We start from the raw sequence: 272,460 nt of genomic DNA on the forward strand, positions 1-272,460 counted from the left end.
AGACACAGGGAGGACATTTTAGTTATGCTGTAATAATTAGGGCTGCCGGAGTCTAAAACTCTCTGTAAAACTGTTTTACTTAACTAGCATTGTACATTATTAACTACATTCTCTGTTGTTTTACGCCAAAGGCATTCTGATGGAAACCTGTTTACCCGCCGAGGTTAAGGATTGAAGTCGAGACTGCCGTGACAACGATGCTGCTCCTGCCGGATGTGACGTGTCTGGAGTAATTGCACTAAGAATGACAAGAACTCACTACGGACTTTATTGAAGACTAGACCGAATAACAACTCTATTATTATTATTTATTTATTTATTTATTGCCAGTTATAACTTTTAGTTCATTTAATTCTGTGTTTGTATGACTTGTGTAAATCCTACTTATTTAATGTATCCTCCAGGCCACCCAAGAAGGATGGGCCCTGCTGAGTCTGGTTTCTCTCAAGGTTTCTTCCTGTAATTTTCAGGGAGTTTTTCCTTGCCACAGTCGCCCTCGGCTTGCTCATCAGGGGTTTTTGTATCTGTTGGTCCTGGATTTTGTAAAGTTGCTTTGAGACAATGTCTGTTGTAAAAAGCGCTATATAAATAAAGTTGACTTGACTCGATATGCAAACTCCACACAGAAAGGACCCAGACCGCTTCACTTTGGAATCAAATCAAAATCATATCTTGTGGAAAAATAAGGTCAGATGATCAAAGAAGACAAAGATAACAGTTGACTGGATTAAAGAATTTATTAGCATGATCGTGGGTTCTTACTGCAGTATATTAGCAGAAGAACAACGAACAGAACTGTGGGCCTTCCTTTATACTTCTCTAGTCACATACACAGTTTCAGCGCTTCCTCTAAAGATTGGGTGTGAGTCTTTCTGTGGTAACTGTTGTTCCTTATCTCGCTTACAACATCTTGTAACGTCTTAACGACAGACATGTTGCTTATTACTGTACTTTCCACTCCAGCGGTGCTTGCTCAGGTAACAATCTGATTTGAGGATTTAATGCACAAGCAGCATAATACTAATATTTAGATTATACTAAGCATATCTAACCTTTCCACTACATATACATACCACAACGTTTTTCACACAGACACAAAATGCTAAGCGCATTTAGAACTGTGTGTGGTCAGACCAGGGTTTAAAACTGAGTTGTTTATTAGATCGCCCCATTTCCAGCTGTACTGCGGTTAAAACAGTTCATGTCAGTCTGCATTAATGCCAGCTTCCCGACCCCGCCTTTAATCCGAACGACCCGCTTTCTGATTATCGACCCGTCGCCTCTGTCAAACACAATGACATGCAATTTTAAATTCCAATTGAATCAGTGATCCATCAAGGGCGTTGGGATACTGAAAAACAATCAAGCGGCTGGAGAGGGGGAAAAAAAGGTTTTCCTGTGGGAGGCATCGCAGTGTGAGGTAGAAGGGTGGCCACGCAGGACAAATGTAATTTTGTCCTATTAGGATCAATAAATAGCCAGGGCACCTTCAAAAATAAATACAGGATTAACTGAAGCTATGCAGTAATAAATCCCCTGTGCTGTTAAACAAATTCTAGACCCGGTCTGGGAGCAGATTAAAGCAAGAGCCTGCAGCCATTGGCAATTAATTACAGCATTGATTCTATTAAATTGAGGGTAGTACTACTTACCAGTGGGTCAAAGCATTGGGCAGGATCCAGCTGGTCAGGCGCACTGTGCGCTAGCCTTATTGGCTAAACACTGTACAACCCAGAAGGCTTGTTTCTCCTTCAGACTTTCATTTATAACCTGAAAAAGTTTATTCCAAACTATAGTTTAGTCTTTTCTGGAATCTTTTCACCTGCTCCACTTACCATATAGAAGCACTTTGTAGTTCTACAATTACTGACTGTAGTCCATCTGTTTCTCTACATTCTTTGTTAGCCCCTTTACCCTGTTCTTCGATGGTCAGGACTCTCCCAGGACCACCACAGAGCAGGTATTATTTGGGTGGTGGACCATTCTCAGCACTGCAGTGACAATGACATGGTGGTGGTGTGTTAGTGTGTGTTGTGCTGGTATGAGTGGATCAGACACAGCAATGCTGCTGGAGTTTTTAAACACCTCACTGTCACTGCTGGACTGAGAATAGTCCACCAACCAAATATATCCAGCCAACGGTGCCCTGTGGGCAGCGTCCTGTGACCACTGATGAAGGTCTAGAAGATGACCTACTCAAACAGCAGCAATGAGATGAGTGATCGTCTCTGATTTTACATCTACAAGGTGGACCAACTAGGTAAGAGTGTCTAATAGAGTGGACAGTGAGTGGACACGGTATTTAAAAACTCAAGCAGCACTGCTGTATCTTATCCACTCATACCAGCACAACACACACTAACCCACCACCACCATGTCAGTGTCACTGCAGTGCTAAGAATGATCCGCCACCTAAATAATACCTGCTCTGTGGTGGTCCTGTGGGGGTCCTGACCATTGAAGAACAGGGTGAAAGGGGGCTAACAAAGTATGTAGAGAAACAGATGGACTACAGTCAGTAATTGTAGAACTACAAAATGCTCCTATATGGTAGGTGGAGCTGATAAAATGGACAGTGAGTGTAGAAACAAGGAGGTGGTTTTAATGTTATGGCTGATCAGTGTTTAAATATATATATATACTGTATATACAGTGTATCACAAAAGTGAGTACACCCCTCACATTTCTGCAAATATTTTATTATATCTTTTCATGGGACAACACTATAGAAATAAAACTTGGATATAACTTAGAGTAGTCAGTGTACAACTTGTATAGCAGTGTAGATTTACTGTCTTCTGAAAATAACTCAACACACAGCCATTAATGTATAAATAGCTGCAACATAAGTGAGTACACCCCACAGTGAACATGTCCAAATTGTGCCCAAAGTGTCAATATTTTGTGTGACCACCATTATTATCCAGCACTGCCTTAACCCTCCTGGGCATGGAATTCACCAGAGCTGCACAGGTTGCTACTGGAATCCTCTTCCACTCCTCCATGATGACATCACGGAGCTGGTGGATGTTAGACACCTTGAACTCCTCCACCTTCCACTTGAGGATGCGCCACAGGTGCTCAATTGGGTTTAGTCCATCACCTTTACCTTCAGCTTCCTCAGCAAGGCAGTTGTCATCTTGGAGGTTGTGTTTGGGGTCGTTATCCTGTTGGAAAACTTTTCGAAGGGAGGGGATCATGCTCTGTTTCAGAATGTCACAGTACATGTTGGAATTCATGTTTCCCTCAATGAACTGCAGCTCCCCAGTGCCAGCAACACTCATGCAGCCCAAGACCATGATGCTACCACCACCATGCTTGACTGTAGGCAAGATACAGTTGTCTTGGTACTTCTCACCAGGGCGCCGCCACACATGCTGGACACCATCTGAGCCAAACAAGTTTATCTTGGTCTCGTCAGACCACAGGGCATTCCAGTAATCCATGTTCTTGGACTGCTTGTCTTCAGCAAACTGTTTGCGGGCTTTCTTGTGCGTCAGCTTCCTTCTGGGATGACGACCATGCAGACCGAGTTGATGCAGTGTGCGGCGTATGGTCTGAGCACTGACAGGCTGACCTCCCACGTCTTCAACCTCTGCAGCAATGCTGGCAGCACTCATGTGTCTATTTTTTAAAGCCAACCTCTGGATATGACGCCGAACACGTGGACTCAACTTCTTTGGTCGACCCTGGCGAAGCCTGTTCCGAGTGGAACCTGTCCTGGAAAACCGCTGTATGACCTTGGCCACCATGCTGTAGCTCAGTTTCAGGGTGTTAGCAATCTTCTTATAGCCCAGGCCATCTTTGTGAAGAGCAACAATTCTATTTCTCACATCCTCAGAGAGTTCTTTGCCATGAAGTGCCATGTTGAATATCCAGTGGCCAGTATGAGAGAATTGTACCCAAAACACCAAATTTAACAGCCCTGCTCCCCATTTACACCTGGGACCTTGACACATGACACCAGGGAGGGACAACGACACATTTGGGCACAATTTGGACATGTTCACTGTGGGGTGTACTCACTTATGTTGCCAGCTATTTAGACATTAATGGCTGTGTGTTGAGTTATTTTCAGAAGACAGTAAATCTACACTGCTATACAAGCTGTACACTGACTACTCTAAGTTATATCCAAGTTTCATGTCTATAGTGTTGCCCATGAAAAGATATAATGAAATATTTGCAGAAATGTGAGGGGTGTACTCACTTTTGTGATACACTGTATATATAATGTTTATATAGTGCATCTAGTGTATATATAGTGCTAAAGAAAATAATCTTAAAAAGACCTTAACACCCTCTGGATATAGCCTCTGTCTTATTAATTTTAGTTATTGTTTAATACGCTAGTCAAGCAGCCTTAGGTGCTAGATCTGAGATCTCTAGCTCTCGATCTGGTCATGCCAGTACCAGTTGTAGCCTAGTGGTTAAGGTACTGAACGAGCAATCCAAAGGTCACTGGTTCAAGCCCCACTACTGCCAGGTTGCCACTTGAGCAGGGCCCTTAACCCTCAAATGCTTAGACAATATATTTTCACAGTACTGTAGGTCACTTTGGATAAAAGCATCTGCTAAAGGCTAAACTACATGTTGTAGTCTAATTGGTTCAAACCCCACCACTGAGATTGCCACTGTTGAGCCCTTAACCCTCAATTGCTCAGACTAAGAGTAGAGTACGTTTTTTTGGATAAAAGTGTCTGCTAAATGCTGAAGATGTCTAACAGGCACAATTTGCAGTGCCTGGCGGAGGCTGGTCGACTGGGCTTCCCTGCCGCTGTACAATTGTGACCTCCGCTGTCTGGTTAAGGCATCATACTGAAGGACAATTGGCTCGGAGCGTCATACATAGTACGGTAATCTGTGGGACTCCGCTACTGAGAGGGAAAATGACTGCAGTGACTGCAGCGTGTTGAGGGGGGTTTGTAATAGTCTCAGCTCCTAATAGTCAGACTGCTTGAGATGTTACAAGCAGCAGGAGAATTCCAGCAGGAGAACTAGCAATGATTAGAGTGGATGAGCTCTGCAGGACTTTTAGTTGTTGCATTTTTAAGTGTGTAAAAATTCAAAATGTGGTGCAAGCTGCGATCTGAGCACTGCAGCAAAGGGCACTGTATTGACAGTTTAAACACCTTTAGGGATGATTTACTGGCGAGTCCTACATCCAGTGCTAACAGGGTATGCAGTTGCTCAGGTGGCCCAGTGATCTATTACGCTAGCCCCCCACCGCACTGCTCAGATCTGGGTTTAAATCTCAGCAGGTGCTATTAGTCGGCAGGGCGTCTACACAGACACAGTTGGATATCGGGTGATGGCCAAAGCCCTGCGATATATTGGCACCCTGTGTTTTCCTCCCCTGCATGCAGTGTTTCCAGGGAAACAGGACCCAAGGCAACCCTGACCACAATAGTGGAGGGTAAAAAAAAAAAAAATTTTTTTAAAACACTCAAAAAAAAAACTAAAATAAAAAAAATACACTAAAAAAAAAAAAAATAAGATTAAAAATACATTAGACAGCAAAAGTCTGATTTTTTTAAAATATTTATTTGACATTTCAAACATAATTTAATCCTCTAGCTTGATTAAATGCCACAACCAACCAACCAACCAACCAACCAGCCAAACAGTAACTGAAATCTGGGTCACGATAAGAAACAAGGAATGACAATAAATTCATAACACAAACATCATACAGTCGAGCCTTTCTACAGCTTTTACAGTAACGTTTCACAGAACATGAATCTGATTTTATTCTGCCAGAACACCTGGGATGCCAGCGAAGGAACTTATTTCATTTCCTAACTGCATTAAGATACTAGACATTCTCATCAAGTTAAAATGATCTAGATATACAATCTTATCTAGATTCTTCATCTAATGTAATTGTAACAAGGTTCCAGTACTAAATAAATACAGTTCCTGTTATTTCTGTGTTCTAGATAATGAAATGTTATGTTGAAAATGCTCATGCAGGGTCACACCGGCTCAGATGTACCCAACCCGGCAGGAGTAGACGGTTAATAATACCACGTCTGATGGTTTGTGCGCTACAGCTGAGAACTGGCAGCACTGCCACACGAGTGTGTAATAAAAAGGCACAACAGCTAGTGTCCCCTAGTGTCAGACTAAACAACATGCACACCCTTCTATCTTCCTATCTGCTGTGTAATTAGAATACAGGATGGTAAAAATGTCCAGGTTAGGAATTCATTCATCACCTGTACAGAGGTGCTACTGATTTAACACAATAACAAGCAAGAGGAGGCCATGTACCTCAGGTTACTGCATTTCATTGTTAATATACATTTATTTGAATGTTTTTGTGATTATTTTGATAATTATTGCAGAAATGGGCAGTATGTTAAAAATATATATTGGTGTCCGAGTGGCGAATAAGAAGGGGTCGGTGGGACTGCGCACATGACGGAGGGAGCCCCCCTTGGACAAGACCTGAGTCTCTAGCAGCGGAAGACAAATTGACTACGCTACAACTGGGAGAAAAGGGGAGGAAAATGCATAAACCAACCGCCGCTACCACCAAGTGCCACCTAACCATTAAAGTGTCTGCTAAATGCCTTAAATTGAACTAAGCTGACCTACAAGTTACAAAAAAGGTAAAAAGATCAATAGTGTTGTGCTTTCGGATAACAGGGGCCCTGTGTACATGTGATCAATGCTGTCAGTCAAAACCACAGACATTTAGACTATAAATGACGCAGTAGAAATAGAAATCAGTATTGGATGGGGACGTTACTAGTTAACTGATACTACTGTATTTTATTCAGGCCAGAAACATTATGAGTTTGTCCTCTTATAAATCAGAAATCAAAAGCAGCGTCATTCTACAGGATGGCAGCTAGACACAGATCACACATGCGTAATCCGTTTCTTTCTGTCTAAACTGGATTACTTTTCGTACAGGTCGAGTGGGTAATGCTCCTTGTACTGTTGTACGTGCCTCCTCATGGTATCCCTCTGCTTGGCCAGGCCCGGTGTCATTTCGTCGTAGACGTCGGTGAACAGGAGCTCCGGGTTGGGTTTGAGGCGCCGCTCTGCTTTCTCGAAGGCTTCCATGATGAGCTTACGCGACTGCTTCCTCCACGCACGCTCCTCGTCCTCGCCCCACCAGCCCCGTGCGGTCATGTAGTGGCGGAGACGCGAGATGGGGTGGTCCTGCTTGTCCCAGTAGTTTACTTCATCCACTGAGCGGTACGCTGAACTGTCGTCACTGGTGCTGTGGTGGCCGATTCTACAGAAAATAGAGAAAGTTAGAAATGATGTGATGTGAAACGAATCCCTACACAGTTGTGCTACTTATCATGCCACTTTGTGTGTCATTTATGGGTAATTGTGTTTATTAATGAGTAGGGATGTCCCGATCCGATCTCAAAGATCGGAATCGGGGCCGATCAAGGCATTTTTTAACTGATCGGTATCGGCTTTACTAAGGCCGATCCTAAAGCCCAATCCTTTGTTTTACGTCAGCATGCCCGCTGTGTGGAAATACTTTAAATTGGAAAGTGAAACAAGTCCAACAGTGAAGTGTAATGTCTGTAATGCGAGCGTTTCACGAGGCGGTAGGAGCAGAGCTGCGTTCATTACTGTAGAATTTTACTGTTTATATGGTGTGTGAGTCGAGGATCACTCCGGTTTACAAAACAATAACTTTTAATCCGAGTATGAAAACTTCAGGACCATAACATACAGCTTTTACGAGTTTACGCGTTACAAGACTGAACGACATCTCAGTATCAAGCACTCTGATTGGCTTAGTTATGTAACCGAGCGTCGTAGTGATGCACTCACTTAATAAAGAAATAAATACACGGTATATTCACAAATTGTCAGGAGCGTTTAACACTTTATTAACTTCTACTGTTACGGTACCGAATAGGGGACAGCTAGAGTCATGGCGTTAGCCAAGCACGCTATTCCATGCACTATGGAAGCCCCAAAGGGTCAAAACACACTCACTTCGCGTAGAAACGTCCATCAAACCATTGTCACAATACAACCACAGAAAAGTTTGTTACAGTTACAACACGCATACAAGTACGGTGGCTCATAAGAAACAAACCAGATATCATTTAACCAAACGATCTACAATTACTACCAATTTGAAACGGCACCTAAAAAATAAACACTCAGCCGAATACAGCGAGTTTATTATTATATGATGAGAAGAGGAACCGGCTGTCCGCTAACACGGCAGAGATGCTGATTTTCCTCAAAAAGAACCTTCATTTTATTTTGAGTGTTCTAGTTTTACTACTACAATGCTGCACTAAGTTTGTTTACTTTTATTTTGTAAAAATAAAAGAACATTAAGCAATAGTTTGGATGCAGGCAATTTTTTTCCTACAGCACTGCAGAGCTATTCAGTTCTTAAACATATACATTGGATTAATATGAATAACTGTAATGTACTTGAAGTGTGCACTGTGTGAACAGTATTATCTAGTTCTTATCTAGACAATAACTAGAAAATACAAGTATCGGTCTGAGACTCGGTATCTGTGATATCAGCCGACCAATAGACATAATTTGGTGTTTCTTGGGAGAAGGGGGGTATTTGAATTTGCCTGGAGCCATGTGATAGATCTATCCAAAATATTCCTGCTCTGCATTCACTTTTCCTGGCGGAACCTGACCCACCAGGACCGAGACCTGATCTGACCAATGGGGGCGATGAAAATAGAAGGAAAATTTTTTTTTTTTTTACAGATGCAGATAAAGACCATTACTCAGTTTGACTATATTTACATTTTCGACATTAAGCAGACGTTTTTAGCAGACAGTATATTGTCTACGCAATTGAGGGTTAAGGACCCTGCTCAAGGGTCCAATAGTGGCAACCTGGCAGTGGCGGGGCTTGAATCTTTTGATTACTAGTCCAGTACCATAACCACAAGGCTAGAACTGCCCTAGGCTACAACTTACTAAAGCCCATTACTGAGTTTTTATTTGGTAAGCTTAAAAATGATAATAATAAATTGTAGAATGTATAGAATAGAATGTACTTTGAGAATATCCTAATTCTTATGAGTGCTCCTATAACACTAACTGGTATTTACTATAAGTAGCTGATAACACTAATATGAACATTGTTTTCACCAGCTATTATTATTATTATTGTTATTATTATTGTCCTTTTTAATTTATTGTTAAAATGAATGTAGTTGTTTTTAAATGTGGCACTGCTGTTCATTAAAAACCAACACAAATACTGTAATGCTGTGTGGTACAGCTGTTTGTCCACATCTGTCTGGACTGAAACACCTGATCAAAATCTGTTCAAAGACTGTGGGTCAGTCTCTAGAGGGCCTGTATGAGACAGCTTATCATAACAACACAGTGCGGATGGCTAAAAATATCATCTCTGATACTAATCATGTTTTAAACAGTCAGTGAATATGTTTACGTCTCACACACACACACACACACACACAGAGAGAGAGAGCACTATGAGCAGTGTTTCACCTGTACGTCATGGCCTCAATGAGGAAAGGTTGGTTTTCAGCAACTGCTCTTCTCCTCGCTTCCTTTGTAGCATTGTACACTGCAAACACATCGTTACCATCCACACGGATAGACAGCATGCCATAACCCGGGCCTCGAGCAGCTATAACACAAAATAAAATAAAAATGATGAATATACACTGGAAGAAAAGCCATGGCAGGTTTTATTAAACTATAATTGTTGTTATTTAAGAGGGAAAAATAACTTAACATTTATATCCACTTTGTGAAGAGGTAATTGCCCCCTGAATATTATAACTGGTTGCACCACCTAGTGGGGAGATTTATTACTGCTTCACATTTCATCCAGCAGGAGATGAAAGCTTTCAGTTGAGTTCTAGAGCTTTTTTTTATCTAATCAAGCCAGATTGTGTTCAATTAACTAAACCAGAAAAAATTAAAAATTAATAAAAAAAAAAAACCTTTGTGTTTGGTATATGTTTTGTTTACTTATTTAAAATCATTTGGTGTGACATGCATTCTTCTTCTTTTTTTTTATACAAAACTAACTATTGGATCTGAGTCATTTACATTTACGGCATTTAGCAGACGCTCTTATCCAGAGCGACTTACAGAAGTGCTTCCATGGTAGACATTACCTTACTCTAGTTTAAATAGACAACAGTACAAGAATACAAATATGCTGAAACCCCGTTAGAACCAAATGTGTTTTTTTTTTTTTTTTCAAGAACTGAATAAGAATAAGAGCATTAGTAAGTGAGTAAGTAGGTACATGTCAGCTTAAGTGCTTAGTAAAGAGGTGATGAATGCTTTTAATTAACTTTTTAGAAGACAGCGAGAGACTTAGATGTTCGTACAGACAGAGGAATTTCGTTCCACCATTTGGGTGCAAGTACAGAGAAGAGCCTTGATGCGTGTCTTCCTCGAGTCCTGGGTGGAGGATCAAGTCGAGCGAGACTAGTGGCTCTGAGGTTGCGTTGTACAGAGCGGGGTTTGATTAGATTTCGAAGGTAGCTTGGGGCTGGTCCATTTTTAGCTTTGTAGGCGAGCATCAGTGTTTTAAACTGAATGCGTGCAGCTACAGGAAGCCAGTGAAGAGAACGCAGCAGTGGGGTGATGTGGCAGTGTTTAGGTTGGTTAAAAACCAGATGGGCAGCTGCAAGGGTTTAAAAGTTGACATGGGAGCACCTGCCAGAAGGGAGCTGCAGTAGTCCAACCGTGAGATTACAAGTGACTGCACAAGAATCTGAGTGGCTTCCATGGAGAGAAAAAGAGGTTTGAACATCATACTGTATAATATGTTGAAATAAAGATTAATCTTACCAATTCCATCGCCTCTGTACTGCTCGTTGGTGGGGGTAGAGATGGCGTAACCATTATTGCGGCAGAAGAAAATAATTGGGCACTCCAGAGTGGCTGAGAAGTTGAAGCCTGCGTGTGCATCTCCTTCGCTGGCGGCTCCCTCGCCGAAGTAACAGACCACAGCTCGGTTGGAGTTCTCACGTTTTAAAGCGTACGCTGCTCCAGCCGCTGTAACAGGACACAGAGGTTTTATTTCATTATTGTTTCATTCTATTGTGAAGAGGTCTGTGTATGACCCACACCCCGGGTTACCTCTTAAGACTATCCTGTGTCTAGCACATTTAAAAGTGAGCAATGCATTACTAGAATGGGAAGCAGTTTAAGTACAATATATGATTGTAGATCAGTGCAGTTAAAACTAGAGATGGACCGATCGGGGTTTTTGGCACCGATTCCGATCTCCGATCTCCTTTCAGGGACATCGGCCGATAGCCGATTCCGATCGGGGGGGGGATTAGCAGTAAATAAACTTAAAAAGAGCCTCACAGTAAAGATAAACCGGAGCAGCGCGCGCGCGTGTGTGTTTGTGCCTTTAGAAGAGACGCAGTTACAGAGTTACAGAGACGCAGAGTTCACAGTATCGCTATAAGTGATTCATTGATTCATGAGTTGATTAGTTTTTATGTGAAGCGTAAGTTTCTCTTATCGGTTATCTCTCCGTGTTTACTGTTATTAATTAAATGTCGTGGTTTTAAATAAACACCAGCTACTACAGAACATTTTGTGTGACTCTCTTACATTAAAAAGCTTCATTAAAAGGCTTAATTAAACTGCTATTACCACAGATCTGTAATCGAGTCAGACTCGTTCCGTCTAAGGAGCTAAAAGTTCAGCAGATGATCCTGAACTAACGAATTTGGTAATGAATAAACTTTTGCCTCGGATTGGCTCTGTAACGTCTTCTGTTCTCATCTACGTACATCACAAGTAAGAACCGCTTACGATTTACCAAAGTGAACCAGGAGTTTATATAACGTGCTGATAGAATCGACTCAGATGTGACCGGGTTGAATTATCTTTTTAAAGTAAATATTACAATCAGCAAAATTACATCGTAAGAGCTTTCACGATGGTTTCTGTACGATTGTTGATGAATGGTGATGTGATGGTTGGTGCTTCGTAGCTCAAAGTCTGGATCAATCCACTGAGCTGTTAACTTAACGTGGTCTTTATATATCACACGATCGGATCGGCTACTTTTAGGAAATATCGCCGATAGCATATTTTGATTAAAAATCGGCCGATACCGATTCGTAGCCGATCGATCGTCCCATCTCTAGTTAAAACAGGTCGTAGCGTGGTGGTTAGGGTACTGGACTAGTAATCAGAAGGTCACTGGGTTAAATCCCACCACTGCCAGGTTGCTGATGTTGGGCCCCTGAGCAAGGCCCTTAAATGCCAAAAATGTAAATGTAGACAATGGTTCGAATGGTTTAGAGGTTTGGGAACCACCAAACGTCTACATGCTACAGATGTTATGTTACTTTAGCTAGTTAACTGAAGGATTAAAATGTTGCTCCATAATAATCATTGTAGTGTTTAGTAAAGGGGTGTAAATCCCTCACCTTGAGGAAGCTGTGTGGCAAGAGGTGATGAGATGGTCACAAAGTTAAGATCTTTGCAGCCGTAGTGTACCGGCATCTGCCTGCCCTTGCCAAGATCATCAGCATTGGCATAACACTGCGCCATAAACAGATCCAGAGGAAAACCGCGATACATCAGCACTCCTACAAGCATCCAGAAAAACACACCATAAACCAGTAAAAAATGTGAACTCCATTCACTGGAAAACGTCTCCACCAACAATCTACACTAATACGGCGATTCTCACCTGCTTCTCGGTACTGGCCAAACACCAGGTCGTTGGAGTCCAGAGCTGCAGCACTTCCAATGTGTGTGCCCTCCTCACCATAGTTGGTCATGTAGAATGAGATACGGCCCTTAAACAGAGACACAGATGTGAGTTAAATGCATCTCTAACAACAGCCATGCAAATCAAGGTATTCACGGCAACCCTTACCTGTCTCTGAGACTCGTACAGAATTCGATCCATTGCATTTAGTAAAGTCATCTTCTGATAGAAATTCAGCACCGTGTCTTTGGAGAGCTAAAAGAAAAGGGAAAGGAATAAACTCTTCAAAATAAAGCATGAAAACACAATTTTGAAAGCATTATATAATGCAGAGTGTACATGGGTGCAGACCAAAACAATCACACAGAGACTCATGAGAGGACTCATAAGAGAACAAAATAATGCATTAACTAATAATCCATCAAGAACACTATTCCTTAACATTGCACATATGTAAAGTATAATCACCCTTTACAGTACATAATAGCAACAAAAGATTGAGGAAATCTTTTAAAAAAAGAAATGTGTGTGTAGAAAAAGTTTGAGGAACACTACTGAATGCATGTGAGCTTTGATGACCAAGACAGCACTGCATTAAAAGAACAGCATGCAGACAGAAGCAATCTGTGGTTAATATTAGAGTTCCTACTGATCAATCAATCAGTTTAAACCTTAAATTTCCCATCCTTTACCACACCCACATGTTTCAAATATTTTACCTTATATTAAGGTTTTAAGACTTCCTTATTTGCCTAAAGACAACATACGTTTTGTGGATTTATACACCTAAAGGATCATTAACTGTGGTGCTGGGGTGGCACAGCAAACACAACTGGCTGTTTTTAAGGACAGAGCCCTGACCTCAGCCCACTGAACAGCTTTGGAATGAACTGGAACATCAACTGAGGCTTTCTTAACCAACATCAGTATTCAGCCATACAACAGCTATAGAAGAGGATGCTGGATGCTCATGTTCAGGCATCCAAATACTTTTGAGCAAATAGTGCATCTCTGATAATGAACAAAAAAAAACGTTGCATGATCGTAAGTGTGCACCCCTCACCTGCGGATCTTCAGAGGAGTTGATGATTTGACCTTGTCTGTCCATTACTCGATACACAGGGATTCCAGAGATCACATTGGGCTGGATGAACTCCAAGTGATCAATGAACTCTGCCGAGGCTCCGGGAAACTGGGGCTTCTCCAGGGACGAATCAAATGACTGCTGGCGTCGAGCTCCCTGCAATTGAGAAATATTTAAAAATTGCCACTCATCTCAGAGAACGGTAGGTTTCACATGGAAAATAAACACATTGCATTAGGGGTTATCCACCTAAGAAAGTAAAACCTGGGCATTTCGAAATTTAAGCTGCTATGCATGATTTGCTTTAAAAAAAAAATTTCAATGGACAGGTTTAATCTGCTTGTTTAACCTTCGAAGCAACACCTGTACACCTGCTCCTACATGTAATTATTTAATCAGCCAGTCAGGTAGCGGAAGTGCAATGCAGAAAACATACAGACACCGGTCAAGATCTGCAATTAAACTGACATCAAACATCAGAATAGAGAAAAACAGTGACCTTGGGGACTTTGTTGGTTTGCGTATTACAGAAGCTGATACTGATCTAGGATTTCAGTCTCTAGAGACTACAAAAAAAGTTGTGAAAAGCATTGAGCTCCAGTTCTGTGGATGGGCTCATAAGATAACCACAGTGAGCAAAATTTCAACACATCAAACCTTAATGTGGGTGTTTTTGGCCCAAACTGGCCCTCTTAATACCATTTGAAATACTGTTTAAATGCCACAGCCTATCTGAGAATCACTGCTGAGCATGTTCATTCCTTTATGTCACCATTTCCAATAAGTTAAACGTATTTCAATGGCCTTGTCAGTCAACAGATCTGAATCAAATTGCACACCTTTTGATATGTGGGAAAAAAGGAGATTAGCAGCCTAAATGTCACCTATTACATTATAAATAAGCAAAACAAAGAAGCTCGTGGGTCACTGTTTTTTTTCCCACACTTAAGTTACACTTTGTTCCATTTCATTAAATTGATCCCCCTTTTTATCAGATGTCTGGCACTGTTGGATTAAAACCTACAGCATGACAGCAGCTATGAGGCTCATCTAAATCCACCAACTGCATTCCTTCATTGCATGGTAATCTACTGTACAGTAGAATAAGGTACGCATTCAAATCCAGAACTAATCGTACCACACCCAATGTGGCACATGAGAACCCTTGGAAGAGACATTTGCCCGACTGTGATTGTTGTGGTGTTTAATTTTCTGTAACCCTGTTTTAATGTTCTCTTTGTTTTTCTGACACTGCTTTAATAAACTGATTCCAGTTTGGATTAATTATTATTTATTTTGGCTTGTATTGTCTCACCCCAGTAGGTGCAGCGGTAAAACACACAAGCCCACTACTACCTCAAATCCAGGGATTGAGACTCAGCAGTGTTATCAGCCAGTTGGGTGTCTACACAGACATGACTGACTATGTCTGAGAGTTAGGGGTGGGCAAACAGCCTAGCCATTGAGAAGTACATTTTGAGCATGCTCTACATGTCGATCCCAAGCCAGGATACAAGTGACGAGGGTTGCATCAGGGAGGGCATCCAGTATTAAAAAAAACAGATCACCTGTGGCAACCCCTAAATATGAGAGTGGTCACTAGAAAATAACAAACTGTCACACTTCAGTGATGATTATGGTTGACCCATCAATGGTCCATACAGCCCGCTTTTGTCAAGTCAAGTCAAGTCAACTTTATTTATACAGCACTTTTTACAGTAGACATTGTCTCAAAGCAACTTTACAGAATCCAGGACCAGCAGACCAAAACCCTGTTGAGCAAGCCGAGGGCGACTGTGGCAAGGGAAAACTTCCTTAAAATTACAGGAAGAGCCGCTCAGGTGGCGCAGCATTAAAAACACACGCTGCAACCAGAGCTGGGATCTCCATTACATCGTATCGAATCTCAGCTCTGCCTTGCCGGCTGAGGCTGAGCGGCCACATGAACGACGATTGGCCTGTTGTTCAGATGGGTGGGACTAAGCTGGATATGGGTCTCTCTCTGTCAGACTGGTGCAATTACGACCTCTGCTGGCTGATTAGAGGCGCCTACACAGAGATGAGGAAAGAGTGCTCGTAGGGTGTGTCTCTCCATACACAACGCTAGGTGGCACAACACTCATCAATGTGTGGGTGATAAGAAGCATACGGCTTGCTGCCCACTTGATGGAGGGGGCGTGGGGTAGCTCGATCTCCTCGGTCAGAGCAGGGATCGGCATAGGCGGAGAGGAAGCATGATGCAATTGGACGTGCTAAAGGGGGAGAAAATGCATTTAAAAAAAATTACAGGAAGAAACCTTGAGAGGAACCAGACTCAGCAGGGACACATCCTTCTTGGGTGGCCTGGAGAATAATTTGAATAAATAGGATTTACACAAATCATACAAACACAAAATGAAATTGAACTAAAAGTTATAACTAGCAAAAATAATTGGAATTCTTAATCAGTCCAGCTTTTGTATGTTTGGTCCCAGGTCAAGTGGGATACCCAAATTTAGCAAACCAAATTAAAGTACTTCGGTACAGTATGGGTCCAGTGGCAGTGGAAACAACCACTAGATGAGGGATCACAACGGATAACTGCTCAGTGTTAGGTGCAGACATGGAGGCCTAAACCTGAATCATCTCTTACCCTTGCACATCAGCACTCTTACAGCTCAACTTGACCTGCAACTGTGCCAATGTTTATTAAACAAAACACAGAGATCAGTCAAGGGTAAAATTACAACACAGAAACAGAGATTATATATACACACACCCCTGACTCTCACCAATCAGAGCACAGCAGAGCTGCAACAGGGGCTTAAAGGTTTAACCGCGCATGCGCAGTGCTTACCAACGAGCGTCAAAAGTGTAGACGTTAAAATTCAGTTTAAATGAAACCGGTTTAAATCGGTGACATTGCTGAGAACTTATAAGTAAAGTTTTCAGTCTAACTCGTGTGTTTTTATCAAGAAACGTCCAGAATTCATCAGTAAGCGCGGTTAAATCGCTGAAAAGCTAAAATATATGCAAAAATCCGTCACCCAAGCCCGTTTATTCGGAACTTTTCAGTTAAAGATGAAGCTAAAACTATTTCTGGTTAGCAGGTTAGCCTGTGAGCTACAGAGTCCTTGTACATGACAACACAGAGCAGAAGCATTGAGACACACGTTTTAAATGTTACATATGAATAATAAGAGCACTCACAGTAACAGTTAGGGTCCTGTGCTGCAGTAATCTGTGAGTTCTGACAGCAGTGTGCTGATTAAACACACTGAGTCCTGATGAAAACAGCTTCTTTATGTTTCTCACCGCCGCCATCTTTGCTCCCCTTTGCTCCGCTCGGCTCTTCTTCTCCTACTGATCCGAGTTCCAACCAAACCAACAGAAAACACACTGCGCCCTGTAGGGCAGCGACGCAACAAATCAAACAAATTTGCATGTATTTTGTTGTTCTTGATGCTTTTTATTCCTCAAACTGTTTGTTTCTATTTAACGTGAAGTAAACTTCCAAACAGTGAGTAAGTTTTCTGTTTTATTGTTTTTCCCATCACATGCGGTTCTTTTCTTTTTCTTTCAGTGAAATGTAATAAAACCTCCCTCTAGCCCCCGGTAGAAAACCAATAGGCTAGTGCATTAATACATGTAAAATAGTAATTCTGTTACATCATTTAAAACATTATTTATTATCATTATTAAGTACATAAAACCATTTTCTCATCTAAACATAAAATAATCATTTTTGAAATTTAACTGGTATCTCCAGAGAGCAGAGTCACTTTGTATATTCATATTCAACCATAATTTATTTTATTTATCTAAATACTGTTATCCATAGTGTAAATTGTACTGGTTATCATGTGAAAATATCCATATGTTTATGTAAATACTTTATCTTCTTCTTCTTTTTATTTTTTGGAGAGTATCAACCTAAATTTCGTTGTACACAAGTATAATGACAATAAAGGTTCTCCTTCTTCTTAAAAGATGAGGTAGCACAAAAAACCCCACAAAAAATCACCCCAAGGTAACGATTAAAGTATAAATCTATACATCTAATGTTTTTTTGTATTTATTGTTTATTTATGTGTTTTGTATTTATTAATTTTTTGATCATTTTTAAAAACTCAAGAAGCTAATTAAATTGTACTAAAAAGGGTAACATTGGTCTGCTTAAAAACTTATTTTTATGAATAAAAATGGCATATACAATAAAAAAAAAACAATAATAAATACAATATATTCCATTTGTCTATCGGAATAGTTTTTATAGTAATGTTTCTTTTTTTAACAACTTTATTGAATAACACATATATTATATAAGATTACATCAAATCACAGCCAAAATATAAAGTACACAATGAAAATTAGATAATACTTAACTAAAATGCTCGAGGTAATAAAATTAATAGAAATATAATATAACTAAAAATAAAAATAGCTTAGGCAGGGATTTAAGAATAATACAATTGAATAGTTTTATAAACATTTAGGGAGAGAGTTTTAAGCAGTGTTAAGCTACGTTTCGCCTTCACATTTTCATAGAGTTTTAATGTATTAATGTAAGATATAAATGACGCTTTCAACAAAGGACTTACTGGGTCGTCATCGGTGCGCGCCCGGATCTGTGAGGCAGATAGAGTGCGACAGAAACAGCAGCAGTGTGTTTGTGTGTTAGTACAGTGATAATGGAAGACAGTGAGTGTAAAACTGCAGTACTGCGAGATTTCTGTGCTGAACACACTTTATTATCCAAACCTGACGGTTCAGCTACATTCATACAAGGTATTTATTTTTTATACCAAAAAACAGTTTACAGTTAGGAGAGAAACAGTACAGTTCAGGTTAGCATTTCTGCTAGCATTAGCCTGGCAAGGTGCAGTGTGCAGTGTCTCTGCCTGCAGGAATCATTTCTTCTGTTTAACCAGTGTAACTTTTGTTTTGTTTCTTGAATGAAAAATTTAAAGAATAATCAGTAAGAAATGTTTTTACAGCCCGTTTTTTGAAGGTGTGTGTGTGTGTGTATGTGAGAGTGAGAGAGAGTGTGTTAGGGTGTGTGTGTGTGTGTTAGGGTGTGTGTGTGTGTGTGTTAGGGTGTGTGTGTTAGGGTGTGTGTGTGTGTGTGTGTGTGTGTGTGTGTGTGTGTGTGTGTGTGTGTGTTAGGGTGTGTGTGTGTGTGTTAGGGTGTGTGTGTGTGTGTGTGTGTGTGTTAGGGTGTGTGTGTGTGTGTGTTAGGGTGTGTGTGTGTTAGGGTGTGTGTGTTAGGGTGTGTGTGTATGTGAGAGAGAGAGATGGTGTGGGTGGGTGTGTGTGGGTGTGTGTGTGTGTGTGTGTATGTGAGAGTGAGAGAGAGTGTGTTAGGGTGTGTGTGTGTGTTAGGGTGTGTGTGTGTGTTAGGGTGTGTGTGTGTTAGGGTGTGTGTGTGTTAGGGTGTGTGTGTTAGGGTGTGTGTGTTAGGGTGTGTGTGTATGTGAGAGAGAGAGATGGTGTGTGTGTGGGTGTGTGTGTGTGTGTGTGTGTGTGTGTGTGTGTGTGTGTGTGTGTGTGTGTGTGTGTGTGGGTGTGTGTGTGTGTGTGTGTGAGAGAGAGAGGGTGAGGGTGTGTGTGTGGGTGTGTGTGGGTGTGTGTGTGAGAGAGAGAGGGTGAGGGTGTGTGTGTTAGGGTGTGTGTGTATGTGAGAGAGAGAGATGGTGTGTGTGTGTGTGGGTGTGTGTGTGTGTGTGTGTGTGTGTGTGTGGGTGTGTGTGTGTGGGTGTGTGTGTGTGTGTGTGTGAGAGAGAGAGGGTGAGGGTGTGTGTGTGGGTGTGTGTGGGTGTGTGTGTGTGTGTGTGTGTGTGAGAGAGAGAGGGTGAGGGTGTGTGTGTTAGGGGGTGTGTGTGTATGTGAGAGAGAGTGTGTGTGTGTGTTATATGTCTCTTAGTTTTTTTGTTTTTTTTTTACTTGCTTTTAACTCAGTCTTATCCTTTCTAGTACTTTACACGAGGCACCAGCAAGGTGGCAAATTCTGGTTCTTTACTCCTCAAACACAGCCAATTGTGTGTGTGGGGTGCTTTGACCAGGCCACTACCACCAAAGTCAAGCCTATGCAGTGATTGGTTTGCGTATTAGATGAAACTTTGCCTGTACAGCTTTGATTTTTAATTTTTGTATTGTTTTCTGTGTGTAAAATGGATGTACAGGAGACACCAATGTGTTAGCAGGAGTGTATGGACCAGCTGAGGTGAAAGTGAATAAGGAGATCTATGATCGAGCTACGTTGGAGGTCTTAATCCAGCCTAAAGTGGGCATGTCAAGTAGGTTTACATTCACATCTTATACCATACATGTCATTGTGGGCTTGTAGCAGTCTGAGAGCATGTTGTTCAAGGACGACTTGTGGTTCCATGAAGTTTACACTTGCAGACTGTAATACCAATTACCAAGTACTAACAGGAAGGTTTATGGCTGTGCAGCTTTTTTCTGTTTAAGTGTTTTTTCATTTTTCTTCTACAGGAAAGCACTTCTGTTGGACAGTTCTCTTTATTGAGTAACTTTATGAAATCAAACATTCCCAACCAATCACATGGGGTTTTATTTATGTCTAAACGAGGTTTAGAATACATTCAAACATTTTAATACAGTAGTTTTATTTTGCAGCATTTATATCAGTTTATGTTGTGAACAAGTCAAGAAGTAAAACAATGTTCAAATGTTTATTTTCCCTTGTTAACATTAACTGCTTAAATGTCAATAAAGCTGGTAAATGCACCTTTGGTTTTGCATTTATTTATATATTTAGTTTACCCAAAATTGTATTATTCCATTATTTATTATATTATTATTATTATTATTATAATTATTATTATGATTATTATTATCATCATCATTATTCATTCCCAGCATTTGGAAGTACTGTATGATTGTACTTTTTTATTTCTTTAACTTAGGTTATATCCTGCCAATCGCTCTTTCTGTGGGGACACAGTGGATTTACATGATCAACCAACCAACACTTCCAGTTCTTGTCAGCTATTTAGCATGGTGACTTCAGTACAAAAGATTGTAGACTAGACACGCCCTGGCTTAAAGATTTGACATTTAGCAATACTCTAACCTTTATTTTATTGTAGGTGTGGGCTTCACTACTATAAAAACATAGTTCTCACACCCAGCTGGTAGTAAGACGTTGTATACTGGGTTCTTCCTCTGAAACTGGTTAACTTAATAAAAGCAACTAAGGTCCACAGTGAATGTTTCTTTCATCTTCTCGCCTCAAGGTGGCAGTAAGATCAAGGCTGAATGTAGGGTTGGTACAGTATATGTAAGTTATGTTGTGTTGATCAGGTGTTCGAGAGCGGGAGAGGGAGCAGTGTGTACGGGAAACATGTGAAGCTGCTCTTCTGTCTACCCTCCATCCTCGTTCTTCCTTCACCCTCATCCTCCAGGTGGTCCACGATGATGGCTCAGTATCCTTCAAAATCAGAGTTTTATTGTGCTATTATGGTGCACACTTACTGCAGTTTAAGTCAGAAATGCATGTACCAAAGTTTCCATAGATACAAATGAAAGACATTGATGGGCAAATTCCTGATCATAACTCAGATTGACTGTAGGAACAGCGAAACAGTAATAAGTAAGCAACGATACTGAAAGCATGAGGGTTTGGGGGGGTAATGAAATTCATGTTCGGCATTTAGCAGATGCTTTTATCCACAGCAACTTACAGTTCAGTATACTGTCTAAGCAATTAAGGTTAAGGGCCTTGCTCAAGGGCCCAACAGTGACAACCTGGCAGTAGTGGTGCTTGAACCAGCAATCATTTACTAGTCCAGTACCTTAACCGCTAGGCTACAACTGGCCAGTATAGTCTTAATTAGAGTTTTATTAATTGGTTAATGAAGCGTATTTCAGTGCAGGAATAATGAAATTCTGATAAATGCTTCACAGTATTTATCATAGGTCATGGATTTATCAGACTGTGCACTTTCTGATGCATAGTGATTTGATTATTACGTTACACTGAATGACCTGAAGCAGTAAAATGACTGTGCGAAGTTTTCTTCATGCTAGATTGTGCATAAACATTTTCTAACAATAGAAAGACTGACAAAAAAATATAAGTTTCTCAGTGTTATTCACTAAAAACCTGGAATAAAATATTTGTCTGCAGTTTGTCTGCAGTGACAATGACATGGTGGTGGTGTGTTAGTGTGTGTTGTGCTGGTATGAGTGGATCAGACACAGCAGCGCTGATGGAGTTTTTAAATACCATGTCCACTCACTGTCCACTCTATTAGACACTCCTACCTAGTTGGTCCACCTTGTAGATGTAAAGTCAGAGACAATCGCTCATCTATTGCTGCTGTTTGAGTTGGTCATCTTCTAGACCTTCATCAGTGATCACAGGACGCTGCCCACGGGCCGCTGTTGGCTGGATATTTTTGGTTGGTGGACTATTCTCAGTCCAACAGTGACAGTGAGGTGTTTAAAAACTCCATCAGCGTTTCTGTGTCTGATCTACTCATACCAGCACAACACACACTAACACACCACCACCATGTCAGTGTCACTGCAGTGCTGAGAATGATCCACCACCTAAATAATACCTGCTCTGTGGAGTCCTGACCATTGAAGAACAGCATGAAAGGGGGCTAACAAAGCATGCAGAGATTGTCAGTAATTGTAGAACTACAAAGTGCTTCTATATGGTAAGTGGAGCTGATAAAATGGACAGTGAATGTAGAAACAAGGAGGTGGTTTTAATGTTATGGCTGATCATTCCATATTCTCCTCCTACTGGCTTTTACATGATTTGTGATTCAAACTGTCTGTCATTGTCATAGATTTTTTTCAACTTTTTTGGTTGTAATGGCAATGAATTGCCTGCCAGCAAGCATGTGTTTTTTATGCATATTTTTTTACCGCTTTATCCTAGTCAGGGTCACAGTGTGTCCAGTTTCCGTGGAATCCCTGGGCACAGTGCAGTAACACATCTGACAGGATGCCAATCCATTGCAGGGCTTTGGCCAACCCCTCTTTTTCAGATATAACCAATCTAGACCTGCCCGGTGGCCAAATCAATGCCCGGTGGCCAAGAGCACCGCTGGGAATTCAAACCCTGGATCCCAGCAGTAGTGCTGTAGAGTAATTTACCAGACTGAGTCACCTGAGAGCTCATAACTATTCTCATGGGTAAATTGTGCTCTTAAGAGGGTGATCGTGATTCAGCATGTTAAAGTAGTGACAGGACATAAATAAGTGTTGTTAAGACCTTACTAAAAATATACCTAAATATCTGTCAGTCCTTATCTGGTGCTCAGTTGTTGGCGTGCTGCCTTAATGCTGCATGCATGGCTCTGATGGATGCCGGGCTGCCAATGAACCGACTGTTCTGTGGCGTAACATGTGCTATTGATGCTGAGAACCGAATCATTACAGACCCCACAGCTCAGCAGGAAAAGGTACGGGCAGATTTTACATTTCACTCACATTAACACACACACAGAGCTTTGCTTTGTTTTTTTATATACAGTCGTAGAGGACCAGACGTGGTCTCTAATGAGATCTCTATTGAGATTAGCTTCTGAGGAAAGTCTGCAAATTTGACTCTGAAGAATACAATCTTTAATCAAAGAATGAATGGTTTGGAAATAGGCTTACTGTTTGACTTAGTTCTCTGTAATGTGTGTTAAATGCACATGTGCACTCTCTCCGTCTTTTGTTCACACTTCTATGGCAGGATCTGCCATTAATTTAGCATTGGTAGCATTCATTATTAATTTAATATTGATTATAGACACAGAATGCCCTGTTATTTACATACTCCCTGTACAGAGATTTTTTCTAATGCAGCAGTTTAACAGTTTATGATTTGCAAAGGATGATATTTATTTTCCATGGCATTTATTGTTCTGTTTACAATTGTCAACTGACTTGTCATCTGCATTAACTGTTGTGATTGCACATTGTTTACACAGCACACAGTACAAGTGACTTTCTTTCTGTGTCCCAAACCTTCTCCTGTTCACTTTGTAGTGTGTACTGCATACACTCACTCACTCATTTTCTTAACCGCTTATCCAATTAGGGTCGTGAGAAGGGCGCTGGAGCTTACCCCAGCTTTTCAATGGGCGCAAGGCACACAGTAACACCCTGGACAAGGCGCCAGTCCATCGCAGGGCAGACACACATACACACACACCCATTCACCTATAGGGAAATTCAGTGTCTCCAATTAACCTGACTGCTTGTTTTTGTACTGTGGGAGGAAACCGGAGCTCCCGGAGGAAACCCACGCAGACACGGGGAGAACATGCAAACTCTGCACAGAAAGGACTTGGACCGCCCCACCTGGGGATCGAACCCAGGACCTTCTTGCTGCTTCTTACAGTGCTACTCACCGAGCCACCGTGTACTGCATACACCACGATTTGTTTATTAATATATTTTCATTTTTTTTTTTTTAGGAAAGTCGAGCGCTGTTGACATTCGCAATCGACAGTAAAGATCACAACGTCATGATGTCATCAACCAAAGGGTCTTTCTCTGTCAAAGAGGTAACATTCAGTCTGGCTTTCATGTATTGCTTTTTATAATTTTTTTATTTATTTTGATATACAGTACAAGTAGAGTAAATGTTGAGTATCATACCTCAATACTTCAGCCAAGCATTGACATGAACAGTTTCTTTGTTTTCTGTACAGATGCAGCAATGCATAGCCGTCAGTCAAAAAGCTTCTGAGCAGATCTTCCAGTTTTACAGGGATTCAGTGAAGCGGAGATTCTCCAAAATATCCTGAAACGCTTTCACACAACATTCATTCTAGTTTTTATATTAAATGTACTTCTTTCAACTTCATGTGTCGGATTTTTATTTGCTTAGACAATTGAAGATTAAATGTAATGAGTGTTGGATGCAGTGGCAAAGGACACTGCAGGGCAGGTGGTTGGTGTGAGACAGGAGGCTGTTCAGGACAGGGCAGGATACACCGACCAGGCATAACATTATAACCACTGACAGGTGAAGTGAATAACACTGATTATCTCTTCATCACGGCACCTGTTAGTGGGTGGGATATATTAGGCAGCAAGTGAATATTTTATCCTCAAAGTTAATGTGTTAGAAGCAGGAAAAATGGACAAGCTTGAGGATTTGAGCGAGTTTGACAAGGACAAAATTGTGATGGCTAGACGACTGGGTCAGAGCATCTCCAAAACTGCAGCTCTTGTGGGGTGTTCCCCGTCTGCAGTGGTATCTATCAAAAGTGGTCCAAGGAAGGAACAGTGGTAAATAGGCGACAGGGTCATGGGCGGCCAAGGCTCATTGATCCAGTCAATCCAATCGAGCATCTGTGGGATGTGCTGGACAAACAAGTCAGATCCATGGAGGCCCCACCTCACAACTTACAGGAGTTAAAGGATCTGCTGCTAACATCTTGGTATTAGATACCACAGCACACCTTCAGGGGTCTAGTGGAGTCCATGCCTCGACGTGTCAGGGCTGTTTTGACAGCAAAAGGGGGACCAACACAATATTAGAAAGGCCTGGTTGGTGTAGAGACGAATTATCCGCTGTGGCGACCCCTAACAGCAACAGCTGGATGAAGAGTCTGTTGTGTGAACCTACCAGCAGTATGTATCCAATTCAGGTGAACATAAGTATAAAAGTTCCACTTTTTTTTTTTTTTTTATAATTTAGCGCGTCCAATTTCATCCCATCAATCATCCTCTCACTAATGCCGGTCCCTGCTCCTGGTCAGGGCTGACGAGGCCGTTCCACGCCTCCTCCGACACGTGCACAGCCAATCGACCGTCTTATTACCCACACTTGAGGAGTGCAGCTCGGCAGAGCACCGTGCACGGAGGATCACACACTCCACCGCACCCCCTCCCGTCTCCATGCAGGCGCCACAGACCAGCCAGCAGAGGGCGCAACCGCCCCGGTCCTGAGAGAGTATCCCGTCCGGTCTCAAATCGATTCTCAGGTGGAGCGGTTCGGGTCCTTTCTATGTGGACTGGAGCATGCATTTTCTCCCTGTGTCTGCGTGGGTTTCCTCTGGGAGCTCCAGTTTCCTCCCACAGTCCAAAGACATACAAGTGAGGTGAATTGGAGATACTAAATTGTCCATGACTGTGTTTGACATTAAAAAACTTGAACTGATGAACTACCGTTCTTGTCATGAATGTAACTACAGTGTGTAAAACACTACATTAAAATCCTAATAAATAATTATTAATCGCCTCACAGCAAGAAGGTCCTGGGTTTGATTCCCAGGTGGAGCGGTTTAGGTCCTTTCTGTGTGGAGTTTGCATGTTCTCCCCGTGTCTGCGTGGGTTTCCTCTGGGAGTTCCAGTTTCCTCCCACAGTCCAAAGACGTGCAAGTGAGGTGAACTGGAGATACAAAATTGTCCATGACTGTGTTTGACATTAAAAACATGAACTGATAAATCTTGTAACCAGTAACTACCGTTCCTGTCATGAATGTAACCAAAAAGTAAAAGATCTCCTTCAGACATCTGACCACCACACTGAGCTCTGAAAATGGACCATGAAGCACCGTGAGCTGTAAACGCTGTAGTCTTTTATGGTATTGTTCAGTTTACCACATTTGAGGCTGTTATCTCTGGTCTCCAGTGTGAAGACGCTCTGGTAGATTTGAATGTTTCATCGCCCCCCTGCTGAGATCTGTCCTACTTCCTCATCGCTTGGGGGAGAAACGGGTATCTGAATGTACCTGCCTGTGCAGGTTTGTTCCATCACAGCACCCTGGTGCCACTAAACAATCTGTCAACACCGAACATTGTGAGCTTTACGTCAGAGGGAGAAGTTCAGGAGCACACACGGTACAAAGTGACTTTCTGGCTGCATCCCAAATTAAATTGAAATGACGATTGCCAGCCAGGCCTTCTCATCTAACATCAGTGCCTGACCTTATAAATGTTCTTATGACTGAATGGGCATAAATCCTCACATACACACTCTGAAATCTTTCTAAAATGCCTTCCCAGAAGAGTTAAGGCTGTTCTTGCTGCAGGAGGGGACCGTATTTATGCCTATGGTTTTAAAATTGGAACAAGTAACACAATTTATGTCTGAGATGATCTTAAATTAGGAAGTCCTTTATATAACAATGTGTCATTCGTTTTCACTAAATACTTCATCCTGGTCAGGGTCTGATGGGTCAGGCACCACCTGGATACTCCAGGCAAAAGGTAACAACACCTTCTTGAAAAGGCATCATTTATCTAAGCTCTGGGTACTGTTTGCTTTTCCAAGTACAGAACACACAGAATGTGGACTGGCTACTCTAAATTACCATACTTTAGGGTGGGTGAGTGAGTGAATGGGTGGGTTGGTGTGTGATGCAATATAATAGATGGGGTGTATTCCTGCCCTGGTACCAGTGGTAGGTATTGTGTTCATTTTCTCATGGTCTATTGTGGTCTATTGTGTTCATTTTGTGTCTGTTTATGTTTATGCCATGGCACACCTCAGTTGCATTGTGGGTAATAGACACACACACCCATTCACCTACAGGGCACTTCAGTGTCTCCAGTTAACCTGACTGCATGTTTTTGGACTGTGGGAGAAAATCGGAGCACCCGGGGGAAACCCACGCAGACACGGGGAGAACATGCAAACTCTGCACAGAAAGGACCCGGAGCGCCCCACCTGGGCATCGAACCCTACATGTATACGTGGTCCATCTGCCCTAGAACAGCGGTCCCCAACCTTTTTTGCACCATGGACCAGATTCATATAAGATATAATTTCACGGACCGACGAGGGTGGGGGGGATTTAAAATAGAATAACTATAGGATGGAAAATCAGTGTGATCCTGAGCTTTTTTCGATGCAACAAGACACTGCTCCCACCTAGTGGTGATTGGGGACAAGAACACCTGTAGAGTATTGGAAATTTAATTGCTCTTGTAGTGATCTCTAATTATTTATTCTTTCTGTGTGGCCCAGCAATAAATGACCCACGGACCGATAGCGGTCTGTAACCTGGTGATTGGGGACCACTGCCCTAGAATATCCTTAAATAAATTAACAAATACATGGGCTAATTTTGCAAAAGAAAGCTCTGGATTGGCACGCTGTCCAGGGTGCTTCTGCCTTGTGCTTGGTGTTTCTCAATGTAACTGGATCTGCTGCAACCCTGACCAGAATAAAACACTTATTGAAAATAAAATGAAATGATAAACAATTGGACAGCAATGAAATAACTTCATTTTTTTACTTTATTAATCAGAGGCAAGCTTTAAACCCAGACCAAGATGAATCAATGAATGAAAATAAATTATTAAAGTAAATTATTAAAATGATGTACAGTAGACCCTTGAGTTACGAACGGTTTACCATACGAACATTTCGGGTTACGAACGATCTTTTTTAACTTAACGTACGAACAAATTTCGAAAGAGTTGACTCCGACCATCTCTCTCTCTCTCTCTCTCTATATATATATATATATATATATATACAGTGAGCGAACATTCGGACGGTGGACTGTGTTTTTTTCAGTGTTTTCTGTATATTTCGTAAAATTCTATATTAAAATGGCCAAAAAGAAGCTGCAGAGAAAGCATTGTGTTGTATAATTATTCCTGCCAGTAGGTGTCACTGTGTATCAGACAGAGGGGACAGTGAGTGAAGAAGGAAGTCAGCTGAGTAAAGTATTCTTTTTTCGTGCAATTGCACCTACAAAATACAACACTATTAAAATAAAGAAGGAAATAATAGAGAAATATGAGAGTTATTGTTGTTTCTGGTAGATAAATTTTATAAAAAATGAAGGAAATGTATTATGGTGTATTATTATTATTATTATTATGGACTGTACTGAAATGTGGTGTGTGTTTTTTATGTACAGTACTACTGTGTATTGTTGTTTATTATTGTTTATTACAGGAATGTCTATTCTATCATTTAAGATTTAAGGGAAAATATACTTGTATTAATAACAAAAAAAACATTTAAGACATTAGAGAGGTTAGGTAAGAGGGTGGTTTGGGAGGTCTGGCACGAATTAATTATATTTACATTATTTCTTATGGGAAAAATATGTTTAACTAACGAACATTTTGACTTAAGAACAGCCCTTCGGAACCAATTAAATTCGTAAGTCAAGGGTCTACTGTATTAGAATCATTATTCCGCAAAACTGTGTTTAATGCTCAAAGGCATCTTTTGGTGGATATATGCTTTTAATTACACTTGCCCTTAGTCTTTTATTATAAGTACAGTAAAGGGAAACATGTCTAGACATGTCTGTAGTAATCGATGTCTGCTATAGATACAGTGGATAAACATTAGGTTGACAAATTCTCGTTCAGTGATTGAGCTGGCGCATCGTAAATCCATGACATTTTAAAACAGTGCCAGTGTTATTAAGAAGAGGGTGGTACGGGACCTTCTGATGCATAATAAGTTCCAAAATATGTATCTGTACTTGTTGTCCTTGTGAAGTCTTTCAAACGAACCCTTAGGATGATGAAATGATTTGAGATTAATGACTGCTTTTACCCATGCAAGCTGTTTCTGCAGAGTGGCATTGTGCCACTGGTGCAATGTAGCAAAACCCCAGCGAAACCTAGAGTGCCAGTGTGTTTTCCTCAGCCGTGCCATATTTGTCCAGAGGTTCATTTCTTTTTGTCTCTTTATGGTCCAGATGCTTTAGATCTAGTAAGAGTAATGAAAAGATAAAGCATGGCTTATTTCAGATAAATACCAGCTGTTACATGGTACAGATGTGTGAGTGCATGGGCAGGACTAGTTTGTCATCAGGAGGAGTACAGGTCTTTAAAAGGGGAGAGCACTCAGCGTGCTTTACGGTGGTTTCCCAGACAGGTAGTTGATGAGAGCGGTGACGGCGCAGATGTAGGTGACGATGCCAAAGATGATGGAGATGATGGAGAGCCACAGAGTGTGTCGAGATGCCCTGTTCGCTGCCTGGAAGTCGCCCTGCGCCCATGCTTTGTTGGTCTGGTTAGGATAGCATGAAGGGGAACAGAAATTAGGAAGAAAACAAAAGACTGATTAGTACAAATATTAAAAAATTCGTCCCGTAGACAGTTTATTTTAAACCAAGCTTTATAGAGCTTGCTTCGTGCACAGGGGCACAGTCATGCTGGAACAAGAAAAGGCCTTGTGAAGTCTTTCAAACGAACCCTCAGGATGATGAAATAAACTGTTTCTGCAAAGCTGGAAGAATAAAATTTCCTTTATATAATTGATTCATTACACCTATGAGCAACTGTTGTGGCACAAACACATGAATTCAATAATTAGAAGGGATGTCCCAATACTTTTGTCCATAGTGTGTATCATTTACTCTCAAATTGCAAAAGACAAATATAATACATTTGTGCCATTCAGGAGCCACTTTTATCCAAAGAGACAAAAAAAATCAAGCAATTAAAGGGCCTTGGTCAAGGGCCAAACCGTGGCAACTTAGCAGCAGTAGGGCTTGAACTGGCAACCTTCCGATCACATTTACATTTTAGGCATTATGCAGACACTTTTTCCCAAAGCGACTTACAGTACTGTGACAGTACACAGATCAGCCACAACATTATGGCCTCCTTGTTTCTACACTCACTGTCCATTTTATCAGCTCCACTTACCATATAGAAGCACTTTGTAGTTCTACAATAACTGACTGTAGTCCATCTGTTTCTCTGCATGCTTTGTTAGCCCCCTTTTATGCTGTTCTTCAATGGTAAGGACTCTCCCAGGACCACCACAGAGCAGGTATTATTTTGGTGGTGGTGTGTTAGTGTGTGTTGTGATGATATGAGTGGATAAAACAGCAGTGCTGATGGAGTTTTTACCCACGTGTCTGATCCACTTACACCAGCACAGCACACACTAACACACCACCACCATGTCAGTGTCACTGCAGTGCTGAGAATGATCCACCACCTAAATAATACCTGCTCTGTTGTGGTCCTGATCATTGACGAACAGAGTGAAAGCAGGCTAAAAAGGTATGTAAAGAAATAGATGGACTACAGTCAGTAATTGTAGAACTACAAAGTGCTTCTATATGGTAAGTGGAGCTGATAAATTGGACAGTGAGTGTAGAAACAAGGAGGTGGTTTTAATGTTATGGCTGATCAGTGTATATACAGTCTGAGCAATTACGGGTTAAGGGCCTTGCTCAAAAGCCCAACAGCAGCAACCTGGCAGTGGTGGGGCTTGAACCAGCGACCTTCTGATTACTAGTCCAGTACCTTAATCACTAGGCTACAAATGACCCTGATCAGTAGTTTAGTACCTTAGTTTTCACTGCCACTATAAAACTGTCTGCATTACATCATAGCAAAAGCAAAAGCCCAAACCATTTCAACAATGTCCCTATATTAAAATGATTACATTAAATGCTTTTAACTCATGGCAACAGTTTGAGGAAGGTCCCTTCCTGTTTCAGCATGATTGTGTCCCTGTGCATGAAGCAAGGACAACAAAACATGGCTCAGCAAGTTTGGTGTGATGAAACTCCAGTGGCCTGCACAGCTCTCTGACCTCAATCCCATTAAACACTGTAAGTGTGAACTGAAACAATAATTGCAAGCCAGACCAACATCAAGTTCGTCTAACATCAGTGCTTAGTTTGATCTATTTTTTGAAAGCTTATCAAAAAATATACAACCCCAAATCGAAAAAAGTTGGGACAGTATGGAAAATGCAAATAAAATAAAAACACAGTGTTCCTTACATTTACTTTGACTTTTATTTGATTGCAGACAGTTTGAACCCAAGATATTTAATGTTTTTCGTTCCTGCATTTCAGGTCTGCAACACATTCCAAAAAAAGTTAGGACGGGGGCAATTTAGGGCTAGTAATGAGGTGAAAAAACTAAATAATGATGTGATTTCAAACATGTGATGTCAACAGGTGATTGTAATCATGGTTTGGTACAAAAGCAGCATCCAGGAAAGTCTGAGTCTTTGATGAGCAAAGATGATCAGAGGATCTCCAGTTTGTCAACAAATGTGTGAGAAAATGATTGAAATGTTTAAAAACAATGTACCTCAAAGAAAGATTGGAAGGGATTTGCATATTTCTCCCTCTACAGTGCATAATATCATTAAATGGTTCAAGGAATCAGGAGGAATTTCAGACTGGCCTGCCTGCAGTCCTGACCTGTCCCCAGTAGAGAATTTTGAAAGGAAAAATGTGACAACAACAACGCCGTACTGTTGCACATCTTAAGACGTGTTTGCAGGAAGAATGAGACAAAATTAAAGCTGAAACACTAAATCACTTGGTCTCCTCGGTGCCAAAACATCTTTTAAGTGTGGTGAAAAGGAATAGCAACATTACAAAGTGGTAAATGCTTTACTGTCCCAACTTTTTTTGGAATGTGTTGCAGGCCTGAAATGCAGGAATGGATGTTTATTAATAAATGAAATGAAGTTGAGCAGATAAAACATGAAATATCTCAGGTTCATCCTGTCTGCAATCAAATAAAAGTCAAAGTAAATGTAAGAAACTCTGTGTTTTTTTATTATTTGCTTTTTCCATGCCGTCCCAACTTTTTCTGATTTGGGGTTGTAAGTAAAATAGAAGTTACTAAAGACATGATAAAAGTCTTTAATCATCTTTTTAGAACCTGGGTGCTAGTACAGAAAGAGCCTTGATGCCTGTCTTCCTTGAGTTCTGATAGGTGGATCAAAACGAGCCATACTTGTGGTTCAAATGGTACAAAGTAGATAACAGTGTTCTCAAAAGAGTGGCTGTTGTTCTAGCTGTAAAGATCACGTAGAGGTCACTCTATTTTAATACCTTTTGTTTTTTAATTAGGATGTCCAACAAGCTCATAGTCAGGTGTCCAAATACTTTTGGCCATATACTGTATTGGGTACACTGTATTCAGGCACTGCAGCTCCCGTACATACTCATATATTAATCTTTTTCAGCATTACTGATGTCTTGAACTGAGAGAAGGAGGAAAAGTACAGGCGTATCGGTCGCACCGCATCATGATTTATGACTCTTGTTACATTTCCACCTTCCATTTTTTTATTTGACATTTCAGTCTCATTTCCCCTGTGTACCTTCTTGCATCCTCTTCATAGATCATAAAGGAACAGAAGTTCATCAGGAAAGACCGGCTACTGGAAAATCTTCGCTTAAATGTAATATATGCCAATCAAGAAGCCAATCAATAAACTGAGTTTATAGAACAGGGCAGTCGAGAGCCCCTTAGTTCCAGCTCGAGTCCCCTTGTTATCATGACAATCATGCATTATTCATAATGGTTCCCTGCTATATAAAAGTATATTAGAGTTATACAGTTACTGACTGAAGCTCAACGTCTGTTTAGAATGAACTCATCCATCACTGGAAAGGAACCCTCACAGGTCGTCCACTGATAACATATTATACAGTACACTGATCAGCCATAACATTAAAACCACCTCCTTGTTTCTACACTCACTGATCATTTTATCAGCTCCACTTACCATATAGAAGCTCTTTATAGTTCTACAATTACTGACTGTAGTCCATCTGTTTCTCTACATACTTTTTTAGCCTGCTTTCACCCTGTTCATCAATGGTCAGGACCCCCACAGGACCACCACAGAGCAGGTATTATTTAGGTGGTGGATCATTTTCAGCACTGCAGTGACACTGACATGGTGGTGGTGTGTTAGTGTGTGTTGTGCTGCTATGAGTGGATCAGACACAGCAGCGCTGATGGAGTTTTTAAATACTGTGTCCACTCACTGTCCACTCTATTAGACACTCCTACCTAGTTGGTCCACCTTGTAGATGTAAAGTCAGAGACGATCGCTCATCTATTGCTGCTGTTTGAGTTGGTCATCTTCTAGACCTTCATCAGTGGTCACAGGATGCTGCCCACGAGGCGCTGTTGGCTGAATATTTGTGGTTGGTGGACTATTCTCAGTCCAGCAGTGACAGTGAGGTGTTTAAAAACTCCATCAGCATTGCTGTGTCTTATCCACTCATACCAGCACAACACACACTAACACACCACCACCATGTCAGTGTCACTGCAGTGCTGAGAATGATCCACCACCCAAATAATATCTGCTCTGCGGTGGTCCTGTGGGGGTCCTGACCATTGAAGAACAGCATGAAAGGGGGGTAACAAAGCATGTAGAGAAACAGATGGACTACAGTCAGTAATTGTAGAACTACAAAGTGCTTCTATATGGTAAGTGGAGCTGATAAAATGGACAGTGAGTGTAGAAACAAGGAGGTGGTTTAATATTATGGCTTATCGGTGTATATATATTTTTGCAGTGGTCCAGATTCCCCAGAATCACTGGACGCAATGCAGTAACACACCCTGAACAGCTGGACAAGATGCCAATCCATCTGGCCAACAGCACCGCTGGGGATTTGAACCCTGGATTCCAGCGGTAGTGTGTTAGTGGGATTTTAGACACTTAATGAACTGTTTTTAAAAATTATCTTTACTTTGCCATGAGAATAATTTAGTATTAAAATTTTACATTATGTAAAATATTATAAATAAAAATTGTATATAAAAAAATAGATAATAAAATATGTTTGAGATTATAATATGTCCAATCCATTTTCAAGGTATTTTAGGGTTGAGGTCAGGTCCCCACAGATGGTGTCAAACTGCTGCCAGAATATTAAAAGTGGAGATAACTTTATAGCTATTATGAAATATGTACATGAGTTAAGGTCTATAACCAGTATGCAAAAGAGGTGTCTGCATACTTGTAGCCATATGCCAGAGCATTTTTAAAGAAGCTATATTTTGATCGACATGGCCGTATGATTCTGTATGGTCAAACAAACAGACAGATTTTCAGGATAACAATATAAAACCAAAAAATAATAGAATTAATAGAAAAACGAATCTTTTAATTCTTTCGTACTTTTTGAGACAGATAGAAGGCTGCGATGCCGAGGGGCCAGAAGCAGCAGAGCATGGAGAAGAAGGCCAGGCCAAGGTGATCCTGTGGGATCATTAGTGGGAAGTTGTTTTCGCTCTCCGTATCAGTGAAGTCGTCACTGGAGGAGTCCTGTCAGACACAAACAGGGAAGAAATCAATCAGTCTTGCTTGGATTGCTAGTCATTAGAATAGGGCGTAAATCATATGTGGAAAATTTAACAATGTCAACAACCATTTAATGAATCAGATCTAATTATAATTAATATAACATAAATTAATTAACCAGCCATAATCATTCATGCGTAATAGCTTTTTCCTTATCAGGGTTGCAGTGGTAGTGATATGCCCATATACCCTGGACAGGGCATCTCTAACTTGCACAATTACTTACTTACATTTTATAGCAGTCAAATCATTTCTGCATGCAGGCTGGATGTAAATGAAGTACCTAGTACAAACCCATATTATTAAGTAAAATATTAAGGTGTCCATAAATTTTTGGGGACTTGTCCTTCTCTGACCTCTGTGTTACAACAGTGGTGCTCATTTTAGTAATAGCTAACCAAAATACCTGTCTCTCCCACTGAATGTTAAACAACCCCAACACCCCTAACCATTAACTTGCCTCTGCTTGTAAATAATTCTCTTTGGTCCCAGCAACTAAGCTTAGTTGTAGGCTTACATTCTCACTAGGGCTGGCACCGATCTGATACTCGGTATCGGTATCAGTCCGATATTGGCCCAAATCACTGGATCGGATATCGGAAGGAAAAAAAACGTGTAATCCGATCCGATACCGTTGATTAATGTAAATAACACTTAATGTAAATAAGGACATTCAGAAATGAAAACACACTGATCTACTTAAACTTTTAGCATTTAAAAAACGTATCTACTACTGCCACATCTAAAAACGTGTCGTAAAAAGTGTCTACAATTGGAAGATGTGGATGTCAATCACACACGATGGACCAATTAGAATTGACGCAGAGTTGAGATTTTCCATTAAAGTTCTGTCACATTTTTAGATTATTTAAAACCAAAGCGCGCTTATTAAAAACCCTGCTGGATTTTTAAGAGGACATCTGTGGCTAAACAGTGTAGTTGTTTTAACGCTAATAGATTAAATTTTGTTAAGGATGTGAGAGATCTCCAAGTCAGGACAAGATAGATAAATTTGGTGTTTTTTTTATATTTAATTGTTTAATTTTTATTGTTTATAAATAATATTTTTTATTATTTATTTTATAATTTTTCCGCTGCCTTTTCAAGGTGTAGACTTGAGAGTTGACAGATCTGGAATTTTATATTGAAATTATAATTTATTTGTTAAATACAGATAAAGTTGCACTTTAAATTGTATTTAAAATGTTTGTATTGTGCTGTTAAACAAGCCAAAAATGCTGCTAAATGTTCTGTGTGTAAATGTTAAAATAAAAACAGCAGTTTTGTATAAGTGTGATGTTGTAGGTTCTGTATTTATTCCTTTAGAATATTTGTTTCAGAGTCTGAGCATTGTTATTTAGATAGCTAGTTTAACCATGGTGCATTGAGACATGTATTATTACTGCTTAGTTGTTTGAGAGGAAAAATGATGGTATTGGATTGGTATCGGTATCGACAAATACTCAATTTGCAGTATTGGTATCGGTATCGAACATAAAAAAGTGGTATCGAGTCAGCCCTAATTCTCACGTACACATGTTCTCTCCATATATATAAACTCCTTCCTTCCTGTAATGAACTGGAAGCTTACTCTGACTGTCTGTGTGTGATGAGTTTCTTCCCATGAGTTTTTCAGGGCTCTTTCTCTCAAACTCTTAGCAGCAAATGACACTGAAGTAGAGGATCTAAATTGCAAGATTTTTTTAAGATCTCCTGCTGTTCGAACACTACATGCACACTTCCTCATAGACAGTGACGGAATACAAGGATCAAACCCACTTCCCAAGTACCTGTGTTGCTGTGTGGCACCCACATCACTGTACCGCCCCCCAAAACCTAAGCATAATCTGATTAATCATGTGCATTAAAAAATCATTAACTTTATTCATGGATCTGGATTATTTTTGAATGTTTTAGTCCAAGCAGTAAATGAAGTGTATCCGATAGCTCTTAGCTAAAGTGACTGAATGAGGTTAGACTAAATCTGAAGTCATATTTCTGGCATTCCTTCAGGCTTATCATGACTTTAAAAAAATAAATAAAAAAAAACCCTACATTTACAATCTGTCTGATCTGCTCTGACCTTCATGTAATGCATGTCTCCAAAAATGCCTGATCTCCTTCAGATTTGCTTCATGCATGATTTATCTTGCGTAAATCTATTGTATTTTTCTGTCAGGAGCTATTCCATTACTACAAAAGCAACATTTGGAATTGAATCGAATTCGAGTGTAACAATAAAACATTTAAAAGAAGCTGAGATTGGATTCTATATGAAAAATTCAGACAGATCCAAATTTAGGGTGGCACGGTGGCTAAGTGGGTAGCACTGTCACCTCACAGCAAGAAGGTCCTGTGTTCGATCCCCATGTGGGGCGGTCCGGGTCCTTTCTGTGTGAACATGGTCTCCCTGTGTCTGTGTGGGTTTCATCCGGGAGCTCCGGTTTCCTCCCACAGTCCAAAACATGCAGTCAGGTTAACTGGAGAGACTGAATTGCCCTATAGGTGAATGGGTGTGTGTATGTGTGTGTATGTGTGTCTGCCCTGCAATGGACTGGTGCCCCGCCCAGGGTGTTACTGTGTGCCTTGTGCCCATTGAAAAGCTGGGATAGGCTCCAACACCCCCAGATTTATAGCAATTTAACTTAATACAACAACTTTATTTACACTGTATACACTATGTGGCCAAAAGTATTTAGACACCGCATGATGATCTTGTTTGACATCCCAATTAAAAATCAAAAGCTATTAAGATAGAGTGACCTCTATGTGATATTTTCTGCCTTAACAACAGCCACTTCTCTGTGAAGTATTCCTGTGGGAACTTGTGTCCATTCAATCATACGGGCATTTAAGTGACTGGGCACTAATTGTGGCTGGGCAAGTAAGTCTTAATGGATGTTCCAGTTCATTCCAAAGCTGTTCAGTGGGGTTGAGATCAGGGCTCCATGCAGACCACTGTAGTTTCTTTAAACTAAGCTTATTCTGAATTTACTCTGAAAGCATCCACATGTATCTGTGTTCAGCTGATTTTTCTCCTGTTTCACTTTTAAACTTGTGTTATAGCTTGAGGTTCTGAGAAATTGTAAGAGTCCGCTTTTCCGAGAGAAAATAAACAATGTACAAAATAAACAAGTAAACATTGTAAATTAATGTGTTAAAAGAATGACATAGAGACACTAAACCTGTCTTAATTATTACTGCTCATAAATTCTCTCCACTAATTAAGAAGCATAAGAAAACGAAAAGGAAGTAAAGGTAAAGTGCAGGTTTTATTGTATTTTTGATTGATTTTAAACTGTTTTTTAATTGTATTTCAGTGTTTTTTATATTATATTTGTGTTATTTTCAGTGTAGACGTGTCAAAAACCTTATTATTTTACATTTGCCTAAAATATATGTAGTTCCACGGGACCATGGAACGCATTAACAGGCTTCTCATCCATCCTTATGGGAAAAAATACCTTAAAACTCAACACCTTTTAAACTCAACGGCACTCCCAGAACCAACTGACGTTGAGTTTCAATCTACCACTGTATAACTGTAATTTTTTTTTTTTATGGTATTTGTAGGTCATTTTATTTATCCTTAACTTTAAATTATAGCGAGTTAAATTATGGTTTATGGTCAGTAAAGACTCTGCAATCAATCTGCCAATCAAGGGCAATCTAGTATCTGATTTGGGGCCCTGGCCTCAACGCGACAGGGCACCTTTGTCATGAATTGGAATGTGGATTGTGAGCCAGGCCTTTGGGTGCCTGACCTCACAAGTGCTTGTTTAACAGAATGGGAACAAATCTCAACAGACACACTCCAAAATTAGATTTTCAACAAGTTCATAGTGTCAGATGTCCATATACTTTTGGGCATATAGTGTACGGCAGTACTTTGGCACATCACAGTCAGAACTGCTTTGCCACTGACCTTAAAAAGATCTTTGGCATGTATAATCCACAGTGACGGCGAGAGCTGCATACACGGGTCAGCAAGGAGCAGAGTGATTCTGCTGACTGGTGATTGATTTGCATGGCAAGGCTGAATGTTCAGCAATGGCAAAAGCTGCTGGTGCCAAGCAAACCAGAGATCCTATATACTAAAGAATTGTATCTGTATGGTAGGTGTATATACCAAAAAACTTTATCTATATAGTAGGTGTAGCTTATAGAATAATCAACTTTACCTCAAAGTCTGGCAGAAGGTCGTCCTCATCCTCCATGCTGTAGGACACGGTGTGAACATCTCTGCTTACTGCCATCAGCTTCCTCTCCAGAGGAGACCCAGGTCCAATATCCATGAATGTTGTTTCCAGATACTCCTTGCTGTGAATGCCTAGTGACTCTCCAGGGCCCCAGATGGAAGCAGGAGGGGCGTAGAATGACTCCAGAGTGCTGGGTAACGAACATGGATCCAGCAGCTGCTGATGATGGACATCTGTAGATGCAGGATGTTTCCTCCACGCTGTACAGGGGGGTCTTTTTGACTCTTCATATCTGACGATGGTGGGATTGATAAGGCCGTTGCCTGTTGATTGTGTGGGACTGTCGGCCAAGAGTGGGTGTTCCAGTTCATCCAGACTATCCATTATGTTTTGGAAGACGTCGATGTTGAGTCAAGTCTTGATTTTATTCCAGAAAAACTAGTCCATCTTTAATCCAGTGTTTTTAGTTTTTGCGCTTGGTATTAAAGTGCGTACATGAGAAGGATTCATCAGCTTGCAAATTTTGTCGTCCACTTAATCTTTGTGGACCCTCACACATTTTATTTTCTATACATCAAAAGCTATTTGTTCCAGGCCATTATGGTTATACAGGGCCTGTGTGGCACAGCTCACATGATGGGATGATCTGTAGCTTATAAATATGCAAATATGCAAATTTGCCGACGTGCTCCACATTAAAAGCAAGCAGGAAATCAGTTTCAGTGATGGCGAGCTTTGATTAGCATTGCATTTCTGTCAGGAAAAAAAGAAAGAAGAACGTTTCAGTTGCAAACATGCTGTCAGTTCTGATTTCAAATCAAATTTTATTATAACAGACTTCTGTATTTGAAGAATAAGTCTTTGATTTAAATGCAAAACAGACAAATATAAAAAAAAACTGGATAGCCTGCTCCAAAAATGACTAATAAAGCTTACAGTGTTTGAGCTGAAGTTTTCACATTGTACAGACTGAAAGGATAACAAAGCAACCAAAATTCTGCCCACGCTAAAAATATTTCCTAGTTGTTCAGTGCAGAATATTTAACACAAGCACTAATTTACTAGGATCCCTGCTTTTAGATAGATAGATAGATAGATAGATAGATAGATAGATAGATAGATAGATAGATAGATAGATAGATAGATAGATAGATAGATAGATAGATAGATAGATAGATAGATAGATAGATAGATAGAGGGAAGTATTATATAACTAAGAAATTTATAAATGTAACTAAATTATGCTGACATGCCGTAATTAAAACAAGTGCTATTCCAATTTAGACATTTCTACACATAAACCCTTAGTAAATCAGAGCCTTAGACTTAAAATAGAATATTTAATGCACTTCTGGTGCCCACTCACTCAGTTTGGCGTTGGAGGAGATGAAGAGGTGATGAAGAAATCACATTGATTTATTTGTGAGTACACTAGCCAAGGCTGGGCTTGTCCTTTGGGGGATGAATCTTTAATGCTGTTCCGGCCAGATCTTCAGTCCAAACAGGCGAGGTGTTATCCAGAGAGTCTGATGTCCTCTTTCTGTCATTTCAGAGCACCGCACCAAGCTTTACCAACAAAAAGAGAAAAGGTCAGTGTTTATCTGATCCATTTTAACCAAGATATACTGATGTAAAAACTATATAAATAATCACATTTCACCCCTAGCTTTGCATAATGTTAGGATTCAGTGCTCTGAACAGTTGCTTGATATGGCAGGAATGTTTTGGAATAGCAGGACATTCGTGTAGATTTGGTCGCCCCAATGTTTAATTCATGACTTCGGCCTGGTCACTGTGGTCCAGTTACTACGGACAAATAATGGTCATTCTAAAACTATAGGAATTGTGTGACCAAAGGAATGTCGGGGCAACATTAGGGGGCCAAAATGCACAAGCTTTTGATTCAGCAATTACTGTACATCCAGGTTGAATTGTTATATAATGACAACAAAAACAAGAACAACAATTGTCATTATTATTGGTGCTCTAGTGGCACAGTGGTCTATTGTGCTAGTCTACCATCACTAAGATCCAGGTTTGACGGATGGATGGATGGATGGATGGATGGATGGATGGATGGATGGATGGATGGGTGGATGGGTGGGTGGGTGGGTGGGTAGGTAGGTAGGTAGGTAGGTAGATAGATAGATAGATAGATAGATAGATAGATAGATAGATAGATAGATAGATAGATAGATAGATAGATAGATAGATAGATAGATAGATAGATAGATAGAGAATGGACAGATGGATGGATAGAAGAACAAATGCTTGGATGGATGGATGGATTAATAATGGATGGATGGATGAATGAATGATGGATGGAATTGTATGAATTTGTACAGATCACCTATACTATTTCTGTGATAAATGCATGTACTTATGATGAAGCATTAGGTGGTGTGGTGCTCTCAAAACAGTCTGTTATATGGCTGTTTAATCTTGAACAGCTCTGGGTCAATGATGCCCGAGTTCCATGTCATCAATAGAAAGCTCTAAATTTTCAAGCTAGAGAAATGAAGCCAGAGGACACCATGAATCACAGGACATCTGCCCTCAAGTAATCATCTGTGCGGTCTGTTCCACGTACATGGATTGCTCTGAAGCCAGAGGACGATTGGAGGTTGACTTCTAAGGGCGGTGCTTTTTAAAAAGGTTTCCTACGGGCTAAAACATTTATTATTTTATCCTCAGTTCTTGCTCTTGGCTTGATTTCAAGTTCATGATGTGATATTCCATAGCAATCTTTGCATACCAATCTCTGAAGCTTCTCTCACAAGAAGAGCTGGAGAGCCGCCAAGCTAATATACTGGCACGGACTAAAAGAAACAGAGAATAACAAGAACACTTTAAAGTCGTGTCGTGTATCTCCAAGCGGTCTAGGTTTGACAAAAATACCACCTGTCTGGGGGTAAAAGGTAGGTTGTGTAATCAGGATTCGGTCCAAGTGTTCATGCTGAACATGTACTCATGAGAAGAAGAGGTCAGAGTGTCAAACCTGGATTTTAAAGGCATCTGTTTATTTTTTATACTTCTAACAGTCGAGGACCTTAAAGCATCTGATCAGTATGTTCCACTATGCTCTGCCCTGTCGCCCTTAAGATTGTGGTTTTTTTACTGGAGACATTTGTCATCAGAACAGGAGGGGTTTTTTTTGTATTTCAACTGTAGTGCAATTTATAACCGATGTCCTTATTTAGCAGTTCCGCACGCACACATCTGTGTGTAAATTAAACTTCACCAGCAGGAGAGCATTATGTAGATTAATGTTAATAAAGTTTTAAAAATGGCATCACTCATTAATGTTTAACTGCTTTATCCTGATCACGGTCATGGTGGGTTTAGTGCCATCTGGAAAAACTGTGCAATGCAGGAATACACTCTAAATGGGAAGGGGGGCAGTCTATTGCAGGACAATATACAGTCACACATTGAGTCACGCTCGTCTATTAGCTAAAGTGACCATTGTTCTATCTTACTGCTTCTGTGAGAAAACCAGTGTTAGCCAGAATAGCAGAATATGCCACAAACCCTTAAATACAGTGACGTTATCAACAATTATTACAGACAATGCGAACAGTTCAACTGGCAAAAGGGTACAAATGGTTTACGCCGATCAGCCATAACATTAAAACCACCTCCTTGTTTCTACACTTACTGTCTATTTTATCAGCTCCACTTACCATACAGAAGCACTTTGTAGTTCTACAATTACTGACTGTAGTACAAATGTTCTCTACATACCTTTTTAGCCTGCTTTTGTTCTTCAATGCTCAGGACCCCCACAGGACCAACACACAGCAGGTATTATTTAGGTGGTGGATCATTCTCAGCACTGCAGTGACACTGACATGGTGGTGGTGTGTTAGTGTGTGTTGTGCTGCTATGAGTGGATCAGACACAGCAGCGCTGCTGGACTTTTTAAATACCGTGTCCACTCACTATCCATTCTATTAGACACTCCTACCTAGTTGGTCCACCTTGTAGATGTAAAAGAGACGATCGCTCATCTATTGCTGCTGTTTGAGTTGATCATCTTCTAGACCTTCATCAGTGGTCACGGGGCACTGCCCACGGGGCGCTGTTGGCTGGAAATTTTTGGTTGGTGGACTATCCTCAGTCCAGCAGTGACAGTGAGGTGTTTAAAAACTCCAGCAGCGCTGCTGTGTCTGATCCACTCATACCAGCACAACACACACTAACACACCACCACCATGTCAGTGGCACTGCAGTGCTGAGAATGAACCACCACCCAAATAATACCTACTCTGTAGTGGTCCTGTGGTGGTCCTGACCATTAAAGAACAGGATGAAAGCAGGCTAAAAAAGTATGTAGAGAAATAGATGGACTACAGTCAGTAATTGTAGAACTACAAAGTGCTTCTATATGGTAAGTGAAGCTGATAAAATGGACAGTGAGTGTAGAAACAAGGAGGTGGTCATAATGTTATGTCTAATCGGTGTCAGTTAGAAAAACCATCTACTGATATTTTTTAGTTTAACACAGAGTTTTGAGTTTAAATACAGCTTATTTTCACCGAAGTATTTAGACTGAAAGTAAGCTCAACCAAACTATTAAAGGGTTAAACAGCAGGGACTTAAACTAACAGACTCTCAGCAGTGATGGTCCAGCACATTAGACTGCTGTACCACCACAATGTCTTTAATTTCATTTTTGAACATCTACACTGACTCCCTGTCTGTTATAGAATGCAATATAAAATACTTCTGCTGGTCTTTAAGTCCCTGCACCGCCTGGTCTCCCCTTATCTTTCCTGTCTCCTTCAAACATATTCACTACTTGCATTCTCCGATGCTCTGATACTTGATTGCTAGCTGTTCCTTCATCTAGCCTACGCACCTATGGCAATTCCTCTCCACATGCGTGCCTGTACATCTTTTTTTAAAAGACATGAACACATGAAGTAACAAGAAAAATTTGTGTAAATGTGTATTCTTTCATACTGCACTAAATATGTTGAAATAATTGTTGAATACATTTGGCATCCCAATTGTCTGGTACGTCAGCAGGTGTGTCAGTAGTGATCCAGAATGCTCTCGGGGGGTCTGAACTGTGCAGTTTGGTGGTGTCAGCATCTCAGCGAGGTGCGTCCTCTCTTCTTGTCAGCTCTCTCATCCTGAAGAACATCCGCAGTGACGTCTGTCTGTCATCTCTAACCTCGATTTCCCCCATCAGCACTCTGTCTGTCTACCTGTCTGACTTCATCAGATCAAACCTTTCTGCTGCTCTGCCCAATCATGCCCAATCATGGCTAGGTTTTGGGGACAGAAATGTCTGTATGTCTGAACGTATGAAGCAAGTGCAGGACGAGTATCATGATTACACCAAACTTAATTACTAGAGTCATGAAGTCAAGATTAAGTATACAGTCACACAGTCTCCATAGACAAACATTAGTAGTAGAATTGACAATATCAAAGAACTCAGTGGCTTTGAACTTGTAGCAACAACAGCACAGTCACAGCACAGTGGTACTAACACACCGATCAGGCATAACATTATGACCACCTTCCTAATATTGTGTTGGTCCCCCTTTTGCTGCCAAAACAGCCCTGCAACTGTGATGCACTGTGTATTCTGACACCTTTCTATCAAAACCAGCATTAATGTCTTCAGCAATTTGAGCTACAGCAGCTCGTCTGTTGGATTGGACCACACGGGCCAGCCTTCGCTCTCCACGTGCATCAATGAGCCTTGGCCACCCATGAACCTGTCGCCAGTTTACCACTGTTCCTTCCTTGGACCATTTTTGATAGATACTGACCACTGCAGACTGAAAACACCCGACAGGAGCTGCAGTTTTGGAGAAGCTCTGACCCAGTCGTCTGGCCATCGCAATTTGGCCCTCGCTCAAATCCTTACGCTTGATCACTTTTCCTGCTTTTAACACATCAACTTTGAGGATAAAATGTTCACATGCTGCCTAATATATCCCACCCACTAAAAGGTGCCATGATGAAGAGATAATCAGTGTTATTCACTTCACCATAATGTCATAATGTTATGCCTCATTAGAATATTTTTCCTTGACTGTTACACATACTGAACTCCAAACTCCTTCTAGAAGCATCATTATGAGTTTCATTAATCCGCTACTCAGAAACCTTGGATTATTATATCAAGTGTCAAGTGATGTAAAGCACACATGTGTTGGACTTTAAAGCAGCACAGACTCTATTTACTGGAATAAACAGGTTTTTCCATCAGGCAACCTAACAAAGAGTCTGAACGTACCAACGAAATCCCTGATTGTTCCAGTATTCTTGCTTTGTAGCTGCACCACTACCTGGTGTAACCAGCAGTTAACAACTGCACACATGTGAGCAGGGACAGGCACTAGTCTGAGACAAGCAGAAGCACTCTAGTGGGGAATTGGAAATGACTAAATTGGAAAAAAGGATTATAGAATAATTAAATAACTAGAGAATGTGGTTAAGAATGATATTGTGGCCGCTCAGGTGGCGCAGCGATAAAAACACATGCTGGAACCAGAGCTGGGATCTCGAATACATCATATCGAGTCTCAGTTTTGCCTGCCGTCTGGGCTGAGCAGCCACATAAACAACGATTGGCTTGTTCATCAGATGGGGGTGGGACAAAGCCGGATAGGGGCTCTCTCATAACTAATGCAATTACGACCTCTGCTGGCTGATTGATGGCGCCTGCACAGAGATGGGAAAAGAGTGCTCTCAGGGTGTGTCTCTCCGTACACAGTGCTGATCTGCACTGCACTCGTCAAAGTGTAGGTGATAAGATGCATACGGCATGCTGCCCACCTGTCAGAGGGGGCGTGGGTTAGCTTCGTTCTTCTCAATCAGAGCAGGGATCTGCATTGGTGGAGAGGAAGCATGGCGCAATCGGGCAATTGGACGGGCTAAAAGGGAGAAAAAGGGGAGAAAATGCATAAACAAAATATAAAAAAGTATAATATTGTGAAATTGTGCGAACATTTCTTTAAAACATTACAAATTTAAAAGCTCTAATTAAATATTTACATCCTACTTCTTGAAAAGCACTGGTCTCCCTCCTCCCAGTTTAAATGGTTAAGCACTGGCCCGTGATACAGATGTGTTTCAAAAGGCAGCCTTGTCATGAATTCTATTTTTGTGAAGCTCATGACCTACATATTTTATTGAGACTGGATTATCGAGGTGTTCTTTCGATTCCGTGGTTATTCTGGGCCTGTAATTTTGAGGTATTTATTAACTGTCCTGTAAATGCTGTAAATCCCTGACAGTAAGCTTACATTTGCCACTACTGTTCCTCTTTGCTGTTGTCATTTGTACATATTTGATATTTGCAGCCATGTCTTTCCCTTTAATATTAAATTTTCTTCAAATTTAAAGCAGTGAGAACTTACTGGTTTAGGTACTGGACTAGTAATGAAAGGTCACTGTTTCTAACCCCACATCTGACTTGTTCAAGGCCCTTATCCCTAAATTGCTTGGATTGTATTGTTCACTGTTCTAAGTCACTTTGGATAAAGTTGTCTGCTAATGCCAACTAAGTCTAAGCTACTGCATGCCAATGATTAATCTCTAATGATAAAACTCAAGTGTCTATAATTGTAACGATCAAGCTTTTGTATGCAGTGTTTCTATTATTTTGTCCATCTCCTATATCTTGCAGTACACCACTCCCTCACCCACTCTGCTGCAGAGATGCTTGTCCACGCATTTATCACTTCCAGACGTGACTATTGCAGTGCTGTTTTTCACAATCCCCTGGCTCAGAGTCCAAACAGGTTGCGATATGTCCAGAACTTTGCTGCTAGGCTTCTCACCCACACTAGACCATGTGAACACATCACTCCCACACTCAGCATCTACACTGGCTCCCTGTCTCTTATAGAATACAGTATAAAATACCTTTGCTGGTCTTTAAGTCCCTGCACCTCCTGACCCCCATCTATCTTTCCTGTCTTCTTCAAACATATTTACCTGCCTCCACTTTCCGAAGCTCTGATACTTATTTGCTAGCTGTTCTTTCCTCTAGGCTAAGCACCTATGGTGATCGAGCTTTAAGTGGCAGCCCCAAAACTGTGGAACACACTTCCTCTCCACATGCGTGTGTACTTCTTTTCCCTGCTTTAAAACATATCTTAAAACACATTGTCTGTTTTTTAATTTGTTATTTTCTATCTTTTAAATTATTATTATTTTATTATTATTATATTATCTATTGATATTTACTTGCTTAAAACATGTCTTAAAGTACATCTTTTAAGTATGCTTTTTAATTTTCTATTTTAAGTACTATTTCTTTTTATTATAGTATCTTTTGATATTTACTTGTTTTAAAACATATTTTAAAACACACCAGTTAAATCTGTTTTCCCATTTTAGGTACTTTTCTTTTTTTCTTTTTTTAATTCTTATTATTATTTGTATTCTTATTACATTATTTATTGATATTTACTAGTTTTAAAACATATCTTAAAACACATCCTTTAAGTCTGCTTTTTAATTTCCCATTTTATGTATTTTTTTATTAGTATTATTATTTTACTATTTATTATTACTATCATATTATCTGTTGATATTTAGTTTAAAACGTATCTTAAAACACATTCTTTATTTTTTTATTACTATATTATCTTTTGATATTTACTTTTTTTAAAAACATTTCTTAAAACATCTTTCAAGTATGCTTTTTAATTTTACATTTTTAGTACTTTTTTCTTTTTATTATTATTATATTATTTTTATTATTATTATTATTCTTATATCATTTATTGATACTTGCTTTTTTTATATATATTTTTCTTTATGCATTTTCTCCCCTTTTTCTTCCTTTAGCGCGTCCAATTGCATCATGCTTCCTCTCCACCAATGCCGATCCCTGCTCTGATTGAGGAGAACGAAGCTAACGCACGCCCCCTCCGACACGTGGGCAGCATGCCGTATGCATCTTATCACCTACACTTTGACGAGTGCAGTGCAGCTCAGCGTTGTGTACGGAAGGGACACACCATAAGAGCACTCTTTTCTCATCTCTGTGCAGGCGCCATAAATCAGCCAGTAGAGGTCATAACTGCACCAGTCATGAGAGAGTCCCCATCCGGCTTAGGCCCGCCCATATCTGAACAACAGGCCAATCGTTGTTCATGTGGCCGCTCACCCTTAGCCGGCAGGCAGAGCTGAGATTCAATATGATGTATTCGAGATCCCAGCTCTGGTTCCAGCGTGTGTTTTTACCGCTGCGCCACCTGAGCAGCCACTGATACTTGCTTTAAAACATTTTAAAACATATTTTAAGTCTGCTTTTTAATTTTCCATTAAAATTTTTTTTTTCTCTTTAAAATTATTATTATTATTCGTAGTAGTAGTATTATATTATCTATTGATATTTACTTGTTTTTACACTTGATGTACTGTATTTTAATCTGCTAAAATACATAGTCCTTGGGTACCTTGAACAGTGATTATAAATAAAATTATTTTTTTCTTATATTATAATTATTGTTTCCATTGACTTTTTTAATATCTTTTTTTAGTCTTAATGTACTACTGTTAAGTCTTATGAAAAGGATGAGCTCCGTTCTGTTTAAAAATGACTGATTACAAAATGATTTTACGTTTTTAATCAGATTTTCTTTCTGTAATTTAGTATTTTGTTGGCTGATCTTACATCATTCAGTCTGACTAATACACAATAACAAAGTAAAAAATAGAACGGAGCAATTACATTTTCACACCACTTTACATGCACACATGCACACAATAATAATCAGATCTGTTAGAATAGAGTATGCGTATCACAAACATTACACACACACACACACACACACACACACAAACACACACACACAAACACGTTCTCTCTCAGCTCTTCTCCAGAACAGAAGCACTCAGCTTTATTGCCCCCCGCCACCCCCACAGTCGTGCCTCTTCTCAGTAAAAGGCTGCTGTCAGCTGCATTACAGCAGTGCCTCTCTCTCACTGATTACTGCCCCCCCCATCCGAACCCATAAACCACCAGCTCAGAGGAGACAAGTCCACAAGGACACCACCACAAATCACCTCCAACACTTTAGTAACGTCTCTGCAGCTCTTTCTTTCTTCCTTCCTCTACCTCTTTCTCTCTAGCTCTCTCACTGTACCTATCTTTATACAGTATCTCTCCCCCTCCCTACCTCACTATTTATACCTCTGTCTCCCTACCTCTCTCGCTTTACCTATCTTTGTATCTCTCTTCCCAGTCCTTACCTCTCTATTTATACCTTTCCTTATGTCTATCTCTATACTTCTTTCTCTGTACCTGTCGTTCAGTCACTTTCTATCTCTCTATCTCTATAGCTCTCTTTCTACCGCTCTCTCTAAATCTCTCTCCGAGGCAGCATGCTGGGTTGGTGGGTAGCACTATCACCTCACAGCAAGAAGTTTCTTGGTTGAATTCCAGGTGAAACGACCCAGGTCCTGTGTGGAGTCGGTTTGAGTTTCCTCGGAGAGCTCTGGTCTTGTCCCATAAGTCAAAAGACATGTAAGTTAGGTGAGCTGGAGATACAAAATTGCCTGTGATGGTGTTACATTGAACTTGAACTGATGAATCACGTGACCAGTGTAAAACATCCTAATAACAAAATCTTAATGAATAAATCTACTACATTTCCCTGTCTCTCAGTTTAATTACATTTAGGGGTAGCTTTACTGGCATGACAAATATGGACGTTCAAATTGCCCAAGCGCACTGGGAGTTCATGATTGAGACAGTGTTATTATTTACAGTGGTGGTTCCAACCTAAAAAACACACTTAAAAAAGAAATAATAACAAAAAAAAATTCAGATTAAAATGAAAGGAGATTATTACACTGCATGTGGTGAATGCAAATCACTGAGCTCAACAACAGTCTGATCTCATTTCCTTCCACAGCACTACAACCATGGTAATGAAATACAGTAAAGGATGAATTTGTGTGTGTGTGTGTGTGTGTTTGTTTGTGTGTGTGTGCGCACGTCCCATGCTGTGCATTGCCGTGTTTTCGCATGCTGTCTTAGCAGGATGTTTAGCATAGGTGATAAACAATTAGCACCCACTGGTGTTCCACACTGACTGCAGTGCTAATCACGATTTACAAACCTCAGTTCCAGAAAAGTCAGGACAGTGTGTGAAACGCTAATGAAAACAGAAAGCACTCATATGTAGGATGTTTTTTTAAATATGTACTATATGGCCAAAAGCATATGAACATGAGGAAGGCCCTTTCCTGTTCCCACCAGAGAGTCATCCATAGACATGAGTTGATGAGTTTGGCTCTTATTCCTTATTGTAACCTTAATAAGCATCTTTGGGAATTGAAACATTATTTGTGAGCCTGGCCTTCTCCCTCAGAACTGCTCTTTTGACTAATGGGCGCAAATTCCCACAGATACACATCAAAAACTGAATTCTGAACCACGTTCATTGATGTCCTACAAGCTTATGGTCGGGTGTCTACATACTTTTGGCAATACATTCACTCACTCACTCTCTTAACTGCTTATCCAATCAGGGTCGGGTGGGGGTGGGGGGTTTCGGGGGGCATTGCTGCAGCCTATCCCAGCTTTTCAATGGGTGCAAGGCACACAGTAACCATCGCAGGGCAGACACACATACACACACACATACACACACCCATTCACCTGTAGCAATGAAACTCAGTGTCTCCAGTTAACTTGACTGCATGTTTTTAGACTGTGAGAGGAAACCGGAGCTCCTGGAGGAAACCCACGCAGAGACAGGGAGAACATGCAAACTCTATGGAATCCAGTTGTAGATTAAAGGTGCCAATTAATCCACTTTTAAAAGTGATCCAGTTGTTTCCTCATTTCTTTGTAATGTAAATTTTTTTATTGCACAACCATACAAATACCACACACACACACACAAATATTTGCTATAAATATAAATAAGCTTACTGTGTTAATGTGTTCTTGTTTCAAACTATTATTTTGGATGGATACCCCCTTTACCAGAAGAATAATGTACCCGAGCTGGCACTGAGTTATGCCAACAGCACATTTCTGCAAACCACTGTCTATCTCTGTCTCTGCAGAGATGCTTGTGGGCGGAAGGAATTCACCTAGTAACGACATGCACAAGCAGCTACTTGTTAACGCTGACTGTCCACGCTAAGTGGAACGTGAAGTGGGTGAAGTGGGTGCTTTTGTAAGAAAAGAGAAAAGTGGATTTGAGGGATGACTGATTACTCTGCTCATTTCCAAACACATACGCCATAGTGCAAAAATAAAAAAATAATAAATAAATAAATAAATCCCCCGTCTGAATCCGTTATTCCATTATAATGTCATTATACAGCTTCCGTTCTACTCATAATGTGATGCTGCTGAGCTCCAGGCATTAGCATGCTGGAATTAGCAGAGCGAGGCAGTTCGCCGCAGGGCAGAGGTGCCAAATCAGGTTCTGGTCCATTAATAACAAGTCGTACTGTATATACACACAAGATCTCAGAACTAATGCCAGCACACACACCAAGCTCTAATGAGCAATGCCTACTGCCAGAGAAAGAGAAAACATGTTGTGCTATATTGCAGTGTTAGTTAGTACATTAACACAGCCAGTACAATATACAGTGCAGTAAAAAAGTAAATGAACCCTCAGTGACAATGATTTTACATCATTAAACAAAACATTATATTACACAAAGAGGACGTGTTAGGGACGCCACACATCTTAGCATCCTTGTGGAAAAGCACTAACCCTTATAACAGTAACAATAACAGCAATGAAAAGCTTACTACATGTATTCATTTACTTATTCATTCACTGTCTGTTTTTTTACAGCCTGGTCAGATCCGCAGTGGGTCCGATTCAATGGAGGAAATACAGGAAACACCGGCGGGTTGGTAGTCCATCATCAGGCAGACACACATACACAAAGGAAAAAATCCAGAATTCCAAAGCATAGTTTAAATATTACAACTGGCACTAAAGTTCTATAGTCATTTATAAAGCTTTAGAACCCCACCGGACCACAACGAGAGCAAATCTCAATGACCCAATCTAATTTTTGATATGAAATCATTCAGCATGACAGAAACGCAAATACAGAGCCAATTAGAAGGGAACTAGAAAACATCAACTTACTTTACAAACATACTGTGCCAATAAACATACCTAGATATTCATATCTGTCAGGTTGCATACACTAATATACACTGATCAATCATAACATTAAAACCACCTCCTTGTTTCTACAATCACTGTCCATTTTATCAGCTCCACTTACCATATACAATATAGTTCAATATAGTACTCATTCTCAGCACTGCAGTGACACTAACATGATGGTGGTGTGTTAGTGTGTGTTGTGCTGGTATGAGTGGATCAGACACAGCAATGCTGCTGGAGTTTTTAAACACCTCACTGACCCTGCTGGACTGAGGATAATCCACCAATCAAAAATATATCCAGCCAACAGCGCCCCGTGGGCAGCATCCTGTGACCACTGATGAAGTTCTAGAAGATGACCAACTCAAACAGCAGCAATAGATGAGCGATCGTCTCTGACTTTACATCTACAAGGTCTTTACATCTACAACTAGGTAGGAGTGTCTAATAGAGTGGACAGTGAGTGGACACGGTATTTAAAGACTCCAGCAGCGCTGCTGTGTCTGATCCACTCATACCAGCACAACACACACTAACACATCATCACCACATCAGTGTCACTGCAGTGCTGAGAATCATCCACCACCTAAATAATACCTGCTGTGAGGTGGTCCTGTGTGGGTCCTGACCATTGAAGAACAGCATGAAAGGGGGCTAACAAAGCATGCAGAGAAACAGATGGACTACAGTCAGTAATTGTAGAACTACAAAGTGCTTCTATATGGTTTTAATGTTATGGCTGATCGATGTATACATTACATGGCCAAAGTATACAGACACTTCACTATCTATTGGATGTAAACAGTATTTGATTAACAGATTAACTGAAATCAAGCATGAAAACTGAGCAACAACAGCTAAGTCATCAAGTTACATAAGCTTAAATGTAGGGAATTTTTAAAGCAAGTGCTGCATGTACTCACTACTGAGTTTCAAACTCTAGAAGCAAATGATTGTACATCTAACCATCAGCTCACACAAGAGTGTCCGAGGCTACATAACGAAACAGTTAGCTGTGTGAATTTCTGCATTATGCCATTATTTTTAGAAATGTGTTGTGACTGATTTGTTTGTGTTCTTCCTATGCAGTATTTCCGTTGCATCCTTGCCAACAGCAGCCTCGCTACTGCAGAGCATCAATAACCCAGCCCTAATGTGTTTGTGTAATCACCAGCATCAGCCTGGTGTCCTCGTTACAGCAAACTCAAACTCTTCAAATAAGACAATCCAATTAACCAAAGTGAGTTTGTCACCGGTAGCAGAAAAAAAAAACCCCGATGCACCATGTGCTTGTATGCGAATAAGAACCTTGTACATCATCGGTCAGGAAGACAAATGGGGGGCAGGTTGACCTACATGAGCATTTTCTGCATGACTGATGATCTAAAATTGTGTTCAGTTCAGATACGAACAGATACGAAGGACAGGATTAATGAACTGTTGTTCCTCCTACTCTGGAAGGCTTTAAGTTGAAGATAACAATGGGAATGTTATCACTGTTTAATTAATTGTTTTCTTTAATCGTGTGGAAAAATGTCTACTTAGTGGTGCATGCTTAGTGGAAAAAAACTGGCTGTCATTGCATTGAAATTTTCGAGATTAATAGTCTGTCATACAGTAATTAGATCTGTGATTCTTTTGGACAATGGGTTTTAAGAAATTAAATAAAAAACTGTACACACACACACACATATATATATATATATATATATATATATATAACCTCCTTGTTTCTACACACATTGTCCATTTTATCAGCTCCACTTACCATATAGAAGCACTTTGTAGTTCTACAATTACTGACTGTAGTCCATCTGTTTCTCTACATACTTTTTTAGCCCTCTTTCATGCTGTTCTTCAATGGTCACGACTGCAGTGACACTAACATGGTGGTGGTGTGTTAGTGTGTGTTGTGCTGGTATGAGTGGATCAGACACATTACTGCTGATGGAGTTTTTAAACACCTCACTGTCACTGCTGGACTGAGAATAGTCCACCAACCAAAAATATCCTGCCAACAGAGCCTTGTAGGCAGCATCCGTGACCACTGATGAAGGTCTAGAAGATGACCAACTCAAACAGCAGCAATAGATGAGCGATCGTCTCTGACTTTACATCTACAAGGTGGACCAACTAGATAGGAGTGTCTAATAGAGTGGACAGTGAGTGGACACAGTATTTAAAAATCCACTCATACCAGCACAACACACACTAACACACCACCACCATGTCAGTGTCACTGCAGTGCTGAGAATGACCCACCACCTAAATAATACCTGCTCTGTGGTGGTCCTGTCCATTGAAGAACAGGGTGAAAGCAGGCTAAAAAAAGCATGCAGAGGAACAGATGGACTACATTCCGTAATTGTAGAACTACATAGTGCTACTATATGGTAAGTGGAGCTGATAAAAGGGACAGTGAGTGTAGAAACAAGGAGGTGGTTTTAATGTTCTGGCTGATCAGTGTGTATATATATATGCCATCTGAAGCGTAACATTCACAAGCAGTTTTGCATAACATTGACTGGTAAACAAAGGGGTGTGTTCATGTGGTGTTTAGACCCATCACGTTACTTGTTTTACATATTGTTTCAGATTTTATTTAAACATGACAAGTCAAATAAATACCATTATTTCTCCCTCATAATTTACCATTAAAACATCTTCTCTCTTAAGTGAAATATGTACTGTAGTACCAACAGACACTCCAATTTAAAATTACCAAGGAAATATAGGGACTGAAATATGACATATGTAGTTGAATATTAAAGAAATACCTCAGCATTTTTATCCAAACAACTATATATTACATTGTAGTGAATAATAATAAGTTATTGTTTATCCTGAAAGTCACATAAAATAGAAAATAATACTAATTCAAGAAATCCATTAGTCTCCCATGTGAAGCTATGTTTAGTTTAAGGTTTTCTTATTATTTAATATAAATTGGTATAATTTTTACAATTAATTTATTTATTTTTTAGAATTCTTATTATTCTTTTTTTATTCTAATTATATTTTAAGTTTTATAGTTTTCAGTTTAAGCCACTTTTTACCACATTAAAAACAGAAAACTCAGAACTATATTCCTATAAAAGTCTCCTCACTAATCTTCCAGGAAAAAATAAGCAACATAAGCAACAGTACAGCTTGTTTTTAATACTGGTGGACAAAGAAATACACACATACCAGTAGGGATCTCAGATCATTAAAGTCTGACAAGCTACTGGCACCCAGACTCAGATGCATCGTAGTGATTCTTTCTTAATCTTAATTTCCAAATGTAGACTTTTAAATTCCTGATGCATTTTTATTTCATTTTAGTCTCATCTAAACCATCTTTAATTTTTTACATCTTGATCATTTTTTATTTGAAGGACCATCTAGTCTAACTGACAGTGTGTTTGTAGTTATGTTAATGCATCTATCTTGTCTGAAGCTCATAACTGTTTTAACAATGTTGCGCAACATCTAGAGAACAATAACATGCACATAAATGTATGCGGCTTTTGCAGGTGATGAGGATACAGGAGGTAAATCCTTGCTTCCAATCACTCTGTGAGGAGTTCTACATGTTCTATCTGTGTTTCTTTCAAGCATTTCCTCACTTCCTTTAACATACAGAAGGTAAATTGGATACTTTGCATTGCCCCCAGGTGTGAATAAGTGGGTGTTTTGCAATGATTAAGTTCCCTGTCCCAAATGTATTTTCCAGCCTTGCAACCAAGTGTTTACTAATGGAGCTGAACACAAGTGATTGGTAAATATAAATGAATGAATTAATTAATTAATTTCTTCAACTGTTTAACTGTTCAGAGAAAGTGAGAGATTTTAGATTAGAACTTACCCTTTATGTTTGGATTCTGGGATGGTCCAGCTTGGTGAAGATGCTTTTGATGTTGCAGAGTGCAAGTGATAGACCAGTCCAGTCAGGGATGTCCAGTGGGTCTTGCTGTTGTGTGTGTGTGTTTCTATGTAGTAGGTATTATTCCTTGCTTCCCAGTTGGTATCACAACAGCATTGCCACACTGTTTATAAGCACACAGTTCCTCTTGATGTTCTCCCATAAGACTTTACTCTTCATTCTCGCAGCTCTCGCAGCATTCTCACTCTTTGAGCTCACTTTCTCAGTGAAGGAAGAGCTCGTTTTAATCCAGTTAGAGATGGGTATTTATACCAGCGATGCCATATTAAGTCTCTGCGGAAGACTTTCAAACTCCAGCACAGCAGCACAGCAGCACAGCTCAGCACTTCTCTTTAGCTCAGCACTGGCAGGCACTCTCATCTTTTCTCATCTCTCTCTCTCTCTGCCTCTCTCTCAACCCCCCACACATCTTCTGCTCTCAGTTGTTTTACAGAACAATACAGCCCAGGGTCTTAGTGCCTGACAATGTAGAGACAGGGAAAAAATAAAGGATGCATCACTAATGATCCAAGATATTAGGACAACATCTAAATGAGTTCTGTGGTATCTCATACCAGGGCATTATCAGAAGGTCCTTCAATGTCTATATGTTGTGTTGTGGATCATCCTAAAGTGAATCCTGGTGCCATCTCGTCCACAGGTAAATGCACACATGCCCGGTTATTCACATGATCTTGTAGAAAACAGGATTTGTCAGACCGGTTGACCTTCTTTCATTGCTTTAACATCCAGTTCCAATGTTTTCATGCTCATTGTAGGTGTTTTTGAAGGTGGACCGAAGTTATCATGGGAGACCTGACTGGTCTGCTATTACACAGCCCCGTACACAAGGGTCAAGTCAAGAGGCTTTATTGTCATTTCAGCTATATACAAGTACACAGTGAAACGAAACAACAATCCAAGTGCGAACAACACAATAAACACAGGGCAGATCAAAAACAGTACAATAAATATTTAGATTAAGTGGGATGGGACCAAAGACAGGTGTAGTGTTTGCCAGTATATGGTACTTAGTAAATGATAAGTGAGGTAAAACATACTCTGATATACAATTAACAGTGTAAGGAATGTTTACCAGCAGAGATATTAAGAAGAATGGGTTTGATGTACTCACCATGGCTGCCTGTGAACAGCCCTTGTTGTTTCAGATGTACTTCAATCCAGTTTTCCGGTCATACTGATGTGGCCCTTATCAAAGTCAGTAAGGTTTTTATGCTGATCAGATCAGCTGCAAGTAACTACCATCAGCCCTATAATTAATAGATCCCTGAATGTCATTATAAAATAATATTATGTGGTCATAATGTTTTAGCTATGACAGCTAAGGTGCAAATAAGAGGGTGTCAAGAATGCCAAAATTCACTATTCACCCAAATTACAGGTACTTCAGGTACAAAAAATCTAAAGTAATAGCTTACTTTAGTTACCAAACAGCCCAAAAGTACTTTATTTCTTTAAAAATGACTACAGCATCTTCTAACTTCTGATTTAAATGAACATTCATTCTTTATTGTCTGTTTTACCAACGCTTTATCTGATTCAGTGTTGTGGTGGGTACAATTTACTGGGTAAAAGGCAGGAAACACCCTGGACAGGTCACCAGTCCATCTCAGAGCAGAAACAGTCACACATGCACATTCACACACATACCTAGGGGTAATTTAGTATCTCCAATTAACCTGAGTGCATGTCTCTGGACTGTGGGAGGAAACCAGAGCATCCGGAGGAAACCCATGCAAACACGGGGAGAACCAGCAAACTCCACACAGAAAGGACCCAGACTGTGCTACCGGGGAATCAAACCCAGGAACTTCTTGCTGTAAGGCAACAGTGCTACCCACCAAGCCACCGTGCCGGCCCACTTAAATGAGCAGTAACCCTAAAACAATGTAATCTCTTAGTTCCTACCCATATTGCTTTCTACCATGGTTTTACCACTGAAGAAAAAACTACTGAACAATTTTTAAAACGTAATATACATTTTCCACTTAACTTCTATAAACCCAAATCCAAAAAAGCTGGGGCGTTATACGAGGGATCTTAAAAGTCTGAGGAGACTGAGGGGGGCTATGCGCTCAGGTGGCGCAGCGGTAAAAACACACGCTGGAACCAGAGCTGGGATCTCGAATACATCATATCGAGTCTCAGCTCTGCCTGCCGGCTGGGCTGAGCAGCCACATGAACAACAATTGGCCTGTTGTTCAGATAGGGGTGGGATTAAGGGTCTCTCTCATAAATAATGCAATTACGGCCTCTGCTGGCTGATTGATGGCGCCTGCATAGAGATGAGAAAAGAGTGCTGTCAGGGTGTGTCTCTCCGTACACAGTGCTGATCCGCACTACACTCGTCAAAGTGTAGGTGACAAGATGCATACAGCATGCTGCCCACATGTCGGAGGGGGCGTGGGTTAGCTTCGTTCTCCCCAATAAGAGTGGGGATCGGCATTGGTGGAGAGGAAGCATGACGCAATTGGGCAATTGGACGCACTAAAAAAGGGAGAAAAAGAATAAAAATGCATAAGCAATATATATATTTATATAGTTGTTACGACGCTGGGAAAATGCATCGAAAAAAGTGATGTAATTTGTTTTTGAAATTCGTAATAAATAGAGTCTAAAAAAGTGCGGAAACTTTTTAAAGAACCCTCGTACAAATTGTGAATAAAAACAGACAAATAATAATCCTTTTTCCCCATTCAATCTAAACCAGTACAATGACAATATATTGATTATAGAAGCATGTCTGTAGAGGGATTAAAGATCACAAGCATTCAATGTTTTTTGCCATTGCTTTTTGCATACAAAGATATCTCCAGGTTTTCTGAATCTTTTAATAATGTTATGGACCGTAGATTGTAAAATCCCTAGATTTATTAACAATTGAAAATCCCTCTTGAAATTATGCAACCTTATTACCCTGCTGGGGATAAACCAGAGATCAGGAGAGCAACACAAATCGATAAATGTCCTCCAGGCTTATGCAGATTATTTCATAACATCCACACTCACCTCCCCTCCCTCCCCAGTTCTCTTTAAACGTTTTCCCCCCCTGTTCCTCTCATCATGATTGCTTGTGCTGCTGGGGAGTTTTTCCTGACATGTCATTTGTCTTGTTTTGGCAGTGTGGCAGCTGTTTGGTGGAGCGTGGTTCAATAGCTGTTCCAGATTCACACCACGTGTCCATTTACACACGCCAAATCAAAACACGGGCGCACTGAATCACAAGGTCTATTTGGTTTGCATTAGTTCTACATGGGTTACTGGGGTAATTTCATTTTCTTTATAGGTGCTACTTATTTCTATTTCTGTCTGGATTGAGATCATTGAAAACATTTGATGTTTTCACATGTTTTTTTTTCGGGGTTTTTTTATGAATGCAGTGACCTTCTGACTGACACAGCATGCGGTTCCTGCTAAAGAAAATATTGGTTTGTTTGAACTGCTTTTGTGCTATATAATAATTTGAAATAATGCTTTTTTGATATTTCAGTTTATGAACAGTGATGTCACCTAGAACAGTGCTCCCCAACCACCGGGCCGTGGACCGGTATCGGTCCGTGGGTCATTTATTACTGGGCCACACAGAAAGAATAAATAATTAGATATCGCTACTAGTGATTTAACGATGCACCACAAGACAGTAAAAAATCGGTGCACATGTGCCACGATTCAAATCAGTTATTCATTTAAAATGAATTGATATTCACTTTAAACAGCAGAAGGCACTGGCGCTATTCACCTCGCCTGGTTGACGACACTTCACAAAGTTGCCAGGTAGGGGGATTTTCCAGCTAAATGTATTTATGTGAATATACTTTCTTTATATGTATTATTCATTTATTTATATAATGTTGGATTTGTTTTAATTAATTTCATTTAAGTTTTTTTTTTTATACAATAAGCATTATGGCAGAGTTTGTACCTACCTCAGAAATAAAAGGGAATTCATTATTTAGATAAATAAAAAATAAGCACAAACACAGTATTTTATTTTATTTTTAAAGAAAAATAATAAAAGGAAACTTTTAACTTAATTTGTCTTCAATTTCATTTTGTTTAAAAAAAAATCCAGAAAAAATCGTATCATGAACCCAGTATCATGAATCGTATTGCATCGTGGGTAGAGTGTATCGTTACATCCCTAATCGCTACATCAGCAATGAAAACACTACTTCTCACAGGTGTTATTGTCTCCAATCACCCCTAGGTGGGAGCAGCATCTCGTTGCAGTCCAGTTGCCCGATTGCGTCATGTTTCCTCTCCACCTAATGAAGCTAACCCACGCCCCTTCCGACACGTGGGCAGCATGCCGTATTCATCTTATCACCTACACTTTGACGAGTGCAGTGCAGCTCAGCACTGTGTACGGAGGGACACACCCTGAGAGCACTCTTTTCTCATCTCTATGCAGGCACCATCAATCAGCCAGCAGAGGTCATAATTGCATTAGTTATGAGAGAGAGACCCTATCCGGCTTAATCCCACCCATATCAATAGTATAGTTATTCTATTTTAAATCCTCCCGCCCCTGCCGGTCCGTGAAATTATATCTTATGTGAAACAGGTCCGTGGTGCAAAAAAGGTTGGGGAGCGCTGACATTATTAATGGCCAAATTTTAGTCTCTCTCAAATTCTAGTCTGAATGATAATATTTTAGCTTCATGATGGGGTACAGTGCCCTCCACAGAAATACAGAACACTGCACTAGTAAGCAATTGTGACATTTTGAATCAGCTGGAACACAATATGAAATAACAACCCTCAGAGTTCAATACAGCAAAGCATTTCTGCTACTGTTAGCTGACACAAATCCACAGAAATGATCTGCACCACTTATTATAATGAATCCCATTAAACACGTGTAATGCTGCCCACAGAAATTTGCACACAATAGCCTGATGTGACCAGAGCACAGGGTGCTAACACTGTAATCAGTCCAGAACCAAAGTCTGTCAGAAACCAAAAGACTAAGAGATGAGCTGGTACATTTTAGAATGTGTGGGTAGATGTGTGTCAGGCGGATATGGAGAGTGTGTGGAGTGCATCACAGCCCAATCATGGCTTAGGGTTTGAAGATTGAGCTCGGTGAGTCACATTTCACAGCAGATGGTAAGATCAGAGCTCCACTCATGTTTGATTCACACAGACCTCAGCAGTAAGACCACCGCGGGGGCATCAAAGGAATCTACAGTACACCAGCATGTACAGCACATATATACACTGTACGGTACAGTCATGGTATTAAATTAAATGAAGGATTCATGACAGGGTTTGTAGGACTTCAACATCATTATATACACATTTACTCTACATATTCTCATCTAGGATGAAATCAGAGCTAGTTTTAGTGATATTAATGGAGCTAATTAACATCTAGCAAGCTAACTAATCCTAGCTGACGAGTTACAAATGCAATTAGGTCCCTTGGAAGACCCTTGGAAGAACCAAGAAATCCAAACATACAAAAAGAAGCTTAGTGGTGAGAAAATGAACAAATGTATTATTATTTGTTGTCGTATAATTACTCCTGTCAGTAGCTGTCACTGTGTATCAGACAGAGAGGACAGTTAGTGAGAGAGAAGAAGGAATTCGGCTGAGTAAAGTATTGTTTCTTTCGTGTAATTACACAATACTGTTGAAATAAAGAAGGAAATAATAGAGAAATATGAGAGTTATTGTTGTTTCTGGTAGATACATTTTATAAAAAAAAAGAAGAAAATGTATTATGGTGTATGGTAAAGCACACGTACTGTACTGAAATGTGATGTGTGTTGTTTTATGTACAGTACAGTACTAATGTGTATTATACTGTGTATATAAAATATACTTGTATTTATAACAAAAAAGGCCATTTAAGACATTAGAGAGGTTAGGTAAGGGGGGGGATTGGGAGGTCTGGCACGGATTCATTCTGTTTACATTATTTCTTATGGGAAAAATAGGTTTAACTAACGAACATTTTGACTTAAGAACAGCCTTTCGGAACCAATTAAATTCGTAAGTCAAGGGTCTACTGTATCTGACTGTATGAGTGTGTAAATATTAGGTAAAAAAATTTCTGTCTGTATAAGAAAAAAGTTCAAGAAGTTTAATGTTTTGTAACATTAATGTTTTAAATGGACTAAAATCTCATGTATAAGTATCATATTCCCTTTAAATATTCTCAGCCAATCACATCTGATATTTAAACTGTAAACAGGGGATTAAAAATATCCCCAGAAATTTCTGAGGTTAGTACCAATAACCAATGCAATTCTGCTATGTACCATTTTTAATCTTTAATCCTCATGTTCTGTTTGGGGTCCCTGAGACCCCAGAGCCTTTTAACAGCTCATAAAATATCCATAGACTTTTTTAATCAGCTTGATTTTTACGATTTTTATGGAAACTAGAAATAAACAAAATGTTTATATTGATATTGTGTCACAAATACCCCTTAATTTATAATTCTGTTGGGGTCTAGGAGACCCCAGCAATAGATTTCATATGCTTTAGTTTTTGACTCTTGCACACATGCACACACGCACACACACACGCACGCACACACGCGCGCGCGCGCACACACACACACACACACACACACACACACACATTTACAAAATCTCCACCTGAGTCTCTGGTTAATTTGGCTATTTTTAATTCACTGTAGATTTATTTACCCACACAACACTGGGACCTCAATGAATAAGCTAGTAATGTCAATGCCAACAGAACACAAGGGTTGCCAAGGGTGGGCCAAAACTACAAGCAGCAAAAATAGAGGTTGTGCTTTATTTCAGTGCGCCTGAAAGTAAGTTGCTTTAGATATGAGTCTTCCAAAAGCCAAACACATGAATGTGTTTTTGACAAGTTAGGTGTTATGATGAATTTCATTATGCAAAAAGGACTCAGACACTGATACTTTTTGTTACCTGTGACAAATGCTAGTTAACATGAGTTATTAGCTTGTTGGGGCTAAACAGATGGCTAGTTAAACTGAACAAACAGAACACTGCCCTGAAAACCACAACATTTACAAATCAGCCGTATACCAGTATAAACATGCTGTGCATTCTTACTTCAGTTGCATGATCAAGTTAATTGGCTCAAACCAAAAATAAAAACACCAGTTTCTCTGCACTCAGAGGCAACGACTGTTAAAGTGTTCATCAGTTTGTTCCTTTGATTAGAACTAGCACACTGCCTCAGGACACTGACCTTTACATATGCAGGGATAATAAGAGAGCAGGCTGAATAAATTAACCTAACACACACACACACATACATACATACATATACACATACATATACACACATACACATACACACACATGCATAGACACAAACACATACATGCACACACCCATATACACACAAACACATTAACAGACACAGACTAACACCAACAAAAAACATTTACATACAAACACATACATATATATGTGCACACATACACACACACAAACACACATGCAGACATACACAAACACCTACATACACATACACACATATAGACAGATATACACCAATCAGGCATAACATTATGACCACCTTTCTAATACTGTGTTGGTTCCCCTTTTGCTTCCCCATACGCAACAAACTGTATCCTGACACCTTTCTATCAGAACCAGCATTAACTTTTTCAGCAATTTGAGCTACAGTAGCTCGTCTGTTGGATCGAACCACATGGGCCAGCCTTCGATCCCCACGTGCATCAATGAGTCTTGGCCGCCCCAACCCTGTCGCAGGTTTACCGCTGTTCCTTCCTTGGACCACTTTTGATAGATACTGACCACTGCAGACCGGGAACACCCCACAAGAGCTGCAGTCGTCTACCCATCACAATTTGGCCCTTGTCAAACTCGCTCAAATTCTTACGCTTGCCCATTTTTCTGCTTCTAACACATCAGATTTGAGGATAAAATGTTCACTTGCTGCCTAATATATCCCACCCACTAACAGGTGCTGTGATGAAGAGATAATCAGTGTTATTGACTTCACCTGTCAGTGGCCATAACGTTATGCCTGGTCGGTGTATATTAACAGACACACACATACACTAACAAAAACTTATATTTACATAACGTCACACACACACACACACACACACACACACACACACATATACACTCTTGCACACATACACATACAGACACATACACATACACACACACCTACATACACTCATATAATAGACTTCTTTAGATCTAAAAAAAAGACTTAAACAAGCTTCTGATTAATAGATCGAATCCACCTGCTCAAATTAGTATGATTATGTGATTCACTGGAAAGAGAGACTCACAGAAATCTGACGTTTAGTACAAAGGAAAGCTTACACCTAACGCTGATCCAAACTCAAACAAAACCAACAGCTCAGCGACAGAATGAAAATGCTGACTGAGACTGGAATGAGAAAAAAATATTGCCATGTACAGAGGAAAGTTCAGAAATAAACGACTAGTACAGACACATTCATTATGACGTAGAATTAGGATCAAATAATAAGTTAAATGACTATTAATTAATTTATTAATTTTTTCCCCTGTGGTAAACTTTTGTGGTAAATGTATTTTTAATAAAATGTGGTCTCATGTTGTTCCCATCTGCTGCTAACAGCTTGGCTATCTTTTACTTAATTATGTAATTTTAACATAGTAGAAGATAAATATAGTAAATTATATTAACTTAACTTATATTTTTCACTTTTCACCATTTATTAACCAGTTCCAGTGGGAAACACTGCGGGCACAAAGCATGAATACCCTGGACAGGGCACCAATCCATTGCAGGCCTGTGATGACTCCCCAACCTCTTTGCACTTGAGGCGACCATGAATGTTTTAATACTTTTCTCATGTAATGATCACTTTAGTAAAACAGAACTGACTGCTGAATTTGTATTTGGAACTCAAATGTGCTGCTGGAGAAGAAGCATCAGTGAACTTGCTGTATTTATTAGACTTTATTGCTACTGGAGGGTAGAACATGCTGAGCCTCAGATCTGACCACGCACACAGTTAGCTTTCCAAGAATGAATTGAACCTCGGGTTCCTTAAATTATTCATCTCACATTCAGAGAGGGAGCTCGAAATTGGTTGAAGAATAATCTGAAAGAAGACATTAAAGGAAGAGGAAATCCCTCGGCTAATATGTATTATTTAGTATGTCGCTTCTTTCTAAATATTACATTCACCATCTCCATCCTTCTTCTGCCGTACTGACATTAGTATCACTCATGTTTTTTTTAATTTTTTTTTTTATTGTTGTCTACCCAATGCTTTCTCTGTGTGCTTTATTTCTGAAGTTATATACTCGTATTCCTGTGTGTCATCTGTTCCATAAGGTACAAACATGGCTAATTGTAACAGATGGTCATGAATCTGAAACACATTCAGGCACATTCAGGCTGTATCCAGTGATATCATGATCATTACTGTCCCATTTGTTTATCAGCTCATCCATAAAATTTTTAATCTTGCACGCCAGTCCATGTGTTCATCCAGTTATTATATGAAAACACATTAGCAGACAACATCAATTCATATTTAGTGATGTGAACAGTGTGGCTTATTGATTGGATGGGTGGATGGATGTAAGGATGTCTTTTTAAATAGTTAGATGGGTGGGTGGATGGATGAAAAAATGTCTTTTTAAATGGTTAGATGGATGGATGGATGGATCAAAGGATGAATGGGTGGATGGATGGATGGAAGGACAGATGGATGTCTTTTTAAATGGTTAGATAGATGGATGGATGAAAGAGTGTCTTTTTAAATGGTTAGATGGATGAATGGATGTCTTTTAAATGGTTAGATTGATGGATGGATGGATAGACGTATGGATGAAATTATTTCTTTTTAAATGGTTAGATGGATGGATGGATGGATGGATGGAAGGATGGATGGATGGATGTATGGATGGAAGGATGGATGGGTGGATGGATGGACAGATGGATGGATGAAATTATTCCTTTTTAAATGGTTAGATGGATGGAAGGATGGATGGATGGATGGAAGGAAGGATGATGGATGCATGGATGGATGGATGGGTTGATGGATGGACGGGTGAATGGATGGAAGGATGGATGGATAGATGGATTCAAATGATCAGACATGCACCTTAACACCTTGCAAACCCCCCCCCCCCCCCCCCCCCCACACACACACAGGAATTTAAGGAATCTGCTTTGGATGAAGCTATTACAGAAACACGAGCAGGCACACTTCAGAGAAATCTCTTGAAAATCCTTTATTTCTCACAGAAGTGTTAATATACATTTTCTAGAGGAATCACTGAAAATCTTAAAAGCGTGAAATGAAATGAGGCTGAGATTTTTCTATTTTTTCATTTTGGAAGTAGCGATGCAGTCTAACACTGCAATAATATTCATAAATCTCCACAGCTCTACTTAAAACCAAGGAATTTCATGTGACATCGGCACTGCATCATACAGTGTTACAGAATATTAAAACAATTCCTGCCAAGCATCATTACCATTATCCCTGCATGCAGTATTTTCTCTCTGGTCCTTTATTACACCAGTGAATGTGTTCCAATAAAACTCAGAGCTGTAAATCTTCTGGAAAATACTGTAAAGAACTAAAATTCAATTAGAATTAGAGAATTAGAATTTCTTGTACATTTGTGAAAACCTCTTTAGACCCAGCAATTCATTTTTGTCCTCTGTGGTGGACATGTGTCTGAGGTCTCTAACTTAAGCACCATTTATGTAATCCATTTGAGTACTACTGTTCTATATAGAGTACATCCTGTTTGTGTGTGTTTGTGTGGAGTCTGTGTTTGTTTGTGTAGTGTCTGTGTGTGTTTGTGTAGTGTGTGTGTGTTTGTGTAGTGTCTGTGTGTGTTTGTGTGGAGTCCGTTTGTGTAGTGTCTGTGTGTTTGTGTAGTGTCTGTGTGTGTTCGTGTAGTCTGTGTGTGTGTTTGTGTAGTGTCTGTGTGTGTGTGTGTGTTTGTGTAGTGTCTGTGTGTGTTTGTGTAGTGTCTGTGTGTTTGTGTGGAGTCTATTTGTTTGTGTAGTGTCTGTGTGTGTTTGTGTAGTGTCTGTGTGTGTTTGTGTAGTGTCTGTGTGTGTGTGTTTGTGTGGAGTCTGTTTGTTTAGTGTCTGTTTGTGTAGTGTCTGTGTGTGGGTTTGTGTGGAGTCTGTTTGTTTGTGTAGTGTCTGTGTGTGTTTGTGTAGTCTGTGTGTGTTTGTGTGTAGTGTGTTTGTTTGTGTAGTGTCTGTGTGTGTTTGTGTAGTGTCTGTGTGTGTGTGTTTGTGTAGTGTCTGTGTGTGTTTGTGTAGTGTCTGTGTGTGTTTGTGTAGTCTGTGTGTGTTTGTGTGTAGTCTGTTTGTGTAGTGTCTGTGTGTGTTTGTGTAGTGTCTCTGTGTGTGTGTTTGTGTAGTGTCTGTGTGTGTGTGTTTGTGTAGTGTCTGTGTGTGTTTGTGTAGTGTCTGTGTGTGTGTGTTTGTGTAGTGTCTGTGTGTGTTTGTGTAGTGTCTGTGTGTGTTTGTGTAGTGTCTGTGTGTGTTTGTGTGGAGTCTATTTGTTTGTGTAGTGTCTGTGTGTGTGTGTGTTTGTGTGGAGTCTGTTTGTTTGTGTAGTGTCTGTGTGTGTTTGTGTAGTGTCTGTGTGTGTTTGTGTGGAGTCTATTTGTTTGTGTAGTGTCTGTGTGTGTGTGTGTGTTTGTGTGGAGTCTGTTTGTTTGTGTAGTGTCTGTGTGTGTTTGTGTAGTGTCTGTGTGTGTGTGTGTGTGTGTGTGTTTGTGTAGTCTGTGTGTGTTTGTGTGTAGTCTGTTTGTGTAGTGTCTGTGTGTGTTTGTGTAGTGTCTGTGTGTGTGTGTTTGTGTAGTGTGTGTGTGTGTGTTTGTGTAGTGTCTGTGTGTGTTGGTGTAGTGTCTGTGTGTGTGTGTTTGTGTAGTGTCTGTGTGTGTTTGTGTAGTCTGTGTGTGTTTGTGTGTAGTCTGTTTGTGTAGTGTCTGTGTGTTGGTGTAGTGTCTGTGTGTGTGTGTTTGTGTAGTGTCTGTGTGTGTTTGTGTAGTGTCTGTGTGTGTTTGTGTAGTGTCTGTGTGTGTTGGTGTAGTGTCTGTGTGTGTGTGTTTGTGTAGTGTCTGTGTGTGTTGGTGTAGTGTCTGTGTGTGTTGGTGTAGTGTCTGTGTGTGTTTGTGTAGTGTCTGTGTGTGTTTGTGTAGTGTCTGTGTGTGTTGGTGTAGTGTCTGTGTGTGTGTGTTTGTGTAGTGTCTGTGTGTGTTGGTGTAGTGTCTGTGTGTGTGTGTTTGTGTAGTGTCTGTGTGTGTTTGTGTAGTGTCTGTGTGTGTTTGTGTAGTGTAATGTTTCTTTCAACCACAATACTTAATTTATAAAAATAAAAAAATTCAAAATATCTAAACCTTTTTTCTTCTGGGTCTCAGGAGGATATATGGAGGGATAGACCATGGCCATGAGGTTGTAAATCAGTTCCTCTAGACCAGTGTAAACCAGCAAGATTCGCAGCAAAATGCAACATTTGTGTTGTTTTTACTTTATTACTTTATCAAACTCAAGTAAAACTAATGAATCAATAAAGTGGTTGATTACTTCTCCCCTCGGTACCTCACTCTCAGCACTTTGCATTCTCCTTTCTTTCCCTGTGCATGTTTTCAGTGAGCGCAGCAGTTTTTACCCGTTGCCTCTTTTTCTATTAACCTCAGCGGGAACTGATATAGCACCTCATTAGGAACAAGAGGAGAGAAGGAACATAACAATGACTAATCAAGAGGAACGAATTGCTATCACTGTGGTCTAACACACCGCCTAAGATCCACACACACACTCACCTAAACACAGAAATACACACATCCATAAACACCCCCATCCAGCGGCAATATCGACGCTACTGATAATGAACTATATAAATAGGAAAAATAATTTTCGGTATATTGCAGTGTCTGCTTCTAACGTGTGCCGCACACCAACGAGGATCCTCTCTGTGAGGGCATTTTCATGTCCACATGATTTCCCTAGGTACTCTGATGTCTTCCTACCTATCAAAACTCCATGCAAAAGGTGGACTGGTTACTTGAAATGATTCCTATATGTGAGCAAGTGGATGAGCGAATATTTGATGACGTGCTGCCTTGCTGTAGTGACACAGACTGGCACACACCTCCTCTGACACATCCTAAGTGTTGAGATACTAAGCCATTGCTAGCAGGTGTATTCATGTATTGTAAAATAAAATATGCTTTCAACTTTAAGGCAACAGTTTAAGGAAGGTCCTATCCTCTTCTAGCATGACTCTGCCCCTGTGCGTGAACAATGTCATAAAGACGTGGTTTGATGAGTTTGGTGTTGAGAATCTTTATCATCATCATCATCACTTTTATTTCCCATGTCCACTATTAACCCTTTGATGCACAACCTGGGTCAAAAGTGACCCAACTGAGTTTTTATTTTCTATATCTTTGCAATAAATTAATTTCGTCATTCAAGCTTCCATGAATTCCTCAATTAACTTGTTTTTGATCATCACAAATCCTTATTTCAGTTTTATATTTTTTACTTTTTTAATAAAAATCATTTTTGTATCCCTACCCTTCTAATGCACAACATGGGTCAAAAATGACCCTTATGTATTTACTATGGAATTTGACAGGAACTACTTACATTTGTAAGTGTTTGTAGTCAAAAACATATTTACTGATCTTTTGAAAGACAACCAAAGATTAGGCCCTTGAATCTTGAATATGTTCAATACTATTTGCTTGCTAGCTGTTTACATATTCTAGTATAGACAGCTTTTATTAGCTAAGACAGTAAATACATGAATAACTGACTAATGTGCATATGAAAATATTCTTGAATGGATGAATATGGGTCATTTTCCACCCATGTTGTGCATTAGAAGGGGTTTGCTTAGCTTGTGCATCAAAGGGTTAAACCTCTGCAACTCATTCAAAATCCAGCTGCCTGCCTGGTTTTCAACCAACCTAAACACTGCCACATCATCCCACTGCTGCGTTCACTTCATTGGCTTCCTGTAGCTCCCCGCATCCAGTTTAAAACACTGATGCTTACCTACAACAAAAGACATTACAGGTAGATATTCAAGATCAGTCAGAACCACGAAAGCATAATGTAGACATGTAGTTCTTCAAAATAGATTCAAATGAAAAGAGAGAGGATGTATCACAGATAGTCTTGGGATAGCTAAGGGAGTATTACACAATTTAAGAGCTACCAGACCTAACAGTAGACTATTCATAGTGGTTTGGTTAATCCTTGGAACAACAAGAAGGCTTAAGGTTTGCAATCGTTAGGTTTGTGATTGTAAGGTATGAGATGGGACGTATTGAAGAAGAAGCACAACAAGGTGGTAAGGAGTCAGGTCGTGCAGAGCTTCATATGTAATGAGAAGAACCTTGTACTGGATATGAAATGCAGTAGGTAACCTGTGAAGACTCTGAAGGATGAGAGTGAGGTGGTCAGTCATTCTAGAGTAACTGACAATCCTAATAGTGGCATTTGGTACATATTGGGTGTGTTCGAAAACCTAGGGAGTTCTCTACATAGACAGCTTTTAACATCATCCTACGCTCACTCCCGAGAAGTAGGCTGTTCGAAATCCTAGATGCCTTAATATGCTCACTAGTAAGGCATCTTAAAATTTCAATGCTATTTTAACTCAAGAATGAGTGAGCACCTGATGCTACTTTAGCGGTGGAGGCAATTCAGGCATTCAGTGCTGCACTTTTCTCAGAGAAAAATCAAAAATATGGCGGACGATGTGAAGCAAAGAACGGACTTATTTTCAAACGTAAATAATTTATCATTGATTTTTAATTTGTATAAACTTGTACAAGTGTATTTATTTGCAAGTTTTCGGTACACGGAGGGAGACGTTATTTGACATGCTAGCGCGTTGTGCCACCTCATCCAATTGGTTTGAATGGCGTGATGCTAACTATGTTAGCTTAGTAAGTGAAAACTGATGGAATCGCTGTCTAAGTAGTGTGTTCGAATAAGCTCCCTTATGAGACTTATTAGAATCCTCTCTATTTAGGCAGCTGCCTATGTAGACAGTAAGACAGCAAGGCAGCTCACTAGGTTTTCGAACACACCCATTGTAACCTAGTGAGGGTTTAAACAGGGAGGCCAGATCTTTATAGCCTGGATCTTATCCAGACTTAACACTGTTGGAATTAAATGGAACACCATTACATGTCTTCATAAATGCACTAATTGTTGGGCATTCAAATCTTGTAGAAAGTCTTTCCAGAGCAGTGAAGGCATGGACGGGTGACCACATACAGTTCTTCATTCCTCTAATATATTTTTTGCAAACATCCATTCATTTATTGTCTGTTTACCATCGCTTTATTCGATTGAGGGTCGCGGTGGGTCCATTTCACCATGCAAAAGGTAGGAAACACCCTGGACTGGTTGCCAGTCCATTACAAGTCCAGCACAAACACTCACACACACTCATACCTAAAGCCAATTTTGTCTCTGGACTGTAAGAGAAAACCCACATTGACATGGGGAGAACAAGCAAACCTGTGAATCAAACCCAGGACCTACTTGCTGTGAGGCAACAGTGCTACCCACGACCTACCCTGCCCACCTGCCACCCCTTTTGCAGACATACCTTTGACAAAAACATTCTGGATGCAAGCTGACACATTTAAACTGGAAGTACAGTGAATAAAAAGAAAAATGCTTGAATACTTGCTTTTCTCACTGTACTAAGCTCTGCAGGGTTTTGATGACTACAGGGAGGCTGAAAAATAATGAAATAACTGCTCAAGTGTCCGTTTAAAGGGATTAGAGACACAAAACGAAAGCTCTCAGACGAGAAATCTGTTCCTTCAGGCTTAAAGAGCAGGAGAAGAGAGGAACGCCGGCACGGTGGCGGGTTTCTCAGGCTCTTCGGCAATAACGGTAATGAAAAGTGTAAGTGGAGCACTGAAGGAGCGCTCTTAATGGAGAAGATTAAAAGCAATTGCCGCTGAGCACATTGCAGAGCCAAGACACAGTGAAGGACAGAAAGATGGGGTGGAGAAAATAGGGAACCACTTTTGATAGAAGCCAGAGAGGATAGAAAGGAGGGAAGCGGAAGCTATCTTGCCACCTTGTAGAAAACTAAGTCATCTGGCTGTGTGCCTCCTACTTCTTTTGAGATGGATTATGACATTTCCTGTTTAATTCCGGCACTCCTTCATAACGTCCCCCGCAAGTGTGTGAGAGTCTACGTGTGCACCGGAGGGGCTGACGTCAATGCTGAAATCACTCCGTAGGCCCGAAATGATGAGGAGGTGGAAGAAAGGATAGGAAGACATATAACATGACAGATTAAAAATGAGGGAGGTGAAAGAGGGGGTAAAATGGGAAAGTTCCCCATGCAGGAAATTCATGCATAACAAATATAGTATGAAAAATGAATGAATGAAAGCTGGAAAGTCTGGATAAGATCTGTCAGACCTTTTGAAGAAGAACGTACAAAGAAATTCTTTTCTTGCATATTCCAGTTTAATTTAGGGGTCGGAGCACACGGTTAGTCATTATATTCAAGTCCTGAAGCAGAGAGGGTTAAAGTCCTTGCTAATGGGCCCAACAGTGGCTGCTTGGTTTAGCTTAGTTTTTTTGTTCTATGTTGCACCCTGGTCCTGGAGGAAACTTAATATGTTCATCTTAATATGTACTTGTATATAGCTGAAATTGCAATAAAGCAGCTCTTGAACTCTTGAGCGGGGAGTCAATCCCTGAACTAGGGCTGGCTTTATACCGCTTTTTTATGTCCGATTCCGATAATACAAATTGAGTATCTGCCAATACCGATACCAATTTGATACAGTAATTTCTCCTCTCAAACAACTAAGCAGTAATAATACATGTCTCAATGCACCATGGTTAAACTAGCTATCTAAATAACAATGCTCAGACTGTGAAATAAATATTCTAAAGGAATAAATACAGAACCTACAACATCACACTTATACAAAACTGCTGTTTTTATTTTAACTTTTACACACAGAACATTTAGCAGCATTTTTGGCTTGTTTGACAAAAGTGTCTACAACTGGAAGATGTGGATGTCAATCAAACACGATGGACCAATTAGAATTGACGCAGAGTTGAGATTTTCCATTAAAGTTCTGTCACATTTTTAGATTATTAAAAACCAAAGCGCACTTATTACAAAACCCTGCTGGATTTTGAAGAGGAAAACAGGAAACGTGTAGTTTGTTTTATTTCATAACACTAATGGATTAATCGTTGAGGATGTGAGAGATCTCCAGTCCGGGAGAAGAAAGGTTCTTTATCTCAGGTGAGTGATTTATCATTTATAAAGCGATTTTTATTGTGTTTAAACAGTGTTTTTAGTTGTGGCAGTAGTAGATGATTTTTTTAAAATGATAAAAGTTTAAGTAGATCAGTGTGTTTAAATTTCTGAATGGCTGTTGCAGATGAGTTGTAGATCAGTGGCACATGTTAATGATGTCATCAAGAGTGAGTGGCAATAAACGGCGCTCTGTTGGAACGTATCTTCGTGTGTTATTTGCTTTACACACAAACAATGGCCTTATTTACATTAAGTGTTATTTACATTAAGCAACAGTATCAGATCGGATTACAAGTTTTTTTTTCTTCTGATATCCGATCCAGTGATTTGGGCCAATATCGGACCGATACCGAGTATCGGATCGGTGCCAGCCCTACCCTCAACCTTTCGATTAATAGCCCAGCTGCACAGAGAGCTAGCACACCAGCTTAGAGAAAGCATTTTTACTCACTGATTGACTGACTCGTCTCCCATGTTGAGTCTATTAGAACATCCTGACCTTTAGCTGGCAGTAAACACCCAAAATATGGCATCTAAATTTGGTCTGAGGACACGTTGTGAAATGTGTAGAATATTACTTGCAGAGGAGTGTTTGTTATGGCATCGTAGCTTTCTTTGTGTGTGTGTGTGTGTGTGTTTTAGAATTATTCATTTTGTCTTTTAGAACCATGGGAAAAACTTCTCTACCTTGACCATGACTGAAGGAGAAAAACCTTGATTATATTCTATATGGCCAAAACTATTTGGACACCTGACCATGAGCTTGCTGGACATCCCATTTCAAAAACAAATGGTATTAAAATAGAGTGACCACTATGTGATCTTTACAGCTGTAACAACAGCTGTTTTCCTCTCACAAGGGTTCTCAGTCTAAAAAAACATTTATATCTCTGGTTACTGATGTTGGTCAAGAAAGCCTCGATTGATGTTCCAGTTCATTCCAAAGCTGTTCAGTGTGGCAGTGTAGGATTATCCACCTCGCTACTTACAGAATCTGAAGGGCCAGCTGGTAATGTCTGAATAACAGACACTACAGGACTTCAGATGTCTTGTAGAGTCCATGTCTCTGTAAGTCTAAGCTGTTTTGACTAGCATAGGCTTTTGAGCACAGTATCAAATGACTAAAAGACATAATGTGTAATACATGTACAGGTAGTATAGGAATAATTTATCCTCACTATGATGGTTCTATGGGCAGCACGGTGGCTCGGCGGGTAGCACTGTCGCTTCACAGCAAGAAGGTCCTGGGTTCAATACCCAGACGGGGCAGTCTGGGTCCTTTCTGTGTGGAGTTTGCATGTTCTACCTGTGTCTGTGTGGGTTTCCTCCGGTAGCTCCGGTTTCCTCCCACAGTCAAAAAACATACAAGTGAGGTGAATTGGAGATACAAAATTATCCATGACTGTGTTTGATATAACCTTGTGAACTGATGAATCTTGTGTTATGAGTAACTACCGTTCCTGTCATGAATGTAACCAAAGTGTAAAACATGACGTTAAAATCCTAATAAACAAACAAACAAACTCCCCGTGTCTGAGTGGGTTTCCTCTGGGAGCTCTGGTTTCCTCCCACAGTCCAAAAACAAGCAGTCAGGTTAATTGGAGACACTGAATTGCCCTATAGGTGTCTGCCCTGCGATAGACTGGTGCTCCATCCAGGGTGTTACTGTGTTCCTTGCACCCATTGAAAAGCTAGGATAGGCTCCAGCACCCCCCGCGACCCTAATTGGGTAAACGGTTAAGTAAATCTGGTATGAACATATGAACATGTCTCAGATATGGCCAGCTAGCAGCAGTTAGTCCTAAACTGCTTGTAATGCAATGTCTCAGCACTGTATTGACCCACATTTCTGGATGATTTGGCCAGAACAGGCATTGGTTTTTAAATAAGTTCAAGTTTTTTTCATGCTATTATTTTTTTTTAATAAATAGATTGTTAAGGATGAGTACTTTTTTTTACTTGTGCTGTCTTTTTAAGCATCTGCATGATTTTTTAAAGGCTGAACAGATAGATGAGTGGAGAAGAGAAGAGGAAAAGCGAGGGCAGTCAGGCAAGGTCTGATTAACCAGAGGAGAAGGAAACAAGCATCCCTCCATTATTCATCACACCAGATCAAGAGAGGGAGGAGGGGAGCCAAGTCGAGATATTTTTGTACATCACACTTGGTCTTGTTGCCTTTTTTAAAGTGCCTCACTAAGTGCTGTGTGCTCTGACCAAGTGTGTGTGTGTGTGTGTGTGTGTGTGTTTGAGAGAGATATTATAGATTATAGATAGATATATACACTGATAAGCCAAAACATTAAAACCACCTCCTTGTTTCAACACTCACTGTCCATTTTATCAGCCCCACTTACCATACAGAAGCACTTTGTAGTTTTACAATTACTGACTGTAGTCCATCTGTTTCTCTACACACTTCTTTTAGCCTGCTTTCACCCTGTTCTTCAATGGTCAGGACCCCTACAGAGCAGGTATTATTTAGGTGGTGGATCATTCTCAGCACTGCAGTGACACTGACATGGTGGTGGTGTGTTAGTGTGTGTTGTGCTGGTATGAGTGGATCAGACACAGCAGCGCTGCTGGAGTTTTTAGATACAGTGTCCACTCACTGTCCACTCTATTAGACACTCCCACCTAGTTGGTTCACTTTGTAGACGTGAAATCAGTGACGATCGCTCATCTATTGCTGCTGTTTGAGTTGGTCATCTTCTAGACCTTCATCAGTGGTCACAGGACGCTGCCCACAGGGCGCTGTTGGCTGGATATTTTTGGTTGGTGGACTATTCTCAGTCCAGCAGTGACAGTGAGGTGTTTAAAAACTCAAGCAGTGCTGCTGTGTCTTATCCACTTATACCAGCACAATACACACTAACACACCACCACCATGTCAGTGTCACTGCAGTGCTGAGAATGACCCACCACCTAAATAATACCTGCTCTGTGGTGGTCCTGTGGGGGTCCTGACTATTGAAGAACAGCATGAAAGGGGGCTAACAAAGCATGCAGATGAACAGATGGACTACAGTCAGTAATTTTAGAACTACAAAGTGCTTCTATATGGTAAGTGGAGCTGATAAAATAGACAGTGAGTGTAGAAACAAGGAGGTGGTTTTAATGTTATGGCTGATCGGTCTAGATAGACAGAGAGAGAGAGAGAGCTGGGTCCTGTAGGGATCATATAGGTTAAATAAGAGTTAAGGTGAGTGGGAGACAATAATACACTATTATATAATTTATGATTTGGCATACTGATGGTAAAATAGACAGAAAAACTCAATTACCCAATATGCAATTACCTTTTTAAACCTTCCTCCTTCATATTCACATAATTAAAGTTTTTCATCTCGTCGTCACTTAAAGCAACATTTTTTCCATGGCCTTTCTTTGTCCCTCTCCCTATCTCTCATACACACACTGTCAGCCAGTCGGGCATCTACGTACATACAGACAAGATCGGCTATGTGTAGAAATATAAGGATATAGGTCCAGGTAACACGTGACCGCTTATTCGAATACTAGCAACATGTAATACTACAGTCTCTGCACACATTTCAGTATTATATAATTTATGTTTTGGCATACTGACTGTAGAATGGACAGAAAAACTCAATTACCCAATATGCAATTACCTTTCTCAACCTTCCTTCTTCATATTCACATAATTACAGTTTTTTTTATCTCTTAGTCACTTAAAGCATTTTTTCCCCATGGCCTTTCTCTCTCTCTCTCTCTCTCTCTCTCTCTCTCTCTCTCTCTCTCTCTCTCTCTCTCTCTCTCACACACACACACACTATCCAAATACTGATATGTGTAAGGATATAATATATAGGAACAGGTAACACATGACCAGTCATTTGAATGCTAGCAACATGTGATTCTACATAGTGACCGCGTGGGTTTCCTCCGGGAGCTCTGGTTTCCTCCCACAGTCCAAAGACATGCAAGTGAGGTCAAAGATACAAAATTGTCCAGGACTGTGTTCGATATAACCTTGTGAACTAAAGAACCTTGTGGAATGAATAACTACCGTTCCTGTCATGAATGTAACCTAAGTGTAAACATGATGTTAAAATCCCAATAAACAAACAAACACAGCATACTGTACACAGTCTGTAGCATACTGGCATACTGACTGTTTAATGGACAGAAAACTCAATTACCCAATATGCAATTACCTTTCTCAACCTTCCTCCTTCATATACACATAATTACAATTTTTCCATTTCACAGTCACTGAAAGCAGCATTTTTTTCATGGCTGACAGGGGAGACAGGATAGTGCAGCTGCTAAATTGGTTGCCGACAGTAACGTCTTTGTCTTTTATTTATTTGTATAGTAAATACTGAAACCTTTCTGATTTATTGAAAACATTACAGTATTACATCAATCAATTCCATTTTTTACTAGTGAGGTAGAATCCTTACCTATGCAACAGCGACTTCTGCTGTCTGGTTGAGGCACTGCATATAATGATCATCCATACATGTTAAGGTAAGAATCTGTATGTAATAATTCTGAACAGCACTGAAGGCTTTTGCAGCTGCCAGTGGTGGCTTCAGCAGTGGTGGTGCTTCATTTACTGTCTGTTGTTTTCCACCACTTAATCCTATTCATGGTCCCAGTGGGTACAATTCACCGGGCGAGAGGCAGGAAAGACCCTACCAGAGGATTAATGATTGGTGGAAAGACTGTTAGCAATCTCAGGTATGCTGATGACATTGTACTATTGCTCACATCACTAAAAGAACTGCAAGAGCTGGTGTGTCTTACTGAGAAGGAGATTAATGGTGGATAGTGACAATAAATGACAATGGCCAGGTCAGTGCTAGTCAAATTGACAAGGATATAGAAAAACAGGTTATCCAAGCTAAGCTAAAATAGTGAAAGCCTTGGTCTGACCAGCAGCTACATATGGATGTGAAGCCTGGGCACTGAAGAAAGAAGAAGGAAGACACGTGCATCAGAAAACTGATGAAAATCTAATGGAGGAAGATGATGACCACTGAGTAAGTTTATAAGATTACCAGAACAAAAAAAAGCAACTGAACCATATTAAGTCCTACAAGTTTCATAACTTTGTGTATGTAATAAGGCATCTGCATGGCAACACACACTCACACACACACACACACACACACACAAGCCCATTGGACACAAAGAGAACATGTCAAGTCAACTCAAATTTATTTACATAGCGCTTTTTACAATGAACATTGTCTCAAAGTAACTTTACAGAATCCAGGACCAGCAGACCAAAAACCCTTATTGAGCAAGCCGAGGGTGACAGTGGCAAGGAAAAACTCCATTAAAATTACAGGAAGAAACCTTGAGAGGAACCAGACTCAGCAGGGATCCATCCTTCTTGGGTGGCCTGGAGGATAATTTAAATAAATATGATTTACATAAATCATACGAACACAATATTAAATTGAACTGAAAGTAAGGACTAGCAAAAAAAATAATTGGAGTTCTTCATTATTCAGTCCAGTCCATTGTAAGTTCTGGACATGCAAACATCAGGAGCTACATGAGACTGTATTGGATAAAGCTGACCCATCTTTGCAGTCAACCATTACAAAGTAATGAAGGTATATTGACATTTCGTACAATCTGGCTGTTTTGATTTACATTTTGCATTTCCTATTGTTGTACTGTAGGTTTGTACTAGGTGGTACAAAAGACATACCCTTGATTGTTCCACCACAAAACCAAGGTAAGGCGTATTATGTCATACGCAACAGACACTCTCATACACCCACACACATACGCATTGCCATGGTCTGTGTTTCTGAGAACATTGTTCTAAACAGGAGCTCTTTAGCTTCTAACCATGTCTCCATCCATTAATTTGTTCATTCATCTGGCCCCTAGCTGATGCTATATTGGTGCTGTAACGATTTTTGAATCTACATTCAGCTCAACACAAGCCTGCTCCTGCTCACAGCACTTGTTTAACTGTGACACACAAACACACTGCTTAATACCTCAGTTCAGCTGAGGTGTGTGGGTGTGTTGCAGGGTTATGCGCGTCCCTACTTTAAATCTATTCTAAGAAGTGTTGTTGAGATGTTTTCCCACCAGGTGCGATCAAGCTCCATAATATTTCCATTCGAGTGTTTAATGAATATACTGTACTTACTAATCAATAGGGCCCTACTAAATTCACGTTAATGTGCTTAATTTCACAGACCTCGTTTTTTTAAAAATCACAGATTTCACGGATTTGTAAACAGAAGTGCCACATTTCACAGCAGTCAATAAATAACATTCAAAGTAGAATGATAGAACTAGTGGAAGCTACAATACACAGCACACAGTGGCGTAACTACAGGGGGGGGGGGGGGGGGGCAGGTGCACTGGGGCCCATGGCAGGGGGGGGGGGGCCCTCCACGACATGAACTCAACCACCCACCTCACTGCCCACCATTGGCTGCACGTATTATGGCAAGCCAAACAGGAAATATATAGCAAACTCTGATAAATATGGAATAATATATATATCTAATATTTGTTAAGGGGGCCCAATTTTTTTTTTTGCACTGGGGCCCATGAGCTCCTAGTTACGCCACTGACAGCTACCTTAACGTATACGTAAATATTCTGTGTTTTCACACCCCCTCCCTCTGGTTCCACAGAATCAGTTGGGAGTTTTCCAAACTCAGTTTTGTCTAACCTATCACTAATGTAACCAAGTTTGATGAGTTTATAAAGAAAGAAATACACTGTACATTATCGGAAGCATACTACTTTACTGGCTTGTTTTTGTGTGTATTGTCACACTTTTTTATTAACTATGGAATCCCCAAAGAGGCAAATGCACTCAATACGTAAACACACATCAAACATTGGGGGTCTGTTCGAAAACCTAGTGAGCTCTCTACATAGCAGCATTTTACTACGCGTGCTCCCTTGAAGAAAGCTGTCTGAATTTTTAGATGCCATAACATGCTCCCTACTAATGCCTAGTTCACACTACACGATTTTTGCCCTGATTTTCGCTCGCCCACTGGTCACCAGAACAATCCCTGCTGGTCGCGTTGCCAAATCCACACGGATTAATTTATTTTTCAGTCACAACAGTCACAAAGGTCAGAGATCCACTCACAACAGTCAGAGATCCACAGCAGCGATGGATCCTGACCAAGTACCACAGTTTGGCCATAGAGACAGGCAGATACAAAAAGTCCTGTCTGCCCAGAGAGGAGAGACTGTGTGTTCACTGTGAGAGTGGAGAGGTGGAGACAGAGATGCACTTCCTTCTTTACTGCCAAAAATTCCAAACAACACGAGTAAATTTTACAGACAGATTTAAACAACAAATCCCAAATTTGGGTATACTGCCCACCAGGGGTGATTTAATGCACGGGCTTACCTGGGCTTCAGCCCAGGGGCCCCGAATAATTGAGGGCCCCGATTGGCTGTTTTATTTTTTATTTATTTTGTTATTTTGGTTAATAAGAATGGGGAAGCTTGATTGGTGGTTTCAGTTAAGCGACGTGAACGTTAGAGCTAGTATGTGAGTGACATTCCGCTCAGCCAATCAGAATGCAGCACCAGGTTTATATATGTGCGTTCGGACGTCCTGCAGTTTGTTTAGTTAGACTCGCCTTGGTCCCGGCACGAAGTTCGGGTTCTGGAACTAGGCGGTATAAAGTGCTGTAACACTCATTGAAGTCCTGACTAAACAGTTAAAGTGACTCTACCCTGTCGTGTACCTTTACTCCCACACCTCCACCACCGCACAGCAAAAGACCTGTAGCATCCCCGCCGGACAGCGGCTAGGTGAGCCGACCCTCTACAGTAGCATCTGGCTAATGCTAGCGGTAAAGTGCTGCGATAGTTAAAGTAAAAACACGACAATATTTTTGTAAAGTAAAATATAAAAATAACTAAAAGACAATGAAATATCAAAATACATGTAATCAGAATACACAGTGAGTGCACAGCAAGGGATTTTGGGAATCTTTGTAACCTGCTTAACGTTACTAGACCTATATATATATATATATATATATATAATTTATAATCATCTGTATATCTGTCTGTAAATTTACCAAAATATTTTTATTATTTTTTTAATCTCTATTCACTTTTATTGTTTATTGTTATATTGTCATCTTTTGCTTTTTTTGTAATTTTGTTATTGTTGTAATAATGCTTTGGCAATATTGTTTCCTACAGTCATGTCAATAAAGCTACTTTAAATCTTGAATCTTTGAATCTATTTTTCTCTTTGAACTTTGATCACTGTTGACGTGCATTTTTAGACGTGATATCATTAAACCCCTCATCACTTCTCGCGTTTGTTTTAGTGACAGAACGTAGTATGTTGCCAACTTATATTTAGCGAGTATTCAGACCCCTCTAGCGAATTTTTTTTAAACAAGCGACTAGCGACAAATCTAGCGACGTTTTCTGGTGTTATTGGAGACTTTTGGAGACTCGAACGTGAAAACACACGTCGTTCTGCATTTACTTTCCTCAACGAGCAGCGGGTCCTGCCGTGAGCCCCTCCGCCGTCCCAAAGCACGAGCGGTCAGTATCACAGTCAGTGTTGCCAGATTGGGCGGGATTCCACCAAAGTGGGCGGATTTGGTTGGAAAACACACTTTCGCAGGTGGACAAATTTTGGGCTGGTTTGTAATCATTTTGGCGGCTTAAAATGTAAATAAAAAAACTATTGCTTTCTAAAGCAGGTGGAATATAAATAGGTCTACCTTCTCCCACCACATCCAACCCGTTGTCAAAAGTTTGATTGACAGGTTATTCTCTCCAGTCCAAGACACTGTTGCCACGCCCATCAATACAGTGATTCATATGTTAGACAAGTGATTGGAGTTGAATATGAAGGTAAGCAAGTCTCATATGTACGAGAGGTTAAACTGTCATTGCTTGCAAGTTTATTTTTATTTACTTGCAAAGGGTTGTGTGTCCTATCATAAATAATGCATTTTACAAACTTGGTAGGCTACTTCAAGGACATGCAAGCAAAAATAAGTTGTCCTTTATAATGTGTAATTACTGATCTGTACATTTTAAGATATTAATTTGTAGGTCATGATGGTTTAACTGGTTTATTATTTGTGAAATGCTAAACATCATCTGCTTATCCTGTGTTTTGGGCGTTTTTTCATGCATTTTGGCTGAAAATTACTGTCGCAATCTGGCAACCCTGCCCAGAGTAGCTCAGTGTTGTCTTAAAAAACAAGAACAAACCACGAATCAACAGAATAACGTTCATTTGTAGTTCTAAACATATTTAGGGTGTTTTTTACCCACTTTTTGTCTCTCCCACGATGTTATTCCTCTCGTCTATAGCGTCAATTACACGCAAATTGACCTTATGCAAATTAGGCGATGACGTCATTTAGCGACTTCTAGCAACTTTTAGGACAGCCAATAGCTACTTTCCTTACTGAGGAGTTGGCAACACTGGTTTGGGAGACCAGAGAAGCTCGCCTGCGATTCCAGTTGGTGATAGATGGTGTAGTGTGTAATCCCCTATCGCCGATCAGTCGTGTAGTGTGAACTTGGCATAAGTGGATTGGGCTACGTGGCCAGCAGGGATTGTTAGTTCTATAGTGAGTTGGAGGTTAATAAATATTTTTTACAATACAATGTTGGTGTTATGTTTTGTAGAGAACGATAAGGTCAGAAATACTGTAAAACTTGTGTGTGTCCAATTGTCCCACCTTTTTACATCTCCTTTCCTGCGTTTCCCCCTCACCCCGTATCTTGCGTTCTCATTGGCTGTTCGACACCGCACTCATCACTGAGGTTTTGTCGCCCCCTACTGGTAGAACTGTGTTAGTTACTATTTATTATCAGTAAATAAATGTACAATTGAGTTTCCCGATAAAACCAGACCTGCCGCGACCCTGACCAGGATGAAGTGGTTGATAAAGAAGTATTATTTACTATTGTTGTTATTCATATGATTACTACCACTACTAATAAACATAGCCACATTTTATTATTAAATGTATTAACTTTTATATTCTACTACTAATAACATTTTAATTAATATTACTACTACTAATGATAATAATACATAAGGTAATATTATAATCATTATACCAATCATAATTAGTAAATAATTCTCATTATTATTTTATAATTATAAAACGGATAGTTCCGGTCCTAAAATCTGATTGGCTGAGCCGCGTTCGGAGCCGTTGTAAAATCCCCGATAAACGCACACCTAGGACCACCTCACATCATTCCATATTAATACGCCACTGAATAGAGAAAGTTAATGTTATTTTCGCCCTCACGTTGCCTAGCAACACTGTTAATCGGATTACCTTGCGTCGCGGAAGAATGCTTTATTGTAAGTTTATACACAATAAATACATTTATGATTAAACATTGTTGTATTTATTATATTTTATGTTGACTCGAGGCCGTACGTTACTGTTATGATTTTAGCACGGGAAAGAAGTTTTAGGCACTCCGCTTCGCGTCGTGCCTAAAACGTCATCCCCGTGCTAAAATCACAGTAACGTACGGCCTCTCGTGGCTTATTGCTTTATTATACTTCTAACTAAAACTTACTATAATAAAGTAAGCAGAAGGTCGCTGGTTCAAACCCCACCACTGCCAGGTTTCCACTGTTGGGCCCTTGAGCAAGGCCCTTAACCCTCACTTGCTCAGACTATATACCATAAGTCGCTTTGGATAAAAGCGTCTGCTAAATGCTGAAAATGTAAATATGGTTCAATTGTTCTAGACCCAAAACGTTTCACTTAAGGTTGATACATGTGTATTTTTGCAGTGTGTCTTTAAAACATTTGCAGTTTCTAGTTCACACACAAAATAAAACACAGTGTTTACTTGATTCGTTTACTTGTATTCACAGAAAATACACATGAATCGTATTTCATTTAATCTATTTAATCAGTGTAAACACATTCTTACACACACACTACATACAATTGCCTGAATAACATAATCACACTAGTTATTAAAGCAGCATTGTACACCACTTGGAACTAAATGATCTGTTCAGAGAACTAACATTCATTCTCACACACTACAGTGAGAAGGGTCGACATAAGAAATTGCACTAAAATAAGCACTATACATTTCTGTTTAACACTTTGATGTTACAAAATGTGCTCTAAAGTAAATACTGTACATAAGTAATGTTCACCTGTAAGTGGTACAGATTTCACAATGACATAAAAAGTCGTTACATTACGCTAGCAGTTTATTAGCTGTGCCCAAGTGTGTTTACTTATACCAAGCGCCATTTTTTTTTTAAATATAAGTGTACAACACCAAACTAACCGTATACACAGAACACAATATCTCTGCACATCCAAAATCAATACTATAATACATACATTAACCGTTAACTAGAAAAACAAGAAAGGTTATATTTACTACACTCTTGCCTCATTTACATTCTTTCAGGAGACACCTTTATCCAAAGCACTGTACAAACCACAAACCCCCAACATTTGGAACTGTCTGTCAATAGCAAAAACATTTTTTAAACAAGTGATGCATTTGGATTTGTTTGGATATACTGCACAAAATGTATCAGAAAATAATCAAACCGTTTAAGAACATCCCTCATAAAGTGATTGCAATGATTTTATGTAGTTGAACCCCTACAGACACTATAAAATCATCATGTTTCTGTTATAGATACATTTTTACTAGTACTATGCTTAGCAGAAGCTCTTTAGATGTCAGATGTCAGATTTATCAGCAGACCACAACATCACAATCTACCTAGTTTATATCCAAGATCTACACCCAATGTGTTCTGATTTGAAAACAGCTTCCACACCTGCCCAAACATATCAAACTGTCCAAACGGATGTCACAAAGTGAAACATTCACAAAAGAACCGTGTTCAGTTGTTTTCACTGTCAAAACTGGTTCCTGTGCAGAAACCCTCTAATTAAGAGCTACACAGAAAAAAAAACCTTCTTGGGTTCCTCAGAAGAAGAAATGATGATTCATGATGCTTAATGAAACCTTTCTTTCCAAATAGCACTACTGAATGGCCCAACAGCAGCTCTTGCAGTCCTGTGATTTGAACTCTCAACTGAAAAACACTTTCATATTCTCCTGCTTAAAACGACCGATGTGGGCTGTATTTGGTCATGGTGCATTAGGAACACCATGGGATGTATGGGGTGCTCCTCTTCAGCACAGAGACTTCGGACGCACCTTTGGAAACAGCTGTGATGAAAAAAAAAACACAGATATTAGACATAATAAATAAAATTTATTCTATAACATGAAATTGAAGTCAAGTCAGATTTATTTGTATGGACCTCCTGCACAATTTAGCATGACGTATGTCCACTTTCCAACACTAGTGCCTGCTACACATTTTGTATTTTGTACATATTGTGTTTCATATTTAGTTAATTAAGAGTATTTTATAGCATGTTTTAGTTGTTTGATATTTTAATTTTATTCTGAGAGTAACGGCTCACTCAGTGTAGCACCAGTGCTAACAGCGCTAACTTTAATCATTGCATTTTTATACACCGTGAATGGAGTTGCCAAAAAATGAACATTAGCGATGTTTAGTCTAGCAAGTATGTGCAGTCCAACATCACTGGTATAGAAGGGCTTTAAATTGGAAGTGTCTAGCTACTTCTTCAATTACAAGAGTGAGGAGCTTAACAGGTTCCCCAGATTCACCAAAATTTTTTCATTAGCTACTACTAGTACAGTATTTATAAAGACTGATATGACAAATTTCACTTATAATGTTACTGGTGTTAATAATGTTACAGATATGAAGTTTGGAAAGCGGACACGTCATGCTACACTGCAAGAGGTCCATAGTGCATTTTACAATGCAAGTAATTCTCATCTGCCTTATAAGTTCAATGTCTTATTAGAATCCTTTCTACTTAGGCAACTACCTAGGTAGGCAGTGGGCAGCAAGGCAGATTACTAGGTTTTCAGATAGACCCATAGTCACAAAGCAACTTTACAGAATCCAAGAACCAGAAATGGTTACCTGTTGAGCAAGCCAAGGTCAACAGCGACTGGAAAAAAACTCTCTTAAAATTACAAGGAAGAAACTTTAAAAGGACCAAAAAAAGTCATTGATGATAAACAATGTTTGCCACATATCTTTAGAGTTGTTTTTATTAAAATTGAAATCCTTATAAACTTCATTGTACATTTTTTTTTTTTCGGTTTTCCTGTAGTCAGCTTGCGCTAGCTAGCACGATTGGCAAAGGTCGCTAAGAGAAAAACAACCCTCAAACAACTAAAGCACTATAGAACCAGACTCACCAGGACCCATCCTTTCTGGCTGGCCTAGAATTTGAATTAGATTAAAAAACAATACATAGAAAATAAAATAATTTTAATAAAAGTAATAATCAGTAAAAAGCACAAAGAATTAAAGTTTTTCATCGTTGAGACCAGTCTGGTAAATTCTAATAGTGAGTTCTGAACATTGTGAGTGCAAACACAGCAAAACAGCTTTCTTTGTTCAGGCAAAATGCAGTCAGACCTGATCAGTGGAGCAGCATGGGTAATTACAGTGTAGAATGTAAATAAAGCACATTTGTTTTCACTGACATGCAGAAACTAGCAGCTCAAAACTCACTGCTGAACTAAAAGTGTAAGAAAACAAGTCATAAACTATACATAAGGCCGGAACAGATTCTGCCTACAACTATTCTCTGTTAATACCAGAGAATCAGACAAGAAAATCATGTTATGCAGGGTGGGTCAAAACTCTTCATCAGAAAAAAGTACAAAGTCTGAGACTACATGTAAAAATGTCTACACAGAGGCGCCCAGGTGGCACAGCAGGATATTCCACTAGCAAACCAATGCCTTGGTTCATCTGACGGGCACAACTGGCAGTGCCTGCAGCAGATAGCCTGGCAGTACTGGACTAGTAACCGAAAGGTTGCCGGTTCAAGCCCCACCACTGCCAGGTTGCCACTGTTGGGCCCTTGAGCAAGACCCTTAACCCTCAATTGCTCAGACTGTATACTGCCACAGTACTGTAAGTCACTTTGGATAAAAAGCGTCTGCTAAATGCCGAAAATGTAAATGTAATTGGCCACCGTATCTGCAGGGTGGGGGCCGGACTATGTGTGGGTGGGTGGGTCTTCATACGCTGTATAAGGACCGTGATTGGCGGAAGAGATGCCTGTGCAGGGGCAACAAGTGGAGGGCTGTACACGTGTCGGAAGAGGAGTGTACAGCGATGTGCTCTCCTCAGATGCAATCGGGAAACCCTCAGCAGCGGAAGACAAAATTGAGTGCACTAAATCGGGAGGAAAATGCATTTTTAAAAAAGTCTACACAGACATGACTGGCTATGTCTGAGCTATATCTGAACTGTCTGGCCTGTATTCATGACAGACCTGCTTTTTGGTGGTTCCTGCATAACACTTTGCCATTATTTCTGTCAAGCTTTGAGGTGCCACCTATAAAGCAAGAGCTTCTGTCTTGCATGCCAACCTCTAAGCCAATGGCAAAATGACCTCTGTTTTGAATGACTTATTTTTACCAAGCCCTTTTTTCTGGTCAGGGTCTGTGTGGGTCTGGTGCCACCTGGATAGACATTCCAAAGTTGGAACAAGGTGGACACCAACCCACCGCAGGGCGACACGCACTTACCCATTAACTTACTCACTACTGAGTGGTCAATACACTGTATGTGGAAGTGGACGTTCCATCATGCGGAAATAAGTTGGGAAACACTATAAACAACATTAACATGCGACTTTTTTAGTATCTGTAGACAAAGATAACGTGCAAGACGAAAGTCCAGTGCTTTGTTTGCTTTATCTGTTATGATTGTGTACAGTGGTTACACAACATGTTGCACCAATATCTGTGAACATTAAATGATGTGACCTCAGTGAGCACTTTTAGTGAGCACTTTTAGTGAGCATTACATGTATATTACGTGTGGTCACTCACATCAGGTTATATGGCTGCACTCTTTTCTAATTTACTTTGTATTTCCTATGAGGACCATATCACAAGTAATGTGTTTGTCTTTCCGTGGACCACTGATGATTTATTACTGATGTTATTCCTGTGGATCTCTTGCTCTTAGTGGTAAATAGCGGAAAGGGTAAACAACATTACTATAGTGACGCTAGGTCCCTCCTGCACCTTATTCGCCGCTTGCGCCACAGGTTCACTAATTCCAGACCAGCAAGAATATGGGGCCAGAACGGCACCAATTTTTGTCTGTGAACCTGTGATTTTGAGGTGTAAACGCACCGAACCATTTGGAATTTTGGTATCAGCACCATGTCAGTGGAAAAGTGCAATCACACAGGCAGAGAAAGCAAGGATGGAACCAAGGAACAGTGGTAACTTGCTAATGGTTCAAGTGGATATGCTGGATTATCAGTGTTACATTTTAACTTTATATTCACTTACCCCAAAGTAGTTATTCGGAACAAAGCCCTCACGTCCACAGAGGGATGCCCACCACCAGTCGACCCCTTCAGGTTTCCCCAGGATGGTCACCATGTCTCCCTCTCTAAAACCCAGCTCGTCAGGAGCCTGGGCCGGGTAGGACCAGAGAGCGTACAGTACACCACTGTTCTCTACACCCATCGCCTCCTCCACCCCTGACAACACACATACATACAGCTTTATTATTCTTTATGTTGTTAGCTGTGTGTGTGTATGATTAGCAGCTGCAGTGCAGGTCCAACACTTAAATCTGTTCTCTTAATTAACTTTAGGTAAAATTTGTATCACTTTAATCAGACGTCTCCAAACTTTTGACTTGTAATTTATAAACACTGTGATGGACTGACAACCTGTCCGGTGTGTTTCCTGCCTTTCACCCAATTAATTAGACCCACTGTGACCCTGACCGGGATAAAGCAGTGGTTCTTTATTCTGTCATTGCCCAAATTACCCTGCAATGAACTGGCACCATGAACAGGGTGTTTTTTTGCCTGTTGTGTGCATTCTAATGAAGCAACTGTCAACAATCACCTCTGAGGAAGCTTTCACAGTCTTCATAACCCACAGCGTATGGGTCGCACTTCTGTGCCGCCGTGGCTCCGTCACTATCAGTCACCGCCATCACAGCAGCACCGTTACGCACCAGGTACTCGCAAAGACTCCGGTCGTTACAGGAAGCTGCGCAGTGAAGAGGTGTCCTGTAGATACACACCGGGTTTACACACTCACAGACACCAACAGAAACAAGCATGCACACCAGAGACTGCGTTTAACTGACCAGCCGTGGCTGTCCGGGGCGCTGACGTTAGCACTGATCTGTACAAGGAACTCCACTACTGCATAGTGCCCTCCACAGATGGCATTATGAAGGCCGGTGATGCCCTCGTCGTTCGGCTGGCTCGGGTCACTCATCTATTGAGGAAAAGATGTTGGAAATGTACAAAGATTAAAAGAAATGTTTACATACACTCATAAGAACCAGGTTTACTATGACAGTCCTGGGATTTTTTGTGATTTCTGCAACTGTGCTTCTCTGTGACTGAATTGCATTTATTTACATTACATTCATAGCATTTAGCAGGTGTTTTTATACAATTATGACTGAACTTGTGATCAAGTGAACAAGTGGTAACTTGACAATGGTGGGGCTTGAACCAGCAACCTTCTGATTACTAGTCCAGTACCTTTACTACTGAGCTACCATATTGCTGCCTCATTTGAGTTATTGAATTTCATAAGTTTGATGTGTGTTTTTTAATGACAAAATCCACTTGGTATAAAATATACATCTTTCAGCTGCTCCTGTATTTAGCCCCCCAGCCCTCAGACGCAGCCAATCATGTCCGTGTAGATGCCTGACTAGTCGATAACACCGCTGAGATTTCAGCCCTGGATCTTAGTGAAGGTGGGTCGTCGTATTTTACCACTGCGCTACACGAGCGTCCAGTGAAGTGGATTTTGGTTTGAATGGTCAGATAGTTTAAGAACCACCAAAACATGTCTGCCATGAATTAGATGCTTAGAAGCTCAGTAGCTCAGGTACTAGACTAGTACTCAGAATGATGCTGGTTCAAGCGCCACCACTACCAAGTTGCCACTATTAGGCCCCTGAGCAAGGCCACTAACCCTTAATTGACTACATTGTATTCCTACACAATAGAACTGTAAGAATACAATGTAGTTCTAGTCCTGAAAACACAGTCTAAATTTTGGGACCTCACAGACCCAGAATGTGCATTTCCAAATGGTGTCCAAGGTCTACTCACAGTACAAGGATAATTAAAGTAAACAGGAAGCACCTGATAACACAGGATATCACAGCAAAGGGTCTGAATAATATAATAATATAAAATAATATAAAAAATAATCATATAAATAAGAAATGATTTTTTTTTATTTTTAATAAATTTGTGAAACTCTAAGAACATCTTTTCATGTTGTGATTAAGTGTAAACTGATAGGATAAGAAAGACAAATTTATCCATTCAAAATCAAATCCACAACACAAATAAAAACGTCAAGGGGTCTGAAAACTTTCTGAAGCCACTGTATACAATTGTGTTTATAGAAAGACTGATAAATGTTGTTGAGTATTTTTGTCTGACCTCCTGTACAGCTCGCTGCACCGTATCCAGTTCTCCAACCAGAGCACCATCTAGCAGCAGGACCAGGGGACTGAGACGAGCACGGGGGCTCTGACCTCTAACACCACTGCCTTTAGCTGTCCTCAGGATAGAATGAAGACCCTGACACACACACACACACACACACAAACCAACAAATCAGAATTATTCCTCAGTCAGACATCTGATTCAATAGCAGTACAATAATACAATGACAAATGTCAGCTCTTATATTTGCTCTTATCATTGAGGCTAAAACAGAAATTTCCCAGCATGCACTTGTACATTTGTCATGAGAAAGTTCTGTTATATACAAGTACACGATATGACCAAAAGGATGTAGAGATCAGACCTTAAGCTTGTTGCTCATTACATTTAAAAATGTTTAGGTTCTTTACTAAAACACAGGGCAGTGAAAGCCAGTGGTTGAGGTGCTTGACTAGTGATCAGAAGGATGTTGGTCCAAGCCCCACCACCACCACTAAGGTGCCACTGTTGGCCCCCTTGGCAAGGCCCTTAACTCGAAATTGCTTGAATTGTATTTAGTCACAATTGTAAGTCGGTTTGAACAAAAAGGTTGGAAAAATTGTCAGTTAGAATCTGTTGGGCCCTTGAGCAAGGCCCTTAACCCTGTCTGCTCTAGTGACGGCGTACAATGGCTGACCCTGTGCTCTGACCCAGTCTTCCAAACAAGCATTAATTATTAAAAAGCATTTACTGTACTGTACATGGGTATATGTACAGTATCTATGACAAATAAAGGCATTTTTCTAATCCTTTGGCAACCACATGCTTCCTCTAAATTACATAAACCCAGCCATCGCTAGCCCACCACCACTGGGATCCAGGATTGGAATCTCCAGCAGTGCTATCAGTCGGCTGGGCGTCTATATACAGACTTGATTGGCTATGTCTAGGAAGGGGGTGGCCAAGGCCCTACAATATATTGACATTCTGTCTGGGGTGTGTTACTACACTGCACACAGTGATTCTGGGCAAGCTAGATCCATCACGACCCTGACCAGAATACAGCAAAGGTGAAAAATGAATGTGTAAATGAATGAACTTTAGCTCATGCAATGCCATCGTACAGATAAGCACACAAACTGTCACTGTCTGTTTGCACAGCCATGATCACGATTGATAAGGAAGACAGGTATGTCCCTTTCACCCACATAGCAGGACCAATCAGAAACCTCTGATACAGAGCAAACGCTTTTCTGTTGCACTACCTAGCAACTCAGGTACTTTTGACCAACATTCTTGCATCAATGCTGGTGTTACATGCCAGTACAGGTAGCTTTAAAGGAATGCATTCAGAAAAAAAGACTGAATGTTCCTACCAGCAGTGATCATAACTGCTTGTTTACAGTCTGGGCAGAACTGGCTAATATTAGGAGCGTGTGTTGAACTGGTATGAGTGTATCGGGTGCAGCAGTGTTGTTGGGAATTTTAAACACCTCGCTGTCAGTGCCGGGAGGAGACCAGAGCTCAAACCAAAAATATAAAGCCAGCAGCACCCTGTAAGCTAAAAGTGCTAAGAGATAAAAGACTAGAGGAAGATCATGCATAAAACATAGTGTAAAAAAATAGGTTTATTACATGGTGGGTGTGGCGACCTGAGGTTTGAACCCAAACCCTACCTCCGCCCCCAGATTGACTACTCTAAATTGTCCCTAGGTGCAAAGGTGTAAGTAAGCATGAAAATATGTGGACTATAAAGGACTGCAGTTCCCCCTCTGCCTTCAGAGTTTCTGTGTGATGCTGGGCCCACTGTGACCCTGATCAGGGCTGTATTCAAGTCCAAGCAATAATCAACAGAATTGTGTGAAGTCACTGATATCTTAATACTGATTTGCATGTTAATCACAAATAATTGTATCTGGTTCTCACCCTCTGCTGGGGTGTCATGGGCATGGTCATGAGCTGCGGCAGGGTCATGGTATGGGGTAAGGGGCTTTCCTCATCTGAAGAGCTGCTCTCCCCTTCTATCTCACCCCTAGTCTGAGGGCCTTTTCTGCGAAACAGCTTATTAATCATCTGCCTATAAGGGTTCGACTGAAGGACGGGCATCATTTTAATGCTCTGTGACATGTCGGTGGAGCCACGCTTCTTCAGGGCCCGAGGGATCTCTGCTCGGATACGCAGCACCTCATCCAGATCCGGGACCAGAGGGACCTCGGGGGCCACGACAGGCTGCAGGCGAGTGGGGCTCAGGGGCCGAGGGGGCGCGTCCGGCTCTGGGTCTTCAGTGAGAGTGTCCGTTTTGGGTTGAGCGGGCTTGTTTAGTGAGTTTAGTCTCGACACTTCTGCATCCACGTCAGCCAGGCTGGGCACTGAGACCACACACACACACACAGCAGCTTAGTTCAAGTAATATTTTTACACAGAACAGACATAACATTATGACCACCTCCTTGTTTCTACACACACTGTCCATTTTATCAGCTCCACTTACCATATAGAAGCACTTTGTAGTTCTACAATTACTGACTGTAGTCCATCTGTTTCTCTGCATGCTTTGTTAGCCCCCTCTCATGCTGTTCTTCAATGGTCAGGATTTTTCCAGGACCACTACAGAGCAGGTATTATTTGGGTGGTGGATCATTCTCAGCACTGCAGTGACACTGACATGGTGGTGGTGTGTTAGTGTGTGTTGTGCTGGTATGAGTGGATAAGACACAGCAATGCTGATGGAGTTTTTAAACACCTCACTGTCACTGCTGGACTGAGAATAGTCCACCAACCAAACAACAGCCAACAGTGCTCCGTGGGCAGCGTCCTGTGACTACTGATAAAGGTCAAACAGCAGCAATAGATGAGCGATCGTCTCTGACTTTACATCTACAAGGTGGACCAACTAGGCAGGAGTGTCTAATAGAGTGGACAGTGGTGGACACGGTATTTAAAAACTCCAGCAGCGCTGCTGTGTCTGATCCACTCGTACAAGCACAACACACACTAACACACCACCATCATGTCATTGTCACTGCAGTGCTGAGAATGATCCACCACCTAAATAATAACTGCTCTGTGGTGGTCCTGTGGGGGTCCTGACCATTAAAGAACAGGTTGAAAGCAGGTTAAAAAGATATGTAGAGAAACAGATGGACTACAGTCAGTAATTGTAGAACTGCTAAGTGCTTTCATATGGTATGTGGAGCTGATAAAATGGACAGTGAGTCTAAAAACAGTTCAGAACTGTCTACTACCTTCTCCATAGTGGGCCGTCTTCATCTGCAAAGGAGCGACAGGTTGAAAGTGGTAAAGGAACTCCCGGGGAAGGGGCACGGGCTGGCTGGGCATAACGGGAACCATCTCACCCTCCTGGATACATGGATGTCTGGCAGCCGACGCGTAGTACGGGTTCTGCAACCTCATGATGACGGAGAGCGGGATGGGCCTGTGCGGGCGGGTCCTAGTGGAAGCAGGAGGGATGGAAATGCGGGAAATGGGCTGAGCGGAGTAATGCGACTGGGACTGGGTAGGTGAGGAACGGTCAGGTGGCACCGTGATACGGGTGGTCCTGGTCAAGGTGCCATCGATGGCGGGGAGATGACGCTGTAAATTTTCCTAAAGAGGAAGACAGAGTTGCTTTAGCAAGGCCAGGAGATGCACAAATATAACAATTCGAAACAAAATCTGACAATTTAAGATCAAAAACTCAATTTAATTTAAAGAAACTATAGTATAAATGATATCACATAACAACAAACGTTCTTAGCTGTGATTATTTAGCAGTGAAAACAGAGGGTGCCAGATTTCAGTCAAAAATCCTCACAATGCAACTGATTTCAACCCTGGATCCCAGCACTAATGAGTTAGCAAAATTTACTGCCAGCGATGCTCCACATTTCAATAGTTTGTGGGCAATATTACTTGCATAAATAATTAAAGTCATAAACAAGGAGGGCGCTCAGGTGGCGCAGTGGTAAAACATGCTAGCACACCAGAGCTGACATCTCTAACTGCTACTGGCAGCGGTCGTCAACGTTTTTTGCACCACGGACCGGTTTCATATAAGATACAATTTCACGGACCAGCGGGGTGGAAGGATTTAAAATAGAATAACTGTAAAATGGAAAATCAGTGTGAATCCTGAGTTTTTTCGCTGCAATGAGACGCTGCTCCCACCTACTGGTGATTGGGGACAATAACACCCAAAGAGTGTTGGAAATTTAATTACTCTTGTAGCGATCTCTAATTGTTTATTTATTTTATTTATTATTATTTATATTATTATATATATATATATATATACATATATATATATATATATTATATATATTTATATAATTTTTCGTATTTATTTATTATTTATTTTATTTTTGTAATCTTTATGTGCGGCCCGGTAATAAATGACCCACAGAGCAGTACCGGTCTGCGGCCCGGTGGTTGGGGACCACTGTTTTAAGGGGTTGCCACAGCGGATCATTCTGGTCTTAATACCTGATTTGGCACAGTTTTAGGCTGGATGCCTTTCCTGACATAACCCTCCTAATTTTATCCAGTCCTGGGACTGGCACCTTCCAATGACAAGGCTGATTGCCACCCCAGCACCCCATACCAAGCTGTTTTCATTTTCATTTAATAAAGCCTGAAGTCTTGTTGACATGTTAAATATAATAACAGGTCGCAATTAGCTTGTCGATTAATGGTTAAGCATCGATAAACGACAGTCGGTTATTGGTCAAATGGATATCCGTATTCCAGTACTGAGACTCATTGCACTCAGAAAGCAATTAAAACACAGTACAAACAACACTTAAACACTAACTTACAAGCTCATTACAGAAAAATACACCATTGTACGAAGTCTGCCAGACTTTCTATGCACACACACCTTTCTGGGCATGGTGGGCGAGTCCAAGTTGGATTCTCTCCAGTTACTGTTGGAGACAGTCGGTCTGATCCACTCGTTCTCTACATGGGAGGAAAACAGAGTGAGAGTTTAGTGTAAAGTGCTTGATTTCTGGTCTTGGTGAATTAGGCTTATGCTTAGTTTAACTTAGTCTGGGTCAAAGTTCCACCACATTGCCGGAAGTTTGTGGACACCTGACAGCTGATCATCAAATCCAAAACCAAGGGTATTTACATGGACTTGGTTTCACTTTCAAATATTCTCAAGCTGATTTTGGAATATGACTATAGTAACACATATTTGGTGCAGAGGTACCCAAAAAAGTTCTGGGCCCCCCAATCAGTTAATGCCTAAACAATCTTTATTTCTTTCTTCCCCACCTATTATTTGACACTGGATTTATCCACACTGCTTATCACACCACTGGTTTGGCGATAAAGCCTATATGGCAGAAGTTTGTGATGGGATAAGTTCAGGGTTCTGTGTCGGTCAAGTTTAATACAGCAGACCATATCCTTTTTGACCTAGCTTAGTGGATGGCTGCTGGGGATTCCGATCACATTCAAGTAAGTATAACCGTCTGCCCCATGCCCCCTCCGATGAGTGCAAAGTCCCTTGACCCCCTCTTGTTCACCCATAATTTGTTGGATTCGCACATAAACCAGAATATCACGCACTGAGAGACATGAACTGATCTCCATGCTCGTCTATTCTGTACATGCGTCTCAGGCTGCCAATCAGGGTCATTGCACAACATTTTTGAAGACCCCACCCCATTATTAGTCTGGTCTCAAATTGTGCCTGCTAGAGGGCACCCAGCCAACCGGTAGCAGAACAGAGATTCGAACTAGGGGAGTTTAGAATCCCAGCGCTGGTACCACCTGGGTCGCCTGAGATTCTTTTATTTTATGATGATCTTAGGCCTGTTTTGACTGCTCAGTCAAACTGATAAACAGTTCTTGTGCTAATGTTGGTTCCAGGGGCAGTCTGGAACCTGGAGGTTAGTTTCACTAAAAGACATTTTTATGTGCTGCTTAGTGATCTTCAGTACTCAGTAGCACTGTACTATGAACTGTTGCTGCTCCTAGAAACTGCCACTTTACAAAATTAGCTAAACATGGCAGCTCTGGTGATGCAGAAACAGCAAAACTGAAGTGACTTGTTACAGAAACAGTGCCACGTTGAATGTCAGTGCACACCATGACATAATTGTCCACATATTTTAATAATGCAGTGTAGCTAGTTGTGCAACAGTAACCTGATATGAGATTTGGTTATTATCTGTTGATGTGGACTCACTCTCATAAGTGTGGTGTGGTTTCTGCTCATAAGAAACGTCCAGGTCCGTCTCGTTCCACTTGGAAGGGCTCTTCTGCCTCGACAAGGTATCATCTGACAGACAAAAACAGCAAGGGTAAATCAATGGAGGGAGTGTCAGAGAGAAAGTCACCTTTACTAATCTGTTAAAAGTGCACAGCGTGATTCAGATTGTTTGGCTTTTGGGAACACGCCTTGACACCCTTTGACTCACCACTCACCATGTTGCACACACCAGCATCAGCTACCGTTTTAAAAAGCTGTGTTTGATTTGTGTGACCTGGATGTAGCCAAGGGTGTGACATTACACACTTTCTGTAAACAAATTAATCCCCTTTTTAAGAGAAAAGATCTAGATCTAGAGTTATATACACTGATCAGCCATAACATTAAAACCACATCCTTGTTTCTAGACTCACTGTCCATTTTATCAGCTCCCCTTACCATATAAAAGCACTTTGTAGTTCTACAATTACTGACTGTAGTCCATCTATTTCTCTACATATCTTTTTAGCCTGTTTTCACCCTGTTCTTCAATGGTCAGGACCCCCAGAGGACCACTACAGAGCAGGTATTATTCAGGTGGTGGATCATTCTCAGCACTGCAGTGACACTGACATGGTGGTGGTGTGTTAGTGTGTGTTGTGCTGGTATGAGTGGATCAGACACAGCAGCGCTGCTGGAGTTTTCAAAGACTGTGTCCACTCACTGTCCACTCTATTAGACACTCCTACCTAGTTGGTCCACCTTGTAGAGGTAAAGTCAGAGACGATCGCTCATCTATTGCTGCTGTTTGAGTTGGTCATCTTCTAGACCTTCATCAGTGGTCATAGGACGCTGCCCACGGGGCGCTGTTGGCTGGATATTTTTGGTTGGTGGACTATTCTTAGTCCAGCAGTGACAGTGGGGTGTTTAAAAACTCCATCAGCACTGCTGTGTCTGATCCACTCATACCAGCACAACACACACTAACACACCACCACCATGTCAGTGTCACTGCAGTGCTGAGAATGATCCACCACCTAAATAATAATAGCTCTGTGGTGGTCCTGTGGGGGTCCTGACCATTGAAGAACAGCATGAAAGAGGGCTAACAAAGCATGTACAGAAACAGATGGACTACAGTCAGTAATTGTAAAACTACAAAGTGCTTCTATATGGTAAGTGGAGCTGATAAAATGGACAGTGAGTGTAGAAACAAGGAGGTGGTTTTAATGTTATGGCTGATCGGTGTATGTGCATTTGGTAACTCCACCCACCTGCTGATTTGAATGGCATGAAGTTGCGAGGCAGTGTACCCCCCATCGGTTGGCTAAAGGGCCCTGTAGAAGGAAGTGGGTCCATCCTGGGTGACCTGCGACCTGTAGTAGCAGAGTCGTAGGGAGCTACTGGATTACCAGGAACTTGAAGTATATTGGGTAGAGATTGCATTTCGTATTTGTGACTGGGTGGGAGCTCAGAGAAGTTAAAACTGCCACTCAAGTTCCTCTCGTGTGACCTAATGGGGGATGGCGATGCCCGACGTTGGCTATGTGGGGATGGACTCAGGGATCCTCGAGGGTAGCCTGGTTCAGGAAAAGTGTTTCGAGCCTGTGGAGGGTACGGTTGATTAAGGGGGTTCGGGGAGGTGGGAATGGTTCTGCCACTGGAAAAGAAAGAGTCAGGTGAGCGGGTGCTGGGCTCTGAGTATCTGATGGGAGCTGAGATTTGTGGGAGAGCTATGTTGCTTCTGGTCAAAGTGCCGCCATTTCCACCTCCATCTCTGTTGGAAGAGCTGGAAATAGTGCTTCCGTAACCAGTGCTGGCACTGGTGCCACTACTGAAGTTGGCACTGTTGCCACTGCTGATGGTGCTGGAACTGGTGTTTCTACTTCCACTGCTGATACTGGCATTGTTGCTGCTGCTGATGCCAGCATAATTTCCACTGTTGAAGCTGCTGGAACTGGTGTCACTGCTGCTGTATCTGGTGGTGTCTTCTGGTCTAGAGTTCGTGCTCTACCATAAAAGTAACACAGGGATTAAAATTATTAACATCATAGTGATCTATAGTCCAATACTGCAATTTAAATGCACAGAACCAGAACATCTCGCACCAAAAAACCTAAACTGTCCTTTTCAACAGTCAGTGGCCCAAAGATTAAAGTTTTGGTTTCAGTACCAAAAACCACTTACATTTACGGCAGACCGTTTTATCCAAAGCGACTCACAATTATGACTGAATACAAAGAGCTAATCAAGGGTTAAGTGCTTTGCTCAGGAGCCCAACAGTGGCAACCTGGCGGTGGTGGAGCTTGAACCAGCAACCTTCTGATTACTAGTCCAGTGCCTTAACCGCTGAGCTACCACTGCCCACTTCCAGTACAAAATGTTCAAACGCTCCACCAAAAGTTCTAGCCTTAGTACCAAAGGTATGACTTTTTAGTACCAAATGAACCAGTTCTGGTAGAAGTACAACAGTACCACAGTTCCCACATCCAACATCACAAGTACCACTTCCTTTTAAGAACCAAAAGTTCGCCGCTCAGGTGGCGCAGCGGTAAAAAAACACACTAGCACACCAGAGCTGGGATCTCGAATACATCGTATCGGGTCTCAGCTCTGCCTGCCGGCTGGGCTGGGCACCTACATGAACAACGATTGGCCTGTTAGGTGGGGTATTGAGGGGCTGATGGCTGATTAATGGCGCCTGCACAGAAACGGGGAAAGAGTGCGGATCAGGGTGTTTGTTTGTTTGTTTATTAGGATTTTAACGTCATGTTTTACACTTTGGTTACATTCATGACAGGAACGGTAGTCACTCACCACACAAGATTCATCAGTTCACTGGGTTATATCAAACACACACATGGACAATTTAGTGTCTCCAATTAACCTCACTTGCACGTCTTTGGACTGTGGGAGGAAACCGGAGCATCCGGAGGAAACCCACGCGGACACGGGGAGAACATGCAAACTTCACACAGGAAGGACCCAGACCACCCCACCTGGGGATCGAACCCAGGACCTTCTTGCTGTTAGGCTACAGTGCTACCCATTTAGCCCGGATCAGGGTGAGTCTCTCCGTACACAGAGCTGATCCGCAGCTGATCTCGTCTGGTGTAGGTGACATATTGCATACGGCTGCTGCCCACGTGCCGGAGGGGGCGTGGGTCAGTCTTGCTCTCCTCAATCAGGACAGGGATCCGCATCAGTAGAGAGGAAGCATAATGCAATTGGGTGATTGGATACGCTAAAAGTCAGGAGAAAAAGGGGAGAAAATACATCCAAACTTTTCACTATTTCACTAACAGTGGTGCCATTTTAAGTATCAAAGGTACACTTTTTAACCCCGAAAGTACCACATCACAAACCAAACATTCCAGTTTTCAGTACCAAAAGTCCAGATTCTATAACAAATGTTTTGGTTTGTATACTGAGGACATAATTCCAGTACAAACTGTCAGGTTTCTATAGCAAATGTTCCAGGTCCAAATGTTTATCACATCAAAGTGAATTAAATCTAGTACCAGAGGTACCAGTTCCAGTAAAAGAAGCTTTGACCAGTTCTTGTTTTGGACAGTGCAGTGGAAAACCGGCTCTGCAGAATGGCTAGAAATTGGGATGAAGAACCGTGATTAAGATGCTGCTCTCAGCTAAACACAAGCCTAATGAAACAATGGCTTGTGCATCAGTGAATGTGTTACCTGTGTTGTTGAGTTTCCAGGGGTGCTGGAGATCTCCTGAAAGAGGGAATTAAATTCGCGAGACAGTTCGTCCGCCGTGGCCAAAGAGGCATTCAGGTCCTCTGTGATGGCATGGACTGTAAAAGAAACACAGACAACTTTACAGCACTAAATTAATTTAAAATATACAATTCCTGGTAAATAATAAACTCTGTACTGTTTTTATATCGCTAATATACAGCAATTAGGCATAACATTATGACCACCTCCTTGTTTCTACACTCACTGTCCATTTTATCAGCTCCACTTACCATATAGGAGCACTTTGTAGTTCTACAGTTACTGACTGTAGCCCATCTACTGTATTTCTCTACATACTTTTTAACCTGCTTTCACCCTGTTCTTCAATGGTCAGGACCCCCACAGGACCACTACAGAGCAGGTATTATTTGGGTGGTGGATCATTCTCAGCACTGCAGTGACACTGACATGGTGGTGGTGTGTTAGTGTGTGTTGTGTGAGTTTTTAAATACTGTGTCCACTCACTGTCCACTCTATTAGACACTCCTACCTAGTTGGTCCACCTTGTAGATGTAAAGTCAGAGACGATCGCTCATCTATTGCTGCTGTTTGAGTTGGTCATTTTCGAAACCTTCATCAGTGGTCACAGGACGCCGCCTACGGGGTGCTGTTGGCTGGATATTTTTGGTTGGTGGACTATTCTCAGGCCAGCAGTGACAGTGAGGTGTTTAAAAACTCCAGCAGCGCTGCTGTGTCTGATCCACTCATACCAGCACAACACACACTAACACACCACCACCATGTCAGTGTCACTGCAGAGCTGAGATTGACCCACCACCCAAATAATACCTGCTCTGTGGTGGTCCTGATCATTGAAGAACAGCATGAAAGGGGGCTAACAAAGCATGCAGAGAAACAGATGGACTACAGTCAGTAATTGTAGAACTACAAAGTGCTTCTATGTGGTAAGTGGAGCTGATAAAATGGACAGTGAGTGTAGAAACAAGGAGGTGGTTTTAATGTTATGGCTGATCGTTGTACAGTATATACTATTTTGAATTGCGTACGTAGCAGTTAGTGCCAAATTACTCAAAACAGCATTTATGTGGTCAGACACTGATGGTAAACCAGCTGGCCAGACTCCCAATTGATGTTACAATTCATCCCAAAGCTGTTCTGTGAGGTTGAGGTCAGGGATCTGTCAGGCCAGCCGGGTTCCTCCACACCTAAACTTAATAACAGGACGGGTTCTTCGACATCCCTTGCAAATTATCGTTAGACTTGCTGCTGCATGTCTGCATTGCCTTGCTCAACAGGGTTCAAGGGAAACCGTGGTAAGCAGAGGGATTAAATAAGACACAAAGAAGTAAAAAAAAAAGTAATACTCACACAGCATGCTGCTGCCGCCGAACATGTTGTTGCTCATGACTGCTGGTTCTACTTAGCAATCACCAGTTGTTATTTATCCTGCACACATCCTGGGTACATAAAAGAGAAGACTTGTATAAGGAGAGGCGTGCATGTCACAGCTGTCAACATCTGCAACCCTTCTGGTTTTTGTGTGACTATATCTTAAACACATCCTTACATCCTTTGTCCAAGAATGCTTACACGGAATATAAAAGTTGCCAAAGAACAGTTCTGCCGTAAGTCGGAAGCTGCTGATACACAGATGACCCTGTCCACAGTCAAGAGAGCTTTAGAGGCCACAGCGCAACAAAGGTGCAAAGAAAGTCAAGCCCAAAATCAGCACCTTAAAGCCTTTGTTGGTGTTCACATGGACAAGCATACAGCAGGATTGGAAGATTCTTTCTTGCATGGCAACCTTGGCCAGGTTTAATGTCTGGGCATTGGTAGCTTAGTGGTTAAGGGACTGAACTAGAAATCAGAATGTTGCCACTGTTTGGCCCCTGAGCACTAAATTGCTTGCACTGTACTCATTAGCAAATGTGAGTCACTTTGGATGAAAAGCATCTGCTAAATGCAGTAAAGGGTGGCACGGTGGGTAGCACTGTCACCTCACAGCAAGAAGGTCCTGGGTTTGATCCCCAGGTGGGGCGGTCAGTGTCCTTTATGTGCAGAGTTTGCATGTCCTCCCTGTGTCTGCGTGGGTTTTTTCCGGGAGCGCCGGTTTCCTCCCACAGTCCAAAAACATGCATTCAGGTTAATATGTATGTGTGTGTGTATGTGTGTCTGCCCTGCGAAGGACTGGCGCCCCGTCCAGGGTGTTACTGTGTGCCTTGCGCCCATTGAAAAGCTGGGATAGGCTCCAGCACCCCCCGCGACCCTAATTGGATGAACAGTTAAGAAAGTGAGTGAGTAAATGCAGTAAATGTTAATGTAAAATGTAAAGCTTGCTGGACTGTGGGCAGTACCGTGCTCAAAGGCCCTACACAGGTAGCTTGAAGGTGGTGGGCTTGATCTCTCAACCTTCGCACTACTATTATTTGTACTTCTGGTACATGCTAACTGCATTTCATTGCCTCATACTTGTACCGAGCAATGAATCAATGAATCTATCTATCTATCTATCTATCTATCTATCTATCTATCTATCTATCTATCTATCTATCTATCTATCTATCTATCTATCTATCTATCTATCTATCCATCCATCCATCCATCCATCCATCCATCCATCCATCCATCCATCCATCCATCCATCCATCCATCCATCAATCCATCCATACAGATCGGGATCGGGGCCAATCAAGGCATTTTTAACTGATGCGAAATCGGCATAACCCGGTCTTTTGTATTATGTCAGCATGTCCGCTGTGTGGAAATACTTTAAATTGGAAAGTGAAACGAGTCCAACAGCGGTGTAATGTCTGTAATGCGAGCGTTTCACGAGGCGGTAGGAGCAGAGCTGCGTTCATTACTGTAGAATTTTACTGTTTATATGGTGTGTGAGTCGAGGATCACTCCGGTTTACAAAACAATAACTTTTAATCCGAGTATTTCAACTTCAGGACCATAACATACAGCTTTTACGAGTTTACGTGTTACAAGACTGAACGACATCTCAGTATCAAGCTCTCTGATTGGCTTAGTTATGTAACCGAGCGTCGTAGTGATGCACTCACTTAATAAAGAAATAAAATACACGGTATATTCACAAAATGTCGGGAGCAAAACACTTTATTAACTTATTCTGTTCCGAATAGCGGACAGCCAGAGCCGAGCACGCTATCCCATGCACTATGGAAGCCCCAAAGGGTCAAAACATACTCACTTTGCGTAGACCCGTCCATCAAACCATTGTCACAATACAAGCACTTTAAGAACTGGCTTTCCTTCATAACAAAAGAGTGACTTTCCATTTATTTTGGTATTCAGGTTTTACTGTAATGCTGTTAAGTAACTTATTTGTTTTTTTATATTCAAGTTAAGCTGCTTTTTGTATCACTGCAATAAACAGAATTATGTTCTTTGAATATAAAGTTCAAAGTGAAACTGTAATTATCTCACTTCATTTTTACTACAATGCTGCATTAGGTTTGTTTACTTTTATTTTGTAAAAGAACATTAAGCAATAGTTTGGATGCAGGCAATTTTTTTCCTACAGCACTGCAGAGCTATTCAGTTGTTAAACATGTACATTGGATTAATTTGAATAACTGTAATGTACTTGAAGTGTGCACTGTGTAAACAGTGTTATCTAGTTCTTATCTAGACAATATCTAGAAAATACAAGTATCGGTTTGAGAATCGGTATCGGATCGGGATCAAAATTAAAGATCGGGAACAAAAAAACGTGATCGGGACATCCCTACTATCTATCTATCTATCTATCTATCTATCTATCTATCTATCTATCTATCTATCTATCTATCTATCTATCTATCTATCTATCTATCTATCTATCTATCTATCTATCTATCTATCTATCTATCTATCTGTCTAAATACAGTACTGAACACCTTTAGGAGTACCCAGTCCCCTGCCCCACCCTGCTTTAAGACAACATACCACACCATATACAGTGTATCACAAAAGTGAGTACACCCCTCACATTTCTGCAAATATTTCATTATATCTTTTCATGGGACAACACTATAGACATGAAACTTGGATATAACTTAGAGTAGTCAGTGTACAGCTTGTATAGCAGTGTAGATTTACTGTCTTCTGAAAATAACTCAACACACAGCCATTAATGTCTAAATAGCTGGCAACATAAGTGAGTACACCCCACAGTGAACATGTCCAAATTGTGCCCAAATGTGTCGTTGTCCCTCCCTGGTGTATGGGGAGCAGGGCTGTTAAATTTGGTGTTTTGGGTACAATTCTCTCATACTGGCCACTGGATATTCAACATGGCACCTCATGGCAAAGAACTCTCTGAGGATGTGAGAAATAGAATTGTTGCTCTCCACAAAGATGGCCTGGGCTATAAGAAGATTGCTAACACCCTGAAACTGAGCTACAGCATGGTGGCCAAGGTCATACAGCGGTTTTCCAGGACAGGTTCCACTCGGAACAGGCTTCGCCAGGGTCGACCAAAGAAGTTGAGTCCACGTGTTCGGCGTCATATCCAGAGGTTGGCTTTAAAAAATAGACACATGAGTGCTGCCAGCATTGCTGCAGAGGTTGAAGACGTGGGAGGTCAGCCTGTCAGTGCTCAGACCATACGCCGCACACTGCATCAACTCGGTCTGCATGGTCGTCATCCCAGAAGGAAGCTGACGCACAAGAAAGCCCGCAAACAGTTTGCTGAAGACAAGCAGTCCAAGAACATGGATTACTGGAATGCCCTGTGGTCTGACGAGACCAAGAAGTCTCGGCGCCCTGGTGAGAAGTACCAAGACAACTGTATCTTGCCTACAGTCAAGCATGGTGGTGGTAGCATCATGGTCTTGGGCTGCATGAGTGTTGCTGGCACTGGGGAGCTGCAGTTCATTGAGGGAAACATGAATTCCAACATGTACTGTGACACTCTGAAACAGAGCATGATCCCCTCCCTTCGAAAACTGGGCCTTATGGCAGTTTTCCAACAGGATAACGACCCCAAACACAACCTCCAAGATGACAACTGCCTTGCTGAGGAAGCTGAAGGTAAAGGTGATGGACTAAACCCAATTGAGCACCTGTGGCGCATCCTCAAGTGGAAGGTGGAGGAGTTCAAGGTGTCTAACATCCACCAGCTCCGTGATGTCATCATGGAGGAGTGGAAGAGGATTCCAGTAGCAACCTGTGCAGCTCTGGTGAATTCCATGCCCAGGAGGGTTAAGGCAGTGCTGGATAATAATGGTGGTCACACAAAATATTGACACTTTGGGCACAATTTGGACATGTTCACTGTGGGGTGTACTCACTTATGTTGCCAGACATTTAGACATTAATGGCTGTGTGTTGAGTTATTTTCAGAAGACAGTAAATCTACACTGCTATACAAGTTGTACACTGACTACTCTAACTTATATCCAAGTTTCATGTCTATAGTGTTGTCCCATGAAAAGATATAATAAAATATTTGCAGAAATGTGAGGGGTGTACTCACTTTTGTGATACACTGTACATTACATTATCAGGCCCCTATAGCTTTAAACCAGCATAATAAAAGCTTGTTCCAGCCTGTGAGATGTATCAGCCATAAATTCCTCCTGACTCTGGCTCAGCATTGTTACACCTCTTTCCGATTCCAGACAACACTGCTGGACACTTTCCAGTCTCCCCTAATTCTCTAAACCGGTGTTGCTGTGCCAAGCTCTCTTTTCTGGCCTTACCCAGCGCCGGACTGCATTCTGAGTTCCAAGTGATTTGTCAACCCTACAATCTTTTATTTTTCTGGCTGCTGAAACAGAAACGAGTTCAAGTCTGAACAGATCTCTGTTCCTTCAGCAGAAATCCTTCGTTCCAGTACAGTCTATATATAAACAAGTGATGAAACTTTTACTGAACTTGTGAATTTATGATTTTAACATGGCAAAGTTCACCAGTGAAGTAGTTCCAAAGGCACTGTCACTAGGCAACTGGGTAACGAGGATGTCAGGCAAAGCAATACTAATGACTGTGACTAACATAAGCTAGCAAGTAATCATAATTTCTGATTTGTAAAGGAAGCATGAAAGAAGAAAAAAATAAATAAATAAAATTGACTGATAACAATTACAGTTTACATGTTTCCTTAAGCTTTAATTAGAGTTTTGAAATTTAGCAGATGCTTTTGTCCAAAGCGACTTACATTATAGAGTCTAAGCAATTCAGTGTTAAGGGCCTTGCTCAAGGGCCCAACAGTGGGAACCTGGCTTACTAGTCCAGTACCTTAACTGCTAGGCTACACCTGCCACAGTACACATTACTACTGCAATTAGAAATGTGCTTAGTAGGGATGTAACGATACACTCTACCCACGATGCGATACGATTCATGATACTGGGTTCACGATACGATTTTTTCCCAATTTTTTGAAACAAAATTAAATTGAAGACAAATTATGACAAAGTTTCCTTTTATTATTTCTCTTAAAAAAAAAAAAAAATTTTTTGTATCTAAATAATGAATGCCCTTTTATTTCTGAGGTAGGTACAAACTATGCCAAATAATGCTTATGTAAAAAAATGGAAATAAATAAATTAAATAAAAATTTAAAACAAATCCAACATTATATAAATAAATGAAAAATACAAATAAAGTATCCTCACATAAAAAAATTTGGCGGAAAATCCCCCTACCTGGCAACAACCAGGCGAGGTGAATAGCGCCAGTGCCCTCTGCTGCTTAAAGTGAATATCGATTCATCCTAAATGAATAACTAATTAAAATCGTGGCACATGTGCACCTATTTTTTACTGTCTTGTGGTGCATTGTTACATCCCAAGTGCTTAGTCATTCTTCGGGTTTTGGCTTGCATATTAAATAACATACTTCCAACACTGGAACTTTGTTATATTTGTTTACAAACCCAAATCCAAAAACCAGTAGGATTAGACTGCAGTCAGGCCAGTCTAGCACCTGCACTTTCTTACCATGTGGCACCCTAAACAAGCATCTACTGTAGATCCACTGCTAAGCAAACCAATGTAAGAAGCACTTACTGAAGAACAAACCGAGGCTGCTGTGGCGCTGCGGTAAAAACACACGCTGGCACACCAGAGCTGGGATCTTGAATACATCGTATCGAGTCTCAGCTCTGCCTGCCGTCTGGGCTGAGCAGCCACATGGACAACGATTGGCCTGTTGTTCATATAGGGGCGTGCATTAAGTAGGATCAGGGTGTCTCTCTCCGTACACAGAGCTAATATGCAACAGATCTCGTCTAGTGTAGGTGACCAAATGCATATGGCTGCTGCCCACGTGTCGGAGGGGACGTGGGTTAGCTTTGTTCTCCTCAAATCAGAGCGGGGGCTGGCATTAGTGGAGAGGAAGCGTGACGCAATCGGGCAATTAAACGTGTTAAAAGTCGGAAGAAAAAGGGAAGAAAATGCATAAAAAAAATATAAAAATAATAATAATAAAAAAAGAACAAACTGGGCTGCTAAAAAACACGGTCAAATGAGTCAATATGGATGCAGCGTCATACAAAAATCCATACAGAAATCTGACCTCATGTCAGAAGTGCAGCAGCCAACAAAAGACTCTCTGAGCAGTATGGGAACAGAAGTACCTGCCCTTTTAATAACACCTCAGGTGTTGCTGCAACATCTGACATCTCACAATCACTTAGAAGTCTGTTAATTCCACCGTCGTAACACCTGTTTTTCTGGGTGGATGAGCTACAGGTCCAGACTACAACGATCAAAACCAGAAACACCTGTACATAGACAGAGTCATACACACATTGTAACATCTGCAAAACACTGCCTGACCCGACCCGACTTGTACATTCAGATGTTCACTGGAATTCTCTAATCCACTTTTCTATAGATACAATATAAAAGATGGCAAGACGAGCTATTTGAATCACTAGTCACATCCTATTAAGAATTGAGTACATATTCAATTTTTTAATAAACTTAGACCAGAAGTATGTGGACACCTGACCATGAGTTTGTAATCCTATTCCAAAACTATGGACAGTACCCCAGTTTTACACCAACTACACTGATCAGCCATAACATTAAAACCACCTCCTTGTTTCTACACTCACTGTCCATTTTATCAGCTTCACTTCCCATATAGAAGAACTTCGTAGTTCTACAATTACTGACTGTAGTCCATCTGTTTCTCTGCAAACTTTGTTAGCCCCCTTTCATGCTGTTCTTTAATGGTCAGGACCCCCACAGGACCACCACAGAGCAGGTATTATTTGGGTTGTGGGTCATTCTCAGCACTGCAATGACACTGACATGGTGGTGGTGTGTTAGTGTGTGTTGTGCTGGTATGAGTGGATCAGACACAGCAGCGCTGCTGGAGTTTTTTAAACACCTCACTGTCACTGCTGGACTGAGAATAGTCCACCAACCAAAAATATCCAGCAAACAGCGCCCCGTGGGGAGCGTCCTGTGACCACTGATGAAGGTCTAGAAGATGACCAACTCAAACAGCAGCAATAGATGAGAGATCGTCTCTGACTTTACATCTACAAGGTGGACCAACTAGGTAGGAGTGTCTAATAGAGTGGAAAGTGAGTGGACACGGTATTATAAAAGACTCCAGCAGCACTGCTGTGTCTGATCCACTCATACCAGCACAACACACACTAACACACCACCACCATGTCAGTGTCACTGCAGTGCTGAGAATGATCCACCACCTAAATAATACCTGCTCTGTAGTGGTCCCGTGGGGGTCCTGACCATTAAAGAACAGTAAAAATAGGCTAAAAAGGTATGCAGAGAAACAGATGGACTACAGTCAGTAATTGTAGAACTACAAAGTGCTTCTATATGGTAAGTGGAGCTGATAAAATGGACAGTGAGTGTAGAAACAAGGAGGTGGTTTTGATGTTATGGATGATCGGTGTATAATGGCTTAACTGTTACTTATTGAAGAATTGTCTTTTACATCAGTACTAACTGTATAAAAAGGATTCTCACTTTCACGTGTGCTCACGGCTATTACTGAACATAATACAGCTGGTGTGTATTGACTTTTGATTTCAAACATTAAAAATGCATCAAAACAAAAAGCCATAAACTTGGTGAGAACATGGTGTAATGTACTGCTTTATTTATGCTTACTAGCAGGGGTGGAGGCACAGATTGATTGTGTATTTCTTTTTGAACTACACTTCAAAGTCTCCTCTGTGCCAAATCAAACATTACTCACTACACCTGGTGACAACAAACCTGGACCTGGATTACTCTTCTGTCCGCCATGACTGGCTGACAGTCGGACTTGACTACCTGCCTGGCTTCTCCGGCTGGCTTTTTGCTGACATCCGTTTCACTGGCCGGTGGCTGCCACGGGCATCCTTCCTGTTCTTGAGTTTTGTCCATGTGTGGCGAGGCAGCTTGCGGCTACAAGTTTGCTGGGTTTTTCTGTCTGATTCTCTGGAGTGTTTGGGTTGCAACTCATTGGTAAACTGAGTAACTGGCAGAGTTACAGAGTACACAGGCACTCTTTCTCCTCAGTGGCTACCCTTGTGTTTTTGGTTGGAGTGCAGTGTTTCTGCTCCAGCTATGTGATCACCTGTCTTCTCCATTCTCAAGTTCCATCTTTGGTTTGGTTTAGTTTGATTAATTTCTCGAGTTTTATTGTGGCTTGGTTAAACCTCTTGCACATGGGTTTCATTCCCTTAATTTCAAAGGTGCGGGAATACATCTGGCACTAAGTGCTCACCACCCCGCTGCAGTAAAATAAACAATGCATCTACATAATCTTGCTGTTGTTGGTGTTGGACAGTTTACGAATGTCTGTTGTTAATGTCTGTCTTAAACAGTAACTGCATTGTGTTTGGCAATCAGATTAGTATCTTTTAGACACATAATGATCACACTTGAAATGACCCTTTTGGTAAATTTACTGTTTGGTAAATTATACTACTGTTGGTAAATGTTACACCCCTCCTTGTTACACACCTCCTTGTTTTTTCCAACAAAAAGAAGAGTATAAGCTGACTGGATTAAAGGGGCGCACTGTGTTTCAAATCACAGTTGAATGCCAAAGAATTCTTATGTCTAAAGGTTCCTTAAATTGGAGTGTTCTTACTATGTGTCAGAAGTCTTCCCAACACTTCTATCTTTAGTGAGACATGGCATTAGATTAAATTCATACACTTAGTTTAGTACTGACTGACACTTTGTCATGAAATATCAGAAAATACAACTACTTTTACATCTGATCTCGCATTTAAGGGTTGCCAAAGCCGATCATTCTGGTCCGCATATTTGATTTGGCACAGTTTTTTATTCTGAATGGCATTCCTGATGCATACCTCATTATTTTTATCTGGGCTTGGGACCTGCACTGAGAACACACTGACAGGTGCACCTCCCAGTAGCAAGGTTGTTCAGTCACCTGTCTGCCGATCATATCTGTCTATCATTTGTTGACACCCAGCTGGTTGATAACACTGATGAGATTTGTGCCGCTGATAAACGTAACTTAGCACTTCGTCACCCAAGTACCCAGAAAATACACCTTTTAGCAAACCTAAAATAATATTCCAATTTAGATCACATGATTCTGAATTATTTTTTGTATTCTGGATGCCATTCCTGATGCACTCCTCCTTATTTTTATCTGGGCTTGGGATCTGCATTGAGACACTGACAGGTGCACCTCCCAATAGCTAGGCTGTTCAGTCACCTGCCCGCCGATCATATCTGTCTATCAGTTGTTGACCTGATAGACCCAACCTGCCGATAACACTGATGAGATTTGTTCCACTGATCTCGCCCAATAGCTAGGCTGGTCAGCCACTCACCTGCCAATTACGTCAATCATTTGTAGATGCCCAACCGGCCAAAAGCACTCATGAGATTTGTCCCGCTGATCTCGGCAATAATGGCCAACCGTAATTTACCGCTTTGCCACCCGTGTACCCAAAAAATACAGTTTTTGTCAAACTTAAAACAAAATTCTGATTTAGATCACATGATTCTGAATTATGTTTTGTATTCTAGATGCCATTCCTAATGCAAACCTCCTTATTTTGATCTGGGCTTGGGACCTGCACTGATAACACACTGACAGGTGCTCCTCCCAATAGCAAGGTTGTTCAGTCACCCGCCCGCCTATCAGATCTATCATTTGTTGACACCCAACCAGCCGATAACACTAATGATATTTGTGCCGCTGATCTCGGCAATAATGGCTAAACGTAATTTACAGCTCTGCCACCCGTGTACCCAAAAAAATACCGTTTTTGTCCAACCTAAAACAAAAACCTCATTTTTATCTGGGCTTGGGATCTGCACTGAGAACACACTAACAGGTGCACCTTCAAATAGCAGGGCTGTTCAGCCACCTGCCCGCCGATCATATCTGTCTATCATTTGTTGATCCCCAACCTGCCGATAACACTGATGAGATTTGTCCCACTAATCTCGGCAATAATGGCCAAACGTAATTTACCGCTTTGCCATCCATGAACCCAAAAAATACAGTTATTGTCAAACCTAAAACAAAAACCACCTTATTTTTATCTGGGCTTGGGACCTGCACTGGGAACACACTGACAGGTGCACCTCCCAATAGCAAGGCTGTTCAGCCACCTGCCTGTCAATCATTTCTGTCTATCATTTGTAGACACCCAACTGGGCGATAGCACTAATGAGATTTGTGCCGCGGATCTCAGCGGTAGTGGCCAGACATAATTTACTACTTTGGCACCCGTGTACCCAGAAAATACAGCACATGATTCTGAATTATAACACACGCTAAATTATACCTTAGTCTAGATGAACAGTACTGGTGCGTAACGCTACCCCACCTACTTGTCATTTCATCAATATTTCAACACCAACCTGTTTTCTTTCTTCCTTATCATTGCTCAAGAGCACAGATAATGTCAGCTGAATATCTCAGACTGACTGACTCTGAGTCACCCCACCCATTCACCTAAACTTCCTTCAGAGATTTTTTTTCAACAGCGTTTGCATTGTTCCTTTATCCAGACTTCCCCAAATCTTTTTATATCCCGTCTCTGATCCTAGATTGGATTCCCTGTCTCTTTTGTCCACACCTACAGTGTATCACAAAAGTGAGTACACCCCTCACATTTCTGCAAATATTTTATTATATATTTTCATGGGACAACACTATAGACATAAAACTTGGATATAACTTAGAGTAGTCAGTGTACAGCTTGTATAGCAGTGTAGATTTACTGTCTTCTGAAAATAACTCAACACACAGCCATTAATGTCTAAATAGCTGGCAACATAAGTGAGTACACCCCACAGTGAACATGTCCAAATTGTGCCCATATGTGTCGTTGTCCCTCCCTGGTGTCATGTGTCAAGGTCCCAGGTGTAAATGGGGAGCAGGGCTGTTAAATTTGGTGTTTTGGGTACAATTCTCTCATACTGGCCACTGGATATTCAACATGGCACCTCATGGCAAAGAACTCTCTGAGGATGTGAGAAATAGAATTGTTGCTCTCCACAAAGATGGCCTGGGCTATAAGAAGATTGCTAACACCCTGAAACTGAGCTACAGCATGGTGGCCAAGGTCATACAGCGGTTTTCCAGGACAGGTTCCACTCGGAACAGGCTTCGCCAGGGTCGACCAAAGAAGTTGAGTCCACGTGTTCGGCGTCATATCCAGAGGTTGGCTTTAAAAAATAGACACATGAGTGCTGCCAGCATTGCTGCAGAGGTTGAAGACGTGGAAGGTCAGCCTGTCAGTGCTCAGACCATACGCCGCACACTGCATCAACTCGGTCTGCATGGTCGTCATCCCAGAAGGAAGCTGACGCACAAGAAAGCCAGCAAACAGTTTGCTGAAGACAAGCAGTCCAAGAACATGGATAACTGGAATGCCCTGTGGTCTGACGAGACCAAGATAAACTTGTTTGGCTCAGATGGTGTCCAGCATGTGTGGCGGCGCCCTGGTGAGAAGTACCAAGACAACTGTATCTTGCCTACAGTCAAGCATGGTGGTGGTAGCATCATGGTCTTGGGCTGCATGAGTGTTGCTGGCACTGGGGAGCTGCAGTTCATTGAGGGAAACATGAATTTCAACATGTACTGTGACATTCTGAAACAGAGCATGTTTTCCAACACGATAACGACCCCAAACACAACCTCCAAGATGACAACTGCCTTGCTGAGGAGGCTGAAGGTAAAGGTGATGGACTAAACCCAATTGAGCACCTGTGGCGCATCCTCAAGTGGAAGGTGGAGGAGTTCAAGGTGTCTAACATCCACCAGCTCCGTGATGTCATCATGGAGGAGTGGAAGAGGATTCCAGTAGCAACCTGTGCAGCTCTGGTGAATTCCATGCCCAGGAGGGTTAAGGCAGTGCTGGATAATAATGGTGGTCACACAAAATATTGACACTTTGGGCACAATTAGGACATGTTCACTGTGGGGTGTACTCACTTATGTTGCCAGCTATTTAGACATTAATGGCTGTGTGTTGAGTTATTTTCAGAAGACAGTAAATCTACACTGCTATACAAGCTGTACACTGACTACTCTAAGTTATATCCAAGTTTCATGTCTATAGTGTTGTCCCATGAAAAGATATAATGAAATATTTGCAGAAATGTGAGGGGTGTACTCACTTTTGTGATACACTGTACCTGTCCTACAGATTGTATTTAGTCATTTGAATGTCGTGTGACTAATAATTCAGGTACATTCATCGCTTTGTCATACCAACCCACCTTAGTGTCTAGTCTAGCTCGTAAAAGGCCAAATTACTGAATATCGGTCTCACTTTCTCAATCGTCAAATTCACTCCCCCGCCTTGGTCTTGCAAAACACTGCAGTTCTGAAGAAAGCTTTTTGTTATTTAAATCCCAATAATCATATTTTCTAGTGTCACGCTAACACACCTGCCTTACAAACTGTGAAACTACTTTGGGCTTTAGGGCGCAACCCTGCTCCTTAAAATCCCTCTACACTTTCACCCACTGTGGTATGAATGTGGTGTTCAGCATTTGTGGGAACGTTGGGTGGTTCTGCATGATTTCTTTAGGATTGTTTGCCTTTAGGGGAGGCACGGTGGCTCAGTGGGTAGCACTGTCGCCTCACAGCAAGAAGGACCTAGGTTCAATTCCCAGGCGGGGCGATCCGGTTCCTTTCTGTGCGGAGTTTGCATGTTCTCCCCGTGTCCGCGTGGGTTTCCTCTGGAGCTCCGGTTTCCTCCCACAGTCCAAAAACATGCAGTGAGGTTAATTGGAGTGAGTGTTTGCCTTTAACGTTTTACACTTTTGGCACACTCCTCCTAGACATTTATGTTTATTTACATTTATGCAACTAGTTTGTAACTTCTTGACCTCTTTTCTTTGCACTGATGTCCAGTTCTAATGCCTTTCGATGGTGGAAAGACACATTCACCTCATCACCAGAATTAATATGATCTCCAATTTGAATCAGAGTAGTTCTTCTGTTGGTCTGTACCAGACTCCATAACCTTCATGTCTGCTGGCATCAAGGAGTCTTGGCCACCCAACAACTTGTTGGCAGTTTGTGGCTTGTCCCTCCTTTGACCACCGCTGGTGGGTTCTCACCACAGCTGCCTGTGAGCACTTTTGCTGTTTATGCTGTTTCAAGATACTTCAACCCAGTCTTCTTGCGCATAACAATATTGCCTCTATCAAAGACACTAAGTTCTTTATGGTGATCATATCTACTGCATTTACTAACTATGTGAAACTACCATCAGCCCAATATGTAATAAATCCTTGGCCCGGGACATGCACATATTGGGTGGTGGTCCTTATGTTTGACCAACCAGTATATACGTATTTGAACACTACAAATTCAAAGCTTGACTAAATACCCAATCCCAACGCCAATGCCGAATCCTAATCAGGATGCTCATACAATAACTGAAATCAAATATTAGGTTCACAGTTAAAGCAGTCATATTTACAACTAAACCTATGAAACATCCTTTTACTATATGGTTTATCTACGTATGTCTTATCAGGCCTCAATTCAGAAGAACTGTCCACAAGTTCAGATGTATAATAAATACTTGGAATTTGTACAGAAGAACATGCAGGAACAGATATTTTTCCTTACTAGGCGAGAGACCAGAAGAATACAAAGCCTTCGTGATGATGACACAAAATAAATAGAAACTGAGCATCAACCCACAACAATTACATCAGAGAACCATGATTCACCAGAGGAAGCGTCACCCCCACTTGAAACCACCTGGCTGAGACCAAAAAAAAAAAAAAAAGAAAAGAAAAAGAAAATATATATATATCAAATTCAAAAGTCAAAGTTTGCTTTATTGTCAATACTGCAATATGTACAGGACATAGAGAGGATTGAAATTACGTTACTCTCAGACCCATGGTGCAACAATAAACACTAAACCTAAATTATATGAAAAATATTAAAATTGAGTAAACCCACCAAAACGCAAAAATATATTTACACTGAAAATGAAAATATGAGAAATATAGGTATTAACTGAAAATATGAAAAATATTGGTCTAAAATATGAAAATATGACAAATATAGGTCCCGATAATAACAGCCGAGACAGTAAAGTGACATAAAGTCTTTGGGTATGACCAGTGCAAATTGGATGAGCTTATAGACAGGTTAAAGTGATGAATGTGTAAACGGTTGATCAGCCATAACATTAAAACCACCTCCTTGTTTCTACACTAACTATCCATTTTATCAGCTCCACTTACCATATAGAAGCACTTTGTAGTTCTACAATTACTGACTGTAGTCCATATGTTTCTCTGCATGCTTTGTTAGCTTCCTTTCACCCTGTTCTTCAATGGTCAGGACCCCCACAGGACCATTACAGAGCAGGTATTATTTAGTATTTAGCACTGCAGTGATACTGTGGTGGTGTGTTAGTGTGTGTTGTGCTGGTATGAGTGGATCAGACACAGCAGCACTGCTGGAGTGTTTAAACACCTCACTGTCCCTGCTGGACTAAGAATAGTCCACCAGCCAAAAATATCCAGCCAACAGCGCCCCATGGGCAGCGTCCTGTGACCACTGATGAAGGTCTAGAAGATGACCAACTCAAACAGCAGGAATAGATGAGCAATCGTCTCTGACTTTACATCTACAAGGTGAACCAACTAGGTAGGAGTGTCTAATAGAGTGAACAGTGAGTGGACATGGTATTAAAAAAAAATCCAGCAGCGCTGCTGTGTCTGATCCACTCATACCAGCACAACACACACTAACACACCACCATGTCAGTGTCACTGCAGTGATGAGAATCATCCACCACTTAAATAATACCTGCTCTGTGTAGGGCTGCAACTATCGATTATTTTTGTAATCGAGTATTCTATCGATTATTCCAGCGATTAATCGAGTAATCGGATAAGAAATACTTTTGCTTTAACAAAGAGCCAAAACAAATACATATTAGATTAAATAAGACATGTTTCTTAAACCAAACTGTACATTTGTATTCCTTGCATACAGGACAGTTTAACATTTTTTAAATGCAAAAATAAATCAATTTACTTTTAAAATGTAAACAGGCAACCTGAAACATCAGGTCATCAAGTCATAAATAATAATAAACAAAAATACATGAACATAAGCCTGTAATTTGTGCAACTTTCAAAACTCAAAGTTTCAGCTACAGCTCACGCAGAACATAAAGCTTTAATATTTTGTTGGGAGGTTTTGTGGTGTTTGTAGGGGGATAAAAATCTGTCAGGATTGATGAGGTAGATCTGGTGTGTGTGTGTGTTTGCCTAAATCTTCATAAAAGCCTGTGGTGGTTGAAACGAAGTGAAGTCAGTAAACATGAGTAAAGTAAACACGACGCTCTGATGGTGTGGATGTTATACTGAGTTTTAGTTTTATCAGCTTAAAATGATCTCAAACTTTCTGTGGTTTTCTCTGTCCAGTCTCCTCCTGTTCGCTATTTTCTCTCTATATTTTGCAGTCCGCGCTATCAAATCTAGGCTGCGTCCTAAACTGATACGTTCAGTTCGCAGGAGCGGCGAACGTGTCCAAATACGTAGTGTTCATTAAACTGTCCGCAAAAAGAACCCGGATTAAGTCCTGTTAAGTTCTGTTTATGTTTAAGATATTTGGGACGCAGCCCTCAGATTCTTCACGTCACCTGCACACAGCGTTAAACACGCTGCGCAAAAGTGAAAGTCGTCCGTGTAAAACACCGTGAGCTGTATATGGTTGTGCGGATTAAACGATTCCTCGATGCAAAAAATTTGAATCGATGATTTTTAGTAATCGATTTACTCGAGGAATCGTTTCAGCCCTAGCTCTGTGGTGGCCCTATGGGGGTCCTGACCATTAAAGAACAGGGTGAAAGCAGGCTAAAAATGTATGTAGAGAAACAGATGGACTAAAGTCGGTAATTGTAGGGGGGTAATGGCTGAAGTCCTGAGATGGGCTTGCAGGGTGGTTATGATCCTAAACTACCTACTATGTGAACTAGGTGGCTCTATGCTCGACTAAACAAACAAACAAAAACCCAGCACAGATCAGAAAACCTTTCTCTGATTAGGGCAGCTGTAGCCTAGTGGTTAAGGTACTGGACTAGAAATCAAAAGGTCGCTGGTTTAATCCCCTCCACTGCCAGGTTGCCACTGTTGGGCTTAACCTTCAATTGCTTAGACAATATAGACAGAAGGCCTTTATTTGTCGTATAAACATGTACACGTGTACAGTACAACAAAATTCTTCCTTCGCATATCCCAGCTTGTTTGGAAGCCGGGGTCAGAGAACAGGGTCAGCCATTGTACAGTGCACCTGGAGCTGAAAGGGTTAAAGGCTGCATGGCAGAGCTGGGATTTGAACTCTCAACCTTTCAATTGATAGCCCAAAGCTCTACCCACTAGGCTACCACTGTCCCTAATACCATATTGCTTTGGATTAAAGCGTCTGCTAAATGCCAAAAATAATATAATAACTTTAAAATTACAATGTATTTACACAGCATTAAATTAAATCTAACAAAGTAAATGTAGCACTTCATTTTTACCGACATCGTTTATCTGCGGCCTTACTCCACAACCTGCACTTCCTGTGATTATGACTGCTCACATTCCTAAACCATTATTCCCAGTTATGCAAACAGACTTGGAATGTTACAGAAGCTTCCTATCAGTCCAAAACACTGACCGTAAAAAAACTGCAAATATTTACACACCATGTCATCCTAATGACTTATGCCCTATAATGGGTATAACAGAACCTACTTACCAGTGTACTATTATCAGAAATGCTATGATCATATAGATTAGATATACACATACACCGATTATCTATTTTTGCTAATATAACAGTTCCATCCATCTAGGAGGGCTTTGAGGTAGATTGGAAGGATTCCCTTCGATTTAGCCACCAGAGTACACTGAGGTCAGGCACTGATGTTGAGCAAAAAGGCTTGCATTAGGTCAGTATTTCATTTATGATGATACTAGGTAAGGTGGTATCAATAATTATCACATGCATTTTAATGTTAAAATGAAATTACATAAACACACACACACACACACACACACACACACCAACATATTTACTATGGCTTCATATCTAATGGGGTAGGTTAACACGACCCCGCCAATCTCTCCAAACACAGTCATGCAAGAACATCATCAATATAATAGAGATTAGATAAGTAGTTATAGTAATTCAGTAATCCAGTAAACCAGTGTCAAATGTAACCAAATACCTTTAAACAATAAACACATTAACAACTGCTGCTTCTATAACTGGTAGTGCCACTCCCAAAGCGGCGCTGTGATGAGACACTGGCATTCTTTCAAATACACTTAAAGTTCTGCATCATGTGATTTGAATATGTTTTAACACTGAGTGCCGAACATTCCTCAGCTATCACAACGAGCAGTCACCCAAACTACTGAACACAGCCTGCACTGTGGGATTAAATACATGCAAAATAACAAACCAAAGCAAATAATGAGAACAAAACAAAAAAACCTTAAACTTTCACATAACATGGTCCAAAAATAGATACAAAGTCTACATTTATTGTATCAGGCTGCACAGAGTCAATATGAAATGCTGCTCCAGGTGGCGAGCATACGAGCTGTATCTCATCTCTCAACTGGTAATCTATTCACTAAACAGTGTACTGATAAATCTAGTACACTATGTAATATTTAGTGTGGTGTTTGGCACACAGCAGCTCTTCTCTAGTGGAAATGTCTAATCAGCAACTGAGGAAATCAGATTTCCGAGCGGTACACCCTCCATGAGGTGCTGAGTCTCATATCAGGAGGAACATCGAGCACCTCCTTAAAATGAATCAGTAACTGCATCATGTGCTACAAATATACACCTCTCAGGCATAACGTTATGACCACGTCTTTGTTTCTACACTCACAGCTCCACTTACCATATAGAAGCACTTTGTAGTTCTACAATTACTGACTGTAGTCCATCTGTTTCTCTACACACTTTTTAGCCTGCTTTCACCCTGTTCTTCAATGGTCAGGACCCCCACAGGACCACTACAGAGCAGGTATTATTTAGGTGGTGGATCATTCTCAGCACTGCAGTGACACTGAATGAGTGGATAAGACACAGCAGCACTGCTGGAGTTTTTAAAACACCCCATTGTCACTGCTGGACTGAGAATTGTCCACCAACCATAACCAAAAATATCCAGCCAACAGCGCCCTGTGGGCAGCGTCCTGTGACCACTGATGAAGGTCTAGAAGATGACCAACTCAAACAGCAGCAATAGATAAGCGATCGTCTCTGACTTTACATCTACAAGGTGAACCAGCTAGGTAGGAGTGTCTAATAGAGTGGACAGTAAGTGGACATGGTATTTAAAAACTCCAGCAGCGCTGCTCTGTCTGATCCACTCATACCAGCACAACACACGCTAACAGTGCTGAAAATGATCCACCACCTAAATAATACCTGCTCTGTAGTGGTCCTGTGGGGGTCCCAACCATTGAAGAACAGCATGAATGGAGGCTAACAAAGCATGCAGAGAAACAGATGGACTACAGTCAGTAATTGTAGCACTTCAAAGTGCTTCTATATGGTAAGTGGAGCTGATAAAATGGACAGTGAGTGTAGAAACACTGATCGTGTGTATCTTCTCCACCTTACTTCTAACAATGAGTATAACTAAATATTGGCCAGCGTATCCTTATCGTCCATTTAACTTGAGTCCAGGGGACAACAGAAGAAGCCGAGCATTGAAAACAGCTACCGGACACCATTAGATCCACTTTCCTTAAATGCATGCAAAAGATGCAAAAAATGCAAAGTGCTACCAGGGCTAGCTTGGGTACTGAACTAGCCATGTTGTTGTATCATCTGGCTTTCTGCTACTCAGGAACGTCGCTCGGCTTACGTGCAGTTTTGAATACACATAGGTCAATGGTGCTACAGGAGTTCAGCAGCTATTCAACCACAATGCTACAAATACAAATTTACACCGCGATCTACACCGCGATCTAAAGGAATCTTCTGTTTTTCTGCTACTTAGGAATATTGCTCAGCTTACAATGATCAGCCATAACATTAAAACCACCTCCTGGTTTCTACACACACATTTTATCAGCTCCACTTACCATATAGAAGCACTTTGTAGTTCTACAATTACTGACTGTAGTCCATCTGTTTCTCTGCATACCTTTTAAGCCTGCTTTCACCCTGTTCTTCAATGGTCAGGAACCCCCACAGGACCATCACAGAGCAGGTATTATTTAGGTGGTGGATCATTCTCAGCACTGCAGTGACAATGACATGGTGGTGGTGTGTTACTGTGTGTTGTGCTGGTATGAGTGGATCAGACACAGCAGCGCTGCTGGAGTTTTTAAATACCTTGTCTACTCACTGTCCACCTTGTAGATGTAAAGTCAGAGACGATCGCTCATCTATTGCTGCTGTTTGAATTGGTCGTCTTCTAGACCTTCATCAGTGGTCACGGGACGCTGCCCAAGGGGTGTTGTTGGCTGGATACGTTTTTGGTTGGTGGACTAATCTCAGTCCAGCAGTGACAGTGAGGTGTTTAAAAACTCCATCAGTGCTGCTGTGTCTGATCCACTCATACCAGCCATGTCAGTGTCACTGCAGTGCTGAGAATGATCCGCCACCCAAATAATACCTGCTCTGTAGTGGACCTGACCATTGAAGAACAGAGTGAAAGCAGGCTAAAAAAGCATGTAGAGAAACAGATGGACTACAGTCTGTAATTGTAAAAGTACAAAGTGCTTCTATATGGTAAGTGGAGCTGATAAAATGGACAACGAGTGTAGAAACAAGGAGGTGGTCATGATGTTATGTCTGATAAATCAATGGCGCAATCAATCTGCTGTTTCAACGTTCTGTAGCACTAGCGGCCGCTTTTAACTCCAACGACTCAGATGACTAGTGAACTCGAAACTCGAAAAGGCACACCCAGTTAGTTTGGCCTGAGAAACCCAACATAACCAGAAGCTTCCTGCAATTAAATACACGAGGATGATTAACACATAAATACAAATGCATTCGATAGCTTATCAGCATGGTAGCTAATTGTGGTGTAAATTTGTATTTGTAGCATTGTGTTTGAATAGCTGCTAAAATCTCATATTTCCCATCTGTGTATTTTTGTGATTGCAGTAGGTATAAGATTGTAAAACAAAGCGTGTCTGAGCAAGTGCAGATGGTGACACAGCAATGCTGCTCAGCTGGATCTGATCGCCTCGGGCAGCGTGGCACTGATTAAATGTTCTAACATTCGAAGCTTTAGGCTTTATTCAGAGCTGGAATTCCCTTTCATTGCTCTAAACAGCATGTGCATGTGATATGACATTGACGTGACTGTAAATCAAGCCCACTGGGACACTGATGACTAGGACGCTATATAGCCGAAAGTATGTGGACACCGCTTGAGTTATTTTAGCTAACAGGTGTACACAAACAATAAAGTAAATCATTTCATTTTTTTATGTTTAACCACTGCTTTAATCTGGTCAGGATCATGATGATTTCCAGCTTTCCCTGAATCACTGGCCACAGTGGAGATGCCAATCCATTGCAGGGCCTCGGTCCTCCCCGAAAGACACAGCCAATCATGTCTGTATGCAGACGCCAATTCATTAAGGGGCCTCTGTTACCCCCCCCCCCAGACTTAACCAATCATGTACAGTGTATCACAAAAGTGAGTACACCCCTCACATTTCTGCAAATATTTCATTACATCTTTTCATGGGACAACACTATAGACATGAAACTTGGATATAACTTAGAGTAGTCAGTGTACAACTTGTATAGCAGTGTAGATTTACTGTCTTCTGAAAATAACTCAACACACAGCCATTAATGTCTAAATAGCTGGCAACATAAGTGAGTACACCCCACAGTGAACATGTCCAAATTGTGCCCAAATGTGTCGTTGTCCCTCCCTGGTGTCATGTGTCAAGGTCCCAGGTGTAAATGGGGAGCAGGGCTGTTAAATTTGGTGTTTTGGGTACAATTCTCTCATACTGGCCACTGGATATTCAACATGGCACCTCATGGCAAAGAACTCTCTGAGGATTAGAGAGTAGAATTGTTGCTCTCCACAAAGATGGCCTGGGCTATAAGAAGATTGCTAACACCCTGAAACTGAGCTACAGCATGGTGGCCAAGGTCATACAGCGGTTTTCCAGGACAGGTTCCACTCGGAACAGGCTTCGCCAGGGTCGACCAAAGAAGTTGAGTCCACGTGTTCGGCGTCATATCCAGAGGTTGGCTTTAAAAAATAGACACATGAGTGCTGCCAGCATTGCTGCAGAGGTTGAAGACGTGGGTGGTCAGCCTGTCAGTGCTCAGACCATACGCCGCACACTGCATCAACTCGGTCTGCATGGTCGTCATCCCAGAAGGAAGCTGACGCACAAGGAAGCCCGCAAACAGTTTGCTGAAGACAAGCAGTCCAAGAACATGGATTACTGGAATGCCCTGTGGTCTGACGAGACCAAGATAAACTTGTTTGGCTCAGATGGTGTCCAGCATGTGTGGCGGCGCCCTGGTGAGAAGTACCAAGACAACTGTACAGTCAAGCATGGTGGTGGTAGCATCATGGTCTTGGGCTGCATGAGTGTTGCCGGCACTGTGGAGCTGCAGTTCATTGAGGGAAACATGAATTCCAACATGTACTGTGACATTCTGAAACAGAGCATGATCCCCTCCCTTCGAAAACTGGGCTTCATGGCAGTTTTCCAACAGGATAACGACCCCAAACACAACCTCCAAGATGACAACTGCCTGAAGCTGAAGGTAAAGGTGATGGACTAAACCCAATTGAGCACCTGTGGCGCATCCTCAAGTGGAAGGTGGAGGAGTTCAAGGTGTCTAACATCCACCAGCTCCGTGATGTCATCATGGAGGAGTGGAAGAGGATTCCAGTAGCAACCTGTGCAGCTCTGGTGAATTCCATGCCCAGGAGGGTTAAGGCAGTGCTGGATAATAATGGTGGTCACACAAAATATTGACACTTTGGGCACAATTTGGACATGTTCACTGTGGGGTGTACTCACTTATGTTGCCAGCCATTTAGACATTAAATTGAGTTATTTTCAGAAGACAGTAAATCTACACTGCTATACAAGTTGTACACTGACTACTCTAAGTTATATCCAAGTTTTATTTCTATAGTGTTGTCCCATGAAAAGATATAATAAAATATTTGCAGAAATGTGAGGGGTGTACTCACTTTTGTGATACACTGTATGTTTGCAGACGCTAAGCCATTTCGGGGTCTTAGCCATTCTTCTAGACACCCAACAATCCGATAGCACCGCTTAGAATTCAAAATCTAGAACCCAGCGTTGGTGGGCTAGCGTAATTTACCCCTTCACAACCAGAGCACCTAAGTAGTAAATAATTTGCTTACAAATCTGTGGCCACAATTTAAAGAGCTCTGTTCTAGTTTATCCTGAGACATAAAGACGTGGTTTGGTGAGTTGTGCATGTGATATGACATTGACGCGACTGTAAATCAAGCCCACTAGGACAATAGCCAAAAGTATGTGGACACCCCTTCTACTTTTTGAGTTCAGTTATTTTAGACAACAGGTGTACACAAACAATAAAGTAAATGGTAGTTCCAGCTTTCCCTAAATCACTGGCACAATGGAGATGCCAGTTCATTGCGGGGTCTTAGCCACCCCAGACAGACACAGCCAATCATGTCTGTATGCAGACACCAATCCATTGCGGGGCCTCTGTTATCCCCCCCGACAAACCAATCATGTCCATATGCATTGAGCATTCGAATGACAACCCTAGCATCCAGCGGTGGAGGGCTAGCTTAATTTACCACTTCACAACCAGAGCACCTAAGTAGTAAATCATTTGCTTATAAATCTGTGGCCACAATTTGAAGAGATCTGTTTCAGTTTATCCTGAAACATAAAGGCGTGGTTTGGTGAGTTTGGTGTGGCAGAACTTTAGTGGGCAGCACATTTACATTTTTGCCATTTAGCAGATGCTTTTATCCAAAGTGACTCACAGTACTGTGACAGTATATACCGCCTAAGCATTTGAGGGTTAAGGGCCCTGTTTAAGGGCTTAACAGTGGCAGTGGTGGGGATTAAACCAGCGACCTTTTGAGTACTAGTTCAGTACCTTAACCACTAGGCTACAACTGAGTTCTGACCTCAATTGGACTGAACAGCTAATAAATTGGAGGAACTTGGAACTTTGATTGTCAGGTCAGGCCATAATATTGGACTAAATATGCACAAATTCCCACTAACACTCCAAAATCTTGTGACGTTTCCTCCGTGAAGGATAGAAGCTGTTCAAGTTGCAAAAGCGGCACAATATTAATGTCCATAGTTTTTTTAATAGGTTGTCCTAAAACACCTGAACTCATTAATGAGAAGGGGCAGCCACATACTTCTGGCTGTTAAAATGTATGATTGGAAGAGAAAATGTGCAGCATTTAATAAACAGAATATAAGAATGGGGTGGATCCAAGGGCATAGGTTTGGTTTTAACTTTGCTAAGGAGTACAAGTACATTTTGAGAAGGATCACTGCCAATCAATACAAAGTTATTCTGACTTATTACTAGGGATGTAACAATACACTCTACCCATGATGCGATGCGATTCATGATACTGGGTTTATGATACCATTTTTTCCAGATTTTTTTAAACAAATTGAAGACAAATGATGAGTTTCCTTTTATTATTTCTCTTCAAAAATACTGTATTTGTGCTTATCTTTTATTTATCTAAATAATGAATGTTCTTTTATTTCTGAGGTAGGTATAAACTATGCAAAACAATGCTGCACATTTCCCTTTTTGTGTAAAAAAAAAAATGAAATGAATTTTGAAACAAATCCCACATTAAATAAATAAATGAATAATACAAATAAAGAAATTATCCTCACAAATAAATTTGGCTGAAAAATTCTGAACCTGGCAACCCTGTAGTGACGTCAACCAGGCGAGGTGAATAGCACCAGTTGCCCTCTGCTGTTTAAAGTGAATATCGATTCATTATACATGTAAACTGATTTGAATCGTTACACATGTGAATTGATTTTTAACTGTCTTGTGGTGCATCGTTACATCCCTACTTATTAGCAAATCATTATAGTGAAACTTTTTTTTGTAATGACAGAAGTCTACAGGATATTTTTCTGTGCCCTTTTCTGTGACTGAGTATTTTGAACACAAATGTTTTTTTTTTTTGCCTCTTTTTGGCAAGTTTTGGCAAGTTTAGGCAACTTGGCACTTATTGGGCAGCATGGGCACTCCTCATTATACTAAAGGCTTGTTTTAATTATTTCATTTTTCTGAAGTTTTTCTAGTATGTGGAGGATAAAGTGTGTAACTGAATCAGTTTCCTTGAAGGCAGTTTCTTATAGTGACCCACCAGGCAAAAAAGTCCTGTTTCCCTTGTGGTGCTGATTACAATTCCAGTAAGATGGGAACGGCTGGGTCAGTTATGCTAATGCTTTAGTGTTGTGTGTACATTGCACATGCAGATAAAAGTAATTAAGAAAATTCTGAAAGAAATCAAAACATGCACAACAGATGTGCTATGAACAGATAACAGATTTGCATATCTGCAAGATGCAGCCTTGTGGTTTTAGTTTGGTTAATCAGAGACAGTTTTAAATAATGCCTGAGGTTAAAATCTTATCAGGATACACAAAATGAATTAGATACTGCTGATTGAAGATACTGGGAAACAGAACTAGTACTAGTTATAAGAGTACTAAAACAGCGGTAGCTTAGTGGTTAGGGAACTGGACTGGAGATCTGAAGATTGCTGCTTTAAGACATTGTTGGGCCCTTAATTCTCAATGGCTTGTACTGCATTTGGTCACAATTGTTGGTTGCAGTTGTTTGTTTATTAGGATTTTAACGTCATGTTTTACACTTTGGTTACATTAATGGCAGGAACAGTAGTTACTCATTACACAAGATTCATCAGTTCACAAGGTTATATCAAACAGTCATGGACAATTTGGTGTCTCCAATTCAACTCACTTACAGGTCTTTGGACTGTGGGAGGAAACCAGAGCACCCGGAGGAAACCCACGTGGACATGGGGAGGACATGCAAACTCCACACAGAAAGGACCCGGACCGCCCCACCCGGTGATCAAACCCAGGACCTTCTAGCTGTGAGGTGAGACCCACTTAGCCACCGTGCCACCCGTTGGTTGCAGGTGTTGACAACAGTGCCCAATGCTGCCAGGTAGGGCTTCCACCAATTTCACTACATTTAGCTGTTTGGGATGCAAATTTCAACATCATGCTTCGTCATGCTCGTCGAGTCAGTCACACACAGGTTTTGCCTTATGCTTCTACATTGTGGTTGAAACACCCTCACAACATAAGTGAACAATTCAGATGGACCTTTTTTAAATGCAAATTCAGTTGACCCATAACCCCATGTTATCAACTAGGGTTGAAACGATTCCTCTAGTAACTCGAGTAAATCGATTACTAAAAATCATCGATTCAAATTTTTAGCATCGAGATATACAGATCACGGTGTTCCGCACGGACTTTCACTTTCACCTCGCGTTCACGCTGTGTGACGTGAGGAAGCCTAGGGCTGCGTCCCAAATCTCACACTTAAACAGTACTTAACAGGACTTAATCCGGGTACTTTTCACCTATTTGTACACACTCGCTGCACCAGTGTACTGTTTAGTATTAAAGTAGCGATTTGAAACGGAGCCGATATTTGATAGCGCGGACTGCAGAATGGAGAGAGAGAGAGAGCGTTACCTATAAAAGATTCCCTACAGAAACCATACACTGTTGCTGTAATGATTATGATGCTGGGGACAGTAATATATTGCTCAAAAATATGCATAGGTTGTACAAATATGAAAAAAAAAGGTTTCTTTTTAAGGTATTAAAGTCTGGGTTGGGGACAAGGCCAAAGTAGTGAAATATTGATGTTTAAATCATCATAAAAAATGGAAATCATCATTATTTTGGTATGTAATTTTTTAGTAATGCAATGAATGATCTTTTTAATACCTAAAATATTTGTTTTGTAATAAAGTATTTTTTTTAACACATATTTATAACCTAGGGAAGTTCCCCCAATTAAAGAATCACCCATTTATGTTTGCTCTTAATTAAAGCCAAAGTATTTCTTATCCGATTACTCGATTAATCGCTGGAATAATCGATAGAATACTCGATTACAAAAATAATCGATAGTTGCAGCCCTATTATCAACCCAACTCATCTGACCACAGTTTTCCGATCAGGCAAGCTTTAAGGTGCTTTTCAGTCTCTGGAATACATCTGACCAGCCTCACAAATGTCCCCTCAGCATAATGTAATGTAATGTGGCTTTTCTTTCTGATCTTGGCCAAAGGTTTTACACTTCCTTGTATTTTTTATTGATGCAGTCAAACCAACTCTATTTATATAAGCACAGAGAAGCTATACACCGATCAAGCATAACATTATGACCACCTTCCTAATATTGTGTCGGTCCCCCTTTTGCTGCCAAAACAGTCCTGACCCGTTGAGGCATGGAGTCACACTTAGACAAACAAAATCCACTATACCAAAAACTGCCAGGAACAATCCATGATGTCATATAGGACACACAAAGCTCACCCACTCCTACCTACTAAATGAAGACCAGGCTTCCTCTTGCACCCTTTGTGAGTAAGACCCATGGTTAAACACATTCTCTTTGCCTGCTAGGTGAGGAACCACACTAATATAAGACTAAATTAACCTACAACAAAAAAAACTTTCACAGTCTTTTCCAAATTTTTTAGAAGCACAGGGTCCTAAAAATGCCAACTATAGACCATCTATAGAAACAGAAATGACCTCCCAAACCTTCAAAATATACAATTAGAGTAGTAAGTAAACCTCTACTGAGACTCCTCAATGCCAGAACCACTAACCTGCCATGAAATTAGCCTAGGAAGACACTTTCTATCAGAAACAGCATTAACTTCTTCAGCAATCTGAGCTACAGTAGCTCGTTTGTTGGATCGGACCACACGGGCCAGTCTTCGCTCCCCACATGTATCGATGAGTCTTGGCCGCCCATGACCCTGTTGCCGGTTTACCACTGTTCCTTTCTTGGACCATTTTTAATAGATACTGACCACTGCAGACCGGGAACACCACACGAGAACCTCAGTTTTAGAGATTCTCTGACCCAGTCATCCAGCCATCACAATTTGAGTAAAATGTTTACTTCCTGCCTAATATATCCCACCCACTAACAGGTGCCGTGATAAAGAGATAATCAGTGATATTCACTTCACTTGTCAGTGGTCATAGTGTTATGCTTTGTCGGTGTATACCAGCTATAGTAAATCATAATTACACACAGGGAATTTTTACACTTTCTGTCCTCAAGCTCAGTTTATGAAACCCAAGACCATTATTTCAAGGCACCACCTGGGCTCGAAACTAAAAATGTACCAAACTCAGGGGCCAAACAGACTAGGATCCAATCCAGCAGAAAAAGTATATAAATACCTTAACATAACTTTCTATACCACCATATTACTAAATGATTTGTTGTATGTATTTTGACCCATTTTAAACCCTACAACAACTTTTAATGGAATTTCTTTTCAGGACAAAAATTTAGGTATTCCAGTTTTTCAGTCCCAGGAATGTTGGCAGACATTTTCTAGCTGATCTTTTTTCATTAATTAAAAAATCATATTCTACACTATGAACCTAACAATAATAAAACAAATCAATGTTCACGTCTGTCATGTATCACATAAATCCATCACCGTGTGCCAATGAGGTCTCATAGACCAGGGGTCTCAAACTCAATTTACCTGGGGGCCGCTGGAGGTAGAGTATAGGAGCGGCTGGGCCGCATCAAGTATTCCACAAATAAAGGGTTTCAGGTATTCCAAACAAAAGTACAACTGATCCAAACTTCTCAATCTTTATTAATAACAGTTCAGAACATGAACAATTCTTCAGAACATAGGCTTCTTTTACCTACTCTTTGCTGCCAGAAACCTTCAAAGATCCATTATTCCCAGAATTGTCTTACATCTTGAAGGTTTTCTTTGGGTCATTTAGTGAAAGGACAGGATATATTTTCCTTTCACTTGGTGTCGCTCTAAATCACGTTTCAGCCAAGTGACGTTGCTAATACGTTGCTAACTGAAAAAAATAATAAAATGCGAAGGGTAAAGAGTTGCGCAACGACTCGGCAAAATAGGTGCATGTGAGAAAACCGCGCGGGCCGCACTAACAATGAACTTTGACGTTATGTCGGGGGCCACAAAATATCGGCCTGCGGGCCACGAGTTTGAGACGCCTGTCATAGACGAAAGCATTTACAGACAACGGAGAAGTGCTCAAAATGCCATGATGGATGTGAGAAACTATGTGAGCATTAAAAACATGTCAAGTACTCACAGCCACTATCATAGTTTTGGTCCTAAAATTAGCTCTAAGGACATTCCACTTTGAGTCTAAGAGCAGTTGTTTTTAGGTGGAGTGTCTTATGAGCTGTCAGTATCATACGCTGAAATGCTCCCTTACCACAGCTTCATTAATATTGTCAAGAAACCAAAATTCTGCTGAGATTCACAGAAATTGTGCAGATAAGCACTAAAGCTGTTCCATTAAAAAATAAATAGCAAAATAGCACTGTCGCCTCACAGCAAGAAGGTCCTGGGTTTGAACCCCAGGCGGGGCTGTCTGGGTCCTTTCTGTGCAGAGTTTGCATGTTCTCCATGTGTCTGTGTGGGTTTACTCCGGGAGCTCCGGTTTTGTCCCACAGTCCAAAAACATGCAGTCAGGTTAATTGGAGACACTAAATTGAATGGGTGTATGTACAGTATGTATGTATGTATGTATGTATGTATGTATGTGTCTGCCATGCAATGGACTGGTGCCCCATCCAGGGTGTTGCTGTGTGCCTTGCGCCCATTGAAAAGCTGGGATAGGCTCAAGCACCCCCCCCCTCCCGCAATCCTAATTGGATAAGCGGTTCAGAAAGTGAGTGAGTGTAGTGGGTAGCGTAATGAACTTTGTGGGCTAGCACAGTTTACCGCTAGATTTATGACGATGGGACCCGTTGTGGGCTGCAGATTTGCAGTTTATTAGAAACTGCTGAAAGAAGCTCCTGCTTTAGAACTTTTTGGAACCATAATGCTTGACGTATGTTGCTGATCACACAGACTGCCTCTGAGCCACATGTAAAGCTGGTGGGTTTTGTGAAAATATAACAAAATGTACATACAGGTCACGTCTTTCCCTTTTCTCTGCCAATTTTGATGGACTTGACACTTAGGTACTGGACTAGTAATCAGAAAGTCACTGGTTCAAGCCCCACCACTGCCAGATTGCTGCTGTTGGGCCCTTGAGCAGTTGGGCCTCCTGCCAAATCTCTCAGGGGGGGCAATTGTTGCGATGATGGCCAAGGTGACCCGTTCAATGGGTCAATTAAAGCTTAAATAATTAACATCTTAAGTCATCTGTCAGTTTGCCCTCACAAATAACTTTGAACATGGAGAGAGAGCAGCTTTACCATTAATCATAGAATTAAGTAAAGCCTTCACACTAACAATTTCATTCTTCAAACTAACTAACAAGATAGCATTTTATTTTAGGTGCAGCAGATCCAGAATAAGATTGGCATCGGGGCTGATGTGCAATGAATAAAGAAGTACTATTAAACAATTGAAGAGATACAATAAGTGCAATCACAATTCACAATTTAAAAATTACATCACTTACTTGTAATTTACGTGTAACTTATATGATTTCCCCCCTTTGTAGACACTTGCTTGATGTTTAAATTTGGTCTGGGTGGCCCTAATTCTTTAGTTGCTAATTTATCCTGATTACACGATGGAGTTGCTCCGAACTGAGGTAATGGTAGTCATGGTGACGAGATCGCGACACCAGGTTATGTGTGATGCAAGAACGTAAGTGCGAGCCCTCCCGGAACCCATTCAGATTGTATTGCAGCGCCTGCAGTTCGAAAAAAAAGAGCCTTAACATGAGAGTCTATGAGAGCAATCCAAAAGGGGCGGTACTGTACGGAACACAACTCGACGCTCATTGGACTATGATATTCCAAGGCAAGACAGACTCCAGAACAGTCACAGCTGTGATAGAAAAATTTCTTCCCTTTCGCTTTTTGGTGGTGCGTCGCCAGTTCGCACTAAGGAACGAGCCGCCCCTGCCCTTGAACAAAGCCCTTAACCCTCAGCTGCTTCAACTGTACACTGTCAAAGTACTGTAAGTCGCTTTGGATAAAAGTGTCTGCTAAATGCCAAAAATGTAACTGTAAAATTATGACAGGCTTGAGGTTAAACTCTTCCAAACACCTCCATTCCAAAACAAGTTGTATGTGTTTTTTATGTGGGTGTTTTCATTGCGCTGATAAAACACTCAATTGTGTCCAAGATTTAACATTTCAGGATATTCTTTTGGATTCTGTCTCCATTCTGCTGTGCACATGTCGTCCTGGTAGCAGAACAGCCACAGAGCATGATCCTACCACCACCATGCTTTACAGTAGGTTCATTTTTTTGGTGTAAATGTCTCACCTTTACTTCTTCAAACAGATTGTCATTATGGCCAAATAACGTGATCTTCTTTCATATACAGTTTGCTTTTTATTATGTTTTTGGTTATATTTGACAACTAAGAGATTTGATGCTGTTTACTTAGTCTTATGATACAGTTGTTTTAATCAACTTGTTTCATCAATTCTGTTGCATTCTATTTTCCAGAAAACTCAACTGTATTGAGGACAAATAAGTATTGAATAGTGCACTACCAAGCTTGGATATATCCTGATTTTTTATCCAAAGCCAGTACATTACTTAGGGCTACTTTGCACTACTTGTCTTTCTTTTTACAGTGTGCAACTGGTCCATTACTGGAAACATCTGATTCCCATTAACTCCACACACACACACACACACACACACACACACACACACACACACACACACACACACACCACAGTCTAAAAGGAATGTCGGGGAATTCCTCTTTGGTTCTGGTGTACAAATGGAGTGAAATCAACTACTTTAGGTGAAGAAGTATCCACAGTGCGTCACTTCTGCAAACTCCAGGTAGAACCAACTTCATCCCTAATATCAGGTCAAGCTTTCTAAAATCCCAGGTAGTCCAATTCAGGTGTTATATGCTAAATCAAACAGGAGGCTTAACACTAATCCAGACACTAGATCATTTCCTCAGCACTCGCATTCCTGTTACACTTCGTGCGCAACTTTCTCCCATCTGCGCCTCAACACAACACGGTCTGTGCTTCTCCGTGCGCTTGCGCAGTAAAATCCATATACACGCTCAGAAAATCACCCAGATTTACTCACCGCAATAAAGCAGAGCCGTGATGGTGCAGATGTTTACAGCTAACAGCTGTGTGAGGTCTGGTTAACAGCTGTATCCCACTTCCTTCAGCTCTTCCGACATGTCCTCTTCCGAGTGCTAAAGCTGTGGAACATTCCTACAGAGAGCAGTTCTGAGTCTGAGTCCTGCCCACTGTGGTGCACTTCAACACTCAGTTAAACTAACTCCACCCAGGTGTGTTCTCACACACACACACACACACACACACACACACACACACACACACACACACCGATCAGCTATAACATTAAAACCACCTTCTTGTTTCTACTGTACACTCACTGTCCATTTTATCAGCTCCATTTACCATATAGAAGCATTTTGTAGTTCTACAATGACTGACTGTAGTCCATCTGTTTCTCTACATACCTTTTTTAGCCTGCTTTCACCCTGTTCCTCAATGGTCAGGACCCCCACAGGACCATTACAGAGCAGGTATTATTTAGGTGGTGGATCATTCTCAGCACTGCAGTGACACTGACATGGTGGTGGTGTGTTAGTGTGTGTTGTGCTGGTATGAGTGGATCAGACACAGCAGTGCTGCTGGAGTTTTTAAATACCGTGTCCACTCACTGTCCACTCTGTTAGACACTCCTACCTAGTTGGTGCACCTTGTAGATGTAAAGTCAGAGACGATCGCTCATCTATTGCTGCTGTTTGAGTTGGTCATCTTTTAGACCATCAGTGGTTACAGGCCACTACCCATGGGGCGCTGTTGGCTGGATATTTTTGGTTGGTGGACTATTCTCAGTCCAGCAGGGACAGTGAGGTGTTTAAAAACTCCATCAGCACTGCTGTGTCTGATCCATTCATACCAGCACAACACACACTAACACACCACCACCATGTCCGTGTCACTGCAGTGCTGAGAATGATCCACCACCTAAATAATACCTGCTCTGTGGTGGTCCTGACCATTGAAGAACAGCATTAAAGGGGGGTAACAAAGCATGCAGAGAAACAGATGGACTACAGTCAGTAATTGTAGAACTACAAAGTGCTTCTATATGGTCAGTGAAGCCGATAAAATGGACAATGTGTGCAGAAACTAGGTGGTTTTAATGTTATGGCTGATCAGTGTATATCAACATAAATCAACACATACTGATACATTTACATTTTCGGCATTTAGCAGGCGCCTATATCCAAAGTGACTTACAGTACTGTGACAGTATATTTTCTAAGCAATTGGGGGTTAAGGGCCTTGCTCAAGGGCCCAACAGTGGCAACCTGGCAGGGGTGGGTCTTAAACCAGCGTCATTTTGTTTATTAGTCCAGTACCCATAAATGCACAAAAAACACACCTATACACAAAATACATTGTGTAATTAGTATTTTACTACTGCATGTTAAATATACTTTTAAAGTATTTTTATTTGATGAATAGGTGGTTTTATAATTGTTTATTATGGCTTTTTTAGTCATCATTTATATAAGCAGCGCTGCAGTTGCGCAAATTTACGAGATCTGTATCTCATGTACGCTGTATACCATTAGCCTAATGTTAGTTTAACGATCTGCCTCATCGTGTTTCGGGTTCCGTGAATGACGTGTAGACCATGTTGTGTAAATATTATTTTTCAGTCGCAGAAATTACATACTGATTTTAATTATCTTGAAATATAATTAAAGTTCATAAGACTTAATTAAAACTTAATTAAAACCTAGTTCACGTATTTATGCGCAAAGTTTGCGCAGCCAGTATGCACTCAAACTTTCTCTTAATCGCGCCTGTTCCACCACGGCTGTTTTTTATCTCGCCTTTGTTGAACGACGCGCTTCCGCCAAGATGGTGGTCGGCGCCTTTCCCATCGCTAAGATGCTGTATCTTGGGGTCAGACAGCTCAGTAAACCGGTGGCTAACAGGATTAAAGCTGGAGCGAGAAGGAGTGAATTTTTTAAGAATTATGTCTGTCTGCCTCCGGCGCAGGGTGAGTCAGTCTCTAGCTTTATTACAGCTTACTGAGAGACCGTGACAGATCAGCACTGAGCGGAGCCAATAGTGTTTTCATATAACGTGATTTAACCAATCAGAGACGTTGAATAAACAGTAGGTCCCTGCTATTCGTTGTTTACAGTGACAGATCTTTCAGCGAACCAATGAACAGCTTGATGTGGGTTCTGTCGCTCCTACTGCAACTAATGACAGAAGTCTTATTCCGAGTGGGCGGGGTCAGGCTGTCATTGAGCTCGTTTGAAAGTGCCTTTTACTCTCCTACATATTTAGAAGGAAAAAATCTGATTATAAAACGGATAGTTCTGGTCCTAAGATCTGATTGGCTGAGCCGCGTTCGAAGCCGTTGTAAAATCCCCGATATACGCACACCTATGACCACCTCACATCGTTCCATATTAATACGCCACTGAAAAGAAAAAGTACAAACTTGGTTGAACACTATTTTAAGTCATGTACTATACATGGAAATGTCCAGATTAATATAAACAGTAATCCTAATCATTAAAACGGTGTTTCGTCTAAGAAATAGTGTAATAGTGTTTGTGGAGGAATGTTTATTGCGAATGTTATGTTCGCCCTCATGTTGCCTAGCAACACTTTTAACGGACTACCTGATTTCGCGGAAGAATGCTTTTTGTGAGTGTTTTTGTAAATAAAAACATTTATAAATTGAACATTGTGCGTTACTGCTATGATTTTATCACGGGGAAAGACGTTTTAGGCTAGGGTTGCCAACTTTCAGAACTGGAAATAAGGAACACCCTGGGCTGGCAGGTTGGTGGAAGGCATAGGGTGGGGGTTGCTTTGCCGGGTGTTTACACCTATAAAAAATATTACGGGTCTTACACAGTCATAGGAACATTATCAACATAAAAAAAGTTTAATATAGGCTGTTTAACATATATTATTTTCGCTCTTTATAATAATAAATCAGAACCATATTTTAGGCAAAACAACACGCATAAAGAACATCATGTAATATTTTTTCTCAATAGTGCAAACTTGCAAATTTCACTTTAAAAAAAAAATACAACAGACCTGGTATTATAAAAAATGCTGAACATTTCTCACACTTTTTCATAAATACTTGGGTTTTTTTTGTGTCTTGTTTAGTTGATGTATTGCAGTGGGCACTGTTTGAAATAAACTCAACTGTGTGGCATCTTTTGCTGGCATGTTACTTTTTTGTATTATATTTTGTTAGAATTTCATATCACATGTACACTGTCCATTTTATATTTTCTTCCACAAAGTAATTTTAGTTAATCAAACTAGATTTCTTCTTAGGGTAATTTTGCTGTAGTTCAGCTTCTTCCAGTGTGGAAGTCTCAGTCTAATCTGCAGCATTTCTCCCATTGATAAAAATACAGAATAAAGCGCATTCCGTATCAGTTCAATACGGAACACCACATTTAGTTTCCAAATAAGGAACGATTCCGTATTTTACGGGACGGTTGGCAACCCTATTTTAGGTACTCCGCTTCGCGTTGTGCCAAAACATCCTTCCCCGTGATAAAATCGCAGTAACGCACGGTCTCCCGTAGCTTATTGCTTTATTTGAAACCTATAAACGTCTTTATATCTTATACTGTATGAGTAAATATTACTTAAGTAATGGAAAACAAGTACTCAATCACTTTCCTTTTGTTATTTAATACATATTCCACTTTTGGCACCCCTGAAAAACATGAAAACAAACATTGTTTTCACATTTGTGTGCCACAGTTGTTGGTACTCCTGAAAGTTCTTGTTGATAAAATCTACCAAAATTAAATTCCCAATTATATTTTATGTTTTTAAATGAATCTCAATGTGTAGAAACTAGGGATACACTGTACCCACGATACGATTCATGATACGATTTTTTTAAACATTGAATTTAAGTTCATTAACTTAAATACTTAAAACATTAACATTTAAGTATTGAATCTCAGCTCTGCCTTTCTGACTGGGTTGGGCGGCAGCATGAACAACGATTGGCTGTTGTTCAGGGTTAGAGGGTAAGAAAGTCGGATCATAGGTCCTCATAACTGGTGCAACTGCGGCCCCTGCTGGCTGACTGCTGGCGCCTGCACAGGGCTGAGGAATAATGCTGATGGGGGTGCGGCCCTCCATACACAGTGCCCGTCAAGTGTATGAACTCGACTCGTGCAGGTGAAAATTGCAGTCTGTACTGACTGTACGTGCCGGAGGGGGTGTATGTCAGTTGAGAGGTGTCCTCAGTCAGCGGTGAAGGGTCGAATCAGTATAGAGGACGCAATCAGTGTAATTGGACACAACTAGATTAGGGGAGAAAATGGTCAACCAGGCAAGGTGGATAGCGCCAGTGCAGTCTGCTGTTGAATATTGATTCATTTTACATCTTAATCGATTTGAGTCGTGGCATATTTGCATCGATTATTAATTGTCTTGTGGTGCATCGTTACATCCCTAGTAGAAACACTTGAATTGGCAGCCATGCCATAGATAGATAGATGGATAGATTGATTGTGTCATTGATTGATTCATTGATTCAACAAAATTCAGTTAGCATCTATCAGAAGTGCAAATAGTAGCATTGTGCAAAAAACAGAGAATAATAGTAAACATATATATCTATGAGTAATATAAAATTATAACTCTAGCTATTTACATATATGGTATTATGTCTATGTACGTGTGTGTGTGTATGTGTATGTATGTATGTATATATATATATATATACAGTGTATCACAAAAGTGAGTACACCCCTCACATTTCTGCAGATATTTAAGTATATCTTTTCATGGGACAACACTGACAAAATGACACTTTGACACAATGAAAAGTAGTCTGTGTGCAGCTTATATAACAGTGTAAATTTATTCTTCCCTCAAAATAACTCAATATACAGCCATTAATGTCTAAACCACCGGCAACAAAAGTGAGTACACCCCTTAGTAAAAGTTCCTGAAGTGTCAATATTTTGTGTGGCCACCATTATTTCCCAGAACTGCCTTAACTCTCCTGGGCATGGAGTTTACCAGAGCTTCACAGGTTGCCACTGGAATGCTTTTCCACTCCTCCATGACGACATCACGGAGCTGGCGGATATTCGAGACTTTGCGCTCCTCCACCTTCCGCTTGAGGATGCCCCAAAGATGTTCTATTGGGTTTAGGTCTGGAGACATGCTTGGCCAGTCCATCACCTTTACCCTCAGCCTCTTCAATAAAGCAGTGGTCGTCTTAGAGGTGTGTTCGGAGTCATTATCATGCTGGAACACTGCCCTGCGACCCAGTTTCCGGAGGGAGGGGATCATGCTCTGCTTCAGTATTTCACAGTACATATTGGAGTTCATGTGTCCCTCAATGAAATGTAACTCCCCAACACCTGCTGCACTCATGCAGCCCCAGACCATGGCATTCCCACCACCATGCTTGACTGTAGGCATGACACACTTATCTTTGTACTCCTCACCTGATTGCCGCCACACATGCTTGAGACCATCTGAACCAAACAAATTAATCTTGGTCTCATCAGACCATAGGACATGGTTCCAGTAATCCATGTCCTTTGTTGACATGTCTTCAGCAAACTGTTTGCGGGCTTTCTTGTGTAGAGACTTCAGAAGAAGCTTCCTTCTGGGGTGACAGCCATGCAGACAAATTTGATGTAGTGTGCGGCGTATGGTCTGAGCACTGACAGGCTGACCCCCCACCTTTTCAATCTGTGCAGCAATGCTGACAGCACTCCTGCGCCTATCTTTCAAAGACAGCACTTGGATGTGACGCTGAGCACGTGCACTCAGCTTCTTTGGACGACCAACGCGAGGTCTGTTCTGAGTGGACCCTGCTCTTTTAAAACGCTGGATGATCTTGGCCACTGTGCTGCAGCTCAGTTTCAGGGTGTTGGCAATCTTCTTGTAGCCTTGGCCATCTTCATGTAGCGCAACAATTCGTCTTTTAAGATCCTCAGAGAGTTCTTTGCCATGAGGTGCCATGTTGGAACTTTCAGTGACCAGTATGAGAGAGTGTGAGAGCTGTACTACTAAATTGAACACACCTGCTCCCTATGCACACCTGAGACCTAGTAACACTAACAAATCACATGACATTTTGGAGGGAAAATGACAAGCAGTGCTCAATTTGGACATTTAGGGGTGTAGTCTCTTAGGGGTGTACTCACTTTTGTTGCCGGTGGTTTAGACATTAATGGCTGTATATTGAGTTATTTTGAGGGAAGAATAAATTTACACTGTTATATAAGCTGCACACAGACTACTTTTCATTGTGTCAAAGTGTCATTTTGTCAGTGTTGTCCCATGAAAAGATATACTTAAATATCTGCAGAAATGTGAGGGGTGTACTCACTTTTGTGATACACTGTATATATATATATATATATATATATATATATATATATATATATATATATACATTGATCAGCCATAACATTAAAACCACCTCCTTGTTTCAACACTCACTGGCTATTTTATCAGCTCCACTTACCATATAGAAGCACTTTGTAGCAATTACTGACTGTAGTCCATCTATTTCTCTGCATGCTTTAGTAGCCCACTTTTATGCTGTTCTTCAATGGTCAGGACTAGGGCTGGGCGATATGGATAAAAAATTATATCTCGATATTTTTTTCTGAATGGCGATATACGATATATATCTCGATATTTTTTTATCCCATAAGGTAATAACAAAAAGACACTTCTGAGACAAAGCTACATGTTCCAATTTTTTTACAGGCACTTTTATTAATATTCATGCTGGGGAAGCTTCACACAGGAATTATTTTTCCTTAAAAAAAAAAAAAAAGAGCTATTCTAAGAAAAAAAAAAGTTGTTTTCTAAGGCATCTCCTGTTGTGTAATGTGAATTACAAATATATTGTCTGGCCCTTTAAGAATGTTAAGTGTACGATAGGGCGCAGGGAGCGAGTGTGTAGGGAAGATGTTGGAATGACACGGTTTCCGGCTGAGCTTGTGTAACATTAAAAGTAAAACCCCGTTAAAGTAAACCCCTCGTTAACCCCCCACCCCCCCATGTTTGGACTTTATACATTATTTTATGTATATGTCGCCACAACATTAACATTTACATTCATATTTTCTTTTACTGTATAGAAAGAACTCAGTTCTGTAATACAGGCAGAACTAATCGTTCATGTTACTGTGTAACTATTACAACATTTAATGCATTTTAATCAGCGTTCTTCTTCATGCACTTTATTATTATTTAACAGCTTTATTTGTTGTTTAATTGCTGTTTGCTCCTCGTTTACTGCAGAGTTAGTTCATGCAATTTAATAATGTTTGGTTGTTTATTGGCCGACAACAAGAAATACTATAATAGAAGATAAATAAATAAATGACGTGTCGGACGTCGGGCGATCGTCCAGTATAAACTAACACAACCACGTACAACATCCAGTACAGAAATCCCCATAATGTTTGTTTTTACAGATAGAGCAAATACATGCACATCACATATACAAACACACGAGTCAGAACAACAGGAGACGCACCGTTACGTTATTATTACTTTCTCAACACTTAATGTGAAGTAACTACGTGCATGTCAGCGCGTGCATGCGCTTGTGTTGGTTTTTAAAACGAATAACGACTCGTTTTCTTGTTTTTTAACTTTGGGATTTGAAGTGAAAAACGAATGAAGGTACACGGAGCTGGAACCTTTTGTCTGGACTTGTTTTCGGAATTCTCTACAGAATACATTATTCTGCTGCTCATCTGACACTTTGAATTCGAACCATCTCCAAATAATTCCAAAATTAGTCATTATTTTTCTTTTTAGTAAGCAGCTCCTCTTCCATAGCTTCTGTCACGTCTTTATCCGTCTCCATGCTATCGCTGCCTGCAGGAATTACTGGTGAAGCGGTGGGGAGGGGTGAGTTGTGTTCAGTGAGGGAGAGGGGCGGGGCAGTGAGGGAGAGGGGAGGGGCGAGTTGTGTTCAGTGAGGGAGAGGGGCGGGGCAGTGAGGGAGAGGGGCGGGGCAGGTGAACATGTGCAGAGACAAACTGGGAGAAGAGAAAGACGAACTGTCTGATCTAACTGGAACGCAACATCTATATCGATATATGCGATATTGTCTTATCTTTTATCGCGTATGAAAATATATCGATATTTTATAAAATCTCGATATATCGCCCAGCCCTAGTCAGGACTCTCCCAGGACAACTACAGATTAGGTATTATTTGGGCGGTGGGACATGGTGGTGGTGTGTTAGTGTGTGTTGTGCTGGTATGAGTGGATAAGACACAGCAATGTTGATGGAGTTTTTAAACACCTCACTGTCACTGCTGGATTGAGAATAGTCCACCAACCAAAAATATATCCAGCCAACAGCTCCCAGTGGGCAGCATCCTGTGACCACTGATGAAGGTCTAGAAGATGACCAACTCAAACAGCAGCAATAGATGAGAGATCGTCTCTGACTTTACATCTACAAGGTGGACCAACTAGGTAGGAGTGTCAAATAGAGTGGACAGTGAGTGGACACAGTATTTAAAAACTCCAGCAGCGCTGTTGTGTCTGATCCATTCATACCAGCACAACACACACTAACACACCACCACCATGTCAGTGAGAATGATCCACCACCTAAATAATACCTGCTCTGTGGTGGTCCTGTGGGGGGTCCTGACCATTGAAGAACAGGGTGAAAGCAGGCTAAAAAGGTATGTAGAGAAAAGTGCAGGTGCAAATGATAAATTATAAAGAATAGGTCCAGTGTGTAGTCCGGTGTGTTGGTGGTGTTAGGGGTGTAGTGTGGTGTTTACTGAAGTTATTGAGGTGGGATGTTCTTGAGCCATACTGTTGCACTGGGGTATGAATATGAGATGATTATTAGGCTACATTTTCAGTAGCAGAATATTAATAAGGGTTTCATAATTATACAATCTTATTATATCAGTATATTCAATCAGTTGTTATTCTTGAAAGTTCATCTTTTTTCTTTCTAAGTGTACCACTGGGTGGAGATGAGAACCAAAATGAGGATCATGGGCTTCCGCGGCTCAGCTATCAAACCACTAAATGAGGAGGCGGCGGCAGAACTGGGAGCTGAGCTTCTTGGAGAGGCTATTATCTTCATAATTGGTGGTGGCTGTATGGTGCTGGAGTACAGCCGACAGGCCGCCAACAGCAGGAGGAAGGAAGAGGAGCTTACACAGACCATCAACAGCCTGCAGACCCAACTGGGCGAGCTTGCCCTGACCACGGAAACTCTGGACGCTCAGCTCCGGGAGGTCAACAGGCTCCTACTGTCATTCCCGGCTGCTCCTAATAACAAATAATATAAATGCATTAAACAAAGGGACTGAGTCAGTATGTGTGGGCAAAGTGTACAATGTCCATGAATACTGTTATAAGATGCACAGCTTTGAGGAAGTCTAACCACACACACAACTTTCTGATTTAAGAGGGTGTTATATACATATCCACTGTGTGTATCTAGTATCTACTTTTAACCAAAAGGTTCAGTTGCATGTGTGGAAAGCAAATTAGTTGATGGTTAAACCAGTGTTGTGAATTACCAGGATCTATATAAACATCACATTTCTCTATAGGAGTCGAGTAATCCTGTATTTTTTTTATTAAGAATTTAACGTAATGCCTCTGCATTTTTTAAATCTCTTTTCACCACATCTATAGTGTACATATAATTGCCTCCAAAAGTAATGCTGTTCTCTGTTCTGAGAAATTTAAAAAACAATTTGCCTTAAACTCAGTAATAGCAAAAGGAGGTTTTTGTTCTAGTTGATACAGAAAGTGTTTTCAGAACAAAGAATTTTGTGGTTATGCATTTCTAACCTAACCATATATATTTGTTGTTATTAAAGGTGGGTTAGGAATTCCAGGATCTTGTCTCAATAAGGTGTTGTGCCATTATGAGCCACCAGCCTCAATGTGCTTTGTTAAAGTCTTTGTTTCACCATTCTTAAAAAAAAATCAGGTCGCATTTTAACGGTAGCACTGCAGGTATTTGTGTGCTTCAAATATAGACCTGGGTTTGAATTTTGCCTTTTAAAAAGTTGGATTGGTTACTCTAAATCACCCCAGCAAAACAGAGAGTTGATGAAGCAGTTACAGATTAATAAAAGAAATAAGACGATGAGATGGTGGTACAGAGCGATGTCTTTTCATTTATTGGTTTCAGTTGATGTGAAGGCAATAACACTGTTTACACTATTGAAATACTAATCAAATGAATTGAAGACCCCTTATGAATGGTCACCGGGGCTGCTGTCATCTTAGAAGAGACCACTTTTATTACATAGATATGGTGATAAATAAGAGAACCTTGTTTAAATTTGTGTTTTTCCTGCTCAAGAATGTCATTTTGACCAGGGATGGGGCTTAAAATTAACAAATACTATTAATTGCGTGTTCAAGTGATGCAGCAAGATTAAAGATGTACTGGACTGTTATATGAGAGTTACAGATGATAACTCACAAATGTTAAATCTGCTTCTCATGGCTATGCATCGGTCCTGTTCGAGTCAGGAAATTTAAAATGGCATGTGAATAGAGATGTCTTGATTCTTGTAAAATAAAACATCCTAAACTGGTTGGTTATGTATTTTGTTGCTGTATTCGTGTTTTGTGGGTCTTGTTTGCCATGCACTTTACATATGTTTTTTTAAATATTAGAATTACAAAAATTAAAGATAAACACACAAGTATTGCTACAGCAGTAGATTAATGTTTTGTCTTGTTTTTTTTTTTTTGCTCAACGCAAGTATGAACGAAAATTGATTACAAGGTTACAATAATACAGTTAAACTATTTTGACATTAAAACATTTAGCCCCTGTGCTAAAAATGCCATTCTTTATATACCATTCTTTTCCTCACTATCACTCTAAAAGTATATATAACAATATCTACAATGTAAACTGTTATGTATACGTTTTTTAAGTAAATACATTCAAGTTAAATTTAATTTTAAATGAATTAAATAAATCGTGGCTTTTTTTTTTTTTTTTTTGCCAGTTGCAGCACCATGTTTGGTTCCGCCCCAAATTAGGTATTTTTGTAAATGAAGTACACTAGTAAGTTATGGAGAAACTACGCGTCACATAGTGCTCTTGTATAAGGTTGCAAAGGCATGTTAAACCGCTAGCCAAACTACGTTAAATCATCAATAAATAAATCAATTAAGTTACTATCATGTTTACGTATTACATATCATTTTTATGTAATACTGCTAATTTAGATAGGTAAATTCTCTTTGTTTAGAAACGCGATTAGCTAACACTAAGTTGCTGAAGTAACTTAGTAAAAAGCGGTGTAAACAGTGGCGGCTGCTGCCAAATCTCTCAGGAGCGGGCAATGGACTCCTTGCACTCAAGGCTATGACGCATTTCCGTTTTCAAATAGTGCGGCTTGATCGTTTCCGGTTGTATTGTTTACATTCATCGGCATATGCAAAACCTTCGTGAGATTAAAATGAGTGTCCGGTGTAAAGGTTTTAAATCGGAACATTTCCAGAAACAGCTTAAGAAATATTCAGAGCACTGTCGTGTGCCTCTTTGCTCGGCGTCGGCGAAGTTTAATGGAAGTTTTCATAGCTTCCCAGCTCAGAGTGAACTCAGGAGGCAGTGGCTAATAAACATCCGTCCACTTTACTATTTCGCCTTATACGAAGGTCTATAGCAGACATTTCTTACCAGACCACTTGGTTGAACCAAAAATTCCAGAATTTTTTTTTAATGGAACAGCTACAGCACTCAGGCTCCACGGCTAATTAATTTCCCTTTCCCATACAGTAAACATTAGCCAGTTATTCACAGTGGCATGCCTGTTGTCAAACTATCAAAACAAAGCACTAGTTAAGGTATGGGTTAAATAAAAATAAAGCAGTAGTTATCAACTCCAGTCCTAGGGACCCCATGCCCTCTGTAGTTTATACCGTTGTATTTCTCAACACTTTAAATTCAGCTCCTGATTTAATTAAGCAAACATGTAAATAATTTGCATTACACACCAGTTCTTTACATAAAAACACAATGCACTGTTTCACAAAAACACAAACACTCTTTTATTAAGTAAACATATGATTTAATTTTGTTTGTCTTATTAGGATTTTAATATCATGTTTTACACTTTGGTTACATTCATGACAGGAACGGTAGTTACTTATTACACAAGATTCATCAGATCACAAGGTTATATTGAAAAGTTACAGACAATTTTGTATCTCCAATTCACCTCACTTGCACGTCTTTGGACTGTGGGAGGAAACCGGAGCACCCGGAGGAAACCCACACAGACAGAACATGCAAACTCCACACAGAAAGGACCCGGACCGCCCCATCTGGGGATCGAACCCAGGACATTATTGCTGTGAGGCGACAGTGCTACCCACTCAGCCACCGTGCCGCCATATAATTTAATAAGTATACAGAATATTTAATATTTACATTTTCTCATTTCTGTCCACAAATTATGTATTTATTAAACTGTGAAAGAGCATATTTTAGACACAGTTTCTGTAAATATTTTGTATACTCTTTGTACATTAAAACATTAAGTCTAAACAAATTCTCTTTCCAATATTTATTATTTTTTATTTTTTATTATTTATTGTTATTATTTATCCATTATTTGTTACTCTAGGCTTGCGGAGCAGATGCCACTCACTTAGGTACTGGACTAGTAATCAGAAAGTCACTGGTTCAAGCCCCACCACTGCCAGATTGCTGCTGTTGGGCCCTTGAGCAGTGGCGGCTCCTGCCAAATCTCTCAGGGGGAGCAATTGTTGCGATGATGGTCAAGGTGACCCGTTCAATGGGTAAATTAAAGCTTAAATAATTAACATCTTAAGTCATCTGTCAGTTTGCCCTCACAAATAACTTTGAACATGGAGAGAGAGCAGCTTTACCATTAATCATAAAATTAAGTAAAGCCTTCACACTAACAATTTAATTCAGTCTTCATCAGATAGCATTTTATTTTAGGTGCAGCAGATCCAGAATAAAGATTGGCATCGGGGCTGATGTGCAATGAATAAAGAAGTACAATTAAACAATTGGGGAGATAAGGGCAATCACAATTTAAAAAATGACATTACTTACTTGTAATTTACTTGTTACTTATATGATTGTCCCCCCTTCGTAGATACTTGATGTTTAAATTTGGTCTGGGTGGCCCTAATTCTTCAACGTTCTAACAGGGAACGTTCCCACAACTTTCACTAACGTTACGGGAAAGTTATCCTAATGTTATGAGCAAACGTTCTCACAATAACATTAATAGAACGTTTATAAACGTTACGTGACCTTGATAAATATTCTGTTCAATGTGTAATGTTATATGAACGTTCTTTTAAAAAAAATTTTTTTAAACAAAATTTTAAAAGAGTATGTGTGTGATATTCTTTAGACCCATATTAGGAAAAATTATATATATATATATATATATATATATATCAGATTGAGGAAGCAATCAATAGCTGATCTGTTGCTGCACAGTTTGTGTTAGTCATCCTCTAGTCCTTCATCAGCGCAAAAACAGATTTTTATTCATAACTTCAATAGCATTTAAAGTATTCAGCATATTAATAACTTCAATAGCTTTGGAATATGCATCAAATTGCTCAAAAACAAGTTGTATTTTATCAAGCGTAACCCACATTACATACTACAACTCTTATACTGACACTTTTACCCTTTATTACATAATAAAAAACAGATTTTTATTCATAACTTCAACAGCATTTAAAGTATTCAGCATATGAATAACTTCAATAGCTTTGGAATATGCATCAAATTGCTCCATAACAAGTTGTATTTTATCAAGTGTAACCCACATTACATACTACAACTCTTATACTGATACTTTTACCCTTTATTACATAATAAAAAACAGATTTTTATTCATAACTTCAATAGCATTTAGAGTATTCAGTACAGCCCCGGTTCTGGACTACTTTGCTTGGGGGGGCAGTAAAACCTAATGAGGGGGCATGTTGATAGTCATGTTTTTGAAGCCAGAAATATATTCAAGGCTTGATTTGTGCATGAATGATGACAGCCAAGCTATTGATACTGGCTTAAAGTGATGTATGAGGTAAAGAAATAAAAATGCATGTTTTCGAACTTAAACTTAAAACCCAATGATTAAAAAATACATGTTGATTATGTAAATGGAGAATACGCCCCCTTAATTAAATTGCCATTACTAATAGAACAACTCTATTTCTTGAAAGGCTTTAATACAAATTTAAGTCAAAGCTGACAAATGTACCTACACACAGACTGAGAATATTCAAACGTGGAAATAGGAATGAGTGAGAATATTTATATTATTGGGAAATTAAAATATAAAGAAAACAAAAGAATACTAATTCTGTAAAAAAAAAAGTGTTTACCAGTATACCTGCCTCTCGCTCACACTAACAGAACATATACTGCCGAACTGAACTGTTTGGGGCAGTCTGCCGATTTTTATATGACTCAAAGAGCCAATCAGGAATAAGCAAGGAAATATCTTCACACTGTAAAACAAAATGCATTTTTGTGATTGGTTCAGAGATCATTTTAAAAATAGCCGTTGCTTGCATTGTGCTTGGGGGGGCAAAGACACAATTTGGGGGGGCAATGCCCCCCTCAGCCCCCCCAGCGCCGGCTCTGATTCAGTATATTAATAACTTCAATAGCTTTTAAAATATGCATCAAATTGCTCCAAAACAATGTCTTTTATCAAGTGTAACCCACATTACATACTACAACTCTTATACTGACACTTTTACCCTTTATTACATAATAAAAAACAGATTTTTATTCATAACTTCAACAGCATTTAAAGTATTCAGCATATGAACTCTTATACTGACACTTTTACTCGGTGGACTGTTCTCAGTTAAAAGAAGATTAATTAGATAAAAAGATTAACACTTAATTAGTCCTTTTCCCCCATAGCTTTTTAATGTGACATATATCCTACATTGTCTGAACAGTTTATAATCCTAAACTAACGTGTATGCACAAAACTAAAATGCTTCACTTCACATGGTTGCAACTAACTATTATTTTCCTAATCAATCCGGTGATTATGTTTTTAATTAATTGCTTAGTTGGATTATTTAAAATACAAAAACAGAAACAATATTTACAAAAAAAAAATTAATTAAATAATGCTATTTCATGATTTTCACTGTAAAATCACACATACGAGTAATTCAACCATTAAAAAGAGCCACAGACACCTCTTGCACATTGAAGACTTAAATTAAATTAAAGACTGCAACATAACTTCAAGGAAGCTTTGTATTTTAGCTGCCCAGAATGACTTGGTTACAGTGTAAAATGTTTTACATGTACTGATAAATATGCAGAAATACTTGAAAAACCTCTTTGTTTACTTTGCAGGTGGAGAATGCAGACACCCTGAATTACTCCCTAACTTTATTTGTTTTTTTTCCCCATTTTCCATTTATTCATTTACATTAGAATTTATATATATATATTTTCCATATATTTATTATTTTTAAAATAAATATGTTTGCATTGATTTTGCCTCCGTTTATGTCAGTATTATCACATGAATTGTTTGAATTAGACCATCATAGCAAATGTTATCAGAGTGATTTAGATATTTTTTTTAATTAATGGTAATGTCTAAGGGGGTTGGGGGGTTCAAGACTGTAGTATATTAGAATTGTATTTGGTGATATATAACTATAAGTTAGTTAACGGTTAGAAGGTGGCAGTAAATACTTAATGACTATATAAGATAATGACGGTAATTACTAAGTGAATGAATGTGCATAGTTAAACGGATTCTCTCTCTGCCTGCAATCTCCTTCATCCAATATATCACAGAGACAGAGGGATTAACATTGTACTGGATTAACATTATCTGTAGTTATGTTAAAAGTATGTTAAAGTAAACATTTAAAACATTTAAAAATGTTTTTGGGTATGTTCTTTAACTTTATTAAATGTATTAAATGTCTTGAGTATATTAAGAAAACTGACAAAAAACTGACAAAATAACGTTGAAGGAACATTCTAATAAAACACTCAGAGGACCTTATTTAAAATGTTCCTAGAACATTCCAAGACAATGTTCCCAGAACGTTAAATTATGGTTGCAAATGAGGTTTAGGTAACGTTCTATGAACGTTTCATAACTTTAAAAAAACGTTCTGAGAACATCAAGAAAACTGGACAAAATAACGTTGAGGGAACATTCCAATGCAACGTTCCCACAACCAAAATTGAACGTTTGGGGAACGTTCTCAGAACGTAATTTTGTTAGCTGGGAAGTTGCTAATTTATCCTGATTACACGATGGAGTTGCTCTGAACTGAGGTAATGGTAGACATGGTGAAGAGATCGCTAAACCAGGTTACGTGTGACCAAGCACGTAAGTGCGAGCCCTCCCGGAACCCATTCAGATTGTATTGCAGCGCCTGCAGTTCGAAAAAAAGAGCCTTAACATGAGAGTCTATGAGAGCAATCTGGGGCGATTTTCAGTCAGACTGAAATCGCCCCAAAAGGGGCGGTACTGTACAGAACACAACTCGACGCTGATTGGACTATGATATTCCGAGGCAAGACTGACTCCAGAACAGTCACAGCTGTGATAGAAAAATTTCTTCCCTTTCGCCCTTTGGTGGTGCGTCGCCCGATCACCCTAAGGAACGAGCTGCCCCTGGGTGTGAATGTAATTCTCATTTTATATTTAAATTTAATTTATTTAGTTGGTTGTTGGTTCTCTAAACTAAATTCAGGATGTAAGTTTATTGTAGACAATTATGTTTAATTATCTTCAAACCCACTTTTAAAGTAATTAGGATAGCAGGTAAACTGCACATAAAAGAAACTATATTGATTTTTGTGACTATATGCCAGTTCCTAATTTGATGCCTGTATCACATTCCACATCACATGTGCTCTATAAGACTATAAGGGCGGCACGGTGGCTAAGTGGGTAGCACTGTCGCCTCACAGCAAGAAGGTCCTGGGTTCAATCCCCCGGTGGGGCGGTCCGGGTCCTTTCTGTGTGGGTGCTCCAGTTTCCTCCCACAGTCCAAAGACATGCAAGTGAGGTTAATTGGAGATACTAAATTGTCTATGACTGTGTTTGATATAACCTCGTGTGAACTGATGAACCTTGTGTAATGAGTAACTACCGTTCCTGTCATGAATGTAACCAAAGTGTAAAACCTTTACGCTTACCGTTAAAATCCTAATCAACAAACTATAAGACTGGAAAGTTTGTGGAGTGATCATAGACACCTGCAGTGGGACTTCCCACAGGTAGACAGGCAAGTGAATAGTCTTAACGGTTAAAGAAAGCTTGAATGCAAGTTTTCGAGACTTGTGTTTCATAATTGACATTGGTGGGCAACATGACACTGTGATTATCAGGTAAAACAAAATGTTTGTATTGTTTATGCATGTTTTAAAAACAGGATTACTTTTAATGTATATGTTGTTACATTACAACTCTACCACTGAGTTCATTATTTCCGTAGAAAAACATACAGCTTCATCCAAACGGTCGAACAAAGCGGTGTTAGATAAATACACAGTCTGTATTTACATGCTTATTTCAGGCCATTTGGACGCATTTGCCCTGGGAGCTCTACTTAGGAAAACCTCAGATGAGATGGCAACCTCAGATGAGAATAGTACACAGCCAATTTCCTTTATCTGACCTGCTTGTCAGCTTGTATGAATGAGGCCATTCGGCACAATTCTGGATATAAATAACCTCCTCTAAATGACATATTCCTGTGATCTGTACCATGTTGTTTTAATTCTTCTCAGGTTGCTTATTGAAATCAAGTGACTCAGCGTTGATGTTCAGCATTTAATGCATGTATCCACACATAAAACAAATCTTTTTTAACAGTCATGGCAGTTATTCAGCATTTTAAGACACAAAATACTTAAAATTCATTCATTTTTCAATAAATAAAAATCTACAGCCTACATTGAGAATTTAGTAACACAAACATTCAAGTCGGTAATGATGTACGAGATTGGTATGTTGTTAGAAACAAAAACACAGAGGTCCACAGTGTTCATTTCCAGCATTCCTTATGGGCTCGTTCACTGTGTACGGTACCTTCCTTTTGCTGCTCTGAGTAAATTGTGTATTGCACAAGGCACAGTGATGATGCATTATTGCATTGTGAAAGTCCAGCATTTACATTTCTATTACACGAGACACATCAGAAATCTCACAATGTAAAGTACAAAACCAATGAAGTCAGTGTGAATGAACACAACAGCCTACAGCCATAAACAATTCTTTTTGTCTTTTTCATTTTTTTGTTTCATAACTGAACGTAGCTCTTGCAGTAAGCACCTTTTTGACATGGTTTTGGTCCACCAGGTGGTGTAGACATGCTCTTGACTCACGTGAAGACAGGGTGGGTAGTGGTTACATCAGTGCACTGGTGGGTCACCTTTGGATGCTTCTGTACAAATGTTCATCAATATTAAGACTGATTGATTTAATTGGCAGTGGATGCTGGTGATAAAAACATGGCACTTATTCTCAGTTCAGTCACCTTCCAGTATGGCTCTGAAGGTGTAACTGAAGTAGGCACTTGCACGCTGGTCCTGGTCATTGTGTCCTAACATTAATGCATCACTTAAAGACTTTCAGACAGTTTATTTGCAACAAAATGTGTTTGACTTGTATTCCCAACAGTGATTTGGTTCTTGGCTGTGCACCAGGGTTCAGTCAGGCTCTTTGCGCTTGTCTTTGTTCAGTTGGAGCTCCCCCATCTTTTCCTGCAGGAAGGAGGAGGGTGCAGACGAGCCCCTCATTCTGGCCGGCAGTGTAGCACTCTGGAACAATACAGAAGTAAGAAAGGGGTTTTAGAGAAATACACAAACCTACTCTGCGTAAACAATTGTAATGGTCGTTTTTTTTATTATAGTCCAGGCTGGAAATGGTATGTGAATCTCTAAGCCAAACACAGTTATGGACAATTTAGTATCTCCAATTCACCTCACTTGCATGTCTTTTGACTGTGGGAGGAAACCGGAGCACCTGGAGTAAACCCATGCAGACACAGGGAGAACATGCAAACCACACAGAAAGGACCCAGACCGCAGTTCGCTAAATGAACAAGATAATTTTGGAGATGTAAGTTGTAGAGGTTCCCTGTTTTAAAAAGGCAAAACAAATCTGAGTGTTTTACCCAAAAAAGCTCACGCCCTAATAAACTTTTAAGGCCAACATGTTTAATCCGCCATAATGTAAATTGCCCAGAAATGGAGGCAATTCAGTACTTACATTTACATTTTCTGCATTTAGCAGACGCCTTTATTCAAAGCGACTTACAGTACCATGACAGTATACAGTCTAAGCAACTGAGGGTTAAGGGCCTTGCAGCAACCTGGCTTTGGTGGGGCTTGAACCAGCAACATTCTGATTACTAGTCCAGTATCTTAACCACTAGACTACAATGTCCCTACACAGTACTGTAGCTTTTCTCCATTGAAGGGAGCGTTCTGACAGCTCACACGCAACTGGACCTCATACCCCACCTGCCTGCCAAACTAGGCAGTGCAGAGGGATACAAGACAGGTGATTGTCAACTGAGAGGTTGACAGATCAAGATGCTGTTGTGTGTTTGTGTCCCAGCTGCCAGCCAAACTAAACCATGCAGAGGAACACACCTTCAAATGAGGAGCAACTCTTGAACAGCTGCCAAAGTTACATATAGTGCAGCCAGAGAATCTGGGGAAAGAATATATGAAACTTCTTACTAATCTTGACAGGCGGTAAGGATGGAACCCATGTTCCCTGGATCCTACAGCCATATGGCTCTCACAGAACATCCTGTACCATACCAGGAATGTCAGACTCCAGGTCGTCACTAATTAGCTCGTCTTTAAAAGCTGATTTTTGATCAAATCTTTGTGGACACTTGTAATTTACATGACATCACTTCTAGTTTTACCTTCTCAGTGGGTGAAACTGGTTTGGATTGGCACTGGCCTCTCTGGTTAGATACTGGTGTCCACACTCCTGGCTCAGTCTGGGTGGAGCGGTCCGACAGTGTGGAGTTCTCCAGGTTACTCTGTGAAGTGGTGTCAGCCTTGGAGTGGTCAGGTCCATTCTGATGAGGAAACACAAATGCTTCCTCTTCAGAACCTTTTGAGTAAAATAGAGAAAACAATGAATGCAGTGTGTAGGCACATTGAAGTTTTGGCAGGACGTTGATGGGACTTAATAAAATAATAAAAATAATGTGTGTTTGGGATTTAATTCATTATTTTATTCATTTATTGCCTGTTTTACCATCGCTTTATCCTGGTCAGGGTTGTGGTGGGTTTGATTCATTGGGTGAAATGCTGGAAACACCTCAGACAGGTCACCAGTCCATCACAGGGTGCACACATAAACTTTAATGATTTTTTTTGTAGTTTAATTTTTAGTTTTTCCAATTCCACACAGACACAGGGAGAACATGCAAAGTCCACACAGAAAGAACCCTGGCTGCCTGCTGTGGAATCAAACCCAGACCCTTCTTCTTGTGAGCAGACAGTGCTACTCACAGAATTGTATAATTTGATATAAAATAAATCAATTTCTGGTCACTTTATATTCTCAATGCTGTCAACAGTCAAGTAAGCTTTACGTCACCATGGCTCTAATGGATGACATGCAGAAAAGATGCTCCTGCTTTAAAATTGCCACCTTTTAAAGCTCAACTGAAGTACAAAGAAAAAGCAGAAACGTGGCGTCTTTCTTGCCCAACATACTTTAAGGCCATGCTGATATAAAGCTTGCTTGACAGTAAACAATGTTGTCCATGTTCTGGCAGTTTGCAATTCAGTCAGATGTATTACCATCATTTTCTTGTTTTACCACCTCTTTATTCTGATTAAGGTCATGGTGGGTCCGGGTTTCCAAAATCACCAGTCACAACGCAGTAACACACCTCGAACAGGATGCCAATCCATCAAAGTCATGGCAGACCTTGTTTTAATTTTATCAATTAACTAAGAATTAGCAAGTCTGCATTGCCCTCTATAGATTTACAGATCCATTCACAAGTGGTCAGACTTTATTATTATCACATTATTATATGGATAATAGACTCACTCGAGCTGTTTCCCTTTGCTCTGTTGGCGGATGGGGGGGCTGGAGTGCAGGGACACGAGCCTCCGGAGACCTGGAACTTCATACACTCCATCGCCACAAGGTCTTTACAGTGCTTATGACAATTCACCCCGCAATCTGGAGGGCGAGAGACATGAGCACAGAGTGAGTCATAAAGAAAGAGAGAGAGATGTTTTATATTAAAGAAATATTACAAACACTACTGAAATTTGTCACTATCTGCATTTAAATGTCAAAAGTTTATATACACCTGTAAATCACATCGATGACATGCCAGATTCCTCCTAATTCCTCACTTGTGTTTATGATTGACTGCAGCTGGTGCTCATATAAACAAGATAAGTTTGACCAGATCCATTAAAAAGTACATGGAATATTGGTCTCTTTTCCAAGGTTGGGAAGGAAAATGACCCCAGAACTGGTCTCACTTCACCACGGGGACTTTAGGCCCCAGGCAGCCAGCACTCTGTTGCTGTAAAATTGTCCTTAGGTGTAAAATTGTCCTTAGGTGAAAGTGCATGGTATGCTTTGTGATGGAATGATGCCCTATACAGGGTGTATTTCTGCCTTGTGGCCAGATGGCACCAAACCCACTTCGTCCCTGAGCAATAGTGCTGATAGTAAAAATGAGTAAGTACTTGTAAAATAATTCATATTGCTATTAAATAACTGGACAATCTGTTAATCATTTAATTATTTAAGCTTCATTTATTTCATTCTTCTGGAAATGTGCATTATTTGTTTTTCCAGAGTGTTTGAAAATGTTATTTTTTGAAATGTTATTTCTTTAAATCTTTTACTTAAAAAACATGTCTCAGGTCTCACCTTTGCAGTGGTAACCTTGCTTTATGACTCCCCACAGCTGTTGGACAAAAACAGGAACAAATATGTAAAATATATGTACAGTATACAGTTATGATATTATTTTATTCATGTATTACAACTCAACTAAGTTGTGCTTCAAAAAACTAAGCAAAGACTCACAAATCTGCCACAGGTGTCACAAAAGGTGGGTCTCTTGTACGTCATCTCATGGAAGTTGTGCATATTATGCAGGTTGTAGCCCAGTTTAGCACATACTGACATCCCTCGCACAAAATATGACGTGATCTCTTCCCGGCTAATTTCTCCTTCCCTGAAGAGACAATATAGTAATATAACAATCAAATGTATTAATAAACAGTATTAAAAATTGTACAGTAATTGCACATTATGTTCAATTCATCACACTGAATGACTAATTTTTTTTTCATTTATCATATAAAATTTTGTATATATAGTTTTTCTTTTCATTGCTCTCGTATTTAGGAGTCGGCACAGAGAATCATTGTGTTCTGCGTACAAAATTTGGCACAGTTATTATGCCAAATGCCGTTCCTGATAAAACCCTCTTTACATTTATCCAAGCTTGGGACGGGCATTGGAAGTGAACTGATGAGTGCACCTCTCAATGGCTAGGCTGTTCAGCTGTTCATCCCTCAGACATAGCCAATTATGTCTGCATAGATGCTCGACCATCCGATAGAACTGATGTTCGAATCTTAGCTTTAGTGGGCTAGTGTATTTTACAGCTGCACCACTCAAGTGCCCACATCCAACACCTATATTACCCTGTCAAATAGGAACTACCCTCCTGGATTCACAATTAAGCACTTCACCTAATATGCTAATTTAGCCAATTAAACACAGTCATGCTTAATTTAAGCCGTGGAGAATATAAGTTTCACTCATCATCAAAGTAAGTGAAACAACCTCAGCTAGGGTTGCCAACTGTCCCGTAAAATACAGAATCGTTCCTTATTTGGAAACTAAACGTCGCGTTCCGTATTGAACTGATACGGGAGGCGCTTTGTTCCGTATTTTTATCAATAGGAGAGAAATGCTGCAGGTTAGACAGGGCTATATGTATGAAACACAAGGAAACTGCTGCTACCGTGGGAATTAGAAAGCGTTTGGTTATTATTTTAAGTAGTGTTCACTTTTAGTCTTAGTAACGCCGTGTGTGCGCAGGCATATCAGCATTACAACCTGTTCATTACTCCGCTGTTTGAGTAGCGCAGTGGGCAGAGCGCATCGCGTGTGTTTTTCCGCCGCGGGTTCGAATCCGGCGAAACTAAAGTAACACAAGCAGGGTTGGCGCTATGGGGGCGCGGGGATGGGCATTGCCCCCCCCAGATTTTCTCACTGCCTCCCTATGCAACGCAGTCCAGAACCGGGGCTGCATGTCAGTGTGAGGATGGATTATGTAAAAATGTTGTTTGCACTATTGAGAAAAAATGTTACATGATGTTCTTTATGTTGTTTTGCCTAAAATATGGTTCTGATTTATTATTATAAAGAATGAAAATAATATATGTTGAACAGCCTTAATAAAACATTCTGATAATGTTCCTATGACGGTGTAAGACCCGTTATATATTTTTATAGGTGCAACCCTAACCGCCTATTCCCAGCTCCTGCTCAGGTAAACACCTGCCAAACCACCCCCCACTCCCCCACCCAATGCCTTCCGCCAACCCACCAGCCCAGGATGTTCCTTATTTCCAGTTCTGAAAGTTGGCAACCCTAACCTCAGCATCAACGTAAAACAGTTAAAGTTTCTACAGGACCACTTTGCCTTTATCCAAGGAAAATTTAGAAGAGCTTAGGAAAAAAACACCCCGACACAAAAACACACCACTTACACCAACAGTGTTTTAGTAGAATGGAAGCTATTATAGCAATATTAACACTCAAAAGGTTTTAATGTGACGTTCATCTCTCCATGTTTTTGGTCATGTAGTGCTTATTTAGCAGCTCTTCTGAAAAGATAATGCCAACAAACATGCCTTAATGTCTACATCTGCAAAACCACCATCATCTTTCTCAAGGCTTTATTACCTTTCACTGTTGTGAGTGCAAAATGAGAAAGGAAAATTAGCAGCTATCTTCTCAAAGTCCTCCAGAGAGATGTAGCCGTCCATGTTCAGGTCGTAGTTCTTCATGATGGACTGCAGAGGGAGACAGTGTCCACATTAATGGAAAGTTGTTTATGTTCACAGGTTTATTCCGTTATGGCATAAGGAAGTGAGACAGAGAGAGTTATTAAGAACTGTCTGTCACTTCTACTGTATGACTGTTTCCTACTTACATCCACCATCTGTTTCACGTGTTTGGAGATGGTGTCAGGGTCCAGGCGTGGAGCTACACCTGAGCCCCATTCTGCTACCACAGGAGGCTTAACTGGGGTGACAGGCTGGAGAAAGAGAAGTTAATAGAGTCAGGGCTTTATTTATTCCTAAAATTGTGGATTTACATGTGTATATGTACAATGAGAGCCAAAAGTCTGAGACAGCCAGTGAAAATGCCTTCATTTAGCACTTTTCTTGACATTAATGTTTTAATACAAATCTCAAACCTTAAAGCTTTGCAACAATTTCTTGAGGACCAATTAAGGTAGAGTGTCCATAGATGGATGGACAGTCTCTCAACTGCCTGTCCGCAGTCCGGCACAATGCCTGGGCGGACACATATTTGTCCGGATGCTTGTAAAGAAGAATTTCATCTCAAACCTTAAAGCTTTGCAACAATTTCTTGAGGACCAATTAAGGTAGGGTGTCCAAAGGTCTGGTTTTAGGGTGGATGGACAGTTTTTTTATCTGCCTGTCCGCAGTCCGGCGCAATGCCTGAGTAAGTGGTAAGCATTTGTCCGGATGCTTGTAATGATCATAATTAATTAAAACAATTACTTGTATTTTATTGAATTAAAGCCACCACTTTAGTGTGGAACCTCCAGCCCTGAAATGCTAGTTAATTACTAACCCCAAGTTTTAATAACTGTTCATGCTGTAAACATGCCAAAATGAAAAACAACGTACAGACCCGAGTGGTCTGCTCACCACCCTTTCATTCAGAAGATTAAGAAAGATGAATTTCATACTTTTTGTACTAATTTATCACAAGTCGACTCTAAATGTGGTGAGTAGAACATTCATTAATATGGCAATTTCCTAGTTCGTTTGGTTGCATCACAATTAAATTAGTTAAGGTTTTAATTTTGTGTGTGGTAGACACTATCCTGACCACCCACAGTCACGTCCTTCTTGTTGGGGTCTGATCTCCTCTCCACACACATGCAAACTTAATCACTAAAATGAGTCAGAAACGACTCTTTTCAAACGAATTATTCATTGAAATCGAATCAGTGAGCTGTGCTATTATCTGTGGTAAAGAATCATTCGTTATGCTCACTCTATTTCTTTATGGTGTCGTGCGCAAACAACTCCATGAATCAGTTAATTTGTTAAAGAGATTCAGTCGTGGTTCAGGCCTTGATAAACAGAGCTTCCGAAATCAGATTTCGGGTGGAATTTCAATCTCTCTCATTATTGGTTGTCGATGCATAAGTGACAGTTTAGTAAACAAATTACCTGTGTCAGCTTTTTACCGGGAAAGCCGAGAGAATAAATAATCTAAAACAGTTTTAGTTAGTTTGGTGGACAAACACAGTTGGATATGGATTTAAATATTCTGGAAATATTCTGGAAATATACAAGATGGCCTTTAACAAGAAAGATAAGTGGGTTATCCCTAATGGAACAAAACACAGATACAGATTTTGGTCTCAATTTGAAGAAGAGAAGCTCAGGTAAGCAGGGGTTGTGCCTGCCATTAAGTACTTTAAGTTAACATTATATCATATCGTATATCGCCACTTCTTAAAAGCATATCGAGATATGAGTTTTTAGTCATATCGCCCAGCCCTAAATGTGTGGAGTTGTCATGCTAGCTCGAGTGCATGCTTATTGCAGCAAAGGGGAAACACACCAAATACTAAGAAGTTTTAAAATAAAAATCAACCTTCCAAACATCTGCCACCATTGTGCAACTGTCTGAACAGCATAAAAATGGAGACAGCTCCATTTCTCGTGACAGAAGTTTCGTTTTGACCTCTTGACTGGAAAGCCGGTGGAAAACAACACCAACGTTTACATGTAAACCACAGGCAGCGGCAGCAGGAGGTGTCAAACGTACGTAAAAGTGCCCGTGCTCAAAGTGAAACAGATAATGATCAGACGCCCGTCAGCACCCCGTCTCTTTTTATGTGGGTTCCTTTGAAGTGTGTTTATACAAAGACGTGCATGCTGACTGTACCCAAAGTGCACATAGGGATACTCCCTGTCTCAGTTCATACACAAGGTCAGAACATTTTCCTTGAAGCATCATTACCTGTGTAAAATGACACGTACTGTATATACAGCTAATCCGATGAGTCAAATGGTGATGCACTGATTTATTTACCTGCATTGAATTCTTACAAGCATTTTTTATTTATGTATGTCGTGGCACTTGTATGGCACATGTACTGTATGTCATGGGATTTCAATCATTTTTCTACAACTGTTCTTTTTCTGTGCTTAAAAGATTAAACCACTTTTTTCATAAGTTCATTGTACATTTTCAGAAAACCTAACCTTAGAGGCTGATGTTTTTGCAGCTGTTTCTTTTCAAGGCCACCTTGTCCCTTACAAGTGTATGTACATTCTTTACTTTGACTTTTCACTTTATTATTGACTCATATAATTACTATTTTAACATGCACTAAGCAGGTCCAGTTGACGCTTATTTTGGATAATGGATGGCAGAGAAAAAGGACCTGCTACACCTGTTCATTTTTGGGACATGGATGATAGGAAACTATGTCAAAAAGACCAATACATTTACATTTATGCCATTTAGCAGACACTTAATCCAAAATTACCACATGCAATTTGGGCAATTAAGAGCTAAAGGCCTTACTCAGGGCTAAACAGTGGCAACATGATGATGATGGGACTCGAACTGGCAAACTGTTGATTATTAGTCTAGTACTTTACCACAGAGCTACCACTGCATCAAGTGTTGTGGTATCTAGTGTTGTACACCAAGAGAACAGTACAAGCTTGAACGCTTGCCCTTTTACACTGAGAGGGTCCAGTGGTTGGCATGGCTTGGGTTTACCCATCCTCTTAGAAGGAATCAATACAATGTTATTCTGATTGATCACGTGATCAATATAACATTTCTGTAATTATACAATTTGGTCTCTTTCAGGATGACTTTGCCTTCATTCGCATTGCGCTAGGGGTTACTAAATAGTCTGATAAGTATTAAATCATATTCTGGAACATTCCATTCTTCTGGTTACAGGGAGGCTGTTTTGGCGACTCTTTGGTTTTTTCAACCTTACCAAAATACTTTCTTATGATTTCACTACTAGCACATGTAATTAACATTTAGTGTAAGTTTGTACCTGTATTTTGGGGTTCTTGGGCTCCTTTGCGTATGAGAGCTCGTAGATCTCATCCTCTGTGTAGTAGAGGTCCAGAGAGAGCTGCATTAAGGAACAAAACAGGACACAAAAACAGATTCAGATGTATGTCAGATCAGAATGAGTTTACCACAAATGCAGGTACCCTACACTCATGAATTATGGAGAATATGGCACATTTTGTGTGGTGCTGTGGGCACAGGCTTTGACCTCAAACTGGTACATCAGTAACTAGCCATACAAATGCTTATTTGACTGAATGGGCACAAATTCCCAAAGACTCGTGAGAAGCCTTCTCAGAAGAATGGCTGTTGTTCTAGCTGAAAAGATTACTTAGAAGTTACCCTGCTGAATTGGGATGTCCAACAAGCTCATGGTCTGGTGTCCATATACTTTTGGCCATACAGTGTATGTTCCAGCAGCTTCATATTAATGCCAGATCTTTTTTTTTGGTGATTCTTGGCCATAACAAAGAGACCAGTGTTTCATGTCTTTAGTAAAAGGTGTGTAATTTATTATTAAGGCCATGTTACACACCAATGACATTCATTATATGAGATATTTTTGGAAATCCCAACTCAGATCAAGAACTCATTTAGTCAGAACAAAAAAACATTTGCAGCAACATTAAGATTCCAGGACTGCATTAACATTCATGTCTTGTACAGGTGTATGCATATATTTTTCACTTAGGTCATTCTGTGTTTATAGCTCCAAGAATTCCACGTGAGCAGCAGGTAAAAGAATAACTGCAGGGTAATACCACAGAAATGATTATGAAAATACCACTTCATGTTAGAAATAAGGCCTGGTGTTAAATGTTCCTGTTTTGTACTATCTTGGACATGATGCCATCAAACTGGCTGTTTTTATAATAACACTAAAGCCCACAGCCTGACTAAAACACACACTTCCAAGAACAAACATACAGTAAACAATGTCAACATCTAACTCCTTCTGCATTCCCCTTTTACATATTTCGACCCCCCCTTCCACACACACACACACCCCCCACTCCCATGTTTCCTCACCGTTAGCAGGTGCAGCAGGTCCTTGTTGGCCTCGAATGGTGTTTTGCACTTATGGATGGCCAGCAGCTCGCTGATGTTGCTGTAGAGGTGCTGCAGTTTGCCCAGGTTTATCTTGTCGTCCTCAAGGTAGTCGGGCAGTGCCTCGTTCAGTGAGATCAGGTCTTTAAGGTGAACGCCCAGAATTGGCACCTTAAACCCACTGCACTCGCTGTACACACGTCTGTAGTTACTGTAATTACTGTAGGATGAAAGCAGCTCTGTGAACTCGCTCAGCGCCTGCACACAGAGAGAGTCAGATATCAAATAGTTACATTAGCAACATCCAGAGCTGCTTCTTAGCATGGGGTGTATAAAGGGGTGCAGAGACAATGTTGGTGACAGAGCAGAGTGTTTGCTTTCCTTTAAATAAGATGCTGACTAGAAGTGGCTAGTATAGGATTATTATTATCAGTGTTATTATTTTAATTTTTATATTTAAATACTGCTTTATCCTGACCAGGGTCACAATGGGTACAGTTTCTTTGGAATCGCAGTAACACACAGCACAGGACGCCAATCCATTGACAAGGATTATTATTATTATTATTCATTCATTCATTCATTCATTGACTGTTTTACCACCACTTTATCCTGGTCAGGGTTGTTGAGGGTCCAATTCATTGGGCAAAAGGCACAGAAAGGAAACACCCCAGACAGGTCAGTCCATCACAGAGTAGACACAGATACACACACACACTTAGAGCATATTTAGTAGCTCCAGTTGGCCTGACTGCATGTCTTTGGACTTGTGGAAGGAAACCAGAACACTCAGAGGAAACCAATTTAGACACTGGGAACACATGCAAAATCCACACAGACAGGACCCTGGATGCATGGTTGGGGAATCGAACCCAGGCCCTTCTTTCTGTGTGGTGACAGCAATACTCACTGTGCAACCGCATATTTTTATTATTATTATTTTTGTAATTATTATTAGCAGTAGTGGTAATGGTAGGAGTAGTATATTTTATATAATGTAATACATGTGGATCAGTGTGTGTGTGTGTGTGTGTGTGATGTTGCTGGGTTGTACAAACCTTGGTTATATCAGACGAGAGCAGACTAGCTGTATCTTTGAGTCTGGAGATAGAGCTGTGACACAACCCGCCTATCACTGCCATCAGAGTGTTAAAGTTCTGCAGAGACCTCAGTTTCTACACACACGCACACGCACACACACACACACACACACACACACACACACACACAGAGATGAAATGATGTGTAGAGTTTAAGATCCATGTAGACAATTCGATATAATGTATATCTGCATCACTATCAGCACATTTGTTTAAATTTGGCTAGATCTGATTCAACATATTCATATCATGGCTAAATACTTATTATTATTGTCGAATCATTGACAGATAATGACATAGGAATGTGTAGTGGTGTCTCACTGACATGAATCTTAAAATTTGTGGCACTAATTGACTTTGGTAGTAAACTACCAGAAACCAAGTGGCAAATCAATGCTGTCACTGAACGCATTTTGTGAAGAGGTGTGGAGTGTGACTGAGATTCATCTCTAACGTGTGAGAGTTAAGAGCTGTGCTAATTAGATTATTGTTTTATCTGCGAACGTTCTGACAATAGAAATGATTCAAATGTTTTATTAGAAAGCGATAAAATAGCACAGGAGAAAACAAACTACGACTAGTTTGGTGTTTACTAGAGTAGAGTAGGTTGTTTAGAATAACTAGCAGTAAGTAAATGGACATGTTTGTTGAGCGGATGTAAATGACACTGCATTGTGCAATCAGCCCATAGTTCCCTGTTCATGCCACATTAAACAGTCGGCTTTACTCTCTGTGCGTGTGTGCTCACATGCTGCTTCCTGTAACTTTTTTGCTTTTGAAATCTTCAGGAAGTTTCTGTAAGATTCATTCCTGACAGCGCGGACCAGGAAGCTCACGATGACGAGTTTATTTTATTACACACCTCTCACATCATAGAGCTTATTTCCTGTGCTTGTTTAAGTGAGCTCAAGTCTCAGTGCGTGTATGCTTGTGGGTGTGCTTGTTCTAACACCATGAAGTGCTATGGGGCACAAGATCAAGCTTTCACCATGTCATCACTTCCTATCGACTACTGTAATCATGTACATGTAGTCAACAACACCCTGGCTTACAGCGTGTTTGTTGCTAGGATACAGATGGGTCAGACTGCTTGTTTCTATTATATTGGGAATTTACAACCTAAATTTATTATTTATTATCAAAAACTATGTCATTACTTGGACAAATGTAATACATCACACTGACAATCGGTCAGTCAGGTGGCTGCTTTAGAACCTGATGTGTTGAGAAAACATGCTGGCAAAGCTTCTGCGTCAAACATCTGGTGACAATGCATTTGAGGTATATTACGACATTTTCTCTGTGCTATTGTAACACTGGCATTTTAGAGCACCGTGTTTATTGTGTTCATCATTTGTGAATTTGCCATCGGAAACACTTGAGTGCTTGATTTCAAAACCGAATTCTGTTTTTGTTATGTACAATACCTCCGGTGCATTTTTCCACTTTAGATTCACACATAGAATGACTATTGACTGTATTTTTAAATAGGAACTAAGAAAAGTATGTACATTTAAATTTTCAGCATTTAGCAGACGCCTTTATCCAAAGCGACTTACATTACAGTTACAGTATATAGTCTGAGCAATGCTCAAGGGCCCAACAGCAGCAACCTGACAGTGGTGGGGCTTGAACCAGCGACCCTCTGATCACTGGTCCAGTACCTTAACCACTAGGCTGTGTAGCTGGCCCTATATTTTCTTTATTCTTTATTTTTGAATTCCATGTCCCAGGAATTTCATTCAACAAGTACCAATCACTGTAAAGCAGACATGGGGACTCCCAGTTCGAGTCGCACGTAAGTCGCACACACAGCGACTTCAGACTCGACTCGTGACTCGCAAAAAATGACTTGTGTACAACAAAAGTCAGCAACATTACTTACGTGTGACAATTATATACATACAGTATATATACAGTGTATCACAAAAGTGAGTACACCCCTCACATTTCTGCAGATATTTAAGTATATCTTTTCATGGGACAACACTGACAAAATGACACTTTGACACAATGAAAAGTAGTCTGTGTGCAGCTTATATAACAGTGTAAATTTATTCTTCCCTCAAAATAACTCAATATACAGCCATTAATGTCTAAACCACCGGCAACAAAAGTGAGTACACCCCTTAGTGAAAGTTCCTGAAGTGTCAATATTTTGTGTGGCCACCATTATTTCCCAGAACTGCCTTAACTCTCCTGGGCATGGAGTTTACCAGAGCTTCACAGGTTGCCACTGGAATGCTTTTCCACTCCTCCATGACGACATCACGGAGCTGGCGGATATTCGAGACTTTGCGCTCCTCCACCTTCCGCTTGAGGATGCCCCAAAGATGTTCTATTGGGTTTAGGTCTGGAGACATGCTTGGCCAGTCCATCACCTCTTCAATAAAGCAGTGGTCGTCTTAGAGGTGTGTTTGGGGTCATTATCATGCTGGAACACTGCCCTGCGACCCAGTTTCCGGAGGGAGGGGATCATGCTCTGCTTCAGTATTTCACAGTACATATTGGAGTTCATGTGTCCCTCAATGAAATGTAACTCCCCAACACCTGCTGCACTCATGCAGCCCCAGACCATGGCATTCCCACCACCATGCTTGACTGTAGGCATGACACACTTATCTTTGTACTCCTCACCTGATTGCCGCCACACATGCTTGAGACCATCTGAACCAAACAAATTAATCTTGGTCTCATCAGACCATAGGACATGGTTCCAGTAATCCATGTCCTTTGTTGACATGTCTTCAGCAAACTGTTTGCGGGCTTTCTTGTGTAGAGACTTCAGAAGAGGCTTCCTTCTGGGGTGACAGCCATGCAGACCAATTTGATGTAGTGTGCGGCGTATGGTCTGAGCACTGACAGGCTGACCCCCCACCTTTTCAATCTCTGCAGCAATGCTGACAGCACTCCTGCGCCTATCTTTCAAAAACAGCAGTTGGATGTGACGCTGAGCACGTGCACTCAGCTTCTTTGGACGACCAACGCGAGGTCTGTTCTGAGTGGACCCTGCTCAGTCGCCCTCGGCTTGCTCAACAGGGGTTTTTGTATCTGTTGGTCCTGGATTTTGTAAAGTTGCTTTGAGACAATGTATATTGTAAAAAGCGCTATATAAATAAAGTTGACTTGACTTGACTTGACTTGCTCTTTTAAAACGCTGGATGATCTTGGCCACTGTGCTGCAGCTCAGTTTCAGGGTGTTGGCAATCTTCTTGTAGCCTTGGCCATCTTCATGTAGCACAACAATTCGTCTTTTAAGATCCTCAGAGAGTTCTTTGCCATGAGGTGGCATGTTGGAACTTTCAGTGACCAGTATGAGAGAGTGTGAGAGCTGTACTACTAAATTGAACACACCTGCTCCCTATGCACACCTGAGACCTAGTAACACTAACGAGTCACATGACATTTTGGAGGGAAAATGACAAGCAGTGCTCAATTTGGACATTTAGGGGTGTAGTCTCTTAGGGGTGTACTCACTTTTGTTGCTGGTGGTTTAGACATTAATGGCTGTATATTGAGTTATTTTGAGGGAAGAATAAATTTACACTGTTATATAAGCTGCACACAGACTACTTTTCATTGTGTCAAAGTGTCATTTTGTCAGTGTTGTCCCATGAAAAGATATACTTAAATATCTGCAGAAATGTGAGGGGTGTACTCACTTTTGTGATACACTGTATATATGATCCCACATCATTCTGACTGTGTCATTTTCTGCTCTAATAACGCTCCGGACGTCTTAACCCACAACGCACGCAATGGGTAAATGTTCCAGCCAGCTTCCGGCGTAGTGATGAAGCGTCGCTCCCTACTCCCTACACAGTTTGAAGTTCACTTAATTTGCACATTTTCGTTACCTTTAGACTGGAATCTCAGTTCAAATAGTGGAATACTCTACGTAGTACACTTGACAGGAACAACTAATGTGAATGGAACGCTCCTACAGAATTGGCGCTAATGATTGAAAGAACCGCTTTCTGAACCAATCAGTCCTTCTGATTTTAATTGTTAGTAAGAAATGCTGTTATTTGCATGTATTTAGTTTGCAGCGTCACACAGATGATGTGTCAATGAAATGCTTGATAGGCTTTCTAATGAGTTAGCGTTTTACTTCACAACCGGGAAAAGTTTGGAGGTTTTTAATTATAAGCACATTTACAAAATAAGGGATTATATTTCTAATGGGACACACGGTTATAAATTTAATAGCATCTGGAACAAGGTAAGGTAAGCAGTGGTTATGGATTTTTTTGCTGTGTGTTTTGGATTTTGGCCTCTGCCGCAATTTGCAATGAAAACAAAAAGTCAGTTGCTACTCTGTTGTTTTTTTTATCTGAACTTACATATTATTTGTTTATTTCTATGCTACATTTCCAATATATGTTTTGTGTTTATTATATTGACTCGTGACTTGACTCGGACTCTAGCCTAAAGACTCGTGACTTGACTTTGACTCTAGCCTAAAGACTCGTGACTTGACTTTGACTCTAGCCTAAAGACTCGTGACTTGCCTTGGACTCTAGCCTAAAGACTCGTGACTCGACTCAGACTTGTATTTTGTGACTTGTGAACATCTCTGCTGTAAAGATAAAGGAGCCCAAATAGTTTAAGCAGATTTTATTAATTTTCTATTTTTCCAACCTTTTCCCCCCAATTTTCTCCCCTAATCTAGTTGTGTCCAATTACCCTGATGGCGTCCTCCACTGATTCAACCCTCCACCGTTGACTAGGGACACTTCTCAACTGACACACGCCCCCTCCGACACGTGCTCAGTACAGACTGCATTTTTCACCCGCACAAGTCGAGTTTATATATACCGATCAGCACTGTGCACTGAGAGCCACACATTGATTATTGATTATTCATAATTGCACCAGTTATGAAGACCCATGACCCGGCTTGCCGCTAACCCTATGAACAACAGCCAATCGTTGTTCATACAGCTGCCCAGCCAAGCTGGGTGGCAGAGCTGAGTTTCAATACGATGTATTCGAAAACCCAGCTCTAGTGTGCTGGCGTATTTTACTGCTGCGCCACATGAGCGGCTAAGCAGATTTTAGTTCCATTTGAAATTTTGGAGGATTTTGAATTTGTGAGTCCATAGACAGGACCCCTCTAACCTTAGAGAATTAAAGACAGTTTCCCAAAAGCAATGGGTCACAATCGAACCACAAGGCTACAAAAAGCTTTCTGCAGAAAACCAATCACGTTGTCATCCCGCCTGATAGCACCACTGAGTTTCAAACCTCAGTGGTGCTGGGCTAGTGTAATAGACACTGGGCCCACGATAGCCTGAATAAAATTATATTAAACAAATTATATTCTTTCAACTTGGAAAAGGCCTTTTCCTTGTTGAGGAAAGAGAACTCCTGAACATAGAATACTACTGTTCTACATTTAGGTACACAGCTATCTAGTTTAGATTTGTATCTGAGTGGGGTTTTACCTGTGCTACATGGATGAATTTGGTAAAAACTTCTGCCCTTTGTTGTGGAGTGTGTCTGTTCAGGATCATGAGCTGCACCCATTGTGAGACACCATTACACAGCATGACCGAGCGCTCCAGAGCCGGGTTATTCCTCACCGAGCCCTGCACCACGTAACTGCGGTAATCCAGGAACTAACAACAGGAAACATCACAGTAAATACCAGCACACCTGTTTGGATAATCAAGATCTGTTAAAGAGGAGCAGTCATAACAAATACAATCAAGCTGTTATATGAGTCATGTTGGTTTCCGTTGAGCTCAGGATGAATGTAAAATATATTAAATAAATGATAAGGACAAGTCCAGTGAGTCACTAGTGATATTGATAAAAAGCACTTATTTCACGGTGTGAGTAGGTGTTTGTGGTCAGCCAACTCACCGAAACGCTGCAAAAGTTTTTAAACTCCAAGTAACTGAGGTGCTCTGCAATCTCTTCAGCCTCCATATGGTCAAACAGCAGAGACACCTTCCTCTTCTTCACCAGGGGTGAGGGAGCCTGAGAGATGTTTGTTGGGGGATTGCTGCTTTCAATAAAAATGAAATAAACAAAATATAAACAAGTCAAAACAGTATTATTAATAATTATTATTATGTTAAATAAAGAAGATAATCCAAACAATTACAAATGTTTGGACTAAAATATTACCTTACGAAAAGCAGTAATTATTCATTCACTCATTGACTAATTTTTATTTTCTATCCTGGTCAGGGTCACAACTGGGTCTGGTTTCTCTGAAATCACTGGGCGCAGTGCAATAGCACACAGTGGACAGGACACCAATCCATTGCGGGCCCCGGTCACCCTTCTCCCCTTCCCCACAGACATAGGCAATCATGTCTGTATGTGGATGCCCGATTGGCCATTAGCACACACTGGGAATTCAAACCCTGGATCCCAGCAGTAGTGCTTGGGATTTACTGCTGCACCTCATAACTCAAGATTCATCAGTTCACAAGGTTATATCGAACACAGTCAGGGGCAATTTAGTATCTCCAATTCACCTCACTTGCATGTCTTTGGACTGTGGGAGGAAACCGGAGCACCTGGAGGAAACCCACACAGACACGGGGTGAACGTACAAACTCGACACAGAAAGGACCCGGACCGCCCCACCTGGTGATCGTACCCAGGACCTTCTTGCTGTGAGGTGACAGTGCTACCCACTTAGCCACCATGCCACCCTAATGTCAATAGACTTGCATAGTAAGTTATTAAAAATATTATTAAATGCATTAAAATCAACTGAATTTCCTGAAAGAGATGTATACTGGTATGTATGTATACTGGTTATACTACTAATACAGCGGGTCGATAACCTTCGCCTGCCTCCTCCAGTAGCAGAACTCGCAAATCCACTTGTTAAACTTGTAGTCCCAACAACACTACAAAACCCAGAAGGTGCAGCAATCATCCGGGCTAATGAGTTGCACCTGCATTCGGCTCTATTAAAGAGAGCCGAAACTGCGGCGCGATTCTGATTCACTTGACCAAGCCGGTAAGGTAGACACTTGATATGCGTGTTTTTTTTTTAGTTTTTTTTTTTAGAAATATCGCTCATGTTTGGCTCTTTTTTTATCCACCTGATGTTCCAACGCGACATTTTGATAACATTTTCATTATTATTTTTTAAAGAAAATATTAGAATCGGCTCCTCATCCGATTCCTCTCTGCTTTAATTCTTTTTGTTAGCAAACAGGGCCGAGAGAAAAACATGGGAACTACTACGATCGAGTCACCGTGTTGGTGAATCAAGTAGCTAATACACCGGCCATGGTCGCGGTTCCACCCAGCGCTCTCTTGGCTATAGTTCATTATGATGTATCTTCCCTTTTCATTTGAATGAATCCTCGTGAGTTGTGTCGACTCCCCGATTCCCCGCGTATCGACTCATAACGTCTGTCTTTCTCAATCTTTAGATAAACAGCTCGATCTTTAGAACAGAATTTGTTTTATCTCCAGTGCTGTATCTAATCACACAAGACATTTTCATATACATTTATACATATATGAATTCGTTAACTTAGTAAGTGTTGTAACATCTCTGATTCTGTTTGGTTCCTGTTCTTGTGTCTAAAGCCAGTTTGCTGATCAGACAAGTTTCCACATCCTCAACAGTACTCGTTACAATTAGTCATCTAAATCTTCAATTCCTATATTATACTTGTTTTAAAAATTCTATTTATTTATCTATTATTACAATGAGTAAAAATTATTGTAATTATACAACAGATAATTTAAGCAAACATGTGCTGACCAATACATTATTCTTAGATGTGTCCAAATTTGTCCAAATTAGATTACTTGTTGCGAGTTACGCAGTAGTGAAGTCACCCTTGTGACATTACAACTTTCAGCCTGAAAGGTTAAGGGCAAACATGCTTCCTCTGAAACATTTAAAGCAATCCAGCTTATTCTTCATGCCTAGAAAACATTAGCTCCATGAGATGTCTAGACATTGTATCAGCTTTTTGTAAAAAGCTTTTGTCACACCACTCACAACACCCACAAACCATGTTTAAATTTGTATAAAGAATTGTTGTGACTCACAGGTAGGGAGTATCGATCAGTTGGCAGTTTGAGTCCTTCTCAGTGCTGACTAGGGTACACAGATCACCCATGACTTCCTCCAACAGGGGGTCAGTCTCAAACATTAGAGAGTAATGAGCTATCCAGTGTCTGTAAAAGAAAACATCAGACATTAAAAAAAAGATAAAAATGGGATTAATGTTAACAATATTTGTCTGTTGCACTAACCTGATGAATTGGCAGATCTGGGGCCTCTTCTGAGCTCTCTTCTCTATAGGACAGTCCTTGTAGGTAATCCACAGTCAAGGAAGAAGTGTAGAAAAGCATAAACACCATCTGGCACAAACTTAAAGAAACTGGTCTGTCCACTAACGGATTTGAAATTATGCAACAAGGTGTTTCTTGTTTCATTCTTGTTAAGATCAGAAGCATATGATGCTGGCTGTAGCTACAGTACCCATACACCCTCACCTGGGGCTATCAGAGGTCTGTATCTATTAAGTAATGACATATCTAGTGAGTCCATATCCATTGGCTCCTTGTCCAGGACATGTGCTCTCCTTGGGTCATGTGTTTCCAGACACACCTTGATTAGGTTACTCACCTAATGATGTAGTTCATGAAAATTAACAAATGAATAAATAAATAACTAAATTTCCTCCCTTTCCTCCATTTCCTCCCTTTCCTCCCTGTCCATTATTTTTTCAGTACAGAAAAATACAACTAATCCTGTTGGGTGGTTGATGCTATAAAGGATATAGAGAGAGCAGCTTTTGGGCAAAAGTTTGGGATGGTACCACCCAATTGTGCATCATCAGAGTCATATTGACCAGCTGTATCCCTCGGATTAGCTTCCCATCAGAGTCTAAAAACCACAAAGAAAGAAATTAGCATTCATGTTAAGTGAAAGAAGGTTACACAATAGGCTTTGTGTCATTATCAACACAGGAAAAAGACGTTCCTAGCATCTACAACCAATGAACTCATAGATTTTGCTGTTATATGCTTCTCACATTCTGTTGCTTCACATTCATTTCCAGTTTTTTCGAAAATTACACTAACATGAGTGGATCAGACAAAGCAATGCTGATGGAGTTTTTAAACACCTCACTGTCACTGATGGACTGAGAATAGTCCACCAACCAAAAAAATATCCAGCCAACAATGCCCTGTGGGCAGCGTCCTGTGACCACTGATGAAGGTTTATGAGATGACCAACTCAAACAGCAGCAATAGATGAGCGATCGTCTCTGACTTTACATCTACAAGGTGGACCAACTAGGTAGGAGTGGACACGGTATTTAAAAACTTCAGCAGTGCTGCTGTGCCTGATCCAACACACCACCACCATGTCTGTCACTGTAGTGCTGAGAATCATCCTCTGCCTGAATAATACCTATTCTGTGGGGGTCCTGACCATTAAAGAACAGAGTGAAAACAGGCTAAAAGGTATGTAGAAAAATAGATGGACTACAATGACTAATTGTAGAACTACAAAGTGCTTCTATATGGTAAGTGAAGCCAATTAAATGGACAGTGAGTGTAGAAACGAGGAGGTGGTTTTAATGTTATGGCTGATCGGTGTATACTACCACTAAAGTATAAAAGCTTCCTGGAATCCAATTTAATATATATTCCTGACAGCCCAAATACATAAAATAAAAAGAAAAATGACTTGGTAATCCAATCACCGCTCGTGGCCACCAATAACTGACCTAAGCAAAACTGATTCAGTCAGAGAAAGTGAAAGTTCAAAAAAAGGAATTGTGAATTACAAAAAAATGACTAACCTTGCTACACGACTGTGGGTGGAAATGTTGGTGTCAAAATTTGACATTGGAAACTACAATTTTTGCTTTTAACACACTTCAAAATGTCTCGAAACAATTCATAAATATAAAAACAAGCCCACTTAGGGCTCATTTGGGCCCATTTCAGTAGTATTTGGTACAGTTTAATTTGGGCTTCTTTCAACTTCTGCCAACTTTCAGCTCATGTGAGCCCTACATTGGCGAGCTGGCTGAAATGGTTGATTAAGACAGAAACAGAATGTCTTTGTTCCGAGAGGAAGAGAGAGAGAAAGTGACATTGTGAATTATAGACTGAAACATAAAGATAGACCTACCAAAGCAGTGGAGGCAGCGTTGGATAAGCTCATCCAGACTGGCGGCACGGGCGAGAGTAGGCATAGCTGGGTTCTGCAGCACACGGCTGATCTCATGAGGATTCGGACAGGTCATCCTACGCTGCACCGGCCGCCTGGTCTTGATCACACTGCCACCTTCCTGGCGAGACTTCCTGCTGAACGAGTAAAAGAGATACACAATGATATAGATTTTTCCTAAGCTGAGATTGTCTTCATTTATAATGAATTTATTTGCTATGATGAGTTCATACATCGATCAGCCATAACATTAAAACCACCTTGTTTCTACACTCACTGTCCATTTTATCAGCTCCACTTACCATATAGAAGCAATTTGTATTTCTATAATTACTGACTGTAGTCCATCTGTTACTTTGCATGCTTTGTTAGCCTCTTTCATGCTGTTCTTCAATGGTCAGGACTCTGCCAGGTCCACTACAGAGTAGGTATTATTTGGGTGTTGGATCATTCTCCAGCACTGCAGTGACACTGACACAGCGACACAGTGATAAGACACAGCAGCGCCTCACTGTCACTGCTGGACTGAGAATAGTCCACCAACCAAAAATATCCAGCCAACAGCACCCAGTGGGCAGCATCCTGTGACCACTGATGAAGGTCTAGAAGATGACCAAGTCAAACAGCAGCAATAGATGAGCGATCGTCTCTGACTTTACATCTACAGGGTGGACCAACTAGGTAGGAGTGTCTAATAGAGTGGACAGTGAGTGGACAAAGTATGTAAAAACTCCAGCAGCGCTGCTGTGTCTGATCCACTCACACCAGCACAACACACACTAACACACCACCACCATGTCAGTGTCACTGTAGTGCTGAGAATCATCCACTACCCAAGTAATACCTACTCTGTGGTGGTCCTGTGGGGGTCTGGGAGCATTAAAGAACAGGGTGAAAGCAGGCTAAAAAAGTATGTAGAGAAACAGATGGACTACAGTCAGTAATTGTAGAACTACAAAGTGCTTTTATATGGTACAGTGGTGTTCAAAAAAATAGCAGTCCAACACCATTAACTTGATAAATCAAAGTTTTTAGTAGAAGTGATATTTCTACATAGCAAAAAAATTTACTTGAAAGTGTAGTAGAGTATTGAAAACAAAACAAACCCAACAATTAGGACATGCATGCTGCTCATTCTGAGTAATCGAAGCATTGATTGAAAGGGGGTTGTTCAAAATAATAGCAGTGAGGAGTTCAATTGGTGAAGTCATTCATTCTGCAGAAGAATGGGTGTCAATTTTGGCCCTTATTTAAGGTAGGAGGGTGGCAAATGTTGCACAGGTTGGTCATAGCGCATTTCCTTCTGAAATACTAGGTAAAATGGGTTGTTCCAGACATTGTTCTGAAAGTTGATTTTAGAGGGGAAAAAACATACAGAGAAGTGCAGCAAATGATAGGCTGCTCAGCTAAAATGATCTCAAATGCCTTAAAGTGACAACCAAAACCTGAAAGATTCAGAAGGAAGCATGGGACTACTGTTTGAATGGATCAAAGAATAGCCAGAATGGCAAAGGTTCAGCCAGTGATCACCTCCAGAAAGATTAAGGAACATCTGAAGTTCCCAGTGAGTACAGATGATTAAGTGAAGCCAATTTACCAGCAAGAACTCCTTGCAAAGTCCCGTTGTTAAGAAAAAGACGTGTCCTGAATGGGTTCAAATTTCCCAAAGAACACATTGACTGGTCCAAAGAAAAATGGCTCAACATTTTGTGGACTGGTGAAAGCAAAATTGTTCTTTTTGGGTCTAGTGGCCGTAGACAGTATGTCAGACGACCCTCGAGCACTGAATTCGAGCCAAAGTTCACTGTGAAGACAGTAAAGCATGATGGTACAAAACTATGATATGAGGATGTTTTTCATACCATGGTGTTACGTCTATTTATCACATACGAGGGATCATGGATCAGTTTAAATATATCAAAATACTTGAGGAGATCATGTTGCCCTATGTCGAAGAAGAAATGCCCTTAAAATGGGTGTTTTAACATGACAATGACCCAAAACATCTTGGTTACAAACAAACAAGATTGAGGTAATAGAGTGGCCAGCCCAATCCCCTGACTTCAATCCCAGAGAGAACTTGTGTTCTGATATCTGAAACACGTTTTTTTTAGGCAAAACCCAAAATTGCAGAAGAACTGTGGAACGTAGCCTAATCATCCTGGACAGGAATACCTGTTCAGAGGTGCCAGAAGTTGGTCGACTCCATGCAACACAGATCTTGGAAACAATTGTTATGCCACTAAATATTAGTTCAGTAATTTAAAGTAAAGTGAAACCTCAAACATTTTCAGTTTATAGATACATTTTGTGAGTTTTTAAAGAAAAATGCTGGCACTGCTATTATTTTGAACAACCTAATATTCATTTTTCTTAACTTTCTGTAAAGGATTAACACAAACTGGCTACATTTAGTTAATGTTTTGATTTATAATTAAAGGTGTATTATTTTCAGTGCATTTGCATTTATGGAAATAAAAGTTATTATAATGATTTTGTGCTTTATTCACTTTTTTAAAATCACTGCTATTTTTTTGAACACTACTGTAAGTGGAGCTGATAAAATGGACAGTGAGTGTAGAAACAAGGAGGTGGTTTTAATGTTATGGCTGATCAGTGTAGTTGCTTTATTCAGCATAGAGTGGTGCAGGGCTGAGAGGGCTGGTAGTAGCTCTTTGGCAGTTCTGACCCACAGAGTACAGAGTGAGGAGCACATGCGTTCCACCACAACCCTGACCAGGATAAAGCTCAAAGTGAAAATAAATGAATTACTGAAACATAGGTTTAAACTAATTGCATTAATTGCAGGCCGTGGTCCCCAACTGTACAGTGTTTGACGTGTTCTTCTAGTGTCCATGCGGGTTTTCCCTGGATGCTCTAATCTCCCCTTACTGCCCCTTAGTGATAGTAGGGAAAGTTAGTTAATGGCAGATTAAATGGTGCCCTGTGCTGAATTGGCACCTGGTCCATATGTGCTCCTGTTACGCTCCCATTGTTTCTTAGTGGTGTCAGACCCACCATGACCCTGACCAGAATGAAGCCGCTACATAAAATGAATGGCCATGTTTTATAGAGGTAAAGCTATCTGTAAAAATGAAAAATAAATGTGATGAGAAACAGATTTTAGAATCACACACAGCCTTAACATTATCATCTTAATAACAGGTTACCATAGCAACTAACACAAAACCAAAGTAATATGTAAAACTTTACTGACAGAATCTAATAGAAAGATATGAAAGGAAGAAGGATTATTATTTAAAGCCAGATGTGACCAGGCGCCCTTTGGTATCCATTTTTTTGTTACCACATAGTGTGTGTATAGTTGAAGTGGTTTCACATCTCAGCCTTCGATTCATAGTGTTTTGCTGTAGTTTTTGGGGTAAATTAAATTCAGTTTGGGTGATTCATTAATTTATTAATAATTTATTAGTAGTAATAAGCCTTGGGTCTAAATTGTACTAACCCAGTATGGGCTATTTTAACCCAAGATGATTGGATAATGGTGTTGACCATTTGTTTATTGATACAGTGGTACCTTGTAACTCAACGTCACCTAAACTCAAAATCTTTGAAACTCAACACCCTTCGTCAAAAAATTTGTACCCTTAAACTCAACGTGTGTGCGACTGCTGCTTTGTTCAGCACTCGGCTTGAGCGGTAAAACGTCATCAAAGTGCGAATATGAGACAAATCTGCGTTTGTGTGGAATAGCGGTCAAATCCACTCTGAAAGCTCCACATGTATCTGTGTTTAGCTGGATTTTTTTTCTCCTGTTTCACTTTTAAACTTGCGTTACAGCTTGAGGTGTTGAGGAATGGTGAGAATCAGCTTTTCCGAGAGAGTCTAAAACGCTTATCGTTTTAAAAAAGCTTAATGTGATTTAATGTATTAAAAGAATGACATAGAAACACTAAAACTCTTTAATTATTACTGCTCATAAGTTCTCTCCACTAATTAAGAAGCATAAGGAAACAATAAAGAAGTAAAGGTAATGAGCAGGTTTTATTGTATTTTTATTGATTTTAACTGTTATACTTGTGTTATTTTCAGTGTATAAGTGTCAAAAACAACCCCATTATTTTACATTAGCCTAAAATATATGCAGTTCCACTGGACCATGGAACGCATTAACAGGTTTCCCATACATCCTTATGGGAAAAATAACCTTAAAACTCAACGCCTTTTAAACTCAACGCCACTCCCAGAACCGATTGATGTTGAGTTTCAAGGTACCACTGTATTTCTACAAATTCTACAAGGCTGGGCAAAAAAATCTTAAGTTTCTAAAAAACAGTTGGGTCATTTTGAAAAATGCAATTAAAAAGTACAAAGACAAAATTTCCGATGTTTTCAGTGATCACTGTATTTTGCACATTTAAACAAATTTAGAATCTGATGCCTGCAACACACTGAATGTTGGGACAGAGGCGTGTTTACCTCTGTGTTTCAGCACCTTTGGTGATGGAAGCCACTCTGTTGTAATGCGTGCAAAATGAGGCCTGGCATAGTCTCGACTCAAAGGTCACCAACATTCAACAGAGGTTTCTTGCCTTGCCTAACAAAGACTAAGATTTTATCGGATTTCCTGAATAATTTCACAATATTATGCCAGTAGATGGTTGAATACATGAATCTTTTGGCAATCTTGCATTGAGAAATGTTATTTTTGAATTGATTAACAATCCTCTTAGAAAGTTTGGCTCAAAGTTATGAACCATGACCCACCCATTTGCAAAGACTTCCCATTTGCAAAAGATCCTCCTTTTATACCCAATCATGAAACCCTGTAACCAATTCACCTGCTTCACCTGCTTATTGTGACATTTTGTAAACAGTGTAACTTAATTGTAAAGTAATGCCAATGTTTAAGAGAATTATCAAATTACAGATTCTTCTTTTCACTGCATTTAATACCAAAATTCCAACTTTTTATTAAACAGGCTTTGTATTTAAACCAGTGCTTCACAATACTTTGGATTGTGTCTGTGAAAATATGTGCCTATATAGTCAAAACTTGTCAAACCATGGACCTTGTTATATGCACAGACACATTCATGCTAGAATAGAAACGAGCCCTGAAACCCCTGAAGTTAATTATTAACTAGGGTGTCCACATTTGTAGTCATATAGTCATCAGGCTATTAAAACAAAATTTCTCTCAGCAAGGTGACAGTTTGGGTCTTCCAGACCTTGGGAAAGACACCACTGTTCCACTGGTGGTAAAGGGCTCACTGCGAAATTCTTGCCTGGTGTCCCATGTAATACTTGTGGCTCAGTCTAATGGGTGCAGTAAAACTAACCCTTTTTTGATGGGCACAGAAAAGTCACAGAGAAGTTTTTATCATAATTGCTAATGAGGAATTAGGAGGTCATAAAAAAAGTACAATTATAGAACTTTTTACTCCACCAGGTTAATCTGTATATATTAAGCTGTATATCTTTGATTTTTGAATAATTAAAAAAAGCTATTATTTTACTTTATTTTTTGATCAAATAAGTGTTTCAATTATTCTGTTCTTGAAAAGGATCAGACTGCCATGATGTACATGTCCTTTATAAGTGTAAACTTTTGACCCTAATTGTGGCTCAACCAGGAAACACTGGGTGCAAGACAGGAATACCCTATACACCGATCAGCCATAACATTAAGGCTCAGTTGAAGTACTGGTGATGACGCAGACGCCGATCGCGCCGGTGCCGCACGTTCTTCTGAATAAACACAGTTCATTGCAAAGTCGTTTTAGCGTCCTTATGCTAATAACAAACTGGTGCTGATGTGCCAGGAGTTTGGGGATTTCTTTATTTGTGAAACCAATACGAAAGTATAACTTTACCAAATCATGAACACCCCTTATTAACACAAGAAGGTTATATGGCCATAATATTTCGTCTCTGACTTTACATATACAAGGTGAACCAACCAGGTAGGATTGTCTAATAGTGTGGACAGTGAGTGGACACGGTATTTAAAAACTCCAGCAGCGCTGCTGTGTCTGATCCACTCATACCAGCACAACTAACACTAACACTATCTGCACTGTGTACTGTACTGTCTTGCACTTTTGTTCTATGTTGCACCCTGGTCCTGGAGCAACAGTGTTTCGTTTCAATATATACTCATATATAGCTGAACTTACAATAAAGCCTCTCTTGTCCTCTTGACAACACCACCATGTCATTGTCACTGCAGTGCTGATAGTCATCCACCACCTAAATAATACCTGCTCTGTCGTGGTCTTGTGGGGGTCCTGACCATTGAAGAACAGGGTGAAAGCAGGCTAAAAAAGTATGTATAGAAACAGATGGACTACAATCAGTAATTGTAGAACTACAAAGTGCTTCTATATGGTACGTGGAGCTGATAAAATGGACAGTGAGTGTAGAAACAAGGAGGTGGTTTTAATGTTATGGCTGATCGGTGTATATACTTATGCTAGTAGGCAAGCATAACAGACCGCTGTGCCTCCTGAGCACCTTCATCACTTTCAATCTATTTTAATTTAAACACACACACCTGCTATCAGGAAGATCATCCAGCAACAAATGAAGAGCACTGGTGTGTGTGTTTCCACAAATACTGTTTATATTACTAATATAACTGAAGTGAAGATACATTGTGTATATTGTAATCTCTCAACAATACAATCTTATCTGTATCGCTATGAAGTGAAAGCAGTTGGTCCTAGGACACTAGGACATCTGTTACTATTTAGCCATTAGAACATGGGGGTGAGGACGTTAGCTGTAAAGAAACAGAATGAAAGTGTGCTGACCTGCTTTTGCAGGCCTCATTAATCTGATAACCGTGGCTTCACCTTGTGATCTGTGCTCAGTCAACTCGCATATGTGTGTGCATATGTACCAAAAGTTTCCGTTCACATGTTTTAGCTAAACGGTGTTCTTTTTGAACAGCATAAAGACAGTGTTGTGAGGCATGACAACTCCTCCTTTCTACAATGCATGGGGGGGGGGTCAATAAATGATTTGATGAGTATGAAAATTATGTCAATTATATATTCAGTCATCAGCTATTAATGTCTTTGGAAGGTTATCACTGATGTGACTGATGTGTCAGAAAGAAACTTTTCCACCACCATTATCTGTACACTCACTGAGCTATGATCTTTTTAAAAAATGGTGATCTATTGCTCAGGTAAAGATCCAGTAAAGAGGGTTATTTTTTCCCTCTCATTTGTCCACTGTATACCACGAGGGATCTTCAAAAAGTTTCTGCACTTTTATATTTTTGCTGGGAACGATGAGGGCGGGAGGAGTAGCAATTGTTCATGTCTATGTTTGTTTATTAGGATTTTAACATCATGTTTTACACTTTGGTTACTCATTACATAGGTTCATCAGTTCACAAGGTTATATCGAACACAGTCATGAACAATTTTAGTCTCCAATTCACCTCACTTGCATGTCTTTGGAATGTGGGAGGAAACCAGAGCACCCGGAGGAAACCCACACAGACACGGGGAGAACATGCAAACTCCACACAGAAAGGACCCGGACCGCCCCACCTGGGGATCGAACCCAGGACCTTCTTGCTCTGAGGTGACAGTGCTACCCACTTAGTCACCGTGCTACCCCGGTCATGTCTAAGAGACTGAGAAAGAGCTTATAGTCCGGATTTAGCGCCATCTCATTTTCACCTTTTTGGATGCTCAAAGAAGCTTTAAGGGGAAGAAGATTTTCATGTGATGATGATGTGAAAGCAGCAGTGCATCAGTGTCTACACGCTCAACCAAATACATTTCTTGCAGATGGCATTAAAAAGTTGGTACGATGCTGGGAAAAATGCATTGAAAAGTTACTATGTAGAAAAACGATGGGGTTGTAGGTTTGTAGATTTAAGTTTGCTTTCTTCATCTTACATGACCTTTTTGATGCTTCATATTAATGCCAACTCAATGGTCCTCAACTCAACTAAACATCCAACACCTCTTAAATTACATCAATTTTTCTCATTACTTGAGTCCCAACCCACCCAGAAACACTGGGATCCATACTAGAACAAAACCTTAGCAGACCTATAATCTATTGCAGGATGTCACACATTCACCTACTCATATACAGTTGATGGAATTTTGGGCCACCAAACTTCTACATGTTTTGGGAGTTGAGGTTGAATTGGAGTACCTGGAGAAATCCAGAACACTCTATTAATGCAGTGACTGTATGCAAAGATCGATCCCTGTTAGCTAGAAACCACGTTGCTGTGCTGCACCCACTCTTAAAGCAGTTAAACTATAATTTGGATGCAACTGTTGCTTAGATTCTTGATTTGAAAAGCATGTATGAACATGTTTGGTGAGTGTATGTACCAGTATGGCATGTGTTGATGTTTACTAAGTGTGTACTCTCAGTGTTTGCTCTGAACATATCCATGCTCTTGTTTTGACAATAGCAGTGTTCTGTTTGTTGTTGCTGTTCGTGTCTGATCACCTGTTCCATGTTACAGCACATAATTACTTACTGGAACTCGCAGTGAATGTCATTTGGCAATGCAGTCAATGTCACGGAAAGAAAAAAGTTTAGACATGTGTTTCATCAAGCTTGAACTTCTGTAATTCACTTCTTACTAAAGCATAGTCCACCTATAAACAGTAGATACAAACAGCAGTGAGTGCAGGGATAAGTTTGATAGAGTGGGTTTAGTTGTTGCCGATAATCAGTGATGAGTTTTAATTACTCCAGGTACTCCAACCTTCCAAAACATGCTGGGGCTAATTTGTCTGTTCGAAAACCTAGTGAGCTCTCTACATAGACAGCATTTTTTGTCGTTCTACGCACGCTCCCGAGAAGGAGGCTGTTCAAATTTCTAGATGCCTTAAAATGCTGTCTACTAAATCACCTTAAATCTGAACGCTATTTTGACAGAATAGCTAGTGAGCATCCGATGCTGCCTTAATGGTGAAGGCAATCCTAGCATTCAATGCGGCACAACTTTACTCACAGATAAATAAAAACATGGCGGACGGTGCGGAGAAACATTACTTGAGTTACTTTCAAACATAAATAAATTATTATTGATTTTTAATTTGTATAAACGTGTACACATGTATTTATGCACTGCCAGGTTGCCACTGTTGGGCAATTGAGCAAGGCCTTTAACCTTCAACTGCTTAAAACCACCTGCTTGTTTCTACACTCACTGTCCATTTTATCAGCTCCACTTACTATATAGAAGCACTTTGTAGTTCTACAATTACTGACTGTAGTCCATCTGTTTCTCTACATACCTTTTAAGCCTGCTTTCATGCTGTTCTTTAATGGTCAGGACCACCACAGAGCAGGTATTATTTAGGTGGTGGATCATTCTCAGCACTGCAGTGACACTGACATGGTGGTGGTGTGTTAGTGTGTGTTGTGCTGGTATAAGTGGATCAGACACAGCAATACTGATGGGGTTTTTAAACGCCTAACTGTCACTGCTGGACTGAAAATAGTCCACCAACCAAAAATAACCAGCCAACAGCGCCCCATAGGCAGCGTCCTGTGAGCACTGATAAAGGTCTAGAAGATGACGAACTCAAACAGCAGCAATAGATGAGCGATCGTCTCTGACTTTACATCTACAAGGTGGACCAACTAGGAAGGAGTGTCTAATAGAGTGGACAGTGAGTGGACACGGTATTAAAAAACTCCAGCAGCGCTGCTGTGTCTGATCCACTCATACCAGCACAACACACACTAAACACACCACCACCATGTCAGTGTCACTGCAGTGCTGAGAATGATCCACCACCTAAATAATACCTGCTCTGTGGTGGTCCTGTGGGGGTCTTGACCATTGAAGAACTGGGTGAAAGCAGGTTAAAAAGGTATGTAGAGAAATAGATGGACTACAGTCAGTAATTGTAGAACTATAAAGTTGGAGGTGGTTTTAATGTTATGGCTGATCTGTGTATACTGTCACAGTACTGTAAGTTGCTTTGGATAAAAGAGTCTGCTAAATGCCGTAAATGTAAATCTTGATTGTGGACAGTTTCAAAAGTTAAAAGTAAATCATGTGATCTGATCATTCAGTCAAGAAAAAGAACTGTTACACAAATCACTTAAATCTTAAGACTTTTAAGAAACTGTAATTAGTGCATGCTAACTTTTACCTTTAACGGCATCTCATTTTGAATTGACTACAAATATTTACTCACCTTTTAGTGTATTTACGTTTATGCCAATGAACTTACGAAGTACTCCAGTGTTTGTTGACCTAATCTTTACGAAGAAAGAGGTCAACGTAAATCTAATGATTAATTTATTTATAGCACACATACATCCTCAGAGTGGGCTACACCACTCATAATATTACCCATCTAAAAAAAAAATCCATACTCCTAAACTAAGCTCATGTGTATCTGACCTAAAAGTCTTGAGCAAGAATAGCGGCAGCTTGTCTGAATGTGGTCTGGGTTTAGGGCTGAACTGACGACATGAACAGGAAGTTGAAAATGTGTTCGGAGAAGTAGCGACAATTTCGTCGAATGGTCAAACCTCTCTCTCTCTCGGTTCATTTTCGATTCTCTTCTCACATCCCGATACACAACGAACCATGAGTTTTCAGAACAGTTCTAATTGGTTGACGTTTTTGACATTACTTTGACATTTCATCTTCCAGATCCATGTTAATATGATTGTTTGATTATTAATACTAATGGTGTATTACACTTCATTGGGTTTAGATCTAGTGACTAAGGAGGCCACTGAAGAGCTCTCAGCTTTGTCATAACTAAATGAAACAGATGCCAAGACTTGTTGAGAATGGGGAGGATGGCTGATCATGTGACAACACAGACAGAACAGATAGGTAACTAAACCAGTAGTTCTTAGCCTTTTTATTTGGGCACAACAGGCCAAGATTTTGGAGTGTGTTCGGGCACTGATACTGGTCAGGAAACGCCTGGCTCGTCATTAAAGTTCCAGTTCATTGGTTCCCATTGCATCAGGTGATGCAGTTTGATAACTTCCATTTCTCCAGAGATCAATAAAAGTGTGTGTAAGCTTGAACTTGGTAGTAAGTGTTGCAACCATGGAAAGCATTTTAGAATTTGACGCTCCCATTCAGTGTGCTTTCTCGGCCTTCTACTGCTGGCTGAGCTGTTGTTGTTTCTAGACAGTTTCCACATCATAATAAGAGCAGTTCCAGTTCTCCAAGCAGCTTTAGCAGGTCACTAATTCTGGTTAAGGTACTGGATTGGTTAAGGTACTGGACTAGTAATCAGAAGGTTGCCGGTTCAAGCCCCACCACCACCAATTTGCCACTGTTGGGCCCCTGAGCAAGGCCCTTAACCCTCAATTGCTTAAAATCATGTTCAGTCATAACTGTAAGTTGCTTTGGATAAAAGCATCTGCTAAATGCTGAAAATGTAAATGGTCTGTTAGTTATTCCAAAGTACAGCCTTTCCACTATGGGTAGCAGCTCCTTTAGTGTTGTGGAATTCGCTCTGGAATTCACTACCCTCATCTTTTAGCTCCTCTGCATCTCTCTGCACTTTCAAAGCTCAGCTAAAAACCTACTTCCGTTCTCTCTGAATGCTTTTGTATTGTGACTTGACCTTGGGTTTATAAAAGGTGCTCTATAAGTTCAATGTATTGTTATTAATTATTAACTAATTATTATTAGTATTATTATTATTAGTAGTAGTAGAAGTATACACCGATCATCCATAACATTAAAACCACCTCCTTGTTTCTACACTCACTGTCCATTTTACCAGCTCCACTTACCATATAGAAGCACTTGTAGTTCTACAATTACTTTTTTAAATACTGTGTCCACTCACTGTCCACTCTATTAGACACTCCTTCCTAGTTGGTCCACCTTGTAGATGTAAAGTCGGAGACGATCGCTCATCTATTGCTGCTGTTTGAGTTGGTCATCTTCTAGACGTTGGTCATCTTCTAGCAGTTGGCTCGATATATTGTTGGTTGGTGGACTATTCTTAGTCCAGCAGGGACAGTGAGGTGTTTAAAAAATCCAGCAGTGCTGCTGTGTCTTATCCACTCATACCAGCACAACACACACTAACACACCACCATCATGTCAGTGTCACTGCAGTGCTGAGAATGATCCACCACCTAAATAATACCTGCTCTGTAGTGGTCCTGTGAGAGTCCTATTGAAGAACAGCATGTGAGGGGGCTAACAAAGCATGCAGAGAAACAGATGGACTACAGTCAGTAATTGTAGAAGTACAAAGTGCTTCTATATGGTAAGTGGAGCTGATAAAATGGACAGTGAGTGTAGAAACAAGGAGGTTTTAATGTTATGGTTGATCAGTGTAAATAACATCAGTATTAGTTTTATTAATAATTCTGCTCTTATTACCGCTCTTATTAATTATTATTATTATTACTGCTCTGCTAAAGTGGCTTGTGGGAAATGTGGCATCGTATGACAGTGCAACATTAAAAAACAATAAGCTCTTTATTGTGACCTATTTTACTTCCACTATTCGTCAATAGAAATTTCAGTGTAATTGATTTCACACACAGATTAAAAGAACTATATCCCCCAGTCTGAGTGGGTGTCCACTTAATTTTGGTAATGTAAATGTTAATGGTAATACAAGGACATTGTTTCAATCCCTCCAGGTAAATCACAACTCACAACACAATGCCATTAATCAGACTGGTAACTCCAAATTGCCCTGAACAATAGTGTGGGTTTATAAATAATTGAGTGTTTGTTGCTCTGCAGTGCGCTTCTTATCTAAGGTGTTCCTAGCATAGGCTTTGGACTCACCACCACCTTGACCAGAACAAAGCATGTCCTGTTTTACCACTGCTTCATCCTATTCAGGGTCGCCGTGGATACAATTCACTGAGCAAAAGGTAGGAAACACCCTGGATGGGTTGCTAGTCCATCACAGGGCAAACACACACACTCTCTCTCTCTTGGACTGTTGGAGGAAACCCTCACGGACACTGGAGAACATGCCAATTCCACACAGAAAGGACCCGAACCGCTACACCTGGGAATCAAACTCAGGACCTTCCTGCTGTGATGCAACAGTGCTACCCACCGAGCCAACGTGTCGCCCAATTAATAAGCTGATAGAATTAAAATACGTCACAGCTTTTGGAACCCAGGTTTGATCCTTGCTTTTGTTAACTGTTGACCATGCAGTTTCCATCCATCCATCTAAAAACATGCCAGTAGGTGGACTGGCTACCCAAATTGCCCCTAAATATGAGTGAATGTAAACGTATTAGTGAGTAAATAAGTGAGAAAGTAAGAAATACCCTGAAATGGTGTGTTCTTGCCATGTGGCCAGTATTTAATAAAAATGATAATACAATACCAGAAAAAACGTTAACTAAAAAGGATCAGCATGGTGGCACAGAGGGTGGTGTTCTCTTTGCACACCTTTAAGACCCAGGGTTTAAACCCTGCCTTAGGTTACTGTCTGTGTCAATCCTAGATTGACACAACCCCTAGTGGTAAGTAGAAGAGTGTGTGGTGCCCTGCAATGACTGGCTTTCTAAACAGGGTGTGTTCCTGCTTTGTGCCCAGTGTTATCTGCCCCCGTTCAGGCTTAGATGTCTGGCAAACATGAATGCATGAATATATTTTAAGAAGAGGGAAAACAAAGTGGTAAAATGGGGTCATAATTCTTACTTCAGGATTCTTCTGTCTAAGAAATGGTATAGATCAAAGCTCATGCAAAACACTGCCCTGTCTATTTCTGACCATCATTTGCATCAACACGCTTTATTGCCCTAAACAACGTAGCGCTGTGTGCTCTCGTAATGCCTGCTGAACATGTAAATTTATTTAAATGTACCGATAAATACGTTCACGCAAATGTAGAATTCCTCTGAACCTGTCTGGATGTTTACACATGCTCTAAAGGCTTTTGGGACTCTTTAGGTGGCATTTCAGTCCTGGTGCCACCGTACTGCTTAGCATTTAGAATACCCAAGCAATTTTCAAATGTGTTTCTGGCTTTCGCAGCACCTACCATATCCTCGCTCACTTTCTCTTCCTCTCCTCCGACACCCTTGCTCTATTCAGGTCATTCAGAAAACAACTTCTCCTTTTGATTTGGAAATCCCCGCACCCCTCGGCTCTTCCCCGACACAGTAGTCGGTATTTTACTCCCAGTTCCTGGCTGCACGTCCAGCTACATGCAAATTATTCGCTTTTTTTCTTGCTAATTGATTAATTGATGCCAGGATCATTTGAAGGCCTTGTTTGTAAGCCCCCCATAAACCCCCCGTCTCTAGAACCGTAGTGAAATTATTGGACACCACTCTTTTGATGTTTGTGCTAGAGTGGAGTTTCTAATGCCTCAAGAAATTGTTAAAATTAAAATTTTAGTTCCTTTGGGCTGAGGTCTTATCAGCTCCACTTACCATATAGAAGCACTTTGTACTGTAGTTCTACAATTACTGACTGTAGTCCATCTGTTTCTCTGCATGCTTTGTTAGCTCCCTTTCATGCTATTCTTCAATGGTCAGGACTCTCCCAGGACCACCACAGAGCAGGTATTATTTGGGTGGTGGATCATTCTCAGCACTGCAGTGACACTGACGTGGTGGTGGTGTGTTAGTGTGTGTTGTGCTGGTATGAGTGGATAAGACACAGCAGCGCTGATGGAGTTTTTAAACACCTCACTGTCCCTGCTGGACTAAGAATAGTCCACCAACCAAAAATATCCAGCCAACAGCGCCCTGTGGGCAGCGTCCTGTGACCACTGATGAAGGTGTAAAAGATGACCAACTCAAACAGCAGCAGTAGATGAGCGATCGTCTCTGACTTTACATCTACAAGGTGGACCAACTAGGTAGGAGTGTCTAATAGAGTGGACAGTGAGCGCTGCTGTGTCTGATCCACTCATACCTGCACAACACACACTAACACACCACCACCATGTCAGTGTCATGCTCTGTGGTGGTCCTGTGGGGGTCCTGACCATTAAAGAACAGGGTAAAAGCAGGCTAAAAAGGTATGTAGAAAAACAGATGGACTACAAACAGTAATATTTTTCATATTGATTTAAAGTGACCCAACCCTCTAAACAGACAAGTGGACCCAAATCATGGCAGCATAATGCCCATATAGCACTACAGAGCCAGAGCAACTTTTAGGCCTGCAATGTTCTCATGGTGTAGACTACACATGCATATCAATACAAAGCCATTACGTGGTGCCTCATGCAGTCACTAGGTCTTAATTTAGTTAAACATCTATAAGAGATTTTGGATCAAAATGTTTGCACTTTAGCACAGACTTACAGTTCAGTCCAGTCCAGTACATTTTTTTGATATTTGGAACATCTATGCCAAGTCACATTTTAGCTGTTAAGATGGGTTTTGGTGACTAAGACACTTTATGTTGGCTTTTTCTTTATTTGTCATCCCACCAAATATTAACTGCAATGACCAATGTTTGAAAACACTTGACACATTCAAAACAAAATGTAATTATATGAAGTTCTTCCCTCATTTGCTGCTGCGTTGGTGATCCAGCAAAAGCCAAAGATGTGGACATGGTTAAAGTCAGGGCTCTGTACAAGCCCATCAAGTACTTCGACACCAAGCTGGCAAACTAAGTGGGTGTTATAATGATGAACAGGAACAGGAATCGTTCAAATTACAGCCATACACAAGCACACAATTCTCTAGAATGTCTTTCTTTGTATTGCCAAAATGTGCTCATTCTTATGCTTATTCTTCTACAATATAGAAACATGTGATTCAAAGAATGTGTTTCCTTTGCTCAAGAGTCCAATGAAAGTGCTTCACACAACATCAACTGCAGTTGCAAGTGGGTAGTGCATGATGCATCCTTGGACTGCCACATCACAGAGCTTATGTGGGCAATTGGGTGTCACAGTGGTAAAGTATGCTAATCTCCTGTGTAGATGCCTGACCGACTGACAGCACAATTAAGATTCAAACCCCAGATCTGAGGTGCTCTTAGCCAGTCAGGTGTCTACACAAATATGATTGGCTATGTCTGGCGATGGGAGGCAGATTGTTGGGTGGAATGGGGGTGCAAACAGCCGAACCATTGGGGGGTGCACTTGTCAGTGCGCTCTTTGTGTCGGTCCCAAGCCTGGAGGTTCGAGCCAAAAAGGGCTTCCAGCCAAATTAGATATACGATGACCCAGGAATACAATGACCCACAATGGTGACCCCTAATACAGCAGCCAAAAAATGCTTAATGTTATACACCTGTTTGCAGTGGGTGTGGCTGAACCAAATCCACTATTTAAATGCAGCCATGCTGTGCACCAACTCCAGTGGTACACTTTAGAATCTTAATAGAAAGTCCACACCCATAGAAGACACACCTATTACTAACAGGTGTATAAAATCAGTTACATGAAACAGCTTTGTGGCAACAGTCTGGGGAATGCCTTTTCCTGTTCTAGCATGACTGGGTCCCTGAGATTTATAGAGATTACTACTTAATAAAATAAAAATGGTCCTTCAAACCTTCAGTAGCTAGAATGTTCCATTACAGGGTTGTTTAGATAAACTGAAGAACTTGGTACAAGCTGTAGATTTGAGTACATGACATTATTGTGCATTAAAAATACTATTAAAAACGAAAGTATTACAAATAATATAGGTGTCATAGATTGGTACTGACCCGAAGATTATGGCCTCTTTAAATAACAGTACGTTTGAGAGGCCTCCTAAAAGACTGATGCTGATCGTATCGACTCACTAGCAGTTTGGTGTCATTTCTCATCAATCTGATAAGACCACAGAGCGCGGAGGAGCACATGAGCCCACCAAACCTTTATCAAAACAAGTTATGATGATTCTGCTGATTTCTGCAGCAGCCTCTGTTCTTTCATGAGAATTTCTAGGTACTCTGAGCACTTGCAGCTCTTACTGTAATATTGCGGTGGATTGCTGGAGCTGGTCTAATGAGTCCAGGACACCTTTCTCATTTGTGAGAATCTTAACAGAATGTCACTACTTGGAATTTGAATCCGAGATCTACATTTAATGCACCACTGTTCGGGATTTGTAAAGAACTCTATAAACTATATAAAATATAAACGACCTGGAACTTAAATCTGAACCTTATGTGGATGACGATTCTCAATTTGTAATGATCTAAACAAAAATGATTTCACTTGGAAGACATTGCTTGGCATAATGATGGCTCTCCAATTACTCGTAGTGAGTTCAAACCCCAGCTAAGCCAAGCTTACACTGCTGGGCCCTTGAACTAGACCCATAACCCTTAATCTGTTGGCTCAACTGTGAGTTTTCTTGGATAGTCATCTGCCAAATGCATAAATGCAAAATGTATCAATCCTCAATTTGTCAAGATCTTTACAGGACATTATGTATCTTCGATTTAATGTTCTGAAGTAATTCTCAAGCTATTCTCAGCCTGTGGGGATCTCTGCAAAGTAAGCTCAAAACTGAACTCTATAATGACAGCTTCACCATCATCAGTTTTTGAGAATCTTTGGAAAACATCACATTTCTCAAAGCCAGTTTCTTATATAGACAGCTCTACTGTTAACAGTTTGTAAGGGTTCCTTTGTAACCTTAAAGCCAAAAAGAATATACCCCACAGTCTATAATGGGCGTAACTACTGGGGAGGCAGGGGGCTCAGGTGCACTGGGGCCCATAGCAGGGAGGGGAGCCCTCCACAACATGAACTCAACCCCCCCACCGCACTGACCCAAGCCCCCATTGGCTGCACTCGTCAGGTTGTTATTATTATATTCCAATATTGTAGCGGCGATATGTGAGTGACATTCAGCTCAGCCAATTAGAATGCAGTACCAGGTTTATACATTGCGTTCGGACGTTCTGCAGTCAGTTAGTTTTGTATATGAGACTCGCCGTATGGCCCCAGCACTGAACCCAATAGGTAGTTCGGGTGCTGGAGCTAGGCAGTATAAAGTGTTGTAACACTCATTGAAGTCCTGACTAAACACTTAAAGTGAACTCTACCTTGTCGTGTGCCTTTATTCTCACACCTCCACCACTGCACACAGCAAAAGACCTGTAGCATCCCCGTCGGACGAGCAGCACGATAACGAAAGTACAAACACGACAATATTTTCGTTAAGTAAAATATTAAAATAACTAAAAGACATGTAATTAAAATATACAGTGAGTGCACAGCAAGGGATTTTGGGAATCTGTGTAACCTGCTCAATGTTACTAGACCAATACATATATATGAAATTTGTTAAGGGGGCCCAAAATGTATTTTTTGCACTGGGGCCCATGAGCTCCTAGTTACGCCACTGGTCTATAAGGACTATAAGCCATAACCTACTATGCTTTGTTTGTCAGGGTCTTCACAAAATTACATCACACAGGGTTTTACATACAGACCTACCATCCTCAGTTTGTAAGGAAGCTTGCAAAATGACATTGCTGTGAGCTTCAGAAGGACAGTGCTACTAACCAAACATTCATCTTTTAAAATATGACATTGCTTGGAAATCAAAGCTAAGCACTATATGAACCACCCTATTGACCACTGCTACCTTACATTTGTAAGGATCTTTTCAAAATGACATTACTTGCAGTTTTAAGTTCTATACAGACTCTAATTCTGTGAAAGAATAAATCTAAAATTATACAGCCCTAAAGTTCAGCCCTATATATTTGTTTGTTTGTTTATTAGGATTTTAACGTCATGTTTTACACTTGAGTTACATTCATTACAGAAACGGTAGTTACTCATTACACAAGATTCATCAGTTCACAAGGTTATAGGTGGGAGGAAACCGGAGCACCCGGAGGAAACCAAAGCGGACAGAAAGGACCTAGGCCACCCCACCTGAGGATCATACCCAGGACCTTCTTGCTGTGAGGCGACAGTCAGCCCTATATACACAGCCCTACTATCCTAACCGTGTAATGATAACAGCACTGTTTTGACCCAAATCAAACCCCTATGTGGACAGTACTAATATCCTTAATGTGTAAGCATCTCTACCAAATGACACTGCCTGGAAATCATAGCCTAACTCCAAGTAGACAGTGCTACTAGTCTCAGTTTGTAAAGAACTTTCATGACATCAAATCTAAGCCATACATCACAGAGCGAATGCTGTCAAATTCAGGAACAGCCCTACAGTTCTGAATTAGTAAGAATCTTCACAAAATGACATTGCCTGGAGGTCGAAGCTGAGCTCTATACAGATGAAACTATGCTACAAGACATCAGCAGAACAGCAAAAGCAAAAAGTTCAAAGTGTCAAGCGAGTCATAACATTGATGTGAAATTCCCTCTGAGAGATCATCGATAAGAGCAGATGATTCAAAGCAAAACTTTCAGGCAGTATTTTTTGACCTCTAAATGAAACACAGTAAAAGTAGCTATGTAGGTACATGTCTGAGGAACAGTTGGGCCTCTTGTGAAGAATTGAGAATTACTGTGAATTCTAAAGATCATGAAGGGAAGCCGCAGCCTTGTCGGCTTACCACAATTATCGTGACTGTTTGCACTGCTCTGCAAAGGCAGCCCTAACGGACCACATACAAAAAGCAAAGCAGTCGAAGCTTAGTTTTGCACTGATGTGTAACTAGGTTAAAATGCTAAGCTGCACAAGCAGAGGAACTAGGCAAGGTACCTTTTGGTGTCTTTCCGGATCATGGCATACGGCTGGTCTTCTTCCTTCTGGCCTCCTCCGTTGACCTTCTGTATGCGTAGAGGCATCTGTATGTGTGCGCCCTGGGGGCCTAGTTTCCCATTAGGCTGTGTGGTCGAACGGTTGGCCCGTGTGACTCTGTGTTCCAGCTCTGAACAGACGAGCCAAAGAGCTCTGAGCTCAGAGCTCTGTCTGGTCGAAAAGATCCTCTCTGTCGCTCAAGATCTGAAGACCTGCTGTAAGATCTCTCTCTATCTCACTTTGTATCTCTCTTTCTCTCTCACTTACCACACCTCTACCTCCACCTAATTGAGTAAACAGCTGAGCAAAAACAAACCACAAGAAAAAAACTCCACCGACGACAAGTACAAAGTGTCAGCTGAAACAAAGCGTCTTTGCATGAGCAGCAAGCCGAAACCCTACACAAACAAGTCCCTATTTAAAACAGAAGCACTGGCTCTGTGTGATAGGGGAACTGTCATGTGCGTGTGTGTGTGTGTGTGTGTGTGTGTGTGTGCGTGTGTAAAAAGGGAGGGCAGAAACAAAGCAAATGGGCAACTAAAGGGCTCTAGAACACAGCCGAGTGAGTGATGTAAATTAACAATCATTGAAAAACAATAAAAAGTTGGCAGCGATTGGCAGAGAAACGGGAAACAACAGAACAGTGTCTGAACAGAACCAGCCGTCAGAACTCAGATATTTTGCTCACATGCCAGTGATGTATTATGCAAACCAGTCGTGTGCAGTGGATTTTCTGAGCCCTGAGGATACAGGTATACAGCCTGGATCGTGCTGTTGAGCAACCCCGGCTTGCCTATGCTTGCTCAGCTGGTGTTTTCTCCATTCCACTTACTTATAAGTACTCAAATGACACACTATTAATTTTTTCAATGCAATAATACAAATACTCTGGCTACTTTATTTGGAACACCGTAGCATACAATAGGACCCCTTTTGCTCTTAAAACCCTGTTCTTCAATGGTCAGGACCCCTACAGGACCACCACAGAACAGGTATTATTTAGGTGGTGGATGATTCTCAGCACTGCAGTGACACTGACATGGTGGTGGTGTGTTAGTGTGTATTATGCTGGTATGAGTGGATCAGACACAGCACCGCTGCTGGAGTTTTTAAATGCCGTGGCCACTCACTGTCCACTCTATTAAACACTCCTACCTAGTTGGTCCACCTTGTAGATGTAAAGTCAGAGACGATCGCTCATCTATTGATGATGGTGAACGCTGGCGCATTTGGCTGCCGCTACCGTTGCCGTATTTTATTTTAATTTATTGTATTTTATTTTATTTTTATCGTAATTTTCTTTCATTTTCATCTTTTCGCACACTCCTGTGGTCACTAGCCATTCGTGCATTTTTTGGGTCGTGAGAGATACGCTGGTGCGTTTGGATGCCCCGTCTCCCCCGGTGAAACTGTTTGAACAAAAACATTGCACGAAACATTTTACTGGATTTTATGCATTGGATTTGGGATCTTTTTACTGTGCTTGTGCTGCTGGTGCTTCTATGATGTGGAGCGGTGTATCCGGAGCAGTGAGAGTTAGCGGATTAACTGTTTTCTGTGTCCGCTGCTCTGTGTAACATCTGCTATTGTGTCTAACTCCTTTCTCTGTCAATGTGGATTGTTTTGAATTGCTTCTTTGGCTGCTGGGATTGGATGGCTGGAGTCTCTGCAACTTTTCTGGTCTAGACAACGTCTGCGGTCTCATCATGACGATGGAGTGCTCTTTCAGTGAACTCTATGCTCTGGGACATTCATGGTATAAACCTCCAACATCTTTACTGCTCCACCGCGACCTTGGTATAGGCAAAGGCCTACATATTCCCACCGAGCCTCAGGTCGGATTTTTGTTTACCAACAGCATGCTAACAACAACATTCCCTCACTCTGGTCACTGCAACGCCGTGAGGTTGCCAAGGTGATGCTAGGCTCCTCTCACCAGAAGTACGGAAATCTCATCTGCAGCAGTGTTCAAAACCCTCAAAACGTCTTTTCCAGCTGACTCAGAACTGTGCCACATGTTTGGTGTTTCCTATGTTTGTAAATGTGTATTTTATTTATTTTGCTTAGATTTTCTATATTTTATTGTACAGTGTCCTTGGGTGTCATGAAAGGCGCTTTTCAAATACATTTATTATTATTATTATTATTATTATTATTGCTGCTGTTTGAGTTGGTCATCTTCTAGACCTTCATCAGTGGTCACAGGACGCTGCCCACGGGGCACTGTGGGCTGGATATTTTTGGTTGGTGGACTATTCTCAGTCCAGCAGTGACAGTGATGTGTTTGAAAAAAACTCCAGCAGTGCTGCTGTGTCTGATCCACTCATACCAGCACAACACACACTAACACACCACCACCATGTCAGTGTCACTGCAGTGCTGAGAATGACCAACCACCCAAATAATACTTACTCTGTAGTGGTCCTGGGAGAGTCCTGACCATTGAAGAACAGCAGATGGACTACAGTCAGTAATTGTAGAACTACAAAGTGCTTCTAAATGGTAAGTGGAGCTGATAAAATGGACAGTGAGTGTAGAAACAAGGAGGTGGTCATAATGTTATTGGTGGGGGCTCACATGAAGTCTACAGTAAGACTAATAACCACACCTTAAAGTCCGGTCATTCTCTGTTGACCTCTGTTATCAACAGGGATGTTTCCGCCTACAGAACTGCTGCTCACTGAATGTATTATTTTGTTAACCAATCTGTGTGAACTCAAATATACTCAAACCACAAATAATCATGCCACAAAGTCTCTCAGTTCACATTTTTTCATGCTCTGATGTTTGATTTGAACTTAATATGTATGATTTCAAGCATTGCACTGCTGTGACAATATTGGTTCATTGGATTATTGCATGAACACAAAGGTGTTCCCAATAAACTGTCAGTTGAGTATAGATTCATTTTCTCATTTTAAAAAATTTTTTATTTATGCTTTTTCTCCCAATTTAGTGTAGTCAATTCGTCTTCCGCTGCTGGGGGATCCCTGATTGCAGTCGAGGTAGGTTTATTGCTGCTCATGCCTCCTCCGACCTGTTTGCAGCCCTTAACGGAAACCTTTTTTCACCCATGCATTCTGCACAGGCACCTCTCTATCTGCCAGTCAGGGTCCTTACACAGCGTTTGAAGACCCCACCCACATAGTTCGGTCGTCCCGCTCTAGCAGAACAGTGTCTGCTGCACGCACGCACTGCCAATTACGCCCGCTAGATGGCGCCCAGCCGATCGGTGGCAACGCCGAGTTTTAAACTAAGGAGTTCAGAATCTCGACGCTGGTGTGCTAGTGGAACAGGGCCGGCGCTAGGGGGGGGCTGAGGGGGGCATTGCCCCCCCAAATTGTGTCTTTGCCCCACCCAAGCACAATGCAAGCAACGGCTATTTTTAAAATTATCTCTGAACCAATCACAAAAATGCATTTTGTTTTACAGTGTGAAGATATTTCCTTGCTTATTCCTGATTGGCTCTTTGAGTCATATAAAAATCGGCAGACTGCCCCAAACAGTTCAGTTCGGCAGTATATGTTCTGTTAGTGTGAGCGAGAGGCAGGTATACTGGTAAACACTTTTTTTTTACAGAATTAGTATTCTTTTGTTTTCTTTATATTTTAATTTCCCAATAATATAAATATTCTCACTCATTCCTATTTCCACGTTTGAATATTCTCAGTCTGTGTGTAGGTACATTTGTCAGCTTTGACTTAAATTTGTATTAAAGCCTTTCAAGAAATAGAGTTGTTCTATTAGTAATGGCAATTTAATTAAGGGGGCGTATTAAAATGAAATACAATTAGATAATCTTTTTTCACCATTTACATAATCAACATGTATTTTTTAATCATTGGGTTTTAAGTTTAAGTTCGAAAACATGCATTTTTATTTCTTTACCTCATACATCACTTTAAGCCAGTATCAATAGCTTGGCTGTCATCATTCATGCACAAATCAAGCCTTGAATATATTTCTGGCTTCAAAAACATGACTATCAACATGCCCCCTCATTAGGTTTTACTGCCCCCCCAAGCAAAGCAGTCCAGAACCGGGGCTGTAGTGGAATATCCTGCTGCGTCACCTGGGTGCCTCATTTTCTCATTTTTACTAATCACATATCTCGAATATGATCTCATCAAATAGGCAGGTACTTACAACTTTAGCTAATTCCAATAAAAGCAATTGAGGATTATGGGCCTTGCTCAGTGGTCCAACAGTCCAACTTGCTAGTGGTGAAGTTTGAACCAGCAACCATTTGAATACTAGTCCAGTACCTCGACCACTTTCAGCCATCAAATTTTCCTTGTAAATATCATGCTTGATTAATGATCAAAAATAGCTGGTCTTTGATTCAAAATACAACATAATAAATAAACATTTTTACAAACAGTATATATTTGTGTATTTTTATTTACCCAATTTACCTATTTGTTGCCTCTTTTCAAGCTTCTTTCCCCATAGAGCTCTCTAACAGTGAGCCAGTGTGTCTGGGCCATGTGCAGCTGTATGATGGACTAAAAGACAGCCTTGTTCAGAGCGAGGACACAGGAGCTAATAGGAAAGCCTGATGTGCCCGTGCACGAGTATACTGTGGGAACCTGAGTGTATGTGTGTGTGTGTGTATCTGTGTGTGTGTGTGATCAAGCACAGGTGGGACTCTCAGCTGGACTGGTGCAGAAACGAGCTGCATGTCAATTCTGGGTAAATGAGTCTTTTTAGTATACCCACAGCTGAGTTTCAATCCAAAAGAAGCTACCTGGTAGACAGTAATAATTTTATTTGTCTGTTTTAGATAACTGCTTAATTCTTATTATTTTTGCAGAGACTTTGGTGCTACCCATTTATTTTTACAAACCATTACATTCTGGTGAGTGTCAGTGTGTGATGTCTTGTAGCCCATGTTTTCCCTACTTTAAGAAATATAATTGTAGTCATGTTTATCTTTATTGCTCCATCCATACAACCTGCCTCAGTTTGCTTGGTCCCTGTTCTAGAATGGTAACCAAATTTAGCCCGGGTACTTAGGAACAGCACAGGTGACTTGGAAGTGGAAACAATCACTAAATGTAGGATCCTGTACCATACCATAGGATGTCATGTAGTGGATAAGAGACTTATGTGTCCAGGCAGGCCGTAGACCAACTGAATCCCAGGAAAACGTAAAGATCAAGTTATCTACTCTAGATGTCGCAGTGGACACACCAGACACATTCCTGCTTGATAAAGGGGGAGGATGCCCTGCAATGCGAATCCTGCCAATTACTCATCATGATTAAACAAATACTAACTGAGTGCCTTAAATACCAAAGGGAAAAACAAACAATCTCCATAGCTGGAACAATGAAAGACATTTTTAACCTTGGAAAAACAGGAAAACTTTTAAACTTCATTACAATCACTAAATTAGGAATACACATGTAATATCAGACTACCTAACGCATACAAAGCCTTTCCTGCTGTGAATGAATTACTTACAAGAGTAAACACGGTGTTAAAAGATAGATAGACCAACTGTGACTCTTGGTCTGGATGAAGCAGTTATCGGAGATAACCGATTAATTAATTAATTAAGGCCTTATCTAATTCACAGCCGTGAAACCACATCACAGACTGTGTAATATGCAATTTGCTGTAAAATTCAAAATTTAAGATTTGTGTTTAGCAATTTAGCATTCAAGTGCTTCACATTTACTGGTTAATTTGCACTATGAGGTGGTCCTAGCCATACTACAGCAATTCAGTTAGCAATCGGTTAAAATGTCCAAGATGTCAAAATTTAACGCAGCTAAAAACACGACTCAGATAGTTGAGTTTGGAAAACTCCCAACCAATTCTGTGGACGCAGAGGGGGGTGTCAAAACACGGACGAGTATTTTCGTCTATGAGACAGAGCATGAAGCCTTGCAACATCGCTGAATGTTTTAGGTTTACATTCAACCCTAAAGGTAGGCTGTGCTGTGTATTGTAGCTTTCATTTATTCTATTATTCAATTTGTGAATGTGGCACTTTTCTTTAAAAATTTGCGAAATCTGTGATTTTTGAAAAAGCTAATTTAACCAAATGTCCACAGATACACTTTGAAATCCCCAAAAAGTGAAGGCTATATAGCTGCAAAGAGCTTTTATAGCTGGTGTCCACATACATTTAGCCGTATAGTGTGTAGAAGTCAGTGGAGTCTGAGTATAATCCTGCAAAGCTTTGGTCGGCATGTTTTGCCCACTGGGTATGTTTTAACAGGTTGAGTGTACCAGAACATGAAGCCTCACACCGTCACTGGAGATTCTGGGTTTACATTCAACCGTTAAGGTAGGCTATGCTGTGTTTTGTAGCTTTCATTTACTCTATCATTCAATTTATGAGTGTTATTTAATGACTGCCGTGAAATGTGGCACTTTCTGTGATTTTTTCCTGTACATTTACTATAGGGCCCTAATGATAATGAATATAGCTGTACATCACACACCCACATACACACTGTAGACCACACATTATACTTTTGTAGCATTGTTTTGTCAGCTGTCCTTCAAAAACATACAATTACAATTCAGTAAAATTTCCAGATGGGTTGAGTCTGTAGGTGTAGCTTTTCATTTTATGCCCACAGACCACAGTCTAATTTGAGATCCTCATACCACTATTAAGTGAATGGAAAACTGAAAGACAGTTTAGGGTTGTTAGTTGGAACATGCAGTTGTAATAATTAGTTTAATGTTAACGTAGTCTTATTGTATATCCAGATGCTTCCCTTATTTGAACTGACCCGAAGCCATGGTTACATGCTCATATAGTTTTCAGGTCCTCTTTTTCACTGTAGCCTTACAGTAATCCAGTTTGCAATTCACTTCCCACTTCTGTTGCAAAACACCGGAAAGAAGTGGTCACTGAATTGCTCTGTATTCAGACATAATGTTCTAGCAGGTGACTCAGTTTGATGAGTCACCTGCACAGAGCCCTAGACACTTTGGAGTGAATTGGAATGTTGATTGTGAGCCAAGCCTTCTCATCTAACATCAGTGACTTACCTGGCAAATGCTCTTTCGGGCAAATGTGTGCAGATTTACATTTACATTTTCAGCATTTAGAAGATGCTTTTATCCAAAGCGACTTACAGCATACAGTCTAAGCAACTGAGGGTTAAGGGCCTTGCTCAAGGGCCCAACAGTGGCAACCTGCCACTGGTGGGGTTTGAACCAGCAACCTTATGCTTACAAGTCCAGTACTTTAACCACTAGGCTACAACTGTCCTGTGGAATCCTGTGGAAAGCATTCTAAAAATTGAAGGCTATATAGCTGCAAAGAACTTTTATAGCTGCAAAGAAAGCAAATTTTAAATAAATGCCCATAGTTTTGAAATGGATGTCTAATTTGCTCATGGACCGGTGTCCACTTACATTTGGCTGAATTTTGTGTAGTCAGTGGAGTTCGAGTACAATCCTGCAAAGCTTTGGTGGGCATGTTTCGACCACTGGGCATGTTTTAACTGGTTGAGTGTACCTAACTCTAGTGGTCAAACTGTGTGAAGTCAAATATGGTATACCAAACCTGACCCTTAAAGGTCAAGAGCCGGGAGAGTGGATGCCACACAGTGATATGGGTTCAGTAGACCTTGGTTTGTACCAGGCATCCAGACAGTACTTTGGTTTACTCTCACCACTAAAAGATTCGCGAGTAGATAGATGGACCAGGGTCCAGGGTGCATTCTGACCTTGTGCCATGTGTTTTCTGGTGGTTGTGGACCCCATGCAAGCCTCACAAGTATAAGATGATTGCTGAAAATAAACAAACCTACATTTTATTATTTTTGTTTCCTTTTCATTGAACTAAGGGGTCTAGGGCAAACCATCAAAGACAGCCTTAAGATCTGGCTGATTTGGCTGACACATTTGTGATTAAAATGTTGATCGTAAGCCAGACCTTCTCGTCCAACACCGGTGTCTGATCTTACAATAATAAATAAGATTGATTTTGGCTGATTGGGCACAGATTGCCACAGACACATGCCAAAATCGTGGAAAACCTCAACCTTATCAGAACCATAGAGGCAGCTTCATATTAGTGCCCATGGCATGTGTAACAAGCATATGGTAAGGTGTCTGCATACATTATGACATATAGTTTTGGTACCAAAACTTTTTTTGATTTCTTTCTGATGAATGTAGTGCAGGAAGTAAGCAGCATGTCGAACAATATCAGCGTAAGTGCATTGGTATAAAACTGAATCATATACTGAAGAAATGAATCATATACTGTACAGAACAGATAACAGTGTGTCTGTATTTTTTGCTCCTGATGCAAGCTTGCTGATTACTCTTAATGACTTTCAGAATGTGTAGCTAATCATGTTCTTTTTTATTGATTAACTTATTAATCATTTACTGAAACACTGACTTCACTCTGAATCCTTTACAGGAAGCAGCAGCCCACGACTGGGTGGCATTTCAATGGAATGATGTAACTGATATGGAAATTCAGGTCCAGTATCGGTCTGGCTCTTCTCACTGAGATACTCACAGTTTGTTTTAGTAGCTCCTCAGTGGTGCATGAACTGATATAAAAAAGCGTGTTTAAGTCTTTAACTGAGTTTATGGAAATGAAGTACTGATAGTGTTATTAGAGCACTTATACTGTTCTATCACTAGATGGCAGCAGAGGAAAAAAGGCTAATTTTTGTTCCTCCACAACGCAATCTACTGTATGTTGAATGGTGTGGCACAGTGGGTGCAGTAGATAGAGCACCATGGGTCTTGATTGTGATACATTCACTAAACAAATTTAGATTTTGATGCCTGCAATACACTTCAAAAAGTTGGGATTGGGAAAATTAAGAGGGAAAAGTGTATTGCATATTCTAGCAGGTGAATTGCTGACAGGTGAGGGTTTCATGATTGGGTATAAAATGATCCATCAAAGACTTTACATTTACATTTGTAAAGACTTGCAAAGACTAAGTTTTTGCAAGTAGAGAAAATTGCCAATCAGCTAAAAAATAGCATTTCCCAACACAAAAGTGTTAAGAAATGTTTTAGCATCTACTCTACATAATATTGTGAAAAGATTCAGAAAATCCATTAAAATCCCAGTCTGTATAGGGCAGGGCAGAAAACCAATGTTTAATGTATATGACTTTTAAGTCCTTAAATTGCATTGGATGGGAAACAAATAAATAGTCACATGTGCTTGGTATTAGGGCTGGGCGGTATATCGCGAATATCGATATATTCGATATTACATTTTACACGATGTTAAGAATGGCCATATTCGATATATCGAGTATGTCTAAGATACCCAGGTTACCATTTGAGAACATTTAAAACAGAGCACAAGAGCTGCCCATAACGCTTTCTCTAGCACATGAGCGGGTGGGCGTGTGCACGCACACACTTGCAAACTAAATCACTGAGTAAAGAGTCAGAAACGACTCTTTTTAAACGAATCATTCATTGAAATCGAATCAGGGAGCTGTGCTTTTATCTATGGTAAAGATTCATTCGTTTTGCTCACACAAATGAATCAGTTCAGCGTTATGAATCAGCTCATTTGTGAAAGAGATTCATTCGTGGTTCATGCCTTGAAAAACAGCTGTATAAACCAATCAGAGCCAACCATCAATTCAGATTTTGGGCGGAATTTCACTCTCTCTCTTGACTGGTTTCAGCTTTTTACCATTTACATTTTCAGCATTTAGCAGACGCTTTTATCCAAAGCGACTTACACAATGAGCAATTGAGGGTTAAGGGCCTTGCTCAGGGACCCAACAGTGGCAACTTGGTGGTGGCGGGGCTTGAACCGGCAACCTTCTGTTTACTAGTCCAGTACCTTAACCACTGAGCTATCACTGGCCCATATAGGAGGATAAACACAGTTGGAAATGGATTTATATATTCTGGAAATATTCTGGAAACATATAAGGTGGCCTTCAAGAAGAAAAACAAGGTGATTATATCTCTAATGGAACAACATTGTGGTTATGCAGTGGTTATGATTTTATGCTGCTGTGTGGTTGATCTGTGTCGCGGTGCTGTTGTTTAATGTTCGCTTTCATTTTGCAATGATAGCAAAACATTATCGAATACTGAACTTTTTCTGGATTTTTTTGATGCTCTTATATTTAAAGTAAAATAGACAGCATTAATGTGAGATTCTGCTGGTTTGTTTGATATAATTATTGTCAATATGAATACAAATACAGTCTTGTAATAATACAAAATATAAACAATGTAATTCTGTCAGAATTGATCAGAACTACAATGTTTTATGTTTTAAAGATAACTTGTAAACCAAATAAGCTAAAATACGAGCAGTGGTCTGCCACTGTACTTTAAGTTTACATTATATCGTATCATATCGTATATCACCACTTCTCAAAAGCATTTCAAGATATTAGTTTTTTAGTCATATCGCACAGCCCTACTTGGTATTACTTCGGAAAACCATTATCACTTAACACAGTCTACCACTGCATGAGGAAATCCAACTGCATGTAGGAGAAAACAAGCTAAAATCACTAATAGCAAAAAGTGAAAAATCCAACACCTGTCATGGTTTAGGGTTGCATCAGTGCCCGCAACATGGGTGACTTGCATATTTGTGTAAGTACTGATTGATGTGGGGGCGTATATTTAGATTTTAGAGACATGTGATGCCATCTGGGTGACTTTCTTCATGGAAAGTCCAAAATAGATTCAGCAAGACAATGTCAAGACTTTTCTTTTTCAAGTACTACTACAAAGTGGCACAGAGTGATTGTGCTTGACTGGCCTGTCTGCAGTCAAGATCTGTCTCCTATCATGCATATCATGAAGAGGAGAATCAGACAACACCGACCATGGACTGTTGAGCAGCTTAACCCAGATTTAAGCCACACCTCCAGTTACCATCTATGGGTTTTGGCATAATCCTTTTATGTGAATAGGTGAGGTGAGTAGGATTGGCCTCAAATGTACTTGTACTCAAGATGAACTAATGACTAAAGACATTTAGTTAATAACTCTTACATTTATTGGAAAACCTTTGAGACAATGTGTATTTTTGTAAAATAAATAAGGTGACTTTGTAGACAGAGTGGTTGTGCTTGACTGACCTGCCTGTAGTCCATAAATAAATAATAACAATACCACATCTTAATGTATTGTTTTCATTGCAAAGAAAAAGTTTCCTCTATGAGCCATGACTTCATCTGTTTGGGGAAGTGACATTTCAGTGGTTAGTGCTCTTGACCTAAAGGTTGAGGGTTTGAATCCCAGCTCTACCAAGCCAGTCTCTGGTGTGCTCTTGAGGCCCTTAACCTTACCAGCTCCCGGGTTGCCATTTATTGCTTTGACCCCATCTTCCAAGCTGGAACATGTGGTGAAAATGATTTGTGTATGTACAGTATGATTGACAAGTAAGGCATTTTGCTTTTTTCTTATTTGTTTGGTATTCCATAACTGCTTGTCACATGCAAATATGTCATGATGTCCTTAATTTTTGTGATCACATATTTGGAATACAAATTCTTCAATTAAGTCTTTTTTCTTGTTGCTTCATGCTGCACCAGTGGTAGTAGGACTGGTAATTGTAAGGTTGCTGGTTTAAGTCTCACCACCATGACCACCACCAGGCTGCCACTGCTGGGCCCCTAAACATGTTGCTTAACACTGAATAGCTTAAACTGTGTACAGTCATAATTGTAAATTGCTGCACAGCTGGAATACACCCCAAACAGAGTTCCAATACCTCCAAGGGCAACACTTATGTAACACTTCGTACACTCACTCACTCACTCCTTTATGATTAAAATGTTACAGATTGTTCATCATTACTAGAATGCATCACATCCTTATTAATAGATAACATGTTTACTGGTTCAGTCTGACTGTAATTAGATGTGATGTTTAAGCAGGAATGGGTGATTGCTGGAGGTGAATGTGTACTAAACCATATTGACATTGCTACACATTCACACAGCAAACATTTGCGCTGTGCACTGATTCTGTTCCAACTGAATGGTTTATTTACTCTTGACTCATTCACCCTCCTGCCATCTACTCATTTTTTCTCAATGTGCTTTTTATAGGCCAGAAACAAAACGGGGGCATGTTACTCTGTTTTGGCTTTAGGGAACTTTCTACCTCTATGATTAAAAAGTGGTGTATGGCTGGGCAGAAATATGTGGCATGCATGTGCTTACTCTGTGTACAGTATATGTGTAAGAATGTGAGCAAACGTTTGTATTACGTTTGTACTGCGTAAAGAAGCTGGTACTGATGCATCTAATTATATTAATTATTACTTATTGCTTCAGACTCATATAAATATGGATAGTTTGAATGTACCCATTTAAAATCCATCCATCCTTCCATCCATCCATCCATTCCTTTTCACCACACTTAAAAGACGTTTTAGCACCGAGGATACCAAGCGATTTAGTGTTTCAGGTTTTATTTTGTCCCATTCTATCTGCAAACACGTCTTAAGATGTGCAACAGTACGGGGTCGTCATTGTCGCATTTTTCATTTCAAAATTCTCCACACATTTTCTATTGGGGACAGGACTGCAGGCAGGCCAGTCCAGTACCCGTACCCTCTTCTTCCGCAGTCATGCCTTTGTAATGTGTGCAGCATGTGGTTTTACTTTGTCTTGTTGAAAAATGCATGGACGTCCCTGGAAAAGATGGTGTCACAGAAGTGTAAATTACCTTTGCCAAGGGCACTGACACCTCATACCATGACAGACCCTGGCTTTTGGACTTGTTGCTGATTACAGTCTGGATGGTCCTTTTCGTCTTTGGTCTGGAGCACACGGCGTCCATTTTTCCCCTAAAAAAAACCTGGAATGCTGATTCATCTGACCACAATACACGTTTCCACTGTATGATGGTCCATCCCAGATGCCTCCGAGCCCAGTGAAGTCGACGCCACTTCTGGACATGGTTAACATAAGGCTTTTTTTTGCACAGTAAAGTTTTAAGTGGCATTTGTGAATGTAACTCTGTATTGTAGTGCTTGACAAAGGTTTGCTAAAGTAAACCCTCACCCATGGGGTTATATCAGCTATTGTTGAGTGGCGGTTCTTGATGCAGTGCCGTCTGAGGGATCAAAGATCACAGGAGTTCAGCTTAAGTTTGCGCCTTTGGCCTTTACGCACCGAAATCCCTCCTGATTCCTTGAATGGTTTAATGATATTATGCACTGTAGAGGAGAAATATGCAAATCCCTTTCAATCTATCTTTGATGTACATTGTTTTTTAAATATTTCAATAATTTTCTTACACATTTGTTATACAAACTGGAGATCGTCTGATCCCAACTTTTTTTGGAATGTGTTGCAGGCCTGAAATGCAGGAATGGAGGTAAATTAACAAATGAAATGAAGTTGAGCAGATAAAACATGAAATATCTCAGGTTCAAACTGTCTGCAATCAAATAAAAGTCAAAGTAAATGTAAGTTTTATTTCATTTGCATTTTCCATACTGTCCTAACTTTTTCTGATTTGGGGTTGTATCCATCCATCTATCTATCTATCCATCCATCCATCCATCTGTTTTTTTTTCTATGCAAATTTTACAATGGGTAGAATTAAACCAGCCCTATTTCTGTGGGCACAGACATTACCAGCTGTGGTCAGTCATAATTAATTATTGCCACTTACATTGTTATTATTGCCACTCATGTCACAAAGTGAAATGAGATCATTTTTTGGACCAGGAATGTCCCATACAATTGTATGTGAACTAATAACACAGTTTGTTGTAAGGGTTGTGTGTATGTGTGTTAGCATGTTGTTAGGGATGCCATGGTCCATGAGGAGAGCAGATGGCGTTGCGTTGGCTGGAGGCTCTCTTGTTTCCCTGGGTACTCTCCGGTTCCTCTCCACCACTCTGCTCATTTCCGATCTTCCTCCCCGTTTTCAGAGAGTGAGAGAAATTACATTTGGTCTGCTCTCATTCCTCCAGACAGCGTTACGAGCCATACAATGTTTTATTTGTGAACGTCAGGCAGAGCTTTTTAGCTCGGGCACAGAACCTGCAGGAAATGCTGACCCAGAATCTCTGTGGAAGGATGGATGAACACTAAAAGTCACTTTTGGAGGGAAAAAATTTACAGAAAGGTTCTCTTATCAGCAAAAAGACAAAATAAAAGAAAAAGAAAAAGAAAGAAGAAGGAAAGTCCATCAAACAAACCCTGCACGTGTAGGCAACTTTTAAACTTTATTTCATTTTTAGTTTGCTTCGGTGACTTATCATGAGGTGCAAACTTCATTGTTAGCCATTTTAATGGTATGGAAGAGCAATATAAAGCCATGTGTGTGTGACGGCCAAAATAGTCTATGTTTCTCCCCCATCGCAGATAGACAGTAAAACATTCACACTGTTACATATCCAGCTTCCACTTTAGGTACATGTAAACCAAACACAGGAAGACTAACATCCCTCAGCATGTGCCACATCTAATTTAAACATCACGTTTGATCGTGTTTGTCAGTCGTGAAAATCAAATCATGTACGGGCAACAAGTTCCCTCTGGTGTCCTGTTTGCATATTTTATGTGAAGCTTCCATCTTTTGTAGGATTTGCTCGAGCGTCCAGCAGGCACTAGCATATTCGGCAAGCTGGCGAAGAGTAGCAAGCGAGTCTGAATGTAAAATTGTTGGAATAAGAAATATTATACGAGGATAAGATGACAGCATGCACTTGTGTTCAAGTATTTACAACATAACTTAGTGGGAAAATTATCCATAGGTTATAACAACCTAGCCAAAAAACTTAACAATGAACAGTTTTCTGCATAAACAGATTATAATTTGGGACAAGGCCAGGCACTGTATGATTTGTATTAGTTTTTTGGCAATTAAAGCAATTAAAATCTGTTTTCTATGAGTCTGTTCATAAAACCTTCTTGTTCAGCTCTGATCCTCAGATGGTGGTGTAGATGTAGACGAAAATGACCACCAGCAAGTTGAGAATGGTGCCGATAATGCCCAGTATAGCCAGGATTCTCTCCTCCCTGTCGTTCTCTGGTTCCTCGATGGCCCGGCACGCGTGAGCATGGCCATGGGGGACCATGTTTAACGTCACTGATCCCCACCACCAGAGGGCACAATGCCTGCTGAAGAGAAAAAAGGTCAATTAAATTAATGAGAACGTATGATATGTAAACGATCAGCCATGACATTAAAACCACCTCCTTGTTTTTACACTTACTGTGCATTTTATCAGCTTCACTTACCATATAGAAGCACTTTGTAGTTCTACAATTACTGACTGTAGTCCATCTGTTTCTCTGCATGCTTTGTTAGCCCCCTTTCATGCTGTTCTTTAATGGTCAGGACCACTACAGAGTAGGTATTATTTGGGTGGTGGGTCATTCTCAGCACTGCAGTGACACTGACATGGTTGTGGTATGAGTGGATCAGACACAGCAGCGCTGATGGAGTTTTTAAACACCTCACTGTCACTGCTGGACTGAGAATAGCCCACCAACCAAAAATATCCACCCAACGGCGCCCCATGGGCAGCGTCCTGTGACCACTGATGAAGGTCTAGAAGATGACCAACTCAAACAGCAGCAATAGATGAGCGATCGTCTCTCACGATAGGCTTGTAGACAAACAGATGGACTACAGTCAGTAATTGTAGAACTACAAAGTGCTCCTATATGGTAAGTGGAGCTGATAAAATGGACAGTTAGTGTAGAAACAAGCAGGTGGTTTTAATGCTATGGCTGATCAGTGTAAATGCTAAAATATTAGTATGTTACCTGTACTGGTAATGTTCCAGCTTTGAGATATTTAGACATTCAGTCTTTAGATGGTATCAGGTTTCACGCATTCACTCATTTACCATGAAAGTACTTTATTTTCTCTATTTACTTGTGTTCTGTAAATGTTTTGCTCCGAGTGATGAACGCATTACTGGACTCGGTTACTTATTTTACAAGGAGTTTCATCAGCACAAACAGCCAACAGCTCCTTCATTTTTAATCTCTGTGCATCGCTACAGCATATCCATCCACAGTTCTGCATTACATATCTTTAAAGTCCACCTACTGGTATGGCATCACACAGACAGAAAACAAAACATCGCAGACAGATAAAATATGGAGCCCACAATCCTATAGTTTGGAAGTACCAACATTAGAAAAAGAGGAATGTCCCTATTTGTCATATACACCAATTAGGCATAACATTATGATCACCTCCTTGTTTCTACATTCACTGTCCATTTTATCAGCTCCACTTACCATATAGAAGCACTTTGTAGTTCTGCAATTACTGACTGTAGTCCATCTGTTTATCTACATACTTTTTTAGCCTGCTTTCATCCTGTTCTTCAATGGTCAGGACCCCCACAGGACCACCACAGAGCAGGTATTATTTAGGTGGTGGATCATTCTCAGCACTGCAGTGACACTGACATGGTGATGGTGTGTTAGTGTGTGTTGTGCTGGTATGAGTGGATAAGACACAGCAGCACTGCTGGAGCGCCCTGTGGGCAGCGTCCTGTGACCACTGATGAAGGTCTAGCAGATGACCAACTCAAAGTCTCTGACTTTACATCTACAAGGTGGACCAACTAGGTGGGAGTGTCTAATAGAGTGGACGGTGAGTGGACATGGTATTTAATAACTCAAGCAGCACTGCTGTGTCTGATCCACTCATACCAGCACAACACACACTAACACACCACCACCATGTCAGTGTCACTGCAGTGCTGAGAATCATCCACCACCCAAATAATACCTGCTCTGTGGGGGTCCTGGGCAAGTCCTGACCATTGAAGAACAGCATGAAAGGGGGCTAACAAAGCATGCAGAGAAACAGATGGACTACAGTCAGTAATTGTAGAACTACAAAGTGCTTCTATATGGTAAGTGGCACCCTGGAACAGACAGTGTTAAGGGCCTTACTTAGGGGCCCAACAGTGGCTGCATAACAGAGGCTGGATTTTAATTGACAATTTTTACAATTGATAGCCCAAAGCTCTACCCACTAGCTTACCACTGTCCCATTACTACTTGCTGTGCTACTTTTAGAGGAATTTGCACAGATCAACCTTAGGCTTAGGGGGGCTTAGTTAGCTAGCAGCTAAGGATAAAGCGGTGATAAAACATGGAAATAAATAGATAGATAGATAAGGTACTGGTCTAGTAAGTAAGAGATTGCTGGTTCAAGCTCCACCACTGCCAGGTTGTCACTGTTCAGCTCTTGAGCAAGGCCCTTAACCGTCAGTTGCTTAGACAATATACTATTACAGTACTGTATGTTGCTTTGGATAAAAGAGTCTGCTAAATTCTGAAAATGTAGATAGATAGATAGATAGATAGATAGATAGATAGATAGATAGATAGATAGATAGATAGATAGATAGATAGATAGATAGATAGATAGATAGATAGACATCAGCTTTATCCTGGACAGGGTCAAGCTCTGGTTCCATCGGGAAACACTGGGTACAAGTCAGGAATACCCTGGGCAGCATGCCAATCCATCGCAGAGCTTAAACAAGTGATGGTCTTAATGGTGCGTTTTGCAGTTTACTGAATGTAGGTGCAGATGGTGCAGCGTGGACACCCTGTGAGACCCCCTGTGTCACTCTTACTCCTCTCCACTTTAGATTAGTTATTCAGAAGTAAAATATGATTAGTTCCAACCCAATTAGTGAGTGAAATATGACACGTACATATGAAGGTCCAGTCAGAAAGATGGGGTGGAGGTAAAACTGTACAGGTGAATAAACCGGGAAAAAGAAGACAGGTGCTGCATAGTACTGGAAAAAGCACTTGGGTTTAAATTTGTGTACTTAAATAACAGTGTGTAGGAGAAAATTATAGAAATAAAAGACAAAAGCAGGAGTGCAAGAAGGACAGAGGGTTGTGACTCAGTGCCGACACCTAATAGCCTGAAACTAATGTCAGACTGATCACCATCACACAAGAAACATGAGTTATATCTTCTTGACATCCTGCACAGATCTCTAGTGCTGTATGTAAATGTCATGCTTTTAAAATCACAGTTTAACAGACCTGCTGTTTATCAATACAGTGGTAGCTTGTAAGTCGACGTCCTCTAAACTCAAAATCTTTGAAACTCGACGCCATTCGTCGAGAAATATGTACCCTTAAGCTCGACATTTACCTTGTCGAGCATTCTTTAAAAATGTGTTTATTTAATTTTAAATTAACAATGAACAGCCGCTTTGTTCAGTGCTTGGCTTAAGCGGTGCAATGAGATGTCATCAAAGTGCGCATATGAGACGAATCTGCTTTTGTGTAAAATACTGTCAAATTCACTCTGAAAGCTCCACATGTATGTGTTTAGCTGGATTTTTCTCCTGTTTCACTTTTAAACTTGTGTTATAGCTCGGGGTGCAGACAAATTGTAAGAATCTGCTTTTTTTTTCAACAGAGTCTAAAGCGCTTATCGAAGGAACACTAAACCCGTCTTAATAATTACTGCTCATAAGTTCTCTCCACTAATGAAATCCTTGCTCGTTGTTTTAGTACAATAAGTGTGTGTAACTGAGACGGGGTGACACACCCGACCCTGGCTGCCCCGGAAGGAGAGGCTGTGCCAGCACTGCACTCTCAATACAGTAGAGACAGAGCTGCACTTCCTCACCCAATGTACCAAGTACCACCACATCCGGGCCCAATTCTTCCCCAGATTTAACAACATCATCCCCAACTTCAACTCCCTCCCAGACCCCGACAAACTGCCCCACCTACTGGGGGAGCACAGAGAGAGCTGCACACTAGCAGCACTTTACACACACATCTGCCACCAGGTGAGGGACAGTGGGTGACCATGTCTCACACACACGCACGCACACACACAACACATTTTTATGACTACCTCATTACTGTTAATGTTACCTTTTTATTGTTACTATTTGCACTGTTTTTATTATTATTTTATTCTATTTTATTTTTTGCATCTGTAACCATTTTGTAAATATTTGTTCTTTCTTATTGTTATTTTTCTTTTCTCTGTAACTGAGCTTTGGCAATACGAATGTCCTTATTTATCATGCCAATAAAGCTTTCTTTGAGTTGTGTTAAGTCACGTTTTGTGGACTGCCACAAAAAACACACATAGTAAATAACGGCACAGCCAGCGCCAAAGCTATTGTGCCGCCTATCATATGAATGCACCCTTACTGACTGGAATACGATATTCCAAGATCAAGCATCTCCACGATTAGGAAGCATAAGGAAACAATAAAGAAGAGGTAAAGTGCAGGTTATTGTATTTTTTTTTATTGATTTTTAACTGTTTTAATAGTATTTCAGTGTTTTATATTATATTTGTGTTATTTTCAGTGCATAAGTGTCAAATTATTTTACATAAGCCTAAAATATATGCAGTTCCACAGGACCATGGAGCATATTAACAGGTTTCCCATACATCCTTATGGGAAAAATACCTTGAAACTCAACGTCTTTAAAACTCAACGCCACTCCCAGAACCAGCTGATTTATAGTTTCCACTGAAGTTACCACTGTAATTAATATAGAATTTCTCTGAGGAATGTGCTGTGGAACATGCTTTATGCTTTAACAAACCTGAATCCACAGTGCTTATAATTAGCTCCACAAGCTTTGTAGTGTCTGTTGAATTAAACTTCTGTTTTCGGCTAAGCTGTTGTTTAAAATTTTTACTGATTTCTCAAGGTGCTGGAACAGAATAAGAACATTTAGAGGTTAACTACATTTGGGTTTTTGCCAAAAGTTTTGATCAGTGTTCAGTGGCTGTAATAAAGTCTGGCTATTACACCACTCACCTTGACCTGGGTTAATAAGCTCCCAGTCAGCGCAGCCCCAACCCCATATATCTGTCTGCACTTGTGCTGTCTCGCGTGTGTGTGTGTACGTGTGTGTGTGTACGTGTGTGTGTGTGTGTGTGTGTGTGTGTGTGTGTGTGTGTGTGTGTGTAAAAAGACAGATTTAGGAGTACAAATATCTTAAGTGTTATTAAATATGTTAATAGGTAAAGCTTTTACTGTACTGGGCGGCACAGTGGCTAAGTGGGTAGCACTGTCGCCTTACAGCAATAAGGTCCTGGGTTTGATCCCCAGGTGGGGTGGTCCGGGTCCTTTCTGTGTGGGCAGTTGTAGCCTAGTGGTTAAGGTACTGGACTAGTAATCCAAAGGTCACTGGTTCAAACCCCAGCACTGCCAGGTTGCTGCTGTTGGGCCCTTGAGCAGGGCCCTTAACCCTCAATTGCTTAGACTGTATACTGTCACACTACTGTAAGTCGCTTTGGATAAAAGCATCTGCTAAATGCCGTAAATGTTATGTAATGTAATGAGTTTGCATGTTCTCCCCGTTTCCATGTGGGTTTCCTTCGGGTGCTCCGGTTTCCTCCCACAGTCCCAAGACATGCAAGTGAGGTGAATTGGAGACATTGTGTACAACCTTGTATAATGAGTAACTTCCGTTGCTGTCATTAATGTAAACAAAGTGTAAAACATGACGTTAAAATCCTAATAAACAAACAAACTAACTAAATGTACTAAATTATTTTCCAAGCTGGCAATTTCTGATTCCCTACCTGCACCACCTCTTGGAATTGGCCAAGGAGAGCCACAGACTAGCACTCCCTCCAGTCCCCGGCTGCTTCTTTTACATCAGCCAGCGGTGCATTAACACTGTATGTGAATCCTCCGCCACTTGTGTCAGCATCTCAACCAGACAGCAATGAGGAATGACATTGTGGAAGAATGGAAGAAACCCCACCCAACCTTTTCTCCCTCAGACACACCCAAACGTGTCTGTTGAGTCTGCTGGACGCATGGCCAGGTCACTAGGTCTGATGAGATATGAACCCAAGAGCTCAAGCTTTCTGCTGTGTTGAGCTAGTGTATTAGACCGCTGCTCCACCAGGGTGCCTGGAATTTTTCATTACAAACCTAAACTCAGTAAGTCCACTTACAATGTGTACATTGTCAATAATGTAACATTTTACAATGTAAATATTATTTTGTTTATTACATTTTAAGAAACATAGAAGACACTGTAGATGAAGGGTTCTCAGCCTGCCAATTGTGCCTCATTGATGTCGGGTCTGCATTTTTGTAATTAACATAGATTGCTAATGCACATTAGTGCATGAAAGTGACCTATGGAACCCATGGTTACTGTTGTGGACCAGTTGGGATAAAGGTCTAGATGTACTTTTGACCAGTGGATAAGCACATTAACCAAATATTGGACACTACTTCCTAACAAGTCAGATTTATAATAACATTAATAATAGGAGTCATAATGGCTCAGTGAGTAACGTTGTTGCCTCATAGCAAAAAGGTCCTGGGTTCTATTCCCAGATGGAGCGTTCTGGGTCCTTTCTGTGTGGAGTTTGCATGTTCTCTCTGTGTCTGCATGGGTTTACTCCAGGAGCTCCGGTTTCCTCCCTCCCGGCACCCCTTTTGAACAACAGCCAATTGTTGGTCGTGTAGGCGCCCAGCCTGCTGGATGGCAGAGCTGAGTTTCGAACCGACGCGATACTTTAAAGATAAAATAGAATAGAAAATAAAATTTAAAAAAATCCAACAGGAACTATGATGTGCAAAGGTCTAAAAAGACAGTTTAACTGTTTGACCTTTATTGAGTCATTAGATAATCTCTTATTCTAGCTTATATAGTAAAGTAAAACCCACATATGACAACAAAAGACCTTCAGGATTGTTGGAATGTTTAGCTGACACCTGAGTGGTGCCACATCATGCTACTGTGCACTAACTATTGCACAAACATGGTCTTGTTGAAAGAGTCACTAGAAGAAAACCTTTTGTGCAACCTTATTACAAAATACCTAAAGTAAGCAAGACCACATCTAGAAACATGCGCCAGGGAAGATTCAGGATGGGTGGGTTTGGTGAAGCAATCCAAATTACAAATGAATGAAAGAGGTTAAAGACTGCAAGTCGAGACTGCAGTGCCAACAATGCTGCTCCTACTAGATGGGATGGAAACCTGTCGTGTTTGCACCAAAATGTCCAGAATTACAACGACTTTATCACAGACTGGACTGAACAATGAAGAACTCCAATTATTTTTTGCTAGTTACAACTTTCAGTTCAATTTAATTTTGTGTTTGTATGATTTGTGTAAATCCTATTTGTTCAAAGTATCCTCCAGGTCACCCAAAGAGGATGGAGGTCCCTGCTGAGTCTGGTTCCTCTCAAGGTTTCTTTCTGTAATTTGAAGGGAGTTTTTCCTTGCCACTGTCGCCCTTGGCTTGCTCAGTAGGGTTTTTTGTGTGTGTTGGTCCTGGATTCTGTAAAGTTGCTTTGAGACAATGTCCATTGTAAAAAGCGCTATATAAATAAATTTGACTTGACTTGATGAACAGTAAGTGTGTTGCAGCAATGTTACCAAGAAAACTATTAACTTTATCCCACCCGCTGTTACATGTGCTGAATAATCAAACCCTCACTGCACATCAGCAGGGCTGTCAATCATTTTATGTCCAGCCTTGCAGTTTAGTCTTCTGTTGAGTTAACAATGGAGCTTCCATAAAGGAATGTTGTATCAAATGTGTGCAAAAAGAAATTATGGTGCACTTGAATTACACTAGGTGTGACTTTATATTTTGGATCACGGAGCTTCACAAGCAAGTTTTGGCAGTAAACCTGTCAGAAATAAGGAACTCCTGGCCATTTATGCGCAAACGGACTTGATCAACTCTTTAATCAATCAATCCAGCAGCTCAGGTGGCACAGCTGTAAAACACACGGTGAACACCAGAGCTGGGATCTCTAATACATCGTATCGAATCTTAGCTCTGCCTGCCAGCTGGGCTGAGCAGCCACATGAACAACGATTGGCCTGTTGTTCAGATAGGGGTGGGATATTAAAAGCCGGATAGGGTCTCTCTCATAACTAATGCAATTATGACCTCTGCTGGCTGATTGATGGTGCCTGCACAGAGACGGGAAAAGAGTGCTGTCAGGGTGTGTCTCTCTGTACACAGTGCTGATTCGCATTGCACTCGTCAAAGTCTAGGTGACAAAATGCATACGGCTGCTGCCCACGTGTCGGAGGGGGCATGGGTTAGCTTTTTTCTCCTCAATCAGAGCGGGGATCGGCACTGGTGGAGAGGAAGCATGACGCAATTGGGCAATTGGACAGGCAAAAAGGGAGAAAAAGGGGAGAAAATGCATAAACATTTTTCTGCAACCTTATTACACATCTAAGACCATGCACCGGGGAAGATTCAGGATGGGTGGGTTTGGTTAAAACAAACATGTAAGATTGTGTAAATGTAATTATGGGCAGCAGGCTGGCTAAGTGGGTAGCACTGTCGCCTCACAGCAAGAAGGTCCTGGGTTCGATCCCCAGGTGGGGGAGTCCGGGTCCTTTCTTTGTGGAGTTTGCATGTTCTCCCTGTGTCCGCGTGGGTTTCCTCTGGGTGCTCCGGTTTCCTCCCACAGTCCAAAGACGTGCAAGTGAGGTGAATTGAAGATACTAAATTTTCCAGGACTGTGTTCAATATAACCTTGTGAACTGGTGAACCTTGTGTAATGAGTAACTACCATTCCTGTCACCTAAGTGTAAAACATGACGTTAAAATCCTAATAAACAAACAAATGTAATTATTTCTATGGAACCGTCGCTTCACACTACTAAATTGTGCAGCGAGTTCAGTAGAATCAGGAAACTCTGAGATCTCACAAGCACTAATTGGCACATAAATCAATCAAACTAATTACTGAAGTTAAGCTTCATTTTCGACTTAATCCCCCCAGATCTGTAGACGCTAGAGGTGCAGTCATTATCGGGTCCGACCCCCACGGATCGTATCAGTTTGCGATGGCAGAACAGAAATAGCTCAGATATTAACTCAGAGAGAATGAATGTGAAGAGCCGTGCTCTGTCACTGCCTTTGGCGTGTGCAAAATGAATAAAAGATGAACACGATTCTCCACTGGTTCTTCTAATATTGTGGAAGTCGTTATGACATAGATCTTACTGGGCTGCCCCTGCCTTGGTTAATACCCCTGACTCAGCGAGAAGGCTTGATAATTGGCTGATGAGATGAATTGGTTTTTTTAGTGCAGGGACAAATGTACAGAGCATGCTGGACTGGGGTTGAGGAGCGATGTTCTTACAAAAGTGACGTCAAAAAAGGCTGTATAATTTTGCCAGTTGGACATCTAGAACTCGAGGAAGACACACATCAAGGCTCTTTTCTGTACTAGCACCCAAGTGGTGGAACGAACTTCCCCTGTCTGTTCGTACATGAGTCTCTCTCTGTCTTCAAAAGATGAAGACCCACCTCTTTACTAAGCAATAACATGCACTTTCTAACCTTCTATTGCATCTTTTATGCATATTTAAAAAACAAAAAACACCCCCCCCCTTCCTTGTTCTAACAGAGTTTCTGCAGATTTGTATCTTTAGACCAGGGGTGGGCAAACTTTTTGGCTCAAGGACCACACTGGGTTGTAAAATTTGACTCTGCTCTAAAGGACAATTTTGTAAATGCTCAACGGGCCGGATGAAACAGCCTAACCTCTGCTTTAAAGTATGTGGCCGTAGTTTGCCCACCACTGCTTTAGACTATTGTTGACTGTGGAAACACTTCTCTAAGTCGCTCTGCATAAGAGCGTCTGCTAAATGCCAAAAATGTAAATATAAATCCGCTTTTTCTCAACCTGCTAAAACTCCCAGACCAGTCCAGACTTGCCTAGGGAATAGACTATTCTCTATTCCCATATTTGCAAACATTGTATGGTTAACAGTATGGGCAACCCTCCTAATTTCTGAGTTTGTGTGTTTTAGATTCACCAATTGCTAGCAGATCAAATCAAGTATATAAAATTAATAATATGCTTCCAACCTTGTGGCACAAGTTTGGGGGAGGCCCTTTCCTGTTCAAGCATGACTAAAACTCACAAACTGAGGTCCATATAGTTTGAAGAGTTTGTTGTGGAGAAGTTAAGTGGCTAGTACAGAGCCTTGAGTGTCACACGACTGAACACCTGGGATGAACAGGAACGCCGATTACGAGCCAAGCCTTCTTATCTGACACCATTTCCTGACCTCACAAATGCTGTTTAGACTGAATTAGGACAACATTTTACAGTCACAATGTAAAATCGTATTAAAAGCCTTTTCAGAAGAGTGGATGCTGTTATAGCTGCAAAAGGGGGCACCGACTCCATCGGAGATGTTTAACAAGCTTAAGTGTATTTTAATGTAAATAACTGAATACTAGGGAGATGGCACAGCGTGTAGTGTGGGTGTTACACAGCTCCAGGGTCTTGGGAACCATGGTTTAAACTTTAATTACTGTCTGTGAGGGATGTTTGACATGTTCTGTGCATGTAGTGTCTTAAAACATACAGAAGGTGGCTGGCTGCCCTTAAATGACCCTAGGTATAAAGCGAGGCCGAGGGCCACGTCTGCCCCTGAAGGGCCGATTGTAACGTACCCTGCTGTGATTGCAGTCTGCCTTTTAATTCTTGGACAATTTGTTGTTTTTCCTGGAGGCTAAATTCTGTAGTTGGTGTCAAAATGCCAAATTTATACTGTATATTTGTAATGTATATCTACATTTATATTGTACTCCTTTACCACAGACACAGCCTCATAACACAAGAGACGTACCGTTTTTTCTTCTTGAAGCACAAACTTGTTTTCACTTTCCTATCTGTCATAAAATGTCCTCCTTTTGCTTCAATTTTCTCTTCTTGTACATTTTATTTGTTAATATTTCTCAACATCACTTGTTGGAAAACCGTCTCAGTTAAACGCTGATGTGGAAACAGTGCCATCTAGTGGCGGGATGCGGTCACTTTGCGGGTCATAAAATCGGCATGTATTGTGGGAGATGCAGTTTATGTACAATTTTACAGTATATTTTAAGACAATCATACGTCTTTTAAGCTCTCGCGGGCCACATGAAATGACGTGGCGGGCTGGATTTGGCCCATGTGTTTTAATGTCTGGTAATGAATGAAATATTTAAAAATAATGTTTCTCAAAGAAAGACTGGAAAAGATATATTTCTCCTTCTACATTACATAATATCATTTAACGATTTAAGGAATCTGGTGGAATTTTTGTAAATAAAAAGCAAAGGTGCAATTCTGTGCTAAAAACCTGTAATTGCAATAACAATCCCAGACTGCTGCACACCATAAGACGTATTTGCAGGAAGAATGGGACGAAATAACACCTGAAACACTTCATCACTTGGTATCCTCGGTGCCAAAATGTCCTTCAAACACTGTGAGAAGGAATGGCAAATAAACAAAGTGGTAAATGCTTTACAGTGCCAACTTTTTTTGGAATGTGTTGAAGGCTTGAAATGCAGGAATGGAGGTATGTTACCAAATAAAATAAAATTGACCAGACAAAACATGAAATATCCTGGGTTTATACTGTCTGCAATTAAATAAAGGTCAAAGTAATTGTAAGAAACTCTGTTTTGGGGTTGTTTTCTGTCAAGGGTGACCCAGTGTTTCAGGGTAGGCTTCAGACACGTCACAATGGAAATGATTAGAATGAACTGGTTACTGATCAATTAATGAATAAATACAGTATTCTAAAATTATATTTTTGCCAAATGATTCCTGTTTTAGCATTAATTTTGCTTTACTATACACATATGGTGTATTTTATGTGGTACCTGATACCTAGCATTTAATAATTGTGCTCTTGTTTCAGTTAGCAGTGTGTAGCAGGTCTCTGTGGATGCCCTGTAAAAGACATTAGTCTGAAGGACAGAGCTCTCAGCCTGGAAAGCCCGGAAATAGCTAAACATTGTCCCCTGATGGAGCATTGCCAGCCTAGTTCTGTCTGCCTTTTAAGTCACCTCAGCCATGGCACGGAGGAAAAAAAAACTTCTCAGAGTCTTCGGGAAAACATCCTTCCATCCTTCATTAACACCAAACTCGTCAAACCACATCTTTATGGATCTCACTATGTACACACACTATTAATGTGCAGATATTTAATGTTATATTATTATTTAATAACTAGTAGGGGTGTCCACATACTTTTGGCTGTGTGCTGCCCCTATCCTGTACAAGTGTATGTTCACTTTTGACTTTACCAGTGTATATGATCTATGTAACATGCTATCGAAGTTTAGTGTGCATAAAGTAGCAAAAGTGCCAAGCAAGCATTTTTTGGTATTTTAATAACAGATATAGAGACATCCTTCAACAGGAAATGCAAATCATCTTTGATTTAAACTCGGTCCATATTTCATCTTCCTGTCATTGTTTCTTATCTTTAATTAATTGAGTTTTGCATATTGCTTAGTGCGCACTACAGCGATCAGTCAAGCGGAGATGAAGTCTGATCAGTTATGATAAATGGCTACACAGCAGTGGAGTAAAAAACCTACAATTTACATAAAATCAGAGAGACTATCAGCAAAGCTCAAAGTTTCTTCTAACTGAACTCGATACGATGATAAACTTATTGTAGGTGAGGTAAGGTTTTGAAAGATGGACCAAGACCCAAGACTTGTACCTGGAAGAGATGGTCCAAGACCTATATTTAGATAAAGTGAGGTTTTAAAAGACAGATCAAGACCCCCTAAAAATCCAGTATATGCAAGTAATGGCTGTATAAGACTGACCTAAGGCCAAAGACCTATTCTTTAAGAATGTAAACCTCATTTGAGGGTGGCACGATGGCTTAGTGGGTAGCACTGTCGCCTCACAGCAAGAAGAACCTTGGTTCGATCTCCAGGTGGGGTGGTCCGGGTCCTTTCTGTGCGGAGTTTGCATGTTCTCTCCGTGTATGCGTGGGTTTCCTACGGGAGATTTGGTTTCCTCCCACAGTCCAAAAACATGCAGTCAGGTTAATTAGAGACACTGAATTGCCCTATAGGTGAATGTGTGTGTGTATGTGTGTCTGCCGTGCGATGGACTGGCGTCCCGTCCAGGGTGTTACTGTGTGCCTTGTGCCCATTGGATAGCTGGGATAGGCTCCAGCACCCCCCGCGACCCTAACTGGATAAGCGAATAAGAAAATGAATGAATGAATAAACCCCATTTCACAATTTGTGTTCCCTCTACTTTGAATTATTGTTCTATTATTCTTTATTATTTATTGATTTTTTTGGTCTTGGTCTGTCTTTTAAAACCTGCTTTACTTAAATATGGATCTTGGTCCATCTTTTTGAACGTCTTTTCCACAGTACAGCAGGTCTTGGGTCTTGGTCCATCTTTCAAAACCTCACCTCACCTCACCTCTCCTACAATAATTTCATTGTCTTATTCAGTTTAGTTTAGCTTTGCTGATAGCCTTTCTACTTTGATTTAAACGGTAGGCTTTTTACTTCACTGCTGTGTAGCCATTTTTCAGTCCTGATCAGTTTAGCATGACTGACTTCACCTCTGTTTGACTGATTGCTGTTTTCATATTTATTCAAGCTTTTACTGTGAAACTGCTTTGAGACTAAGTTTAATGTAGAAAGCACTATACACATAAATTTCAGACAAAAAGAACCACCCAGACGGTACATTTGTCAACATCTGTCATGGTATGGGGGGCGTCTGTACCTACTGCATGGGTGACTTGCATACATAAGAAGGTCACACTCACAAGGAGGCGTATATTGGGATTTTAGAAACATACATGCTGCCATTAAGTTGACATCTCCTGCCTGGAAGTCAATGGGCATTTCAGGAAGATAATGCTTGTGTTAGAAAGAGAGGCTTTGGACCCAAAGATGCAGAGTAAAATTATTTTTTTATTTTACAAGAAATAATAATAAACACACAAAAGATCACAAAGAGAACAAAAAACAATTCGGGTAATTCCCGAATGAAGCCGCTGGCGCCGCAGGCAACTGAAAAAGAGAAAAAATACAAAAGCAAAAAAAACAAAAAAAAGGTGAGTCACGAACCCAGATTGCCTGGGTGTGAGGCGTTTGCTCTACTCACCGCGCTACCGAGTAGCTGATGGAAATGGAGAACCTTGCACTTAAAAGGAACGCTACAGCAAAGGATTCCCGAAAACCAGAGCGTAATAGAGAAACCGAAACTGGTCGGCCTAGTCACCAGCTTGTCACAGCTGTTGCTGGGAAGGAGCCGATCTGTAATGAGAAAATGCAAAAAGTATTAATACTAGTGCGCGGATTCGAATCGGGATGGTGGGTGAACTAAGCCGTCGCTTAACCCACCAAGCTATACCGGCAGTGGCGAATCTGTCTGTCACAAACGGCAGTTAGCGCTTACTGAATTGGCCACTAAGCTAGCGCTAGCCTACTGCTAACCGTGCAGTCTAAGACTAGCAAAACAAACGCCGAAAAGAACAGCAGCGCGAAGACTGCACGAAGTCGCACCAACTTTCCCTGGCAGGTAAACAAAAACCTAACTAACCTCAGCCTTTCAGCCTACACACCCGAATGTCCTAGTGACGCCCGGGGATACCGTTTTACCCTGCAAAAAGTGGCGACTTGCACAGCCATACAAGCAAAACAAAAGGTAAAGGTGCGACGCCTGCAGCCAGGCGACGCCTGCTTAAATAAGCAGAGCGCAGCTGCAGGTCGTTCGCACTAATCAGCTGGCCTCCTATTAGGCGTTCTGTAATGCCTGCGACGTTGGGAACTGGTGGTACGTTCACCAGACGGCGCAGGCACCCTAACAGCTGGTCCTCTAGTGCAGTGGTCCCCAACCACCTGGTCGCGGACCATTACTGGTCTGTGGGTCATTTATTACCGGGCCGCACAGAAAGAATAAATAATTAGAGATCGCTACAAAAGCAGTTTTCACAGGTTCCATTTCCAATGCATTTCGGGGGTTATTGTCTCCTATCACCCCTAGGTGGGAGCAGTGGCTCGTTGCAGCGAAAAAAACTCATTTGTGAGTAGTATTGTAAAATCATCCTGCCCTTGCCGGTCCGTGAAATTAAATTTTATATGAAACCGGTCCGTGGTGCAAAAAAGGTTGGGGACCACTGCTCTAGTATGGCTTGTAGGTTTGTTTGACTCGCCTGCCTTTGTGTTAGAAGTGTTGATGTGTTGATGTGTTAGAAGCAGAAAAAATGGGCAAGCATAAGGATTTGAGCGAGTTTGACAAGGGCCAAATTGTGATGGCCGGACAACTGGGTCAGAACATCTCCAAAACTGCAGCTCTTTTGAGGTGTTCCCAGTCTGCAGTGGTCAATATCTATCAAAAGTGGTCCAAGGAAGGAACAGTGGTAAACCAGCGACAGGGTCATGGGCGACCAAGGCTCATTGATGCACATGGGGATCGAAGGCTGGGCCGTGTGGTCCGATCCAACAGACGAGCTGCTGTAGCTCAAATTGCTGAAGAAGTTAATGCTGGTTCTGATAGAAAGGTGTCAGAATACACAGTGCATCACAGTTGCAGGGCTGTTTTGGCAGCAAAAGGGGACCAACACAATATTAGGAAGGTGATCATAATGTTATGCCTGATCAGTGTATACAACAATGAAAACACCTTAACTAAATTATTAGAATTTTTAGAAGCAGGTCCACACACTTCTGTTTATGTAGTGTATGTATTTATTTTCCCTATCATTCCCACACACACACACACACACACACACACACACACACATACACACGCAGTCGCTCAGTGTCCGATGAGTCATTTTGTGATGCTGAAATGAGCCAGGACCTCCAATGCCGAGACATGCGCCAGCTCTTTATCAGACCGTTTTTATAGGTTTGGACGTTTGTCCTCCATCTCCCTCGCCTTATTCTTCTCTCTTCCCTCACTGTCTCCCTCCTCTGTCCTTGATCACGTCTTCCTTTTTATATTTAGCTTCTATTTGTCTTCTCTTTAGTGTTTTTGGCTGAAAGCACTACACATTTCAGTGCTCTGGAATCTGTATTTGACGGTCATTAAAATCAGCAAATCATTTCTATAAAAACGATTTTGCGTTCTTTGTTTTGGTATTTTTAGAAATCATGCAGTACACTGCCGGTATCGTGTGCATAGGTCTGTCATAAATATGATATACAGTTGCGGAGATATTCCACCCTCCAAAGAAAATAAGGATTTATATTCCTAAACATTTCTGCAGAACTCGATTTTGCTTTAAATAATGTTTTACGAGCTAGTATTTCAGAGTAGCAGGATATTCCACCATGTCACAATTATTTAATCCTTAAATACTATTGCTGATCTTAAAATCTACTAGTCTGCTACTCTGTTTGAACTTGGATTACAACATAATGGAAATATTGAGACTCAATAATCAGCCGTCATTTGAATCCAATATAATTTGTCATAAAAACATCATCCAAGGCCGCTCAGGTGACATTTTGAAATCGTCGATTCGAAACTCAGCTCTGCCATCCGGCTGGGCTGGGAGGCTACGGCTACATGAACAACGATTGGCTGTTGTTCATACAGGGTGGGAAGCCGGATAGGGACCTCATAACTAATGCAATTACGACCTCTGCTGGCTGATTGATGGTGCCTGCACAGAGTCGAGGAATAATGCGTTGATCAGGATGTGGCTCTACGTACACAAAGCTGAGTTGAGGCTTTCCTGACTAACATCAGTGCCCTGTCATACAAATTCTTTTTGACTAAATGGGCACAAATTCCCACAGATAAACATCTAAGTCTTGTGATCATGGTGTGGCTCTCAATACACAAAGCTGAATCGCATATGGACTCGCCTCGTGCAGGTGAAAATATGCAGTCGGGTACTGCACCCGTATCGGAGGGGGTGTGTGTCAGTCTCGCTCTCCTCAATCAACAGTGGAGATCAGCATCAGTAGAGAGGAAGCAAAATGCAATCGTGTAATTGAAAAACATCATCCAGATACTCAAGTGTTTAAGACTTGAAAAAGACTAAACTTTAAAGAAATTTAAGAGGAGTGGTCTGCACAGAGCCCTGACCTCATCCCCACTGCACAGCTCTTGAATGAACTGGAACATTAGTTGAGGCTTTTTGACCAACATCAGTGACCTGTTATACAAATGCTTTTTGACTAAATGGGCAGAAATTCCTACAGATGGACATCTAAGTCTTGTGATCAGGGTGTGGCTCTCCATACACAAAGCTGATTAGCATATGAACTCGCCTCGTGCAGGTGCAAATATGCAGTCGGGTACTGCACCCGTATCGGAGGGGGTGTGTGTCAGTCTCGCTCTCCTCAATCAGCAGTGGAGATCAGCATCAGTAGAGAGGAAGCATAATGCAATCTGGTAATTGAAAAACATCATTCAGATACTCAAGTGTTTAAGACTTGAAAAAGACTAAACTTTAAAGAAATTCAAGTGGAGTGGTCTGTACAGATCCCTGACCTCAGCCCCAACGAAAAGCTCTGGAATAAACTGGCACATTAGCTGAGGCTTTCTTGACCAACAGCAGTGCCCTGTTATACAAATGCTTTTTGACAAATTGGGCACAAATTCCCACAGATGGACATCTAAGTCTTGTGATCAGGGTGTGGCTCTCCGTACACAAAGCTGATCCGCATATGAACTCGCCTCGTGCAGGTGAAAAGATGCAGTCGGGTACTGCACCCGTATCGGAAGGGGTGTGTGTCAGTCTCGCTCTCCTCAATCAGCAGTGGAGATCAGCATCAGTAGAGAGGAAGCATAATGCAATTGGGTAATTAAAAAACATCATCCAGATACTCAAGTGTTTAAGACTTAAAAAAGACTAAACTTTAAAGAAATTTAAGAGGAGTGGTCTGCACAGATCCCTGACCTCAGCCCCACTGCACAGCTCTCGAATGAACTGGAACATCAGTTGAGGCTTTTTGACCAACATCATTGCCCTGTTATACAAATGCTTTTTGACTAAATGGGCAGAAATTCCTATAGATGGACATCTAAGTCTTGTGATCAGGGTGTGGCTCTCCGTACACAAAGCTGATCCGCATATGAACTTGCCTCGTGCAGGTGAAAATATGCAGTCGGGTAATTGAAAAACATCATCTAGATACTCAAGTGTTTAAGACTTGAAAAAGACTAAACTTTGAAGAAACCCACAACATGAACTCAACCCCACACTACACTACCCCCCCCCCCCCCCCATTGGTCGTTATTATTATATTACAATATTGTAGTGGCGATATGTGAGTGACATTCAGCTCAGCCAATCAGAATGCAGCACCTGGTTTATACATGTGCGTTCGGATGTTCTTCCGTTAGTTAGTTTTGTATATGAGACTCGCCGTTTGGCCACCACATAGAACCCAATAGGTAGTTCGGGTGCTGGAGCTAGGCAAATCGTAGCCTAGTGGTTAAGATACTGGACTAGTAATCAGAAGGTCGCTGGTTCAAGCCCCACCACTGCCAGGTTGTTGCTCAATTGCTCAGACTGTATACTGTATCGGTAATGTAAGTCGCTTTGGATAAAGGCGTCTGCTAAATGCCGAAAATGTAAAATGTAAATGCAGTCTAAGGTGTTGAAATGCTCATCGAAGTCCTGACTAAACAGTTAAAGTGAACTCTACCTTGTCGTGTGCCTTTATTCCAACACCTCCACCACCGCACGCAGCAAAAGACCCGTCGCATCCCCGCCGGACGAGCAGCACTCGCAGCGGCTAGGTTAGCCGACCTGCTACAGTAGCAAGTGGCTAATGCTAGCGGTATAGTGCAGCGAAAGTAATAACACGACAATATTTTCGTTAAGTAAAATATTGAAATAACTAGAAGACAATGAAATATCTGAATACATGTAATCAAAATATACAGTGAGTGCACAGCAAAGGATTTTGGGAATCTGTGTAACCTGCTTAACGTTACTAGACGTCATATATATATATATATGAAATTCGTTGAGAGGGCCCTTTTTTTTTTTTGCACTGGGGCCCATGAGCTCCTAGTTACGCCACTGGCGGCTTTTGCTACAGATGCAAAGATTCCTTTTTTTTTTGTCCAACAAGCTCATGGTCAGGTGTACAAATACTTTTGGCTATATAATGTGTGAATGAATGTGTGTATCTCTAATTTGACTACATTTCAGGCTTGAACTGACAGCTATGAGACCATGTGATCCATCCTCATGGTTTAAGATTTGAAAGGAATTCCATTTAGCTCAGTCTTCTCATATATAATACAGTCTACCATCTATCAAACAAAGCATTAATAAATCCTTTATTAAATATGATACCTACAGTTACCAAACTGAATTTGATAAACAAGAAAATAATTACAGTTACAGGAAGATCCCCACCGATGTTGACACGCAGTAGCTAATCTTGGACAGATGCTACAGATAAACACAGCTAATCTCTGCATGTGGATGGATCAGTGGCGCTCTGATGAGATTCATAAAGATTTTGTTGCGCTCGGTATGAAAACAGCTCTGTGCTAATTTTGTGGCTAATACTTTCCAACCAAACTGATCCTACAGAGAAACTGTCTGATTTACAATAAATAATTAAACTGCATGTAGATGAAGTTGCAGAAAAAAATAAAAATACGTCATAATGCTGTAAAACTTGCTCAACTGTGGACAGGGTCACCTGTGTTCCAGTGGCTTTTTATTTACTATTCTTTATTTTGGTGATCTGACCTTCTGGACAGGTTTTCCTCTTAGCATGAGGTGACCACTACTGTTCCATGTACTGTTTAAATAGATAGAATGCCTTTATTTGTCATATACACTGATCGGCTGTAACATTAAAACCACCAGCTTGTTTCTACACTCACTGTCCATTTTATCAGCTCATCTTACCGTATAGGAGCACTTTGTAGTTCTACAGTTACTGACTGTAGTTCATCTGTTTCTCTACATACTTTTTTAGCCTGCTTTCACCATGTTCTTCAATGGTCAGGTATTATTTAGGTGGTGGATGATTCTCAGCACTGCAGTGACAATGACATGGTGGTGGTGTGTTAGTGTGTGTTGTGCTGGTATGAGTGGATCAGACACAGCAGCGCTGCTGGATTTTTTAAATACCATGTCCACTCACTGTCCACTCTATTAGACACTCCTACCTAGTTGGTCTACCTTGTAGATGTAAAGTCTGAGACGATCACTCATCTATTGCTGCTGTTTGAGTTGGTCATCTTCTAGACCTTCACTACACACTAACACACCACCACCATGTCAGTGTCACTGCAGTGCTGAGAATGATCCACTACCCAAATAATACCTGCTCTGTAGTGGCCCTGGGAGAGTTCTGACCATTGAAGAACAGCATGAAATTGGGCTAACAAAGCATGCAGAGAAACAGATGGACTACAGTCAGTAATTGTAGAACTACAAAGTGCTTCTATATGGTAAGTGGAGCTGATTAAATGGACAGTGAGTGTAGAAACAGGAAGGTGGTTTTAATGTTATGGCTGATCAGTGTATACACATACAGACCGACAGTACAACGAAATGCTTTTTTCGCGTATTCCAGCGTGTTTGGAAGCTGGGGTCAGAGCGCAGGGTCAGCCATCGTATGGCGCCCCTGTAGCAGAGAGGGTTAATGGCCTTGCTCAAGGGCCCAACAGTGGCAGCATGGCAGAGCTGGGATTCAAACTCTGAACCTTTCAGTTGATAGCCCAAAGCTCTACCCACTAGGCTACCACTGTCCAAAGGATGGAGTTAAACTAACCCTGATTAATATGAATACAGCTGTCACCAACTGTAATCAATTATAATTAACATCCAGAATTTAGGAGGCCATGTCGCTCAGGTGGCGTGGCGGTAAAACACACGCTGGGATCTCGAATACATCGTATCGAATCTTAGCTCTGCCTGCCGGCTGGGCTGAGCAGCCACATGAACAATGATTGGCCTGTTGTTCAGATTAAAAAGCCGGATAGGGACTCTCTCATAACTGATGCAATTACGAATAAAAGAGTGCGCTGATCAGGGTGTGTCTCTCTGTACACAGTGCTGATTCGCAATGCAGTCGTCAAAGTGTAGGTGATAAGATGCATACGCTGCTGCCCACGTGTCGGAGGGGGCGTGGGTAGCTTCGTTCTCCTCAATCAGAGCGGGGATCGGCATTGGTGGAGAGAAAGCATGACCCAATTGTGCAAGTGGTTGCGCTAAAAAAAGGGAAAAACGGGGGAGAAAATGCATAAACAAAATACAAAAAAAAAAAGAATTTAGGAGGCCATGTTACCAATTTTAATGATTGTATTAGTTGCTGTATGAGTGTTTTTGCTCAAATAAGTCTGTTTTTAATGATTGTCACAGAAAAATAACAGTTTTAGAATAGAATGTATTTAACTCCATACACCACCATGACATGCATGTCTCCTACAAGCAAATGTAAACTATATATTGTTTTCTACCAAGCTTATCTAGTGTCGCTAATTACTAATTACTACTATGCTTCAGTGTCTTTAGTCACAAACCAAGGCCAAAAAGGCCAACAATCATTATGAAGCTCTATTGTAGTGATCACACTGTGACTAACATGCTTGAAATGCTGACTTGCTGTTGGCACCCTAGATGAAGCAAAAAAGTGTAGCTCAGAGCAAAGGTTTGTCACTCCTGGTAAAAAATCTTGTTTTGCTGATTTTCTACATCACAGAAATTTTCTTCAGGGAACAAACATTAAGCAGAAACAATTATAACAGGAAAGGTTGTGTAATGCCAGCAAAAGCCATAATAAAATAAGCAGACAGACTCTAATGACATCACAGATTCTTTTTTTTTTACCTTTATTTAACCAGGAAGATCTCATTGAATCTCTTTTTCAAGAGAGTCCTGATCAAGAATGGCAGCAGCACACATCCGTTTCAATACATAAAACATAAACAGTTTTCAAAGCACAGATAATAACAACCTTAATAAGTAGACTATAAGATAAAGAAGAGAGAAGGAGAAGGAAAGCAAACACTCTAAAACAGCTAAGAAGAATCTTATGAATTAAAACATTTACAACAAGATGCCTCTTGTACATAATGTTTTAGTCTGGTCTTAAAAACATTCAAAGAGACCAATTCCTTCAGATTCAAATCGTTCTGTAGTTGGTTCCAGTCTGATGGAACAGCAAACTGAAACGATTTTTTACCAAGTTCTGTACGAACTTTAGGTATTGTTAATAAAATTAAATCCTCCGAACGCAGCGAATAATCCCCTGTGGATTTTTTAACAATATAAAACAGGAGATAAGAGGGAAGCAAACACAAAATTGCCTTATACACAAGAGTATACCAGTGACAAAGTCTGCAGGAGGATAAAGCAGTCCATCCAACACGGGCATACAGCACACAATGGTGGGTAAGAGCTCCAAGATTAATAATAAAACGTAAGGCCCCATGATAGACAGAATCCAACAAATGCAACAACTGAAGATGCATGCATATAAATTATATCACCAAAATCTAGAATGGACAAGAATGTTGCAGCAACAAGGCGTTTTCTAGCCTCAAAAGACAGACATGATTTAATTCTAAAATAAAAACCCAACTTTAGTTTTAGAGTCTGTATCAAGCAAGAAAAAAAAATCAATAATAGTCACAACAATGTGTTTCTGTGATGTCACTGGTCCATAAATCAGTTTAAGTTTTCAAGCACTGGTATTCCACAGCCTTTTCTGCTGATCTTTAAACATATGTTTTACTTAAAGAAGCATGGAATTTGGCGCCCAGGTGGCGCAGCGAGATATTCCGCTAGCACACCAGTGCCGAGATTCTGAACTCCTCGGTTCGAAATGTAGCGTTGCCACCGGTCGGCTGAGCCCCATCTAGTGGACATAATTGGCAGTGCCTGCAGGGAAGAATGACCGGAATATGTGGGTGGTGTCTTCAAACCCTGTGTAAGGACTCTGATTGGCAGATAGAGAGCCGCCTGTGCAGAGCGCATGGGTGGAAAAGGGTTCCGCTAAAGGCTGCTCGCGGATCGGAGGAGGTGTGAGCAGCAATATACCCACCTCGACTGCAATCAGGGATCCCCCAGCAGCGGAAGACAAACTGACTATGCTAAATTGGGAGAAAATGCATAAATAAAATAGAAAAAAAAAACTTTTCTATAAGGATGTATGTCTTGCACCTCAAATTATAAGAATCATGCTAGATTTTATTACATAGGGTAGTGTCCCTATGTAGTGCCCTTGTATTCCCCATGCACTGATTATTTGGTATCAGCTAGGGGAATTCAGTTGGTTGAATCCCTTTATTCAGAATGTCCTGCAATGTCATCCTGTAAATGTCAGAGTGTAATGTTGACAGCAATCTTTGACTGTTCCTTTGCTTTATAAACTAACTAGTAAACTTATGAATCACAGCATATAATATTGGGTGTGTTCAAAAACCTAGAGAGCTCTCTACATAGACAGCATTTTACGTCATCCTTTGTGCGCTCCAGACAAGTAAGCTGTTCGAAATAGTAGATGCCTTAATATTCTCACTACTAAGGTATCTTAAAATTTCAACGGTATTTTGACTCAAGCATCCGATGTTGGCTTAGCAGTGGAGGCAATCCCAGCATTCAGCGCGGCACGACTTTTCTCACAGAAAAATAACAAATATGGTGGCGAATTGAACCATTTTCGGTACACGGAGGGAGATGTTATTTGACATGCTAGCACATTGTGCCACCACATCCCATTGGTTTGAATGGCATGAGGCTAACTGTGTTAGCTTAGTTAGCGAAAACTGATGAAATCGCTAAGTAGCGTGTTCAAACAACCTGCCTTATAAGTCAAGGTAACGTGCCAGCTATCTTAACCCGCAAGACATGCGATGACTGACGGGTACATTTTACTTTCAACCTCCTGTGTAGTGATAAACTGTTACTCACTACTTCCCAATGTGAAGTTCCCTTCAGACTAAGCACTTTCACTTCCTATGGTTTTGAATCTCACATGCAATTGACATCATTAATATTGACATTCTGAGGTGAGCAGGAAACCAGCTAATTCATGTCTGCTGTTGCCCAGACTTACCCAATTACAACCAATATTTACAGAATGGCAAATATTCTGTTTAGTCTGGATTGATTTCTTGGACCCGGGTGTCAAACTTTACACATAGTGTAAAATTAGCTACAAATGTAATTCTTACTCTTAGAAGATCTAATGACTAGCATTTGTATTTAAACAAAACATCAGAGAGTGTCGGGCCAATAAATATTGATGATCAATCAGGTTCTCAGTCAAACAAGAGCCGGGATTCCTTCAAGCAGAGGAATTTATTACATTATAAACCTGCTCATCATTTAGGCAGAATCTTCATAGCACCAATATTTATTCCCTTTGAAACAAAGCAAATTATCTTCAGGTCATGAATTGATCTGGGTCTGTAAATAAATAAGCCAGAGTCTTAAATTCTCCAGGCTCTTAAATGACAGTGATTAAACACTGTTGTTTCTAAAAGAAAGACAAGAAAAATCAGATATTCTTCATCAGATGGTATTTATATCTGTACCTAACAAACTTCGTAAGAAGAGTATAACAACCTCTTCTAGGATCATGCTTTGAAAGTTTTGGTTCAATCACCACCACATTAGAAGAATTAAAGTCCCCAATAATCCCCAATAACTCCAGAAGTAAACAGGTACATTATGCATGTAATCAAAGAGTGGTAAGATAAAGACAAACACCACTTTTAATTCTAAAGGAATAGATTATTACTTATTTAATTTATATAATGACACAAAATTCCATTCACTGACCTTTTCATACTTACTATTTATTTCCTATTTTATATATTTTCTATATTGCACATAAGAATAACTGCACCTTATAACCCATAATGTGAACTGCACATGCTAATGTTTACAGGTATGAATGTGTGTGAGAGAGTGTGAGTTGTGTGCAAGCTTTCAGGAAACCAAAGACAAATTCCTTGTATGTGTGAGCATACCTGGCCAATAAAGCCTGATTCTGATGAAACAAAGCTCTACAGCATGAGGATTGGACTCTGAGTTTAACTTTACTTGATGGACTTAGCATGCTGGCCACTACAGATTAGTGTGAAATTTAAAACAACAATGTTAAATAAAACATTATAAACTGCTGTTTTGTTTTCGACTATATTTAATTTTAAATTGTTTACCAATTTCTCAGAGGCCTCTTCAAACTGCTGCCACAAAGTTGGAAGCTCAAACCGTATTCATAAAATACACCTTTCAGCAATAGGTGTGGCTGAAACACCTAGGTGGAAGGTGACCAAATACTTTTGGTCATATAGTGTACCTTAATCCATGATAGTCTGCAACCATACTGTGCCAGCATAGGGATTGCAGTTAAGGAATTGTAGAAATTGTTACAGGGAACTTGCAATGACCAAAATGGGAAAAGGGAGAGAAGTACTGCCAATGGGTCACCATGGGTCTGAAAATACTGGGTGCATGATGGTAAAACACTTTGCTTATAGTGCAGATAGTTTATGAACTCATGATATTTCATGTTTTGTCTGGTCAAATTCATTTCATTTGTTAATTTACATCCATTCCTGTATTGAAAAGTTGGGACACATTTAAAAGTTGAACAACATTAAAAGTAAAAACAGATAAAGCCCACTCTTTTCAAAAAAGCAATGTTCACGCCTTGTTTTACACCCCAACTCTCATGGGCCTGGTACCAGGCATGTCAGGTTTAAAGGGTTATAGTGGTTCATGTTTTAAAACACATTAGTTTTTTAAAGTACTGACAGCTTTCACCTCAGACTTACTGATAATTTTTTTTATAATACAGCATTCCTCAGGAATCAATTTACCTTCACAAACACCCTTGGACATTGAGTAAAAATAATTTCCAATCACAGTTGATGAAAGCTATGTTCTTGTCCTTAGTAACCTAAGTTGTATCCAGTGTGGAGTTGATAGAGGATGTTCATTTGTATAAACACCAACAAAGTCCAATGGCAGGGCTGTCAGTAAAATGTGTTTAATTAACAAATAAATAAAATAAATATTATTTTTGCATAGTTTTGGTTAGCTTATGATTGTAAAGATTTTTAGGTAAACTGTATTTGTATTTGGGGTGGGTTGCAGCTCTTCTTTTGACTTCAGTTCTATGAAGTCCAACCGGACTTTAGTCCAATAAACTTTAGGGCATGATACGCATCTGCTCCAGGTTTTCATCAGGCTGCCTAAGTTTTGTTTACTTAAATATTAAAATCTAAAAGGTTTAGTGGTCATAGCTTTCTTATGAAAGCTTTCTCTTGTTTATAGTCTTTAGAATTCTGCATAAAATTCTGTATTGTAATGTCTAACATCCAAAACGTTGCAGATTGGACTACAGTACCCACACTAGGCATAAAATTTTGATTCAAGCTTAGTATGTTACTTTCTAAACATTGTAGTCACACAGGTAGAGTTGCTTTATCCTTCAAAATCTCATATTTTTACTTACCATACATTGTACCAGAGGCACCACAGTAGCTCCCTGTTCTGTTTATTCTGAAGCTGCATCCATTCCTTCAAGCCTTCACAGACGCCACTGAGGCCCCATTCCTCCTTCACCCTTCTTCTTTTACCTTCCACGACCAGCTCTGTCTCTTCTGCTTTTTCGGTCCCCTTTTCTTTACAAAGCTTCTAAGATGTTTAGCTTTTAGCTACCAATGGAAAACCATCCTCAAGCTGCAGGCTTCAGTCTGAGCTTTCATAATCTCTGAATCCTGATAGACTCTCCTTATGAAAGTTAGGAAGTACTAAACTTGAATCAGTAATGTTCATCTGCATGGATCTTTCATCATAAGCAACTTAGAGGGAATCTGATTCCTGTTGTTCTTATTGCATTCATTGCAAGTGTCAACTTTTATATGTTTAAGAGAACCATATAGTTCCAAATGGTCAGAAAGTCTTTAAGGGGTCCGAGTTTGAGGGTCCAGGAAGAACTCTCGATTTTCGTTTTCCTGTTTCTTGGTCTTTCTTCTTTTCCTCTGTTGATTCTGGAAACTTCCAGGAGCTCAGGTAAGAGATCCAGGTAGGTACCCGGGCAGCAGGGTTTGCATAAGGTTCGAGGTCAAAGAGCAGCAAGCTGAGTACAGGAGCACTCAGCTTCAGATTGTGAGTGAAGAAACAGGCAGAAAAACGTTGAATCCCTAAACCTCCAGACTTTTAATGCACTTTTCTTTAACCTGACAACGTGTTTTTAAATCTTTCCTTCTTTTTTCTTGTCTTTGTAGTTTGTTAAATGAATCCATGTATAGCTCCCATTGTGAGATTCCTTTACATCCTAACAAATTGTCTTGTCTTGTTCTTCATTTCCTTTCAGTCCAGCTCTGAGCTCTTGTCTCTCTCTACCTTGGTTGTTTCACTCTGCCTCCCTCCGTTCTGTGTCATTTTTACCATTCCTCTCTCTCTTTCCCCTCCCTCCTTCTCCATGTGGAAGCTCCCAGAACAGCAGGCAGTTAAAGACTGACAGCAGAATTCATTCACATTACCAGCTTAATATTTCACACGCACACAGACGTTTGTCATGGCTACATATAATAAAGCGGAGATGCTCAAATCCAGGGGCGTAGGACCCAGCTGGTGTTTGAGCACGACCTAATACACCACCAGCAAAACACAGCAAGCAAAACCGAGAACATGGAACGTAGATTTGATAATGTTTTAACAATGAGGTGATCAAAATTAGGATTAGACTTTCCGAATACCTGCTGTGATTTTTTAATTAATTCAATTTATTTTATCAATGTGTCGATTAGCGTAAGTAGATCCAACATATAATTAATATTTGATGGCTGAACATGTGTTGGAGGGGACGTGTGCAGTTCTCAGCCAGCATGAATGTTGTGACTGAGGGGAGGGTAGACAATGCAATAGGGACGAATCGGACATGTCATAATTATTTAACAACTGTTACAGGCTGCAGATCTTATTATGGGTCCATATTTTAAGGTTCAGAGAAGAACCTTTAGGCTGTTATCTGCACCAGTACAAATGTTTTGCTTTATTCCCTATTTTAAATCATGTAAATCACCTCAGCATATGAATTTCTTGCTTTGTGAAAATAAAACACTTTATCCGGAGTAAATTCACTTTCACTCACTCGCTCACTTTCTTAACCACATATCCAATCAGGGTCATGGGGGGGGGGGGTTGTTGCTGGAGCCTATCCCAGCTTTTCAATAGGCACAAGGCACACAGTAACACCCTGGACGGGGCGCCAGTCCATCGCAGGGCAGACACACATACACACACACACATTCACATATAGGGCAATTCAGTGTCTCCAGTTAACCTGACTGCATGATTTTGGACTGTGGGAGGAAACCGGAGCTCCCGGAGAAAACCCACGCAGACACGGGGAGAACAAGCAAACTCCACACAGAAAGGACCCGGACCTCCCCGTCTGGGGATCAAACCCAGGACCGTGTTGCTGTGAGACGACAATACTACCCACCGAGCCACCGTGCTGCCCGGGAAATTCACACTATGCAAATAAAGGTTTTAGAATAAGTTGCATAACGTAAGCCGCTCAGGTGGCGCAGCGGTAAAAAGTATGCTAGCACACCAGAGTTGGGGTTTCGAGTACATCGTATCAAATCTCAGCTCTGCCTTCCGATGGGCTGCGCGGCTGCATGAACAACGATTGGCTGTTGTTCAGGGTTAGAGTGTAAGAAAGTCGGATCATAGGTCCTCATAACTGGTGCAACTGCGGCCCCTGCTGGCTGACTGATGGCGCCTGCACAGGGCTGAGGAATAATGCTGATGGGGGTGTGGCCCTCCGTACACAGTGCCCGTCGGTGTATAAACTCGACTCGTGCAGGTGAAAAATGCAGTCTGTACTGACTGCACGTGCCGGAGGGGGCGTATGTCAGTTGAGAGGTGTCCTCAGTCAGCGGTGAAGGGTCGAATCAGTATAGAGGACACAATCAGTGTAATTGGACACAACTAGATTAGGGGAGAAAATTGGGGGGAAAAAAGTGGGAAAAAAGTGGGAAAAAATAGAAAACATTTAAAAAGTTGCATAACGTAACCATATTTAGAATGAAACTGTAATTGAAGATGAATAAACTATGACTGCAATTAAATAAGAAAAAAAAACAATGCAGATGAAACTGGGTTGTGGTGAAGTTGGAAGGTGTATTTTTTTTTATGACCGTTTATCTTTCATAGGAAATCCAACAATATTATACTTTCTTGTGTTTTTTCCCAATTGTTCTCCAAATCTAGTCATGTCCAATTACCCAAATGCATTTCGATTCCTCTCTATTGCTGCAGACATCCGCTCCTGAGGAGAGCCATGACTTACACACGCCACCTCTGACACATGTGCAGTAGCCGATTGCATCTTTTCATTTGCACGAGATGAGCTTATATGGGGCTCAGTCTCACGCATGGAGAGTCATGCACTGATCTCTACTATCCCTCACCCTTGATACAGGCACTATCAATCAGACAGCAGAGGTCGTAACTGCATCAGTTATGAGGATTCCCCACTGGCATCCCTGACAAACGAGTCAATCATTGTGAGTATAGGCGCCCAGCCTGCCGGTAGCTGAGATTCAGTGTGTTTTCATGTGTTTTACCACTGTGCCACCTAAGCTCCCAAGAAAATGATACTTTTCATGAATTTGCATGTGATCTGATTGTCTTGTCAATGGAACTGGCATGAAGAATACTTAGAGGACCTGGATTTTATTACAGATTGGTTTTGTGTGGGCTCAGTTGGTCCTCCAGCACTGGGCATTCTGCCCTCCACCCTCAGGATCAGAACATAGCATATACTCAAATGTACTCACAATATTGTTACATGAAATGTGACTCACTCTATATTTGGCTTTCAGGCTCTTAGCATTTTGAGCAACTTTTGCCAGCGTACTAGGAATGCAGCTTCCATTTATATACTGTATATCTTTATATGTTATATTTAACTTTTATTTATCTGATAAGTATAAAATATTTATGGAGGATGAATTAATAAATGAATTCTGAGCATGGACTTAATAGTGAATATCAGAACCTTGTTTTCTAGTTCAAATTGTTAGCTATTATTATGTAACCTCACAGCTTGTTAATCTAGTTTACACTGCTCACTTGTGGCACAGTGGCTCGGTGGGTAGCACTGTCGCCTCACAGCAAAAAGATTCCTGGTTTTGAATCCAAGCTAAAGTGGCCTGGGTCCTTTCTATATAGAGTTTGCATGTTCTCCCCGTGGAGCTTTGGTTTCCTCCTACAGTCCAAAGACATGCAAGTGAGGTGAGTTGGTGATACAGAATTGTCCGTGACTGTGTTTGACATTAAGCTTGAACTAAAGAATCTTGTGTAACCAGTAATGTCATGTTCTGTCATGAATGTAACCAAAGTGTGTAAAACATGACGTTAAAATCTTAATAAAATAAATAAACTGCTTACTAAGCTTAACGAGCAAGCAATATTAAATAAACAAATCACACACATCATCATGCTAAGAGTTAAAAGCATATTGACACTGATAGATGCCCTAAAAGTGATGCCTACCAAGGATTCTTTTCTGTAAAAGTGCTGCCAAACAAGACAGGTACAATGACAAATGCAGCTATTACTGCTTCTGACAAATTGCATCAGTCAGTAACTCATAACCATGTATACAGCATCCCAGAAACCATCAGATAAGGAGTGTGTGGTGGTGGAGGGTGTAGGGGCGGCATGCTGCTAAGCAAACCGAACCCTAAGGGAGGCAATTTCCTAAACTCCATCCATTAGCTAATGTAACAAAATGGGGAAATTCCTCTTACTGAAAGCCAAACAGTGCACATAGTACTAAATATACACCAACAAACATGGCACCACAGAAGCACAGACACAACAAATGCACAAAAAAGTGATCTGTGCTTCTTCATCACACACATACACCATCTAGCATGGTCGTGTTTCCTTGCCTCTAACTTAACCCATAATCCAACAGCAGCCAGTTGCTTAGCAACTGCCTCCAGGGAGACCTTTCCTGCATCACAAGCAAGCCTGCTGAAGACATGTGAGTCACACAAGTACGGAAAGAGTAAGACAGACAGAGAGGGAGAGCGAGACAGGGGAAGATTGATGAAGTCAAGGGGGGGGGGTGTCAGAAACAAGCAAAAGAGAACAATATTTCAGCATAAAAACAGTCAGAGATGGAGGGCAAGCTAAATGTTGTCATTTTTTTTCTTTCTCTCTTTGTTAGTAGTTTTACAGAGGAGACTGATGAAATATTCACACACTGTTCGTTTTTCTCAGCAACAAACAGCTCCCTCTACCCACTCATCCAGCATTCACTTAGAAATATGACCAGTGATTTTGCTATGGACAGATTGCTGAATTTTTCCCACCAACATTTTGGCAATATACTGTACACCGATCAGCCTTAACATTAAAACCACCTCCTTGTTTCTATACTCACTGTCCATTTAATCAGCTCCACTTACCATATAGAAGCACTTTGTAGTTTTACAATTACTGACTGTAGTCCATCTGTTTCTCTGCATGCTTTGTTAGCCCGCTTCCATGCTGTTCTTCAATAGTCAGGACCCCCACAGGATGACTACAGAGCAGGTATTATTTAGGTGGTGGATCATTCTCAGCACTGCAGTGACACTGACATGGTGGTGGTGTGTTAGTGTGTGTTGTGCTGGTATAAGTGGATAAGACACAGTAATGCTGATGAAGTTTTTGAACACCTCACTGTCACTGCTGGACTGAGAATAGTCCACCAACCAAAAATATATCCAGCCAACAGCGCCAAGTGGGCAGCGTCCTGTGACCACTGATGAAGGTCTAGAAGATGACCAACTCAAACAGCAGCAATAGATGAGCGATCGTCTCCAAATTTAAATCTACAAGGTGGACCAACTAGGTAGGAGTGTCTAATAGAGTGGACAGTGAGTGAACACGGTATTTAAAAACTCCATCAGCACTGCTGTGTCTGATCCACTCATACCAGCACCATGTCATTGTCACTGCAGGGCTGAGAATGAGCCAACACCCAAATAATACCTGCTCTGTGGGGGTCCTGACCATTGAAGAACAGGGTGAAAGCAGGCTAAAAAAGTGTGCAGAGAAATAGATGGACTACAGTCAGTAATTGCAGAACTACAAAGTGATTCTATATGGTAAGTGGAGCTGATAAAATGGACAGTAAGTGTAGAAACAAGGAGGTGGTTTTAATGTTTAATGTTTTAATGTTATTTTAATGTTATGGCTGATAAAAGGGTTACAGGTCATTTTTTAAATTGGTCATCTGTGTGCATTCATATTATGAGTGTTCAGCAGATGACCATGGTTTTATTGGTGGTTTCTGGCTAGTGCAACATGCCAGCATTTGTATATCTGTACTTTCATCAGTGGAGAGAACTTATGAGCAGTAATAATAAGTGTTTCTATGTCATAATTTTAATACATTAAGTCACATTCAGCTTTTTTTAACGATAAGCGTTTTAGACTTTTTCAAAAAAAAAGCTGATTCTTACAGTTTCTCAGAACCCCGAGCTATGACACAAGTTTAAAAGTGAAACAGGATAAAAATCCAGCTAAACACAGATACATGTGGAGCTTTCAGAGTGGATTTGACACACAAATGCAGATTCGTCTTATATGTGCACTTTGAGGGTATCTTACTGCACCGCTCAAGCGAAGAGCTGAACAAATCAATTTTTTTAAAAAAAGGTGAGCACATTGAGTTTAAGGGAAATGTTGAGTTTAAGGGTACAAATTTCCAGACGAAGGGCACTGAATTTCAAAGATTTTGAGTTATTGGGACGTTGAGTTACAAGGTACCACTGTACTTTGTTACATCACAATGATTGTGCTGTTTGTCCCTCTTTACCAACCAGGAAGGGAAAGGGAGAATGAGACGGGTTAATCAAGTAATGCAGCTGCCAAACAGGCAAAATATTGAATGTAGAAAGTCTTTTTTTTTTGGCAAGTATTTAAGTTAAGAATAGGAAACCGTATCCCTGTTGCTTAATTGAAATATGCCTAGTCTAAGCACCTCTAGTTAGATGGCAGTGCTGTCACAGGCCAACAAGCAGAGTAATTTGGTTCAGGGGACACAAAAATCTGATGAGCCAACTTTTACTACAACTCAGTTCTTATTCTTTTACTCCATTGCATGTTGGCTAAATGGACAGCACTGTCACCTCACAGCAGGAAGGTCCTGGGTTTGATTCCCAGGTGGTGCAGTCCAGGTCCTTTCTGTGTGGAGTTTGCATGTTCTCCATGAGTCTTTTCCTCCGGGTGCTCCGGTTTCCTACCACAGTCCAAAGACATGCAGTCAGGTTAACTGGAGATACTTAATTGTCCCTAGGTATGTGTGTGTGTGTGTGTGTGTGTGTGTGTACCCTGTGATGGTGACCTGTCCAGGGTGGTTTCTGAATTTTGGCCAGTAAATCAGATAAAGCTGTGGACACAACAGACAAAAATTATTTTCCAAATGGCATCAAACTCATAAATGACAGATCTGTTGTTTACATGCCATATACAGTGTATCACAAAAGTGAGTACACCCCTCACATTTCTGCAAATATTTTATTATATTTTTTCATGGGACAACACTATATAAATAAAACTTGGATATAAGTTAGAGTAGTCAGTGTACAACTTGTATAGCAGTGTAGATTTACTGTCTTCTGAAAATAACTCAACACACAGCCATGGAATTCACCAGAGCTGCACAGGTTGCTACTGGAATCCTCTTCCACTCCTCCATGATGACATCACGGAGCTGGTGGATGTTAGACACCTTGAACTCCTCCACCTTCCACTTGAGGATGCGCCACAGGTGCTCAATTGGGTTTAGTCCATCACCTTTACCTTCAGCTTCCTCAGCAAGGCAGTTGTCATCTTGGAGGTTGTGTTTTCGAAGGGAAGGGATCATGCTCTGTTTCAGAATGTCACAGTACATGTTGGAATTCATGTTTCCCTCAATGAACTGCAGCTCCCCAGTGCCAGCAACACTCATGCAGCCCAAGACCATGATGCTACCACCACCATGCTTGACTGTAGGCAAGATACAGTTGTCTTGGTACTTCTCACCAGGGCGCCGCCACACATGCTGGACACCATCTGAGCCAAACAAGTTTATCTTGGTCTCGTCAGACCACAGGGCATTCCAGTAATCCATGTTCTTGGACTGCTTGTTTTCAGCAAACTGTTTGCGGGCTTTCTTGTGCGTCAGCTTTCTTCTGGGATGACGACCATGCAGACCGAGTTGATGCAGTGTGCGGCGTATGGTCTGAGCACTGACAGGCTGACCTCCCACGTCTTCAAACTCTGCAGCAATGCTGGCAGCACTCATGTGTCTATTTTTTAAAGCCAACCTCTGGATATGACGCCGAACACGTGGACTCAACTTCTTTGGTCGACCCTGGCGAAGCCTGTTCCGAGTGGAACTTGTCTTGGAAAACCGCTGTATGACCTTGGCCACCATGCTGTAGCTCAGTTTCAGGGTGTTAGCAATCTTCTTATAGCCCAGGCCATCTTTGTGGAGAGCAACAATTCTATTTCTCACATCCTCAGAGAGTTCTTTGCCATGAGGTGCCATGTTGAATATCCAGTGGCCACTATGAGAGAATTGTACCCAAAACACCAAATTTAACAGCCCTGCTCCCCATTTACACCTGGGACCTTGACACATGACACCAGGGAGGGACAACGACACATTTGGGCACAATTTGGACATGTTCACTGTGGGGTGTACTCACTTATGTTGCAAGCTATTTAGACATTAATGGCTGTGTGTTGAGTTATTTTCAGAAGACAGTAAATCTACACTGCTATACAAGTTGTACACTGACTACTCTAAGTTATATCCAAGTTTCATGTCTATAGTGTTGTCCCATGAAAAGATATAATGAAATATTTGCAAAAATGTGAGGGGTGTACTCAATTTTGTGATACACTGTATATATACAGTGTATCACAAAAGTGAGTACACCCCTCACATTTCTGCAGATATTTAAGTATATCTTTTCATGGGACAACACTGACAAAATGACACTTTGACACAATGAAAAGTAGTCTGTGTGCAGCTTATATAACAGTGTAAATTTATTCTTCCCTCAAAATAACTCAATATACAGCCATTAATGTCTAAACCACCGGCAACAAAAGTGAGTACACCCCTTAGTGAAAGTTCCTGAAGTGTCAATATTTTGTGTGGCCACCATTATTTCCCAGAACTGCCTTAACTCTCCTGGGCATGGAGTTTACCAGAGCTTCACAGGTTGCCACTGGAATGCTTTTCCACTCCTCCATGACGACATCACGGAGCTGGCGGATATTCGAGACTTTGCGCTCCTCCACCTTCCGCTTGAGGATGCCCCAAAGATGTTCTATTGGGTTTAGGTCTGGAAACATGCTTGGCCAGTCCATCACCTTTACCCTCAGCCTCTTCAATAAAGCAGTGGTCGTCTTAGAGGTGTGTTTGGGGTCATTATCATGCTGGAACACTGCCCTGCGACCCAGTTTCCGGAGGGAGGGGATCATGCTCTGCTTCAGTATTTCACAGTACATATTGGAGTTCATGTGTCCCTCAATGAAATGTAACTCCCCAACACCTGCTGCACTCATGCAGCCCCAGACCATGGCATTCCCACCACCATGCTTGACTGTAGGCATGACACACTTATCTTTATACTCCTCACCTGATTGCCGCCACACATGCTTGAGACCATCTGAACCAAACAAATTAATCTTGGTCTCATCAGACCATAGGACATGGTTCCAGTAATCCATGTCCTTTGTTGACATGTCTTCAGCAAACTGTTTGCGGGCTTTCTTGTGTAGAGACTTCAGAAGAGGCTTCCTTCTGGGGTGACAGCCATGCAGACCAATTTGATGTAGTGTGCGGCGTATGGTCTGAGCACTGACAGGCTGACCCCCCACCTTTTCAATCTCTGCAGCAATGCTGACAGCACTCCTGCGCCTATCTTTCAAAGACAGCAGTTGGATGTGACGCTGAGCACGTGCACTCAGCTTCTTTGGACGACCAACGCGAGGTCTGTTCTGAGTGGACCCTGCTCTTTTAAAACGCTGGATGATCTTGGCCACTGTGCTGCAGCTCAGTTTCAGGGTGTTGGCAATCTGCTTGTAGCCTTGGCCATCTTCATGTAGTGCAACAATTCGTCTTTTAAGATCCTCAGAGAGTTCTTTGCCATGAGGTGCCATGTTGGAACTTTCAGTGACCAGTATGAGAGAGTGTGAGAGCTGTACTACTAAATTGAACACACCTGCTCCCTATGCACACCTGAGACCTAGTAACACTAACAAATCACATTACATTTTGGAGGGAAAATGACAAGCAGTGCTCAATTTGGACATTTAGGGGTGTAGTCTCTTAGGGGTGTACTCACTTTTGTTGCCGGTGGTTTAGACATTAATGGCTGTATATTGAGTTATTTTAAGGGAAGAATAAATTTACACTGTTATATAAGCTGCACACAGACTACTTTTCATTGTGTCAAAGTGTCATTTTGTCAGTGTTGTCCCATGAAAAGATATACTTAAATATCTGCAGAAATGTGAGGGGTGTACTCACTTTTGTGATACACTGTATATATACAGTGTATCACAAAAGTGAGTACACCCCTCACATTTCTGCAGATATTTAAGTATATTTTTTCATGGGACAACACTGACAAAATGACACTTTGACACAATGAAAAGTAGTCTGTGTGCAGCTTATATAACAGTGTAAATTTATTCTTCCCTCAAAATAACTCAATATACAGCCATTAATGTCTAAACCACCAGCAACAAAAGTGAGTACACCCCTAAGAGACTACACACCTAAATGTCCAAATTGAGCACTGCTTGTCATTTTCCCTCCAAAATGTCATGTGATTTGTTAGTGTTACTAGGTCTCAGGTGTGCATAGGGAGCAGGTGTGTTCAATTTAGTAGTACAGCTCTCACACTCTCTCATACTGGTCACTGAAAGTTCCAACATGGCACCTCATGGCAAAGAACTCTCTGAGGATCTTAAAAGACGAATTGTTGCGCTACATGAAGATGGCCAAGGCTACAAGAAGATTGCCAACACCCTGAAACTGAGCTGCAGCACAGTGGCCAAGATCATCCAGCATTTTAAAAGAGCAGGGTCCACTCAGAACAGACCTCGCGTTGGTCGTCCAAAGAAGCTGAGTGCATGTGCTCAGCGTCACATCCAACTGCTGTCTTTGAAAGATAGGCGCAGGAGTGCTGTCAGCATTGCTGCAGAGATTGAAAAGGTGGGGGGTCAGCTTGTCAGTGCTCAGACCATACGCCGCACACTACATCAAATTGGTCTGCATGGCTGTCACCCCAGAAGGAAGCCTCTTCTGAAGTCTCTACACAAGAAAGCCCGCAAACAGTTTGCTGAAGACATGTCAACAAAGGACATGGATTACTGGAACCATGTCCTATGGTCTGATGAGACCAAGATTAATTTGTTTGGTCCAGATGGTCTCAAGCATGTGTGGTGGAAATCAGGTGAGGAGTACAAAGATAAGTGTGTCATGCCTACAGTCAAGCATGGTGGTTGGAATGCCATGGTCTGGAGCTGCATGAGTGCAGCAGGTGTTGGGGAGTTACATTTCATTGAGGGACACATGAACTCCAATATGTACTGTGAAATACTGAAGCAGAGCATGATCCCCTCCCTCCGGAAACTGGGTCGCAGGGCAGTATTCCAGCATGATAATGACCCCAAACACACCTCTAAGACGACCACTGCTTTATTGAAGAGGCTGAGGGTAAAGGTGTTGGACTGGCCAAGCATGTCTCCAGACCTAAACCCAATAGAACATCTTTGGGGCATCCTTAAGCGGAAGGTGGAGGAGCGCAAAGTCTCGAATATCCGCCAGCTCCGTGATGTCGTCATGGAGGAGTGGAAAAGCATTCCAGTGGCAACCTGTGAAGCTCTGGTAAACTCCATGCCCAGGAGAGTTAAGGCAATTCTGGGAAATAATGGTGGCCACACAAAATATTGACACTTCAGGAACTTTCACTAAGGAACGTACTCACTTTTGTTGCCGGTGGTTTAGACATTAATGGCTGTATATTGAGTTATTTTGAGGGAAGAATAAATTTACACTGTTATATAAGCTGCACACAGACTACTTTTCATTGTGTCAAAGTGTCATTTTGTCAGTGTTGTCCCATGAAAAGATATACTTAAATATCTGCAGAAATGTGAGGGGTGTACTCACTATTGTGATACACTGTATATATATATATATATATATATATATATATACATACATGTATATTGGAAATGGAAGCTACCATACACAGCTTGACCTACCTTAACGGTTAAATGTAAACCTAAAACATCCAGCAACGGTCTCAAATATGAAGATTTTCAACCGTATTTTGACACACCTCCCTCTGCGTCCACAGAATTGGTTGGGAGTTTTCCAAATTCACTTACCCAAATCGTGTTTTTAGCTGCTTTAGACTGTGACATCTTGGACATTTTGAGTAACCAATTGCAAACTGAGTTGCCGTAGGATTGCTAGGACCGCCTCATAGTACAAATTAACCAGTAAACGTGAGACACTTGAATTCTAATCAAATGTAAAATGTTAAATCGCTAGACACAAACCTTAAGCAAACTGCATATTACATGGAAAAAGACTCATTTCACAGTTCGCGACGCGATTTTCACAGCCGTGAATAAGGTAGGACTTTAATTTATAGTTTATTGTTGATGATCAAGAATCCACTGTAAGACACATGCTTGTGCAATGATACTTTCATGCCACTTAAAAAAGTTTTCTCCCTATAGATGCCCTGGCCCATCTGCTATGTTTCCCCCCTATGGCATAGCAGATACAAATGATACAAGCGAACAGCAGATTACCATGAATCTCAGTGTGATGCTTACTGTGTTTTCAACAAGCATTCATGCAACACACAAAAAATCTGACTGTCTCTGTGGGAAGGACTGAAGAGAATTAAAAGATGAACTTAGGCGTCATTGATCACAGACAACAGACGACCAACTTCACAGAGTCATAAGTTACCAGATCATGCCTTTATAAACCTTGAGTCTGGTTTGGTGTATTTCTTAGTTTAGTGACCAGCCAGCAGAGGCAGCAGCAATGTGGAATCCTTTGGCCCTCCTCTCAGACATAACCAAGTAGGCGCCCGGTCGATAGCAGAGTTGAGATTCGAAATCAAAAACTCCAGATATCAGCAGTGATGGGCAAGCATATTTTCTACTGCTGTAGTACAGTATACACGCATATACTTATATACACATACATACCCTAGCTCCTTATACAGTATGTGTGTATTTTTAAAAGACTGTGTTCAAAATCTGAACAGTTTTCTTTTAAAAACTGTTTTATATCAAATGTTTAAATGGTATTGAATAAGTTCTTCAGAATTGTGTTCTTGGACAGGTAAGATGAGAAGCAAAGTGAAGAAACATGTGGGCTGCAAAATTGTAAACCCCAGAAAATGCTCTGAAAATGCTCAGTCAGCTGGAGGGCCCCTAGCAGGCACAATTGGCAGTGCCTGCTGCAGACAAAATTGGCAACTAGTCCAAAGACATGAAGTCAGATTAATTGGAGATACAAAATTGCCCTTACATAAGTGTGTGAGTGTGTGTGTGTTAAGGTTTGAATGTGTTTGTGTATCTGTCTGTGATGAACTGGAGCCCTGTCCAGGATGTTTCTGTGTGTTTTGCGCCCATTGTGAGCTGGAATAGGCTCCAGCATCCCCTTACCTTTACTCAAGTTAACCTTTTTGTCTTCTAGAAAAATCAAATCAAATCAAGGTTTATTTGTCACATACATAGTCATACACAGTACAACTGGCAGTGAAATGCTTTAGTGACTGCTCCGCCACAGTAATTACAAAAACTACAAAATAGTTAAAAAATATATTATACAAAAAATATAGAATGTTTTTAAAAGTAAGAATTTAGAAACATTAGAAAAATTAACAATATAATTAAAAAGAGCAATTAAAGTAAAGTGAACATTAGAAGAATTAACAATATAATTACAAAGGGCAATTTAAAGTGAACAAATGTGTAAAGTGACAAGTAGTGCAGAAATTGTGCAACATAATGCTATACAGATGTGATAAATAATAAATACACAATACTAATCTATACATATACATACTGTACATATACATATAAAACAGTATACACGCATATACTTATATACACATACAGTGTATCACAAAAGTGAGTACACCCCTCACATTTCTGCAGATATTTAAGTATATCTTTTCATGGGACAACACTGACAAAATGACACTTTGACACAATGAAAAGTAGTCTGTGTGCAGCTTATATAACAGTGTAAATTTATTCTTCCCTCAAAATAACTCAATATACAGCCATTAATGTCTAAACCACCGGCAACAAAAGTGAGTACACCCCTAAGAGACTACACCCCTAAATGTCCAAATTGAGCACTGCTTGTCATTTTCCCTCCAAAATGTCATGTGATTTGTTAGTGTTACTAGGTCTCAGGTGTGCATAGGGAGCAGGTGTGTTCAATTTAGTAGTACAGCTCTCACACTCTCTCATACTGGTCACTAAAAGTTCCAACATGGCACCTCATGGCAAAGAACTCTCTGAGGATCTTAAAAGACGAATTGTTGCGCTACATGAAGATGGCCAAGGCTACAAGAAGATTGCCAACACCCTGAAACTGAGCTGCAGCACAGTGGCCAAGATCATCCAGCGTTTTAAAAGAGCAGGGTCCACTCAGAACAGACCTCGCGTTGGTCGTCCAAAGAAGCTGAGTGCACGTGCTCAGCGTCACATCCAACTGCTGTCTTTGAAAGATAGGCGCAGGAGTGCTGTCAGCATTGCTGCAGAGATTGAAAAGGTGGGGGGTCAGCCTGTCAGTGCTCAGACCATACGCCGCACACTACATCAAATTGGTCTGCATGGCTGTCACCCCAGAAGGAAGCCTCTTCTGAAGTCTCTACACAAGAAAGCCCGCAAACAGTTTGCTGAAGACATGTCAACAAAGGACATGGATTACTGGAACCATGTCCTATGGTCTGATGAGACCAAGATCAATTTGTTTGGTTCAGACGGTCTCAAGCATGTGTGGCGGCAATCAGGTGAGGTGTACAAAGATAAGTGTGTCATGCCTACAGTCAAGCATGGTGGTGGGAATGCCATGGTCTGGGGCTGCATGAGTGCAGCAGGTGTTGGGGAGTTACATTTCATTGAGGGACACATGAACTCCAATATGTACTGTGAAATACTGAAGCAGAGCATGATCCCCTCCCTCCGGAAACTGGGTCGCAGGGCAGTGTTCCAGCATGATAATGACCCCAAACACGCCTCTAAGACGACCACTGCTTTATTGAAGAGGCTGAGGGTAAAGGTGATGGACTGGCCAAGCATGTCTCCAGACCTAAACCCAATAGAACATCTTTGGGGCATCCTCAAGCGGAAGGTGGAGGAGCGCAAAGTCTCGAATATCCGCCAGCTCCGTGATGTCGTCATGGAGGAGTGGAAAAGCATTGCAGTGGCAACCTGTGAAGCTCTGGTAAACTCCATGTCCAGGAGAGTTAAGGCAGTTCTGGGAAATAATGGTGGCTACACAAAATATTGACACTTCAGGAACTTTCACTAAGGGGTGTACTCACTTTTGTTGCCGGTGGTTTTGACATTAATGGCTGTATATTGAGTTATTTTGAGGGAAGAATAAATTTACACTGTTATATAAGCTGCACACAGACTACTTTTCATTGTGTCAAAGTGTCATTTTGTCAGTGTTGTCCCATGAAAAGATATACTTAAATATCTGCAGAAATGTGAGGGGTGTACTCACTTTTGTGATACACTGTACATATGTCCACATATATACACATACATATACATATAAATTAGATTGTGCAAGTTGTGTAAATTGGTCCTAAATGCTATTTTCGTTGAGGACTCGAATAGCTTGTGGGAAAAAGCTTCTTCTCATCCTCTCCGTTTTGGCTTTTAGAGCACGAAAACGCTTCCCAGACCGTAACAAAGAAAACAGTCCATTACTGGGATGACTGGGGTCCTTTACTAGAACTAACTTTTGAATGTGAAGCTGGAGAATTTTATAAGCACAGGATGTCTATAACAAAATATTTGATTGTGGCAATTTTCCATCAAAATTAATACTAGCCCAACCTTGTTTAAAAGCTTTGGTTTTAGAAAAATGCTTGAAAAAGTACTGTGTATAGATGAACTAGGATTAACTGAAATGCTTACATGCACTGTGTAGCCACAAGTTTTCAATGCCTGGGCAATTCAGGTAATAAATGATGTCCCAATAGCCTGCCTTTCTAATCAATAGATATTGATCGCATCTGAACACATGAACAACTACAGTCTATACTCAAGTTGCCCTGTCAATCGTTATCATCTCATGGGACTTCACTTATAAGCGTTAACATTTGCTAGACCAGTTCGTTCTTAAGTCCTATAAGTGTTTAATGAGTACACCTCATGGCTGAAAACTATGCACACACACCCCTTCTAACTAGTTGAACATCTTTGTATTTTAGTCATTAATAACAGTTACATAGAATCGAGCACACATTTACGTAATCTTCATAGACACACACTGTCAGTAGAATGAGTTATACAAAGGGCTTAATAAAACTCAGTATGGCACAATCATAAGGAGGCACCTTTCCAACAGGTCAGTTTGTCAAATGTCTGTCCTACATGAGCTGCCCCATTCAGCTATAAGTAATGTTACTGTGGCCAGAAACCGCAATGTCTCAGCTGTGAAGCAATGATCCACAAGAACTCACAGAACTGAACAGTTTAAAGCTAAACAATTCTGAATGTTTATTAACGAAGTATAAAACACACTACCATCAGACGCAATAAAAGCAATAAAAAAAGAATCTCTGTGATAGTTTGCTCATGTTTGATCTGGCAACAAGACTGACATTTCACACCTAGGGGCAATTGAGTATAGCCAGTCAAATGCGTGCATGCTTTTAGAAGGTCGTAAAACGACAGCACAAACGCACTTAAAAGACCCTGACTGGCGGAAATGATCAAACACAGGTCCTTAGGACTCACGTTGCTGGGAAGCTTCTACAGGCTAATATTTAAATGTGAAAGAATTTCCTTTCCAGATTTGGCATGACAGTACTCCTGTGCATCAAGTATGCTACATAAACAAATGGTTTGCTGAATCTGGTGTTAAAAACCACAATCCAACATCTTTGTAATTACTTGGAATAGGACTGTGAGCTAGACCTGACTGCCAAAAAAGTGCCCTCTGTCACTAATGCTGAATGAAAGGAAAACACAGCAGTCAAACTCTTAACACAAAAAAGTGAGGGGGTCTGAATACTTTCTAAATCTATTGTACATGTCCTGAACAAGTGTATGTGATTTAATACACTATAAAGGTATATAATGTAAAAATTATGTTTGGTGTATTTGTGGTGCATTTGCTCCATCTGCTGTCTAACATTACAATAGAATGGACAATAAATAGCTAAACTAAAAATGTCTTGAAACCTTGCATGAAAACACTGAAAGACCTTTTTCATAGTTTCTTGTAATTTAGCTCAAGTATTATTTAATTATTTGGGTTTTATTCACCTCACTTGCACGTCTTTGGACTGTGGGAGGAAACTGGAGCCTCCAGAGGAAACCCACGCAGACACGGGGAGAACATGCAAACTCGGTGCTACCCACTGAGCCGCCAATTTATTATCTATAGAATTATATATCTATTAATTATAGATATATCTATTATTCTATTTAACATAAGAGCTCATCACAAAAGCATTTGCAAGCTGTGATATTTGTCAAAAAGGTGTTACATGCACTGGTCAGTTTTTGTACATAACACAATTATGTAAAAATTAAAACTATTTTTTAGGTTAATGTAATATTATGTAACTATTTGCAGTAACAGTTTGCTGCATGTGTTGTTTACTTCAAAAGTCAACACATAATAATAAATATCAATATACATATAAAAATATAACTATTCCTGGGTTGCCAGTTTTTGCAAACCAGTGTAACATACAATTTAATTCAAACATCATCCGTGGTCTAACCCATCACCAGATTCAAACAATACAGAACATGGGTAACAATGTTGAAACCAAGAATATGAAATGGATCTCCACCTGTTTGGTTGCCAGATTTTGTTTTTATTTCCTTAAACAAAAGTCCACCACAAACTGTTACGAACTGTATGACATCAATTGAAGAAACAGTTTGATTGTTCTTAAGGTAAAGGTTGGGTTTACATATTATTGTATCTTTTATATTGTGTTGTTACAATCACCATAACGAGACAATGGTTCCCTCTACTGGCGACCTACCTATAATGAACAATAATGAACAGGCACTGAAAATGTCCCAAAACTTTACTATAGTTAAAATTATTACAAGGAAGGGGTAGGGAGATTAGGGTTCTGACCCTCCTAATTAATACTTAAGGTAAGTATCAATAAGGTAGGTATTAACAAAATCGGTGAAAACAACAGTTCAGGGTGGAGGTCGTTGGTTAGCTAAACTGTAACTTCAGGCAAAACAAAAAACTAGCTGATGTTAGCATACATTAGTATGTAGCTGACACAATCTAATTCAGAAACTTAGAAAGAAATAATGGGTGTGTTCGAAAACCTAGTGAGCTGCCTTGCTGTCTTACTGTCTATATAGGCAGCTGCCTAAGTAGAGAGGATTCTAATAAGTCATCGACTCATAAGGCAGCTTATTCGAACGCACTACTTAGACAGCGATTACATCAGGTTTCGCTTACTAAGCTAACACAATTAGTATCATGCCATTCAAACCAATGGGATGAGGTGGCACAACGTGCTAGCATGTCAAATAACATCTCCCTCAGTGTACTGAAAATGGTTAAACTGTCCCTGACAAGCCCGAACTTGCAAATAAATACACGTGTACACGTTTATACAAATTAAAAATCAATGATAATTTATTTACGTTTGAAAATAACTCTTCTGTCTTCTATTTTTCTGTGAGCAAAGTTGTGCCGCAATGAATGCTGGGATTGCCTTGGCCGCTAAGGCAGCATCGGATGCTCACTTATTCTTGAGTCAAAATACCGTTAAAATTTTAAGATACCTTACTAGTGAGCATGTTAAGACATCTAGGATTTCGAACAGCCTTCTTCTCGGGAGCGCACATAGGATGACGTAAAATGCTGTCTAGGTTTTCGAACACACCCAATATGTTTTAAACAAGCTAAAAGTTCCTAATAGTAATATACAGTCTCCCCCCTCCACTAAATTTCACTATATAATTCACACTCTGGTCAAAATAAAGTGTTTGGTGATTGCCTATTAGTTATCCTATTACTATCATGTAAGTTTCTTACATTTACTGTAGCTCTCTTACTGAGAATATAGTGTTTTTAGTCAGACACTGCTTTATACAAGGTTTAGTTCTTTCCTGACATTGGTAAGCATTTGCAGCATTTAGCAGACACTTTTATTCAAAGTGGCACACAGTAATACCCTGGACGGGATGCCAGTCCATCACAGGGCACACACACACACACACACATACTCACTTATAGGGCAATTCAGTGTCTCCAATTAACCTGACTGTATTTTTTTGGATTGTGGGAGGAAACCGGAGCTCCCAGAGAAAACCCATGCAGACACGGGGAGAACATGCAAACTCCACCCAGAAAGGACCCGGACCGCCTCGCCTTGGGATCGAACCCTGGACCTTATTGCTGTGAGGTAACAGTGCTACCCACTAATCCACCGTGCTGCCCTGAGGGCAAACAGCAAATTTAAATAACATTATGGAACTTTAACTTTTAAAAATTTTGCTCCATAATGTAATGCACAGTGAGCTGAATTTTAAATAAATATTAAACTAAACTTTAGCAGTTAACAATCAACAAGATCCTACCTATCTCAAAGGCACTCTCACTCAAACATACCTGATCGATATCACTGATCTCAACCTTCTCAGGGGCAGAGAGCCTCGAGTGATGTTTAATTAACCCTAATCACAGGGATCTGAGAGAAGCAGAGATAACAGGTAGATACAAGAGAAAGCAGAGAGTCACTTTCCATCCATCAAATACGCTGCTACAAATAGCTGTTTGGCACAGAACAAAGCTTGGATGGAGACTTTGATGGATACATTCTTATCTCTCCACCTGGCTCCAGAGCCATTGAATCTATTATACATGAGTGCTTGGGCTGCTGTACCTACCACATAAGTGGACCAAATGTACAAGATAATGAAACATAACAGATTATTTTAGTTGAATTACTTCTCAATGAAACACATAATAAATAAAATGTTGAATAATATATTATTTACATTATATATGTTTGTATGCATGTGTGTGTGTGAAAATTTATTACTATAATCCACAAAATATTACATTAATTCCTATAATCTATAAAAATTTAAATCTTGACTATCACACCCAGACAATAGTTTACCTTATGTTTTGCAAAAGAGCAGAAAACTAGGTTTTTTTTTTTATCACTCAGATGTACAGGACACTTTTTAAATGGGACCCAGCAAACAGGTCAGCTGAACATGCGGGCCATTTGATGTGCTTGATGAAGCGCTGCTTTGAAAACACAGATGTCCATCATCTGGCGAGCAGCGCTCATTAGGAGCCCAACTGCTGTTCCTTATTTCCAGCTCAGAATTAAAAAAATGATGCATGTTAGTGCTGGGACCATTAATCTTTCAAAAAGCAAAGTCATGACAGTGGTGCATTATTAATTCATCTTCAGTGACTGTGTTGTCCTGATCAAGGTTGTGGTGGGTCTGAAGCCTATCCTGGATTCACAGGGCGCAAGGTGGGAACACACCCTAAACAGGGTGAGAATCCATCGTGGGGCTTCACACACTGTTGTCACACCTTGGGCAGGGGCAAAATTATTTTGCCTAGTATTATCTACTCCAAAGTTCTCAATTCATATATTGTGAGCTTTGATTCAATTGGGTCGACTCCGAGCCATACTTCTTAGTTGAAATATTGACTTGTGTTAATATTTTTGTTCTTTGCAGCTTAGTGGTGTTTGTAATGCGAAGAAAGACGTCGTATTACACCTTGTTTGCATGCAAACCTAACCTAAGCTTTCTCTGTGAAACCTAATTCAATCCTTTAAATCAGACTCTCAATGTTTATAAATGAACAGAATTAGAATCGACTCCTTGGGTCGACTCCCATCTATACTGTTTTTTCCCACCGGAATTACAATACTTTTTTTTGCATTTCCAAACTAAACTATTCACAAACTTTTATTGCTTGTAATGTGAAGAAATACGTTATTCTGGTCTGTACATAAACCTAATTAATTTTATCTTGTGACATGGAATCGACTCAATAACACAGGAGTCGATTCTTCTTTCTGTTGCTTGTTAAGTGAGAATCGGTTCATTAGGATTAACTCCCAGTTCTGCTGTTCGTTTGGATTCAGAACTCAGCGTCCTCGTATGCTGAAGTTTAGAAGTACAGCTTTCCTGTATGCGACCTAAATAAGATGCTTGTGTGGAATATTGAGCGTTTGACAGCTAGTTAATTAAACTAAATACTATTATAACTATAATATTTGCATTATCTTTGTTCTCTGCCCGCTTAATGGTGTTCGTAATGTGCGTGCAAACCTAAGCTAAGTTTTTTCTGTGGAACCTACTTCAATCCTTTGAATCAGACTCTTTGTTCACGACGTTTACAAATTAACTGAATTAGAACCGACTCCTTGGGTCGACTCCCAGTTATACTGTTTTTTTCCCACTGGAATTACTATAAATTTAGCCATTACCTTATTTTTTGCATTTTCCAATCTAAACTATTGCCAGACTATTATTGCTTGTAATGTGAAGAAAGACGTTATTCTGGTTTGTACTAAAACTCATTTTATCCTGTGACTTGGAATCGACTCAATAACACAGGAGTCGATTCTTCTTTCTGTTGCTTGTTAAGTGAGAATCGATTCATTAGGATTAACTCCCAGTTCTGCTGTTCGTTTGGATTCAGAACTCAGCGTCCTCGCATGTTGAAGTTTAGAAGTACAGCTTTCCTGTATGCGACCTAAATAAGATGCTTGTGTGAAATATTGAGCGTTTGACAGCCTGTGACGCCAATGAAAATTAATTAATCCAAATGCTATTATAACTATAACTTCTAACTTGCAGACTAAATTTAATTAGCTGTAGATAAAACAATACAAACACAAATCAACTGGTCGACTGAGAACGACAGCGGTAAACCGAAGCTGGTGGTTTGCAGCGACAGAAAAAAACGATCATTGAGTTTTAAACTTAATTTAGTAATTTTGCGACGCGATGCACATTTATTTTAGCCGGAGTTATTAACTGTAGTTCATCTGAAATATCGTGGTTGTTCTGCTGCATCAAACTGAAGATCTTCAACCAGTCTGATCTTATTCTCTGTAACTTCAGGAGGTCGGTGATGGAGTTCTCACTCATAGCTGCTCAGGTACTGATTTTACATTTTATTCTTCTACAATTTAGACTAATGCTTCACTAAACTCCTAAAATTGCAAGAAATTTTTAAATAATATCTAAATTAGTCACAATGTCTATATTTATTTACTTACAGATGTGTCTGAACACAATGCAGTCAATTAAGGCTAAAAAGCTTTGCTCAGGTGCCCAACAGTTTTGGTGGCTGTGGGACTTGAACTAACAACCTACTGATTGCTAGTCCAGTATCTTAAACCCTAGGCTATCGCTGCCTCCAATTTCTTTTGGTATGTACATAGCAATGAAAGGTGATGTCTTGCTTAACTGTAATATTAGGACTGGGTGGTATGACCAAAAATTTGTATCACGGTATTTTTTAAGATTCTGGCGGTTTCACGGTATATAACGGTATGTTTTATTTTTTGCATGACTGGGAAATTTTATATGTCTGTGGCTTATTCTACGAACAGTACACAGATAAGTACATAGAATATAAAACATTTTAATTTCACCATGTATTTAGTGAAGGTGCTATAAGCTTTGCTTGGCCCCACAAAATGACACAATATATGATGGTCAGTACACATGAAATAGGTGTAATATACAGTGTATCACAAAAGTGAGTACACCCCTCACATTTCTGCAGATATTTAAGTATATCTTTTCATGGGACAACACTGACAAAATGACACTTTGACACAATGAAAAGTAGTCTGTGTGCAGCTTATATAACAGTGTAAATTTATTCTTCCCTCAAAATAACTCAATATACAGCCATTAATGTCTAAACCACCGGCAACAAAAGTGAGTACACCCCTAAGAGACTACACCCCTAAATGTCCAAATTGAGCACTGCTTGTCATTTTCCCTCCAAAATGTTATGTGATTTGTTAGTGTTACTAGGTCTCAGGTGTGCATAGGGAGCAGGTGTGTTCAATTTAGTAGTACAGCTCTCACACTCTCTCATACTGGTCACTGAAAGTTCCAACATGGCACCTCATGGCAAAGAACTCTCTGAGGATCTTAAAAGATGAATTGTTGCGCTACATGAAGATGGCCAAGGCTACAAGAAGATTGCCAACACCCTGAAACTGAGCTGCAGCACAGTTGCCAAGATCATCCAGCGTTTTAAAAGAGCAGGGTCCACTCAGAACAGACCTCGCGTTGGTCGTCCAAAGAAGCTGAGTGCACGTGCTCAGCGTCACATCCAACTGCTGTCTTTGAAAGATAGGCGCAGGAGTGCTGTCAGCATTGCTGCAGAGATTGAAAAGGTGGGGGGTCAGCCTGTCAGTGCTCAGACCATACGCCGCACACTACATCAAATTGGTCTGCATGGCTGTCACCCCAGAAGGAAGCCTCTTCTGAAGTCTCTACACAAGAAAGCCCGCAAACAGTTTGCTGAAGACATGTCAACAAAGGACATGGATTACTGGAACCATGTCCTATGGTCTGATGAGACCAAGATTAATTTGTTTGGTTCAGATGGTCTCAAGCATGTGTGGCGGCAATCAGGTGAGGAGTACAAAGATAAGTGTGTCATGCCTACAGTCAAGCATGGTGGTGGGAATGCCATGGTCTGGGGCTGCATGAGTGCAGCAGGTGTTGGGGAGTTACATTTCATTGAGGGACACATGAACTCCAATATGTACTGTGAAATATTGAAGCAGAGCATGATCCCCTCCCTCCGGAAACTGGGTCGCAGGGCAGTGTTCCAGCATGATAATGACCCCAAACACACCTCTAAGACGACCACTGCTTTATTGAAGAGGCTGAGGGTAAAGGTGATGGACTGGCCAAGCATGTCTCCAGACCTAAACCCAATAGAACATCTTTGGGGCATCCTCAAGCGGAAGGTGGAGGAGCGCAAAGTCTCGAATATCCGCCAGCTCCGTGATGTCGTCATGGAGGAGTGGAAAAGCATTCCAGTGGCAACCTGTGAAGCTCTGGTAAACTCCATGCCCAGGAGAGTTAAGGCAGTTCTGGGAAATAATGGTGGCCACACAAAATATTGACACTTCAGGAACTTTCACTAAGGGGTGTACTCACTTTTGTTGCCGGTGGTTTAGACATTAATGGCTGTATATTGAGTTATTTTGAGGGAAGAATAAATTTACACTGTTATATAAGCTGCACACAGACTTCTTTTCATTGTGTCAAAGTGTCATTTTGTCAGTGTTGTCCCATGAAAAGATATACTTAAATATCTGCAGAAATGTGAGGGGTGTACTCACTTTTGTGATACACTGTATATGTTTATTATTAATATAATATTTAAGTATTAAACAGCTACCATTAGCTCTCCCTTTAAAAATAAAACGACGTTTGCAGTCTCCCAGTGCACATTTATACAGTTATACTGAGGTATGACTTAACTGTACAACTTGATCACAGAAAAGTGGACGACTTTATATCTCTGCGCTTCCAGCTTGCTTCGGTGTTGGTGTAACGTCAGTATAGCAATTAAACTAAAGTATTTTTGCCCTGGTAATAACGTCACTTAACTGTTTGCTTTGTTGCAACAACCGTGCCCCGACAAACTGTACAGTATACAGTAGACCCTTGACTTACAAATTTAATAGGTTCCGAAGGGCTGTTCTTAAGTCAAAATGTTCGTTAGTTAAACCTATTTTTCCCATAAGAAATAATGTAAATAGAATTAATCCGTGCCAGACCTCCCAAACCCCTCCTTCCATAACCCTTTTAATTGTCTTAAATGGTCTTTTTTTGTTATAAATACAAGTATATTTTACCCTAAATCTTAAATGATAGAATAGACATTACTGTAATAAACAATAATAAACAACAATACACAGTAGTACTGTACTGTACATAAAACACACACCACATTTCAGTACAGTACGTGTGTTGTACTATACACCATAATACATTTCCTTCTTTTTATATAAACTGTATCTACCAGAAACAACAATAACTCTCATATTTCTCTATTATTTTCTTCTTTATTTCAACAGTATTGTATTTTGTAGGTGTAACTGCACGAAAGAAAGAATACTTTACTGAGCCGAATTTCTTCTTCTCTCTCACTCACTGTCCCCTCTGTCTGATACACAGTGACACCTACTGGCAGGAATAATTAAACAACAACAAATAGTGATTTTTTTTTTTCATTTTCTCACCACTGCGCTTCCTCTGCACCTTCTTTGGGAACATTTTAATATTGAATTTTACAAAATATAAAGAAAACACTGAAAAAACACCGTCCACTGTCGGAATGTTCGCTCACTGTGTATATATATATATATACAGTATATAGAGAGAGAGAGAGACGGTTGGACGGTCACGTGTTTCGCGAATTTCTGTTCGTAATCCGAAATTTGTTCGTACGTTAAGATGAAAAAGATTGTTCGTAACCCACAATGTTCGTATGGTAAACCGTTCGTAACTCAAGTGTTTTAATCTGTGTCGGAACAAAAAGAAAACTGCCATTACAGCTCATTTCTTCTTCTTTCTTCTTCTGTTGTTTTTGTTTTTTTTATTCCACTATATCAAGAAAACCTCTCTCATCTGTTAACACTGTTACGCTAACTCTACCTGGCTAACAAGTGAGTTATACCTGATCTGCACAGAGCTTCTTAGTGCTTTTAGTGGCGAACAATATTAAATGATTTGATTTCAAAAATCCATACCGTACGAGGAATCAAAGACAGTATACCAAATGTACCATTATACCGCCCAGCTCTACTGTACATTACAAAAAAATCTCTTTTAAGATCCAGTCAGCTGGTGTTTGTAGACGTGACACAAAGGTAAACGTGCTCCGGACTCAACTTTTTGGAACATGTTGCAGGCATTAAATGTGAAGTGTTCACATTATAACAAAAAAGCTAATGAGAAAAAAAGTTAATGAGAAATCATTTTTAATTTAATAAACAATAGTCAAAAACTTTTTTGTTCTTCTGTCCAATTTACATACCGTGATATTTTCTGGAATTAGTTTAATTGAGGTTTGTAGAAGTGTATTCACTCTTCTCTAAACCCCTTAGTTCTGTGTGTGCAGAAGACACAACAAAAACAAAACAATTCCAGGGTTTTTTGTGTGTCTTCAATCAAATAGTACCAGAAAGTAAAACCCCCAGCTTAGACCCCAGCTTTTTCATCTTCTAAATATACAACCAGCTAAACCCAAAAACAGTCCATCATTTATATAGAATCAAGATGTATTTAAAATATAAAACATTCATGGCACCTTGAAATGTAATCTTGTACAATCGTGAGCTGCCTAAAGATGTAAAGCTGACTGGAAATGATAGAACACACACCAGCAGTGATGTAGTTTTGGAAATTTAATAATTTCAGCCACTGACCCTGGATTTATGTGCATTTGTATTCCAAATTTTACATGGACATGTCATGGCAGCCTTGGGATTTTAATGATCTCTGCAACTGTTCTTATTCTGTTATACATTATTGCAAGTAAGTTAAAGCCTGTGATGACACTGTGACCTTGACTGGGAATCTGGAGAAATCTCATAGCACTTTTCCACCAAAAGAACCCTGGTTCTTGAACCGGTTTTGTTCAGGTTTCTTCGAATCTTGGTGTTTTGTAGAGAACCGACGCGAGTTTCCACCAGTGTTTTGGGATCCAAGCCTGCGTCATCAACGATGGGTGTTATACAATGAAAGTAAAGAGCAGTAACATTATGGCGGAGTGTGTAGATTACTTGCGAGCATTTGTGCTGTTGTTACAGATGTTCGTTTTTTTGCAAAAAGCATCGATCAGCTATTGGTGATAAGAAGATGCAGACGTGTTTGTCGCAGTTGTTGTTTTCTTTAGTTTATTGAAGTGAGAAGCGTTTAGTGCTTCACTTTCACCACGACCCTTGGCGCAAATAGCCGATTTGCTCAGTGCTCGACTTGAGCGATAAAACATCACTAAAGTTCCACGACACGAACATCCATTTGTGTGAAAAAAACATAAAATCAACTCTAAAAGCTCCACATGTATCTGTGTTTAGCTGGATTTACGTGTGGTGTTTATGCAGATTGGGGTTCTGAATCTGCAAAAAGCTTCACCTAAATAAAGCAGAACATGGCTTAATGTACTAAAAGTATGACACAGAAACACTAAATTTCTCTCTCTTATTACTGGTTATAAGTGTTCTGTACTGGTTGTAAGTGTTCTGGACTGGTTATAAGTGCTCTGTACTGCCAAAATTCATTGCTCATTGTTTTAGTACAACAAGCCAAGTTACGCTTTGTTTTTTTCACGTTAAACGTTATTCGTACTGTCCGGGTCAGTCATATCACACAGTTCATCGCTTTGAAAATATCAGCGAATATCAGCGGCAAACTGGCTCAAAATTTAATTAGGTGAACTTTAAAAGATGAAAGTGGTTTAAATTCGAAATAATGTTATAATGTCTCATGTAAAAGCATCCACTCCAAACCTCTACACTGTGACACGCCCACCAATGACATCACGGTTCGCGCTGAAAAACCAAGTATTCTGTGGTGCCAGATTAGAACGCTAGTTCGCTGTCTGGAACCTCTTTTTTTCTGTGGAAACACTCGGAACCGTTCAAAATCAAGTTCGCGAACCCGAACAGAGCTGGATCCGAGTCGGTGGAAAAGGGGTATCAGTCCGAGTAGGGCAAGAACAGATTCATATGCAGTTACGTATATTCAAATGTTTACATACACTTAGGAAGGACATGTCATGGTGGTTTGGATTTCAAGGATCTCTGCAACTGTTCTTTTTTCTGTATTTAAACTATTTCAACACAGTAATTTGTCCAAAAAAGCTAAAATGAACAATTAAAATAAATAAAGTATATATATTAGCTACATTTTTGCCATGACAGACTTGTTTTTTCTATAAACAAAACCATGTCTGAGTCGTTGCATGTTAATTTACCTTGCTGCTGTCAGCGCAGAAAGAGAATAATGAGTGTGTCTGTGTGTAATGAATGTAACGTTTCACTGTGGGCAAGCAGAGACGATGAGGTAGAGACCAATCAGTCCATGCTACCCAGAACACACCTGTGCTGGCAGACTGGTGTCACCATATGGCAGACCCAAGCAGCATCAAGCATTTGCATGATTAATGGAAAGACATTAAGCAAAAACAAGTTAGTTATTTCAGTTTTGAAACTTGTCTGATGGCTGACTTTCAAAATCTTTAGTGTCAGGATGAAGGAGACCAGAACTACTGTTATGATTTATGATGATTATGAAAGGCAGCTACTGTTAACTGGCTGCTATACACAGAGTATATCAAAATTACAGAGTAAGCTGGTAAAGTTTTGTGTGTGTTTGTATGGAAATGAAAGCCTGTGACAACACTGTGTGCTTGATTGAGAATCTGGAGAAATTTCGGTCTGTGTAGGGCAAGCACAAACAACTGGAACTTCGAGCCTTTAGATGACATTGTGTGAGAAACCATCATTCTACTGTGATAAAAATAGCTACAAAAACTTGGGAGCACTTCAGAAAACTGTTGTCACTTAACACAGTTAACCACTGCATTAAGAAATTAAGAAACCTGAAACTTTATTACACAAAGTCTAATATCAACTCTATACAAAATCACCACCACGCTCAATTCAGATGGACGTGTGTACTGTGATCAGATGAGTCCACAGATGAGACAAAAATAACCACCCAGACTGTATGAGTGTAAATCAGTGCCCACAGCATGGGTGATACCTTTATATGAGAGAAGGTACCATTGATGTGAGAGTGTATATTTCGATTTTTGAGAGACATGTTGCCAACATCATCTTTTCCTGGGAAGTCCATAGTTATTTCAACAACACAATGCCAGGCCTCATTCTGTACTCACTACAACACCAAGTATTCTGCAACACAGAGCTTGCCTGCAGTCCAGGTCTGCCTCCCTATTAAAAAATGTATGGTGCATCATGAGATATGGAGAAACAAACAAGGGCCAGTGATAGCTCAGTGGTTAAGGTACTGGACTAGTAAGCAGAAGGTTGCCGGTTCAAGCCCCGCCACCACCAAGTTGCCACTGTTGGGTCCCTGAGCAAGGCCCTTAACCCTCAATTGCTCATCGTGTTTTCATTGTGTAAGTCGCTTTGGATAAAAGCGTCTGCTAATTGCTGAAAAATGTAAATGTAAAACAATGGCAACCGCAGACTGTTGAGCAGCTAAAGTCTTGTATCAGGCAAGAATGGAGAAAACATTTACTTTTAAAAGCTCAACAATTAGTGTAATTTTCCAAAAAATTTAAAAGTATCACTAATATAATCCATTAATACTGAACTTCACTCCACTCTGACAAATTGCATCACTGAAATGAAATTGTGGATGAAAGCTAATTTCCTCAAATTAAACTGTGAAAAATCAGATATGATCATCGTAGGTCCTACAACCCTGGCAAAAACCACAAAAAATTTTCAAATTACCATTGATAATGACACTTTGTCTCCGTCTTCTAACATCCGAAATCTTGGTGTAATTTTTGATAGCAACCTCTCTTTTGACCGCCATGTAAATCACATCACCAAAACTGCTTTCTTTCATCTAAAAAACATAGCACGTCTACGTCCATCACTCTCCTTTTCTGCCGCCGAAACCTTGATTCATGCTTTTATTACATCCAGAATTGATTATTGCAATAGCATCCTTTATGGTACATCTAACAAAATCCTAAAAAAACTTCAGTATATCCAGAATTCAGCTGCTCGCCTCCTTACTCATACTCGCTCCCGTGATCATATTACACCTGTTCTACAAAAACTTCATTGGCTTCCCGTTGCTCAACGCATTCAATTCAAAATTCTTCTATTCACTCACAAAGCTCTCCATAATCAGGCCCCATCCTACCTCACCGACCTGCTCCATCAGCACATTCCCTCCCGTAGCCTTCGCTCTTCTGAGGCTAACCTACTGTCCATACCCTCTAGGACCAAGCACCGGACCTGGGGTGACAGGGCCTTTTCCATAGCTGCTCCATCTTTATGGAATGCTCTCCCCAAACACCTACGAGATTGTCCTGACCTGTCCAAATTCAAGTCACTTCTCAAAACTCATCTATTCAGAGTGGCATTTAACTTGTAACAACACAAAATAAATGCTTTTATTTTTGCTATTCTTTTTAATAGTTTTTATACTTAGATCACGACAGAAATGTGAAGTCCTAGATCCTAAAACTTGTAAAGTTTTCAGTTTCCTGATTGCATGTAAATCTGTCCTGTTTCTGTCTAATTTTAAGAAATTGTTCTATATTTGTTGTTCTCTCTCATAATTTAGCTAATTTTTAATGAACTGTCTTATGCTGCTCTCTTTGTTTTTATCTTAATTATTCTTGATGTTGATGTACTATTTTGATTTTGTACTATGATTTGTATGGTGTATGTACGTATTTGTTTTGATTATTTGTCTTATGTAAAGCGTCTTTGAGTATCTTGAAAAGCGCTATATAAATAAAATGTATTATTATTATTATTATTATAATGATAGTTGTATAATAGTATGAATTTTTACATTTTATTTACATTAATTCTGTGGCATGTGTAGCCAGATATCCAGGCACTGCAGAACCCACTTTGGAAACTACTAGTTTAATAAATACCTAATTAAAGGTTCAGGTTTATGATAGGTTTTATGATAAAGGAAACCATGATCACAGCTCTTTGTGTTGTCTATTTTATGGTCTAGTATAATAATCTGTCTCCGTCTTCCAACAGCATTTTCCAGCTGCCTTCACGGATTCTCCATCTAATGGCAACACGTCTCTGCAGACCTCCGTCTCCAACCTCAATGCCACCTTCTCCCGACAAGAGGAGCAGGAGCAGGATAGGAGGGAGGACAAATTCTCCAGCGATGCCATCTGGCTGTGGGTGGCCGTCATTGCAACAATTGGCAACATTGTGGTTGTGGCAGTGGTGTGTGCCTGTGCATTTTAGACTCCGTAGAGTTCAAAGGACATAGTCGCCCCCCCAATCATTAAATTGTACTAGCTCAGTGACAGTTGTAGATTGATAGTTAAAAAAAAACCCTGGAGCATGGATCAGTCCCGACCTACATGTATATTTATCCGTGTTGGATAAATGATGAGGGATTTTTTACACAATTTACACAATACTTTGCCACTAAGAACAAAAGTATCACCTGTGTAGTAATGAAACAGTCAATATATAAATGTGTCTGTGTATGTACCGATTTTCAAAAAGATTATATAAGCAATTGTTTTATTCTTGACAGCATTTAGCCATGGCTGGTCAGTATAGCAGATTAGAAATAATTATGTGTGCTCTTGTGAATCCTTCCTCTGACAATCCAGATAATCTCAGCCACATTTTGAAATGACTTCTGGCACTGACAGTCTGGCTGTGTGTCTAATAAATTGGTGACAGATGCTGCTTTTCTAGAGGGCTTGTACATTCACCCAAATCAGCTGGCTTTAGCACCAAATACCTACGGCAGTTTTATTTGGACAGAGCTAAGTGAACATTCGTCTACTGCTCTAGGCTTTTTTTGTCTGCATGTTTTTAAGTGCAGATATAGTAAGCACACACTTAGCCCTTTTGAAAATCCCTTATACTATTAATTATAATAGTATTAAATTGAAGGCACTCGAGTGGCGCAGTTTTTTGTAATGCTAGACCACCACCGATGTGATCCGGGTGTGAAGGAAAACAAAATATTAATTTGTTAAACAAAAAAAAATGATGATAATTTATATTACTAGACCTAAGATGTAGTTCATTGACATGAATGGAAAAATATAATACAAATATTCACAGTGGCCGCTCAGGTGGCACAGCGATAAAATACACTAGCACACCAGAGCTGGGATTTCAAATACATCGTATCGAATCTCAGCTCTGCCATCTGGCTGGGCTGGGCGGGCTATATGAACAACGTTTGGCTGTTGTTCATCCAGGAAGAGAGCCAGATAGGGACCTCATAACTGGTGCAATTACGACCTCTGCTGGCTGATTAATGGTGTCTGCACAGAGTTGAGAAATAATGCTGATCAGGGTGTGGCTCTCTGTGCACAAGGCTGATATGCATATGAACTCGCCCCGTGCAGGTGAAAAAAAGCAATCGGGTACTGCTCTCGTGTCGGAGGGGACGTCTTTCAGTTCGCTTTCCTCAATCGGGGTGAAGGGTCAGCACCAGTAGAGAGGAAGCATAACGCAATTGGGTAATTGGATGTGCTAAAAAAGTCGGGAGAAAAAGGGGTGTCAATACCATAAAAATGTAAGAACCCGTGAGCTATTCTATGTGTCAAAAGGAGGAGAATTTTAAAAAAGGATCAATAATTTGCAGCACAGTCACATTGCCTAATTTTAAACCTTTTCTTAATTTGTAAATATAACCCCGTGTAATTTATTTTATTAAGCTGCCAAAAAAAGTTCACTTAATATAGCACATGGTAATTGTCACTGTGTAGATAATCCAAAGATTTTTTGCTTATGTATTATGAAATATGTAAATCCGTTCAAAATTCCCTTCACGTAGCTGTACTCAGTGGTAGGGCTACCTGAATGCACACTACTGTTTTTAATCCAACGCATTATTCTTTCAGGAAGGGTTGGCACAGGTGCTCTGACGTGTTTCTGGCATTTGTGAATGTAACTGTATTGTAATGCTTGACAAAGGTTTGCCCATGTATAGGGGTTGGACAATGAAACTGAAACACCTGTCATTTTAGTGTGGGAGGTTTCATGGCTAAATTGGACCAGTCTGGTGGCCAATCTTCATTAATTGCACATTGCACCAGTAAGAGCAGAGTGTGAAGGTTCAATTAGCAGGGTAAGAGCACAGTTTTGCTCAAAATATTGCAATGCACACAACATTATGGGTGACATACCAGAGTTCAAAAGAGGACAAATTGTTGGTGCACGTCTTGCTGGCGCATCTGTGACCAAGACAGCAAGTCTTTGTGATGTATCAAGAGCCACGGTATCCAGGGTAATGTCAGCATACCACCAAGAAGGACAAACCACATCCAACAGGATTAACTGTGGACGCAAGAGGAAGCTGTCTGAAAGGGATGTTCGGGTGCTAACCCGGATTGTATCCAAAAAACATAAAACCACGGCTGCCCAAATCATGGCAGAATTAAATGTGCACCTCAACTCTCCTGTTTCCACCAGAACTGTCCGTCGGGAGCTCCACAGGGTCAATATACACGGCCGGGCTGCTATAGCCAAACCTTTGGTCACTCGTGCCAATGCCAAACGTCGGTTTCAATGGTGCAAGGAGCGCAAATCTTGGGCTGTGGACAATATATATATATATATATATATATACTGTATATATACAGTAGTTATATCAGCTATTGATGAATTAAGGATCTTGATGCAGGCCTGTCATTTAATTATATTATTCACTGTAGAAGGAGAAATAAGCAAATCACTTCCAATCTTTCTTTGAGGAACATTGTTTTTAATTATTTCAATAATTTTCTCACACATTTGTTGACAAACTGGGGATCATTTGCCCATTTTTGCTCCTCAAAGACTCAGCCTTTAGTGGATACTGCTTTAGTTCCACATCACTATTACAATGACCTGTTGAAAATCACATAATTGTTTATTTATTTATTTTTTAATTATTCTCATTAATATTACTTTTTTGGAAGGTGTTGCAAGCCTGAAATACAAGAATAGATGTATAGTAACAAATAAGATAAAGTTGACCAGACCAAATATAAAATATCTTGGTTTCCTGCTGTCTTTAATTAAATAAAGTCATAAAAAATGTAAGAAACACTGCATTTTTATTTTATTTGCATTTTCCATACTGTCCCAACTTTTTCTTATTTGGGTTTGTATTGGGGAAGCTTTAACAGAGTGCCAAATGTATGTTTATGGAGGTAAATAACAAATTATTATGACCAACTACCATAAATGCTGTCTAAACAGCTCGCTGAGGCATTTTAAGGCCACCTTAAGTCTTTTAAGGGTGTCCTGTGGTATAAGGTACCGCAAAGTTACACAAAACTCCTATAAATCCTGGACGTTTCTATTCCCCAAGTAAACAATGCACACGTGCCTGGTTGTTCACATCATCTAGGGGAAAATTAGGTTTATCAGAGCAGGTAACCTTCTGTCACTAATGTCCCATTGCAGGCACTTTGGATCGTGGACAGAGGTTGACATGAGCACTGTGTGTTGTACTTTCACCTCATCAACAGTATTAACCTGTAATATTAGCCACAGTACCTCTTCTGTTGGTCAAGACCAGATGTGGTAGCCTTTCTTGCCCTCTGGAATTGATGACTCTTGGTCTTTCAACACCCTGCTGGAGGTCAGTCTGTGGGTCATCTCTCAGACCCCTGTCGGTAGACACTCACCATGCCTGCCTGTGATCACACATTGGTGTTTTGAATATACTTCAGTCGTCTGGTGTAACTATTTGACCCTTATTAAAGTCACACATCCGTACTCCTGCACATTTCTGCTGCATTGTGCACTGCTGCATGTATACCATGAGTAACTACCATTAGCTCAGTGTCTGCGTGGGTTTACTCCGGGTGCTTCCTCCCACAGTTTCCTCCCACAGTCCAAAGACATGCAAGTGAGGTAAATTGTAGATACTACATTGTCCATGACTGTGTTCGATATAACCTTGTGAACTGATGAACCTTGTGTAATGAGTAACTACCGTTCCTATCATGAATGTAATCAAAGTGTAAAACATGACGTTAAAATCCTAATAAATAAACAAACTACCATTAGCTCAAAATTTAAAATGCTCTTGTTTTTATGAAATAAGAGTTGGAATGCACATTTTTTGTATGGTGGTCTTAATGTGTTTGTGTTTGGTTCATCAGATCAGTGTGTGTGTATAAATGCTTCAGAAATCTTTCCAATGCATCCATTACTTTGTGTTTATGTAAGTGAATAAAGAGTTTAATAAAGTCCAGATTTGCAAGAAAAGACGACTTACAGAAGATGTATTCTTCATCCTGGTATAAACTGTTCTTAGTTCCTAGTTCTTGATGTGAAGTTCTTGATGATGTAGATCCTGGAGAAAGCCTGTGTAAATCTGAGGTGCTTACTGGACTGAATGCACTTGAATATGAGCCTGCAGTGTGGTGGGCAAATCGGTGTGGTTTAGCAATTTGTGAATCTGTCCCTGTTTGTACCCAGTGTTTACAGTTGGTGCCAGACTGACCGCAGTCCTCGTTGGAAGTGGTAAGTGAAAATAATTGACAGAATTTAGAGTAAACTGCTGGTCAGACACCTGAGGTACAGTTTTAAAACTTAAAATCCTTCACTTTTGGACTGTATTGTGTTTGTACATTTTGCTATTTTGTAGGTTACATTTCTGGTTCCATTTAACAATTTATGAAACCATTTTTGATGCGTTCTATCTTTAATCGTCCAGCACTGATTATTCTTGCTTCCAAACCTGCAGTACATGCTGTTCAGTTTACCAATAAGGCCAGTCTCCAGTTATCCATTACACATTCTGAGTGATAATATTCAAGCCAGGTTTAAAAAAAAAAATTTTGTACAATGTTTTATTTATTGAACCACCATATAAACTCTGCAGTCTGTTCAGAAAGAAAGCTGGTCTATGTAGCTTAAACTAAGCAATGTTTATGATAAAACATTTAAAATTATCTCCAGTCTATTAATACAGCATCTAGAATCAAGAACTCGCATACTCTGGAAGGCTCTTGGAATCCCTATTTGTGTTTAAGCTAGATAAAATGTGCCAAAATCAGTCAAGGTCCTCCTTCAAACATTATCTACTGAGGTTTAGCCAAAATATACAGAGACTAAAGTATTTAAAAAACCTTTGACTCATTTACTGAAGTCATTAAATCAGCCTTAAGGCCAAGTTTTCCAGAAGGTCTGCACATGGTTAACCAGTGAGTCACTGGGTTTACTGTACTGTACTTCTACAAATAACCCTGAACTATCTCTTCTTTCCACATGGCTAAAAAAGAATGATGGCAAAATGTGTATTCTTTAACAAAAGATTTTAACTCCTTGTGCTTAGTGTGACAGTGACATTGTGGCACAGCATGTAGTGGAAGTGCCACACAGCAGTCCTAGGAAGTTGGGATCGAACCGTACCCGAGTCAGTGTCTGTAGAGAGTTAAGTATGCTCATCTTGTGTCAGTCTGGGTTAGTCGAAAGGCTTGGATATTTCCAAAACACACAGACGGTGGATTGGATGCTGTAAATTGCATTGTGATGGTTTGGAATAGGATAGGGTTATACAGATTAAAATAATTAAGAAAAAAATCTAATGTTTTAGATTCAATCTAAATCGCTTAACACAAACCTTACACAGGAAACGGCTCATTTCACGTTCCATGACGCGATTTTCACAGCCGTGAATTAGGTAGGGTCTTTATAGGTAGGTCTTTTTAGGTAGTTATACTAGTATACTCTGATCAGCCATAACATTAAAACCACATTCTTGTTTCTACACTCACTGTCAATTTTATCAGCTCCACTTACCATATAGAAGCACTTTGTAGTTCTACAATTACTGACTGTAATCCATCTATTTCTCTGCATGCTTTGTTAGCCCCTTTCACGTTGTTCTTTAATGGTCAGGACCACCACAGGACAGGTATTATTTAGGTGGTGGATCATTCTCAGCACTGCAGTGACATGGTGGTGGTGTGTTAGTGTGTGTTGTGCTGGTATGAGTTTATAAACACCTCACTGTCCCTGCTGGACTGAGAATAGTCCACCAACCAAAAACGTCCAGCCAACAGCGCCCAGTGGGCAGCGTCCTGTGACCACTGATGAAGGTCTTGAAGATGACCAACTCAAACAGCAGCAATAGATGAGCAATTATCTCTGACTTTACATCTACAAGGTGGACCAACTAGGTAGGAGTGTTTAATAAAGTGGACAGTGAGTGGACAGGGCATTTAAAAACTCCAGCAGCGCTGCTGTGTCTGATTCACTTATACCAGCACAACACACATTAACACTACAGTGCTAAGAATGATTCACCACCCAAATAATACCTGCTCTGTGATGGTCCTGTGGGGCTCCTGACCTGACCATGGAAGAACAGGGTGAAAGCAGACTAAAACAGTATGTAGAGAAACAGATGGACTACAGTCAGTAATTGTAGGACTACAAAGTGCTTCTATATGCTAAGCAGAGCTGATAAAATGGACAGTGAGTGTAGAAACAATGAGGTGGTTTTAATGTTATGGCTGATCAGTGTACTATACTAACTGTACTATACTGAGTATACTTAATATACAAAGCTGTTTCTGCACTCCTCACGTTTCTCCACTCATTCATTTAATTTAATTTAAATTAAAATGTGGACCAAAACTGTTTAGTGGCACTGCAGTCTCGTTTGGCAGTATTCTTATAGTGTCTCTGAAGCAAACACAAACCAACACCGTTGTGACAAAGCCTAAGCTGTAATTATCCAACCACATCATCAAAGCTTGATCACCCATAAAAAGAAAATTTAAGGTTTGCTGGATATTTAACTGCAATGACCATTATGTCCCAGACAGATTCACTAAAGAGCGGAAAGTAAAAAGAAACCCAAAAGCTTTTATTTAGATATATTCAGCAATCACGAAATGCTGACTACTAAGCGGTACATCACGAATGCTGTGAGTACATTACAGTTTGTTGTTTTATTGCAGGTTATGGCTCAGAGGTGGAAATCTTGGAAATATGACATCACATTTGTTACATCTGGTTATGAATGCTATAATATAATGTAGAGCATGAGGTTGCGTGCAAGTAAACATGAGTAAGTGCAGTTGTGGTGTCTGGCAAAATATTTATTGCGTCATCACAAGATGACATCATTTTTAAGTACATTTTGCAATAAGCTGTTTATACATTTCTCCCTAATCATGCACTCAAATTGCTTGTGTGTATTTATATACAACCCCAAATCATAAAAGGTTGGGACAAAATGCAAGAAATAAAAAAAACAGTTTCTTACTTTGACTTTTATTTGATTGCAGACAGGATGAACCTGAGATATTTCATGTTTTATCTGCTCAACTTCATTTCATTTATTAATAAACATCCATTTCTACATTTCAGACCTGCAACACATTCCCAAAAAAAGTTGGGACAGTAAAGCATTTACCACTTTAATGTTGCTATTCCTTTTCACCACACTTAAGAGACGTTTTGGCACCGAGGAGACCAAGTGTTTTAGTGTTTCAGCTTTTATTTTCTCTCATTCTTCCAGCAAATACGTCTTAAGATGGGCAGCAGTACGGGGTCGTCGTTGTCGCATTTTTCGTTTCAAAATTCTTCACACATTCTCTGTTGGGGACAGGTCAGGACTGCAGGCAGGCCAGTCCAGTACCCGTACCCTCTTCTTACGCAGCCATGCCTTTGTAATGTGTGCAGCAGGTGGTTTTGCATTGTCTTGTTGAAAAATGCCTGGACGTCTGGAAAAGATGACATCTTGAAGGCAGCATATATTGCTCTAAG

The 272,460-nt window shown here is 40.5% G+C and overlaps 7 protein-coding genes and 2 long non-coding RNA genes across 10 annotated transcripts; 4 read left to right on the plus strand and 5 right to left on the minus strand.

Moving 5' to 3' along the window:
• Positions 1–5,523: 5,523 nt before the first annotated feature.
• Positions 5,524–17,106, minus strand: bckdha (branched chain keto acid dehydrogenase E1 subunit alpha). Its single transcript, XM_063005142.1, has 8 exons — positions 16,968–17,106; positions 13,758–13,934; positions 12,863–12,949; positions 12,674–12,782; positions 12,408–12,569; positions 10,804–11,010; positions 9,481–9,622; positions 5,524–7,249 (listed from the first exon to the last, which is right to left on the minus strand). Exons 1-8 carry the CDS (start codon positions 17,079–17,081, stop codon positions 6,907–6,909), a joined length of 1,341 nt encoding a protein of 446 aa, XP_062861212.1. The 5' UTR covers positions 17,082–17,106; the 3' UTR covers positions 5,524–6,906.
• A 1,278-nt stretch (positions 17,107–18,384) lies between these two features.
• On the plus strand, positions 18,385–24,592 carry exosc5 (exosome component 5). The gene is made up of 6 exons (XM_063004487.1): positions 18,385–18,545; positions 19,940–20,053; positions 21,084–21,205; positions 23,060–23,200; positions 24,206–24,295; positions 24,443–24,592. The coding sequence occupies exons 1-6, from the start codon at positions 18,449–18,451 to the stop codon at positions 24,536–24,538; spliced, it is 660 nt and encodes a 219-aa protein (XP_062860557.1). The 5' UTR covers positions 18,385–18,448; the 3' UTR covers positions 24,539–24,592.
• Positions 24,593–27,965: 3,373 nt separating this feature from the next.
• On the minus strand, positions 27,966–39,480 carry tmem91 (transmembrane protein 91). The gene is made up of 3 exons (XM_063004577.1): positions 38,991–39,480; positions 34,627–34,773; positions 27,966–29,727 (listed from the first exon to the last, which is right to left on the minus strand). Exons 1-3 carry the CDS (start codon positions 39,390–39,392, stop codon positions 29,572–29,574), a joined length of 705 nt encoding a protein of 234 aa, XP_062860647.1. The 5' UTR covers positions 39,393–39,480; the 3' UTR covers positions 27,966–29,571.
• A 190-nt stretch (positions 39,481–39,670) lies between these two features.
• LOC134323685 (uncharacterized) lies at positions 39,671–45,823 on the minus strand. Its single transcript, XR_010014079.1, has 3 exons — positions 45,807–45,823; positions 40,375–40,574; positions 39,671–39,761 (listed from the first exon to the last, which is right to left on the minus strand). It is a non-coding gene; the product is annotated as an uncharacterized LOC134323685 (long non-coding RNA).
• Positions 45,824–81,708: 35,885 nt separating this feature from the next.
• Positions 81,709–85,621, plus strand: LOC134323599 (uncharacterized). The gene is made up of 2 exons (XR_010014068.1): positions 81,709–82,212; positions 85,367–85,621. It is a non-coding gene; the product is annotated as an uncharacterized LOC134323599 (long non-coding RNA).
• On the minus strand, positions 84,240–133,781 carry ppp1r13l (protein phosphatase 1, regulatory subunit 13 like). 2 transcript variants are annotated; one of them, XM_063005144.1, is made up of 13 exons: positions 133,606–133,781; positions 102,171–102,259; positions 100,782–100,897; positions 98,358–99,093; positions 97,081–97,173; positions 95,764–95,843; positions 94,133–94,493; positions 92,814–93,256; positions 90,903–91,043; positions 89,576–89,709; positions 89,329–89,495; positions 88,759–88,952; positions 84,240–85,557 (listed from the first exon to the last, which is right to left on the minus strand). In XM_063005144.1, the coding sequence occupies exons 2-13, from the start codon at positions 102,205–102,207 to the stop codon at positions 85,522–85,524; spliced, it is 2,538 nt and encodes an 845-aa protein (XP_062861214.1). In that variant the 5' UTR covers positions 102,208–102,259; positions 133,606–133,781; the 3' UTR covers positions 84,240–85,521. The 2 variants fall into 2 exon arrangements, with proteins under 2 accessions (XP_062861214.1, XP_062861215.1); XM_063005145.1 differs by lacking the exon at positions 133,606–133,781 and adding an exon at positions 133,299–133,367.
• A 1,606-nt stretch (positions 133,782–135,387) lies between these two features.
• On the plus strand, positions 135,388–144,159 carry opa3 (outer mitochondrial membrane lipid metabolism regulator OPA3). The gene is made up of 2 exons (XM_063004465.1): positions 135,388–135,573; positions 142,552–144,159. The coding sequence occupies exons 1-2, from the start codon at positions 135,432–135,434 to the stop codon at positions 142,881–142,883; spliced, it is 474 nt and encodes a 157-aa protein (XP_062860535.1). The 5' UTR covers positions 135,388–135,431; the 3' UTR covers positions 142,884–144,159.
• Positions 144,160–151,398: 7,239 nt separating this feature from the next.
• Positions 151,399–193,218, minus strand: rasgrp4 (RAS guanyl releasing protein 4). The gene is made up of 17 exons (XM_063004435.1): positions 192,885–193,218; positions 173,268–173,443; positions 171,902–172,007; positions 171,371–171,433; positions 171,164–171,292; positions 168,995–169,136; positions 168,574–168,747; positions 163,085–163,201; positions 162,009–162,284; positions 160,960–161,040; positions 157,819–157,923; positions 157,569–157,678; positions 155,673–155,823; positions 155,514–155,550; positions 154,671–154,805; positions 153,523–153,716; positions 151,399–152,401 (listed from the first exon to the last, which is right to left on the minus strand). Exons 1-17 carry the CDS (start codon positions 192,968–192,970, stop codon positions 152,291–152,293), a joined length of 2,193 nt encoding a protein of 730 aa, XP_062860505.1. The 5' UTR covers positions 192,971–193,218; the 3' UTR covers positions 151,399–152,290.
• A 62,837-nt stretch (positions 193,219–256,055) lies between these two features.
• LOC134323686 (uncharacterized protein C14orf132) lies at positions 256,056–265,102 on the plus strand. The gene is made up of 2 exons (XM_063005303.1): positions 256,056–256,082; positions 264,739–265,102. Exons 1-2 carry the CDS (start codon positions 256,056–256,058, stop codon positions 264,955–264,957), a joined length of 246 nt encoding a protein of 81 aa, XP_062861373.1. The 3' UTR covers positions 264,958–265,102.
• Positions 265,103–272,460: the final 7,358 nt, after the last annotated feature.

Source organism: Trichomycterus rosablanca, chromosome 11 (assembly GCF_030014385.1).
Source record: "Trichomycterus rosablanca isolate fTriRos1 chromosome 11, fTriRos1.hap1, whole genome shotgun sequence".
Lineage (NCBI taxonomy): Eukaryota > Metazoa > Chordata > Actinopteri > Siluriformes > Trichomycteridae > Trichomycterus > Trichomycterus rosablanca.

Coding starts and splice junctions, on each gene's coding strand:
- ppp1r13l (XM_063005144.1), bottom strand. CDS start 102,207: ATGAGCAACAACATGTTCGGCGGCAGCAGCATGCTGT. Junction 89,496..89,575: donor GCCCCGGACAGCCACGGCTG/GTCAGTTAAACG, acceptor GTGTATCTACAG/GACACCTCTTCACTGCGCAG. Junction 88,953..89,328: donor CTGTGAAAGCTTCCTCAGAG/GTGATTGTTGAC, acceptor GTGTGTTGTCAG/GGGTGGAGGAGGCGATGGGT.
- opa3 (XM_063004465.1), top strand. CDS start 135,432: ATGGTGGTCGGCGCCTTTCCCATCGCTAAGATGCTGTATCTTGGGGTC. Junction 135,574..142,551: donor CTGTCTGCCTCCGGCGCAGG/GTGAGTCAGTCT, acceptor TTTCTTTCTAAG/TGTACCACTGGGTGGAGATG.
- LOC134323686 (XM_063005303.1), top strand. CDS start 256,056: ATGGAGTTCTCACTCATAGCTGCTCAG. Junction 256,083..264,738: donor TCTCACTCATAGCTGCTCAG/GTACTGATTTTA, acceptor GTCTTCCAACAG/CATTTTCCAGCTGCCTTCAC.
- rasgrp4 (XM_063004435.1), bottom strand. CDS start 192,970: ATGCCTCTACGCATACAGAAGGTCAACGGAGGAGGCCAGAAGGAAGAA. Junction 162,285..163,084: donor TCTCGTCTGATATAACCAAG/GTTTGTACAACC, acceptor CTCTGTGTGCAG/GCGCTGAGCGAGTTCACAGA. Junction 153,717..154,670: donor AGCAAAGGGAAACAGCTCGA/GTGAGTCTATTA, acceptor TTTACTCAAAAG/GTTCTGAAGAGGAAGCATTT.
- tmem91 (XM_063004577.1), bottom strand. CDS start 39,392: ATGGATAGTCTGGATGAACTGGAACACCCACTCTTGGCCGACAGTCCC. Junction 34,774..38,990: donor ACCTTCTGCCAGACTTTGAG/GTAAAGTTGATT, acceptor TGTGTCTGACAG/GACTCCTCCAGTGACGACTT. Junction 29,728..34,626: donor CCTTCTATCTGTCTCAAAAA/GTACGAAAGAAT, acceptor TATCCTAACCAG/ACCAACAAAGCATGGGCGCA.
- bckdha (XM_063005142.1), bottom strand. CDS start 17,081: ATGGCGGCGGTGAGAAACATAAAGAAGCTGTTTTCATCAGGACTCAGT. Junction 12,783..12,862: donor TGTACGAGTCTCAGAGACAG/GTAAGGGTTGCC, acceptor TCTCTGTTTAAG/GGCCGTATCTCATTCTACAT. Junction 11,011..12,407: donor TGCCACACAGCTTCCTCAAG/GTGAGGGATTTA, acceptor GTCCTGTTACAG/CGGCTGGAGCAGCGTACGCT.
- exosc5 (XM_063004487.1), top strand. CDS start 18,449: ATGGAAGACAGTGAGTGTAAAACTGCAGTACTGCGAGATTTCTGTGCT. Junction 20,054..21,083: donor GCCTAAAGTGGGCATGTCAA/GTAGGTTTACAT, acceptor TGTGTTGATCAG/GTGTTCGAGAGCGGGAGAGG. Junction 21,206..23,059: donor TGGTCCACGATGATGGCTCA/GTATCCTTCAAA, acceptor TCTGGTGCTCAG/TTGTTGGCGTGCTGCCTTAA.